Source organism: Felis catus, chromosome D3, assembly GCF_018350175.1.
Source record: "Felis catus isolate Fca126 chromosome D3, F.catus_Fca126_mat1.0, whole genome shotgun sequence".
Classification (NCBI taxonomy): domain Eukaryota; kingdom Metazoa; phylum Chordata; class Mammalia; order Carnivora; family Felidae; genus Felis; species Felis catus.
In genome coordinates this window covers 29750594-30034401 of record NC_058379.1, presented here as the reverse complement: position 1 = coordinate 30034401, position 283808 = coordinate 29750594, and the positions used below count along the sequence as shown (strand labels likewise).

Here is a 283808-nt window from a genome sequence, read left to right as displayed (position 1 = left end):
GCATCCATTGGAAAAGATAAAGTGGCCTACAAGATTCCTTCCAACATGCTGTAATTTGGTGAGACAAATTGCCAGACACGTACCTGGTCCACTCCAATTTAATTTTTTGTTCTAGGAATAAGTATACAGGTGACATTATCACATGTCCAATTATCACATATGTTCACATATTCAATACAAACATATAGTTTTCCAAAAGCTCTAATTCATTCCTCTTACAAGACCTGTGTGCTACATTTTTTTTGGAAGAAGTTTCCTTTGAAGTAAAAGTCTCTATTTTAAATGGCCTGTTGCTGTTTTCCCCCATCCCTGCTGACCCATCGACCCCCCCCCCCACCCCTTTCACTTCTGTCTTCCTCATTGAACATCATCTCATGGCACTGGTCACGTTTTCATGGTCACAAATAAAGATATAGTGCTGGGCACAGAGCAAGGATGGGTGGTGGTTAAAAGAATTCATACAAAATGAACCTGTATTTGAGGTGGGTCAAGAGCGTCAAAATTGCAGGCCCAGGATGGCAGGCACGGAGCAATTCCCCCTGACCTTCCATTGCAAAGCCTCCTGTATCTATCTGTAAATTATTATCCTGATTTGTCTTCAAATTCCTGCCAATTACTCCTAAATATTTCTACATGCAAGGTAGCAGGAAGAGGCCACATGTGTATAATTATATATGGAATTTATAGATATTTTATATAATTATATAATTAATTAATAGATAATATTATATAAAAATATATAATTATATATGGAAATCATATATATATAATCCATATAATTATATATATATATATAATTCCACTATCTATCTATCTACCTATTATTTATCCATTCATTGATTGATGGACACTTGGGCTGCTTCCATATCTTTGCTATTGCAACTCATGCTATAAATATACAGGTGCTTGTATCCTTTTGAATCATTGTTTCTTGAATAAATTATTCCTTGAATAAATGTCCAGTAGTGTTACTGCTGGATCATAAGGTTGTTGTATTTTTAAATTTTAGAGGAGTTTCCATATTGTTTTCCACTGTGGCACCACCACTTTGCATTCCCAAGAAGAGTTTGTTTTCTCCACATCCTTGCCAACACTAATTGCTTCTTTTGTTGAATTTTGCCATTCTGACAGGTGTCAGGTTGTAGCTCACTTTGGTTTTGATGTGCATTTCCCTGATGATAAATAAGCATTTCTCATGTGCTGTTGGCCATCTGCATGCCTTTTTTTTGGAGAAATGTCTGCTCATGTCTTTGGCCCAGGTTGTAATTGGTGGGGCTTGTGTAATATATCACTTCTTTATCTACTTTGGATATTAGCCATTTATTAGATATGTCCTTTGCAAATATCTTCTGCCATTCTTCTGTAAGATGCTTTTTCGTGTTGACTGTTTCCCTCACTGTGCAGAATTTTTTTATTTGATAAAAATCCCAACAGTTTGTTTTTACTTTAGTTTCTCTTGCCTCAGGAGACATATTTGAAAGTAGTTGCTGTGGCTGATGCACTGACTCAGACTTGGATTTACCTTCCATGTGGGGCAAAGAGTGGCCAGAGGGACCACCGGCATCAGTGGTGGGTGCAGGTCACCACCACAAGGAGGATTCTGGGTCAGGTAACAAGACATGAACAGCTCTGTGCATCAGGCAGTGCCATAGCAGCCTCAATGGCCCCACAAAGCCACTCTGTGTCATGCAGTGACAACCATGGCAGTGGCCTGTGCAATGCTGTCCTCCTTCAGCATACTCAGCTGTAGCAACAGTGATAGGTCTGGCTGGCAGGACCAGCTCCAAAACAGCCCAAAGTCCGTGGCAGAAGGCAAGGATGGCAGATAGGGTGGAACCCAATAGGGCAGTACCTGGGGTTTGACACTTTACCGGTTCTCTTCTCCCAGACCATGTTTGGAGGACTAAAGGGCTCTCACATGTGTACCCTCAAAAGAAATGGACAAGCGTGATGTGATGTGTTGCTGAGTGCCAGGGATGAACTATAATCAGGATGTAGAGTCAAGATGCTGGCTAGTGTGCAATATGCCTGGAAGAAACGCAGAGGGGTGTACTAGAGCACGATTGCCCTGTATAATTTCATATTAAGGTTGCACTGGTTTAAAACACAAAGATCTTGTCCTGAACATCATTCAGATACTCTAACAACTTCCCAGTTTAGTTATTCTTGTCTTTTCAAGATGCTTGGAAACCTGAGAGGATCTGAGGATCTGCCCATGGGAAAACAAACACAAAAACACAGGCCTACTTGACCAGAAACCTGAGTTCTGTGACACTCATGCAGAGGTGAACAATCATACAGGGAACGACTATCCTGGTGAAAAGCCAGGGGACCTTTGGCCAAACATGTGCCATAGTCACAATGACTAGACCAGAATCCCCAGGATATGACTGTAAGACAATTACATGGAATGGACCCCAGGGACGTCTCAGAGTTAAAAGCGAGCAAAGGGTGAAAATGGCTGGAGGGAGCGTAAGAGTTCAGCATCAGGGATAAAGATGTAACGTGACTGGCAGAGTCTTCCACAGCTTGTCGATTGGCTCAGGAAGGACAAACGCCTGTGGGATTTGTCAAACGGTGCTGTCCATAAGTTCCACCTAAAAACCCTGTTGCCAAGAAGCCTGCCCAGATCCTTCCTTCAGAAACAGAGGGAAAGAACAGGCTCAGGGTATGTGTCATGCCCTTGCCAACAGTACAGGGGGCAGCAGTGATACAGCTGTAGCAGGGATGGGCTCCCAGCCAATGGGCAATTGTTTGGAAGCAGGTCTTGGTGCAGGAATCGATCCAAAGGTACTTTCTGTGCTGACCAGATCGTGAAACAACCTGCCTACATGAAAACCTGCCTTTTGTCAAAATGAAGGAATCTCCATTAGTGATGGGAGGGAGTCCAACTGGATACCCATGTGCATGCATACTTTGGCCAGCTAAGCAACACCATGTGCTCAGGAAGAGAAGGGCAAGGTTTTCTCTGAGATACTAGACCCATATTCATGGGTCAGTTTCTCAGGAACTGAGAAACTGGTACGATTCACACAGCCATGGCTCTTCAACATGAACAGAGACCTAGCTAGAAAAGCAGTAATGGAATAGGCATGAGTACAAGCAGTACCAAAGTGTTGCATTTCCAAGGGAATGGCATACATTGGTGAAAAAGACGTATTTATTAATAAACTCTATCCAGACAGGAGGCCAGCTCCATCGCTAAAACTTCTGGCTTAGTCTACACACAAGCATTCTTCACTGGGCACCTGCAGATGATCTAAGCCTGGTGATGTCCCCAAATTCTGATACCTTTGGCCAAACCTATTTCACACGCACCAGGATGCTACCCAAATCAAAGCTTAATGGGAAAGGATATGACTTTGAGACAAGGGTTCTAAAATGATTCCAGGGAGACCTTTGTTTTCAAAGAAGAGAAATTATTTACGATTGTTAAATAGACTACTGAAAAACAAGAGCTCATGGACATGAGGGTCCATTGCCCTCTGGGACATCAGACACTTGGAAACCTCCACTGGCTCAGGATCTGCAAGGATGACTCACTTCCCATCTTTGCAACTCGGCTGTGTATGGGACAGTCACACGGACTCAGTGTGTAACTTGAGACCAGGAAAGAAAACCAAAAATGGGAGAGGAATGACTACGTGGGGAGTCAAAGCTATGCTTTTAAGTAGGCCTGGGGGAAAACAAAGGAAGTTGAGCACGACCTTCCCTTCCCCATGTCCCACACAGGAGGCGGGATCCACCCTAAACTTGGGCTTAGCCTACCCGCAAGCATTCCCCTGGGAAACTTCACACACCCTGAATTTTGGGAGAACCACATATTTCTGAAACCAGATCGAGTAAGGCCCAGGAGAATACTTCTATCACCATCCCAGGCACACCATCAAAGCCCCAAGCCGAAACAAGAGGACTACTCACTGTCCCGAAATAGTGTCCATGCAAACCCTCTTTCATCAAAAAAGCTCAGGAGTGGCAATGGAGACATACACTGCCAGAGTTCTTCACCACACATGAGATTCGGAGAAAGTTGAGGATGAAGTAACCCCACGTAGTCTCCTATCAAGCAGGTCGTATCCTCCGTAGGCGGACAACTGGGAGCCCTGCATCAAGAAGCGTGCCTTTTTCCATAGGAGACAGTGATCTCTGGCTAGGCCTATCCCTGTCATGTTTCCCATCAGTTGAGGGAGGCAGTAGTGTTTGAGTTGTAGCTATGGGGTTCTGAGGGCTCTTGCTCAGGAATCTGCAACAAGGACTCGATTCCCTAATTGCCATCAAAGATTCTGCCATTGGTGACCCCCTCCTGGTTCCTACAACCCATGTGCAACCTGTCGGCTTCTTAGAATGAAACACCATCATCCAGGGCAGTGAGGCAAGCTGGCTCTCCATCCTCCATAGCACGGCAAGCAAAGCACCAAGCACCAGGGACTCGAGGCTTTCTTTCCTTTGGTAGAGGAGAGCCTGATAGTTCTCACTGAGCACAGGAGCAGAGTGAGAATTGGTGGCATACCCAGGGGTGCCACGTGAATGAAGAATGTCTCTAAGGCAACTAACAGGAAAAAAACACATTCTCAACAACACAGCAAGCAGATGGAAATGGGCACCAGGTGGGCCAAAACTCAACATTTTTGCTTTATTTGCCCTCGGCCCCCAAGGGACCATCTCCCTGCCCAAATCTCTGGTCAGCGTACATACCAAACACATTCTGCTGGGTCCCTTCAGATGCTCTGGGCTTCAGAATGGATGCGTTTCTGAAACACAGTGATATAGTGAAGGGGCCATGTGGCAAAAGCTCTCCCCCAGTCACAAGAACACAAAAAGAATCTCACAGGTGGGAGACAGAAGGTAGGACTCGAGGCACTGAATGTGAACACATTGTGAGAAGAACCTTTGTTTCTACAAGACAGCAACGAGGCGATAAGGTGGACGAGGAGGTCCAGAGCTCTTCAGAGCTTGGAAGTGGAATTCTACGGAGACGGCTGTGTCCTGCACCAGCTCCTGGCAACATGGCTTTAAGAGGAAGTAACGCCAGAGAGCTTATGCAAAAGCGCCATCTAGTGTCTGCATCTGGGAGCCGTGTCAGCACCAGGCTTGCCTTCTTTCTTCAGAAGGACCCTGGGCCTTGGTCAGCTTTTGTTGCTTTTTGCAACATTGAATGGCGTGAGAAGTGATAGTGCTATAGCTGGGAGTTTCCCCAGCTGTGACTCCAAAGTTGGAAAGGGGCTTTGGTGCCTTCCTGTAAAGGGCTTTTTCTGTGCTGACCAGTTTCTGGAGCCTTCGGCTCCTGTGTGAACCGTCTGCTTTTCAGAAGGAAGGCATCTCAGTTAGGCAGATCAAGGAAGGGAGCTGGCTCCCATCCCTGCTGCCCCTGGCTACAAAGAGGCAAGCACCACACTCAGGGATAGGAGGGCTATTCTCCTTTGGGATATCGGAGACTCATGGCTGGTTCTGAGCATGGGACTGAGTGGGAAGCCACCTGTCCCTGGGTGCGTGCCTGCTTTGTGAGTGCCACCTCTAAGGCTCCTAACAGTGAATGAAGAGGCAGTCAGAAACACAGGAAGGGACAGGGTATAGCTGCAGCCAGAGTCAAAGGATATTCAATATTGCCATCAAATGTAAATGCAATCATGTGGAACGGAGATTATCTTCATTTCTCCCAGGACCACCCAAGGGGCCAGCTTCCCGCTATGTCTGGCCCAGCCTCCACACAAACAGCTCTCGGTTGGATCTTTTCCAAAACCCTAGGGTTCTCTGGATGTCCGTGTAGTCTTGAAACCAAAAGGCCAGGGACCCTTTGGCTACACCTGTCCCAATGTCACAAGAGCTGGCCCCATTGGACATCTGCAGCTGCATATTGTATTCTGAAAAACTGAGTTTTTATGGAATGGAAGATGAACCTTGATGGATGATAAAGCATGTCATGAAAGTGGATGCACAGAAGGCCAGAATTCTTCAAGTTCACAAGAACCTGACCAGCGCAGTGACTTCTTTATGTACCTTGGTCAAGAACCACAAGAACCTTTGGGACCATTTGCTGCAGGAGTTCTCCACAGGATGCCCTTTGGAGCCCTGTGAGCAAGAAGTCCAGATTCTCCCTTAAGAAATAGGGGGGGGGATGCCTGGGTAGTTCAGTCGGTTGGGTGACCGACTTTAGTTCAGGTCATGATCTCGTGGTTTGTGGGTTCGAGCCTAGCGTCGGGCTCTGTGCTGAATGTACGCTCTGGGCCTGGAGTCTGCTTCGGATTCTGTGTGTCTCCTTCTCTCTCTGCCCCTCCCCAACTTTTGCTCTGTCTCACTCTCTCAAAACTAAATGTACACAATTTTTTTAAAAAAAGAATTGGGGAATTTGGCTTCTGATGTGCTTCTGCCCATCATATTAGTAAAAAGGGGCAACAATTGGCTGTGACATATGAAGAGTTTGCTTCCATGCCATGATCCGATTGTGGGAACAAGGCCTCGGTGCTCTATTCACAAGCACTTTTGTGCCCTGATCAGGTCCAGGATACTGGTGCATATGGACAAAGTGTTCTTTCGATTGAGGGTCGCTCCATCCATCAGGAGCAAGGGTTCTTGTGGCAACCCATTTGCACGATACTCTATCCTGCCCACCACCAGAGGCCCAGGGACAAGGGCGTCAGCTGTCCAATGGGACACCAGGCTCTGAGAGTTATGCATTGGATCAGGAAAGGCTTGGAAACTCACCCTTAAACTGGGGACCTCGACTGGTGCAGGTGACTGACACAGGGTAGAGCAACCATGTGTGAACTGAGACCAGTTAGGAAAGCAGCAATGGGAGAGGGATGATTACAAGGTGAGCCAAAGCTGTGCATTCAAATGGGCACGGGGAAAACCGAAAAAAGGGACCATAACCTTCCCTTCCCCTTGCCGCACACAGGAGGTGGGATCCACCCACAAGCTTGGGCTTTGCCTGCCCATGAGCATTCTCCCAGGGCACCTTCACACACCTTGGGTATGGGGAGGGTCACATGGTTCTGAAACCAAACTGAGTACTGCCCAAAAGCATACCTCTTGGCACCATCCCAGGCACACCACCAAAACCCCAAGCCGAAACAAGAGGATATTACTCTGAAACACCGTCCCAAAATAGTGCCCATGCAAACTCTCTTTCATCAAAAAAGCTCAGTAGTGGCAATGGAAACAAACACTGCCAGATTTCTTCATTACACATGAGATTTGGAGAAAGTTGAGAATGAAGTAACCCCACGCAGTCTCCTATTGAGCAGGTCGTATCCAGAATAAGAAAGGCCGAAGGGATTAGGCTAAGGGGGCCCTCTGTAAGACAACTGGGAACCCTGTCAGCAAGAAGCCTTTCTTCTTTCAACATCCTCTGCTGGGTCCCTTCAAATGCCCTCAGCCTCAGAATGGCTGTATACTTCTGAAACAAACCAATTAGTGAAGAAGGAGCCCTGTGGCAAAATCTCAGCTCCATTCACAAGGACTGGACCACACTCCCAGGTGGAAGTCAGAGGATAGGACTCTTGAGACACTGATTCTGAATGGATTGCGGGAAGAACCATGGTTCTACAAGAGATCAATATGTGTCAAGGCAAATAAGGAGGGCCAGAGCTCTTCAGAGCTTGGAAGAGGAATTCAATGGCGACAGAAAAGTCCGGGCCCTGTTCCTGGCAACCTCGTTGTAAAAAGAAGAACACCAGAAGGCTTTAGGCCCAAACGCCCTGTGGAATCTCCATCTGGGAGACATGTCAGCACCAGGACCGCATTCTTCCTTCAGAGGGGCCTAGAGAGCCCTAGGACTCTGTCGGCTTCTGTTGCTTTTTGCATCATTGAATGGAGTGACCAATAGTGCTGCAGCTGGGAGGTGCCCCCATCTGTGTCTCAAAAGTGTGGAGAGGGGCATTGATGCCCTCTTCCTGTAAAGGTCTCTTTGCTGACAAGTATCTGTAGCCTACTAGCTCTTGTGTGACTTGACTGCTTTTCAGAAGGGAGGCAACTCAATCAACAAAGCAAGGAGGCGATCTGGCTCCACACACCCCACCCTTTGCTACAAACAACCAACCCCCAAGGTCACAGCTACGAGGAGTATTCTCCTTTGGGATATCTTATGCTGATGGCTGAGCACGGGACAGAGTGGGAACCCGATGCCCATCCCTGGGTGCCTGTTGAGTGTGTGTCAGCTCCATGGCTCCTAACGGTGAATCAAGAGGCAGTCAGAAACACAGGAAAGCAGAGGAGATGGTTGCAGTCAGGACCAAAAGGCATTCGATATTTCCATCCAATGGGATAGAATGCGATCAGTGTGGAATGGAGAGGTTTATCTTCATTTTCCCAAGGCACAGCAAGGGAGCCAGCTCTTGGCCTGTAAATCTGCCCGAAACTCCCCCCCCCCACAGCTCTCGACGAGACTCTTTCTGATGCCTTAGGGCTCTGGATGTCCATGTAGTCCTGAAGCCACAAGGCCAGGGACTCCGGCTCCACCTGTCACATGACCATCTGGGGCTGGTCCCTATTGGATATCTGGAGCCAGATGTACAGTACTCTAAAAGACTGAGTTTCTATGGATCCCAAGACGAACATTGATGGATGATAAAGCAATTTTGTGAAGCTGGATACACCGAGGGCCAGTGTTCTTTGTGTTTAGAACATGACTAGCGCAATGTATTCACAATCTGGCTAGAACAGGAATCAAAAGAATTTGGCGGGTCTTTGGCCACAGGAGTGTCCCAAAGGATTCCCGTTGGAGCCCTGTGAGCCAGAGGCCCACATTTTCCCATGAGAAATAGAGCAGAACTTTGCATTTTGGTGGGTTTCAGCCCATCTTATTGGTAGAGAGGGTCAGCAGTGGCTCTGCAATATGAAGGTGCTTCCCTGTGATGATCAAGATGTTGGAACGAACCTTGATGCACTATTTACTCAAAAGGCTTTTTGTGCGCTGATCATGTCGTAGAGCATGGTGTGTTTTCAGACTGTGTACTTCTGGATGAGGGTAGCTCCATCCATTCGGGGTGGGGGTCAACATGGCTCCCATTCCTATGATACTGTTGCCTGCCCATCACCAGGGGAGCAAAGACATGGAAGAGTAGCTCTCCTCTGGGACATCGAGCTCTGAGAACTCTGCATCGGGTCAGGGATGGCTTGGAAACTCACCTACCAACCAGGGATCTCATGGTGTATGAGGACAGACAGTGCGTCACACTGTACTTGTAGGCACCTAAAGCTAGGCCATTTCCTGGTGCTTCTACACAAGAGTTTAAGAATAGTTCTGTTCAAGGACAACTTCAGCCCCTTTCTCTTCTTCTACTGGAATTCCTATGATACGGATAGTGTTCGGTTTGATTGAATCTTTTCTTCTGTAATTCTCCCCTCATAATTCTGGATTTCTTTATCTCTTTTTCTCAGCTTCCTCTCTTTCTATAATTTTACCTTCTAATGGACGTATTCTCTCCTCTGCCTCTTCAATCCGTGCTATGGCTGCCTCCATTTTATATTTCACCTATTTATAGCATTTTTTAGTTCCTCACGACTATTTTTTAGTCCCTTGATCTCTGTAGCAATAGATTCTCTGCTATTCTCTATGTTTTTTTTCAAGCCTCGCAATTAATTTTATGACCATTATTCTAAATTCTTGTTCCATTATATTGCTTAAATTGTTTTTAATCAATTCGTTAGCTGTCATTAGCTACTTCCTGGAGTGTTTTGAGGAGAATTCTTCCGTTTTGTTCTTTTGGGTAGTCCCTGCGGTGGCTCCAAACTGCATGGCACTTCCTCTGTGCTGCTGGGAGTTACATGTTGGTGGGCGGGGACGCAGTCAGACCTGACATCTGCCCCCAGCCCACCGCTGGGGCCACAGTCAGACTGTGTGTACTTTACCTTCCCCTCTCCCAGGGGCAGGACTCACTGTGGAGTGTTGTGGCCCCTGTCTGGGCTAATTGCACACTGCCAGGCTTGTGGTGTTCCTTCCATGGGACCTGACGTATTAGCCGGGATGGATCGGCAAAGTGCACAGGGGCAGGATGGGCAAGCTTAGCTTGCTTTGACAGACACATATAGACCAATGGAATAGAGACTCCAGAATTAGACCCACAAAAATATGGCCAGCTAATCTTTGACAAGGCAGGAAAGAATATCCAATGGAAAAAAACCGTCTCTTTAACAAATGGTGCTGGAAGAACTGGACAGCCTTAAGCAGAAGAAAGAAAATGGACCACTTTCTTACAATATTCACAAAAACAAACTCTAAAAGGATAAAAGACCTGCTTGTGAGACAGGAGACCATCAAAACCCTAGAGGAGAAAGCAGGAAAAAAACCTCTCTGACCTCAGCCACAGCAATTTCTTACTTGACACCTCTCCAAAGGCAAAGAAATTAAAAAGCAAAAGAAAGAGAAAAAAAAGCAAAATTGAACTTTTGGGACCTCATGAAGATCAAAAGCATCTGAAATGCCAAGGAAACAATCAACAAAACTAAAAGGCAAACGACGGAATGGGAAAAAATATTTGCAAATGACATATCAAAGGTCTAGTATCCAAAATCTATAAAGAACTCACCAAACCACTCCCGAAAAACAATCCAGTGAAAAATTGGACAGAAAACATGAATAGACACTTCTCTAAAGAAGACATCCAGATGGCCAACAGGCACATGAAAATTTGCACAACGTGACTCTTCTTCAAGCAAATTCAAATCAAAGCCACTCTCAGATACTACTTCACGCCAGTCAGCATGGCTAAAGTAAAAAAATCAGGAGACTCTAGATGCTGGTGGGGATGTGGAGAAACGGCAACCCTCTTGCCCTGTTGGTAGGAATACAAACTGGTGCAACCACTCTGGAAAACAGTATGGCGGTCCTCAAAAAATTAAAAATAAATCTACCCAAAGACCCAGCTATAGAACTGCTAAGCATTAACCCGAGGGATACAAGAGTGTTGATGCATAGGGGCACTTTTTCCCCAATGTTTATAGCAGCACTTTCAACATTAGCCAAATTATAGAAGCAGCCTAAAAGTCCGTCACCTGATGAAGAGATAAAGAATTCGTGGTTTTTATACGAAATGGAGTACTACTTGACAAAGAGAAAGAATGAATTATGGCGTTTTGTAGCAATGCGGATGGAATTAGAGTGTAATGTTAAGTGAAATAAGTCAAAGACAGATACCATATGTTTTTCACTCTTTTGTGGATCCTGAGAAAACAGAAGACCACGGGGGAGCAGTAAAAAAGGATAAAGGGGGAGTGAGCTAAAGCATAAGAGACCCTTAAAAACTGAGAAAAAACAAGGTTGATGGCAGTGGAGGGGGAGGGTGGGTGATGGACACTGAGGATGGCACCTGTTGGGACGAGCATTGGGTGTTGTATGGAAAAAAAATTGACAAATTTCATATATTAAAAAAAAAGTACTTCTGACTACATATCCCCAAGAAGCTAGTTCTAAAACCGTCTTGTAGCAAAGGGTAATATCAGTAGGAAAGCACGTGTCTACACAGAGGGCTAGTGAGGAAAGCGTTACTCTCTATGTTTATGAAGGACAAGAATGTCACTGGAAGCACAGTAATGCTTTGGGCACTTAAGCACAGGGCTTTTCTTTATGGCTAATATAGAAAGTTCAAGTTTGTAAATTCCAGTTAACATACCACGTATTAATAGTTTCAGCTGTAGAATTCAGTTGTTCCACCCTTCCACATAACACCCGGTGCACATCACATAGTGTGCTCTTTAATTCCCATGTCCTCTATAGTCCCACTCCCCCCACACATTTCTCCTCTGGTATCTATCAGTTTGTTCTCTATAGTTAAGAATAAATTTCTTGTGTTGCTGCTCTCTTTGTTCCACCATGATTACTTATTTGTTTTGTTTCTTACATTCCACATAAGAGTGGAATTATACAAGCATTTCACTGACTCATTTCACATACTATTCTCGAGCTCCATCCAAATCATTGCAAAGGAAAATGTCATCTTCTTTCGTGGCTGCATAATATTCCATTGTGTGTGTGTATGTGTTATATATATATATCACATCTCCATCCATTTCTCAGTCAATGGACATTTGAGCCCTTTCTGTAACTATTTTCATTGTGCTGCTAAAAACACTGGGGTGCCTATATTCCTTTGAATTCTCATGTTTTTTATCCTTTGGGTAAAAACATAATGCAATTTCTGGATCATAGGATAAATCTAAATGTTAAAGGGTAATTTTTAAAATTTATTTATTTGAAAGGGAGAGAGAGAGGTGGGAGAGGAACAGAGAGAGACAGAGAGGCTCCCAAGCGAACACCATTTTGCCAATGCAGAACCCAACGAGGGCTCAGTCCCATGACTGTGAGATCCTCACTGGAGTGGATATCAAGAGTCAGTCGCCTGACTGTGTTACCCAGGTGCCCCAGGACAGCCCTATTCTTAACATTTGATTGATGAAAATTTGTGCTGTTTTCCAGAGTGGCTGCAAATGTTGGCATTCCCACCCACAGTGTCAGAGGGTTTCCTTTTCTGACCAAATTTGACAACACCAATTTTTTCCTGTTTTGTGAGATTTAGCCTTTCCGTCAGATGTGTGATGATAAGCTCAATGTAGTATTGATGTGTATTTCCCTGATGAGTGATGTTGAGCCTCTTTTCAGGTGTCTTTGGGACAAGGGTCACCTTCTGTGTTCTGTGTGCCCCTTCTCCTCCCTCTTTCCTCAAAGAGGGCTTCCTCTCCTCTGCAGCAGTGTTTATATATTTCTCCCCATGCCACCTCTCTGCACTTCCTAACGTCTTTGATGTGGTTTCTTCTCTCCCTGTATCTGTGAACTTTGCTTTCTGGGGCATTTAGAATGATGGGCAAGTGATCTAGCTATGATTGGCTAGTTCAAAGGATGAGACTACAAGGCTGCCAGGCTAGCTGTCTCAGCCACACACTAATAAAGAATGTTTCAACCAACTGCATTGAGATGTATATGAAAGGCTACACGGAAGACCCTTGGGAAGTGTCGTTTCAGGCAGTAAACCACAAGGCGTGCGTGGCAGCTGGTGGGTGTGTTCAGGGGGTACATATGTGGTGTGTATGGAGTGGTTGTGATCCTGTTCTGTATAGATGGCACATATGTTGTATATGTGGTTTGTGTCTGCCTATGGCATTTGTGTGGTGAGCGTGGTGTGTGTATGGTGTGTTGGTGGTTTATACCTGGTGTTTGTGTCTTTCTTTGTGCTCTAAGTGTGGTCAATGTGTTGTGATTGTACTATATATGTCATGCGTGTAAACTCCATGTACAATGTGTGTTCGTTTGCGGGGTTTTTATGGCGTGTTTTCTAAGTGGTGCCTGTGCAGTTTTGTGGTGTGGCATAAGGGTGGAGTTGGTGTGGTGGTGTGTGGTGTGTATGGTTTTTGTGTGTCATACATGTATCGGTTCTCATGGTGTGTGTGTTGTAGATGTGGTGTCTGTGTATTACGTGTTGTGTGGGGTATATGTTCGGCGTCTATGTGGTGTATAGGGAGTGTGTGGTGTGGTATAGGTGTATAGGGTATGTATACATGTGTGTGTGTGGTATGTGTATTGTGTGTAGGAAACAGTAGGTGGAAGACAACTGGGTGATGCGTATGTGGTGTGTATGTGGTGAATGGGTGAGGTGTTAGGTTAGGTTTTCAAGTGTCCAAGTTAGTTGAACCCGACTAGTTAGATGAAAACGTTGGTTTCCCCCAATCGCTGTTTGACAGAGCTGGGTATGTGGCACTTGTGTTCCAACACTACTCCCTTAAGTTATACAAGAGTTTAGTTGGAAGCTGGTTTCTCTACAGGATTCTTTAACTGTGGCTGGTATTTGTCACTTTCCCCATCTTTGCCCACGTTGGTTTTCAAACACTTCTAACGCAGTGCAGTTTGACAGAGTTGAGTATACGGCACTTTCCACATAGGCACCTCAAGCTTTCAAACACTTCTAAGTTATAAAAGATTTAGTTGGAAGATGTTTTCCCCCTCAGTGTTGGGTCACGGAGTTCAGTACCTGGCACTTTCTGCATAGAGCCTGTGTACTTTTCAAACACTTTTAGTGAAACCAGATGTTAGTGGAAAGATCATTTCACCACAACGTTGTTTCACACAGCTGAGTACATGGCACTTAGCCGTTAGGCTTCTCTTATGTTTTCAAACACTTCTGAGAGCGTCCAGATAGTAGCTGAAAGACTACTGTGACCGTTTCCCCACAGTGTTGTTTCACAGAGTTGAGTGTACGGCAATATCCGCATAAGCCCCGCCTGTGTTTTCAAACACTTGAATCATGTCAGGAGATTGCCTCCCGACAATGCTGTTTCACAGAGGTGAGTATGCGGCACGTTCGGTGTAAGCCACCATGGTTTTCAAACACCTCTTAGTAAAGCAAGAGATTGGAAGATGGAGTCCCCACAGTGTTCTAGCACAGTGTTGACTATACGGTACTTTCCACATAGGTCCCTCATAGTTTTCAAACATTTTACCTTAATGAAACCAGATATTAGTTGAGAGATGGTTTCACCACACCTTTGTTTCACACAGTTGAGTGTGTGGCACTTAGCGCTCAGGTTTCTCTTAGGTTTCAAACACTTCTAATGTAGGTAGTTGAAAGACGGCTTCCCCACAGGGTGGTTTCACAGAGGTGAGAATATGGCACTATTCTCATAGACCCAGCATGGCTTTTCAAACACTTGTAACTTGGTAAGTCCAGATGTTAGTTGAAGGACAGTTTCCCCGCCGTGTCGTTTCACAGAGTTATGTGACACTTATTCTCATCGCCCTAACCACACAGGTTTGCAACCACTTCTAGTGAAACCAGATGGTAGGAGAAAGAAGGTTTTTTCCCCCACTGTCTTGTTTCACAGAGCTGAGTATATGGCACTTTTGGTGTAGACCCCGCGTTTTCAAGCACACCTAACTTAGTGAACTAAGATGTTAGTTGAAGGACCCTGTCCCCAAAGTGTTGGTTGACACATTTGAGTGTAAGGTACTTTCCGTGTAGGTTCCGCATAGGTTTTCAAATACGTCTAAAAGTGATGCCGGATGTTATTTGAAAGATGGGTTCACCACACTGGTGTTTTACAGAGTGGAGCAGAGGGCACTTTCTGGGTAGAACCGAATAAGTTTTCAAACACATCTAACTGAAACGAGAGGTTAGCTGACACATGGATTCCCCACAATGTTGTTTCACAGACTTGACTAAGTGGCACTTTCGATGCAGGCCTTACATGGGTTTTCAAACACACTCTGACTTTGTGAAACAAGATGTTAGTTGGACGGTAGTTTCATCACACTGATATTCACACTTTTGCGTTTATGGCTCTACAGGGTTAGGCCTCTCATAGGATTTCAAACACTTCTATCCTACAAAAACCAGATGGTAGTTGAAAGATGATTTCCCCAACTGGGTAGTTTCACAGAGTTGAGTGTATGCCACTATTCCCATAGGCCCCGCATGTGTTTTCAAACACTTGAAACTTCGTGAAACCAGATATTAGTTGAAAGATCGTTGTGCCACACTGATAGTCACAGTCTTGAGGCTGTGGCACTTCAGGGTTAAGCCTCTCATAGGATTTCAACACTGTTAACTCAAGGAAACCAGATGGTAGTTGAAGGACAGTTTCCTCAGAGTGTTTTTTCACAGAGTTGAGTACATGGCCCTTTGGGGGGTCAGCCCTGCATAGTGTTCAAACACCTTTAGTGTTTGAACAGGATGTTAGTTGGAAGGTGGTTTCTCCACAGTATTCCCTCCCAATGTCGAGTATATGTCAGTTTCCCCGTGGTTCCCCGCATACGTTTTCAAGCGATTCTATGTTAGTGATGCAAAACGTTAGCTTCAAAGATGGTTTCCGCAATGTGCAGGTTGACAGAGTTGAGTATATTATATATGGCACTTGCCTCCTGGGCCCCGCATGGTTTTTCAAACGCTTCCACCTTAGGGAAATGAGATGTTGGTTGAAAGACCGTTTCTCCACACTTGTTTCACAGAGTCGAGTATACGGCACTTTCTGCAGAAGGCCCAATAAGTTTTCCAACACTTCTAACAGTGAAACAAGATGTTAGTTCAAAGATGGATTCTCCACGGTGTTGTTGGACAGAGTTGAGCATATGGCACCTTCTGCACAGGCCCTGTGTTGGTTTTCCAACAGCTCTAACTGAAAGGTGATTTTGGTTGAAAGATGGTTTCCCCACAATGTTATTTCCCAGAGCTGAGTGTACAGCACTTTCGGCGTAGGCCCCTCATTGGTTTTCAAATAATTGTAACCTAGTGAAACTTGATGTTAAGTGAAGGATCGTTGCCCTAAAGAGCTGCTTGATAAAGTTGAGTATACGGAACTCTCCACTTGGGCTCCGCAAAGGTTTTCAAACACTTCTAACAGGGAAATGAGATGTTAGTTCAAAGATGTTTTTCCCACAGTGCTTCACAGAACTGAGTACATGGCACTTTCTGCATATGTGGAAAATGGTTTTCAAACACTTCTAACTTCGTGAAACCTTATGTTAGTTGAAAGATGTTTCTCCACCCTGTTGTTTCACAAAGTTGAGTAGATGGCAACCCCTTCATAGTTCCCCGCATGGCTTTTCAAGCACTTCTAAGTGAAACAAGATGTTAGTTGAAAGATGGATTCCCCGAAGTGTTGTCTGACAGAGTTGATTATATGGCACGATCTGCGTAGGCCCTGCATTGGTTATCACATACTTCTAACCCAGTAAACAGAGTTGAGTACATGGTATTTTCTGTGTGGACCCCGCATGGGTTTTCTAACAATTCTCATTTATTGAAACCAGATATTTGCTGAAAGTCTGGTTTCACCACAGTCTTTTCTCACAGAGTTGAGTGTATGCATTTCCGCATAAGCCCCGCATAGGTTTTCAAACACTTCACGTTTACTGAAATAAGATGTTAGTTGACGGGTGGGTTCCCCACAGTGTGTCATACACTTCAGAATATGGCACTTTCGGTTTAGTCCCCACGTGGGTTTTCAACTCTATCTAACCTAGTGTAACAGGATGTTGGTTGATAGAAGGCATCACCACACTGGTGTTTCACAGGCAGTTTCGGTGTGGGCCCCACGAGCGTTTTCAAACACTTCCAACTTTGTTGAACCAGGTGTCTCATTTTGAAAATTGGTTTGTCTGCAATGATGTTTCACAAAGTGAGTAAAGGCCGCTTTCGTTATATTTCTATGTCTAGGATCTCAATGCTTCTAACCTGGTGAACATGTTAGTTGAAAGATGTTTCAGCACAGTGATTTGGCACAACGTTGGGCCTGTGGCACTTTCCATAAATACGCCATTTTTCAAGACGCATCTTGTTCCACTGAGATTTGTTTGAAAACCTATGAGGGAAACTATGAGGAAATGGCATAGACTCGACACTGACTTTCAACTCACATACACATCTTCACTAAGATGAAAGTGTTTGAAAACCTATGCAGAGCTTACGCTGAACATGCCGTACATCAACTCTGGGAAACAGTTTACTGAACCATCATTCAGCTAACCTCTCGTTTCACAATGTGGAGAGAGTTTGAAAACCCACGCGGGACCTACAGAGAAAGTGGCGTATACTCAACTCTATGAAACAACACTGTGGGGGGAATTGATCTTTCACCCACCATCTGGTTTCACTAAGAGTTGTTTGAAAAGCAAGTCAGGGACTATGCAGAAAGTGCCTTATACTCAAATCAGTGAAACAACAGTGTGGGGAACCATCTTTCAACAAACCTTCGGTTTCACCAACTTAGAAGTGGTGGGAAACTTACGCGGAGTACTCCGAGAGACGTGCCACACACTCAACTCGGTGAAACCACGCTGTGGTGACAACGTCTTTCAACTACCATCTGATCCCACCAATTTAGGAATGTTTGAAAACCCATGCCGACAACTCTGCGGAAAGTGCCATTACTCAGCTCTGTGAAACAACATTGCAGGATAACTATCTCTCAATTAGCAACTTGTTTCCTTAAGTTAGAAGAGTTTCAAACATATGCTGGGAACTATGTGGAAAGCGACATGGACTGGACTCAGTGAAAAAATACTGTAGAGAAACCATCTTGCAAATTACATAAGGTTTCACTCTGTTAGAAGTGTTTGAAAACCTATGCGAGGCCTATGCATAAAGTGTCATATATCCAACTCGGGCAAATAACACTGTGGGGCAACCATCATCTTGTTTCACCACGTTAAAAGTGTCTAAAAACTGACGCAGGGGCACTTTTGTGTTCACTTTTGTGTCCGGTGAAAGAGTTGTCTGATGGAAACATCTATCAACTACCATCTGGTTTCCGTAAATTAGTGTGTTTGAAAACCGCAGCGGGGCCCACATCAAATGTGCCATATACAGGACTGTATGAAACATTGTGGGGAAACCATCTTTCAGCTAACAGGCCGTTTCACTACGGGACAAGTGTTTGAAAACCCATGCAGGGCCTAGGTGGAAGAAGCCATATACTCAACTCTGAAACAACACTGTGAGGTAACCATCTTACAATTAACACCTTGTTTCCCCAAGGGAGAAGAGTTTGGAAACATGCACGCGTCCTACACGGAAAGAGCCATATACTCATACTCATAAACACTGTGGGGGAAACCATCTTTCAAGTATCGCCTTGTTCCATTAAGTTACAAGAGTTTGAAGACCCCTGTGGGGCCTAAGGGAAAAGTGCCTTATACCTAACTTTGCAAAACAAGACTGAAGGGAAACAACTTTCAACTAGTATCTCTTTGTCACAAAGTTAGAGGTCTTTGAATACCCATGCCCGGCCGATGCGGATGGCTCTATACAGTCTGTGAAACAACCCTCTGTGAAACCTCTTTCAACTCACATCTTGTTTCACTAAGTTACAGTGTTGTAAAACCCATGCAGTGTTTATGCGGAAATTGCCATAAACGTAACTGTGAAAAAACAATGTGGTGAAAGCTTCTTTAACTACCATCTCATTTCACAAAGTTACAAGTGTTTGAAAACTTATGCAGGGCCTAGCAGGGAAAGTGCCATAAACTCAACTCAGTGAAACACTAGGGAAAACAATCTTTCATTTAACATCTGGTTTCACAAAATTACAAGTGTTCGAAAATACACGCGGAGCCTATAGGGATTGTGCCGTACACTCACCTCTGTGAAACGACCCTCTGGGGAAACCGTCGTTCCACTACCCCTGGCTGTCACTAAGGTAAAAGTGTTTGAAAACGTACGCGGGGCCTATGCACGAAGTGCCATATACTCAACTCTGTGAAACGTTACAGTGGTGAAACCATCTCTCAACTAACCTCAGGCTTCACTTAGAAGTGTTTGAAATCCCAGGCGGAGCTTATAAGGGAAAGTGCCATTATACTCAACCCAGTGAAATAACACTTGGGGAAAACAATCACTCAACATCGGGTATCACTAAATTGCAAGTGTTGGAAAAGACGCCTGTGGGGTCTTGGGGGATAGCGCCATATGCTCAACTCTGAAAAAAAACACGGTGGCAAAACCAATTTTTGTTACACGAAGTCAGAATTGTTTGAGAACCCATGCGGGACTACACCAACACTGCCACGTACTCAACCGTGTGAAACAACAGTGTGGTGATTCCATCTTTAAACATACTTCTGGTTTCACTAAGGTACCACTGTTTGAAAACGCTTGTAGGGGCTACAAAGAAATTGGCGTATATTCAACTCCGTGTAACAAACACTGGGGAAACAGTCTTTCAACTAAAATCTTGTTTCACTAAGGTAGAATTTTGAAAAAAACCTGCGGGGTTTATGCATTAAGTGACATTTTGTTCAACTCTCTCAAAAAACACTTTGCAGAAACCATCTTTCAACTAACATCTCATTTCACTGTTAGAAGGGTTGGAAAGCCTACGCGGGGCCTATAAGGAAAGGGCCATTGACTCCGTCCAACGACACTGTGGTGACACCGACTTTCAAAAAACATCTAGTTTCATTAAGTTAGGAGTGTTGGAAACCCATACAGGGCTTCCACGGAGCGTGACATATACTCAGCTCTATGAAACACTGTGGGGAAACCATTTTCCAAGTAACATCTTCTTTCACTAAGTTAGAAGTGTTTGAAACACTTTGTGGGTCTTATGCCTAAAGTGCCATAACCTCAACTCTGCCAAGCAGCCTTTTGGCGATACCGTCTTTCAACTAACATCTTGTTTTACCAAATTAGAATTGTTCAAAATTCTTTGTGGGGAATGATGAAGAAAGTGACCTTATACTTGACTGGAAAAAATTCTCTTGAGAAACCATCTTTCAACTCATATCTGTTTTCATTAATTTAGAAGTGTTTTAAAACCCTATATGGGGTCTATGGAGAAAGTGCCATATCCTCACCTCTGTCAAGCAACCCTGTGGTGAAAGCATCTTTCAACTAACATAGGGTTCCACTAAGGTAAAATTTTTGAAAATATTTGCGAGAAATTATGAAGTGCCATATACTCAGTTGTGTTTGACAATACTGTGGAGAAACCATCTTTCAAATAACTTCTTGTTTCACGAAGTAAACCTATGCGGAAAACATAGGGGAATGGAACAGACACAGCGCTGTGAAATTACATTGTGGGGGAACGCTCTTTCAACTAATCTCTTGTTTCACTAAGCGACTAGTGTCTGAAAACCCACGCGGGCAACTCTGACGCAAGTGCCATACACTCAACTCTGTGAAAACAGACTGTGGACAAACTGTCTTTCAACATCTTTCTTGAAGTAGGAAGTGACTGAAATTCTAGGCCTGAACGTATACTGACATTGCCACACACTCACCTCCTTGAAGGAACACCCGGAGAAACTATCTTTCAGCTAACGTCTCTTTTCTTATTGAGTGGTGTGTGAAATCTTTTATAGGGAACCGAAATGACTTATACTTAATTCTGGAAAAACTATCGCGAAAGCTTCTTTCAGCCAAATTTTTGCTTTCACTGTTTCCACATGTGGAAAACTAACTGCTTCCACGAAGTTAGAAGTGTTCGAAAATCTAGGCCTAAATATATAACGACAGCGACATCCTCTGAACTCTGAAATTAAACAATGGAGAGTCTTGTTTCAACTAACGTCTGGTTTCTAATGAAGAAGTGTTGGAAACCCTTTATAGAGAACTATAAGGATCTCATATTTAATTCTGAAAAAAAAATCTATCGAGAAATGGTCTTTCAACCTTCTCGTCTCACGTCTGAACGTGTTGAAAAACCTATCCTGAAAAATTAGAGTGCCTTATAATCAACCCTGTGAGGTCACCTTCTGGAAGAACCATCTTTCAACTAATCCTTTGTTTCCTTCAGAAGTGCTTGATATCCTATGAAGACAGTGACATGTACTCGACTCTGTGAAAAAAAAAAAGAGTGGAGAAACGACCTTTAAATAACATCTCGGTTCACTCAGAAGTGTTTGAAAATCTAGGCCTCAATGTCAAATGAGAGTGCTATAGGCTCAACTCCTTGAATTAAAATCTTGTCGAGAAACTTTTGTCCAACTAACGTCTTGCTTCAAAGTTAGAAGTGTTTGAAAACTTTTACAGGGAACTCTAGGGAAAGGGTCACAATCTTAACTCTGTGAAAAAACAAAACTAACTTCTTGTTTCACTGGGTCGGACTAGTTGGAGACTGGATGCAGGGAACTATAAGGAAACTGCCATATACTCAATAGTGGGAGAAAACAGCGTGGGGAAACCACCTGTTTCACTAGGTTAGGTGTTTGATAACGTACACTGGGAACTCTTAAGAAAGGGCCATATACCCAACTCTGAGAAAACACAAAAGTTTCAAACCAACTTCTTGTTTCAGTAGGTGAGAAGTCTTTGACTCTCTGTGGGGGAAGTATGAGGAAAGTGCCATGAACTTCACTCTGTGAAACACTGTGCACAAAGCACCTTGCAGATAAGTTCTTGTGTCCGAAACTGCATTTTTTAAATCAATGCGACGTAATATAAGGAAATTGCCGTATCCGCACTCTGAGAAACAACACTGGGGAGAAGCCATCTTTCACCTAACATCACGTTTCAGTAAGTTAAACGCTAAGAAACTAACACCGGGGAACAGGGCTTTCAACTCTTGTTGAACCCACTTAGCTAGCCATGTTTGACGACCTGTGTGTGGAATTACAGGAAAGTCCGTATACTCAGTTCTGTTTAATACTGTGGAGACGCCATCTGTCAAATCATTTCTTATTTCACGAACTTAGAAGTCTTTCAAAACCTATGCAGAAAATATAGGGGAATTAATGTCACTGACCCCACTTCCGTGAAATAACATTGTGGGAGAAACACTTTTCAACTAATTCCTTGTTGCACGAGGCAAAAGTGGTCTGAAAACTTATGCTGGCAACTAAGAGGAACGTGTAGATACTCCACTCTGTGAAAACGTCATGAAGAAACGACCGAAGACAAGTGCCATAGATTCAACAGTGTGAAGAAATCATTTTTACACTAACACCGTGTTTCATTGAGTTAAGAATGTTTGAAAACCTATGCAGGGAACATTGAGGAAAGTTCATTTACTCAACTCTATGGAAAAAAAAACACTGTGGACAAACCAACTCTCAACTAACGTCGTTTTCCACGTAGTTGGAAGCGACTAAAAATCTAGGGTTAAATGTATAATGACAGTGCCATACACTGAAATCCTTGAAGGAAAACCATGGAGAAAACATCTTTCAAATAAAGTCTGGGTTCAAATTGAGTGGTGTTTGAAACCCTTTACAGGGAACAAGGAACGGACCTCGTGCTTAATTCGGAAAACACACTACGGCGAAAGCTTCTTGCAACCAACTTCTTTCATGAAGTTAGACGTGTTGGCAAAACTATCGCGGCAACTATAAAGTGCCATCTACTGAATTCAATGAAAGACCATGGTGGAAAGGACCATCCTTCAACCAATTCTTTGTTTAACTAAGAAGTGTCTGAAAACCTAGACGGGGAACTATGAAGACAATGACCTAACCTCAACTCTGAAAAAACGCGGTGGTGAAGCCACCTTTCAACTAACTTCTTGTTTCACTGAGTTAGAAGTCTTTGTGATGTAAGTGGCAAAATCTGAGGCAAGGCCATATAATCAACCCTGTTTTACACACATTGTGCAGTAACCATTTTTAAACTAACTTCGTGTTTCATTGAGAAGTGTTTGAAAAGGTTTGAAAAGCGGGGAACATTAGGGAAAGTTTCCTGTACTCAACTATGGAGGCGGGGGGGGGGGGGGGACAGGGGAACCCTTTTGGAAAACACCATTTGTCAACTTCTTGTTCTAGTGAACAAGTGTGAAGTGTTAGAAAAACTATGCGGGAAGTGATATAGAAAGGGTCATAGCCTCAACTCTGTGAAAGAACCCGGTTGGGAAGGCTTCTTTCACCGAATATCTTCTTTCACGAAGTTAGGAAAGTTTGAAAATTAGGACTAGATGTATAATGTGAGTGCTATGTGCTCAACTCTGAAACTAAACTGTCTTTCAGCTAAAGCTTTGTTTCAGAGTTAGAAGTTTCTCAAAACCATTACAGGGATCTATAAGGAAAGGACAATAAATTGAACTCTGAAAAAACACTGTGGAGAAAGCATCTTTCAACTAACCTCTTCTTTCCCCAACTGAGAAATGTTTGAAATCTAGGCCCAAAGGTATAATGACATTTACCATACTCTCAGCTCCATGCAAAAAACGTCTTTCGATTAAAAGCTTGTTTCACTGCTTTAGAAGTGTTTGAAAACCTATGTGAGGAACTCTAAGAAGAAAGTGCCATATCCTCAACCCTGTGAAACAATGTTGAGAAACTGCCTCTCAACTAACATACCAAACTATTATCTTGTTTCACATACAACACACTATAACCAATATTTAGCCAACACTCACCAAGCACACTCCATACACATACCTCTTAACACACCACAAACACCCCACTTCAACCTCCCACAGTGCCTAGGAAACACATAAACACCAAATATATCACACATAGACATAGACACACATAGACACACAGTTTCCATGTGTTTCACAGAGCTGAGTCTATGACACTTTCCACCTAGTCCATGGTTTTCAAACACTTCTAAATTAGTGAAATTAGATGGTAGTTGAAAGATGGTTTCCCCAGAGTGTTTCACAGAGTGTAGTGTGTTGCACTTAGCTTGTATGCCTCGCATAAGCTTTGAAACAGTTCTCTCTTGGTGATATCAGACGTCATTTGAAAGGTTGTTTCACTGAGTGGAGTATGTGGCTCTATCCGCCTAGGACCTGCATGTGAAGTCAAATATTTTTAACAGTGAAAGCAGATTTGAGCGGAAATGTGGCTTCTCCACCGTGTTGGTTCGTGGTTGCGAAACAGTGGCACTGGTGTTTGGCCAGGGGTTGGCACTTTCCGGGCACGTCCAGGGTAGGTTTTCAAAGTCTTCTAACTTTTTGAAACCAGAGGTTAGTCATAAGAAGCTTTCTCCACAGTACTCTTTCACACTGTCGAGTAAACGTCGCTTTCCTCATCTTCCTCTCCCCCCCAAGATTTTCCAACATTTCTACCTTAGTGATACAAGATATTAGTTGAAAGATTTTCACAAAGTGCGATTGGACAAAGTTGAGTATATGGCACTTCTGGCATTGGCCCCACATGGGTTTTGAAACACCTCTAAGTGAAACCAAATATTAGTTGAAAGATGGTTTCCCCACTATGTTGTTTCACAGAGTAGAATATACGGCACTTACCCTGTAGGAACGACCTAGGTTTTCAAAGCATTGTCACTTATTGAAACCTCATGTTAATTGACAGAATGTTTCCCCCCACTTGTTTTACAGAGATGAGTATATGGCACTTTCAACGTCGGCCTCGCAAAGTTTTTCTACACTTCTAACTTAGGGAAGCAAACTGTTAGCTGAAGGATGGTTCCCTACAGTGTTGTTTCACAGAGTTGAGTACAAGGCACTTTAGGCATAAGCCCCGCATAGTAAACACTTCTAACAGAAACTAGATGTTACTTGAAAAGAGTGTTTCTCTGCAGTATTTTTCACAGAGTCGGGTTTTATTACTTTCCTCCCAGTTCCCAGCACGGGTTTTCAAACACGTCTAACTTATTGAAACAAGAAGTTAATTGAAAGATGATCCCGCAGTGTTGTTTCATAGAGTTGAGTATATGGCACTTTCTGACTAGGACTTTCATCGGTTTTCAAACTCTTCTGAATCAGGGAAATCTGATGGTGGTTTCACCGCACTGTTGTTTCACAGTTGAGTAGATGTCACTTGCCTCATAGTTCCCCACATGGGTTTTCAAACAGTATCCAACTTAGAGAAACAAGATGTTAGTTGATGGTTTCCCCAAAGTTTTGTTGGAGAGGGTTGAGTATATGGCACCTTTTCCCTAGAACGCGCGTAAGTTACTTAGTGAAAAAAGATGGTAGTTGAAAATGTTTCCCCACAGGGTTGTTTCACAGAGTCCGCCTAGTCTCCGTAGGGGCTTTCAAACACTTCTAACTTCGTGGCACCAGACCTTAGTTGAAAGATGATTTTCTACAGGCTTCTTTCACAGACGTGAGTATATTTCACTATGTTCCTAGGCCTCGCATGAGTCTTCAAACACCTCAAACTCAGTGAAACGAAGTTAAGGTGAAAGAGCGCCTCCCCAACATTCTTGTTTCAGGGGGTTATTTGACACTTGCCATGTAGGTCACGCTTGTGTTTTAAAACTATGTCAACGTTGTAAAACCAGATGTCAGGTGAAAGGTGTGTTTTCACAAGAGTGTATGGTACTTTCTTCATAGGGCGGGTGTAGGTTTTCATACACGTCTCACCTAGCGATGAAACTAGGTGAAAGATGAGACTAGCGATGAAAGAGGTTTCCCCACAGTGTTGTTCCACTGATTTCAGTACATGGCACTTTCTGAACGCATATGACCCGAACAGGGTTGGCAAGACATCTCACTTCTTGAAACCAGAAGTTAGTTGAAAAATACTTTCTCCACCGTGTTGTTTCACAGAGTTGAGTACATGGCAGGTACTTCACGCATAAGCCCCACATAGGTTTTCAGAGAGTTCTCACTCAGTGAAATGAGATGATACTTGAAAGATTGTCTCAGTGTCTCTCAAGGTGTCGAGTAAATGTCCCTTTCCACATCCATCTCCAGAAAGGTTTCTAACACTTCTACCTTAGTGATAAAAGATGTTCCTTGAAAGACGGTTTCCGCCAAGGGCTATAGAAGGCATTTTCGGCATAAGTCCCACAGACATTTTCAGACACTTAGTGAACCGAGATGTTAGTTGATAGACGGTTTTCCAAGAGTGTTGTTTCACAGAGTAGAGCATATGGCACTCTCCTAGGCCCCTCGTGTATTCCAACCCTTCTGACTCAGTGAAGGATTGTTTCTCCACAGGGTTGGTTCACAGAGTTAAGTATATGGCTCCTTCCACATAAGCCATGCAAAGTGTTTAAAACCATGTTCATTCTGTGGTTAACTGAAAGATGATCCCACAGTGCTGTTTCATAGAATTGAGGACACGCGCTTTCTGCCTAAGGTGCACACAGTTTTTCAAACACTCCTAACAGTGAAACAAGATGTTAGTTGAAAAATGGCTTTTCCACAGTAACTTCTCACAGTGTCAATTATAATTCCCTTTCCTAATTGTTCTCCGCATAGATTTCCCAAACACTTCTAAAGCATTTAGAAGATGCTTTCCACAAAGTGCAGTTTGACAGAGTTGAGTGTATTGCACTTTGGGCATAAGCCCTACATAGTTTTGAAAAACTTTTAATTTTAGGGAAGCGAGATGTTAGCTGAAAAAATGGTTACCCCACAGTGTTGTTTGAAAGATGGTTTGCCCACAATATTCTCTCACGGAGTTGAGTATATGTCACTGTTGTGATCCTTCCCCTAAAAGATTTCTCAAACGTTTCCAATTTAGTAAACCGAGATGTTAGTGGAAGGATGGTTTGGCGACAAGTTTGTTTCACAGAGTTGAGAATATGGCACTTGGCTTGTAGGTGCCGCACTTGTCTTCAAAATGTTCTCGCTTCGTGAAACCTGATGTTAGTGGAAAGTTTTTCACCACAGGGTTGCGCCACAAAGTTGACAGTAAGGCACTGTCACCAAAAGCCCCGCAAGTTTACCAAGGAGTTCCAACTAAGTGAAGTGAGATGTTAGCTGCAAGGTGGTGTCCCCACAGCGTTGCTTCACAGAGTTGAGTCAAAGACACTTACCCTGTAGTCCCCGCATATGCTTCCAAACAGTTCTCGGTGAATTCAGATGTTAGTTGAAAGATTGTTTCAACACAGTGTAGATTGCCAGAGTGGGGCCCCATAAGCGGTTTGAACCACATCTACCATAGTGATACCTGAGGATATTTGAAAGATAGTTTCAGCACAGTGTTTTTTCCATTCAGAGTTGAGTATATGGCAAGATCGTCATTGGCCCTGCATAGTTTTCCAAAAGGCACTATTCCTTAGGCCATCCATGTATTTTCCAAAGAATTTGTGACTTAGTGAAACCAGATTTTGGGTGATGGCTCCCCTTCAATGTGTTTCACAGAGTAAATGACGCTTACGTTGTAGGCCCCGCGTAGATTTTCAAGCATTTCTCACTAAGGTCAAATCAGGAGTTATTTGAAAGAGTGTTTCACCACAGTGTTGTTTCACAGAGTGGAGTATATGGCACCATTCTCCTGGGTCCCGAATGTGTATTCAAGCTTTTCTAAGCTCGTGAAAGAAGATTCTAGGGGAAACATGTTTTCCCCACCGTGTTGTTCGTCCATGGCACTTTCCATAGTAGTTCATGCATAGGTTTTCTAAGTCTTCTCTGTGAAACTAGATATTAGATGAAAACTGTTTCTCCATGATGTCTTCTCGGAAAGTTGATTACCTGGACCTTTCCCCATAGTTCCCGCCTAGGTTTTAATATGCTTCTATCTAGCGAAACAAGATGTTCGTTGAAAGACGGTTTGTCCGCAGTATTTTCTCAGAGTCTAATGCCATCCTTCCCCGTATAGGTTTTCACACACTTCGAACGTAGTGATACAAAATGTTGGTTGAACGACGGTTTCCACAGTGTTTTTTGCCAGAGTTGAGTATATGGCAGTTCCGTCACAACCCCGCATAGTTTTTGGAACCCTTCTAAATTGGAGAAACTAGATGGCAAGTGAAAGATGGCTTCCCCATAGTGCTTTTTCACAAACGAGTATATGGCACTTACTGTGAAGGTCCTGCTTAGGTTTTTTTTTCTCAACGTTTATTTTTGGGACAGAGACAGAGCATGAACGGGGGAGGGACAGAGAGAGAGGGAGACACAGAATCGGAAACAGGCTCCAGGCTCTGAGCCATCAGCCCAGAGCCTGACGCGGGGCTGGAAAACGCGCACCGCGAGATCGTAACCTGGCTGAAGTCGGACGCTTAAATGACTGCGCCACCCAGGAACCCCCCCCCCCGCTTAAGTTTTTAAAGAAGTCTTTCTCACTCAGTGAAACCTCATGTTAGTTGAAAGATTGTTTCACCACAGTGTTTTTTCACAGAGTGGAGAATAGGTCACTTTTGGCATAGGCCCCGAAAGGGTTTTCAAAAAGCCCTCACTTAGTGAAATCAGATGAGAGTTGAAGGAGTGTTTCCAACCAGTGCTGTTTCCCAGAGTGGAGTATATCGCAGTATCTGCCCAGGCCCCGCACTGGTAGTCAAGCTTTTCTAATTTGGTGAAATCAGATCTTAGATGAAACGTAGTTACTACTCAGTGATTTTTCGAGAATTGAGCATATGGCTCTTTCCTTGTAGGTGATCCATAGGTTGTCAAACTTTTAACTCCAAGCCAGATGTTAGGTGAAAGATTCTTTGTTCACAGTGTTCACAGTGTCCATATATGGACCTTTCCGCATAGTTCCTGCATAGGTTTTCAAATCTTTCTTAGTGAAACAAGATGGTATTTGAAAGGTGGTTTGTCCACAGTATTCTTTCACAGAGTCGTGTATATGTCACTTTCTGCAGCATTCCCCGCCTATGTTTTCAGATAATTCTGACTTAGGGAAACAAGATGTTAGTTGATAGATTGTTTTTTGCAAAGTGCTGGTCGACGCGGCTGACTATATGGCCCTTTTGGCCTAGGCTCCGAATAGGTTTTCAACCAGTTCTCACCTGGTGAAATCAGATGAGAGTTGAAAGTTTCAAAACAGTGCTTGCAAAGTGTTGGTTGACAGAGGCTATGGCACGTCCGACATTGACTTCTCACAGTTTCTGAAACAATTCTTAGTGAAACGAGATGGTGGAAAAAGCGTTTCCCCACAGTGTTTAACAGAATTCAGTATATGACGCTCTCTGCTTAGTCCCTGCATTGGTCTTCCACAACTCTTAGTGAAATCACATGTCAGTTGAAAGATGGTTTCTCTACAATGTTGTTTCACAAAGTTCAGTATATGACACTCTACCAAGGCCCCTTATATGGTTACTACCACGTCTAACTTTGTGACAAGAGATCTTCCTTGCAAGACGGGATCCCCACAGTGTTTCACAGAGAAGAAGATGTGGCACTATCCGCATAGTCCCGGCCTGGGATTTCAAACACTTCTACCTTAGGGAAACGAAATAGTAGTTGAAAGGTATTTTCCCCAAAGTGCTACTTGACAGAGTTGGGTACATGAAACTTTCTTCATAGACTGTGCCAGATTGTCCAACATCTTCCAAGGTAATGAAACAAGATAGTAGTTGAAGGATGGCTTCCCCACAGTGTTTTCGCACAGTTGAGTGGATGGCACTTTCCGCTTAGAGTCCCGATAGGTTTCCAACACTTCTCATTTAGTGAAACATGGTGTAAGTAGAAACATGGTTTGGCAACACTGTTGTTTTACGGCACTGTCCTCATACTTCCCTGCAAGGGTTTTCAGATGCTTCTATCTTAATGAAACAAGAGGCTCGTTGAAAGACGGTTTGTCCACAGTATTGTCTCCCAGTCTCGGCTGTATGTCACTTTCCACATCGTTCCCTGCATAGGTTTTTAACAATTTTTCATGCAAGATGTTAGCTGAAAGATGGTTTCTGCAAAGGGCAGTTCGAGAGTTGAGTGTGCAGCCCTTTGGGCATAAGCAGCCCTTACTTTTTCAAAGACTTGCAACAGTCAAAGGAGATTTTAGTTGAAAAATTGTTTCCCCTCACTGTTGTTCCTCTGCATTGATGTACGGCACTTTTACCCTGCAGTTCCCGCATAAGTTTCAAGCTGCACTCACCTAATTAGCGAAACCAGATTTTACTCGAAAGACTGTTTCGCCGCGTTTTTTCCACGAGTGGTTTCAAAGAGTATGACACTTTCGGATTAGGCCATTCATAGTCTTTCAAACACTTCTAACTTGGTGAAACGAGATGTTAGCGGAAAGATGGTTTGTCCACAGGAGTCTCTCACAGTGTCGTGTATATGTCACTTTCCACATCGTTCCGTACATGGATTGTCAAATGTTTCTAACTCCGTGATGCAACATTTAGTTGAAAGATGGTTTCCGCCCAGTGCAGCGTGATAGAACTGAGTATATGGCACTTTCGGCATCGGCCCCGTCTAGTCTTTCAGACTCTTCTAACCTAGTGAAATCAAGAGGTTTAGTTGAAAGATGGTCCCCCCCATTTTTGCTTCTTAGAGTTGCGTATATGGCACTAGCCGTGTAGGTCCCCCGCATCGGTTTTCAAACAGTTCTCACTGAAATCAGATGTTAGTTGTTTTACCACAGAGGGGAGTGTATGGCAGTTTACGTAATGGCCCCGTCAGGGGTTTCAAACACAAATAATCTTTTTTGAAAGATTCTTTCACCCCAGTGTTTTGTTACAGAGTTGAGTCTATGGCACTGTCTGCCTAGGCCCCGCATGTGTAGTCAAACACTTTTCACTTAGAGAGACCAGATATTAGGAGAAAGATGTTTCTCCCACAATGTTTCACAGAGTTGAATATATGGCCTTTTACCTGTGAGTGATTCATAAGTTTTCAAACTATCTTAACTTTGTGAAACCAGATGTGAGTTGAAAGACGCTGCGTCTCCTCAGTGTTGTTTTTTTTCTTTCACAAAGTTGAGTACATGTCCCTCTCGGCATATGCCGTGCATAGGTTTTCCAACCTTTCTCCCTTAGCGAAATATGATGTTAGCTGAAAGACGGGTTACCCCACAGTGTAAGTTCCCACATTTCGCTATATGGCCTTTTCCACATAGATTTCCACACCCTTCTACCCTAGTGAAACTACGTGTTAGTTGAAAGATAGTTTCCGCGCAGTGTTGTTTCAAAGGGACATTTACTCGACACTGTGAGAGAATACTGTGGACAAACGATCTTCCATCTAACATCTTGTTTCACTCAGTTTAGAAAAAAAGTGCTTGAAACCCATGCGGGGGTCTATGCGTGAAGGGCCATTTACCCAACTCCGTAAAACAAGAGGGTCGAGAAAGAATTTTTCAACGAAGTTCTGGTTTCATTGAGAAAATTTTCCCAACCCTTGGAGGGTCCTATGCTTTCAGAAAGTGCCATGTAATGAAAACAGTGGAACAAGGACCTAGAATGTCCTGGATTTTGCTTTTCTTCCTTTTTCCATCATTGAAAGGAGTGAGCAGTGACACTGCTGTGGCCGTCACGTAGCCCCCACTGTTGCCCCAGACAGTAGAAAGGGGCATAGGAGCCCTCTTGCTGTAAAGGGTTCTTTCGGAGCTGACAAGATTTTGGCGCCACTTGCTCTTGTGTGAACTTTGTGCTTTTCAGAAGGGAGGCCCCTCCATCAGGCAGAACAATGAGGCAAGTTTGCTCCTTTCCCCACCTCTTGCTACAGACAGCCCATCACCAAGCTCAGGGATACGAGGGCTATTCTCCTTTGGGGTAGCTGATGCTCATGGCTGTCACTGAGCAGGAGACCAGGTGGGTAGCCAACGGCCACCCCTTGGTGCCTGCTGAATGTCAGCTCCGTGGTTCATAAGGGTGAAAAAAGAACCAGTCAGAAAGACATTAAAGGAAAATGAATGGCTACAGCCAGGACCAAAGTGTGCAACATTTCCAGAGAATGGGAATGTGGTCAACGTGGACCAGACCTGCTAAACTTCTTTCCCCCTAGGCCGAGCATGAAGGCCAGCGTGCGTCTAATACCTCTGACCCGTCCTCCACACAAAAAGATCTCGGATGGACCCCTTACCTTTCCCTGACGCTCTGGATGTCCATGTAGTCCTGCATCAAATATGCTGGCCCCTTTTTACCTCACCCTCTAACATACGACACACGGGCTGGTCCACACTGGACTTTTGCAAGACCGATCGATTACTGTGCAAGACTGAAACGTATGGGGCAAAGGCATACCTTGATATATATAAACACCAATATCATGAGATTTGATAAGCCTAAGGCAAGAGTTCTGCATTAAGAATCGGAATGGGGTAATGTTTAGAACAAACTGACTAGCACAGTGTATTAGCAAGATGGTTTGCTCACCATTCAGATCTTTTGTGGGATTTGGCTACAGGTGTTGGGCAAAGGGAGCCACTCGGAGCCCTGTGAACAAGAGACCCACATTCTTCCCCAAGAAGTAGAGGGAAGCTGTGGCTTTTTATGTGCTTCTTTGCCCATCGTATCAGAAGATAGGGCCCCGGTGACACCGAGATAGGAAAAATGTGCTTGAATGAGCGATGAGAACAAGGCCTGGTACAGAAGACGTTCCAGAGACTTGGAGTTCTCTGCTCAAGTCATGGAGCAGGCCGCAAGAACATCCTTTCTCTTCCTCTGCCTGAGGGTATGTCTATCTTTTAGGATCAGGTGTCCATGTGGCTACCCATTCCCGTGATACAGTAGCCTGCTATGAACCGAGGGCTCACGGACAGAATGTATAGGTCTCTTCAGCGATATCCGACTCTGAGAGCCTTGTCTAGACTCGGGGATGTTCTGGAAAGTGCATCCTTGCAACCCACTGGTTTACACGGCCACCCCATGGTCTTGGTGTGTGAAGTGAGGTCAAGTGAGAAAAGAAAGGGGTTAAGAAAAACTACCAGGGGGTGTCAAAGTTCTGCATTCAAAAGGCCCCTGGTCAAATCGAGGAAGAGATATCCATTTTCCATCACCCTCTAAGCACACATGAGGCAGCATACCGCTAACTTCTGGCTGAGACTAACCCTGAGCACAGGTTTTCCGCCTGGGAACCTTCATACAGCCTAGGTTTGGAGATGGTCACATAATTCTGAAACCAAAACGAGAGGGGCCCATGGCAATACCTAGATCATAACCACAGAGACTACACTGGACACCGAAGATGAAAGAAAGCATTATTCAAAGTTACTGGCTCTGATAAACACCATGCAGCACCACTGTTGAAGACAACGGTAAGTGGCGGAGCTTGAGATAGGAAGACTGCCAGAGTGCTTCCTCACATATGGGATGTGGAGAATTTTGAGAAAAAGTACCCAGCACAGTCTCTTACCAACCTGGTTGTAGCCAAAATAAGAAGTGCTTGTGAAGTAGGCAATGGGAGCCCTTTGAAAGAATACACCTGGGTGCCCTCTATTCTGATTGTAGGAGACACAACATGTGTTTGCTACGCGTGTGGTGTATGGAAAGGGCGTGCGCCTGTGGTTTATAAGCAGCATGTCTCTGATGTATGTCTGGGGTATGATTTTTTGTGCATGGTGTATGTGAAGTGTGTTTGTGGAAAACGTGTGCTGAATAGGTAGTGTGATGTTTGTGAGGTATTTGCACTGTGTGATGGATATTCTGAGCGTGTGTTGTAGTGGACTGAGTATGCTACATGGAAACTGTGTGTTTGTCTATGTGTGTCTATGTCTATGTGTGATATGTTTGGTGTTTATGTGTTTCCTAGGCACTGTGGGAGGTTGAAGTGGGGTGTTTGTGGTGTGTTAAGAGGTATGTGTATGGAGTGTGCTTGGTGAGTGTTGGCTAAATATTGGTTATAGTGTGTTGTATGTGAAACAAGATAATAGTTTGGTATGTTAGTTGAGAGGCAGTTTCTCAACATTGTTTCACAGGGTTGAGGATATGGCACTTTCTTCTTAGAGTTCCTCACATAGGTTTTCAAACACTTCTAAAGCAGTGAAACAAGCTGTTAATCGAAAGACGTTTTTTGCATGGAGCTGAGAGTATGGTAAATGTCATTATACCTTTGGGCCTAGATTTCAAACATTTCTCAGTTGGGGAAAGAAGAGGTTAGTTGAAAGATGCTTTCTCCACAGTGTTTTTTCAGAGTTCAATTTATTGTCCTTTCCTTATAGATCCCTGTAATGGTTTTGAGAAACTTCTAACTCTGAAACAAAGCTTTAGCTGAAAGACAGTTTAGTTTCAGAGTTGAGCACATAGCACTCACATTATACATCTAGTCCTAATTTTCAAACTTTCCTAACTTCGTGAAAGAAGATATTCGGTGAAAGAAGCCTTCCCAACCGGGTTCTTTCACAGAGTTGAGGCTATGACCCTTTCTATATCACTTCCCGCATAGTTTTTCTAACACTTCACACTTGTTCACTAGAACAAGAAGTTGACAAATGGTGTTTTCCAAAAGGGTTCCCCTGTCCCCCCCCCCCCGCCTCCATAGTTGAGTACAGGAAACTTTCCCTAATGTTCCCCGCTTTTCAAACCTTTTCAAACACTTCTCAATGAAACACGAAGTTAGTTTAAAAATGGTTACTGCACAATGTGTGTAAAACAGGGTTGATTATATGGCCTTGCCTCAGATTTTGCCACTTACATCACAAAGACTTCTAACTCAGTGAAACAAGAAGTTAGTTGAAAGGTGGCTTCACCACCGCGTTTTTTCAGAGTTGAGGTTAGGTCATTGTCTTCATAGTTCCCCGTCTAGGTTTTCAGACACTTCTTAGTTAAACAAAGAATTGGTTGAAGGATGGTCCTTTCCACCATGGTCTTTCATTGAATTCAGTAGATGGCACTTTATAGTTGCCGCGATAGTTTTGCCAACACGTCTAACTTCATGAAAGAAGTTGGTTGCAAGAAGCTTTCGCCGTAGTGTGTTTTCCGAATTAAGCACGAGGTCCGTTCCTTGTTCCCTGTAAAGGGTTTCAAACACCACTCAATTTGAACCCAGACTTTATTTGAAAGATGTTTTCTCCATGGTTTTCCTTCAAGGATTTCAGTGTATGGCACTGTCATTATACATTTAACCCTAGATTTTTAGTCGCTTCCAACTACGTGGAAAACGACGTTAGTTGAGAGTTGGTTTGTCCACAGTGTTTTTTTTTCCATAGAGTTGAGTAAATGAACTTTCCTCAATGTTCCCTGCATAGGTTTTCAAACATTCTTAACTCAATGAAACACGGTGTTAGTGTAAAAATGATTTCTTCACACTGTTGAATCTATGGCACTTGTCTTCGGTCGTTTCTTCATGACGTTTTCACAGAGTGGAGTATCTACACGTTCCTCTTAGTTGCCAGCATAAGTTTTCAGACCACTTTTGCCTCGTGCAACAAGGAATTAGTTGAAAAGTGTTTCTCCCACAATGTTATTTCACGGAAGTGGGGTCAGTGACATTAATTCCCCTATATTTTCTGCATAGGTTTTGAAAGACTTCTAAGTTCGTGAAATAAGAAATGATTTGACAGATGGCGTCTCCACAGTATTAAACAGAACTGAGTATACGGACTTTCCTGTAATTCCACACACAGGTCGTCAAACATGGCTAGCTAAGTGGGTTCAACAAGAGTTGAAAGCCCTGTTCCCCGGTGTTAGTTTCTTAGCGTTTAACTTACTGAAACGTGATGTTAGGTGAAAGATGGCTTCTCCCCAGTGTTGTTTCTCAGAGTGCGGATACGGCAATTTCCTTATATTACGTCGCATTGATTTAAAAAATGCAGTTTCGGACACAAGAACTTATCTGCAAGGTGCTTTGTGCACAGTGTTTCACAGAGTGAAGTTCATGGCACTTTCCTCATACTTCCCCCACAGAGAGTCAAAGACTTCTCACCTACTGAAACAAGAAGTTGGTTTGAAACTTTTGTGTTTTCTCAGAGTTGGGTATATGGCCCTTTCTTAAGAGTTCCCAGTGTACGTTATCAAACACCTAACCTAGTGAAACAGGTGGTTTCCCCACGCTGTTTTCTCCCACTATTGAGTATATGGCAGTTTCCTTATAGTTCCCTGCATCCAGTCTCCAACTAGTCCGACCCAGTGAAACAAGAAGTTAGTTTTGTTTTTTCACAGAGTTAAGATTGTGACCCTTTCCCTAGAGTTCCCTGTAAAAGTTTTCAAACACTTCTAACTTTGAAGCAAGACGTTAGTTGGACAAAAGTTTCTCGACAAGATTTTAATTCAAGGAGTTGAGCCTATAGCACTCTCATTTGACATTGAGGCCTAGATTTTCAAACACTTCTGAGTGAACCGAGATGTTATTTAAAGGTCGTTTCTCCACTCTTTTTTTTTTTCACAGAGTCGAGTACATGTCACTGTCTTCATAGGATATCAAGCACTTCTGAAGGAAACAAAGGATTAGTTGAAAGATGGTTCTTCCAGAAGGTGACCTCACAGGGTTGATTATAAGGCACTCTAATTTTTCAGGATAGGTTTTTCAACACGTTCAGACGTGAGACGAGAAGGTTGAAAGACCATTTCTCGATAGATTTTTTTTTCAGAATTAAATATGAGATCCTTATAGTTCTCTATAAAGGGTTTCCAACACTTCTTCATTAGAAACCAGACGTTAGTTGAAACAAGACTCTCCATTGTTTAATTTCAGAGTTCAGAGGATGTCGCTGTCGTTATATATTTAGGCCTAGATTTTCGAACACTTCTAACTTCGTGGAAGCAGTTAGTTTTCCACATGTGGAAACAGTGAAAGCAAAAATTTGGCTGAAAGAAGCTTTCGCGATAGTTTTTCCAGAATTAAGTATAAGTCATTTCGGTTCCCTATAAAAGATTTCACACACCACTCAATAAGAAAAGAGACGTTAGCTGAAAGATAGTTTCTCCGGGTGTTCCTTCAAGGAGGTGAGTGTGTGGCAATGTCAGTATACGTTCAGGCCTAGAATTTCAGTCACTTCCTACTTCAAGAAAGATGTTGAAAGACAGTTTGTCCACAGTCTGTTTTCACAGAGTTGAGTGTATGGCACTTGCGTCAGAGTTGCCCGCGTGGGTTTTCAGACACTAGTCGCTTAGTGAAACAAGAGATTAGTTGAAAGAGCGTTCCCCCACAATGTAATTTCACAGCGCTGTGTCTGTTCCATTCCCCTATGTTTTCCGCATAGGTTTACTTCGTGAAACAAGAAGTTATTTGAAAGATGGTTTCTCCACAGTATTGTCAAACACAACTGAGTATATGGCACTTCATAATTTCTCGCAAATATTTTCAAAAATTTTACCTTAGTGGAACCCTATGTTAGTTGAAAGATGCTTTCACCACAGGGTTGCTTGACAGAGGTGAGGATATGGCACTTTCTCCATAGACCCCATATAGGGTTTTAAAACACTTCTAAATTAATGAAAACAGATATGAGTTGAAAGATGGTTTCTCAAGAGAATTTTTTCCAGTCAAGTATAAGGTCACTTTCTTCATCATTCCCCACAAAGAATTTTGAACAATTCTAATTTGGTAAAACAAGATGTTAGTTGAAAGACGGTATCGCCAAAAGGCTGCTTGGCAGAGTTGAGGTTATGGCACTTTAGGCATAAGACCCACAAAGTGTTTCAAACACTTCTAACTTAGTGAAAGAAGATGTTACTTGGAAAATGGTTTCCCCACAGTGTTTCATAGAGCTGAGTATATGTCACGCTCCGTGGAAGCCCTGTATGGGTTTCCAACACTCCTAACTTAATGAAACTAGATGTTTTTTGAAAGTCGGTGTCACCACAGTGTCGTTGGACGGAGTCAATGGCCCTTTCCTTATAGGCCCCGCGTAGGCTTTCCAACCCTTCTAACAGTGAAATGAGATGTTAGTTGAAAGATGGTTTCTGCAAAGTGTTTTTTGAGAGAGTTGAACAAAATGTCACTTAATGCATAAACCCCGCAGGTTTTTTTCAAAATTCTACCTTAGTGAAACAAGATTTTAGTTGAAAGACTGTTTCCCCAGTGTTTGTTACACGGAGTTGAATATACGCCAATTTCTTTGTAGCCCCTACAAGCGTTTTCAAACAGTGGTACCTTAGTGAAACCAGAAGTATGTTTAAAGATGGAATCACCACACTGTTGTTTCACACGGTTGAGTACGTGGCAGTGTTGGTGTAGTCCCGCATGGGTTCTCAAACAATTCTGACTTCGTGTAACAAAAATTGGTTTTGCCACCGTGTTTTTTTTCAGAGTTGAGCATATGGCGCTATCCCCCAAGACCCCACAGGCGTCTTTTCCAACACTTGCAATTTAGTGATACCCGATGTTGAGTGATTGTTTTCCCCAAGTGTTATTTCACTGGGTTGAGTATAATGGCACTTTCCCTTATAAGCTCCGCCTGGGATTTCAAACACTTCTAAGTGAAGCCTGAGGTTAGTTGAGAGATGGTTTCACCACTGTAACGTTTCACAGAGTTGAGTATATGGCACTTCGTGCATAGGCCCCGCGTACGTTTTCAAACACTTTTACCTTAGTGACAGCCAGGGGTAGTGGAACGACGGTTTCCCCAGAGGGTCGTTTCACAGAGGTGAGTGTACGGCACAATCCCTATAGGCCCCGCGTGTATTTTCGAACACTTGTAATTTTGTGAAACCAGATGTTAAATGAAAGATTGTTTTCCCTAGTGTTTCACTGAGTTGAGTTTATGGCACTTTCCCTGCTAGGCCCTGCATAAGTTTTCAAACACTTGTAACTTTGTGAAATGAGATGGTAGTTAAAGAAGCTTTCACCACATTGTTTTTTCACAGTTACGTTTATGGCAATTTCCGCATAAACACTGCATGGGTTTTACAACACTGTAACTTAGTGAAACAAGATGTGAGTTGAAAGAGGTTTCACAGAGGGTTGTTTCACAGACTGTATAGAGCCATCCGCATCGGCCGGGCATGGGTATTCAAAGACCTCTAACTTTGTGACAAAGAGATACTAGTTGAAAGTTGTTTCCCTTCAGTCTTGTTTTGCAAAGTTAGGTATAAGGCACTTTTCCCTTAGGCCCCACAGGGGTCTTCAAACTCTTGTAACTTAATGGAACAAGGCGATACTTGAAAGATGGTTTCCCCCACAGTGTTTATGAGTATGAGTATATGGCTCTTTCCGTGTAGGACGCGTGCATGTTTCCAAACTCTTCTCCCTTGGGGAAACAAGGTGTTAATTGTAAGATGGTTACCTCACAGTGTTGTTTCAGAGTTGAGTATATGGCTTCTTCCACCTAGGCCCTGCATGGGTTTTCAAACACTTGTCCCGTAGTGAAACGGCCTGTTAGCTGAAAGATGGTTTCCCCACAATGTTTCATACAGTCCTGTATATGGCACATTTGATGTGGGCCCCGCTGCGGTTTTCAAACACACTAATTTACGGAAACCAGATGGTAGTTGATAGATGTTTCCATCAGACAACTCTTTCACCGGACACAAAAGTGAACACAAAAGTGCCCCTGCGTCAGTTTTTAGACACTTTTAACGTGGTGAAACAAGATGATGGTTGCCCCACAGTGTTATTTGCCCGAGTTGGATATATGACACTTTATGCATAGGCCTCGCATAGGTTTTCAAACACTTCTAACAGAGTGAAACCTTATGTAATTTGCAAGATGGTTTCTCTACAGTATTTTTTCACTGAGTCCAGTCCATGTCGCTTTCCACATAGTTCCCAGCATATGTTTGAAACTCTTCTAACTTAAGGAAACAAGTTGCTAATTGAGAGATAGTTATCCTGCAATGTTGTTTCACAGAGCTGAGTAATGGCACTTTCCGCAGAGTTGTCGGCATGGGTTTTCAAACATTCCTAAATTGGTGGGATCAGATGGTAGTTGAAAGACGTTGTCACCACAGCGTGGTTTCACCGAGTTGAGTGTGTGGCACGTCTCTCGGAGTACTCCGCGTAAGTTTCCCACCACTTCTAAGTTGGTGAAACCGAAGGTTTGTTGAAAGATGGTTCCCCACACTGTTGTTTCACTGATTTGAGTATAAGGCACTTTCTGCATAGTCCCTGACTTGCTTTTCAAACAACTCTTAGTGAAACCAGATGGTGGGTGAAAGATCAATTCCCCCCACAGTGTTGTTTCATAGAGTTGAGTATACGCCAACTCTAGATAGAGTTGAAAACCCACGTGGGGACTAAACCGAAAGTGCCATATTCTGAAGTGTATGACACACTGTGGGGAACCCACCCGTCAACTAACATCTTATTTCAGTAAACGTGAAGTGTTTGAAAACCTATGCGGGGCTTATGCGGAAATGCATACACTCAACTCTGTGAGAAAAGACTGTGGTGAAACCAGACTTTCAGCAAATATCTGGTTTCAATAAATGAGAATTGTTAGAAAACCCATGCGGGGTCCACACAGAAAATACCATGTACTCAACTCTGTTTACTGGGTTAGAAGTATGTGATAACCAATGCAGGGCCTACGCAGATCGTGCCATATAATCAACTCTGTCAGACAACACTTCGGGGAATCCATCTTTCAACTAACATCTTGTTTCACTTAGAAGTGCTTGAAAAGCCATGCGGGGAACTATGAAGGGGTTGCCATCTACTCAACTTTGTGAAACAACAGGGTGGAGAAACATCTTTCAACTAACATAAGGTTTCACGAAGTTAGAAGTGTTTGAAAACCATTTTCCACATATGCAGAAAGTGCCATGTACTCAGTTCTGTGAAGCACTGTGGGAAAAACATCTTTGAACTAACATCTCATTTCCCTGTTAGAAGTGTTTGAAAACCTTTGCGGAGCCCAAGTGGAGAGTTCCGTATACTCAACTTTATCAAGCAGCTCTTTAGGGCAACGATCCTTCACTTAACATCAAGTTTCACTAGGTTACAATTATTTGAAAACCAATGAGGGGCCTACGCCGAAAGTGCTGTACACTCAGCTCTGGGAAATAACATTGTGGGGAAACCATCTTTCAACCAAAATCACCTTTCAGTTAGAGCTGTTGGAAAACCAACACAGGGCCTGTGCAGAAGGTGCCATATGCTCAACTCTGTCCAACAACACCGTGGAGAATCCATCTTTGAACTAACATCTTGTTTCACTGTTAGAAGTGTTGGAAAACTTATTGGGCCTTCTGCAGAAAGTGCCGTATACTCGACTCTGTGAAACAAGTGTGGAGAAACGGTCTTTCAACCAACATCTCATTTCCCTAAGGTGGAAGCGTTTGAAAAACCATGCGGGGCCCAGGAGGCAAGTGCCATATATAATATACTCAACTCTGTCAACCTGCACATTGCGGAAACCATCTTTGAAGCTAACGTTTTGCATCACTAACATAGAATCGCTTGAAAACGTATGCGGGGAACCACGGGGAAACTGACATATACTCGACATTGGGAGGGAATACTGTGGAGAAACCACCTTCCAACTAACATCCTGTTCAAACACTAAAGGTGTTTGAACACTATGCAGGGCTGACCCCCCAAAGGGCCATGTACTCAACTCTGTGAAAAAACACTCTGAGGAAACTGTCCTTCAACTACCATCTGGTTTCCTTGAGTTAACAGTGTTGAAATCCTATGAGAGGCTTAACCCTGAAGTGCCACAGCCTCAAGACTGTGACTATCAGTGTGGCACAACGATCTTTCAACTAATATCTGGTTTCACGAAGTTTCAAGTGTTTGAAAACACATGCGGGGCCTATGGGAATAGTGGCATACACTCAACTCTGTGAAACTACCCAGTTGGGGAAATCATCTTTCAACTACCATCTGGTTTTTGTAGGATAGAAGTGTTTGAAATCCTATGAGAGGCCTAACCCTGTAGAGCCATAAACGCAAAAGTGTGAATATCAGTGTGATGAAACTACCGTCCAACTAACATCTTGTTTCACAAAGTCAGAGTGTGTTTGAAAACCCATGTAAGGCCTGCATCGAAAGTGCCACTTAGTCAAGTCTGTGAAACAACATTGTGGGGAATCCATGTGTCAGCTAACCTCTCGTTTCAGTTAGATGTGTTTGAAAACTTATTCGGTTCTACCCAGAAAGTGCCCTCTGCTCCACTCTGTAAAACACCAGTGTGGTGAACCCATCTTTCAAATAACATCCGGCATCACTTTTAGACGTATTTGAAAACCTATGCGGAACCTACACGGAAAGTACCTTACACTCAAATGTGTCAACCAACACTTTGGGGACAGGGTCCTTCAACTAACATCTTAGTTCACTAAGTTAGGTGTGCTTGAAAACGCGGGGTCTACACCAAAAGTGCCATATACTCAGCTCTGTGAAACAAGACAGTGGGGGAAAAAACCTTCTTTCTCCTACCATCTGGTTTCACTAGAAGTGGTTGCAAACCTGTGTGGTTAGGGCGATGAGAATAAGTGTCACATAACTCTGTGAAACGACACGGCGGGGAAACTGTCCTTCAACTAACATCTGGACTTACCAAGTTACAAGTGTTTGAAAAGCCATGCTGGGTCTATGAGAATAGTGCCATATTCTCACCTCTGTGAAACCACCCTGTGGGGAAGCCGTCTTTCAACTACCTACATTAGAAGTGTTTGAAACCTAAGAGAAACCTGAGCGCTAAGTGCCACACACTCAACTGTGTGAAACAAAGGTGTGGTGAAACCATCTCTCAACTAATATCTGGTTTCATTAAGGTAAAATGTTTGAAAACTATGAGGGACCTATGTGGAAAGTACCGTATAGTCAACACTGTGCTAGAACACTGTGGGGACTCCATCTTCCAATCTCTTGCTTTACTAAGAGGTGTTTGAAAACCATGGTGGCTTACACCGAACGTGCCGCATACTCACCTCTGTGAAACAGCATTGTCGGGAGGCAATCTCCTGACATGATTCAAGTGTTTGAAAACACAGGCGGGGCTTATGCGGATATTGCCGTACACTCAACTCTGTGAAACAACACTGTGGGGAAACGGTCACAGTAGTCTTTCAGCTACTATCTGGACGCTCTCAGAAGTGTTTGAAAACATAAGAGAAGCCTAACGGCTAAGTGCCATGTACTCAGCTGTGTGAAACAACGTTGTGGTGAAATGATCTTTCCACTAACATCTGGTTTCACTAAAAGTGTTTGAAAAGTACACAGGCTCTATGCAGAAAGTGCCAGGTACTGAACTCCGTGACCCAACACTGAGGGGGAAAACATCTTCCAACTAAATCTTTTATAACTTAGAAGTGTTTGAAAGCTTGAGGTGCCTATGTGGAAAGTGCCGTATACTCAACTCTGTCAAACTGCACTGCGTTAGAAGTGTTTGAAAACCAACGTGGGCAAAGATGGGGAAAGTGACAAATACCAGCCACAGTTAAAGAATCCTGTAGAGAAACCAGCTTCCAACTAAACTCTTGTATAACTTAAGGGAGTAGTGTTGGAACACAAGTGCCACATACCCAGCTCTGTCAAACAGCGATTGGGGGAAACCAACGTTTTCATCTAACTAGTCGGGTTCAACTAACTTGGACACTTGAAAACCTAACCTAACACCTCACCCATTCACCACATACACACCACATACGCATCACCCAGTTGTCTTCCACCTACTGTTTCCTACACACAATACACATACCACACACACACATGTATACATACCCTATACACCTATACCACACCACACACTCCCTATACACCACATAGACGCCGAACATATACCCCACACAACACGTAATACACAGACACCACATCTACAACACACACACCATGAGAACCGATACATGTATGACACACAAAAACCATACACACCACACACCACCACACCAACTCCACCCTTATGCCACACCACAAAACTGCACAGGCACCACTTAGAAAACACGCCATAAAAACCCCGCAAACGAACACACATTGTACATGGAGTTTACACGCATGACATATATAGTACAATCACAACACATTGACCACACTTAGAGCACAAAGAAAGACACAAACACCAGGTATAAACCACCAACACACCATACACACACCACGCTCACCACACAAATGCCATAGGCAGACACAAACCACATATACAACATATGTGCCATCTATACAGAACAGGATCACAACCACTCCATACACACCACATATGTACCCCCTGAACACACCCACCAGCTGCCACGCACGCCTTGTGGTTTACTGCCTGAAACGACACTTCCCAAGGGTCTTCCGTGTAGCCTTTCATATACATCTCAATGCAGTTGGTTGAAACATTCTTTATTAGTGTGTGGCTGAGACAGCTAGCCTGGCAGCCTTGTAGTCTCATCCTTTGAACTAGCCAATCATAGCTAGATCACTTGCCCATCATTCTAAATGCCCCAGAAAGCAAAGTTCACAGATACAGGGAGAGAAGAAACCACATCAAAGACGTTAGGAAGTGCAGAGAGGTGGCATGGGGAGAAATATATAAACACTGCTGCAGAGGAGAGGAAGCCCTCTTTGAGGAAAGAGGGAGGAGAAGGGGCACACAGAACACAGAAGGTGACCCTTGTCCCAAAGACACCTGAAAAGAGGCTCAACATCACTCATCAGGGAAATACACATCAATACTACATTGAGCTTATCATCACACATCTGACGGAAAGGCTAAATCTCACAAAACAGGAAAAAATTGGTGTTGTCAAATTTGGTCAGAAAAGGAAACCCTCTGACACTGTGGGTGGGAATGCCAACATTTGCAGCCACTCTGGAAAACAGCACAAATTTTCATCAATCAAATGTTAAGAATAGGGCTGTCCTGGGGCACCTGGGTAACACAGTCAGGCGACTGACTCTTGATATCCACTCCAGTGAGGATCTCACAGTCATGGGACTGAGCCCTCGTTGGGTTCTGCATTGGCAAAATGGTGTTCGCTTGGGAGCCTCTCTGTCTCTCTCTGTTCCTCTCCCACCTCTCTCTCTCCCTTTCAAATAAATAAATTTTAAAAATTACCCTTTAACATTTAGATTTATCCTATGATCCAGAAATTGCATTATGTTTTTACCCAAAGGATAAAAAACATGAGAATTCAAAGGAATATAGGCACCCCAGTGTTTTTAGCAGCACAATGAAAATAGTTACAGAAAGGGCTCAAATGTCCATTGACTGAGAAATGGATGGAGATGTGATATATATATATAACACATACACACACACAATGGAATATTATGCAGCCACGAAAGAAGATGACATTTTCCTTTGCAATGATTTGGATGGAGCTCGAGAATAGTATGTGAAATGAGTCAGTGAAATGCTTGTATAATTCCACTCTTATGTGGAATGTAAGAAACAAAACAAATAAGTAATCATGGTGGAACAAAGAGAGCAGCAACACAAGAAATTTATTCTTAACTATAGAGAACAAACTGATAGATACCAGAGGAGAAATGTGTGGGGGGAGTGGGACTATAGAGGACATGGGAATTAAAGAGCACACTATGTGATGTGCACCGGGTGTTATGTGGAAGGGTGGAACAACTGAATTCTACAGCTGAAACTATTAATACGTGGTATGTTAACTGGAATTTACAAACTTGAACTTTCTATATTAGCCATAAAGAAAAGCCCTGTGCTTAAGTGCCCAAAGCATTACTGTGCTTCCAGTGACATTCTTGTCCTTCATAAACATAGAGAGTAACGCTTTCCTCACTAGCCCTCTGTGTAGACACGTGCTTTCCTACTGATATTACCCTTTGCTACAAGACGGTTTTAGAACTAGCTTCTTGGGGATATGTAGTCAGAAGTACTTTTTTTTTAATATATGAAATTTGTCAATTTTTTTTCCATACAACACCCAATGCTCGTCCCAACAGGTGCCATCCTCAGTGTCCATCACCCACCCTCCCCCTCCACTGCCATCAACCTTGTTTTTTCTCAGTTTTTAAGGGTCTCTTATGCTTTAGCTCACTCCCCCTTTATCCTTTTTTACTGCTCCCCCGTGGTCTTCTGTTTTCTCAGGATCCACAAAAGAGTGAAAAACATATGGTATCTGTCTTTGACTTATTTCACTTAACATTACACTCTAATTCCATCCGCATTGCTACAAAACGCCATAATTCATTCTTTCTCTTTGTCAAGTAGTACTCCATTTCGTATAAAAACCACGAATTCTTTATCTCTTCATCAGGTGACGGACTTTTAGGCTGCTTCTATAATTTGGCTAATGTTGAAAGTGCTGCTATAAACATTGGGGAAAAAGTGCCCCTATGCATCAACACTCTTGTATCCCTCGGGTTAATGCTTAGCAGTTCTATAGCTGGGTCTTTGGGTAGATTTATTTTTAATTTTTTGAGGACCGCCATACTGTTTTCCAGAGTGGTTGCACCAGTTTGTATTCCTACCAACAGGGCAAGAGGGTTGCCGTTTCTCCACATCCCCACCAGCATCTAGAGTCTCCTGATTTTTTTACTTTAGCCATGCTGACTGGCGTGAAGTAGTATCTGAGAGTGGCTTTGATTTGAATTTGCTTGAAGAAGAGTCACGTTGTGCAAATTTTCATGTGCCTGTTGGCCATCTGGATGTCTTCTTTAGAGAAGTGTCTATTCATGTTTTCTGTCCAATTTTTCACTGGATTGTTTTTCGGGAGTGGTTTGGTGAGTTCTTTATAGATTTTGGATACTAGACCTTTGATATGTCATTTGCAAATATTTTTTCCCATTCCGTCGTTTGCCTTTTAGTTTTGTTGATTGTTTCCTTGGCATTTCAGATGCTTTTGATCTTCATGAGGTCCCAAAAGTTCAATTTTGCTTTTTTTTCTCTTTCTTTTGCTTTTTAATTTCTTTGCCTTTGGAGAGGTGTCAAGTAAGAAATTGCTGTGGCTGAGGTCAGAGAGGTTTTTTTCCTGCTTTCTCCTCTAGGGTTTTGATGGTCTCCTGTCTCACAAGCAGGTCTTTTATCCTTTTAGAGTTTGTTTTTGTGAATATTGTAAGAAAGTGGTCCATTTTCTTTCTTCTGCTTAAGGCTGTCCAGTTCTTCCAGCACCATTTGTTAAAGAGACGGTTTTTTTCCATTGGATATTCTTTCCTGCCTTGTCAAAGATTAGCTGGCCATATTTTTGTGGGTCTAATTCTGGAGTCTCTATTCCATTGGTCTATATGTGTCTGTCAAAGCAAGCTAAGCTTGCCCATCCTGCCCCTGTGCACTTTGCCGATCCATCCCGGCTAATACGTCAGGTCCCATGGAAGGAACACCACAAGCCTGGCAGTGTGCAATTAGCCCAGACAGGGGCCACAACACTCCACAGTGAGTCCTGCCCCTGGGAGAGGGGAAGGTAAAGTACACACAGTCTGACTGTGGCCCCAGCGGTGGGCTGGGGGCAGATGTCAGGTCTGACTGCGTCCCCGCCCACCAACATGTAACTCCCAGCAGCACAGAGGAAGTGCCATGCAGTTTGGAGCCACCGCAGGGACTACCCAAAAGAACAAAACGGAAGAATTCTCCTCAAAACACTCCAGGAAGTAGCTAATGACAGCTAACGAATTGATTAAAAACAATTTAAGCAATATAATGGAACAAGAATTTAGAATAATGGTCATAAAATTAATTGCGAGGCTTGAAAAAAAACATAGAGAATAGCAGAGAATCTATTGCTACAGAGATCAAGGGACTAAAAAATAGTCGTGAGGAACTAAAAAATGCTATAAATAGGTGAAATATAAAATGGAGGCAGCCATAGCACGGATTGAAGAGGCAGAGGAGAGAATACGTCCATTAGAAGGTAAAATTATAGAAAGAGAGGAAGCTGAGAAAAAGAGATAAAGAAATCCAGAATTATGAGGGGAGAATTACAGAAGAAAAGATTCAATCAAACCGAACACTATCCGTATCATAGGAATTCCAGTAGAAGAAGAGAAAGGGGCTGAAGTTGTCCTTGAACAGAACTATTCTTAAACTCTTGTGTAGAAGCACCAGGAAATGGCCTAGCTTTAGGTGCCTACAAGTACAGTGTGACGCACTGTCTGTCCTCATACACCATGAGATCCCTGGTTGGTAGGTGAGTTTCCAAGCCATCCCTGACCCGATGCAGAGTTCTCAGAGCTCGATGTCCCAGAGGAGAGCTACTCTTCCATGTCTTTGCTCCCCTGGTGATGGGCAGGCAACAGTATCATAGGAATGGGAGCCATGTTGACCCCCACCCCGAATGGATGGAGCTACCCTCATCCAGAAGTACACAGTCTGAAAACACACCATGCTCTACGACATGATCAGCGCACAAAAAGCCTTTTGAGTAAATAGTGCATCAAGGTTCGTTCCAACATCTTGATCATCACAGGGAAGCACCTTCATATTGCAGAGCCACTGCTGACCCTCTCTACCAATAAGATGGGCTGAAACCCACCAAAATGCAAAGTTCTGCTCTATTTCTCATGGGAAAATGTGGGCCTCTGGCTCACAGGGCTCCAACGGGAATCCTTTGGGACACTCCTGTGGCCAAAGACCCGCCAAATTCTTTTGATTCCTGTTCTAGCCAGATTGTGAATACATTGCGCTAGTCATGTTCTAAACACAAAGAACACTGGCCCTCGGTGTATCCAGCTTCACAAAATTGCTTTATCATCCATCAATGTTCGTCTTGGGATCCATAGAAACTCAGTCTTTTAGAGTACTGTACATCTGGCTCCAGATATCCAATAGGGACCAGCCCCAGATGGTCATGTGACAGGTGGAGCCGGAGTCCCTGGCCTTGTGGCTTCAGGACTACATGGACATCCAGAGCCCTAAGGCATCAGAAAGAGTCTCGTCGAGAGCTGTGGGGGGGGGAGTTTCGGGCAGATTTACAGGCCAAGAGCTGGCTCCCTTGCTGTGCCTTGGGAAAATGAAGATAAACCTCTCCATTCCACACTGATCGCATTCTATCCCATTGGATGGAAATATCGAATGCCTTTTGGTCCTGACTGCAACCATCTCTGCTTTCCTGTGTTTCTGACTGCCTCTTGATTCACCGTTAGGAGCCATGGAGCTGACACACACTCAACAGGCACCCAGGGATGGGCATCGGGTTCCCACTCTGTCCCGTGCTCAGCCATCAGCATAAGATATCCCAAAGGAGAATACTCCTCGTAGCTGTGACCTTGGGGGTTGGTTGTTTGTAGCAAAGGGTGGGGTGTGTGGAGCCAGATCGCCTCCTTGCTTTGTTGATTGAGTTGCCTCCCTTCTGAAAAGCAGTCAAGTCACACAAGAGCTAGTAGGCTACAGATACTTGTCAGCAAAGAGACCTTTACAGGAAGAGGGCATCAATGCCCCTCTCCACACTTTTGAGACACAGATGGGGGCACCTCCCAGCTGCAGCACTATTGGTCACTCCATTCAATGATGCAAAAAGCAACAGAAGCCGACAGAGTCCTAGGGCTCTCTAGGCCCCTCTGAAGGAAGAATGCGGTCCTGGTGCTGACATGTCTCCCAGATGGAGATTCCACAGGGCGTTTGGGCCTAAAGCCTTCTGGTGTTCTTCTTTTTACAACGAGGTTGCCAGGAACAGGGCCCGGACTTTTCTGTCGCCATTGAATTCCTCTTCCAAGCTCTGAAGAGCTCTGGCCCTCCTTATTTGCCTTGACACATATTGATCTCTTGTAGAACCATGGTTCTTCCCGCAATCCATTCAGAATCAGTGTCTCAAGAGTCCTATCCTCTGACTTCCACCTGGGAGTGTGGTCCAGTCCTTGTGAATGGAGCTGAGATTTTGCCACAGGGCTCCTTCTTCACTAATTGGTTTGTTTCAGAAGTATACAGCCATTCTGAGGCTGAGGGCATTTGAAGGGACCCAGCAGAGGATGTTGAAAGAAGAAAGGCTTCTTGCTGACAGGGTTCCCAGTTGTCTTACAGAGGGCCCCCTTAGCCTAATCCCTTCGGCCTTTCTTATTCTGGATACGACCTGCTCAATAGGAGACTGCGTGGGGTTACTTCATTCTCAACTTTCTCCAAATCTCATGTGTAATGAAGAAATCTGGCAGTGTTTGTTTCCATTGCCACTACTGAGCTTTTTTGATGAAAGAGAGTTTGCATGGGCACTATTTTGGGACGGTGTTTCAGAGTAATATCCTCTTGTTTCGGCTTGGGGTTTTGGTGGTGTGCCTGGGATGGTGCCAAGAGGTATGCTTTTGGGCAGTACTCAGTTTGGTTTCAGAACCATGTGACCCTCCCCATACCCAAGGTGTGTGAAGGTGCCCTGGGAGAATGCTCATGGGCAGGCAAAGCCCAAGCTTGTGGGTGGATCCCACCTCCTGTGTGCGGCAAGGGGAAGGGAAGGTTATGGTCCCTTTTTTCGGTTTTCCCCGTGCCCATTTGAATGCACAGCTTTGGCTCACCTTGTAATCATCCCTCTCCCATTGCTGCTTTCCTAACTGGTCTCAGTTCACACATGGTTGCTCTACCCTGTGTCAGTCACCTGCACCAGTCGAGGTCCCCAGTTTAAGGGTGAGTTTCCAAGCCTTTCCTGATCCAATGCATAACTCTCAGAGCCTGGTGTCCCATTGGACAGCTGACGCCCTTGTCCCTGGGCCTCTGGTGGTGGGCAGGATAGAGTATCGTGCAAATGGGTTGCCACAAGAACCCTTGCTCCTGATGGATGGAGCGACCCTCAATCGAAAGAACACTTTGTCCATATGCACCAGTATCCTGGACCTGATCAGGGCACAAAAGTGCTTGTGAATAGAGCACCGAGGCCTTGTTCCCACAATCGGATCATGGCATGGAAGCAAACTCTTCATATGTCACAGCCAATTGTTGCCCCTTTTTACTAATATGATGGGCAGAAGCACATCAGAAGCCAAATTCCCCAATTCTTTTTTTAAAAAAATTGTGTACATTTAGTTTTGAGAGAGTGAGACAGAGCAAAAGTTGGGGAGGGGCAGAGAGAGAAGGAGACACACAGAATCCGAAGCAGACTCCAGGCCCAGAGCGTACATTCAGCACAGAGCCCGACGCTAGGCTCGAACCCACAAACCACGAGATCATGACCTGAACTAAAGTCGGTCACCCAACCGACTGAACTACCCAGGCATCCCCCCCCCCTATTTCTTAAGGGAGAATCTGGACTTCTTGCTCACAGGGCTCCAAAGGGCATCCTGTGGAGAACTCCTGCAGCAAATGGTCCCAAAGGTTCTTGTGGTTCTTGACCAAGGTACATAAAGAAGTCACTGCGCTGGTCAGGTTCTTGTGAACTTGAAGAATTCTGGCCTTCTGTGCATCCACTTTCATGACATGCTTTATCATCCATCAAGGTTCATCTTCCATTCCATAAAAACTCAGTTTTTCAGAATACAATATGCAGCTGCAGATGTCCAATGGGGCCAGCTCTTGTGACATTGGGACAGGTGTAGCCAAAGGGTCCCTGGCCTTTTGGTTTCAAGACTACACGGACATCCAGAGAACCCTAGGGTTTTGGAAAAGATCCAACCGAGAGCTGTTTGTGTGGAGGCTGGGCCAGACATAGCGGGAAGCTGGCCCCTTGGGTGGTCCTGGGAGAAATGAAGATAATCTCCGTTCCACATGATTGCATTTACATTTGATGGCAATATTGAATATCCTTTGACTCTGGCTGCAGCTATACCCTGTCCCTTCCTGTGTTTCTGACTGCCTCTTCATTCACTGTTAGGAGCCTTAGAGGTGGCACTCACAAAGCAGGCACGCACCCAGGGACAGGTGGCTTCCCACTCAGTCCCATGCTCAGAACCAGCCATGAGTCTCCGATATCCCAAAGGAGAATAGCCCTCCTATCCCTGAGTGTGGTGCTTGCCTCTTTGTAGCCAGGGGCAGCAGGGATGGGAGCCAGCTCCCTTCCTTGATCTGCCTAACTGAGATGCCTTCCTTCTGAAAAGCAGACGGTTCACACAGGAGCCGAAGGCTCCAGAAACTGGTCAGCACAGAAAAAGCCCTTTACAGGAAGGCACCAAAGCCCCTTTCCAACTTTGGAGTCACAGCTGGGGAAACTCCCAGCTATAGCACTATCACTTCTCACGCCATTCAATGTTGCAAAAAGCAACAAAAGCTGACCAAGGCCCAGGGTCCTTCTGAAGAAAGAAGGCAAGCCTGGTGCTGACACGGCTCCCAGATGCAGACACTAGATGGCGCTTTTGCATAAGCTCTCTGGCGTTACTTCCTCTTAAAGCCATGTTGCCAGGAGCTGGTGCAGGACACAGCCGTCTCCGTAGAATTCCACTTCCAAGCTCTGAAGAGCTCTGGACCTCCTCGTCCACCTTATCGCCTCGTTGCTGTCTTGTAGAAACAAAGGTTCTTCTCACAATGTGTTCACATTCAGTGCCTCGAGTCCTACCTTCTGTCTCCCACCTGTGAGATTCTTTTTGTGTTCTTGTGACTGGGGGAGAGCTTTTGCCACATGGCCCCTTCACTATATCACTGTGTTTCAGAAACGCATCCATTCTGAAGCCCAGAGCATCTGAAGGGACCCAGCAGAATGTGTTTGGTATGTACGCTGACCAGAGATTTGGGCAGGGAGATGGTCCCTTGGGGGCCGAGGGCAAATAAAGCAAAAATGTTGAGTTTTGGCCCACCTGGTGCCCATTTCCATCTGCTTGCTGTGTTGTTGAGAATGTGTTTTTTTCCTGTTAGTTGCCTTAGAGACATTCTTCATTCACGTGGCACCCCTGGGTATGCCACCAATTCTCACTCTGCTCCTGTGCTCAGTGAGAACTATCAGGCTCTCCTCTACCAAAGGAAAGAAAGCCTCGAGTCCCTGGTGCTTGGTGCTTTGCTTGCCGTGCTATGGAGGATGGAGAGCCAGCTTGCCTCACTGCCCTGGATGATGGTGTTTCATTCTAAGAAGCCGACAGGTTGCACATGGGTTGTAGGAACCAGGAGGGGGTCACCAATGGCAGAATCTTTGATGGCAATTAGGGAATCGAGTCCTTGTTGCAGATTCCTGAGCAAGAGCCCTCAGAACCCCATAGCTACAACTCAAACACTACTGCCTCCCTCAACTGATGGGAAACATGACAGGGATAGGCCTAGCCAGAGATCACTGTCTCCTATGGAAAAAGGCACGCTTCTTGATGCAGGGCTCCCAGTTGTCCGCCTACGGAGGATACGACCTGCTTGATAGGAGACTACGTGGGGTTACTTCATCCTCAACTTTCTCCGAATCTCATGTGTGGTGAAGAACTCTGGCAGTGTATGTCTCCATTGCCACTCCTGAGCTTTTTTGATGAAAGAGGGTTTGCATGGACACTATTTCGGGACAGTGAGTAGTCCTCTTGTTTCGGCTTGGGGCTTTGATGGTGTGCCTGGGATGGTGATAGAAGTATTCTCCTGGGCCTTACTCGATCTGGTTTCAGAAATATGTGGTTCTCCCAAAATTCAGGGTGTGTGAAGTTTCCCAGGGGAATGCTTGCGGGTAGGCTAAGCCCAAGTTTAGGGTGGATCCCGCCTCCTGTGTGGGACATGGGGAAGGGAAGGTCGTGCTCAACTTCCTTTGTTTTCCCCCAGGCCTACTTAAAAGCATAGCTTTGACTCCCCACGTAGTCATTCCTCTCCCATTTTTGGTTTTCTTTCCTGGTCTCAAGTTACACACTGAGTCCGTGTGACTGTCCCATACACAGCCGAGTTGCAAAGATGGGAAGTGAGTCATCCTTGCAGATCCTGAGCCAGTGGAGGTTTCCAAGTGTCTGATGTCCCAGAGGGCAATGGACCCTCATGTCCATGAGCTCTTGTTTTTCAGTAGTCTATTTAACAATCGTAAATAATTTCTCTTCTTTGAAAACAAAGGTCTCCCTGGAATCATTTTAGAACCCTTGTCTCAAAGTCATATCCTTTCCCATTAAGCTTTGATTTGGGTAGCATCCTGGTGCGTGTGAAATAGGTTTGGCCAAAGGTATCAGAATTTGGGGACATCACCAGGCTTAGATCATCTGCAGGTGCCCAGTGAAGAATGCTTGTGTGTAGACTAAGCCAGAAGTTTTAGCGATGGAGCTGGCCTCCTGTCTGGATAGAGTTTATTAATAAATACGTCTTTTTCACCAATGTATGCCATTCCCTTGGAAATGCAACACTTTGGTACTGCTTGTACTCATGCCTATTCCATTACTGCTTTTCTAGCTAGGTCTCTGTTCATGTTGAAGAGCCATGGCTGTGTGAATCGTACCAGTTTCTCAGTTCCTGAGAAACTGACCCATGAATATGGGTCTAGTATCTCAGAGAAAACCTTGCCCTTCTCTTCCTGAGCACATGGTGTTGCTTAGCTGGCCAAAGTATGCATGCACATGGGTATCCAGTTGGACTCCCTCCCATCACTAATGGAGATTCCTTCATTTTGACAAAAGGCAGGTTTTCATGTAGGCAGGTTGTTTCACGATCTGGTCAGCACAGAAAGTACCTTTGGATCGATTCCTGCACCAAGACCTGCTTCCAAACAATTGCCCATTGGCTGGGAGCCCATCCCTGCTACAGCTGTATCACTGCTGCCCCCTGTACTGTTGGCAAGGGCATGACACATACCCTGAGCCTGTTCTTTCCCTCTGTTTCTGAAGGAAGGATCTGGGCAGGCTTCTTGGCAACAGGGTTTTTAGGTGGAACTTATGGACAGCACCGTTTGACAAATCCCACAGGCGTTTGTCCTTCCTGAGCCAATCGACAAGCTGTGGAAGACTCTGCCAGTCACGTTACATCTTTATCCCTGATGCTGAACTCTTACGCTCCCTCCAGCCATTTTCACCCTTTGCTCGCTTTTAACTCTGAGACGTCCCTGGGGTCCATTCCATGTAATTGTCTTACAGTCATATCCTGGGGATTCTGGTCTAGTCATTGTGACTATGGCACATGTTTGGCCAAAGGTCCCCTGGCTTTTCACCAGGATAGTCGTTCCCTGTATGATTGTTCACCTCTGCATGAGTGTCACAGAACTCAGGTTTCTGGTCAAGTAGGCCTGTGTTTTTGTGTTTGTTTTCCCATGGGCAGATCCTCAGATCCTCTCAGGTTTCCAAGCATCTTGAAAAGACAAGAATAACTAAACTGGGAAGTTGTTAGAGTATCTGAATGATGTTCAGGACAAGATCTTTGTGTTTTAAACCAGTGCAACCTTAATATGAAATTATACAGGGCAATCGTGCTCTAGTACACCCCTCTGCGTTTCTTCCAGGCATATTGCACACTAGCCAGCATCTTGACTCTACATCCTGATTATAGTTCATCCCTGGCACTCAGCAACACATCACATCACGCTTGTCCATTTCTTTTGAGGGTACACATGTGAGAGCCCTTTAGTCCTCCAAACATGGTCTGGGAGAAGAGAACCGGTAAAGTGTCAAACCCCAGGTACTGCCCTATTGGGTTCCACCCTATCTGCCATCCTTGCCTTCTGCCACGGACTTTGGGCTGTTTTGGAGCTGGTCCTGCCAGCCAGACCTATCACTGTTGCTACAGCTGAGTATGCTGAAGGAGGACAGCATTGCACAGGCCACTGCCATGGTTGTCACTGCATGACACAGAGTGGCTTTGTGGGGCCATTGAGGCTGCTATGGCACTGCCTGATGCACAGAGCTGTTCATGTCTTGTTACCTGACCCAGAATCCTCCTTGTGGTGGTGACCTGCACCCACCACTGATGCCGGTGGTCCCTCTGGCCACTCTTTGCCCCACATGGAAGGTAAATCCAAGTCTGAGTCAGTGCATCAGCCACAGCAACTACTTTCAAATATGTCTCCTGAGGCAAGAGAAACTAAAGTAAAAACAAACTGTTGGGATTTTTATCAAATAAAAAAATTCTGCACAGTGAGGGAAACAGTCAACACGAAAAAGCATCTTACAGAAGAATGGCAGAAGATATTTGCAAAGGACATATCTAATAAATGGCTAATATCCAAAGTAGATAAAGAAGTGATATATTACACAAGCCCCACCAATTACAACCTGGGCCAAAGACATGAGCAGACATTTCTCCAAAAAAAAGGCATGCAGATGGCCAACAGCACATGAGAAATGCTTATTTATCATCAGGGAAATGCACATCAAAACCAAAGTGAGCTACAACCTGACACCTGTCAGAATGGCAAAATTCAACAAAAGAAGCAATTAGTGTTGGCAAGGATGTGGAGAAAACAAACTCTTCTTGGGAATGCAAAGTGGTGGTGCCACAGTGGAAAACAATATGGAAACTCCTCTAAAATTTAAAAATACAACAACCTTATGATCCAGCAGTAACACTACTGGACATTTATTCAAGGAATAATTTATTCAAGAAACAATGATTCAAAAGGATACAAGCACCTGTATATTTATAGCATGAGTTGCAATAGCAAAGATATGGAAGCAGCCCAAGTGTCCATCAATCAATGAATGGATAAATAATAGGTAGATAGATAGATAGTGGAATTATATATATATATATAATTATATGGATTATATATATATGATTTCCATATATAATTATATATTTTTATATAATATTATCTATTAATTAATTATATAATTATATAAAATATCTATAAATTCCATATATAATTATACACCTGTGGCCTCTTCCTGCTACCTTGCATGTAGAAATATTTAGGAGTAATTGGCAGGAATTTGAAGACAAATCAGGATAATAATTTACAGATAGATACAGGAGGCTTTGCAATGGAAGGTCAGGGGGAATTGCTCCGTGCCTGCCATCCTGGGCCTGCAATTTTGACGCTCTTGACCCACCTCAAATACAGGTTCATTTTGTATGAATTCTTTTAACCACCACCCATCCTTGCTCTGTGCCCAGCACTATATCTTTATTTGTGACCATGAAAACGTGACCAGTGCCATGAGATGATGTTCAATGAGGAAGACAGAAGTGAAAGGGGTGGGGGGGGGGGGTCGATGGGTCAGCAGGGATGGGGGAAAACAGCAACAGGCCATTTAAAATAGAGACTTTTACTTCAAAGGAAACTTCTTCCAAAAAAAATGTAGCACACAGGTCTTGTAAGAGGAATGAATTAGAGCTTTTGGAAAACTATATGTTTGTATTGAATATGTGAACATATGTGATAATTGGACATGTGATAATGTCACCTGTATACTTATTCCTAGAACAAAAAATTAAATTGGAGTGGACCAGGTACGTGTCTGGCAATTTGTCTCACCAAATTACAGCATGTTGGAAGGAATCTTGTAGGCCACTTTATCTTTTCCAATGGATGCTCTAATCCTATGAAAATCAAATCATTCTCTTTGGAAACCTCCGTTGTGTCATCTTCCTCACAGACTCAGGGAAGTTAGCTCATCATAATTCCAGGTACACAGAGAGTACTCTAGTCCTTTCCTCTGAAGTCTGGGCCAAGGATGACCCTGGGTCCAGCAGAAACCTACCAATTTCAGGAATTCCCTGCACATGTTTGGGCAATTGAGCACGCAGGTGGGAAAATGGATGCTGCTGCCCCATGGCAGGGCTCGCTCGAGCCCTCTTGTCACTTCTCCAGGGTCTCCTTTTTCATGAACACGCCACGAATGTATGTCAGTGCACATGCGGGGACTGGAGAGTAACATGACTGCACATGGAGAACAAGTGGCCATGATTCCCCCCAGCATATTAGACTCTCTCATTTCTACAGAAAACCTGATAGGAGGGATTTGAACCATGGCTTAAAAAGGCAGAGGCCAGCCTTATCCTCTGGACTCTTTCCGCCTCCTGTGATCTGCGCCTGTCCTAGTCTCTCGATCAGAACAGTCACCCCACGGTAGAATGAGAGCTTGGAAAAGGAACCACCCAAGTCAGTTCTCCAGAGGATGTGATACCAGGCTCCATCAACACTGCTTAGGGTGTCAGGTGGGGAGTGTTCGGCCACACCTGTACACTAAGTGTACCTGTTTGCTTTAGACAGGCCTTAAAACGTGCATAGAACAGGCAAATGTTTGGAGCCAATGAGGAAAGATCAGGTCTGTGTCCACCACCCGGCACGCAGGACATCACTCAGGCCCAACGACCGCAAGAGTGTGCTCCCTGCTTTCAGAAGCATGGCAATGCAGCAAAGGTTCGGCTCAAAAGTGGGTCTTGAGCAACCATCCCACCCCACTGCCACCTACTGTGCCCAGAACAGAAGGAAGGCATCCATGTCAACCAGGCAAAAGCACTCTACCTCAGAATCATACAGTTTCCTTCCACACCTGCCTCTGCTGCTGGGCCTTCAGACATCTGTCCTTCAGAAGGACATAGATCCTTTCCAAAGTCACACAGTGCTCTAATGGTAAATTTCTTGCTTTGGTAGAGGGTGAGATTTGGGCACCTGTAGTGGATATCAAAGTCACAGTGGCACAAAGAGAATACAGATGTGTTTCTTCTGCATATAAATGAACTCTGGATGTCGCTACCCTACAACTGACTATGGCTTGCCCACCATGGGAGATCACACATCATTGATGTCCCTTATCTAACATGGGAGTATAGCATTTCCCTTTTTAAAATTTAACAAAGCAGAATCTAGGCTGAATGCATGATGGTGTGGCGAGAAGATCCCGTCATTTACAGAAGAAATTGCTCTTGAAAAGAATTCATTAGCTATAAAATAAATTCAGATAAACTAGAACTTGTATGTTGAGCTATACTTTTTTAAGTTGATCAAGGAATTGAAGTGTTTTATGATTTTTCCCCGGAAACGATCCCAAGATATCCTATGTTCGTCTATGTCTGATTTCCATGTTCTTTAAGCACAGCACCAAAACAAAATGGTTTGTGTGCGGGAGCTCAGTTCTCCAAGGTAAAATGTGTGCGTCAGGATAGCAGTGTCCAAATGGAGGTGTAAAAACAGCAAAGATCAAATCATCTGCTCATGGTTTTCCCCGTTTTATGCCAAATGTGTATTTAATTCTCTAGCCTACTGTGCAATACTGGTTTCAGGATTAGAATTCAGTGATTCGTCACTTACAGACCACATCCTTTACTCATCATAACAAGTGCCTACCTCCATACCCATCCCCCCTCTATCCCATCCCCCCACCCACTCAGAAAAAGCAACAAATCGATCCCATTGACAATTGCACCAAAGATACTTTGTAAGAAACTTAGAAATCAGCCTGACCAAAGAGGTTTAAGATTTGCACTCTGAAAACTTAAGAAGGAAATGGAAGATGATACAAAGAAATGAGAAAACATTCCATGTTCATGGTTTGCAACTACAATTATTGTTACAATGTCTATTTTATCCAAAGCAATCTACACAATGCAATCCTTATCCAAATACCACCTGCATCTTTCTCACAGGTACAACAAAGAAACCCAAAATTTCTTCTGAGGAAGAAAAACAAAGCTGGAGGCCTCAGTGTGGGACATATTCCAAAGAACACTAAAAAGAAAAAGGGAAAAGAAGGAAAAGCCTAATTATATGCTGTGACTGACTCATGATTTCAAATACACTTGTTTTTATTTTGTCTTTGTGCATAGAGTTCATCAGCAATATCATAAAATCAACAGTTTGCCACTCAAATATTTAGACTAAGGTATGAAAAAAATGAGAGCAGAATGTGACATCATGAGGCTTCAATATTAATGCATTTTCTAATCAATTATTCAAATTTCAAATTTCAAATTATTCAAATTTCAAACTCACCAAATTATTTTCAAATTATTCAAACTCACCACTCCCAGGTGACAGTAGAATGTGAAAAAAATTCAGCTGCCACAAGTGACTGCGTTTCATGTGAATGTAAACACTTCTATACTTGGGTCAGATATCAGTTACACGTTTGGAGATCACACAAAATTACTCAAAGCTCAACCTCTGGAAGGCTTCCCACTTTAGTCCCGTATGTTATATTAATGTCTACACAGCTGAAGAAAAAACAGTGGTGTGTCCCTGTGTGTTTAATGCAATCCAAAGAAACGTGTCACGTTGCAAAGCAATCAGGTTAGATGTCAAATAGAGTGGGGAATATAAAACCCAAATGCACTTCAATACAGGTAGTGTTGGAAAGAGCCCACCTCACTTCAGGGGCAGGAAGAGACTGACATCAGGCGTCAGAGTCAGGAACGACTGGTCTGCCCTCAATGAGTAGGCAAGCTCCCACTCTGGTGGTGGGCTGCCACACAGCAATTCCTTTGTTGATGTTGGGGAAGAAAAGTTCTGTTACTTACAACTCGGTGCTTGGCAAGATTGTTTGGGCCCAGATAGTCACTCACGGCCTTTTCCCCACCGCCTGGAATGACTGAACTTCCTTCTGAGATACTAACGTTTTGTCCATGGAAAGTCAATATATTATAGAGTGGAAAGTATTGAAAAAGGTAAAATCAATAAAGAGCCCATTTCGACAAAAGCAAATGAATATGATGCCTGTCAGAAGTTGTTTGTCAGAAGGGATGTGTCTCTCAAGACCACTTAGGATGCGTACAAGCAGGAAAAATTTCCCAAGCAGAAAAAATTGTTGCTGAAGAAATATTTGCCATGCACTGTTTATTATCAGGGTTGGCGCTGCCAGTGGTAAATGTACCCCTGTCAAAGGTTACAGTTGGCAGGAGACACCCACTCTCAAATCTCCCCAACGGGGAAAGTAACATTATCATCTAAAATGTACATTGTCGTATTTACAACAGAACTTCTTTGGAAAGTCACTATGAAGGCACTTGTGTTCCTCAGAGAAAAACAGGAAAGCTCACCTCAGCAACAGCCTGCTGCCTCTTTACAGAAACGGCCCTCCGCTTTTCCTTTTTGGGGACATCTAGAAGGACACAGATTACACGTCTGTACCTTGTTTGTGCTGCTCAAGAATAACGCAGGGACTTTTCTTTGATATGAACACGGGCCAGAGCATAAGGATGCTTGTGGTCACCTGCATGGACTTAATGTTACTGCTGAGCCATGCTCAGCAATAATACTTAACGTGTGCAATATGAGTTGTTTTGAGAAGGTAGACATTTGCAATTTTGCAGTGCCAGTGGCACCTATCCCCAGGGGGAACAAATCTCTGTGTGTGTGTGTAAGCGTAGGGGTGGGTGGGGTGGTGCTGTCTCTTTCTCACACACATCAACTCACAATTACACTGCATAGAGTCACAAAAGACACCGCCAAGCCTCATGAACACTCTCCCCAAAACACATTAATGGAACACATGACTCCCTTGTATTGTGGAAATATGGATAGTTTTTTCCCAGGGAAGTTTATCTTTCCCCTTCTCACCCATGACAGTCCTGGAAATAGAAGGTCCTCCAGACTGAACACAGCAAGAATGCTCCACCTGCCTTAACATCTAGAGTTTTCTTAGCAAGAGACTGATTCCAGAATACATACCATTAACATTGGCTGCTTACACCTGCAATTACAGAAAAACTAGCACCATGAGCGTAATATGTATAACTTGTCATTGGTTCTCTTAGTGACTATTAGAAAGCAAAAGATTTGGAAGAACCAGTAAAGTCAACGCCCCTGAATCAAGCACAGAATACACCAGTGGAAAAGAGGAGCTTTTCCTATGGATTGAATCTCAAAAGTCCATTGAAGCAGTAATTGCAAAGTTCTTAATTCAATGAGCTACCTCAGTGGCTTAGATGGTCGAAATTCTGACTCCTGATTTCAGTTCACGTCATGACTCCAGGGTCAAGGGATGGAGTCTGCATCACGCTCTGTGCTGAACATGGAGCCTACGTAAATCTCTCTCTCCCTCTGCTCCTCTCCTTCAATCACAATGTTCTCTCTCTCCTTCTCCCCAATAATAAATAACAAATAAAAAAATAAGCAAACTATTTTGTTCAAGGAGCAAAAATTTCTTCTGAGTCTTCGTACAATTTACAACTCCTCTTCCCACCCTGAGAAAATGGTACCTAACCTCTAAAAAATACACTGTCACATTGTTATGTCTGAATTCACTCGAAAATAAAACTTAGAAGTCAAAATTTCTATCTCAGGCAAAGACACGGAAGCTCACCATAGAAGCAGATTTTGTTTGTCTTGTCTTCTTCCTTTGCTCCTCCTAAGAGAACACAGTTATAAGGATAATCCATTATGGGATTCCAGTAAATACTGGAATTATACCTTTGAAAGCTAGCTGTAATTAAGAGGAGTGGGAGGAACATTCCAATTATCGAATGCATAAATCACAGTATTGAAAGGTCTAGCATAGGGATTTTAGTCAATGGTACCATCATGGCACTGTATGGTGGCACACAGTAGTTACACTTGTGAGCACATAATGAACACAGAGGCCTGTCAAATCACTATCCTTTATGCCTGAAATTGATGTAACATTGTGTCAACTATACTTCAGCAATAATAAAAATAATAATGATAATAATGAAAAACCCTAAAAAGAAGATAGTTAAAAAATTCAAAATCTAAGATGAATTAAAATGACCATAACTTACCCCATATTTTTCCATCCAGTTTTTGTTTCGTCTGTGTATTCCTTGAGTTAGGCAGCTCTCCAAGCTAAAAGCAGACATCCAAAAATGGGAAGGTTCATTACAGCGTGACATGGGTACCTTGTTACATTCTCTAACCCAGCTCTGTAAAAGAGTTGCAAAAAAAGCACACATTGGGTTAATAACCAAAAAGTACTTTGGGTTATTTGCCATTTTTGCTGAGGTGTGTAGTTTCCAGCATTTGAGCACTTCTGGGGTTGAGGTAAGCTATCAAAGAACACAACATCCCTGCATATCTCTGAATCCCTGTTTTTGGCCTGCTTCTGAGAAGTTACGCAGCACTGAAAGAGATTTACCAGGGATTTCGATACTGTCCCTCCCAGTCTCTTTATGAGCTGACCAGACAGATTTGGACACTCTATGTGGTTTTCACAATGATGGCTATGCCAAACACTGTCCTCAATGTGACCACAGATGCATGCAGTCCCGGAAATATACACAGAACTTGGAAAGTTTGTTTGGTTCCTACTGATTCCATGGTTCAGAATCAACTTTGTCAGTGTGGGGAGTATAATTCAAAAGCTCAGAATACAAGCATGGGGCTGTTCTCACATTTTGGCTTTTCAGTTAAGAGTTTGTGAGCTTGTCCACATTCATCTTCGTGCTTCAATCTCTCCATCTGAACAGTGCCTTCAGAAACTACAGCACAACAGTTGTCATGAGGGTGGGATGATTAATTCAAGTAAAGCTTGTGGTGTTAAAGCTCAGGAAGTTTAATCAGAAAGGAACTATCTTGTCTGATATCTCACAACCTAACAAAACTGAGAGCTGCATTCAAACCCTGGGGTCCAAGCTCCCAGGGCAGTGTTTTTTCCATGACACACAGCTGCTTTGTTTAAAAATAATCACTTTATCTTAAACAAGACACAGTTTTTAAGTTGTCAGATAAATTTCTCAAAAATGACATTGGTGACTGCGTGAGTACACAGTAAGTGGACATTTCCCAAATTATTGTGCACGATGCTTCCAGAATATATCAGTTGCCTGACCCAGGATCAACAGACATCTGATCAAACAGGATGAAAACAAGTGCCTTGGGAAAAGAGGCATTATCTACATAACATATTGGTGTTGTCAAATGTGTGAAACCGTATCATCTTGTATGATTGATTCCTTCTAAATGTGAGTCCTCAAGCTAAGTCTGTTGCCAAGTCATGCAAATGACCATAGTGTAGCCTTTGAAGAGAGCTCTGGATGAAGAGTCGAGATCTGAGTCATGCATTACATCAAAACAACATTAATAGAGATTTATTTTTTAAAGTCGGACCTCTACATAAAAATTATGCAATTAGCTACATATATAATTATTTCACTTTTCATCGCAACACACTACTGTTGTGTATGAAAGGCTGGGTACTCAATGGATATTTTTAAAAAACAGGAAAACCACACATACACACAAAAAATGCTATTTTCTCAAGTCCTTACACCTGCAGAGGGTAAAAAGTTGAGTGGAAGCATATGGCTGATATTTCTGTAAAACTATAAGTGGGGGTAACAGCAAACATGTAAAAGAAAATGTGCATTGTGGTCCATAAACACGTCCATGCACGTTTCTCTCAGCTGTTTTGGAAAGCTAATTATATGAATAGAAGCAGCATGTGCCCAAATTTATTGAGCTCAATACACCCTTAAAGAGAAAAGGAGAATGAAGGCGTGTTCAAACAAAGGTAGAGGGCCCCACAGGCAAGAAGTATGGAAATCACCTCTCTCCATCCTAACAAGAAAAAGTCTGAACAAACTGAACAATCCACAACACTTCTGGAACTTATGAGAGAGAAAAACACGACAAACCATGGCCCCCAAGAGACAGAAAAGTTACTAAGGAGAGTCAAGATTTACTGGAGCAGAGTCTCTCAAGAAGAACACAATTTTTTCTCAAGCTCTCATGGAACCTTCACCAATAGAGACCACACACTGGGCCATAAAAACCCAACTCAACGAATTGAAAAGAGTAGAAATCTTACCATGTATGCTCTCACACCTCTGTGTAATTAAACTAGAAATACACAATAAGAGAATTATTGGAAAATCCAAATATAACTGGAGATTTCATCATACACTTCTGAATAATACAGTGGTCAAAGAAGTTTCAAGAGAAATTGAAAAGTATTTTCAATGAAGATATAATTTGATGAGAAATTGTGGACATCAGTGGTTGGGGAAAATTTAGTCCTAAATGCAATGTGTTAGAAAACAAGAAAGACATAAAGTGAATAATTTAAGGTTCCACCTTAGGAAACAAAACAAGGAACAGTAATGTAATATAAAAAGCAGGAGGAAAAAATACTGCAGATAAGACTGAAATAGAAAGCAGGATATTATGAGAGAAAACAAAAGCAAGACAAAAGCTGGTTCTTTGTATTTGTCAGTAAAATGGGTAAAGCTCTAGCCTGAATAACCATGAAGAAAGAGAAAACATGTTAGCATCAGTTGAAAAAGTCATCACTACAGATCTTATGGACATTGAAAGAATTCTGAAGTAATGATTGGAAAAACTCTGTTATAGCTTAAAAAGGCTAATTCCTTCTAAGACACAAACTACCAAAACCCACGCAAGAGGAATAGATCCTCTGAATAGACGTATATCAAAGAAATTGAGTCGGTGAAAGAAAAGCATGTGATTTCACTCACATGGGGAATTTAAGAAAAAAACATGAAAACTTGGGAATCAGGGGTTTAGAAAGAGAGGGAGAGAAACCACAGGAAAAAAGGATAGAGAACGGTGTTGCTGGAGGGAGGTGGGTGGACAGGTATTAAGGAAAGAAATTGTGATGATTCCTGGATGTTGTACGTAAGTGATGAATCACTGAATTCTGCTTCGAAACTAATTTTGCACTGCATAATAACGAAACAAATTAATTAAAACTACAAAAAAAACTAATTTAAAAATAACATATAAAGGAAGTGCCAGCCTCAGTTTCACTGGTGACGTCTAACTTATAAAACAAAACACAGTCTTCCTGTATCATCCAGCAATGTTATCGCTCGGCAATTACCCAGTTGAGTTGAAAGATTGTGTTCACACAAAATCTTACCCAGGAGTGCTTTTATCAGGTTTATGTATGATCATCAATACTAGAGGCAACCCACACTGTCCTTCAATAGGGAAAAGGACAATGAACTTTCAATACATTCAATAAAATATTCTTTAACAAAATAATTGAGCTATCAAGCCCCCAAAAAGACATGGATAAATGCTAACTGGATACATGTCAGTGAAAGAAGTCAGTCTGAAAAAGCCACACAGTCTATGCTTCCAACTATACACCTAGAAGAAAAGAGAATGCACGTCAACACCTAGTGGGTGCTGCTGAAGAATAATTCAGGGACTCTTCCTTTATATGAACATGAGCTAGAATATATGGACGCTTTTGTTACCTGCATGGGTTTCCTTGAAGTGTGCAGTATGAGAACGTTCTGAAATTGTAGACATTGGTCATTGTGCAGTGTCAGTGGTACATATCGTCTGAAAAAAACCAACATCTCTCTCTATGTTTCAATATGTCTGCCTCGTTCAGAGTGAGGCTCTCTCTGTCTCTGGGTCTCTCAAGAAAAAACATACACATACACACTAACAATCACGCGACATACACACACATACAGAACCGTCCCAAGTCTCATGCACACAAAATCACACAACACACAAGGAATACATTTTTCTCATAATGTAGAAACATCACCTGGGACGTCAGTCTTTCCCCACCCACCCTGAAGCACCAGTCCCCCCAGGACTCTGGAATCAGGGTAGCTCTCCGGACTGAAGACAAGAATACCCCACAAACATTACCACCCAAACATATTCCTCAGCAACAGTTTCCATGATTCATAACTTTTTCCCGTATTCCTACGGCCACATGAATGTTAGGAAAGAAAACACCATCAGGGTGCGATCATGATATACAGTATTTGCCCACTTTTCAGTTCTCTTGTTGACTTCAGGATATAAGATAGAACACAGTGGGTGAGTCAAAGACCACAAAAGCAATTGAATAGGGTCCCTGTCAGATGTTTTTCCTGGGGATTTGTCTCTCAAGATCACTTAGGATGGCGAATACAAAACTATTTACACAAGCAGAAAAAAATTGCTGCTGATGAAAAAGATTCTATGACACTGTTTTTGACCAGGTTTGGCACTGCCAGGGGTAAATGTCCCCTGACCAAAGATACAGTTGGCAAGAGACAACCACTCACCACTCTCCACACCAAGGAAACTAACAATATCGTCTAAAATGAACACTATCGGGGCGCCTGGGTGGCGCAGTCGGTTAAGCGTCCGACTTCAGCCAGGTCACGATCTCGCCGTCTGTGAGTTCGAGCCCCGCGTCAGGCTCTGGGCTGATGGCTCAGAGCCTGGAGCCTGTTTCCGATTCTGTGTCTCTTTCTCTCTGCCCTTCCCCCGTTCATGCTCTGTCTCTGTCCCAAAAAATAAACGTTGGGAAAAAAAACCATTTAAAAATAAAATGTACACTGTCATATTTACAACAGAAGTTGATTGGAAAGACTTAAAGAACTTGTCTTCCTCAAGGAAAGACAGGCAAGCTCACCTCAGCATCAGCCTGGTACCTTCTTACACGAACGACATACATGTTTTCCTCCTTAGGGACACTTAGAAGGACAGAAATGTATGGCAGTACATTGTTGGTGCTGCTCAAGAATAACTCAGGGATTCTTCCTTGATACGATCATGGGGCAGAGCATACAGAAGCTTTGTTTACCAGCAAGGACTGAATGTTCCTGCTGAGTCTGTCTCGGCAGTATTCTTGGAAACGTGCAGTATGAGTTTTTTTTTTTTCAACTTTTTTTTTTTTTTTTGGGGGGGGGGGGACTGAGAAATCAGATTATTCCAGTCATTGAGAGCATGGGGTTAGTGCCTCTTGGGTTGTGCCTAAGTTCCCTGGACTGCACAATGAAAACTTTCCTAAGGTCTATTAGTCTTATGGTATGAAGTTGAAAGTGATTAAATGTAGGAAAAATCCGGAAAAAATGACTGATGGTTCAGAAGCAGTGTGTAAGTGTTCAGTCAGTAAATGTCTGAAACTTATCTAAATTTTGGTAGCGGTTGAATCTAGAGTGGGACTTAGATGGCTACAGGACAAAGGAGGATGGAAGCTTCCTTTTCATCCTTTCCATGGCTAGGATGCTTTACAGCTCATGGGGAAGACCTGTTACCATCTCCTGGGATCCCCATATCAACCCCGTGGGGCAGAGAGGGCAGGGCCTGTGACCCATATTTTCTGTGAGAGATTAAGTGACTCACCAAGATTGACTATTCTGAGGAGTGGGAAGTCCAGGATAGGAATGTAGATGTTCCCCGGGGACAGAGACCCCTGAAAAACTAGGGCCTTCCCAGGGCCCCTGAGATCATGCTTTGAACCCCTGAGCCAGGGACTCTCCCATTCTGGTTATCAAATCTTCTTCTCCAAGGTCTCTGTGGAAGATAGTTGATGCCCTGGAGGAGGTGCCTAAGCTAAGAGAAAAGTGCAAATCCTAACAGCCTCCCACCTCTAGTTTCAACCCCTGACCCAAGACACAATGCAGTTACCACCAAGTGAAGCCCTTCTGAAGGAAGAGGGGAAGCCCAACAATGGCCATCTTCACCCGGCATTCATACTACCAGGGGTCTCACAAGGAGCCTTCCCCAATGGCCACTTGGCCATGTTCAGTGGCCAGCGGTCTGCTCAGCTCCCAAGCTGACTCCAAAGCCACCACATTCCAAACCAACTGTCACGTGACAGCTCTGCCAAGAATTAGCTCCCCTTCAGTTGAAAAACCCTGGCTTGAGCAGCTACTGTGAACTAATTGCGAAATAGGCCCATTGGGCTGGTGCTTTGATGGTTTATTGAATGTAGGCTTGGACACTTAACGTGGCACTGATTAGTGGTCTGTGGAACCATCTGAAAAGCCAGGATTAAGGCTTGACTGGTGGCGAGCAGAGGCTGAACTGGCTCTGAGTAGCGAAGAAATTGAATCAGTCATCAAAAATCTCCCAACAAATAAGAGTCCAGAACCAGAAGGCTCCAAGGGGAGTTCTGCCAGATGTTTAAAGCAGAGATAATACCTATCCTTCTCAAGCTATTCCAAACAATAGGGAAGGAAAACTTCCAGACTCATTCTATGAAGCCAGTATTACTTTGATTCCTAAACCAGAGAGAGACCCAGTAAAAAAAAGAGATCTACAGGTCAATATCCCTGATGAATATGGATGCAAAATTTCTCAGTAAGATAACAGCAAATCGAATTCAACAGCAAATACAAAGAATTATTCACCATGATCAAGTGGGATTCATTTCATGGATGCAGGGCTGGTTCAACATTTGCAAATCAAACAAAGGGATGTATCACATTAATAAAAGAAAAATAAGAAAAATATGATCCTGTCAATCGATGCAGAAAAGGCCTTTAACAAAATTCAGCAAATTTTCTTAATAAAAACGCTCGAGAAAATCAAGATAGAAGTCACATACTTAAAGATCATAAAAGCCATTTATGACAAGCCCACAACTAACATCATCCTCAGTGGGGATAAACAGAGCTTTTTCCCTGAGATCAGGAACATGACAGGGATGTCCACTCTCGCCACTGTTGTTTAACATAGTGTTGGAAGTTCTAGCATCAGCAATCAGACAACAAAAGGAAATCAAAGGCATCAAAATTGGCAAAGATGAAGTCAAGCTTTCACTTTTTGCAGATGACATAATACTATACATGTAAAATCCGATAGACTCCACCAAAATTCTGCTAGAACTGATACATGAATTTAGCAAAGTTGCAGGATACAAAATCAATGTACAGAAATCAGTTGCATTCTTACACACTAACAGTGAAGCAACAGAAAGACAAATAAAGAAACTGATCCCATTCACAATTGCACCAAGAAGCATAAAATACCTAGGGATAAATCTAACCAAAGATGTAAAAGATCTGTATGCTGAAAAGTATAGAAAGCCTATGAGGTAATTGAAGAAGATATAAAGAAATGGAAAGACATTCCCTGCTCATGGATTGGAAGAATAAATATTGTCAGAATGTCAATACTACCCAAAGCTATCTACACATTCAATGCAATCCCAATCAAAATTGCACCAGCATTCTTCTCGAAACTAGAACAAGCAATCCTAAAATTCATATGGAACCACAAAAGGCCCCGAATAGCCAAAGGAATTTTGAAGAAGAAAAGAGCAGTAGGCACCAAAATCCCAGACTTTAGCCTCTACTACAAAGCTGTCATCAAGACAGCATGGTATTGGCACAAAAACAGACAGGCCAATGGAATAGAATAGAAACCCCAGAACTAGACCCACAAATGTATGGCCAACTCATCTTTGACAAAGCAGGAAAGAACATCCAATGGAAAAAAGACAGTCTCTTTAACAAATGGTGCTGGGAGAACTGGACAGCAACATGCAGAAGGTTGAAACTAGACCACTTTCTCACACCATTCACAAAAATAAACTCAAAATGGATAAAGGACCTGAATGTGAGACAGGAAACCATCCAAACCCTAGAGGAGAAAGCAGGAAAAGACCTCTCTGGCCTCAGCCGTAGCAATCCCTTACTCGACACATCCCCAAAGGCAAGGGAATTAAAAGCAAAAATGAATTACTGCAACTTTATGAAGATAAAATGCTTCTGCACAGCAAAGGAAACAATCAACAAAACTAAAAGGCAACCAAAGGAATGGGAAAAGATATTCGCAAATGACATATCGGACAAAGGGCTAGTATCCAAAATCTATCAAGAGCTCACCAAACTCCACACCCGAAACACAAATAACCCAGTGAAGACATGGGCAGAAAACATGAATAGACACTTCTCTAAAGAAGACATCCGGATGGCCAACAGGCACATGAAAAGATGCTCAACGTCACTGCTTATCAGGGAAATACAAATCAAAACCACACTCAGATATCACCTCACGCCAGTCAGAGTGGCCAAAATGAACAAATCAGGAGACTATAGATGCTGGAGAGGATGTGGAGAAACGGGAAGCCTCTTGCACTGTTGGTGGGAATGCAAATTGGTGCAGCCGCTCTGGAAAGCAGTGTGGAGGTTCCTCAGAAAATTAAAAATAGACCTACCCTATGACCCAGCAATGGCACTGCTAGGAATTTACCCAAGGGATACAGGAGTACTGATGCATAAGGGCACTTGAACCCCAATGTTCATAGCAACACTCTCAACAATAGCCAAAGTATGGAAAGAGCCTAAATGTCCATCAACTGATGAATGGATAGAGAAATTGTGGTTTATATACATAATGGAGTACTACGTGGCAATGAGGAGGAATGAAATATGGCCCTTTGTGGCAACATGGATGTAACTGGAGAGTGTGATGCTAAGTGAAATAAGCCATACAGAGAAAGACAGGTACCATATGGTTTCACTCTTATGTGGATCCTGAGAAACTTAACAGAAACCCATGGGGGAAGGGAAGGAAAAAAAAGAGGTTAGAGTGGAAGAGAGCCAAAGCATATAGACTCTTAAAAACTGAGAGCAAACTGAGGGTTGATGGGGGGTGGGAGGGAGGGGAGGGTGGGTGATGGGTAATGAGGAGGGCACCTTTTGGGATGAGCACAGGGTGTTATGTGGAAAACAATTTGACAAAATTCTTCACATATTGAAAAAAAAAAGCTACAAAAAAAAATAAAGTCATTCCGAAGGAGAAAAAGAAAAGGAACCCAAAATAAAATTAAAAAAAAAAAAGCTCTTGGTGACCCCTGGATCACACTCTCTGTGGCCCTTGACCAGAAATATTCATGATTGTTCTCCAGAGTGAGCCAATGTATACAGTGTAATTCTGGATAACACCCAAAAGATAAATGTTTGTTTGGGGGCCACAAATTGTTGAAACTCTCATATTGTTAGGGTCTCTTTTGGACAACTCTATGAGAATAGAGCACATCTCCCCAAATACTGAACCCAATACCCCTTTTTGGTATAAAGAGTATAGGGAAAGCATGTTAAAAACAATGATGGATACCTTCCATATCAACCATTCTGTATTCACTTTACCTTTCTGTAATGAATAATTTGAACACGTTTGGAGTTTTAAAAGATTTTACAACAGACATTGCCGTATGTTTTCCCCTAGGAATACCTAGTGACAAGAAAGAGGTGCAGGATAGAGTCCATTTTTCTCAATGGAAAAAAATTATCAAGGGATTTATCTTGATAGAATAACCTAAAATCAAGAGAAAACAAAACAATAAAACATATTCATAACTATGTACGACCAGATAGAGGAGATTTTAAACAATAAAAAAATATTTTGAGCAACCCCTAACTGTCCAGTTAGTAGCAGTGTTAAGATCTTTTATATTGCCCATCTTCGAAGACGCTAGGTACATATCTGAGAACTCACCTGCTATCAGATTTGAACTGCTCAGCTCAGAGACTGGCAATTGGAAAAAAGGCATCTTACATCATTTCATCGCCATGGCAATAGCGCTTTCATGGGGAATGCAGGTGCACACCGTCCAACTTCTGCTGTGTGGGCAGGGTACCATTGGAGATTAAGTGCTTTTGTTTCAAAAGTTGAACCCTGGTCTCTCACATTGTCATTCTTTGTTTTGAAAATAAATTACATGAAGGGAAATGACCTGACCCCTCCAACACCAATTATAATCTCAAGTCAAAATTTCAGGGTGAAGAGGGAAAAAGAAAATATTTTGAGAATAGAGGTCCCATTTTTTTAATTTAAAACACAATACATACCAGTTTCTACCAAGCTGAGTCAAAGGACATTTCTAGAACGAAGTTTAAAATTTGTCCCAGATGAAATACTAGAAGTAATCATTACATCTTAAAGTAATTTAGTCAGGCTATAGACCCATTAAGTATAAAAACAATTTGATGTAGAGTAATTACATAGAAGGCATATTTATTTTCATGGCAAAGGTGTGGGACAAGGAATTAATTTACTTTTAGCTCTTCACTGAAACACACATGCCTGTGTTTTTGATAAAAAACTACAAACAGCTACATTATTTACATGTTTTTTCTCTACCAAATTAGTCTAGAAGTTTAGAATCAGAGAGGCTACATATAGAAAAAGTCATAAAATGAAAATTAGTAATTATAATATTTACATTAAGAAAATAGAAAAATTTCAACTAAAACTAAGGTGAACTGTTCTTGTGTCAATATGGGAAACGTGAAAAGAAATGTGTTTTTTTTTTAATAGTAGAGTCAGACTTCTATTAATTTTATATATTCTAAATCTTAAGATTTTCTACTCTGCCATTGTATGTATGTTTTAATCAGGAAACAATAAGAAAGGTGTTAAATTAATACAAATTATATAAAGGTATAATATTAGGTAATAATTTTATGTATTTACATTGCAAAAAAGAAAAATCAATTGTCCAGGGCTTTGAGCTGAGATGCAAGGAGGTCCCAGAACAAGCATGATCTCCCATTCTGTCTGCATGTACTATCTGGCCTAGACATGAACCCAGAGCAAGGGTGACTTTCAGGATTCCAACAGGGCACAACTCTCCACCTTCTAGGTCACTGTTCTCTGATAAAACTATGCAAAGTACATACATATTTTCAGCTTTTCCAGGAAACACACTGGAAAAAAGGAAAAACAAAAGCAGTAAAACAGTGAAGCTAATATGCGTAATATATTTTAATCCGATACATCCAAAATGTTAAGATTTCCACTGTGACACATGAAATGTGACTATATTTCAAGGGCTCGAGAACCGCTCAGTGCTGGTCGGTACCGTAGAGGAGAGATTAGAGATCATTCACAGCACAGCAATATAGTGGACGGTATTGTTCAGGATCTCCTAGGCTATACTTGAAGAACATAATGAAAAATCCACTTTGTCAGATTGAGTCCTGAGAATCACATCTCTTCCTGGAATCTCCAGACCTAGAGTAAGTGTGTGACAAAACCACATCCATGTTGCCAGGCATGGTTTGGATGGTAGGCACTCAGTAATGGTTTAATCATCTAAATTCTCCATCTTGCTATCTCCATAGCCATCTTCTTTAAAATGTGAGAAACCGGGGCGCCTGGGTGGCGCAGTCGGTTAAGCGTCCGACTTCAGCCAGGTCACGATCTCGCGGTCCGGGAGTTCGAGCCCCGCGTCAGGCTCTGGGCTGATGGCTCAGAGCCTGGAGCCTGTTTCCGATTCTGTGTCTCCCTCTCTCTGCCCCTCCCCCGTTCATGCTCTGTCTCTCTCTGTCCCAAAAATAAATAAACGTTGAAAAAAAAAATTTAAATGTGAGAAACCAATTAATGAATGTATGGGAATCATTTAAATTAAAATAATTCAGCGCTCCCCTCACCTTCCCTTGAATCCTTGCTTCCAGACTTACATTGGAGTTTCTCTCACTCACTGTATTCACACCCTCTCAATGCCTCATTACTCCAATATTACTGTTACTTAATTCAGGTACATAATAGATTATTTTACCTGGAGAGAGTACCTTCCCGTTTCTCTGGAACACATGATATTGGCTTCTGGTGGTCCCCAATCAGGGAGAAACTGGGCTCCCAGGGGACATCTGGCAAATTCTGGATACATTTAAGGTTGTCAACAGTGGGGAAGGCACCACTGGCATTTGGCAGGTTGAGGCCAGGGATGCAGCAAAACATTTTGTAAGGCATCCTGCAGCTCCTCACAAGACTTTTCAAGTGCAAAATGTCAACAGAGCCCAGTTTAAAAAAAAACTGTCTTAAGCCATGTCTAAGTCCCTTTAAGAAAAAGGAGGATTCCTCCCAATCTCTTTGAACGCAATGTTAAAGGGTCGATATCTATCTATAAGGAATTAGGCACTGACCCCACTGGTGTGAATGCAATAAATGTATTCTCATATTTAGATTTTGTAAAAAGTAATGAGGGCTTGTCTGGCTGGCTCTATCCGTGGAGTGTGTGACTCTTGATCCCCGAGTCGTGAAATTGAGCTTCAAATTCGGTGCAGAGATTACTTAAAAGGAAAATTAAAAAAACATTTTTTTAAATGTTTATTTTTGGGAGACAGAGAGACAGAGTAGTGGAGGGGCAGAGAGAGAGAGGGAGACGCAAAATCCAAAGCAGGCTCCAGGCTCTGAATCATTCCGCACAGACAGAGCTTGACACATGGCTCAAACTCACCAAAGCGCGGGATCAGGAGCTGGGCTGAAGTCGGGTGCTCAACTGATTGGGCCACCCAGGTGCCCCAAACGTAAAATTTTGTTAATGTTTACTTGTTTTTGAGAGAGAGACAGAGTGTGAGTGGGGGAGCGGCAGAGAGGGAGAACACAGATTTCTAAGCAGGCTCCAGGCTGAGCTGTCAGCACAGAGCTGATGTGGGGCTTGAACGTGTAAAACAACAAATCATGACTTGAGCCAAACTCGGATGCTTAACTGAGCTACCCAGGGGCCTTGTTAAAAACGAAAATATTTTAATGAAACGTAACAATCATTGTTTTGAGAAGTGTACTCTAAAAGGTCACTCGGTGGACACCATCATTTCTCCCAAGATATTTCTCTCTGTGATTGCAAATATGTATTTTCAAGGAATTGTGAAGCAAACTGGACGGTGTGCAAAATCACAGGAAATTGTACAGTAAAATTTCTGTTTTGAAACTTCTACCGAGTGTAACAGAAATGAGACTACTAATGTTACAATAAAACCTATCCTGCATCTTCTATCTAAACTAATACATGAAAACTATTATTGTTTAGCCATTTCACAGAATTTCCACCCATTGTTAATCCTAGTAAAGTCTATGAAGTACAAATCTGTTGGTGGCTGGCAAAGGTGTGAACTCAGAACATTTATAGTCCATTTAGAACAGTGTCTCTCAAAGTCAAAAACAACCACCACTTCTCAATATTGGCATTGTATGACTTTCATATTTGCTTTCATTTGTTCATCTCAAGTTTGGAAATGTGTGAAAATGTACAAGAAGCAGGAGAATTGTAGACTTTACTTCTGAGGTAGGAAATTAGAAATAATTCTTTTTTTTTTTAATTTTTTTTCAACGTTTATTTATTTTTTTGGGACAGAGACAGAGCATGAACGGGGGAGGGGCAGAGAGAGAGGAAGACACAGAATCAGAAACAGGCTCCAGGCTCCGAGCCATCAGCCCAGAGCCTGACGCATGGACCACGAGATCGTGACCTGGCTGAAGTCGGACGCTTAACAGACTGCGCCACCAGGCGCCCCTAAATAATTCTTAATCTTACTTCCCCTTCTTGATGTTCTGCCACAATTCAGGTAAGTTTCCTTTGCTTTATTGTTTACATAGTGTACAATCAAGTTTCCTCCCTTCCATTATGTTTTGTTGTTTTATTACTCCTAGATAACCAGGGAAGCAAGGGCAGGAGACAGTGTACAGGAAATCTGAGGGATTTCAAAATATTAAATCATAGGTCAATCCAAGAGTCACTAATTGTTGTCTAATTTTCTCCTTGTATTTGATATCCAAAATCAAGACCAACAGGCCCAGCTCTCTTCTAAATTTGTGTCAATAAAGAAAATTTAAGACCACCCCCATCCAAATACAGGGACGGATTCTATCAGACGCCCCCGCTAGTTGTCCTGGGAGAGCAAAGTACAAAAATCATTTGTCTTGGGACAAAAGGAAAGGTTTCTACAGGTAGGAACAATTGAGGGGACATTGGGTGTAGCGGAGTTTGGCCACACAGTAAGGATGGATCAAAGTTCCCAGAAAATGGGAAGGCTGAACAGGTACTTACGAATTGAAACGGCTACATTTTTTAATCGTCCTGTGAGGAAGCAGGGGGTGAGGCTCCCCCTGGTTATCAGGAGACAGAAATGTTTCCTGAACGGAGCAACTGCAGGATCAGGTGGGTATTTGCCTTCCGGTGGGCATTTCAGAAGGTAAGAGTGGATGCCTTAAGCCTGCATGAAGCCAGGGAACAAGGAAGTGTTTCCATCGTCTTTGACATAGCTCCACCTAGCGGGCAGCCGTGTTTACTACCACACTATTCACCCAACCTTCTTGTGTCTGCCAAAGTCACTCAAGAATTACCATCCCTCCGCTTTTCTACAGTTGAAGAATAAAGACCCAAATAAGTGAGACACAACAAAAACTCAAATTTCATCGCAGATCACTAATAAAGATATTTAAAATGTGTATAATTTACGAATTGTTATGACCTTCCCATATTTTGAATCTCAAATCTGTTTAAAATATGCTTCGTGGGCTTTGATATGCTAATTTTATATTGTACTGTGCAGGAAAACGTGCTGGAAGTAAGAGATTTCTACTTTCTAGTCACTGAGTGGTAATAAAATCAAAGTGAAGAATTTAATTCCTAGCATTGGAACCAAGCACAGCCAATTTCCATCCCCTCCTCAGCTTGGTACCCCACAGTTCCTCAAAAATAGGTTCTGTGCCCATCATTCTCGGCCCACATGTTTCAAATTGTTGAGCTAAAGTGAGTGACAAGTCATATCCTATAGAAGCTAAGTGTATTAAGTAGTAAACCAGAAGGTTTTAATTTTAAACAGTGAGTCAAATTGAAATGGGAATTTTATGACACTATGTGCTTGACAAATGAAGCATATTTGTGTGAGCAAAATAACTACGGAGTATTGTATAGAGAAATATTAATGAAATTAAATATTGTTGTCTTTTTTTGTCCATAAGACAAGGAAAACATGGTATTTACTGACCAAAGATAATTATTCACATTTATAAATCCTCACTTTCAAAATTTCTGAAATTGCTTTTTCTTTTGAAAGTTCGGTTCCATGTGGAACAAAAACACATGTGGCACCATTTCTGTCATCAGGAAATCTCAGTCCTCCCAGAATTAAATTAAAACAAAATCGGATGATGAAATAGGTGAGCCCTGCTACGGTAGGGTGGCAAGAGGACCCTTTAACATAAGGAGCCCCTTCTGAATCCATCTCATTTCAGAACTGCGTCCCCTTTGGAAGGAGTTGGGAACCAGAGAAGAATCTCCTAGAGGAGGAGTCCACGCTTCTGCAACTTCTTTTTTGCTCGTCAGTGTTCTACAGAAGGCACATGTGAGACGGCAAAGTGCAGGGAACGAATCCTATGAATACAGCAAATGTTATTGAGGCCACCTCCATCACAAAGACAGTGTGTGCCCCTAGGCATATGTATATGCCTGGACCCTCTGCTCTAGGAGCTGTGGGCGGGAGTAGATTTTCAGTACCCAGGCTTGAGAGATGTCATGTTCTTTCTTTTCCCTAAACAGATCATGACTTGGATCATTATACAAGATGTTGAATTGAGTTTCTCCCATTGATTGGTTCAACCTCTCAGCTGCTGCTGTGGGTCTGAGCCACCTCCAGGTTGGTTCTGCGAGTTGGGAGGATCTCTCAGCCTAGACTGGCAATCGCAGGCGGAAATAGAATGAGACCCACCCATGTCAACTACACCATGTCTAGTAGCTCTATGGTAAAAAGAAAGTCAAAAATCAAATCATTGTAATGGGCAAAATGGTGCCACTTCAACATGTATTTGATTTCAAAAATACATTGTTTTTAAAACCTCAAAAGGAAAGTTTCTTCTTTTTTTCTTATTCTGTCCTCAGAATCAGTGTGCATGTCACACTCAGAGCACGGCTCAATTCAGAGGACCTGAATTCCAGGGGCTCGATTTCCACAGGTGGTTGGTGGATACAATATTGGACACCCCAGGTCTGGTCTATTTTACCAGCTCAGGTCAAAGCTGAATGACCGAGTCTTTAATTCCACTTAGCATCTCAAATATCAGAAGATATCAGAAGAGCAGCACTAAGAGTCACTTATGTTTATATTTGTAGTGTGTGGCATTTCCTAGTAGAGGGAGGACATGTAGTAGGTATGTGACATGTCTATGCAATCAAAAAGGATAAAACCCCACGCAGTCCTGTTCCTTTAGGTCCTTAGGAAACTCTAATATCACGCTCATTTTTCCACAAAGTGGGTATGACTGAACATTTTAAAGAAGGCAGATGTCTCATCTGCCTCAGTTATCTTGAAAAACCCATAATCCTAAAATGTGGTGATGTCCGCTGCCTCCAGTGTGTCAATTCATGCCAAAAGGAGCCCTGTGAGGATGGTTTGTTGTGCCCATTTTGTCTGTAGTCACTCAAAAAGATAAGATCAAGACAGGTGGTCAGCTGGTGAAGCTGGTGTCTGAGATCGAGGACCTGGAGTGGCCTTGGAGAACTATTCTCATCCTTTTCACAGAAGGATGCTGAAACACCAAGGTGAGGCATCTGTCCTGTCCCAGGTCCTCTGACTCACATCCGGGGACAGGAGGTAGGAATTGGCCTTGGCTAAGTTAGATGTTGAAACACAAGGTCCAAGCAAACATAGGTGGCCCTTATAGACCGGATCCTTTCCTATGGGCAAGGAAAGCTTTACCACTCTCCCAGGGTGAAGCAGACAAGCTCCTCTCTACACAAAGCTGCAATTGGGGAAGCTAACGGAAACAATCACAAGAGGAAAAGCCCAAGTCCCACCCTCTGGGCCCTGTGGGAACAAGAGGTCTAATGATACAGGTGGTGAGAGTGGTGACCCTGCTCCCCACCCCACACGCAATACAGCTTATCATGACACCTGCCCAGTCACAATGGACTGTGAAACTCTCCCCTCTTTTCCTCACTCATAATCCTTCTTCCTAACACCGGTCAAACTTTGCCTACAGCTTTCAATTAAAACACAATCTGTATGCGTCCTATTGAAATCATGAATTATATGTCTTTAGCATATTCCAGCAAGGTAAGGTCACAGAAGACACTGATTTTTAAAATATAATACAAGTTCTATTTCTTATATTTACAAAATTGGAAAGAGACATGTAAGCTGGAGAACCTTACTCCTTAACATATTCCAAGTTAGCACTGCATTGAATTTGCTTCAAAATTGTCTGTTCTCTTTGGTTTTTCTGTATATATGACAAATCTGTGGAATCCCAGCCTGAAAAATGGTGCCACAAGGTGACCCAGGGCAACTCCCAGCCTGCACTGGAGGCTGCTGTGGCCCCTACTTAAAGACAGGCTGCTCTATGCCCATGAGGATGCGGAGCTGAGCCAGGGGAACCACCTTACTTGATTCACAGGGAGACCCCCGGCCTCTGTCCTCCTCCCTCTTTCCCCAGGAGCCTGAACTGGGAAAAACCCAGCCCACCCTGCACTATCGCACCTCGTTGAGTGGCTGATGTGCTCCCTGCTTACCTTGAGAGGGCTGGGCAGCATAGGGTCCTGCAGGACTGAGATGTTGAACCCTCCAGGGACACCTTTCCCAAAGAACACAATGTGACCTGCTCCATGTGGCCCTGCAGGGGCCTCCAGCCCCATCGCCCAAATGCAGGAGTCAGTGGAGTCAGGAGTCAGTGGCACAACAAAGTTAGGGCTGGGCAGGGCATGGCTATCTGCTCCCTGGGATATGTTGTCAATACACCCTTCACTTGTGGCACGTGGCCATAACCTTCATGTCTCCTGCAAGGTCACGTGCATTGTGGGCTGCCCCAGCGAGCTCCTGGGCGTTAAGGTTCCCTGAAGGGCACTTGTTTGCCTTCTGCACTTCCTCCTGCCTCTCTGCACTCCATTTCCTCCTCCTGTCCCACTCCATGCCCTTTCTTTCTTGACGCATTCTCTTTCATCCACGACAGGAGGATTTCTGGAATCAGATTCCTGATGGAATAATTCTTGTTTTAAAATTGTGTGATCTTGGTAGCTGAAAGGCAGAAGACAGTCATGTGATTGCAGAGGCCCCCATCCCCGTCTCTGGGGCAGGAGAGCACCAAGACGGGCTCGGCCAGGGCAGTCACAGACTCCCAGGGGGGCCCTCCAGCAGAGCGATCCCAGCCCTCCTCATTCCAGCCCGGTGCCCAGCCCACCACACAGGGCTGCTCAGCCCTGGAAACAGGGTGCTTCTGGGAAAGCTGATGATGGGATGCTGGGGAGATTGTATAGACATTGGAGATGCTAGGCCTTCCTGGGCCTGGATGGGACTGGGTCCTTCAGGATGGGAATCATCCAAAGAAGGAGCAGGGAAGTGTCACACAGGAGACTTAAGCACCGGAAATAAATACAAAAGAGCCAGAATTAGGAAGTAAATTATATGCAGATGGCTAGTGTCTGAATCCTAATCCTTAGGATCTGTAAAACAGACTTCTGCATGCACAAGGGCAGCGACAGTGATGGGGTGGCCGTGGGAAAGAGAGGATGAGGTCAGGGGAGGTGAGAACTCAGGCTGCTGCTTCTGGGATTACATCCCTGACCCCAGATGGCAACTGTGGCCTCACACTACAATCCCCCTGGGGCCCTCTTCCCACCTTTCACCATTGTGATGAGGAGCAGGTCCAGGGACTCCAGGCCCTTCCTAGTCCTCAGATTCCATACCTGAGACCAGGAAGCAGCACCTGAGCCACCCTGTCCCTCCAAGAGGCAGTCACTGTCCCTAGGACTTTGTGTGCAATACACTGCCCGCCTCTCAAGTTCCCTCCCCAATGACCACCTGGACTCCTTCCTGCCTCCAGATTCCTGTCCATTTCCCGTCTCCTGGCCAGACTCCACCTTTGTATTTTTCTCCAATATGGGGACAGTGGAACCCAAATGTGCATGCCATGGGTATACTGCCACCTTCCCTAACCAATCAATCCATCATTTTATCAATCCAGCCAAATCCAGGGGCAACTTCATGGTTGTGCTGGGCCGTTGGAGAAGACAATCAATTCCCCATACCGTGTGGCTGGCCGTGTCTGCTCTGACCTTAGGTACCTGGGGAACACTGGATGTTCACACAACCCTTTCCTCCGCATAGGTCCCAGCCCCTTAGGAACAGTGACCATGACATTAGAGGTAACATAACTTGCCCAAAGTCCCCCAGTCTATAGGTGAAGCGAGGGGAAAACATCAACAGGTGCAGCCAAAGAAACACCTGTGCCTGCCAGCCTCTGCCCTGCGCACTGGAAGGAGTGGAGAAAGACCCAGGAAGGCACAAGAAAGATCACATGGGGGCTATAACCGTGGTGAGAAGCAGGCCCATTGTTGTGTGGCTGGAGGAGTGGGATCTGACAGGGGCAGGAACCCCAGCCCCACTGCCAAGAGCCTCTTTCCTGGGGCTATTCACTCCCAGGAGACATCTCAGCGGGGCCTGGAGACCCAGTGTGTGCAAGGGCCTCCGCACAGTTTAATGCATGAAGTAGTTGACTTAGGGCACTTTACTCCTAGCTAGAAGCTGTGCTTTCCTAATTTCAGATGTCCCTTTCTCTTCAGTGAAAACCTCTTCTGGGACTATTCTGAGTCTTCTATTTGGCCATTGACTATGTTCTCTTTTTTTAATTTTTTAAAATTTATTTGTTTTGAGAGAGAGAGAGACAGGGAGAATGAGCAGGGAAGGGACAGAGAGAGAGGGAAAGAGAGCATCCCGAGTAGAATTCATTGAACTCAGCTGACAGTGTGGAGCCTGATGCAGCGCTCGGATTCACAAACTGTGAGATCATGACCTGAACCAAAATCAAGATTCAGACACTCAACTGAGTCACCTAGGTGTCCCTAGACTATATTATTTCTTGACCGTGATTCGAATGGAACGTGCTGCCACTGTTTTCCCACTTCAGTCAGAAACCAATGTCACCCCAGCAGCTTTCCTGGTCCCATCTCATCAGTCATAAGCTTGCTGGAATGAATTTGCAAAGGATCCTGAGAGATGCTGCTCTAGAAAAGTGTCCATATTTTTTTAAAGTCCAGGTGATTCTAGTGTGCAACTGTATGTGATCCGTAATGAATGCAGAGGTGGACTTCAACCTGTTATGGTCACAAACCATCCACCAAATGAGCTTCTCCAGGGCAGATGCCCTGTCTCATTCATGTTATTTCTCCAATGTTCACTAAATGTTAAATGAAAGGATGAATGAGTGATTTAAATAACAAAGTGGCAGCCAATATCTATTTGTTCAAGTAGAGCAGGTGCTGCATTAAAGATGTCTAAAAACTCTCCATCATGCCTCCCTGGACAAGTGGGCTGTAATCCTCCTTCCCTTGAGTCTGGACCAGTCCCTTTACTTTGACTCATAGAATATGGGGGAAGGTGTGCTATGTGGCATAGGCCAGGATATAAAAAAGCCTGTAGTTTCTGTCTGGGTCTCTTGGAATTCTTACTCTTTATTTTTGAGGGAGAGAGACAGAAAGAGAGAGAGAGAGAAAGAGAGCCAGGAAGGGGCAGAGAGAGAGGGAGACACAGAATCTGAAGCAGGCTCCAGGCTCTGAACTGTCACCACAGAGCCTGGCATGCAGCTTGAACCCATAAACTGTGAGATCATGACCTAAGCCAAAGTTGGATGCTCAACCGACTGAGCCATCCAGGCACCCCTTGGAATGCTTACTCTTAGACCAATGCAGCTGTGCTCCCAGCTGGCTTCCAGCACTATCTTCAGCTACCTTGGACAGTCCAGCATACATGAGCCTGCACATGACTGCAGCCCCCCAATGACCGGCTGACACCAGGTGAAGCAGAGCAACTGCCCAAGTAACCTATAGGATAGTGAGATATAATACAATGTTTTAAGCCACTGCCTTCAGGGGTGATTATTACATGTCTCTGGATCACAAGCAGACCACCAGGATGTCAGTCCTCTGAAATCTTTAGATGATGAGGGAGTTTCTTGCAGTCATTGGTTGACAGCTGCCCTTGGAGGGGGCTGAGGAGGTGTTTATTCCCTGGTGCTTCCTGTCCTACAAGGAGACAGAGTAGTCTCCACGGGCAGAGGGAGACTTTACACAAAGAACCTGATCAGCCGGTGGTTGGAAATCAGTTGTCCAGCTGGGTGCCCGGAAGTGCTAGGTGGTGACGGTGTCTGGTGGATATCTCCTATCTTGAGAAGCGGCTGCTCGGTACTGGATAATTGTAGGCTTGAAAGAATATGGCTGTGGAGATACCAACTCTTGCGGCCTCCCAAGAAAAATCAGAAGGTGGATCCTCATGTAGAGTTTCATGATTTTTTAAAGTTGGCAACAGACTCAGATTAAAAAAAAATTCTATGAAGCCAAATCATGCAAGCCAAACAAAAACATGTGTAAGGGTGGATGCTTTCTTGATCAGTACAAGACGGAGCAGAGAGCATGGAGCTCCACGTCATGGGAAGGTGGCAAGATAGGAGGTGGGCCACGGACTTAACCTTAAATGACAGATTTACAAGGAGGTGGCTTTCAGGAAAGGCAAGCCACATAGATGAAGGCCCAGGATTGGACAGTTTGTAGGATGGAGGGGGAAGTGACTAGTTTCGTAGTAAAGGCTACTTAATACGAGGGAAACCAACATTAATCTTACACTAGAAACAGAGAATGTGCTCATTTGCCACATTAAACGCATATATAATTTCACTTCTCCACTCTTAGTAAGGAGTCCGGTGGCAGGAAATAGAATGTTTATGTCTTGGTAAGAAATATGCACTGAAGATTATAATCTCAGAAAGAAAAAAAATATGTTTATTGACTGGGATCCTGTTTACTCTTGTATCGACTAGGCTAATCATTTAAATGTGATGCTTTATCTCAATCTGTGTCAGTAAGGAACCAAAATATGTTACAAAGGTTCCATTGTTTTGAATTTCCCATATCCTACATTTCATAACAGGGGATCAGGAAAAGACTATACAGCCCACGCTCAAGTAAATGGTTTTACTTAACTTAATCCGCTGGCTAAGTGACCTTTGGCAAGTTCATTAACCTCTCTGTGCTTCTTCATTTTCATTTGAAAAGGGAGATGGTGATAGAACATGCTTTAGCCCATGGCTGAGGGGAGCTGAGATAAGACTTGTAAATCCCTTAGCACAGTGCCTGGTAAAAGCCCTTGATAAACACCAACACCTAGCAAATCTCACACTTGATGGAAATCTAATGAGAACCACCAGTTCATGAGTTTGCTCCATGTTTGTGCCTGACACAGACATTCATTACTGCCTGTCTTGTAATGTGTTTCCCAGAAGATCGTGTCATTTGCAAGTGGAAACTGCTTCTGGCAATTCTCTCTAATAAGCTTCCACTCAAGTTTGATTCATTTTCAGTGGGGTTGCTCAAAGTCTCTTAGTTTAGCTTCTTCATTCATTCATTCTGTCGTTCAATCAACTGCTTACTGTGTCAGGCCTGAAGCAGGCACAGAGCTGAAAGAAATAGTCCCTGGGGTTCCTGGGTGGCTCAGTCAGTTAAGAGTTAAGTGGCTCAGTCAGTTACGAGTTAAGAGTTAAGAGTTGGTTTCTGCTCAGGTCATGATCTCATGATTGTGGGATCGACTGCACATTGGGCTCTGCACTGACATTGTGGAGCCTGCTTGGGATTCTCTCTCTCTCTCCCCTCTCTACCCTTTCCCCACTCACACCCTCTTTCTCTCAAAATAAATAAATAAACTTTAAAAAAAAGGTTTAAAAAGAAAGAAAGAAATAGCCCTGGGCTCACAAAGCTCATGGTCTAGTGGCAGGGTGAAGGGAGAGGAAAACAGGCATTGGCACCTCAGCGAGATCACAGAAGTGGACAGAAAGCTGAGGGGCCACAGAGGAAATGCTTCCATCCTGTCCATCCTGGGGATCTGGAAAGGAAACTGACATCTAAGGTAAGTCCTAAAAAGAAGGAAATAGCTAGGAAATGGAATAGGGAATGGGGAAGCATTGAAGGTTAGGAGGGGAAGGTGATCAGAATGGTGTTTCAGAAATATCACACTTGCTGCTCTGCAGAGCATGAGTTGGGGGTCATGAGATTAGTTAAGAAATTAGTTTAAGAGGCTGATGTGGTCTTTCAAGTCTAAACTAAGGTGGTGACAAGAAGGGAATAGATCAAGATATATTCAAGAGACATTAGCAACAAGATATTGAGAATGAGTGGAGAGGAGGAGGTAAGATGTCAAGTTAAGCGCCCAAATTCGGCTCAAGTCATGATCGTGCTGACAGCTCAGAGCCTGAAGCCTGCTTTGGATTCTGTCTCCCTCTCTTTCTGCCCCTCCCCCACTCATACCCTGTCTCTCTCTCTCTCTCCAAAATAAACATTTTTTTTTTCTGAAGCAAAGAAAAGTTTTACTATCAGAAAGGCAGCCCAGTGAGAAGGTGGGGCATCATTCCCAAAGCTGCCTTGCCTTGTTGAGCCCAGGGACAGCCTATATATGAGAGAAGTTGTGAGGGGTTTCTGGAAACCTTAAAGGAGGAGAGGCTTGAAACAATATGGAGGTATGCTTTCTTTAGGACAATGAGGGACCATTAGGGATCTGGTACAATTAGGTCCTTCAGATAACTTCAAGGCAAATGTCACCTTCTGGTCCCCTTAGTTTTCAACAATAAATGGGTAAACAGGAAATAGGGGTAAAAAGGCAAAGTTAATGATCCATTGTGCATTATGCAGTTTTGGAATGGTGGTGGGGTTCCCGAGCTGATGTCCAGGAAAGAATTCTTGAGACATCTTTGGTGCAAAAAGGTGATTTTATTAAAGCACAGGGACAGGACCCATGGGCAGGAAGAGTTGCACTGGGGCTGAGTGACTGATTATATATTATGGCATTGGAGTTACTGTGAAGCTAAGGTTTTTTGCCTCTAGCAAAGCATTAACATCAAGACAGTAAGGAGTTCTGGGGCACCTGGGTGGCTCAGTCAGGTTGGGCAACCCACTTTCGTTCAGGTCATGATCTCACAGTGTGAGTTTGAGCCCCTCATTGGGCTCCCGGCTGCTGGTGTGGAGCTTGCTTGGGATTCTCTCTCTCTCTCTCTCTCTCTCTCTCCCTCTCTCAAAATAAATAAAAAATAAACTTAAGGAAAAAAATAAAAATAGGAGTTCTTGGAGAAATATTATACTCCACCTGCCTCAAGTATTTGTCAATGGGCAGCAGGTTATAAAGAAATTTAATTTGGAGGCGCCTGGGTGGTTCAGCTGGTTAAGCGTCAGACTCTCAGTTTTGGCTCAGGTTCGAGCCCTGGGTCTGTGATGACAGTGTGGAGCCTGCTTGGGATTCTTTCTCTCTCTTCTCTCTCTCTGCCCCTACTCTGCTCACATTGTCTCTGTCTTTCTCAACATAAATAAACTTAAAAAAATTTATTTAATTTAACTACAATTTCTTCTTGCCTTTGTTCCCCACATCACTACGGAGAAGAGGGTGATGTAAGGCTCCAGGAAACTGAGTCAATAGGTTTCTAGAGATTACTTTTTTCCTTGTAAGTGATTAAAACAGTTGCAAACTGATGGGGACTTATGTTCTGCATGGCTGTGATCTCTATCAGTTAACCATTTGTTTTTCCCTTTCCTTTGTCCATGGGCAGCCAGGAGTGCCTGAGGAATGTCACACATACCCCACCTGGGGAGGGGGGTAGTTTTGGGGGTGTTAATTTGTGCTTTGCCTTCAGCTTGCCTTTGGCTCCCTCATCGGTGTATGATGTTAAGAGATGCATAAAACATAATTAAGTAGAGAACAAAACAGAACACGGATGGAGGTTACTAATGTAACGAATACAATTATAGTTCTGCCTATACTTTTTTTTAATGTTTTTAATGTTTATTTCTGAAGCAGAGAGAGACAGAGCATGAGTGGGGGAGTGTCAGAGAGAGAGGGAGACACAGAATCAGAAGCAGGCTCCGGGCTCTGAGCTGGCAGCACAGAGCCCGACGCGGGGCTCGAACTCACAAGCCATGAGATCATGACCTGAGCCGAAGTCGGTCGCTCAACCGACTGAGCCACCCAGGCACCCCAGTTCTGCCTATACTTTCAAAATAAGGTCAGCAACCAAGCATCTGGTCTCATCACGAAGGAAAAAGTTTTCATGCAAAGTTCCACAGAAGAGGGAAGCAGGACTATTTAGTGCCTGGGTGGCTATGCTGTCATCTGTGATGTGAAGCAGCCGCTGAGCTGCTCTCAGTGGTGAGAGGTCAATGTTAGCTATGGAATCTGAAGATGATAGATCTAATCCCAGGATAGCGGGCTCACTGGGTAACCCCTTCCCCCACTCCCAGGCTGCTATTAGCCAAATGGAATAAAGGGGAAACAAAGTCCAGCCTGGGTGATGTCTTTGGTTTTTTTTCTCTCCTCCAGGTGGGAGAGAGACAGGGAAAATTAAGGACTCCATAAAAATCTGCTTTTCCTCCTTTTTTCCTGCTTCTATCTGTTGGTAGAACCTGCACCCCCCCACACCCCACTTTACACATGCCTTGTAAATAACCTACATCCTCCCTCTATGGGACAAGGCATTAATGACTCTCTAGGATAAATAGCATCTTAGGAGGGACCAGGTGACAATGACTGGAAGAAAGTCTCATATGCCCATTCCAGACCACCTGAGCTAGACATCAATGCCAAGACCCTCCTGGCTCCAAGGAATGGCACTTGGGCTCTCGTCTTTTCTCTGGTTCCTAGAGGCCTGAGGCACCAGACCGCCATCTCTAGTAAAAACCCCAGACTCTGAACATAGGAGAGACTCCTTCCTTTCTGAATTTCCTGGACACTCACTCTGTTATCTGCTATCTTCAGTAAACTCTGCTTTCACATCCTGCTGGCCCCTGTTTGATTTCCATCCTGCATGAAGCCAAAGATCCTCTTGGCTGCTCTTGCAGGACACCCTCTGGGTCCCCAGACCCAGTCTGCCAGCATCAGGAGGAGAGGGACCCCCATATTATGATAGGGAAAGATAGAGTTAAATAGGTAGAGAGGGAAAAGTTGGGACTTGAGGTCTCTGTAAAAAAAAAAAAACATATTTTAAAACAGTGCTGGGTGTGGAGTTTGGTGAGTTCTTTATAGATTTTGGATACTAGCCTTTTATCCGATATGTCATTTGCAAATATCTTTTCCCATTCTGTCGGTTGCCTTTTAGTTTTGCTGGTTGTTTCCTTTGCGGTGCAGAAGCTTTTTATCTTCATGAGGTCCCAATAGTTCATTTTTGCTTTTAAATTCCCTTGCCTTTGGAGATGTGTCGAGTAAGAAATTGCTGCGGCTGAGGTCAGAGAGGTTTTTTTCCTACTTTCTCCTCTAGGGTTTTTATAGTTTCCTGTCTCACATTCAGGTCCTTCATCCATTTTGAGTTTATTTTTGTGAATGAAATAGGCATTGAGGAGGACACCCGCTGCGATGAGCACTGGGTGTTGTATGGAAACCAATTGGACAATAAATTATATTAAATAAATACATACATACATACATACATAAATAAATAAATAAAAACAGTGCTGGGAATGTCTGACCATGAGAGAAACTCCCTCAGATGTAAAGTTTGTCTTAAGAATGTAACAAGCACTACCTACTCCCCCCTCATGTTTCCCACAGGACTGAATAACTCAGCACCAAGAGTTATCAGGCTAATAAAAGGAAAATAAAAGGGGAAATGGACCAAAACCCCATAAAATAAAGTTGCTTTCTCATAGGGGTATTCACTTTCAGATGCCCCCTCTCTGCAAAGAGAGCTTTTGTGCTATTCTTACCTTTGCTATTCTAGCTTTTTAAAAAAAATGTTTAAATATTTATTTTTGAGAGAGAGAGAGTGGGCAGAGAGACAGAGAGAGAGGGGACACAGAATCCAAAGCAGGCTCCAGGTTCTGAGCTGTTTTCACAGAGCCTGACGTGGGGCTCAAACTCATGAACCGTGATATCATGACATGAGCTGAAGTCGGACACTTAACCTGATGAGTCACCCAGACACCACGTATTCTAGCTTTTTTATAAACTTTTGCCTGTTGTTCATTTTATTTTGTGTCTACCTCTTCATTCTTCGAAGTGGTGAGACAATAAACCCTAGGTATTGAGGTAAATAATCCTACAAAGTTTCTTTGGGAGCTTGTCGGAATCTCAACATCCTCCAACTGTAGGTAAGTAGCAGCTAATGCCCTCATTTCTATCCTATATTGATGGGGTTTTGGGGTGATGGTGGGGTTCAGAGCTGACAGCCAACAAAGAATTCTTGACATGTCTTTGGTGCAAAAAGGTGATTTTATTAAAGCATGGGGACAGGGCCTGTGGGCAGAAAAAGCTGCATTGAGGTTGTTAAGAGTGACTGAATTATATACCTTCATGTTGGGAGCAAGTTAGGGACAGCATAAGTCTCTAAGGAATTTTTGAAGCAAGGTTCCCAGGACCTTGAGGGGCTAGCTGTTGTCAGGAAAATGTCATTTATTACTATTTAGTAAAACCTCAATCATGAGATCCTTCAGATGTGTATCAGGGGCCATATGCTTGGAGTATAATTACCAACATATACTTGGGGGTTAAAGATAAAGGAGGTTTGCAAATGAATTTTTAAGTGTATAAGGAGACTCACAGTATCCTGGGGGGTGGGGGTCAGGATGTTAAGCCAAGATTCCCTTTTGCCCCTAGCAAAGTGTCATCATCGAAGCAGCTGAGCGCTTAGAGGAAGGTCACTCTTCCTGTTTCAAGGATTTTGTCAATGGGCTGTAGGCAGTAAGGGAATTTAATTTTTCATTTGCCTTTTTCCCACATCACCATGGCAAGCACTGAGCCACCCAGGCGCCCCAGCTTGCCTCCATTTCTGACACTCTGGCACAGTTCACCTCCCAGCTCCCCATTTTTTTTACCTTTTATTTTCAAATGTCTCTTGTGGGGCAGGGAGCAGGACTTACTTCAACACCTTCTGGGCTTACTACCCTCTTCCTGCTGCTGAGGGGCATAGGGAGAGAAGACATTTGGCAGGCTCCCACAAGATGAAAATGATAATCAGAGCCAAATGTCTCTGGTTAGTTTACCTCGGGACAGGATGTGGACTTTAAGGAATATTTCCAAGCAGCTGTCAAAACTTTTGTTTCAAAGAAGTTCCCTCTCTTTTCTGGAGACTCCCCATTTCCACTTGTTGGTGGAAAAAAATCTGCATCCACTCATCTGTCCAAGCTGACAAGTTTTAGGACTGGGAGCCCTCTTTCTCTGACCTCTGGGCTTTTATCTGCCACCAGGCTTCTTGGCAACACCTCACCTCTTCTGCCTTTCCCTCCCCCTCCTCCTGCTTCTCCACTACCGTGGGCACAGCCTGCACAGCTGTCTCCTACACCATCTTCCATGCCTCTGACACCATGGGCCCCTCCTGTTCCCCTCGTGGTCAAGGAGTGAAGAACACCCCCTTAGACTTATACTGCCCACTTCAGATTTCCTCACTGGTGCCCAGGTAAAAATTGACAATGGTGAACAAATTTATTGACTTTTAAATGGACACAGGTGGAACATATTCAGTGTTTAAGCTAATTTAAGTTTATTGCTTTAATAAGATAAACATGGCTTTAGAGTTATCAGCATTAAGTATAAAACTTTCTATCTAGGTTTACTGAAGGTCAAACAAGCTCATGTTATTTCTCTTGCAATCTGTCAGCAAAAAGGTGACTTAAATGTTGGTTAATTTTGCTGTCTCAACGTTTTTTTATAAGTTTATTTATTTTGAGAGAGAGAACAAGTGCATGGGAAGGGCAGAAAGAGAGGGAAATAGAGAACCCCATGTAGGCACTGCACTGACTGCACTGTTAGTGCAGAGCCCCACATGGGGCTCAAACCCACAAACTATGAGATCATGACCTGAGCTGAAATCAAAAGTCTGACGCTTAACCGAGTCACCCAGGCGCCTCTGTCTCAAAATTTTCATGGGTAATTGGTAAAATAGCTTTGAGGATCTTTGGTAACCTGAAACTTTAGAGTTTTGCTTGGATGATAAACTGAATTAAATTCATTGGACATTTATTCCTTTTCCAAATCCAATGGAATGCTAGGGCATTGCTTACTAAACATAAGTTTATGCTTTTGGCTTCTTATTTCAGAAAAACTAAACATATTTAAATCTTTTAAAAAACATGCTTTGTGCTTAACTGATTGATAAATTTGCCATCTAAAAAAATTCTGATGTAACAGTTCACAATCAGTTACTATTTAGTTTTCACTGGACACTAAAGTTTCTAAGAGTTAAAATTCTACTAAATGTGCTTAAGACGATGGAAATAAGGAAAGCAACTCTGTATATAGAAAAGCAGAAGATAGATAAGAAAGATCTAAAAAAAAATGGGAATATATTTTTGTTGAAGGTAAAAGAAAGTAATTTTGTCCTAAATGAGACTGATTGGAGAAAAAGGGCTTAGGTCAAAATCTAAAAGCAAAAGAAAGTTGTCAAAGGTTTTTAAAGGAAAAGCTCTATGAAAAATTTAATGTGGGGGCAACTGGGTGGCTCACTCAGTTAAGCTTCTGACTTCAGTTCAGGTCATGATCTCACAGTATGTGAGTTCGAGCCCCGCGCGGGCTCTGTGCTAACAGCTCAGATCCTGGAGCCTGCTTCGGATTCTGTGTCTCCCTCTCTCTCTCTCTGCCCCTCCCCCACTCAAGCTCTGTCTCTCCAAAAGTAAATAACCATTAAAAATTTTTTAATTAAAAAAATAAATAAAAAATTTAATGTGTAGTCAAAACTAAGTTTAAAATAAAATTAATTTTATTTATTTTAAAAAGTTTATTTATTTAATTTGAGACAGACAGAGACAGTATGAGTGGGGAAGGTGCAGAGAGAAGGGGAGAGAGAGAATTACAAGCAAGCTCTGTGCTACCAGCACAGCAGAGTCAGATGAGGAGCTCAAACTGATGAACCAAGAGATCAAGATCCGAGCCAAAACCAAGAGTCAGACACTTAACCACCCAAGTGCCTCCAAAATAAATTAATTTTAAAAGTACACTGGTATAAGATTAAAATTCTGCTTTACTCTCTGTAAAAATGAAAAGTTTTCTTGGATTGTTGGTTTACTCTTGATAAACAAAATGTAAACAAAGTTGTTTTTTTCTCTTTTGTCTGCCCAGAAAATGGAAAGGACTGTGATTTTAACCAAAAGGGCATGATAGCACACACCCTTTTGAGTTGTTTTGCTCAAGCTCTGATTGAAATTGCCCCTCCTTTGATCCAAAGGCTGGGAAAACAGTGTCGATGCCCTTGCTGCCTGCCTCCAAACAACCCACACGAATGTTGTTCCTGTTTAGCAAAGGAATGGGTGCCTATGCCTTATGAGGGATGGTGACCTTGGTATATGATGGGCTTTTTTTTAATGTTTTTTTTGAGGAGGAGTGGCAACATATGGCTGCAACATATCTATATGCACATTACTGAAAAAGGCAGGGAAATAGACCTCGATTTTGACCCTTTTAACCCCTGCACCAGTGGCCAATTTTATCCTTAAAAGAATGGTTTTCACCAGCCTTTTAAAATATATTTGTAAAGAGGAGCGATTTTATTATCTTTATGCTGATGACAGGCCAAAATAAAATTAGTGATCCTTCTACAACCAGGGGAGGCTTGTTTGGCCACAGTCGATCCCCCCAAAGTCCTGCAGGCAGGAAATTGAGGGGTAGAAGAAATCAGGGAAAACAAGGTCAGCTCTCAGCGGTAGAGCCAAGCCTGGGTAAGAGTGACTACTCCCAGCATCTTAAGAGATCAACAGGGCTTTTGGCTGCCAGTCACATAGTCAGCCAAAACACCTGGCCAGGAGATGAAGCTTCTGGCCAACTCTTGGGGCCAGGAAATAAGGCTTCTCCTGGCCAGCTATAGGAAGTCAAGATAAGGGACACCTTTTCCTCTTTTTCCTATAGATGGATAATTCCCCAGTCAAAGTCAGTGCTCCTTTGGGATGCATTCTGAAAAATTGGGAGGATTTTTAATTTTATTTTTTTTTAGTCCATTTATTTTGAGAAAGAGTATGTAAGCATGAGCGGGAGGAGGGCAGAGAGAGAGGGAGAGGGTGAGAGAGAATCCCAAGCAGGATCTGCACTGTCAGCACAGAGCCCGATGTGGGGCTCAGTCCCATGAACCCCGAGATCATGACCTGAGCCAAAACCGAGAGTCTGACGCTTAACCTACTGAGCCAACCAGATGCCTCAGAAGTTGGGAGGAGTTTGATCTGCAAACCCTGAAGAAAAAACCAATTCATTTTCTTTTCCACCAAGGCTGGGCCCCAATACAAATTGGAGAAGTAAACCTGGAAGCCAGAGGAAAGTGCCAATTGCAATACTACCTTACAATTGGACTTACTCTGTAAATGTGAAGGAAAGTGAAGTGAGGTCCCCTATGTGCAATGTTTCTGGGCTTTAAGAGGAAATCGGCATATGTGTATGCAATGCAAGGTTGACCCTGGCTTATTGGCAGCCCTTTCCAAGGTCCAGCTGCTTGGAATCAGTCAGGAGGGGAAATAATTCAAGGCCCCTTGCCTGTACCCAAAGCAGACCTAGAGAACGAGGAAAGAAAGCCTTCCACCTCAACCCCCTCCTCCTCAGGTTCTCAATCTATATATCCAGACTTAAACACGTGCACTTCTGCTCCCTACTGCCTACCTTATCCAGGCCCTCCTGGAGACATGACAAGCATGTGTCCCCTACAGGAAGCTTGAGCACCAGGAAGGGGAGCACAAAGAGGCATCGCTATGGCGAGAATGCAAATGCCCTTTTCATTGCAAGAGTTAAGACAAATAAAAGGATGTCTAGGTAAATTTTCTCATGATCCAGATAAATACATAGAGACTTTTCAAAATATTACCTGCGTTTTTGAATTGACCTGGAAAGAATGCTTTTGTTGAATCAGACTCTTAATGAAACAGAAAAATGTAGACTTCTGGCAGCAGCCGAGAAACATGGGGACAAGCAACTTATTATCATGAGACTGGCGGTCCCCTACTGGGACCCAGGGAGTTCCACCCCAAGATCCTAATTGGGGTATGACCACCCCATTGGGGAGTAGTATGGCTCCATTTGCAAGCCTGTATTTTAGAAGGATTAAAAAGGAAGTCCAAAGTTAAGCCTTTAAATTATACTAAATTAGCCACCATTTTACAAACTCAGAATGAGAGCCTAGTGGCCTTTCCCAGAGAGGTTGAGGGAGGATCTCATTAAATATATGGCTATCTCCCCTGAAACCCCTGAGGCTGAGACGATTTTAAAGGACAAATTGGCCCCAGATATTCACAGGAAGCTGCAGAAATTGGCTGTTGACCAGGAAGGGACACTGGAGGAGCTCTTACAAGCTGCCAATTGGGTGTATTACAACCGAGATCAAGGGGAGAATAAGAAACAGGAAAGGAAGCTATTTTTTATTTTAAATTAAAAAAAATTTTTAATGTTTATTCATTTTTGAGAAGGAGGGGAGGAGCAGAGAGAGAGGGAAACACAGAATCCGAAGCAGGCTCCAGGCCCTGAGCTATCAGCACAGAGCCCAATAAGGGGTTTGAACTCACAAACTGTGAGATCATGACCTGAGCCGAAGTCGGACACTTGACCAACTGAGCCACCCAGGTGCCCCAGGAAGGTAACAATTTTAATAAGGTTTATTTGTACAGAATTCTCTTGGTCTCAATTTATCCATGATAAGAATGTTACTTCCTTCTAACTTAGGGAAGGTATCTTCTGCATGGAATTTCATCTCCTGCTTTTGATAGAGTTAGACAAGAACTGGAGGAAATAAGGCTTCTGATAAATAGGTGACACATTAGACACCTGGAGACTGACAGACCAAGAGCCACTGGTGCAGAATATGAGCCCTCTTCTTCAACTTCTGCCCCAGGGTAACCTATGGCTTCACTATAATATATTTACATTGTGGTTTTGACATCCACCCCCCAATATGGGAGTAATAGTTCCATGACAGTTCCAGCAAGAAACTTGTAGGGCCCAAAACTCCCCCTTCTGACTGGTAGGAAGAGTCCCTTCAATGATTAGAAACAACTTCAGCGGGAGATCACCCTAACTATGACTCATAACTTACACAAACATAAAAAGAAAAGGCAGCCCTAACCCCGGTGCACTGCCATCTCTGGGACTGACCACTCTTCCCTCTTGAGAATGCACTGTCCTTAATAAACTGCTTTCTGCTTGCTACTTTCCTTCTGGCTGTCTTTATCTGAATGCAGATCCTCGTGTAAATCTTTCTGTAAATCTTTTGTGGGGAATCCAAGAACCCAGACTCCATTCACGCAATGCAGACACTCCCCACTGGTAACTTTTTTTTTTTTTTAGAGAGAGAGGGAGAGAGTGCACAAGAGCAGGGGGTTGGGGAGAGGAGAAAGGGAGAGAGAGAGAGAGAGAGAGAATCCCTAGCAGGCCCCACACTGTCAGTACAGAGCCAGATGCAGATCTCTCACGTGAGATCATGACCTGACATCAAGAGTAGGAAGCTCGCCAATTTAACGACACAGATGCCCCCCTCCAGTAACTTCTAAGAAAAAGGAAAGAGTGGTTTCTGATGAGAACAAAGGCAAAAGATATGTAGATAAAATTAAATTTCCTTGCAGTTTGCAGCCCATCAATAAATATGTGAGACCATGAGACCTGCAAAGTGTGATATTCCTCTAGGAACTCAAAACTGACTTAATGTTAATGCTTTGCTAGAGGCAAAAAACAACCCCTAGCTTGACAATAGCCAGACCTCTAGGATCCTGCCAAGTTTTAATATATGAATATCTTTTTGGAAACTTCCACTATCTCTACTCACCCCGTCCAACTTAAAAATATCTAATCAATCGCTCCTTACTTTCCCAGTGCATCTCTTTCCGCCCATGGGCCCTGTCAGCTGCGCTTTAATTAAAACACTTTTTTGCACTGAAACCTCTCAAGAATTCTTTCTTGACCATTCCCTCCCCGCCCACATCATATCAACTTTTTTGCATTTAAGTTTTTTGAGTGTCTAATTCAAACTAGTCAACCTGTCAGAGTGGCATATTCTGGGGTGGCATGATCTGAACTCCTTCTAGTAAACACATACACAACTATAAATCACCAGATTCCCCAGCATGGTTTCCTCCTTAGAGGCTGAAGTGTAAGGGCTGGTGGCGGAGGGGGGCGGGGGGGAGTTCATTTCAGCCTGACCCAAGCGGGGGCACCCAGCCACCAGCACTTGCACATTATTCTTTATAACAAATTTAAATCATGATGCTAACAAAAAGGTCATTGCAAAGGTAAAAATAAAGCCAGATGAACTTCCTCTTGGATGCATGCCTCATGCCTGGCCCTCGGCGGAGCATTCTATTCCCCCCAACACGTTTGCCCACTGGACGGGGTTTCAGCGGGTACACCCCGCCCGCGGGTCTGATGGGCAAGCGGATGACGCCGGTCCCGCTCGAGCCCCGCCCCCGCGCGGCGCACTCTGGGAGCTACCTGGGCTTGCTCAGTAAGCCCGCTGTCGCGGTTCTGGTACGCTGCTTGGTGAGCGGAGCATGCTGGGAGCTTGGGGCGGTAGTGGGCGGGTTGCCTTGGCAACCGGCACCAGAGGCTACAGGCTGCGGGGCGCGCGCACGGTCAGTTATGCCCCGGTGATCGGAGCCACCATTGTGTTCAGGGCCTTCTGAGGGCACCGAGTGGCTCCGTTATTGCCAGGCGGCCACTGAGACTGAAGGGAAAGGGCGGGCAAACCAGCTGGGAGTGAGGAGCTTGCAAAGTGCCGGGGGGTTTCTGAGGCAGGAAGGGAAGGCGGCCCCAGATTGTTTCAGATCGTGGGCAGAAGACAGGGGTAGATGACCCCCGATGTGCCCACTGGGCGAGGGAAGAGAGCCCCTCCAGCCCTTCAGCTGGGAGTCCAGAGTTTCAGATCGAGGGTCTAGTGGAAGGAACTGTGCAGGGTCCAGGAGGGAAGGAAGGAGAAGGGAGGACAGGAAGGCTTGAGGAGAGGGGTACTCAATGAAAAGGTGGAGGGGGAAAGGGAGCGACGGAAGAGACAGAGCTGGGGCAGTCCCCTGGCAAAGATGAGTGTATGGCATCATTCCCTAGCCTTATAAACCCGATCATTGAACAAACTATAATAGACTCCGACTAATTTTTCGAGGGTCCATATTTTTATGTACAAGTTGGGTAGGGAAAGAAGGGTCAGGGAAAGGAGGGAGAGGCATATGGGAGAAAATTTTTAAAACCTCTTTTGACCTGAATCAAGAGCCGAGTTCTGGAACAGGAAGAGACCTCATAGGTTACACGTAGTTGAAAGTTGGACCACAGCTCTTTCTGGTGCCTAAAGCTCCCTCTTAACCACCCCAAGACTTAACCTTTACCTTTGGGAGACTTCCCTTCCCTTAGGAGAGGAAAGAGGAAGGGTCAGATGAACAGTGGCAATGTAAGGAAGGTATGTCAGTGGGAGGTGAGGGAGAAAACACCATGTGGACCCAGCCTGGTGAGAACTAGACACTGATTTTAAGAGAAATCTGTGTCATGAACACGCCTTCCCATTTCATGGATTCTGAGTGTGGTGGATCAAGTGGACCAAGACTAGGGGGTCAGGAGAAGACCTCTCTTGGTAACTCTTGTCAATAAGACTTCACAGGGGACCCACTTCTTGGGCTTGACCTCCCCCTGTGCCCGTCATTTGTTCATGCTTTGTTCATCCTTTGCCAGGGTGCCTTGGGGCCTCAGCCCACCTCCCTCAGGGAGCATGATGGCAGGTGTTTCCCTATGGAATCAGCTATGATATTAGGTGAATGGCCTCTGTGCCTGTAGGTCACATTATTTCTGAGTACACCAGGGAATATCCTGATGGGGAGGTTATTGAGCTCCCAAAGTTTTCTGAGGCTGCTTTGTCATCTGTAAAATAATCTCAGCTCTGCCCCCTCCTGAGGTTGTTATAGAGACCTAGTGAGATACTGAAAGTGCTTTTAATGGGTCAGGGGGGTCATCAAATGCAAGGGTGTGGTACCAGAAACCTCCATCTACTTGGCTTGGGGAGCCACTGGGAAAAGAAGGGGCTGGAGCCAACCTGCTCAGGCTGTGACCTGCTCCTGCTGTTCTCCTCACTGCCCCCACTTGCTGGGAGCGCCAGGCCAGCTTGATTGACTGCCAGTCTGTTTGCCCTCACTCTTCCTGGCCCTGCTGAGTCCAGAGACCTGGATTTGAAACCTGGATCTGTCACTTACTGGCTGAGTGATCTTGGGCAAGTCATTTCAGCTTTCCTGCTTAAATAGAGCTAAGATGGCCTGTGAATGAAACCACATAAACCAAAGCGTTTCTGGCTCCTGAAGGAGGCCCCTGCTGTGGGGGAGGAGCCCTGGCTAGGAATCTGTTACAGACAGTTATTTTGTCACCAACTGGAATGGCCTTGGGACAAAGCGCTGCAACTCTCTTGACTTCACCACCTGCCAGGACCTCATCCTTCATGTGATTGCTGTCACTTTTTAACACTGTCACCTCCTTCAGCCTTAGCATTGGCCTGGGCCTCAGTTTCCTCATGTGTGACTTGGGGATGATGATCTGTAGGAATCTGTAAGCTTAGGAGAAGGAAGCTATCCTGTCACATTATGGTTTAAATGTATTAAGTGGGATGTTCAGTTCTAGAGAGCAGCAGATGGCATGACATGAGAACAGAGCCATGGAGAAAGTTTGGGGCCCCATTACTTGCTGATAAAAGAGTAACGAATAAGTACTGGGGGACAGTGAGTCGTAAGTGAAGAGGTGGTTGGAAAAGGAGGCTGAACAGAAAACCGATTGGCAACACACTCAAAATGATAAGCAATTCTTTTTTATATAAAACAATTATTTAGATCGAGAAAAGAAATTACAAATTTTAAAAACAAATGCCACAAACACCACAAAGTCAAGAAAAATACCCTGACATTTTTATTAACTGCTAGACACTCCTTCACCTTTAAAATATTCCTTACTCCCATACTTTTTGACGGCAGATTACCTTTTTATGCGACAATGATTTTCTAATATTTCCTACAGAGTGAATAGAAAGATAATTCCATCTTTCTTTTGGCAGTTAAGTGCCTCTGGAAGCCATTTATGCATTAAAATAGCTGTAATTAAGTAGACCCACAAGTGACTTCAAAGCACATAAATAATCCCACTCACCCCATACATTAGGGACTCCCCCCAATTTTACCTTCCCCCTTAGCCACATCCAAAATATCCACAGGATATGTGTGACAGAATTTGCAGTGGAAACACTGAGTGCTCCTCAACCAACTTGTAAAAATAACTTCTGCAAATTTCCCAACACACAACTGTGGAAGTACTGCTAGGGCCCCTCCCAGCACAAACAGAGGTCCGGACTGTTGACTACCTCTGCCCTAAATAACTGCAGCATGGCTCAAGGTTAGCCCACGGGAAGCTAGCAAAAGACTCTGAACAATCCTGGTTTACTCTCAACTTTGACTAATTTTGTTGACATACAAGCTACCCCTCTCCCACAAGGGCCTCACATACACACCAGGGAGGCTCCTGGGATTTGACCACCTCCCCCCCCCAACCCCCCCCCCCCCCTCCAAAGTATCCTCCTCTGGACAGGAAGAGGGTTCTTTGCTCTGAGCAGGGTTCTCCCTGCTGAGCCCATTCTGCCCTGTCTTGGGCATGAGGAAATGGTCAAGCTGACCTTTGAACTACAGGTGCTCTTCCTGAAAGGGAAAAGGGTGGGGGCCAGAAAAGCCAATCAGGGTCCTAGACAGTCCTTTCAGAACCCCATGCCAGCTCCTGTCTTCCCTGCCTGTCCTAAAACAGGACTGTTGAATAGAACCATATAAAACCCATGCATAAGACATCCACAAGTATGAAAAATACCAGCAGGGGAGGAGAAACAAGAGAAAAAAAGCATAGAAGAGGAATTGGAAAAAAAAGGGGGGGGGATGGGGAAAGGCTTTCGGTGGCTTGCAAGGGAGGGCCGTGGGAGGAGGGTGCAGAGCTGCCGAGGGGAGGGAGGGCTCTCCCTGCTGTTGCTGTGCTGGAGGCCCATATTGCCCACTAACTTGCTGTGTGACACTGAGGGAAGCCTCCCTCTTGACCTCTCTGGGCCCCCGTTTCCCCTTTAAAGTAACGCTGCTAATACCTACCTCACAGGGTTGTTGTGAGGATAACACGAGGTAATGTCTGGGGAAATTGCTTGGGAGATTGGGAAAGGGTACTCACATAGGATCCTCTCGTAATCCTTTGGGCCAAAGGTGGAAAGTAGACTCAGAGGCTCTGGACCCAGGCCTGGGCCTTGCCTCTTTGGGAAAATTGCCCTAGCCTTTACTCAAAGCTGACCCTGCCTTAGGCAGAGTGGCCCTGCTTGACAATTTTCCACACTCTGGTGCAGGTGGGTGCCACCAGAGAGAGCACTGGCTGAGGAGTCAGAAACTCTGAGCTTAGTATGTGGGTGCTCCAGGGCCTGAGCCCCGACTGGCCAAGACCCATTGTTGAAGCCTGGAAAACTGAGGAGTTGCTGTTTTTCTCTAGCCAGACCCCAGCTGCTGGGGGTAGCCCAAATTGCTTCTCCAAGGGGCTGCAGGGAAAGGGACCAGGGGAGGGAGGGGACCAGGATAACAAACCCTCTGCCCAAAAAGTGCATGCAGGAGAACCGTCGTCAGCAGAGGCAGTGACAGGGAGGGCCTAGGCAGGGCTGGGCCAGGCATCAAGGAGCCAAGGGGACCAATTCAGCAGAGGACTGCAAAGCTGGAGCTTCACTTCAGGCTCCAAGCCCAGGCCCACAGATTCAGGTGTTGCCACCGCCCAAGGACCCAGCTGCAGGGTGGTTCCAAAGCAGCCTAGGCCCGTGCAGCATTTCCATGGTTGATTTTCCTCCGGATGATACCTGGGGCTAGCTCTTCTTGTCCCCCTTCCACGTCCCCACTGCCTCCATTATCTGAACATATTCTGCCTCTTCCAGTGTGTTCAGAGTGAGCCCTTTAAAAAAACAAAAAAGCTTACCTGAAATGATAGTTTGGGATTCATTTCCAGCCAAGAAAATGGGTATTGGGTTCTGGGGATTGGGCTGATAGAGGTTGGGGGAGCAAAGCAGATGCTGACTGCAGCATTGAGGATGAGGAGGAAGCCAGACAGGGAGTGTGGGGATGCATCCAGTCAAGTGGGGGAGCCGCTGCTTAGCAGCCTATTGGGGTTCTGGGGTGATGGAGAGGAACCTTCAAAAGCTGGCAGTTTGCTCTGCTTCATCCCCAATCATAGAGTGGGCATTGCCAGGCACCCACATGGCAAGGCAGGCCAGAACCCAAGAGAGGACCCAAAGAACTTGTCCACTTTCTTTTCCTAAACTCATGGGTCTGTGATATTGCTGCTACTTGCTGAGCAGAGTGGAGGGTGAGGCTGGGCAGGGAGTGGAAAGGTCCCCCAGGGAGGGGGAGGCCATGACCCATTCAGCCAACTCTCAGTTTGGGGGTTTAGATTCACCATCCTAGGCCTTGGGATGAGTGAGAAACCAGTGTTATTGAACTCCCAAGGGCACATTGGACCCCAAACTAAGAATTCTCTCCCTACTCTTTCCCATCCTAAATTAGGTCCAATGTCAAAGTCCAAATTTGGCTCAGAGATTCTGCAAGAAGATAAAATGACAAAGACAGGTCAACATAGAAATGCCCTCTCTCGGGGGCGCCTGGGTGGCTCAGTCAGTTAAGCGTCCAACTTCAGCTCAGGTCATGATCTCACGGTTCACAAGTTCGAACCCCATGACAGGATCTGTGCTGACAGCCTGGAGCCTGCTTCAGATTCTGTGTCTCCCTCTCTCTGCCCCTCCCCTGCTCATCCTCTCTCTCTCAGAAATAAACATTAAAAAAAAAGAAAGCTGCCCTCTCTCATTATGAATTTCCTAGGGTGAAATTCATTCAAATAAAAACACTAAATTCCCTTGACCTTTTCAGTTCAAGTTCAAAGAAATAAAAACTGGGGGCACCTGGGTGGCTCAGTCAGTTAAGCGTCCGACTTTGACTCAGGTCATGATCTCGCTGTTCATGAGTTTGAGCCCCCAGTCGGTCTCCGTGCTGACAGCTCAGAGCCTGGAGCCTGCTTTGGATTGTGTCTCTGGCTCTCTCTTCCCCTCCCCCACTCATGCTCTGTCTCTCTCTTTCTCAAAAATAAACATTTAAAAAAATTAAAGGGCACCTGGGTGGCTCAGTCAGTTAAGCAGCAGACTTTGACTCAGGTCGTGATCTAATGGTTCGTGGGTTCAAGCTCCACCTCGGGCTTTGTGCTGACAACTCAGAGCCTGGAGCCTGCTTCAGATTCTGTGTCTTCCTCTCCCTTTCTGTCTCTCTCTCTGCCCCTCTCCTGCTTACACTCTCTCAAAACTTACACTGCTTACACTGCTCTCTCTCTCAAAAATAAATATTAAAAAATTTTTAAATAATTTAAAGAAAGAAAGAAGAAAGAAAGAAAGAAAGAAAGAAAAACTGAAAGTCTTAATAAGGTAAAAGGATTAAAGCCTGAAGCATTCACCGTGAGCCTAGCTGTCTGTCAAAGCCCAGTGGTGTTAATTGGTCAAGGCTCCTTGTCCATCCACTCACCCACCCAGCAGGCAAAGGAGGGCTGGGTGGCTCCAGAAGTAGGGTCCTTCTCCACATCTCAGCATTTTAATTAGCCTCTCATGTGCTTTGCTTTTTAAAACTCCTGAGTTAACCAGGATGAAGCAGGAGGTGACATCCTCATAGCCCTGCCTGCCACAGGGAAATCCCTAGGGCAGTCTGCAGGCCACTGGCTGCCCCCAGAATCCAGTGCTCAGCCCTGTGTAGGCACCTCTTCCCACTACCTCAAGATCCTGGTAAAAATGCCCTGGCAGATAATGGAAAGTGGATAGGAAATAGAGTGATAGCCCAGATGCCATGCCCTGGGAGTTTGACCCATGGAGAGTTAGCTTTAGCCCAGTCAACCATGTTGGGTGGGGCAGGGAACAACTTCCACTCTCCTTCTCTCTGAGCCATCTGTGCCACTCCACTGGGTCTTATTTATATCTTCTTTCTTCCAGAATGCTTGAAACCTTGTCATTTCCATTTTCCTCTGTGGGCCCAGTGCTGGGCTCTGCCTAGTGATATGGTGTCCAAGTCCGGGCTCTGCCCAGTGTTCAGCTCCCAGCCCATGTCAGCAGGTCCTGCCTGGAGCAGGTTCCAGAACTGAGGGCCAGGGAGCAGCCACTCTGTCCCATTGGTTCTCAGGACACAAGCTGTCCTCCATTTGGGATGCTCCTGGCCTTGAGCAGCATTTTTTTCTGCCACACAGTGTCCAGTGGGCCAACATCTGTTTCCACTGTGTTGCTTCCTCACACTGTTTCTGGCCGGTGACTCCAGGATGGCTCAGCTGAACCCCTAGCAATTGTGCTGTGTTGGCTCCTGACACTGGTTTAAAATCCCTTTTCTTCACACAGAGGGCTACCTGTTTTTGTTGGCTTCCAGTACCTTCCCTCCTTTTGCTTTTTGCTCTCTGACCCAAAATTTTACTTTTCTGACACATTCCTCTAGATTTTGTCTCTTGGGGTCTCCCATGGCAATAGAAAGAAAAACAAGTCAATCTCAAGTTTGTCACAAGAATCTACTATTGAAACAATCCTATGGCTCTACCTGGGGAATGCTGGCCGGTGGCCACTCTGCCAGCAGGTCGCCTCAGATGCCTGGGTCAGCCTTCCTCTGGTAGGGAGGGTTCGGCAGAGCCTTCCTTGAGCCTACTCTATACATTCTAGAACATTCTCCCTAAGGGAATGGGGGTTGCCCACCCAAAATGGATGCCAAATCTCAGTATTCGATGCTGGTCTTTGGTTCTTGAATTTGCTCAGATCCTCTATGGCCTCTTCAGAGCTGCCAGGCTCATGGGATGGCTTCTGGATCTTCCAGAGTCCTGTCCGTGGTGTGGCCAACCCCTCAAGAGTGTTCTGGGTCACCTGGTTCCCAGGCAGGGTGTGTGTGTGGGGGGGTGTCTTGTGTCTTCCCCAAACCTCCGCCCTCCCTTTCCAGCAGGGAGCTTGCCTATCTCCTGACACCTCATACTCTAAAGACATTCATTCCTCTTCACAGCTGGTCTCTCTCTCTCATTTTCCACTGCTTCTGTTCTGAAAGTAAGATTGTGGCATGGTCTCTGAAAGGCCCTGATTCCTTTGCATGCTATTGTCCGTTAACAAACTACCACCCTTCTGTGGGTGCATCGGGCTTCATTCTCCTCTAATTCCAAGGGACTAAACCTCGAGAGCCTCAGATGTATTTGGAGGGTGCAGGAGCGACTCTCCACAGCCCCTGTCTAGCAGGAACTCATCGGTTATCGCCTCCCTTTGGGTGGCCCAAGATTCCCACCCAGTTGTACTGCAGCCCATTGTGCCTTTGCAGCTGAAAATGCCTACACATGACCTACCCCCACCTCCCCCTCCTTCAGCAAGCCCACTGGAGCCGCCTCTGCCCCACTGTTCGTAATAGGCCAAGGTTCTCTTGAGGCCTATCTCTGCTCACCAATCCCCAACAGCTGAGGCTTGCTAAGGCCTCACTCATTAAAAAGCATAGCTGTGAACCTGTGACTCCCTCACCCCACCCCCCCACAAAGCACTGCCCTGGGCTGCTGAGGCCAAACCCTGACAGATACTGCTTGTGCAGCAGAGACTCTCACCAGGAGTTAAAAGCCACTCCCTGGACTGCTTACAGCACCAAAACACTGTGGAGAACAACCAAGGCCAGAAGCCAGTGTGGTCCTCATGAAGCCCCCACAAACATACCAGGCAACCTCAAAGCCTTCACTGGTGTGGACTCAAAGCTCAAAGCCAGTGAATAAGATGTCAGGTTTGAGGGGACTTAAACGGAACAACACTTTCTTCCAAGTCCGATTTCAAGGCATCTGCCATGGTTGTGGGGGTTGTGGTATGTGCCGGAGGGCAGGCAGCAACACACTGCAGAGCAGACCCAGGAGGGTCAAGCCAAGCAGTTCAGGGATGCAGAGGGGGGTCCTGGAGGGTTTCTACAAGAGTATAAACCTCACAGGTAAATGTGAGGAGATGAGAGGGGAAGGGCCTCCCAACCCTAGCAGGAACACCAGTAGTAAGACATTCAGGGAGGCTGGGGGTGGGGCGGGGAGAGGGCAGCGAAGTGGGGACAGCCCTCAGCAAGGCCCTTGGTGGGGGCAAGGTCCCAGAGTGTTACGGTTGTTGGGCAGCACCACTGTATGGTCTTCCCTTTGTTCTGCTGTGTACATGCAATCATTGAAGTACAACATACATACAGAAAAATGCATAACAGTTTAACAAATATAACACAGACACTTGTGAGAACAGGGAGCAAAAAAATACCACTGCAGGACCCCATCACTTCCCATGAACCTACCCCAGTCTCTGCCCTCCCCCATCACCAGGGAGCCCACTGTCCAGAGTGTGAGGGGAACAGTCTCCCGACCTCCATCAGTTTTACCAGCTAGGCACAGACCTCTAACAATTCAGTTCGGCATTCTCTGTTTTTGAACTTTAAATAAATGAATATTTATCATCTGTGTATTGCACCTTGTGCTCAACATTCTATGCTGGTGAGATTCATCAATGGAGTATCTACAGCTTTTTCATTTCACTGCTGCATAGTAATCTGCACCATAAATATACCACAATTTATTTATCCATTCTATTCTTGGTGGACATCCAGGTTGTTTTCCAGATAGAAGTTTCTTTAGAGTATAGATACCTAGGAGCGGGATTGTGGTTGTGTTAATTATAGCCAACGTGATGGGTGGTTCGTGGTATCTTGGGGTGGCTTTAATCGCATGTCCCTGTTTTCTACTAAGGTTGAGCACCTTTTGCATTTGAGTCTGCTTTGTGAAGTGACTTCTAAAGTCCTATGGTAATTTTTATTGGGTTGTCTATTGTAGGGGTTTAAAAAATATGTTCTGGATACGAGCCCTTTGTCAAGCATATGAGTTGCAAAAGCTGGTGTGGGTTTCCATTCTGTCTATGGTGTTTTACTAATATAAGGTCAAATGTGTCCATATTTTCCTTAGTCATATGTGCTTTGTGCATCTCATTTAAGAAATAATTAAGATGAAGGGCACCTGAGTGGCTCAGCCAGTTAAGTATCTAACTTTTGCTCAGGTCATGATCTCACAGTTTGTGGGTTCGAGCCCTGTGTTGGGCTCTGTGCTGACAGCTCAGAGCCTGGAGCCTGCTTTGGATTCTGTGTTTCTCTCTCTGCCCCTTCCCTGTTCATGATCTCTCTCTCTCTCTCTCTCTCTCTCAAATACATAAACATTAAAAAAAAACATTAAGATGATATTCTCTTTTAAGAGCTTTATGGAGAACTGATTTTTGTGTGGATGTGAAATGGGGGCCCAGTTTGATATTTCTGCCCATGTGGTATGGTAGTCATTATGGCCCAGCACCTGTAACTGAACAGTGCTCCCTTTCACATAGATTTCAATGCTGCCTGGATCACATACCATGTCCATATGTGTGTGGAGAGCTGTTTCTGGGATTTCTCTTCTTTCCATCCTTCTGTCGTCTACCCCATGCTGCTTTCATTTTGCCTTGATTATGGAACTTAATAACAAATCCCGACATGGGGAAAGCAAGCCCTCCCACCCTGTTTTCTTTAAGAAAATGTTTTGGCTTCTGTTGGTCCTTTGGATTCTCATGTGAATGGTAGAATTGGGTTCTCAAATTCCATTAAAATGTTGGAATTTCTATTGGGATGGTGTTGAATCATAACCCGGACTGGGGAGAAGTTGCATCATTACAATAAATGGTCTGTCCATTTATTTAGTTCTTTAGTGCCTCCCCTGGCCCCATGTGTTACTTTTCTAGAATTCTGCACATCTTGGATCTATTCCTACATACAGGGCAACTTATCTGCTAATTGGTTGCATGTTTCCTTTACCCTGCCCCCAAACCATCTTCTCTTCTTTGTATGTATGAAGTCATATCCTATATGGATGTAAAGTCATATCTTATTCTGAAAAATGTCTGTTTCTGCATCCATACTCAGTGCGTGCATTCTAAATATTCCTTGTCTTGAGATTTGGTAAATACACTATTACAGCGACTCCCCATGGGCTCAAATGTTAAACTTGTATAAATTCACACCCTTCATGTCCTTCTTTGGCTTTTCATCTAATCATGAGTACCAGCATCCTTAATGTCCACACACAGGTGGTCCTTCTCTACACTTTGAAATGGCAATAGGGAGACTGTAATAAGGACTGAACTCTCTTCTCTGCCTTGTAGCTGTGTTTTGTTTTGACTGGCAGCAACTAAGGAATCACCCCATCACTGAAGGATTCATTCCTTTCCAAGGATCAGGGCTCCTTTCCAGAACCTTTCCTAGCACACAGCCCTCATCCATACTTTGCTGTGAGAGGAGGAGCCCTGTGGATGGATGGGGTTCAAAGGCTCAGAGCCACTCACCTTTTGCTATAAAGCATTATCACCCTGTTTGTGTGTTGTCGGAGAAGGCTAGAGGTTGTCTGTTACAGTCTGAATGGAGAAGGTCGAGGGGAAGATTCTTCCACCTCTTATCTCACTGCTTCGTCTTGTTTTTTTCTCTTCAGTCTGGCTCCCCAAACAGCTCGCTCAGGAGCAATGTCACCTGAGCATCATCAGCCCCACCTTCTGGCTGTGGGATTCATTCACATCCTTCTCCAAAGCTGTGCGGTCACTGGGAGGGGTCTGGCTCCTGGTTCCTTTTCCCTCCAGACCCACTGTTAAAGTCTGGGTATTCACCAGAATTTTAAAAAGAGTCTAAAGGAATTAAACCCAAAGGGTCTTTTCATTTCTCTCTGAACAAAAAGGAAATGGCCTTATTTTATAAACAAGAATATTATCCTCTGAATTATCAGAGAGCAAAAGAGGACACTCACCACCTGAAAAGTCAAGTGTTGTCCTAAAGAAAAACTGGAAGGTTCTGACAGAGTTCCACCCAATTTTATTCTGTGTGGAGGCCCTGATGTCACATTGGGTTTTTTTCGCCCTTTCTTCAAGTTGGTCCAGCATTCCTTGAAATTCATACCATCTTTGAGGATCACATGTTACAGTTGCAGATGGACATTGCCTCCCCTGCTGGCAGAAGGGAGGAGAAACCTAGCACCAGCAAGAGTTCCTCATTCATAAGCCAAGTTGAAAACTTTGGAATTTGTTGCAGCTTCTTTGTGTATTGCTGACAGCATCAATGTGGTGTGAGAACACTTCGTCCACATGGTCTCTTGATATCTGAGGTCCTGGCACTCTTGCAGGCTGTCTAGTGGACACGATGGACAAAGTCCCGCCAGGACAGCAAGACCAGAAAGGTGGACATTTGGCAGGTGGGAAGGCAGGCTGTGGGGGAAACTGAGGGCAGTAGGGAGCAGCTGGAGGAGGGAGGGCCCTGGTAGGGCCAGGACAAGTTTTCCCTTTGTTTGCAGACTGCCCCCAAGTGCCCCCAAGCTCTTGTCTGTTATAAATGAAATCCAGCAGACCCATCAGGGGGACAGAATCGAGAGTTTTTGTATCCAAGTACAAAGGGGATTTCACTGGGAATAAATTGGCATTTATCAGTGGGGTCAGTTGGATAATTTAACAGATGATGATGGGACAGACAGCTGGGTGGTGTCCACAATAAAAATGGATTAGGGGTGCCTGGCTGGCTCAGGGCATGTAACTCTCAATGTCAGGGTCATGAGTTCAAGCCCCACACTGGGCATGGAGCCTACTTTAAAAAAAATGGATTAAAAAATAGATGGAAACATACCTCAGACCTGACACAGGGGAGATTCCAGAAGAAGCAAAAATGTAAATGTCAAAACAAAATTACATGACATCTTGAAAGAAACTGGGGGAAACAGTTTGATAATCATGGAGTGGGGAAAACCTAAGAATGACGCAAATCCCACGACGAGGTTGATAAGAAGTGTGTGTCCTGAGTCTATCTACAAAGTCAAAATCCAGATGACAAACTGGGAAAAATATTTGCAACTCATAACAATGGGTTAATTTCTCTAATATATATAAAGAGCTTTAAAACAAGAAAAACATCCAGTGGGAAAATGGGCTTGAGGACTTGACTTAGTTCCCAGGAAAGGAAAAGGGAATGGCCATTGACCCTGTGAAAAGATGCTCAACTTCATAGTAAGAGGCAAATTAAAACCGTTTGGCTGGAGAGAAAAGCATTTTCCCCATCAGACAGCCAAAAATCAAAACTTGGATTGGGAGGGCCTCCCTTGTCCAGCTGGGTAGTGCCATAAACCCCACCTCTAAGCTGGACATCAGACCATATTAAAACATATTAAACCTTTGACCAAATGATTCTACTTCCAGATACCTATCCTACAGATAGATATACTTACACATGTGTGGAATTTAATATAGCAGAGCTAAGAATGGAAGTCTGGAAACAGCCTAAACGTTCAGGACAGGAACTGGTTGAATGGAATTGTGGCTGGTCCTAACAAGGGAATACTAGAGATTGTTCAAGTAGTAAGATCAACTTTTAAATGGGGGGGAAAAAAAGGCATAGTGCCAAACTTGTATAGTATATGCTATCATTCGGAGGGATATTATGCATATTTGCTTGTATACGCATAAATTATCTCTGGGGGGATTTGAGAGGATAATCCTGTGGAGGGAGGTGGTGGGAAGGAGCCTTCTCTCTGGGGATCCTTGTAATGCTCTGAATTGGAGCCGTGTGAATATATCACCGATTAAAATGAGAATCAAATCAGGTACACAAGAAACCATGTTGCAGGGGGATGCAGTCATGGGGGGACAAGGGGTATGAGACTTCTCACCTGTAGCTTGGGGATTTGGAGCCCTGTCTGGATGTTTCCAGGGCAGACTTATGGGAATGTGGAGTCCAGATCCCACTGTTCTCAGATGGGAACTGAGGCTCCAGGAGAGAGGGAACAAAGCCAATTTCAAAAAACTGACAACTTTTGTCTCTCTTATGTGGGCTTCAAACACAGCAGAGATGTGCTCACTTAATAAGGAGGAAAAATCTGCGCCAGTGGCTGGTGGGTTTGCATTGTGCCTCCCTCAACTCCCCCTACACCCTAGTTCTGGAATTCTCACTGGAAGGCAGGAGGGCTGGAACCCAGTTTGGCAAATGCTCAGCTGAGAAGGGGAGCTGGGCTGGCAAGATAAAGCTTCACAGAAACAGTTTTGGGGGGCCAACATAGTTGCCTAGTGGGGCAAGGAGTCAAGGAAGATAGTGGCCCAGAAACTTTGGAAACCTCCTCATCTCTGGGGGTCAGATGACCTCCCCCGGAAAATTGCACTATTTCTATCTACTGCTTTAAAGCAGTGGGGTAGCCCTGTGGCACGAGCTCCAGTGGTCGGTGGGCCCTCAGGTGTGGGCCGGGGTCCACAGTGAATGTTTCAGCTGTATTCCTGTAGGGGATGTGTGCCCAGCTTCAGGCCCTCCTCCCTCATTCACCGCCAGCACCGCCAGGCTCTGGGTGGAGAACTTGCCCACACCCCCTAGTCTTTTCTTTGCCCACCCAGGGAAGGGGCTTCATAATTTTTATCAAGACCAAAGTACAGGCATAGGCTACCTGCTCAGTCCTTCCCCTCCCTTGGCAACGTGATCCACATTAATCATGCCCAAGTCTATGCACTGAGATGCTCCAAGGTTGAAGGAATATGTAGGGACATCAGGTGACTCCTTTCATTTCACAGATGGGGATGAGGCCTGGAGGGGAGCAGGGAATGCGCTTGACTGTAACAACCTCTGTGTGATTGTGTGATCGGGTTCCCAGAAGCAGCAGAGGATTGAGGGGAGGCAGGGAGAGGAAGGCCCTGAGGCAGGGGTCTCAGCTGAGGCTGAAGGAGCAGTGGGTCCCTGCATGTGAGGGGTGACAAGGTGGGAGGCCTGGGGAAAAGCCTGCGCCACTGGCCTCTCCAGAATAGACCAGCTGTGAGGCTCCTGCATGCAGCCCTGGGCCCAAAGGCCACGGAGCTGGGTGCAGCCACCTCTCAATGCTCACAGGTTGCTGGGGGATACAGGAAGAGAAACCCCAGCTCACAAGGCCTGGACCAAAGCAGGGAGGCCTTGGCATAGTCCTGCACTGGGTAGCCTCATGGAAGGTTTCCCAGAAGGGCATAGTGTGGGGCTCAAAGTGGGCAGATGGGAGATAAGCATTCCCTGCAGAAGGAACAGCACCCGTGAGGTGAGCTGTGAGGACAGTCAGGTCTTTATTGGCAGATGACATGGTAGCACTGGAGCGATGATGGAGAGTAGGTGGAAGTCTATGTCCCCTCCCCCATCTGTTTCACACCTCACTTGGAGGCATTATTTGGAAATGAGTTTCTGCAGCTCTTGTCAAGGCTCCCTGGGGCAGCCACTAGGGTTTGTAGGGTTTGAGGAAGGGACAGGCTGCTCAATGGGCAGTGGAGCCCTTGTTTTGGGCTAAATGGGGCTGACCACAGCAGCATTTGGGCGGGGGTGGGGGGGGTGGGGGGGGAGACAGGATGCGGCTTGAATGAGATACAGCAGCAGGCCTCCTTGGTGTACAGGGCATTACACGTTCCAGGGGACTTGGAAGTGGGTCCCTGACTCACAGACACTCCCCTTTCCCGAGGAGCCACCACCTTGATCCCCCAGCTGGCCTCAGAGCCTGAGACTTCCAGGTTTCTTGTTGGGGGGGCGGGGGGAAGGGGGCCGGGCGGTGCAGGCCGTACTCTGTTCTCCTGTGGGGCCTCCAGCCTCCCTAGACACAGCAGGAGCCCAGCCTATCTTGTCTCCCTCTCTGGTCTTGGGAGACCCCCATTGTCATGTGAAGCCACAAGGTAAGCCCTAACTGGGAGTGAATGTGTGGCTGACTCCTGGGACATGGCTGGCCCAGCACTGGCACACCCAAGGAAGCTAGGGTCTGTCCTCTTCTGTGAAATGAGGGAGGTGGACTAGATGCTCGTGGAGACCTGTGCCCTTACCCTCTCCTGACCATGTATGGTGTGGGATCTGAGAGCTAGACTCTAAGAGCAGATCTGAGCACACCCAGAAGCAGAAGAGATATTCTGTGCTGGGAACTCAGGGACGGGGGTCACACAGGAGCTGAGGGGTCGTGACAAAGGCCAGGGCCAGGGTGGGAGCAGTAGTTGCTCAGATCCATGAGGGAGGCCCCAGCTCATAAGGGAGGCAGATGAGACCTTCTGGCTTTAGCTGGAGCCATACCACCATCCCCACCCCCAGGACAGACACAGATGTGGGGTTCCACGCCCTTTCATTGAGGGAGCTGGAGGAAGACACTCAAGAGATTTTTGTGGAAGAGGAGCATCTCACTCCCAACCAAGATGGGCAACACCCTTCCAGCTTCCCTTTGAGCTGAATACTTCCTCTTTCAAAATGTGACCCCAACCATCACTCCTGTACTTCTGGAAGTAAATCCTTGCTGCCTAGGGCTGAAGGGAACAGTACCCGCCCCTACCCCAGGACCTAGACTAAGATGCAAAGCAGTCCTCAGGTATCTTGATTAGCAAGATGGCAAGCAAGGGTGGGCTGCCCCAGAGGACAAGAGGCCAACCATTCTGTGATGGGAGAGGAAGGGAGGATGCAGATCTATGTGGAAAGTGCCAGCTGACTGCACTCCATAGCCTTGGGGCCTGGGTTGTTCTGCATTTGCCACAATCAGAGGGCACATGGGACTTGTCCTCGGCTTTAAGCCTGGGCTGGGAACCAGGAGTTTCCTGCCCCTGCCTGCCAGGTGTTCACGGTGACACCACAGAGGTACCACATTGGCTGGACCACTGACAGCCATCTCAGGGAAGGAGCTCATGGACACAACAGACCCCCCTCTGTACACACACAGCCCTTGTCACTGCCTGTGGCTCAAAGGCAGGATTGTTCCTCACTCCCTCCAAAGGCTTGGTCCAGGTGACAATGCTGTTCCCTATAGCCCCTCAGCTTTCAAAAGCAAATTCACTTAAATTACATGTTTAAAGAAACAAAAAATCTTCCATCTAAGATGATCTTGCCTCGAGAGACTGAACAAGAGCAAGGGGGTCTTGGGGCGCCTGGGTGGCGCAGTCGGTTAAGCGTCCGACTTCAGCCAGGTCACGATCTCGCGGTCCGTGAGTTCGAGCCCCGCGTCAGGCTCTGGGCTGATGGCTCAGAGCCTGGAGCCTGTTTCCGATTCTGTGTCTCCCTCTCTCTCTGCCCCTCCCCCGTTCATGCTCTGTCTCTCTCTGTCCCAAAAATAAATAAACGTTGAAAAAAAAAAAATTAAGAGCAAGAGGGTCTCAAAGGCACAGAGCCATTAGGCATCCAGTGGAGTCCCCTCCCTGTGCAAGCAGGTAAAATGCACTTGACTTCTCCCACAGGTCAGGCAGTACGGGCTGGCCCTTTGCTTTAGTCAACACACAAGTGCTGGCCCTGGCTGACTAGGGCCAGTTCCAGGCATAGGAATTCCTAGTGCTAGTGGCTGGGTCTCGCTTAGGTGGAGATGCTGTAGGGGCTATGGAGCCTCTCACACCGTGGGCTAGAAAGGCATTCTAGCCCAAAGGCACCTGCTCTGAGCAAGCAACATGGCAGCTGAGGCCCCTATGGCCCAATATGGGTGCAGAAATTGCCCACTATCTTATCATCTCCACAAGGGAGCCCCTGCACTTGACGGGAGGGGCCTTGGATCAGTTAGACTCCAGCACACTGGGCCTTGATACTGATTTTATTGTTGACAGTGCCCCGAGGGCCAGGACCTTCAGTGTCCCTGCAGGGTGCACTAAACACCTGAAGGCTTTCCAGAGGCACTATTCCATAAAACATGAATGGCTTCAAAACTACAGGCCCTGTGTTGTGTCCAGAAACTGTTGTGGTGGAGACCTGGGTGCCTAAGGAGAGCAGAGGCTAGACACAGATTTGAGGGACGTCAGGGCAATATAACCAAAAACTCTGCCTCTTGTGTACCTCCCCACTCCCACCTGAAAGCTGTCCAAAAGTTCCAGAACAGGACTTTCCAGGTCAAGAAACTAGGGAACTAGGGCAGGGTTTGATCCTGGGGAACAGGGAAGTGAAGGCTTCCTTTTCCCAGGGTACCCTTTGCCCATCTGGTAGATGGAGGAAGGTGGGGCTGGGAGAAAAGCCCAGACCCAGCTGACTCTCCAACCTCTAAAGCAAATCAGATTTTGATCCCGATCTCTCCCTCCCTTTCTCCCCCTGACCCGACCCCAGCCAGCCTGAGCCCAGCCAGCCTGAACCCAGCCAGCCTTAGCCTACGTGGTGGCCCCGCCCCCGCAGGTGGGAATGGATTCAACTCTGGGTTCCCGCCAAGGGCACAATCGTGAACCTGCCCTGGGAGGGCCAAGCTGCAAACGGCAAACGTTGAATGGGAGGCTCCGATTTGAGTCTGATTCCTGGGTCTGTGGCCCCGGGCAGGATGCCAATCAAGGCTGAGGCTTCTGCTGGGGGCACAGGACAAGGCTAGGCAAAAGGACTCTAAGAGTAGGTTCCGGGAGGGCACCCCTCCCGCCCTCGGTTCCCCAGTCACTGTCCCGGCCCTGCACCCACTCCTCCGCAAGCCAAGGAAGCCCGAAGCAGCAGCAGCCTCCAAACCGTTTATTTCTCCGGACCTGGAGGTGGGGGTTGCTGGGGGCGAAGCGGGCACAATACTGCGGGCAGCAGGGCCTTGGTGCAGGCGGGTAGGGCCAGCGCGGCCCTCAAGCGAAGGTGGAGTTGTTCCAGCCCACGTTGGCCGCGTTCATGTCGTAGTAGTTGATGTAGATCCTGCGGGGCGTGGAAGCCAGATTCAGCGGGCTGCGTTGTCACGGGCCTTGGGCTGCGCCCCTCGGCGCCCCCACCGCCCCTCGGCGCCCCCACCGCCCCATGGCGCCTCCACAGCCCCACGCACCTATCAGGGCTGACGCGCAGGCGCTCGGCCAGCAGGCCACACAGCAGCTTGCTGTAGGAACGGTTCTGCGCGCCGCCGATCTTGCCAATGCTGTGCAGGCTGCAGAGCGCGCACGGCTCGCTGGAGCCGCCGAAGACCATGAGCTGGTCAGGGACCACGTGCACCGCGATGTACTATGGGGAGACGGGATGCGGTCAGCCGGCCCGCGAGCCCTCGCCTGGGCCCGGGCGGCCACCCATTCCATCCCTTCCCTGCCCAGAGCCTCGGCCTGGAGTCGCCCCCTCCTCGCCCCCAAGCCCGGGACCACCTCGTCCGGCCCGCACCCCTTCTCCCTGTTCTCTCCTGGCAAACCTGGGCCGGCTTGCCGGTGGCCTGCGCCAGCTGCTGAGTGAGCTCGGAAAGGAGCCCGTCCGGCACGGAAGCGCGGGGGACATTGGTGTTCACCACGAACATCGGCATGCTGGCGAAAGAACGGCGGGGACGGGTGCACAGAAACCCACCAACGCGCGAAAGGCTGCAGCACGGTAACCTGAGCTACGTGACCGCCGCCTGGTGCCGCCCAACAGGAAGCTGAGGCCCCGCCTCCTGTGACGCCACAGCCGGCGGACGCCCCGCCTCCGGACGCCCCGCCTACGTGCGGCTGTGGGGCCCTCCCGGCTGGTGGGGTGCTTCAGTCTTCGGAAGCGGAGGCCCCGCCCCTGTGCGGCCACAGCTCTGTCCTGACTGGTGAAGTCCAGGCTGGCGGAGACCCTGTCTTGGCGGAACTTGGGTTGCTGGCTTCCTGGTCCCACTCACCCTCTCAAAGCCGTTCTTCACGCGGCGGCCAGAAATATTCCTATCCTTCGTTTCTTCGCTAGTCCTTTACTTTAGTCACTGACGTTTATTCAGCGACGTGTGTGTGCCAGGAGTTCGAGATGCAGCAGTTAACTGAGCACGTGGCCCCTTGCCGCCCGCCAGGAGCTCACAGCCAGCAAAGTAGATGAAGTCCCAGCCCATTCCACCACACGCACCGAACCTTTGTGTGCCCTGAGTTTCCAGGGCTACATGTTCCCCAAGGCTGTAGTCCTGGGCCTGTGTGTGTGTGTGTGTGTGTGTGTGTGTGTGTGTGTGTCTGTGTGAGAGTGATGGGGAAAGGTAGGCATTGCTGCAGGTAGAAGGGGGCAGCCAGAGTAGAGTCAGGGGCAGCATCCAGGTGCCTTCCCTGCACCCTTGCTCTTTAACGTAAGTGAGCATGCTGGGAGGTGCCAGGGGGAGGGGCAGGGAATAAGAGATGAGGCTCAGGCAGGGCTCCATAGGCCAAGCAGTTAACAGCTCTGTCTCGGAGCCCCTGCTCCCCTGGGCAACTTCTCTGCAGGTCTGGGAACTTTAGCTCCTCGGGGGAAGCCCCACCATAGTTAGGTCCTCTAGGAATGCCCTCCCTGAGAGTCTTGGTGAATTCTTTCCATCCCTTCCACCAATGGTAAGCTCAGGGGGCATCTAGTGGGTAGCAAGCATACAAGAGACACAGACTGAATACTGGTTGAATGAACGAATGGGTGAATGAAGACAGTCATGACACGGCAGGAAGAGGATAGGGCAGTGGCTGGATTGGGACCCTGGCCAGGCCTGCAGGCCTTGCCATCCCTGGGAAGAAGGGCTTGTGGCTACGTGGCCACCCCACTTACACTCTGAAGAGCCCCCTCTGGTCAGGGTGCTGTGCTGGGGAACAGATCTCTCTCAGGTGCTCTAAGGGGCACACTGTTTTTGGCCAAGTCCTCAGAGCTCTCCAGGAAGGTCCTGTCTTTGGCATCTGGCAGGTGCTATCCAGTTAAGGTGGCACAGCACACACTGGCCTTGATATGCTACAGCAAGGACACTTGTGCCTGTGGGACCAGCCAGTATCCATTCAAGTAGGTCCCATGGCCCAGTTGTGCAATACCCTGCAAGTGTTTGTTCCTTCACCTAGGCCCCAGGCTGCTTCCTCACTGTCACACCCTATGCCCAGGCCTCCTTACCACTGATGGACTGATGCACTCCACACCATGTCGACAGCTACCCCACCTTCCGAGCTCAGTAGCCAATTCAGCACCTTCTGCTTCCTGTGTCCAAATCCAAGTGCATGACTATTCCTCCCACACCTGTTGGCCTGCCAGTGAAATGTACTTCCCTCCACTGTCACCCTTATCCTTCCCTGTCTCCACCCAGCCCATCACCACCACCACCACCTTAGTTTAAACTAGCTGGCTTCACCTTTGGCCTAGCATGGACCCTGTGATAACGCCATGGTGGACTGTTCTTCCTGGGAGAGGAGTCTATTTCCCTGCCCCCTGCCAGCGGACCTGGCCATATGACTTACCTTGCCCAATGAAATGCAAACAGAAGTTACGTAAGTGACTCCAGGAAGAATATTCAAGAGCCTGCACCTGCACCCGGTTCTCTGAGATGGTGGAAGTGTGACAAGATGGATCCACACCAGCAAACACCAGCAATGCCCCTGTAGGTGAGCCACTGCGATTTTGAGGTTTACTGTAGCATAGGGCAGTCTTCCCTAATCAGGACAGCCTACTTACTAATTACCCTTCCCTTTCCCAGTAGCAGTCAGTGCCATCTTTCTAGAAGGGCATCTGGGGAGGTGATATCATTCACAGGCCCACCCCTTACTAGCTTGGACACTTGACTCACCCCCTCTCTGAGATTCAGTTTGTTCCCCCACCTGTAATTTGAAGATAGTAGTGTCCACCTTACAGAGGAGTGTTCTGAGGACCAAGCGGCCTAAATACTGGTGATAGTCCCCGCTGATATTAGAGGTAGTACTGTCACAATGCCCTGGCATGTCACAATGCCCTGCCCCACAGTTTGCACCCCTCCCCCTTGGTCCCTGAGTCTGTGCACTGTCCTTAGGGACCATGCTCCTGGCTCTTGGCTCTGGCATTGGTCCTGAAATGTGGTTTGCATGCACTTTACCTTATCTACCTCAGTTCCTTGGGAAAGCCCCAGAACCCCTGGCTTTAATGTGGTCCTGTAACATGTCCAGCACCTCTCCTTCCTTTGAGGCCATAACCTTATTCCTATTTGTGCGTTAATGTTTCCTTGCCAGGTGGTAAGCTCCATGAGAGAGGGGACTGGACTGTCTCTTTTTGGCCATCGCTGTTTGCCCACCTCCTTGACCCATTATTACCTCAGTGGTAGGCAGAGGGCCTCCAAAGATGTCCATGATCTAACCCCTGGAATCTGTGAATGTTATGTTACACGGCAGAAGGCACCACACAGATGTGACTAGAATTGCGGACCTTCAAATTGGGGGGTCATTATGGATTATCTGGGTTGGCCCAATGTAATCACACGAGCCCTTAAAAGCGGATAATTTTTTCCAGCTAGACTCAGTGAGATGCGGCAGAAGGGGAAGTCAGACTCAAAAGCAGGAGAAGGACTTGATGCGCCATTACTGGCTCTGAAGATGAAGGAGGCTAGGAGCCTCAGTCATACAACCACAAGGAACTGGATTCTGCTAACAGCCTGAATGGACTTGGGAGAAGTGGGTTCTTCTCTAGTTGACCTAGGGACACCTTGACTTTGGCCGTACAAGACCCTAAGCAAAAGACCCAGTCACTTGATGCTGGACTTCTGACCCACAGAAAGTGTCAGATAATAAATCTATGTTGTTTTAAGCTGACAAATGTGTGTTGATTTGTTCTAGGAGCAATAGAAAGGTAATACACTTGGCATTGATAGGGGCTTGATAATTATTTGCTGAACAGCAGGGACACATGCAGTGGGAGGTGTCGGCAGGCTGCTGAGCTGCCTGGGATCATCTCCCCTTTCCTCCTCACTGACCGAATCTCAGTTCTGTTTGATTAGAACACTCGCTGCCCCAGAGCCCCTGACAACCAGGCATGGCCACGTGAAGCTCATGCCATGTGTGAGGTTTATGGGGAAGCAGGTGATTTGCTAACAGAGGTGCCACCCTTCCCTTTTCCTCCTGCCCACTCCCCAAACTTGGACATGACCCCCAGATATGCAGCAACTGTTAGGCAACCATGAGCTGGAAAAACACAGGCCAAAGAGCCAGGAGTGGCAGCCCAGAGGAGCCTGGGGCTCTGAAAAATAAACCCCTCTCTGCTCAAAGCACTGCTTATCAGGGTTTGTGTCATTTGCAGCCCCAGTGCAAGTCCTGGCTCCTGCAGAGGACTTCCTGAGTGCCATGTCCAGGCATTCTTACTGCAAGTGTTTTTGCTGCAGGCATTTTCATGGCAAACGTTTTTGCCACATCACTGACCGGTCACAAGGCAGTGTTGCCATAAAAGATAAAATCAAGAAAAATAAAAGAGGGACATTCATTAAAAAGGACATAATTAATGAAACATGAAAACTGAATAATAAAACTACTTGGCTGAGAAATACAAAATTTTTGGATACATTTATTTTTTTTTAATGTTTACTCATTTTTGAGAGACAGAGATAGAGACAGTATGCACGTGCAGGAGGGGCAAAGATGGGGACAGAGGATCTGAAGTGGGCTCTGAGCAGACAGCAAAGAGCCCTATAAGGGGCTTGAACTCACAAACTGTGAGATCATGACCTGCGCTGGAGTTGGACGTGCAACCAACTGAGCCACCCAGGTGCCCCTAATATATTTGAATACATTTAAAACGTGTGTAGAGTCTATGCAAATAACTGATTTTATTTTGTGGATTGTATCTATGTATGCTTTCAAGATCTTTCATTCATAGTATTGCACATTTTTTTTATTCACTCATTAGGCATCAGTTTTTCTTTTTTCACTAAACTTTCGTCCTTCATTAAGAGAGATATCTGTTTCTAAACACTAGGGTGCATTTTGTTTGTTCGTTTTTATTTTGTTTTTACTTTTTTTTAATTTTTTAATGTTTATTTATTTCTGAGAGAGAGACAGAGAATGAGCTGGGAAGAGGCAGAAGAAAGAGAGATGCAGAATCTGAAACAGGCTCCAGGCTCCAAGCTATCAGCACAGACCTGGATGAGGGGCTCGAACCCACGAACTGGGAGATCATGATCTGAGCCAAAGTCAGATATGCAACTGACTGAGCCACCCAGGCGCCCCTGTTTGTTTGCTTTTACAGGTGTATTTTTGAGAGACAAGGAGAGAGCATGAGTGGGGAGGGGTGGAGAGAGAGGGAGACAGGATCAGTGGCAGGTTCTGTGCTGACAGCAGAGAGCCCTATGCAGGGCTTGAAGAACCATGAGATCGTATATACATATACATAGGGTGTATATCACATCTTTATCCATTATCCATTAATCAATCGATGGACACTGGGGCTGCTTCCATAATTTGGTATTGTAGATAATGCTGCTATAAACATAGGGGTGTATGTGTCCCTTTGAATGAATGTTTTTGTATTTGGGGGGTAAGTATCCAATAGTGTGACTACTGGATAGTTCTATTTTTATTTTTGTTCAGTTTTAGTGGGTTTTTTTCTTTGTGAAAACTTGTACATTGTTATTTGTTCTTGGTATTTTGTCACATATCCATTCATAGACCTTCCATAGTTCTATGGGAAATGCAGTCAATACTCTGCACCCCTGTGTAGACCATTATGAAGGCTAAGATTCATATAATATACAAATGGGAACACTGTGTCAATGGAGAAACTAAACCAAACCGTCAACCAGTTGATGAAACCAAAGAGCCCAACCAGTTTTTGTTTTGTTTTGTTTTGTTTTTTTGTATCTTTTACAGCAAAATTGTTTCACAGCCAATTAGTTATGTGGTGAATTGCTTACGGCGAAGATGCTAACAGGAAAACGACCTAGAACCGTCTGGTGGGTAAGGACTGCCAGGCACGAAGCAGCAGGGAAGAAAACCTCCCAATGTAGGGACACGCCAGCTGGGTAAGGGGGAATATGGCCCACGCAAGCACTCAGCAGACTCTAAAAGCAGGGAGCATTTCTGTGGGCAGGATCTGAGTTACCTGAGCTGGAAAGAGGGCATAGGGAGGACAGAGGCCTGCTGGCACCCCACTGTGGGGCTACCTGCTCTTCCCCTTGCTGCCTCTCCCCTGCCAGCAGCCCATGTCCCGGGGCAGTCCCCCCTTCCACAGCCTCCCACGAGCCTCATTTCCCTCAGCATCTCTCTCCTGGTCACGCAAGGTTCATCACCCCTACAGCAAAAACCCAGCCAGCCCTGAGCCCTCGACAGTCCCTGAACTCATCAGTCCCATGCCCTTGTTCACTGAACACATTGTGGTTCACATGTGGTGAACACATTCAGTGAACAAAGACAAGCGAAGATGATTCCTCCCCCCCCTCATTCCTGCTTCTGGTCACAGTGGAAAGAGACATGGGGGTCAGCTGTACCTGAAGGTATGGGATTGCAGAGGGGGGTGTCTGCCAGGAGACCACCACATGGCAAAGAAAGGGTCTAGGTGTGGTGGGGAGCCAGCAGTCACAGCCAGTTCTCCCCACAGTACCCTGAGACACGGTCCAGAGAAGGTGATCTGGGTGAAGTCACTTCAACTCTCTGAGCCTCAGTGTCAGAATGGGGGGTGAGGTGGTGACTCCTTTCCCATAGGCTTGTGTGAAGAGTAAAGTGGCTAAAAGGACAAAGTGCAAAGTCCCTGGCTTATAGTAGGTGCTCAGTGAATGCCTGAACTTACCATATTGTACCCAAGTGTCTTGGAGCAGGAAATGAGCTAATAGACCTCAACCCCAATGGTGGACATGCAAGCCAAGAGGGTGACTGTGCTCTCTTTCCCTGGTGTCCAAGTCCTGTCCCAACCCACCCCTGTCCTCACAGGATCCTTCAAAGCCAAGGCCAGGCTGCTCAGAAGGCCCCCAGGCACTGTTCTGCTCCTGCTGCTGCATAGTCCCGCTCAGACTCACATCCACGAGAGCTCACAGCAGCCTGTCCCAAAGGTAGTGTCCTGGACTTCTTGGAAATCCTTATTTCCCAGAGGACACATAAGCATGCACCCTGGTGGCAGGGCACCTTAGAGAGTATGAGGTCACTGGTCATTGGAGTGTCATGGGAAGAGACCATGGGAGGGTCTGGCTCCCTATAATTACAGGATAAATTCCCTACCTGGCCTTCAGCCCCCCCCCCCCCCACTTCACCTTAGAGCTCTTCTGCCCCATGGATGCTGGACTTCCCCGCCCACACATCCGCTCTGTCCCAGGGCTTTCCCATCTCCATTCAGTAGCATCTATGGCCCTCATCAAGTCTTCCTGACACCTCTAGCTGGAAACCTACCCATCCCTAGGCCTCATCACCCTGGGACACCATGGACACATTTTCATGGTCTGCCTCCAAAGAAAGCCGAGTATGTATGTGTGTGCGCACACATGCACAAAAAGTTGGCATCCACCCCTGGAATGTGGCTCCACTGCTGGAGCCACAGGGATGAGACCTGGGCTCCCCCTCAGCATCCTTGTCCTTCTTTGAGTGTCTGGTTCTCCCTAACCTTTGATTTCCTGCTGCCTGTAGAATGGAGCCAGGGAACCAGCAGCACAGGGACTCTGACCTCCTGCAGGGTCTGTAGGAAGGGCCAAACTGTGGACTCTCTTCCCTCCTGCCTCTGCAGAGCCTTAGCTGTGGCCCTTTGGCCTTGGCCTCCATGCCCTGCCACCAGCCCTGGATCTACCCTCAGCACTGGCTCAAGCCCCAGGTCCACCACTAACCCATAGTGTCACCGTGGACCCTTCAGATGGCCTTTGGACCTCCCCCACAGAATGGGATCAGATAGCAGAAGAGCCAGGGCCTGGAGGCAGTGTACTGCAGTGGTCATGACCACCCAGGTTCAGTCCTGGCCTACCACCTCGTGGTGTGACCTTGCTCCTTGGATAAGCCACTGCCTTCATGTGCCTCTCCTGCTCCTGTGTAAAACAGGGATAATAAAAGCACTTATTTCTGGGGGCATTTGCTCAGGTTAGAGGTGCCAATGCTTGTGAAGCACTCAAAATAGTCTCAATAAGTGGAAAAGCCTCCATAGATGTTGGCTCAGAATGGTGTTGTTGATGCTGTGGTTGTGAGACTGTTTGATTTTCTTCAAGGTGAAGGTCACCACTTCCTCCCAACCCTGGTGCAGCCTGAGGACAGGGACAGTGGTGGACACCTCGGGATACAACAGGCCCTAAGAGAATAAACTGGATAAACTGAAGGAATCAATGTAATCAATGGATGATTCAGCTGAGGCATGGAGAGGACAACCTGTGTCCCAATAAGAGGGAACCAGAGTGTCAGAGTCCGGAGAGGAGTGGATGAGGACGAAGGCAGGAGAATCAACTGCAGCCCTTTGGAAGCCATGCGGCCCTGACCCTTGAGAGCAGGGCATGAGAACTGGTAGCCAGGTTTGCTGGCCCAGCAGGGAGAGGCTGGGCCCCGGAAGCTGAGACTCAAAGCCTGGGTAACTAGCAAGCCAGGGAGAAGGTGTGTGAGTCAGGAGAGGGAGCTAAGCTGGTGCTCTGGAAGATGGGAGAAGCCACACTGTCTGGGGTCTGGGCAGGTGAGTCAGAGCTGGGGGGCCTTTGTCTATGAAGGAGAGCATTTCAGGGGGGTTGGGGGACTGATAGATATCAGTACACAGGGATGGGAAGGGGCTGGCTGGTGGGACCCCTCCATCAAGGGTGGTCTGAGGGCCCAAGGTCAGGGACTCACCCACCAGGCAGGCCTCCCCGTCTCTGCAGTCAGGGAGGAGGTAGCACAGGCTCTCAGGGAACAGGGGCAGGGAGACAAGCTGGAGCAGCCCAGGCACCAGGCAGCTGGCAGGCAGCAAGGCCCAGGCCTGCGTGGGTTTCCCAGGAGCTCCCTGGGGAGGCAGAGGAGAGTCCAGGTCAGATGCATCCTTGCTAGAACCCTTCCCTTACCCCTTGTTCTCTTGCCTGCAGGCCTACAGAGGGTCCGCATTGTCCTGTGCTTCTTCCTAACCAGCTCTGGATCAGGATGTCAGCCCAGAAGAGGAGCAGGAAGTTTCTCCTGTCTCATAATGCCCTCACTGTTTCCCCAGGGGCCTAGGCCCTGCCCCTCCCTGTCTTGAGAAAAACAAGGCTCTGAGGCTGACACCCTCCCACAATCCCTCCGTCACCATCACCCCCTACTCTGTGCAGCCTTCGCTCTGCCCCCTGCACTATGGAGTCTCACCAGGCAGTTCACACTCAAATGGGAAGGCTAATAATAGCCTTGGCCCAAATTGGCAGATTTCAGGCCACGGGATTTGAAAAATCATTTGAGGACAGAAAGACTTACTGGTGTCCCCAAACCCTCCATGCAGGTTGGCATCCAAGTTGTCCAAGTCTGACCCGTCCCATCAGGATCCCCAGGGTTGGGAAGATGGCTGAGGCCACAGATTCAACCCTTATCTCATACCATAAACAAAAATTAACTCAAAATTGATCATCAATGGGGCGCCTAGGTGGCTCAGTTGCTTGAGTGTCCAACTTTGGCTCAGGTCATGATCTCATGGTTCAGTTAGTGGGTTCCAGCCCAGCATGGGGCTTTGCACTGACAGCATGGATCCTGCTTTGGGATTCCCTGTTTCCCCCCTCTCTCTGCCCCTCCTTACTCCCTCAAAAATAGATAAACATTAAAAAAATGTTTTTAACTGTTAAAAAAAAGATCAACATAAATATAAAAGTAAAAGTTAAAACTACCAAACATTTAGAGGAAAATCTTTGCAATGATAGACAAAGACGTCTTAGGACACAAACTGCATTAATCATATGAGATAAAACTGATAAATTGGACTTTATCAAAATAAAAATTTCTGCTCCTAGGCACTATTAAGAAATTAAAAATGTGGGGTGCCTGGGTGGCTCAGCCGGTTGGGCATCTAACTCGTGGTTTCAGCGTGGGTCCTGATCTGGCGGTTCATGAGTTCTCGCTATCAGTGCGGCCTATCTGTGCTATCAGTGCAGAGCCTGCTTGGGATTTCTCTCTCCCTCTCTCTCTCTGCTCCTCCCGGCGCTCTCTCTCTCTCTCTCTCTCTCTCTGAAAAAAAAATAAACATAAAAATTTTATTAAAAATATCATTAAAAAGGTAAGTTACAGACTGCAAGAAAATACTGGCAATACATATATCTGATAAAGTAATTGCATCTAGAATGTATGAAGAATGTCCTCAACTCAAAACTAATGCAAACAACCCAATAAAAAATGGTGAACACTAGGGGAAAATCTAGATGATCAACCATGGGTTTGGTGATGCCTCTTCAGATATGACACCAAAGGCACGATCCATGGAAGCAAGAACTGATAAGCTGGACTTCCTTAAAAGTAAAAATTTCTGCTCTGTGAAAGACACTGTCAAGAGAATGAAAAAACAAGCCACAGACTGGGAGGAAATATTTGCAAAAGACATATTTGATAAAGGGCTGTTAACCAAAATATACACAGAACTCTTAAAACTCAGTAATAAGAAAATGAACAACTTGATTTTTAAAATGGGCCAAAGACCTTAACAGACACCTCACCAGAAGATCTACACATGTCAAATAAGCATATGAAGAGATGCTCCACATCATATGTCATCCGAGAAATGCAAATTAAAACAATGACATATTGGGAGCCTGGGTGGCTCAGTCAGTTGAACATCCGACTTCGGCTCAGGTCATGATCTCACAGTTTGTGGGTTTGAGCCCTGAGTCGGGCTCTGTGCTGGCAGCTCAGGGCCTGGAACCTGCTTCAGATTCCATGTCTCCCTCTCCCTCTGCCCCTCTCCTGCTCGCGCTCTGTCTCTCTCTGTCTCTCAAAAATAAATGAACATTAAAAAATAAAATAAAACAACAATGAGATATCACTAGCAGTTGTTAAATTGCCAACATCCAAAACACTGACAACACCAAATGCTGGAGAGGATGTAGAGCAATAGAAACACTCATTCACTGCTACTGAGAACGCAAAATGCTACAGGCAATTTGGAAGATAGTTTGGCAGTTTCTTACAAAACAAAGCATACTCTTTTTTTTTAATTTTTTTTAATGTTTATTTTATTTTTGAGACAGGGAGAGACAGCATGAACAGGGGAGGGTCAGAGAGAAAGGGAGACACAGAATCTGAAACAGGCTCCAGGCTCTGAGCTGTCAGCACAGAGCCCGACGCAGGGCTTGAACTCACAGACCGCGAGATCATGACCTGAGCCAAAGTCGGATGCTTAACCGACTGAGCCACCCAGGCACCCCTAAAACAAAGCATACTCTTATCCTGTCGAGCAATCATGCTTCTTGGTATTTGCCCAAAGGGGTTGAAAATGTATTTTGACACAAAAACCTGCACGTGGATGTGTATACTAGCTTTACTCATAATTACCAAAACTTAGAAGCCACCAAGATGTCCTTCGGGAGGTGAATGGATAAATAGACTGTGGTTCATCCAGACAATGAAATATTATTCTGTGCTAAAAAGAAATGGGCTATAAAGCCACACAAAGACTTGGGGGAAACTTAAATGCATATTACTAAGTGAAAGAAGCCAATCTGAAAAGGCTACATACTGTGAAATTCCAACTATAGGACGTTCTGGAAAAGGTAAAATTATGAAGACAGTAAAACCTCCCTCATTGGTTGCTAAGGATCAGCGGAAAGGGAGGGATGACTAGGTAGAGAAGAGCACTTTTAGGATGGTGAAAATACTCTGTATAGACTACAGTGATGGGTGCGTGTCACTATACATTTGTCCAAACCTATAAAATGTAGCACACGACATGGCTGCTGGGTGCTAATGATGTGTCCACGTAGGTTCATGGATTATAACACATGTACCACTCTGGTGGGGGATGTTGATAATAAATGAGGCTATGCATATGTGGGGGTAGGGGGTATTTGGGAAGTGTCTATATTTTTCTCTAAATTTCGCTGTGAAATGAAAACTTCTCTAAGAAAAATAAACTATTTTTTAAAATCTTTTTAAAGATGTTTTAAGTTTATTTATTGTTGAGAGAGAGGTGCCTCTAGTATTTTTTAATATTTAAAAAAAAAAAGTAAGGGGTGCCTGGGTGGCTCAGTCAGTTGAGTGTCTGACTTCAGCTCAGGTCATGATCTCGCAGTTTGTGAGTTCGAGCCCCGCGTTGGGCTCTGTGCCGCCACCTCAAAGCCTGGAACCTGCTTCAGATTCTGTGTCTCCTTCTCTCTGCCCCTCCCCTGCTCATGTTCTCTCTCTCAATCTCTCTCTCTCTCTCTCTCTCTCGGTCTCTCAATAATAAATAAACGCTAAAAAAATTTAAAAAAAAGTAATTTCCATACCCAGTGTGGGGCTCAAACCCACAGCCCCAAGATTAAGAGTTACATGCTCTACTGACTGTGCCACCCAGGCACCCCCTAAAAACAATAAAGTCTTTGGGGCACCTGGGTGGCTCAGTCCAGTAAGCGTCTGACTTGGGCTCAGGTCATGATTTCATGGTTGGTGAGTTCAAGCCCCCCATCAACCCCCGCATGGGGCCCCGCATGGAGCTCCATACTGTCAGTGTGGGATTCTGTGTCTCCCTCTCTCTCTGCTCCCCCCCACTTGCATTCTCTCCCTCCCTCTCTCAAAATAAATAAATAAACTTTAAAAAATAATAAAATAAAACCTTTATTAAAAAATCAGTGGACAGGCTTTCCCTCTGCTCTGGGAACATGGTGGCAGCCTCAGGGAGAGCTCTGCTGTGAAGGGGCAGTGGGCAGCAACCGCCAGCAGGAGTGTGACTTCAGCCTCTGTCACAGAACACCGTCATCATGGAGTGCTGGTGGAAGGTGCCACGGGAGGGAGAGGGCCGGAAGCTGTGCCTGCACTGGTGACACTGCATCTACGAGCTGGTAGAGAGAACACCCCGGAGCTAATCCTCACACAGTCAGTGGGACTTGGAGTACTAGTGACCTGGACTTGGTGAAGAAATCTTTGGGCGGGAATTGACTACTGTCTCCAGGTCTGGCGGTAAATGCATCCCCTGAGACCAAGAAATTGGCCAAGGAGGAGAAATTGCTGAGACAAGAAGGAAAGTTAGAGAAGATCCAGAGCAGGGCAGGTGAGATGATAATGACATTTCTAAGAAGCTGTCACCTAGAGGCAGGAATGAAGAACATCCTCAAATGGGAACTAAACCCTGAAATAGTTGCCCACCATTTCTTTCTTTTTTTTAATTAATATTTTTAATGTTTATTTATTTTTGAGAGAGAGCGTGAGCAGGGGAGTGGTGGAGAGAAGGGAACAGAGGATCCGAAGCAGACTCTGCTGACAGCAGAGAGCCCGATGTGGGGTTGGAACTCATGAACCATGAGACCATGACCTGAGCCGAAGTTGAACACTTAACCCACTGAGCCACCCAACTGCCCCTGCCCTCCATATCTTAAAGAATCCTGGTTGCTGTGGGCTCACATGTATTAAAGTTACCAGAGGACTCATCACTAGGTGGGGTGGACACTGGTGTGAGGGGTTGGTAAATGGGCTTGATGCTGTGAGGTTACCTATGTCTGTGGTGAACTCTGAAAGGCCCAAGACCGAAAGGTACAAGTACTGGATGATCCGAACCTACTCTCCTTCAACAGCAACAGAGCAAAATCAGAGGAGCGGTGGAGCAAAGATGGGTCATCACCCTGAAACCACTTCCCCCTCTGACCAAGTAATGGAATTTTATTCTGCTTTATTATTTTATTTTATTTTATTTTATTTATTTTTTATTTATTTATTTTGGGAGAGAGAGCACGAGCAGGGGGAGGGGCAGAAAGGGATAGAAAATCCCAAGCAGCCTCTGCACTGATAGCACAGTCAGACATGGGGTTCGAACTCACAAACTGTGAGATCATGACCTGAGCCGAAACCCAGACTCGGTGGCTTAATCAACTGAGCCACCCAGATGCCCCTATTTTTTATATATATATTTTTAAAAGTTTATTTATTTTGAGAGAGAGAGAGAGGGTGAGCAAGAGGAGGGGCAGAGAGAGAGAGAGAATCCCAAGCAGTCTCCATGCTCTCGGTGCAGAGCCTGACATGGGCGTGAACTCACAAACCGTGAGATCATGACCTGAGCAGAAACCAAGAGTTGGATGTTTAACCCACTGAGCCACCCAGGTGCCTTCAAATAGTGGAATTTTAAAGAGCATATGGGGACATTGGCCTAAACTGCATGTACACGTTGAATCCTCCATATTTCCCACCTCTGTCTTTGACTGTTACACATCCAGCCTTATTGGGGCAGTCCTGCTCAAGGAGTACTAGGCTGTAGATTTGATAAGCTGAATACTAACAGATGGAAACAGTCTAGATCCTATTTAGCCTCCTCCTCCCTTGGAATTTAGTGGAACAAATAGGAGAGCTAAACACCATCTCCAGTACTGGGCTCATCTTCATACACACTGGACATTTGTATCTCAAGAGGAGATAAAGAGGTTGTGCTCTTTTTATTTTTTAGGTTTTTTTCATTACAGTGATACAGTTAATGTTATGCAGTTATGATTTAATACTGCACCTTTATGTTTATTTACATATCTCTCTACTGCAAATGGCACCATGTATGGTCTTTAAGTGTTTGCATGCATAAGTTTTGATAAATTTTAACTTTTTTTTTTTAGAGAGAGAGAAAGAGCACGAGTGGATGAGGGGTAGAGACGGGGGTGGGAGAGAGAGAGAATTCTAAGCACACTCCACGCTCAGCAAAGAGCCTGACTCAGGGCTGTATCCCACCACCCTGGGATCACGAGTCAGATGCTCAACCGACTGAGCCATCCAGATGCCCCTAACTTTGTTTTGTTGTTGTTATTGTTGTTAATAGTGGACAAAAGATTTGAACAGATTCTTCACAAGGGAAGATACATGAATGGCTATATTGAGTACATGAAAAGGTACTCAACATTATTATGATGAGCATTATAATCATTAGTCATCAGGGAAATGCCACCATTAAACCACAAGGAGACACCATTGTACCACCTGCAGCATGCCTAAATTAAGAAGACAGACAATACCAAGTGTTGGTGAGGGTCTGGAGCATCCACAACTCTTCTACATCACTAGTGGGGATGTAAAACAATACAATCACTTTGGACAATTTCTTCTATAGTTTTTGTTTTGTTTTGTTTGTTTTCCTCCCACAGTTAAACATACATTTACTATGGGTTTTTTTTTTAAGTAACCTCTACACCCAATATGGGGCTCAAACTCACAACCCTGAGATCATGCTGTAACGACTGAGCCAGCCAGGGGCCCCTAAACATACATTTGCTACTAAACTCAGTAATTCACTTACCCAAAAGAAATGAAACATTTGTCTACACAACTTGTGCAGGAATGTTAATAGAAGTTTTATTCATGAATGGCCAAGAATCAAAAACAACCCAAAATGTCCATCGACAGGTAAATGGTAAACAAATTATGATACATCCAGACAGTAGAATATTGCTCAGCAACACAAAAGAATATGTACTAATGATGTGACAACATGTGTGAATCCCCAAAACTTTATTTGGAGCAAAACCGGACACAAATGCATACATATGGTGTGGAATTATATCAAACTCCAAAAAAGGCAATGTGACCTATCATGGCCTGGGCCTGCAGGTGGGATGGCTTACTGGTTGCAAAGGGGCATGAGGGAGACTTTGGGATGATGTAAATGTTCTACTTTGATTGTGGTGGTGGTTTCTTGGGCACATACATCTGCCACAACTCATTAAGTGTATACTCAATATAGATTCATTTTACTGCATGTAAATTACACCTTAAGGTTGATTTTTTTTTAACATGTATTCATTTTTGAGAGACAGAGACAAAGCATGAGTGGGGGAAGGGCAGAGAGACTGGGAGACACAGAATCCGAAGCAGGCTCCAGGCTCTGAGCTGTCAGCACAGAGCCCAACACGGGGCTCAAACCCACAAAATGTGAGATCATGACCTGAGCCGAAGTCGGACGCTTAACTGACGGAGCCACCCAGGTGCCCCGTCAACGTTGATTTTTTTTAAAAAATCAGTTCCTCAGAAAAAAAAATATTTTTTTTTTAGATTTTATTTTTAAGTAATCTCTACACCTGACATGGGGCTCAAACTTCCAACCCCAAGATTAAGAATTGCATGCTCTACTGACCAAGTCAGCCAAGTACCCCCAGAAAATTCTTTTCTGACCACCCTCCTCAGATAGGCCAGGTTCCCTAGTATGCACTCACTTCATAATCTGTATTTTCTCCTACTGCATTTCTCCAAGTTTGCAATAATGTTTTGATTGGTTGCCTGTTAGTTAACTGCCTCTAGATGGGGAGCACCAGTAGGTCCTGATCCCATCTCTCTGGCTCACCACAGATTGCTAAGCACCTAGCACCAAGCCTGCATGCAGTAGGTGCTACATGGGCACTCATTAAACAAATGAATGCAGGAAGGAGGGAACGCAGAGGGCTGGGACCCTGGGCAGGAAGCAAAGAAGAGAGCTGCCGCTGGATCTGGAGCCCACCACACCTACAGAACTACAGCTCTGTGGCCTGGATGACTTCCGGGCCCAGCCACTCAGGGCCCTGGCTCTGCCTAGGGAAGTTGAGTCTGTGAAGTTCCTCAGAGATCTCCAGGAAGGTCTTGCCTTTGGTCTTGGGAAGGAAGAAGCCAGTACAGATGGTCCCACAGACACAAACACCCAGGAAAGGCACATAAAGAAAGTGGGACAAGCCCTCCTGTGAGTGAAAAGAGTCTCTGAGACCTGGTGTGTGCCCTGTTCAGGACCAGACATAAGGCCACATGACAGGTCATGATGAGGGATTTGTCCCTCTTTTTGAGTCCCATCCCCTCCAGCCTCAGGCTCCCAGGATGGAGACTTCCCACTGGGGCTCTCCTGCAGACACAGGGGAAAACCTAAGGCAAGGGAAGGGTGGGGAGGGTGCCTACCATGATGAAGGGAAACCCCAGCCTGACCAGGAAGAGCATGGTCCACATGAGCACCCGGCAGACCATAGAGGCAGCAGGCCGGGCCTTCTGGTCAAAGAGCTCCATGGCCAGAATCCCTGTCACTCCGGCTAGAAGGAAGAGCAGGGACAGGGGCTGCCAGCCAGGGCTGCCACCTTGTCCCCAACATAGGAGTGGGGGCCCCTTGTCCTCTTCTCCAGCCATTCCCTCCCAGAAGCCCCAGTACAGGGGGGCTGGGTGGCAGGGCATGCGGGTGACATTGCATTTATAGCCACTTGTCATTCATGAAGACATTCGTGTTCCTTTGGCAAAGCCCAAAGTGCAGAGCTCCTTGGGCCCACTCACCAGGGCCAAGGCCAAAGCTGAGGATGAAGGCAAAGACGCAGAACATGGCCAGGTAGGGCATCCAGGGGAGGGGGCTCTACAGCAAAGGGGCAGAGGGGGTGAAGTGAGGTGGAGACCAGGCTGCCCCAAGCCACAACCCTCATGCCCAGCCCCACTACCTGCAGGCACAAGGCCACTGTAAAGATACTTCCACAGCAGGCCATCAGACCATACCCCGCTATCGACAGCTTCCGGCGGCCCACCATCTCTATCACTGCACACTGCAAAGGAAAGGAGCTCTCAGTAACTGACCTGTGCGCTGGAAGCATGCTTCCTTTGGTTTAAAGGCCAGCAGTGGGCAGCTCCAGGTGTGTGTGAGGGAGCAATTAGGAGCAGTTGATTGCTTCAGGAGATTAAGACATTATTAGGGGGGGCCTGAGTGGGTTAAGCACCCACTCTTGGTTTCGGCTCAGGTCATGATCTCAAGGTTTGCAGGTTCCAGCCCCACACTGAGCTCTGTGCTGACAGCTCTGTGATGCTTGGGATTCTCTCTCACCCTCTCTCTCTCCTCTCTCTCTCTCTGCCCCTCCCTTATTCATGCTCTCTCTCTCTCAAAATAAATAAATAAATAAATAAATAAATAAATAAATAAACAAACTTCAAATGCTGCTGACTCGCCCCATTTGAGCATAGTGAACTGGAGTGGAAAAGGGCCCAAGGTAGAGGACTTGATAGAAGACACTCCTCCAGGTGTCAGCACCCCATGCACCCCCACCCCCACAGGGCTGGTGGAGGGTCAACCCCTGAGCCCACGACAAACTCAGATAAACTCACACTGACACAGGCCACGAGCAGCTCGCAGCTCCCAGTCCCCACGATAGCATACTGGACTTTCCCCTCGGGGATCCCGGCCTGCCGGAACACGGAGGAGGCGTAGGCTACACCTGGACAGGGGGGCAGAGGGGTGGGCTGCCAGCTGCCTGTGGTCTGCAGCCCTCCCACCCCCAACCAGTTGAAGGACGCAGCGGGGAGCCTCACCGAGTTGGTTCCGCAAAGTTCCAAGGCACTGCCCAGGACCATGAGGCTTGTCACCTGTCTCCTCAGCCCGCGATCCTGGAACAACTCCCATGGGCGCAGGGCACGCCGGCCCTGGCAGAAGATACGCTCCTCTTCCAGCTCAGCCAACTCCTCCGCCACCTCCGTGGTGCCCCGCAGCCGCTGCAGCGCTAGAGCAGGATGCAAGGGCAGAGGGCGCTGGGCCTCATTTCCCCCAACCTCTGCTTGGTGCCCTGCAGTGAGCTCCCACCCCAGCTCCGTTCACTCTCTCTCTGGGTCCCCCTGATCAGATGGGGATGATCTTCCTGTCCCTGTCATTTCAGGGCATCAAGAACCAGAAAAGGCTTTAGGAGCTGGGGGTTCTGTGGATACATCAGAGGGGACACAATTGTGGCAGATGACAATTATGCAATGTCCCCAGTTCTCCACCCTTCCCTGTATCTATGCTCTCTGCTAGATGATTTTTGTAGCTGCCCCCACAAAAGGGGCAAGTATGCATCCTGCTCCTTGGCACTGCGCTGTGCCATGTGACTCACTCTGGCCAATAGAATGAGGTTGTAAGGAGGATGTGCAAATTTCTGCCCAAGCCTTAAGAGACCTTGCTCATTTCTACTTGCTTTTCTCCCATCACCATAAAGACATGAGATGGGGCTAGCCCACTGGTCCCAGGAGGAGCAGAAATGGCCCAGCTGAGACTGTCCTAACTTTGTCAGTGCCCAGCTGACCTGAATGAGTGACGAAGACCAGCAGAGCCACCAGCTAGGCACAGCCTATATCAGCCAACCCCAGAGAACTCACAGACACTTGAGCTAAGTAATTGCTTCTTTGGTTTGCCATGAGATGTGATTATTAGGCAGCAATACAAAACTAATGAATTAACTGGTACCAGGAGTAGGTGCTACCATACTAGACCTGTGATCTATGGCATTGATTCCAAGACCAGGCAGAAGATGGTGAGGAGGCTGGAAAAATGGAAGCCTGGGTATTCAGGGCAGTAGTATGGAAGAAAATAAAGAAACACAAACAAACAGACCTAATGAACTTCTGGACTGGAGTGAAGAAACCTCTATATGTTGAAAACATGAACTGGTTGCTGTTAGCTGAGTATTCTAAGCTTACAATATTGAAACATGAGCTCAAAAAACCTTCAGAGGGAAAAAGATTTAGTTCCAGAACTCACTAGGTTGGTTTAATAAAAAAACAAACAAACAAAATAAACCTGTTGCTTATCTCCAGCCTCTCCAGTTAGCAAAAAGAGGCTCACATTAAGTGACAGCCTGAAAGCAAAGATCAAATCCAGAGCACTGCCAGTGAGTCATGGACGCAGGGCAACAATCAAATTAAGGGTGTGGCTTAATGCAGTGACTCACTGCAATGGAAAAAGAGGCATTTAGAAGGCTTAAGGATGTTGGTCCCCAGCCTCCCGACATGCCCCAAATTCCAGTAAGTGAGTCTCAAGAGAGAAGCATGCCTCAGAAAGACTTGTGGGCATGGCTTTTTGGCACATCGATCAAATACATAGAAAAATCACATCGGTTTCAAGAAAATTATATTTACAAATGCTCTGCCAGCCTGGAGAGAAAGGGACCAAGACAAATTGAATGTGCCCAACTTTCTGTGGGTACATTTGCAATGCCCTCTTCAGAAGGTGACTAGGAAGTATATCTCAGAGGGAAGAAGCAAGAACCTGGGGAAACCATGACCTGGGGAGCCCCTCCTAGGGGCCAGAGCCAGGACTTGATCATGAAACATTCCCTACCCCCAAGGCAGGGAGATCTGGCAGCGTTTTCTTAAGAGCGCATCGGCATTAAGGATTGGTGACTGCATCCTGCTTCCTTGACTTCTTGTCTTTGGAATGAGGGTTAGTTCTGGTTACACTGTCCTACACTGTGTGCTGAGTTCAGAGGGGCAGACTTGTGTTTTTAGTGCCTAGGTGTCTGGATCAAGAGAAGGCACGTATAGATTTGATGTGATCTTAAGATCCTGGACTTCAAGACTGACACCATGATTGGATGAGACTGTGGGGTCCTGGATGACATTGAGCATGTTTTGCACAGGGGAGGGATATCAATAATAGCTGTGGCCACAACGGCAAGCTGAGAGGGTGCCTGAGTGAGCCCTGGTCTTCACCCTTCTCCAAATCTATACCCCTTGCCATGGGAGAGGATATGCCATTGATTTTCCCATCCCTTGACTTTGGGTTCAGGGACAGGACTCTCTTTGGCCAATGGGATGTTAATGCGCATGGCGAGGGGGGTGGACATGGGTTTGAAAAGTGTTTGTGCAGTTGGATCTGCTTTCTTGTGCCTCTGCTGTCGCTGTAATAAGAACATTCCTGGGCTAGCTTGTTGGTACTAAGAGTGAGAGGAAAGTCATGCGCAGCAGAGCTAAACTACTCCAGCCCAGACCAGCCTGGACTGGCTGACCTCCAGCTGATTCCCAGACACCATGAGCTGGCCCAGCTGAGATCAGCAGTCATGCAGCCAGCCCAGCAAGTAAGTGGGTGGAGGATGCAGTAAATGATTATTGTTTTAAGCCAGAGATTTGGTATTGTTCCTTGGGCATCACTATCATGGCCATAGCTAATGAATAAGCCCATCAGCACCCAGTTGGCCTTGGGTCTGTGAGGTCTTAACATGTTTCATCTTACATATATGGCGGGGGGGGGGGGGCTCTTTATTGGCACCATCCTACAGTTCCTGGATGGCAGGGTTCAGGTCTGCTCTATCCCACTGCCTTGGCACTCAGGACAACCCCTTGGTAAATAGTTTTGAAGAGATGAATGGTTGTCAAAAAAGGAGGGACAGCTTTTTCCTGATAAATGAAACCCAAGAAATGGAGACTCACATGCTCTGGACAGATGTGCCCATTTGTCAAGGGTGGTCTGGGAACACAAGGACTCACCTGCCAGGCAGGCCTCCATGTCTCCACGGTCAATGAGGAGGTAGCGCGAGCTCTCAGGGAGCAGAGGGAGGAAAGCAAGCTGGAGCACCCCAGGCACCAGGCAGCTGGCCAGCAGCAGGTGCCAGGCCTGTGGGTCCCCCAGGAGTTTCCTGGGGAGGCAAAAGAGAGGCTGGGCCAGGTACTTTCTTGCCAGAGCCCTGCCCACTTGCCTCCTACTCCCCTGACCCACCTACCTGGCCCCTGCCTGCCCTCCTGAAGGCAGAGGATCTGCATTGCTCTCTGTTTCCTCAAACCAGTTCTGGGTCTGGACACCAAGATCCCTCCCTCCAGGTGTTGGCTCCACCTTATCTGTAGCAACTCCTCTTCCCAGGGCTCTGGGATCTGCCCTCTCCCCTCTTTTCTGGGATGACCAGGACACATTCCCCTTTAAAAGCCCAAATCTTCACCCTCTCCCTTTTTAAGATCTGTTCTTTGCTCCCTGATCTGGAGAGGATGCAAAATGGTGATTTACACTGAAGTGTGGTTGACTAACACCTGTTTTATGTATTGGCCAGATAGGTGTAGACAGGATTTCAATACAAAGATTTCTTAATACAAAGAAGCAATGCCTTAATACTCAATGGACAGAGGAGAAATTTAGGCGAAGGGCTTTTACTGGCACCCCTCAAACCACTCAGTGCACATGGAGGCAGGTTGCTTACCTGAGTCCAACCACCTGGCCTATCACAATCCCTAGGGCAGTAAAGATGACTGAGGTCATGGCCACAGCTCCTTGGAGCTCCTTGGGGGCGCTTTCCCCTAGGTACATGGGCTGGACATTCATGCTCACACCTAGATGTGTGCACAACCAGTAAGTTTCAGAGTATTTTCTTTCATAGGAATAGATAACTAATATAGACATAGACACCTGGCCATATAAACAGTATTGAGTCAAGAGGGGATTTGTTGATGGGTATCCCTAAATACCCAGGTGGATGTGCTCAAAACTCTGCTTCCTCACATGACAAACCCCAGAAACTGAGGAGTCCCTAACAGCCTACTCTGCATCTGTAATGAAAACCCAAAAATGCATCCTTTGTACCTTGGCTGCCAGGAAGCTCATGGCTTAGAGTATGGCTCAAATATGGGAACTCTGTCAGCATAGGTTTGGGTATGTTTGTACTCACACCCTGTGAGAAACTTTTTCATGTTTCTATATCCACTTTAAGTGTCTACTTATATGAGCCTTTTTAAGAGAAACCATATTTAATCATTTTGCAAAAGAAGAGGTGGGCATGAATGAAAAATGTGAATGGGGAGCCTGGGTGGCTCAGTCAGTTAAGCATCTAACTTCGACTCAGGTCATGATCTCATAGCTTGTGAGTTTGAGCCCCACATTGGGCTCTGTACTGACAGCTCAGAGCCTGGAGCCTGCTTCGGATTTGGTGTCTCCCTCTCTCTCTGCTCCTCCCCTGCTTGCGCTCTGTCTCTCTGTTTCTCTCTCTCTCAAAAATAAATAAACATTTTAAAAAATGTGAAGAAAGAGAATACATGAATGGATGAAAGAAATAAAGAGAACAGATGAATGAATAAATGGAATACACGAATGAGCAGGAAGAGAGAGGCAGGATGGGCTGCCCTCCCCCCATACCTGCACTGACTCCCAAGAGCAGCCTTCCCAGCATGACCATCTCAAAGGAGCCTGGTCTGTGGCTGAAGCCAAACAGGGTCACTGTGGCCACCACAAAGATATTATTCAACAGGAGGGACTTCTTCCTGGGGGGAAAGTAGAATACAGGTAAGAGAGGCTCATGTTCAGTCTAGCAGAACTCTCCCTGGGGATCCCTCTTTGCAGCCCCAGCCAGCCCTGATCAGACCTGTGTGTGAACATGTGTGAGCCATGTCAAGCAGTCTAAGCTACATGAAGGGAAATGTCCATTAGCCATTGTGCCTACAGACTACCTGGGGCATATTGTCACACCCATCTCCCAAGATACCTGAAGTCCCTCTCCTTTCTGCCTGCACCACAGTGTGCAAAATTTGCATCTTACGGCTTTATCTCTTCAGATTAAGCATTGCTTTCTTCCTACTCCTTTGTAAAATGAGGGGCCTAACATCTGATTTCTTAGACACAATTAAACCATAGAGAAGAAGAGCAGGGACTTTCAGAGTAAGGGAAGGGATGCATGGAAAGCCAAGTACAGTCCCCTCACATTTTCTTCCATGTATTATAGAGTCACTTCTCAGAACTTTTAGGATGGCTTGATGGCCCAGGCCTCACTCAGTGGGACAGACTGCAAACCAGGGAGCAGGCAATAGAAATGTCAGTGAGGAGGCATCGGCTCTGAGATTCCTGATATTGAGCATGGAAGTGCTGTCACACAGTGACTTGAGCTCACTGTAGATCATACAGCTTACTATACCGACAGGGAAACTGGAACCTAGTGGAGGCCAGTATTCTGCCCAAAGTCAACAGCACACTGGTGACAGAATGTGAATGTTAAAGCATAGATCTGCTGAGTCAAGAGAATGGAGAATGACATCCATTATAACAAACCTGATCCAGCAGTAACTCCAGTTGAAAACCATATATGAAAAAAAAGAAAAGAAAACCATATATGGTGGCTTCTTCGGTGGTGTGAATTAATAAAGTACTTCAACTGTGGGGTATTTACTTGGTAAATGCATTTTGCTCCATTTCAATACACAGACAGCACCAGAAACATGCAGCTTTCACCTAGTAGGGGCAGTAATATACCTTTGCTGACCTGCCTGAGGCTAGAGCAGCTCTCCAGCTCTGGGCCAGAATCCCTTCCACCGGGAGCTACACATCCCACAGGGCACCCTGCTGGCCCACTTCTTTGGTGACTTTATACTGAAAGGACATGGAGAAAGGCACTATAATAGTACACTAGAGGTCTTGTAAGGTACAAGCATGACAAAGAGTAGAAACTGAAAAACGAAGGGGCCACTGCATCAATGAACTGCTGAGGTTCAACAGGCTAAGATATGTCATTATATTTCCTCCAAAGTGCATGAGAACTCTCTGCCCTCCCTCTACGGATGGGCAAATCTCAGAGGATTTCTTCCCATTTTGGAGGGAGCCTGCACCACACAGGCTGTTGTGATTTAGCACATATATCAGTTGATTTGAAAACCTAGCAGCTTCCAGCAGAGCTAAGCAAGAAGAATATTCTCTAGGGAGTCCAAACTAAGTGCATAGAGCTCTGCCACTCGCCCCTTTAGACCTAGGAGACCCTGTAATGCTCCAAGTGACTGTGGCAGTTGTCTAAAAGAACAATCACAATGCAAGACCTAGAGTTTTGTAGTACAGCCACTCTACTTCAGTGAATTACCATCCTCTTAATTAGAAATAACTCTGGCCTTGTCAGTAGGCCTTAGCGGGGAATAAACACAAGGCTGTAGGACCCCTAGTGGCCATGTACCCATCATGCACTGGGTGCTGTATGACACACCTATGCTAAGGTTGAGTGTGCCCAGTAGCATTCAATTGCTATTTAAGTGATGCCCCATGTGGCCCCAAAGGTTCTGATGAGCAGGTTACTCATGTCAGCACGCCTACACGACCACACTGCCACCCTTCTCCCAAGGCACACCAGGGCCTCTTTCTTTTCTTCAGTTTTTTTGTTTTAAAGTTTATTTTTCTCGGGGCGCCTGGGTGGCGCAGTCGGTTAAGCGTCCGACTTCAGCCAGGTCACGATCTCGCGGTCCGTGAGTTCGAGCCCCGCGTCAGGCTCTGGGCTGATGGCTCAGAGCCTGGAGCCTGTTTCCGATTCTGTGTCTCCCTCTCTCTCTGCCCCTCCCCCGTTCATGCTCTGTCTCTCTCTGTCCCAAAAATAAATAAACGTTGAAAAAAAAATTTTAAAAAAAAAGTTTATTTTTCTCTTATGTGGATCCTGAGAAACTTAACAGAAGACCATGGGGGAGGGGAAGGAAGAAAAAAAAAGTTAGAGAGGGAGGGAGCCAAACCATAAGAGACTCTTAAAAACTGAGAACAAACTGAGGGTTGATGGGAGGTGGGAGGGAGGGGAGGGTGGGTGATGGGTATTGAGGAGGGCACCTTTTGGGATGAGCACTGGGTGTTGTATGGAAACCAATTTGACAATAAACTTCATATATTGAAAAAAAAATAAATTAAATAAATAAATAAATAAATAAATAAATAAATAAATAAATATTTCTATCCCCAAAAATAGAGGGTGGCAAGCTATAGCCAATGGATCAAATCCAGCTTGCCCCGTTTTTCCAAATAAAGTTTTATTGGGACACACACACACACACACAAAAATAAAGTTTATTTATTTTTGAGAGAGAGCAGGGTAGGGGCAGAGAGAGGGGGATAGAGAATCTCAAGCTGGCTCCACGTTCAGTGTAGAGCTCAACATGGGGTTTGATTCCCCTACCATGAGATCATGACCTGAGCCAATATCAAGAGTCAAACATTCCACTGACTGAGTCACCCAGGTGCCCCTCTTGTCTTCAGTTTGAAACAAACAAAACAAAGCTTAACCCTGGTTTGTAGATGGCTCTGCGCATTAGTTCTAGCCAGAAATGTAGGGCTATGGCATTAAAGCACTCTCAGATGTGGCCCTAAAAGATACTGGAAAAGTGAAGCCCTTCCTGTAGACAGAATCTTGAGCATGGAATTTTGTCCCCTTTTCCAAAGCATTTGGTCAGATAGTCAAAGTCTTAGATGAAGCAGGATTTGAGGACTGGTTTCAAGAAGGTGTTGGAAGGTTAAACAGATGGATCTCTCAGAATTAGCCCAAAACTTGAACCTATACATGTCCCTGTTTCCACTCACCAGAATCTCCCTTCCACTGAAGAAAAGGCTCTTAAAAACCAAGCAGACAGAATGAACCCCTCTGGGATAGCATGCAGCAGCCTTCCTCAGCCCACCCAGTGGTCACTCCATTGCCTCATAAATCAGGTAGAGTCACAAGGATAGAAAATGCACATGGTGGACACCTAGGTGGCTGAGTTGGTTAAGCATCCAACTCTCGATTTCGGCTCAGGTTATGATCTCATGTTTCATGGATTCAAGCCCCGTGTCAGGCTCTGCACAGAGAGCATGAAGCCTGCTTGGGATTCTCTCTCCCCCCTTCTCTCTCTCTGCCCCTCTATGCTCATTCTCTCTCTCTCTTTCTCTCTCTCTCTCTCTCTCTCTCTCTCTCTCTCTCTCTCTCTCAAAATAAATGAATAAACTTAAAAAAAAAAGGAAAATGCATATGGACTCAATGATAGGGGTCTCCTATCTCCAGACTAACCACCTTGCCACCCTACACACCCAACCCTGACTCCCAGAAATGGCAACACATGTCAGGACGTCATTCTGCCACTGGGTGGAAGATGAACTGCACTGGATCCTTGCCCTGGGGATAGGACAGCAAGTTGTTATAAATGAAACAGGTACGTGTGCTGAATTTGAATTTTTAATTCCTTCCCTTCAAGCTTCTGCCAGTGCCATCACATAAGGACACTGTACCAAGTATCATTAGATATTTGGGCAACAATGATCAGATAATAGCTAATTTCTTCTATTTTGCAGGAAGAGCCTAAATTTGTTTGGGAATGTGCCCCTACCCTTTAAGGTTCAGGTGTGAACCCAACAATCTAACCTAGCCTTGGTGATCTTGTTCTCTGTGCTAGTGGCCTGGTACTGGGCAATGAGACATGGCACCTTTTTTGAAAAGTTTTTTCTGGGGCACCTGGGTGACTCAGTCAGTTAAGCATCCAATTTTGGCTCAGGTCATGATCTCACGGCTCGTGGGCTCAAGCCCTATGTCAGGCTCTGTGCTGCCAGCTTGGAGCCTGGAACCTGCTTTGGATTCTGTGTCTCCCTCTCTCTCTGTCCTTCCCCTGCTCGTGCTCTCTCTCTCTCTCTCTCTCTCTCTCAAAAATAAAAACACTTAAATTTTTTTTTTTTAAAAAGAAAAGCTTTTTCTCTTCTGGATTTAAAACATCAGCTAGACAGGGGTGCTTGGGTGGCTCAGTCGGTTAAGCGGCCGACTTCAGCTCAGGTCATGATCTCGCGGTCCGTGAGTTCAAGCCCTGCGTCGGGCTCTGTGCTGACAGCTCAGAGCCTGGAGCCTGTTTCAGATTCTGTGTCCCCCTCTCTCTGACCCTCCCCCGATCATGCTCTGTCTCTCTCTGTCTCAAAAATAAAATAAATGTTAAAAAAAAATTTAAAAAAAACAAAACTTCAGCTAGGCAGAAATCCCCTTTCTGCTAGATAATGTTGCCTCTGAGTGAGGCACTTGTAGTTTTCTAGCTGTAAGCCCGAGGACAAAGCCAACACACAGTGGAGCCGGCAGACAAAGTGCTCTCAGAGGAGCACATCCAGGGCACTGAGGTAGCCCTGAAGTCACCCACCTATACACTTCTTGTGTGAGACAAAGGACCTCCTATTGTTTCAGCCAACTAAGTCCTGATTTTCTGTTACTTGCAGTTGAAGGCATCCTAACAGATACACCTGTTAAATACACAAACATGGATGTAATCTGCATCCAAGAAAGGTAGTTACATCAATGAAAGAAGAAGGGCTGGTGCCATGGAACTCATTACTGCATTGTGAGTCCCACCATCCAGAAGCAGATGACCTCTTAGGGTAATAACCTGCTGGACATTCCACGCTGTTAGGACCACCAAGCCCACTCAAGAATAAAGATTTGGGTCACCCTGACAGGCAAAGAGCCTCAACCAGTGGACGTGCTGGCTCAAGACAAGAGTAGAAAACTGGAGGATGAAGTCACCAATGCAAGCAAAGCCTGGAACCAGTTCCAAAACCACAGAGTAGAACTCTACCTGCACTACCAGGCTTTCTGCATCATGTGCTTCAAAATAAATTCACCCACTACTTTTTTGTTCCTTAGTAAGTGTTTCCCCTACTCTTTATCCTTTCCTCCTTCTGTGGGATATCTTGATGACAGGTTAATTTGCCATGAATTGTGTAGATTGCAGAACACTGAGAAGTAATGGCAGGGCTGGCAGAATGGTCATTACGTGGAAATCCTGGACTCAGAAAGAATGCTTTCCTGATACTGGCCCTTGTGGTGTGACAAGACAAGGCTCTAAGTGGTCTCACTCAGGGAGAGGTGAATACATTTGCTGGTGTACATGACGAGATGGGTGAGGAACATTAGGAGGGCACGCATGGAGCTGAATACAGGGGACAAAGGGGTCTACACATGCGGGGCGGCCAGCAAACTGGTGGACTCTGGTAGCCATTTGTTTTTTTCTGCCCCACAATGCTTCTCTCCCACTGCTTCACTGGTGTAGATATGTGACCCACGGTAGGTCAATAATAATCTGTCTTTCTGGATTTGAATCTTGAATGAAGACAGTGGAGACAGAATGTGTGTGTCGTTGGAGCTAATGCACTGAAGGCATCTTTCCCAGAAGGATGGTCCAATGCTCTGGCTGTTGAGATCCTCAGCACCATCTCAGGTCCTGTTCTTCTTAAGACCTGGCTTCTGAGTGTTTCCTTTCATTCTATGAGCTACTCCAGTATCTTTCCAGTCATTACAATTTTTCATCAAGTCAGTCCAAGCCTGTCTCTCTAAGTAGACTTCTAAAATTTTTCATTTATTTTTATTTTATTTAAATCCAAGTTAGTTAATATATAGTTATATAGTTAATATATATAGTTATATATATAGTTATATATATATAGTTAGTATATATATTATATATACAGTCACTATATATATAATAGTTAATAACTATATATATAGTTAATATATACAGTTATATATGTAGTTAATATATAGTTATATAGTGTAAATAATGGTTTCAGGAGAGGCTCCTGGTGGCTCAGTCGGTTAAGCATCTGACTTTAGCTCAGGTCATGATCTCGCTGTTTGTGAGTTCAAGCCCCACATCCGGCTCTGTGCCGACAGCTCAGAGCCTGGAGCCTGCTTCGGATTCTATGTCTCCCTCTCCCTCTGCCCCTTCCCTGCTCATGTTCTCTCTCTCTATCCCTCTAAAATGAATAAACATTTAAAAAAGATTAATAAAATAAAATAAAAATAATGGTTTCAGGAGTAGAATTTAGTGATTCATCACTTATGTATAACATCCAGTGCTCATCCCAACAAGTGTCCTCCTTAATGCCCATCACCCATTTAGCCCATCCCCCTACCCTACCCTCCAGCAATGCTCAGTTTGTTCTTTGTATTTGAGAGTCTCTTATGGTTTGTCTCCCTCTAAAAATTTTTTTATTCAAGGGGCACCTGGCTGGCTCAGTCAGAAAAGCGTGTAACTCTTGATCTCAGGGTCGTGAGTTCAAGCCCCACACTGGGTATAAAGATTGCTTAAATAAATAAAAACTTAAAAAAATTTTTTTTAATGTTTATTTATTTTTGAGTGAGAGGGAGAGAATGAGAGAGAAAGTGCAAGCAGGGGAGGGGCAGAGAGAGGGAGACAGAGGATCCAAAGTGGGCTCTGCATTGATGGCAGAGAAGCCTGATGTAGGGCTCAAACTCACAAACCGTGAGATCATGACCTGAGCTGAAGTCAGACTCTTAACTGACTGAGCCACCCAGGGAGCCCTAAACAAATTTTTTTAAGTAGGCTCCACACCCAATGTGGGGCTCAAACTCACAACCCTGAGATCAAGAGTCGCATGCTTTACCAACTGAGTCAGCCAGGCACCTCTTTTTCCTTTCTTTCTTTCTTTCTTTCTTTCTTTCTTTCTTTCTTTCTTTCTTTCTTTCTTTCTTTCTTTCTTCCATTAATTTATTCATTCATTATGAGCCCGTCTTGTTTGCACCCCAAGACTGCATCAGTTGGATACAGAGAGGGGAATGAGGCCTGAAGAGGAAATACTTGTTTACGGTCCAATATCACTTGCTGGAGAAATGGAACTGGAAACAAGGAGTCCTCCCTCCCTCAGGACACAGGGCTCTTCCCTCTACCAAATCCACTTGGAAATGTGACTCTTGTGGTGAAACTACAGGTAGGGTAGGAGGCTGGGGAGCTGACCTAGGCCTGGGCCTACAGGGCATCTTCCTTCTCTCACATTCCTCAGCTTACAGACTGGGGTACCAATCATCAAAGGGCATTTGGGGTGTACCCAGAAAGCCCTTACCTTCCCAATATGATGGCCAGGGGCCCAGCAAGCAGTGCTCCAAAGAGGCCCCCCAGGGGGTACGGAGACACGATGAGGGACCACACAAGCAGAATTAGGTGGTCGGGCAGTGGCTGGCCAGTACGCACCTGCCATGTCTCATTGATGAATTCCTGGATGGGCTGTGGACAGAGATACCGGTCAACTTCCCAGGGACAGGCTGGATACAATAGGCCTTCCCCTCCACAGGGCTCTGCCTCTGCAGAGCAGGCACCAAGTCCTGAGCAATACTGCTCCCCAGCCAGGGGGCAGGAACAGTCTCTGTTTGCCCTTCAGAGTCCACTTCACCCCTTGTCCTCCTGCTTTTGGTCCAAGAATCCACCTGCATCAGGGGGCTCCTTGCTGACTGGCTTTCTGTTGGACTTGGACTTGGCCAATGGTGAGCACCAGCAGGGCATCAGAGAGAGGCAGAAGGGGTGTTTGTTCCCAGGTCACCCCAGGCTGGCTGTGACACTCAACCAAAGGTCACTGCTCCTCTCAAGGGGTCCTACTCCATATGGCTCTTTCTTTCCAGTTTCCAGACTCCTTCCAAGAGTCCCTTTGGGGGTAGGAGTAGTAATGACTCTGGCGTTACTGGACTCTCCCTGGTCTTGTGTGTTGTCTCTGCCCCACTCAACCTTTGTAAATCATCCCTTGTGGTATCTAAACCTGCTTGGTTTATCTGGAGTGTGCCACTCATTTCCTTGGGACCCCAATTTTCACAGCCCTTAGAAGTACTCTGTTAGGGGCGCCTGGGTGGCGCAGTCGGTTAAGCGTCCGACTTCAGCCAGGTCACGATCTCGCGGTCAGGGAGTTCGAGCCCTGCGTCAGGCTCTGGGCTGATGGCTCAGAGCCTGGAGCCTGTTTCCGATTCTGTGTCTCCCTCTCTCTCTGCCCCTCCCCCGTTCATGCTCTGTCTCTCTCTGTCCCAAAAATAAATAAACGTTGAAAAAAAAAAAAAAGAAGTACTCTGTTAGATACACATTACTGTGTTCACTGTTTAGACTGGCACTAGGCCTGGGGAAGTGGAAGGACTTGCCCACGGCTTCAGCCACAGGTCAGGGCTGAAGCCAGGTAGTTAGGACACCCCAGGGCCCCACCCCCAGAGCTTCAGTTTCAGGGAAGTGAATGGAGGCCAAATGGTTAGGAAGGATTGCACTTGGGCAAGACCCGGGCATACTTCACTTGCTTAGAGATGAAATGTCAGTGTCTGGCTGATCTCAGGCCTCCCAACAGGATGTGAGGGAGGACCTGAGGAGGACAGTGAGTTTAAGGGTCGGGACAGCTCTCCTCTGCTCAGGCCAGCTCAGGGTAATGGCTGTCAAGCCTAGCACCCGCCAGCTCCCTCTGGGGGAAAGACTGTCCAGGGGAGCTAGGACCAGGGCAAGCCTCCCTGTCCCTTGGCGGAAACTCCTCAAGAATGACCATCCAGGGGATTAGGAGGAGCCTCTGAGGCCAAGAAAGTCCTATTTTGGGAGGCTGGGGATGGCCCATGGGAGATAAAGCCCAAGAGTGCCTGTTGCAGGTGGATCCTTCTCCAGCCTGTAAGTGTACTGTGAAGTGGGCACTCACATGTGTGTTGAATGAACAAATAAACAAGCAAATACAGCTAGCTCAGACCTCCCTTTCTAAGCCCTGAATTTCATCCTTTCTTTAAGGCATTGGGCTGCTATCACTGTTTCTGCCCAGAATGTGGTCCCACCCTGGCTTCTGCTAGGCTATCCTCTCTTCCTTTGGGGACTTCTCTCCCATCCCCAGTTACAGCCTGTCCTGTCCAAAGGTGGTCATCTGACTCAGACTGGCCAATGGGAGGGCTCCACCTCTTGATCACATGATTGGCTGGCCTGAATATGATCCAAATCAGCCAATCGGACTCTTCCCAGACCTTTCAGCTGGAACTACTAGGGAGGACTTTCCTTTGGGGGTTTCCAACTGGCAGGAAGTCAGTCTGGTACAGTTGCCCTCTTGTCACTGAATGAGGAGGGTAGAGGGAACAGGACAGGCAGGGAGAAGACAGCTGCACTTCTGTCCTGGGACCTGCTTCCTGCAGCTCTTTCCCCTGCACCTACAGTGTGCAGCCCCACAACCTTCCCAGCTATGGGACAGGACACTCACCCTTCTGATTTAAGTTACAGGCCAGTTTTTATCAATGGGCTGGAAGATTCACCTTTTCCATGGGCACCACTGAACATCAACATGGGTCAGGTCAGCATCAGGTGCTGGGGGCACAAAGATGATTCAGACACTCAGAGCAAACCAGCAGGAGGTTGCAAACAGCCGACATGCAACCTGAGTGGTGACAGTCAGCACAAAGGGCTGGGGATGGAGGGGTGACTTCCAGCCAGAGACTATTGAAGGAAGGCAGGATGTTTGGGTGGTTCTTGTGGGGCTTCTGCAGATGCAGTGGAGAGGGCTTCCCAAACAAAGGAGGCTTAAAGAGAGGGCTGTGTGCATTTGAGGAACTGCATTTAACCTGCTTTGCTAGTGGGGTTCAGGGAATAAAGGTGGAAGACAGGCGGGCAGGTTCTGATCAAGAAGGCCTTGAACTTCAGGTGGATGAGTCTGTCCTGATTCCTACAGGCACAGAATGTTTCTGGGCAGGGAAGTGGCTTGATCAAACTTGAGAGGCTGAAGGCAGAGATGCCAATGAGGAGGCTAAGCCAGCAATCCAGGCAGGAAAGATGGGATCTGAACTGGAGTCATGGCAGAGACACGGGGAGAAATGGCTAGCTAGAGGTAATGAGCAAGGACTCAATGTTTGAGGGGAAGGGGGCCAGAGTCAAGGCTGACCCCCAGTCACTGGGCAGACAGTAGAGTTATCTGCTGACATCAGGGACCCAGGAGGACGTGCAGGTTCAAGAGAGGATGTAGAGGTGGGTTTGAATTTGAATCCACAGGACCAATGGGACATCCCAGTGAAAGTGGACACATGGGAGAAAGTGCCACCAAGTGGATGCTGGCCCGAAGCCCCACAGTGGGCAGCTGTTAGCCCTCACCCAGAACCCACTGGGACGGTGACGGTGAGTACAGAGGATACATACCAACATCGGGGCACTGATGATGGAGAGGTTGTAGCCAAATTGAAAAGTCCCACCAATGCCAGCCGCACAGATGGTCAGGAGCAGGACACTGCCCTAAATCTGAGGAGAGAGGGGAGGACACAGAGTGACCTTTGGCAGCCTCCATCTCCTCCCAGGACTGGAACCTACCAATCACAGCATTGCAATCTATTTGAACCAGGCAGCAATGCTTCCACTCTACAGATGAGGCAACTGAGGCACAGAGGAGGAGAGGAGTTACCTAGGTCACATTGCTGGCAGGCAGCACAGGAAGCCCAGCCTTCTGTTCTGAGTCCAGGTCCTTGCTGGCACCTCACCCTCCACCCTCTCCCCCATGAGCATTTTCCCCAAATGGACAACATTTCTCTGGTCCTCCCTGCCAGGCTGTCCCTGGGCAGGGCTGCTGTGGTTCAGGAGCACAGTGCCCTGAGCTGGGGCCCCAGGACAGTGAAGCTCTGCACCAAACAGGACTGGAGCCCCTGAGCCCCAGCAAAACTCCAACAGAGTGGCTGGGCCTTCTTCTCTTACCTGCCAGCCAGTTCCACGATAAAGCTAACAGAAGGGGTCACATGGACCTACACGTGTGGGGACTTGGGAGGCACAGGAAGAAGCAGAGAGTGGCTGCAGCCAGTGACAGTGCTTGGGTCCCAATTCCAGTTCTGCCCTTACTCCCTTGTCCTGAGTCACTTCTTTGCTGGACCTGGAGATGATAATGCCTACCTCCAGGTTGGGGGACAGCCAGGGTATATGTGCGCCACACATACTTGGTACAATAAAGAACAGTTTTCATCCCTGTGCAATACCCTTAGAGATGGAGAGAGAACTCTCCAAAGTACCCAGCCACAAGAACTCAGTGCCCTGAGGTCCCATCACATTAGGTCAGTATATTTTTTAGGGACTCATAATCTTAATATTTTCCCTGTTATAATTTTTAATTACAAAATAACATGCTTGTTAAATTTTTTGAAAATTCAGTATATGCTGAATGTTCTCCACTGACCCAAAGGCAGAGCATTGAATTGCTCCTCTCAGATACTTTCCTGGGTGTTCACGAAGTAGTTGACTACACAAAAATCAAAGTGTTGGTCTTTTCCCAGTAACTATCATACTGCCTTTCTTGTTCTAGCAAATCATCCTGCAAACCTGAAGTCCTATGAGTCAAATTTATGGTTTTTAAAATACTTACACACAAGTTCATAGTGGAAGGATGTTTGGCTGAAGATTTTATGAAGAATTTCCTGAACCTGAAGACTATTTATTCATTTTGTCAAATACCAAGTGCCTGTCCCAGCTAGAAATTATGCTGGGGGGGCAGATACAGCTGGGCAAAAGACTGATGTGCATTCTCCATTTGGTGAGATATTGTGCTGGCACTGGGCAGGCTGAGAAAGAGGCTCCAGGGGGCAGGATCCTGCCAAGGATCTCGCCACAGTTCTGGAGACAGGTCCATCACAGGGCCTGCCAAAAGTTCCTATAATAAGTCCTAAGTAACTTCCTTCCAAGATGAAAGCCACAGGAGGAAACCAGGTAAGGACCCAGGACTCTGGTCTCATTGGAGTCACATTAAAGCTCCATGTGGGCTGCATGGAGGTGAGCGTTCCACTGAGACAGAAGATCTGCAGAAAGCAGCAAGAGACCCAGAGCCTGGAGCCCCTGGCTGGCTCAGTCAGAAGAGTATGTGATTCTTGATCTTGGGGTCATGGGTTTGATCCCCATGTTGAGTGCAGAGATTACTTAAAAAAAAAAAAAGAGGTTGGGAGGGGGCACCTGGGTGGCTCAATTGGTTGAGCATGCAACTCTTGATTTCAGCTCAGGTTGTGATCCCAGGGCTGTGGGATCAAGCCCTGCACCAGGTTCTGTGCTGGGTGTGGAGCCTACTTGGGATTCTTTCTCTCTCTCTCTCTCTCTCTCTCTCTCTCTCTCTCTCCCTCTGCCCCTCTCCCTGGCTCACGCTCTCGCTCTAAAATTAAATAAACAAACAAACAAATAAATGAGACACAGAGCCTGATAATAATTGAGTCCATGTGGCAGGCAGGATATGCTGGCAGGTCTCCAAGATAGCAGGAAATTATTTAATTCACTAAGATCATGCATGGAGATTGCCTAGTCCTGTGCCTGATCATGAAAAACATTCAGACATTAGCTATGGTGGTGATTATCAATTCAGTGAACAAACATCTCTTGCCTCCCTACTGTGGGCAATAAATCAACTCTTCTAGTTGCTATGGATATAACCAGCAGAACAGGAGACAAAAATCTGTGATCTCACAGAGCTGTCCTTGCAGCTGGGGAAGATGGGCAATAACCAAATGAACAAGGAAAATACATAGTCTGTCAGCTGGTGTGATGGAGACATGAAGCAAGGAAGGGTGAGAGGGAGTGTTTGGAGAGGGTGGTCAGGAAATAGGCCCTGAGAAGGTGGCATCTGCACAAAGACTTGAAAGAGACAGGGGAATGTGCCATGCAGATATCTGAAGGAAATCAGCGCAGGCTGGCAGAGGGATTGGGGGAAGGGGAAGAGGCACTCAGAGATGGGAGGTTGAATGGTATAGTCATTCTCTTCTGGCTGCTCCCATTTCTCTGTGAAGGACATCAGGACAGGGTTTAGAGGGAGCATGGAGGATGTGAAGGCTGGGGAATGAGGCGAGAATGGTAAACAGTCGCAGAAGCCGGCAAAGCGGCCAGGGCTGCAATACTCAAGAGCTGACCAGCCCAAAGAACAGCACGGGCATGGGGAGGGCTGCTAGGGTGGGATCCTGCGGGGCCACAGGTCCTGTAGACACATGACCCCATGCAACCTTGCACTGACCCCCAGGCCATCCCTGCGAGCGACCTCCTGTTCGTCTGAGCCCAGAACCTAACTCCACTGACAAATAAGCACCAGCTATTTTTGTACACCGACACCTCCGTTAAGCCTTCCAGAGTGGCTGCGTCTGTGCATTCACGCAGGTCTGCAATCCCTGGTCTGAAATACCTGGGCCGGGCGTGTTTCGGAATTCAGATCTTTCCCAATCTCAGGCGGGCATCAAGCACGTACACATCTCTCCAGCATTCGCAGCAACAGGGGCCTGAGCTAGCCAGCTTCTCGGCTCAGGACGGCCGCTGCCACAGGCGAGCGGAGTGGAAGCGCACGCCCGCCGAGAGGAGGGCGGTGCAGTCATTTCAGCAGGCTCTCAGAAGGAGAGCACAAAGCCATGGCGCATGCGCCGTAGGCGTTGAAGCAGCGTGTGCTATCTTCGAGGCAGAAGCGGATGCGCAAGCGCAGTGGGCGTTGAGGGCGCTCTGGTAAGCGGAAGGCTGGTGCAAAGTGTACCTCTGTCCGAGGCGCGCGCCCGAGACACCTGCGTAGGCGCACAGGGAGTGTGAGGTGTGAGGTGTTTCCTGCAGGTCACCTGGCTCTGAGGCCGTAAGCGCCGCTCCGGTTCATACTCCTTCCCTCCCTTTCCGTAGTTTTGAGGCGGAAAAGCCACACACTCCTTGGTCGGCCAGGCCTGGGGCTCATCTCCACAAACCAGAAGGGAGCTCTGGTCCGAGGTCACCGGAGCGCTCCAGATTCTCTCGCGATCCTGGCCCTGGCCTCTCGTCCTCTCGCCCGCGGCCTCCCGCGGAGTGAATCTCTGCCGGTTCCTGCCTCGTTCCCCCTCCGACCTTCGCCGCTGGCCCGCTTGGCCCCTCTGTCACGCTTCCTTTTACCCTTTTCAGGCCCCCCTGCCCACCCACCGGGGCCCTCCTTCCTTTTGCCCCTTTCGGGCCCCCCTGCCTACCACCGTGGCCGGGGAGCCCCCAGTCCCGGGGAGGCCCGTGTCACCACGCACAACCTTTGATTCCACACCGACGTCCCCACTCTTTCCCTAGAGGAGGGGCAAAATTAGGAGAGACCGAAGGGCAGACCCAACCAGTCTCTGGAGCGATCTCATCTGTCAATCTTGGCAGAGTCAGTGATTCGGAGTGAGAAGAGAACCCGTCTCGGGTTGATTGCGTGAGAGGCTGGCCCTTTTGGAGGTGGAGAACCACAGGGTCCACCGGGCCTGATTAATTTTTTATTTCTCAGGGCTTCTCAGGCCCTGCATGGAATCCAGGAGTTGGATAAAGTCCAAGCCGAAACCCGACTTGCCAAAGATGCTATTTGTGGTCATAGAAACACATACCTGAAAGTGGCCTTAGGAAGCCATCAGAGCAAAGGCTGTGATAGGACTTACACCGGAATGGAGACTGCAGTATCTCTCCTGCTCCTGCCTGGTTTTTGTTTGGTTTTGGCGGCCCTGAACTTTTAAAAAATTTCTAAAAACACCATGCGTTTTTTAAGGAAAAACACAATAAATAAAAGACTAGCTGTTGCATGCTTTTTCTGTGTCTGTGAGATCATACGGGTTTTCTGCTTCGCTCTGTTTATGAGTTCAGTTACATCAATAAAGTTTCTAAAGGTAATTCATCCTTGATTTCTTGGGATAAACACAACTTGCTCGTAGTGTTGTAATTGTTATTAACATGTTGTTGGTTTCAGTTGCTAATATTTTCTTTAGATTTATTTTTTTCAAAAAAAAAAACTATTCTTCCCCTCAATCAGTGGGGAAACAATGGGCTAATAGTCCTGGAACAGTTGATTATATGGGGAAAAATGAAATTGGACCTCTAACCCTATACATAACAAATCATTCTGGGTGCTTACAAACCTAATTTGAAAGCAAACTTTAACCATTTTAGAAGAAAGTGAATATTTTTGTAATTGTGCAGTGACCCAATCGGGTGGAGGCCAGGGGCCCAGGTGGTGAAAGAATTCACCCAAGGCAGAACAAAGGAATAGAAGTTTACCTAATATGCTGCAAGGGACCACAGGCCTTTAGCAAAGGAGAGGCTGTCTGCCAAGAGGTGGGGTACACAGGGTAGGGCTGTAGTTAAGGGCGCAGGGGTTGGGGGGGGAGGTATGGCAACTATGGAATTCTCAATTTTTGGTACCTATGCCTGGGTTTAAGTAACCCATTGTTCAGCTAGGACTTACGGATATTTTGATGTGGGTCACTTAATGGGCCTGTTTGTATTCAGCAGCGGGTAGGAGGTCACTGTGGAACCTTCTACCTTACTCAGGTTTCCTTCCGCTGCTCAAGTTGGTTGCCTAAAAGTGGCCTCTACAATAACCTTAGGATAAATAAGGATAAAACATACAGGTTTCTTAGGAGGATTTAACATCATTAAAAATAAAAAATCTAGTGGCACCTGGAGGGCTCAGTGTCAGAGCATGAGACTCTTGATTTCATGAGTTCAAGCCTCCCATTGTGCATGGAGCCTACTTTAAAAAAATAAATAAATAAATAATGAAATTCTAAGATTAAAAATCTATGTTAAAAGATACCATAAAAAGGTGAGACTAAAAGCTACCAAGTTGGAGAAGGGGTCCACAAGAATATGACCAAAAAAGTAATAGTATTCAGAATATCTAAAGAAGTCCTATATATCAATAAAAGCAAGAAAATGGCAACGTCTACGAACAGGGAATTTATAGAATAGGAAACTGAAGTGGCAAAAAAAAAAAAAAAAAACCATGAAAAGATGCTGGCCTGTGTCAGCAATCAGGAAACGCAAGCTGGATCCACAAAAGAGTATTGTTTCACACAACAGACTGGCAACTAAATTCTGACAATACCAAAGTGGCAAGAGTCTGCTGGACCGCTCACTGCTGATGGAAATGTAAATGAGGAGAACAATTTGGGCATATCCAAATGGGAGTTGCAAATACCCAGCAACACAGCAATTCCTGCAGTTCTACTCCTGGGCTTGCCTCAGAGGAACCCTTAATCCCATGCTCAAGAACTTCTGGGGGCACCTGGGTGGCTCAGTCAGTTAAGGTCCAACTTCAGCTCAGGTCATGATCACACAGTTGGTGAGTTTGAGCGCTGCATCAGGCTCTGCACTGACAGCTCAGAACCTGGATCCTGCTTTGGTTTCTCTGTCTCCCTCTCTCTGCCCCTCCCCTTCTCTCTCTCTCTCTCTCTCTGTCTCTCAAAAATGAATAAACACTAAAAAAAAAAAAAAAAAAAAAACATCTGTTCACAAATACAGCATTGTTTTTAATAATGGAAAACTTGGGGTGCCTGGGTGGCGCAGTCGGTTAAGCGTCCGACTTCAGCCAGGTAACGATCTCGCGGTCCGTGAGTTCAAGCCCCGCGTCAGGCTCTGGGCTGATGGCTCGGACCCTGGAGCCTGTTTCCGATTCTGTGTCTCCCTCTCTCTCTGTCCCTCCCCCGTTCATGCTCTGTCTCTCTCTGTCCCAAAAATAAATAAACGTTGAAAAAAAATTAAAAAAATAAAAAAAGGAAAACTTAACAACCCAATGTCAATCATCAGGAAAACAGAGAAATAAATTGTGGTTTACACCAGAATGCCTTCATCAGTGGGAAGTGACAAACTAGAGGAACAGCATTAACATAAAGTTCGGTGAGTGGCTAACACCGCCTGAATAAAGTTGCAGAAAATTGCATAGACTATAAAGCCTTTCTTTCTTTCTTCCTTTCTTCCTTTTTCTTTCTTTTTTCCTTTCTCTTTCTTTCTTTTTCTTTCTTCCTCTGTTTTTTCTTTCTTTTCCTTCCTTCCTTCCTTCCTTCCTTCCTTCCTTCCTTCCTTCCTCCCTTTCTTTCTTATAGTTTTATTTCAGAGAGAGAGTCCATCAGCAAGGGACAGGGGGAGAGAAAGAGAGAAAGAATCCCAAGCAGGCTCCACACTCAGCACTGAGCCCGTCACGGGGCTCGATTCCACGACCCTGTAATCATGACCTGAGCCAAACTCAATAGTCCCGATGCTCAACCAAGCCAGGCACCCCTAGATTATAAAGCCTTTATTTTAAGTTTGGGAATAAACAAAAACATACCTTATGTCTTACATAGGGATGCATGCTTATGTAGTAAAAGCTCAAGGGTGTGCAGGGGCTAAATACCAAATTCAGAACTAGGTTTATCATTCTGTGTCCAGGGCCACTGCTGTGATCACACTTGGGTGCCCCTCCCTCCTCCCTGAAATGACACCTGGACACTTCACTTCACTCAGCCCCCAGGTGCCTGGGTTCCCCAGCCATTAATTATTGTCCTCAAGCCAGGAAGCTTGAAGTTTCTCCTCAGCAAACATTACCTGGGAGTTTAACCTTGAGTATCAAGGTGAAGTTTTGAATAGTTGGTGGCCCCGTGCTAATTACTAATCCTCTCAGCAACCCGTTGTGAGTGGCTTCAGCCTTCCTTACAGAGGAGTCCCTGAGAGTCCACAAGGTCAAGCATGGGACTGCAACAACCCCGTGGGAAGTAAAAGTTGGAGCTGGTCTTCCTCAGATGTCCTGACAGATGCGCCCCCCCCCCCATACCGCCCCGCCCCAGCCCAACCCCCGTAGCGCCCCCGAACTCAGATGAGTTGAGGGGAGTGTGGAAAGAACACCCCTGGACTCTTCCAGCCCTTGGCTTTCTGCATTTGATTCTCACCTAGTCTGTTTCCCGAGAAGGTAGAAGTGAGGGACAGGGAAGGAGGGGTGACCTGCCCACAGCGACCAGCTGCAGGAGAACACAGCAGCCAGTGACTAGTAGTGACTAGTAGCCGGTGACTCTTCCTCCCCCGTGGTGCGAGTCCACACCCCCACGGCCCCTCCTACAAGCTAGGGCCTTTCACGCTGCAGATAGGGAAACTGAGGCCCAGAGCGGGAGGGGATCTGCCCCTGGTACTCAGCAGGAAGCATGGAGGAGTGCTGCTCACACTAAAAGTAATACAGAAAAGCCAGCTGGCGACGACTCCCATGGGGGTCCGCGCCCCAACCCAAGCCAGCTGGCTCTGCTGCTCTTTACCCCTGCATGAGCGGCACAGCCGCCCCTCCGACCCGGGCCGCCCCAGAAAATGCCTCTGCCTGTTATCCGGACCTGGGGTCCCAGCAATGGAGCGAGGGGCATCCCAGGGATTCAGCCTCCACACCCTCCGGGGACCCATTCAGTCTACCCGGTCCCGCTGGGTTTCCGAGATTTCCCCGACGCCGCCGCCGAGACCCGCTCCGGCCACGAGAGGGCGACAAAGCCCAGGCTGTGCAGGAGCCTGCACTGCGGAGCTCGGCCATCGCGGAGCACTCCCATGTGGCTGGGAAACAAAGAGGCCTGTGTCAGTGCTCTCCCTGGTGCGGTGGCACTTCAGGGGAGGCAGCTGCCCCGACAAACCCTGGCCCTCCCAGGCCAGACGCCTCCCTCTTCCACCCACCCCAGGGTGATTTCACTGCCTCTGTCCTGCTCACCCAGACTCAGACTGTGGCACACCAGGTGGGCCAGGGGGAAACTCTTGCCTGGTGGTGAGCCTCCCCTCCCTGCTCCATGAGGGGCAGGACAGTGGTCTCAGCTAGTGCCTTTCCCCGGGGACCAGGGCTCAAGCTGGACCCCAGGTCTCCTGGGCCTCTCCTCCAGGGCTCAGGCCAGAAGGCCAGTCCATCACTGGGGGTGTGTGGTGGGTGGACAACTCCATCAGGCTGAGGTACCTAGCACCTGACTTAGGGCTGACCCTCTCTGGGCCTGCCTCTTAGCCTCTCTGAGCCTCCACTTCCTCCTTTGTCAGGTTTCTAGGAAGTGCTGCCGAGTGGGAGCAGCCTGTAGGCCCCCTTGGTTCAGGCCACTCAAAGGTCCCTCCTCCTTACAGTCTTTCCTCCTGTTCTTCCCACTTGGACTGACATCTCTGCCCCACACCAGAAGCCTCCCAAGGCAGCAGAGGTCAGGAGGCCTCTTGACCTTGGACACCAGGCTGCTAGGGTGACAGTGAGCCACCACCAAGCACAGCATGCTGCTATGAGCCTCTGTTTGCTTACCTGAAAAATGGGGACATCACAACAACTGACCTGCCCACCTCATAGGCATTGTATCCTCAGGCCTTCATGTGTGTATGTTGACCCTCCCTGCACTGGGCATCCTAAGGGCCCTCTCTTGATCTCTACACTTGTCCCAGACAGACCTACACTTGGGTGTTTGAACACAGGGGGCTGCAGCCTCCTCGGGCATCCCCAGCAGGGGCAAGGTTCTGGGGTAGCTCCTGCAGGCCCTACCCCAAATCCTGCTTCACCCTCCTCCTCAGAGCTGGCATTCCCTCCAGTTCTGGGTCTTATTTCTCATTTAATGGTTCAAAAAAAGTAAGGAAGGAAGGAAAGAGGGAAGGGAGGGAGGGAGGAGAGAGAGAGAAAAAGAAAGAATGAAAGGAAGAAAGAAAAGGAAGAAGAAAGAGAAAAAGAGAAAGAAGGAAAGAAGGAAAGAAAGAAAGAAAGAAAGAAAGAAAGAAAGAAAGAAATGAAAGGAAGAAAGAAAAGAAAGAAAGAAAGAAAGAAAGAAAGAAAGAAAGAAAGAAAGAAAGAAAGAAAGAAAGAAAGAAAGAAAGGAAAGAAAGAAAAGAAAGAGAAAGAAGGAAGGAAGGAAGGGAAGAAAGGAAGGAAGGAAGGAAGGAAGGAAGGAAGGAAGGAAGGAAGGAACAAACGAGTGAACTTAGGAAGGAAATAAGGAAGGAAAGGCTACAGCCAGCTGTCTCTCATGGCCACCCTTTGATATTTGAGGACTGAACAATGAGACTGATTGCGGCTAGGAAATCTGAACCCATCTTAGTTAGAAGGAAAGAATGTCCTTGTGGCTGGCTGTTCTAAAAATATAGCTGTGCCCACATCTGGAGGGGAGGGATGGGAGGTGGGGGGTGGGGGTGGGGGTGGGGGTGGTGGTCAGGCTAGAGTCTGAAGAACCCATGCCTGAATTTCTTGGTGAAGAGATGACCCCTCCCATTAGGGTCCATGGAAGAGGGAGAGGGGAGGGCACCAAAGTGCTCCAATCCCCTGTGGCCTGGCCACCTGCCACAGTGTGGGGATGTGGGAACTGAACAGGCAGCTCATCCCTTCCTGGGTCCACGCTTACCCCTTCACCTGAGCCCTCCCCCAACCTCAGCTGCGCAGAGGGGACATGCAGGGGCCTGGCTAATGCTTCTTTACCCACCCCTGCCTGACCTGGGCCCAACACATCACCTAGCCACAGGCTTCCGACCCGGGGCGGGGAGGGGAGGATTTTCTGTCTGGAGTTCATGACGTTGGGTGGTATTTGTCAGTTTTATGAATTTATTGTTTGAGTTCTCTTTCTAAGTAAATGTGCCCTTTTGTACTGAATCTTGCAATTTTAGCTTTGCATTTGTTTTGTTAAAGCCCCCCCCCACCACCACCACCCCCATAGCTCTTGTAAGCAAAGGGCAAGGAGGCAGGGAGTTCTGGTGGCATAGACAGGGGGGGACAGACACGTGGCTCTTGTCCCTGCCTGCTGTTATGAGCATTCCCTCCCTGAGGGTGGGCCAGCACCTGTCATGGGGAGCACCTGCCCTGGATGTGTGTGAGCAGGGATGTTTGGCAGGGATGTCGGTGGGGGCAAGCCAGGTGGGACGTGGCCAAACCTTAGCCCTTCGAGCCTCTACTTCCACCTGCCCAGAGCTCTGAGCCACTGGTCCTGGGCAGGGGCTCCCACAGTGGCTGTAGAGTCGGGGTGTTTTTTGTTTTTGTTTTTGTTTTTTACCATGTCTTGAGGTTCTCCTGTCTCTGTGACCTGGCATCCCTGGCCCTGCCATTTGGCTGACTCTGCCAAGTAGATAATCTGCTTCCCCCAAAACACTGCCCACAGTGCTGAGCCTGAAAATAGCTGAGGCCGGGGGAAAGGGAGGCCTGGCCAGATGCTCTGGGACTCTGAATGGCTGGCCGGAGGTGGCTTTGACATTCCTGTAGTGGCCACAGAAGGAAGTGGGAATTAAGGGCAATTGCTGAGGATCAAGACAGCTGGGCACAAGCTCAGGCTGGCCTGGCAGCTGAGGCTGGGAAGGGCCCAGCTCATTCAGCCATTGAGGGTCAGAAACAGTGAAACTGAGGCCCAGGCAAAGAGCCAGGCACCCAAGCTGCCTGGGGGGGCATCACTGAAGGAGGAGAGTCTTATTATGGAGACACTTCCAGAAGCCCAGAGGCAGCAAAGAGCTTTTGCCTCCAAACTATGGCTGGAGAAGTGTCTGAGGCTGCACGACACTGGCTGGTTGGTGGCCCCCGCCACAGGCACCTGCAGGTGATGCCCCTCACTCCTTGTAGTGACAGCCCCCCGTGCCCCAACAATAGGCTGGGGGCAGCTCACCGCTTCCCCAACAGCCCCTTCCATCACCCTTCCTGGTGGCCAAGCCAGCACCAGTACCTTAGTGTCTTGGTACCTCTCTAGCTGAGTGCCCTCAAGTAGGTTACTCAATCTCTCTGAGCATCTCTAAGTTACTTCACTCTGTAATAGTAATCTAGTTTGCAAGGTGGAGGTGCAATATTGTGATTTTTTTAAATCTAATCTCCTTTGAATTTTTTAAAAAAAAGTTTATCTATTTTGAGAGAGAGAGAGAGAGAGAGAGAGAATAAGCAGGGGAGGAGCAGAGAGGCGGGGGGGGGGGGGGGGGGACAGAGGATCCGAAGCAGGCTTTCTGCTGACAGCAGAGAGCCCCATGCAGGACTCGAACTCACGAACCGTGAGATCATGACCTGAGCCAAAGTCAGACACTTAACTGACTGAGCCACCCTAGTGCCCCAATATTTTTAATGTTTATTTATTTATTGAGAGAGACAGACAGAGAGAGAAACAGAGATAGCATGAGCAGGGGAGGGTTAGAAAGAGAGATAAAGGGAGAGAGAATCCCAAGCAGGCTTTGTGCAGAGCCCGATGCAGGGCTCCATCTCACGATAGTGAGATCAGGACCTGAGCCTAAATCAAGAGTTGAATGCTTAACCAGCTGAGCCACCCAGACACCTGTGATATTGTGGTTTATAAGAAATAGATTTGGTTATTCAGATGACCAAAATATATTTCTCAGGTATGGGAGACCAGCCCATTTCACAGACAGGGATGCAGAGGCCCAGGGCGGGGGCCGGGCAGGGTCAGGTCTCAGTGCCAGCCCCAAGGCTGCAGATCCAGCCCTGGAGAGAAGGTTTCCACCTTCTTGAGGCTCAAAGATCACCAAGGACTTCTGGTGACTGGTGCCAGAGCAGACACCAGGGACAGAGAGTGTGGTGAAGCATGTCTGTGGGCATGAGGAGCACCATAGGTGGCAAAGTGCTGGGAGCACCAAGTTGGGTGGCCAGGGCAGGGCTTCCCTGAGGCGGTCATGGCTCACAGCACCCCAAATTCAACCTGTCCCAAACCAGCGGGCAGTCTCCCTCAGAAACCTGGCTCTCCCCTGCATCTCACCCTTCTCCCAATTGCTAAGGCTTGTGGCTTCTACTTCCTTGACCCACTCACTCCGTCACATCCCTGCCACTGCCATCCTCCTCCACTCAGATGACTGCTTCTATTCCTGTCTCCTTCCTCCAGAGAGCTGTCATCCGATTGTAACCTCACCACCATGCTGAAAACTCTCTGAGGGCTCCTCATTGCCTTGGGACAAAGACCACAGCCTACACAGCCCTGCTAAGCCTCCAACTGCACACAGCTCCTCCTTGCCATGCTTTCTGCTTCTCTCTGCACCCCCACCATGGCACCTCAGGACCTTTGTACAGGCTGTTTCCCCTTGGGGCATGGCTAATGCTACTCATCCTCTGTCTCAGACCTCCTTGTCCTTCCCTATCCCCCCTCCCCACCCGAGAGACCTGCTAATTCCTGGAGAGCCTGGAATCTGCTATCAAGCTCAGAGGACCAGGCCCAAGCCTGACACAGCCCACCTGGACAGTCTGTCATTCTTGCACTCCAGCCATGAGCAGCTGCTGCCAAGTAGGTTCTAGACTCAGTGCTAAAAATACTCCATGACCCAGACAGGAAGGGCCATCGGGGACACAGCTGTTCCTGGGAAGGGCTGGCTGGGGCTGTGGTAGAGGCCTTCCCACTGCAGTTTGGGGTCCATGTTCCAGAAGCGGGTGGGAACTGAGCTCACAGACCCCGAGCAAAAGCCCCCAACAAAGGAGGCTCAGGGTCACTATGGGGTGGCCTTGTATTGTCAAAAGGAAAACACAGCTGCCTCCAACATGTACACAAACACCTTGTTTCTCATTCTTTGGGTTTGTTACCACAGGCAAGTGTTGGCTTTGGAATAAACTACATTTAAAAATTAGGTAGGGGTGCCTGGGTGGCGTAGTCGGTTAAGCGTCCGACTTCAGCCAGGTCACGATCTCGCGGTCCGTGAGTTCGAGCCCCGCGTCAGGCTCGGGGCTGATGGCTCAGAGCCTGGAGCCTGTTTCCGATTCTGTGTCTCCCTCTCTCTCTGCCCCTCCCCTGTTCATGCTCTGTCTCTCTCTGTCCCAAAAATAAATAAACGTTGAAAAAAAAATTAATAAAAAAAAAAAAAGAAAAAAATTAGGTATATGGGGCCTTAGGTGAGCCTAGGTAGGTGAGCTCTGGTCCCCTCAGGGAGGGCTTCCTGGAGTAGGGAGCATTTCTACCACTTTCATCTAAGCTGGTAGGGAGGAAAATGAATGAATGGATGAACCAGAGATCTGAGGCAGTCCTTGGAAGAGAGAAGCCGAAGCCCAAATAAGAGGTGGCAGCAGCAGTGGTGGTGAGGTGTGTTGCAGAGATGAAAAGGGACTGGATGGGATGTCTGGGTGGCTCAGTCCGTTGAGTGTCCAACCAGCTCAGGTCACAATCTCATGGTTTGTCAGTTCGAGCCCCACATCACGCTTGCTGCTATCAGCACAGAGCCTGCTTCAGATCCTCTGTCCCACCCCTCTTTGTTCCCTCTCCAGAAATAAACATTAAAAAAAGGCAGGGGGACTGGAGAATTCCATGGGAGCCTCAAGTTCCAAGTGGGCTGGGGAAGGTGGGGCTTGGATGACCCCAGGTTTCTGGATTGTCACTGGGGCTGATGATGGGGCCTCCTAGCATGTGAGGCCTGTAAGGAGGAAGGCAGGCTTGGTGGGCATGAAGGGGGTACTGTCCTGTTTGTGGGCACTAAGAGCCTAGACAGGAGATTCTGGGGTCCTCTGGGTGCCCCCAGATCTGGGGATGCTGGAGTTCCTTGCTCTGCAGCAGGCAGGGTTGCAAGGCCAGAGAGACAACTTGAGGAGCAGTGTTCACTGTCACCTTGCCCAGGGACCACAGGCCCTCCTTCAGCTACATCCTTTGCCCAGAAGAGAGGGTGGGCCCAGCTGGCCCTACTGCTTGGGACAGGAAGCTAAATAGACGTTGGCATCCAGCACACAGCCTGCCTACATCTTTAGGCCCCTGGGACCATGTGATGCCCAGGACTTCTCTCCAAAACTAACTGTCTTCAGGTACCTGAGTCAGAGGAGAAATGGGCCTGCCCTGGACCTGAGACTGGACAGGAAAAGCCTGGACTGGTGATGGAGGTCTGCCCCAGGCCCTGCTGTGCCTCCTACTAGGCCTCAGTTTCCCCAGGGTTCTGAGGAGGGAGCATCTGCAGTAAAGTCCAGCCACTGTTCCTGTGACTGTCCCTCCAGCTGGCAACCCCCACCTACCCTGGGCTCCCAGCCTCCCGGGAATGTGCTTCTGGTCCCCAAACCAGGCGCCTGCCTTATCAGCCCCAATCAGAGGGGAGACAGACACCCCTCCCCTCCTCCACCCTCCGCTCCACAATTGATAGCCCCTCCTACTAGCCTCGGCCTGACCCTGAGTGGAGGGCCCCTGCTAAGTGCCTGGAGGCAGGAACACCTCCCCTTCCCCATGCTGACAAGAAACCTGACCTCCCTGGATGGCTCTTTTGTGCCTGGCAGGCACCAGCCCTGGCATTTGAGGTCCTGCATTCCCACCAGCTGCCACACCTCCCCCCTAACCCTCCACCAGGATAGAATCTACTCTGCTGGGCCCACCGCAGACATGACCTTGGCCTGTTTTGCTGGAAAATGGAGGCTGCCCAAGGGGGACTGTTCCCACCACCAACCTCTCAGCACCTTGGTCCAATTCCTGCTGTATCAGGCCAGACCTATTCTCACCCCTAAGCCAAATGCACATCCCCCTTCGGTGCTCCCAGCCTCTCCCTCCCCTCCCAGCAGCTCCATGAGCTACTCACTAGGGAATCCCTCTGAGCGTCCTCATTTTCTTGGGATCCACCTGAAATAACTTTATCAACTGGTTATCCCCCTTTCCAGTCTCCTCTGGGGGACCTCAGGGCCCTGTCCAGGGCATTCCTCATCTTCCACACTTACGTCCACACCTGAGCTCCCATATTGGTAAGGGCACATCTGTCTGGGCACCTTCCTCTCCCTCCTACCTTCTATTATCCTGATTACAGAGACACTGGCAGGGCTGCAACCCTCTGTTCCCAGGCCATGTCTCTGTGAGCTTCTGTCTTGCTCCTGATGCCCTTTCCTGGCTCAACTCCTGGAAGACCCCTCCCAGCCTCCCCTGGCCTCCCTGACCAGGTCTGCCTTCTCTGATTGTTGAAGGCTGAGCTGCCCAGGCCTCACCTCTTCTCTTCTCCATTTAGCCTTGCCCCTTGGACGCTTCACGCAGGCCCAAAGCTACAAATGCCACAGGTCTACGGTTGACTGACATCCACAATTGGACTGCCTGCCCAACCTCTCCCTGAACACCATACTTGGATTTCTCCAGGCAGATATCACACAAATACCCTAAACTCAACAAGGCCAGAACAGTACTCCATCTGCCCGCCTTTTCCCCAAGTGTTCTTCATATCTGTAAAGGCCACCACCATCCATCTTCCCGGTGGCACAGACCTCTAAATCACCATTGATTCCTCCCTCACAGCTCTGTCCAATCCGTGGACAAAACCACCTCTCACCCCAGCCTCACACTCCAGGCTCCATGCTGCCCAAGTCACTACTGTGCCTTGCAGCCTCCCCCTGCTCACAGATTCCTCTGACAGTCTGTTGTGCTTGCAGAAGCCACAGGGACCTTTTTTAAGTGACAATCAAGTGTCACTTCCTCACAGAGACTTCCCCGGCTTACTGCCCGACCCTCTACTCTTGGCGTTATTTGCGTCATTTCCTGGTCCTGTGAACACTAGCTCTCATATTCGCACAGGTCTATGCCTGCCTGTCTTCTCGGCTACACCATAAGGGATAGCATCCTTTATTGACTGCTGTATCTCCTGAATTCAGAAAAGCACCTGGCACATAGTCCGTGTTCAGTAAACAGTTGACTTAATGAGTGCATAAATGGAGTTCCTCTTTTCCATCAAAATGATGAGGACCTCTCCAGCTTGTCCACTCGTTCTGGCCCGTGTGGGCACCCTGGCGTCCCTGGGGGAGACCTCCCACAGGAGTCGGCGTGGGGTCCAATGGACTGAGGCGGGGTCGGAGAGTGGACGTGGTGCTGAGCACCTCCTTTGTTGTAGGCTAGGTGGCACTGTCTCTGGCTCTCAATGGGGGAGACAGACAGGACCGAGTCTCCCCCAGCCCTAGGTGTACTCACAGAGCCCGGGAACCAGACACGTATTTATCCCGGCTTGCCCACGCTCCAGCGTGACCCCGCCCCTTCCGGTCTCGCTGTTCCTCGGTCCTGTCTTTTTTCCACTCGCGGAGTAATTTCAGTCCCGCCCCCAACACGTCCTTGCTATTGGTTCTCCTTAGATTGACGCCAAGCGACCAGTTCCTCATTGGCTACACGTTCTCCCGCGCCGCCACTACAGCCACCACAACAACCGCCACGTGCTCAACCGTGGGGCCTGCTCACTGGCCCCGAGTTCCGACCCGCCCACTCTCCTGTCCCGCCCTCGTCTTCCAGCTTCCTCCTCCTATTGGTTACTGGGCCCAGGGACCCGCCCCCTACTCTGGGCGCACTGCGCTCCCCGACATGGATTGGCCGAAGTCGGGGAGTGAGGCGGGATTGGGAGGCGGGTTAAAGAGCGCGCAGCAGGTTGGGCCACGAGTGTCAAAGAAGGTTCAATGGCGTGGCAGGGACTGGCGGCCGAGTTCCTGCAGGTGCCAGCGGTGACGCGGACCTACACCGCGGCCTGTGTCCTTACCACCGCAGCTGTGGTAAGCTGGCCGGGCGGGTGGGATCGGTTCCCTGGCTGCAGCCCGGGAGGGGTGTAGCCATGGTTACCGCTAGATTCCCCGGGGTCGCACCTGACGCGCCCCTGGTTCCGCAGCAACTGGAGCTCCTCAGCCCCTTCCAGCTCTATTTCAACCCGCACCTCGTGTTCCGGAAGTTTCAGGTGAGGCCACCCGCCCCTTGCACCTAACAGCCGGGCCCTGCCTGCCCCGCGCCTGACCGCCCACCTACCCCCTATCCTCGTAGGTCTGGAGGCTCGTCACCAACTTCCTCTTCTTTGGGCCCCTGGGATTCAGCTTCTTCTTCAACATGCTCTTCGTGTATCCTGCGCCGAGCGGACGTAGGCGTAGGGTGGTGGGCGGCCCGCCAGGCTGGGGAGCGGCCCAGCGGGGTTGGGGGAGGCCCGGAATGGCCAGGAGCAGGGAAACCAAGGCTCCTCCCGGTGGCATTTCCTTTACGGACGCTGCAGGTTTCGCTACTGCCGCATGCTGGAGGAGGGCTCCTTCCGTGGCCGCACGGCCGACTTCGTCTTCATGTTTCTCTTCGGGGGCATCCTCATGACCGTATCCTTCCCAGGCTCTGAAACCTTAGGCGATGCGCCTCTGGGTCCAGCCTCTGTAGGCCCTGGGGCCCGACATGAGCGCCTGGGCCCAAGGGGGACAGAGTCGTTCACTCCAGTTTAGGGTGAATCTAGCATACGTCATCTGCTCAGCCCCGGGCTACTAGCTCTTCAGTGCTGTACGCAAAGTATCACAGGGTGATGTGGAGAGCCAGGTAGGGTGCTTGCAGGCTGAGCCCCGAATGCCAGTAGCCAGAAGAAACTGGGGCAATGAAGGGCAGTGTTTGGAGGCTGGGGCCAGGTGGAGAAGCAGAGCAGATCACGTTGGCCTGAAGGCCACAGTGTGGCTTTGATTGAAGGGTCCATCACTAGAAGTGAGGAGGGAAGGAAAACTGGGGAGGAGTCCAGGGGTTTAGGCAGTCAGAGGGGTCCTGGGCAGGGGCTCTGAGGCCTGCACAAGGAGAAGTCCTCCCAGCACCTTGACTCTGGCTCAGCTGCTGGGGCTCCTGGGCAGCCTGTTCTTCTTGGGCCAGGCCCTCACTGTCATGCTGGTGTATGTCTGGAGTCGCCGCAACCCCAGAGTGAGGGTCAACTTCTTTGGCCTCCTCACCTTCCAGGCACCATTCCTGCCCTGGGCACTCATGGGTTTCTCACTGCTGCTGGGCAACTCAATCCTTGTCGACCTGCTGGGTGAGCCTGCCTGCGCATCCAGCCCTGACCCCCCAGAAACAGGCTGTCTGGTACCTGATGACCTTTGGGAGGGCTCCCAGGCTGGTTGCTGTACCAGAGCACAGCACCCACCTGGAATGGACCTCTCACCTGTCTTCCCACCCCCACTTCCTGCCCTGCCAGCTCCTCTGTTCTTCTGGCCCCTTGAATAAGCCAGCCAGATACCTGCTTCACATCTTTAGGCCTGATGTACTGATGCTTGTGGGGGTCCTGACCAGGGTGGGGTTGGGTAAGTCAAGATTCCAACCTTCGCTCCTGTTCCTCCCATGTTCTCAGCCCATCCCCTCTCCAAGTCCTGCCCACTTCTGGGCCAGGTAAGCCAATCCTTCAGGGTCAACCCTGGCCCCACCCTGGGCTGGTAGTCTGTGCAAGATGTTGTGTACTCTGGGGCCTCAGGTTACTTGGCCTGGCTGGCCTCCAGAGCTGTGCGTGGAGTCAGGGAGCAGGTTGTGCTGGCTCCAGACTCGGGACTGTGAAGGGTGGCCTCAGCAGTCCTTTGCTCTCCTACAGGGATTGCTGTGGGCCACATTTACTACTTCCTAGAGGATGTTTTCCCCAACCAGCCTGGAGGCAAGAGGTTGCTGCTGACCCCCAGTTTCCTGTAAGTGCTAGAGATGACAGTTATCCCCCTACACTCCCTCAAGATGGCTCCTGACCCCACTGGGGACCCCTGCTGGCCTCAGCTCAGTGTGGGCCCCTCCCTACAGGAAGCTGCTACTGGATGCCCGAGAGGAGGACCCCAATTACCTGCCCCTCCCGGAGGAGCAGCCAGGACCCCTGCAGCAATGACCCTACCCAGGGCCAGGGCCAGCCCAAGAAGCCCGTTTTCCTGGTCTCTGACAGACCTCCCTCCCACCCCTAACTCCCGCTTTCAGGAGAGCAACCTGTCCTGCAGACTGGGCCTGTGCCCAGGGCCCACCCAAATAAACAGGATGACCTGCACCTCTTCGTCCACAGCACTGGCTCCCTGCCTCAGCTGGCCACACCTTTCCATGCTGCTGGCCCTGACATACAGCCACTAAGCCTGGCCTGCCCTCTCAGACCAGAAGGGAGGCCCAGAGTGGGTCAAGAACCTGCCCATAGTTGCCTAGCAGCAGTGAACTAGCAGATGGCACACTCCGGGTTTTCACTCTAGCTTTGCCAGTGCCTTGCTGGAGCCTTGGGCAAATCCCACCTGCACCAGATCTCTGCTCCCTGCCATGCAGCAAGGGAGCTGGTCAGATCTCACTGGCTGGGGCCAGGACAAGGATGTCCCTGTTGTGCCAAGCCCAGTCTGTAGGGGCTCCTGCCCATGGTGCCCTCAGGCTGATGCCTCACTGTCCCTCATCAGCAACCAAGTGGACCTTTGCCCACTTTCCGGCTGAGCAGTTAATGGACTTGGCCAAGGCTCCATGAGGTCAGGTGCAGAGGAGGGCCAGGACTGGGTCCTCTACCCTTTCTGCAACCCCAAAGCTTTGAGAAATTTTCACCATAGCAGAGCCTTGCAAAGTTCTCTCCCTGATGTTTTTAGCTAAGGACCATGGAAACCTTATCTGATCGCACAGCTCACTTTTCTCTTTGGTAAAGCAGCCATCAGGCAACCTGGCCAACTTTCCTCATCACCCTAGACCAGTCCAAATTACAATTTATTCCTGGATGATTGGCAGCAATAGGGGCTCCTCCAGCCATAGGTCGTCATGTTCGTGGGTGACACAAGTATTCACCATGGGAGTCTAACCTTAATTTGGTAATGAAATCTTGCGGAGTAGCAGTGTAGCAGCATGGGCTGGCAATGCTCAGAGTGAGGGCTCAGCCCCTGGGCTGCCCTCTAGTTGTAGGGCCTCATGGACGAAGCAAACCCTTTAGCAATGGAGCCCACTTATTTCCAAGACCAGTGGAGCCTGGGCCTGGAATCCTGCTCTTTGTTCAAGGCCTTCCAGTGAAGCCCAGGTGTCCCCTTGCTGTGGGGCTCCAGCAAGTTCCACTCCTGGATGAAGGGCAGGGGGCTTGAGTACAAACTCCCCGGGAGCCAGGAGCCGTCACGTCCCAGGACATGACCACAGGACCCCAAGCCCAGAGGGCTAGGTGCGTCTACCCCTAAATCCTGGCAGTCAAGACCTCAATTCCTACTCAGAGCTCTGCCCTTGCCCAGGGTGGGGTTCAAGTTGGGAGCCAGGTGCCATCACACTCCTGCCATGCTGCTGGAGGGCAGAGTAGCCCTGACATGGCAGGGAAGACCTGCCAGCAAGTGAAGGAGGCAGCCCAGTGCTTAGATCTGGGTCCGTTACCTTTGTTAAGAATGTAGCTGTGCGCCCAAGTCATCAAGCAGCACTCACTCAGTGAGGAGACCCACATATACCACCCTCATGGAGCCCACGTCCCTTCTGTAGAGTGAGGACACTTCCACATTACACAAGAATGCAGAGGGGACACACAGCTCACTGGGGGCGGATCTGAGAAGAGGCCCAGAGCTTGCCTCCTTCTCAACACATAGCACCCACGGCCAGCACTGGGCAGGCATGCTGCTCCGTGTGCCTTACTTCTCATAACCGACCTGGGAGAGAGGAGCTGGCCTGGGTGGAGTCACCAGCTGGGGGCAGAGCTGGGCCCCAACCACCTGTTGCACATGCACCGCTGCAAGGTGTGGCAAGAGCGGTGCACGCCCGCTGGAGCCTGAACAGCCAGGCATGGGCCCTTGGGCACCCAAGCTGGTAATGCCCCTGCAGCAACCACAAAGGACGGGGCTGCTGTAAGGGACTCCAGAGAAGCAATGCTCCTGGCCAGGGGTGGCACAATAGCCCAGACGTGCAGAGCCCAAGGATGGCAGGAAAGCCTGTAGCTCCTTCACAAGGCCAAGCAAAGGGGGTGGGGTGGGGCCATCACTGAAAGGTAAGTGGGCCCCCCTACCCTGAGCCTCATGACCTCACTTGTCATGTCCATCAGCTGGAGGGCCTGAGGAAAAGCAAGACTGTGCTATGGTTGGCCTTGGATAGAAACTTAGCCCCAACCTGCCCACCTGGGACTCTGAGGCAGAGAAGGCTAAGAGGCCTGGCATGCCAGCCTTGGTCCCACACCACCCCAGCCAAGTCCTTCTCCTCGTCCCCTTTCTTATTTTTATGCTACCACTTTAAAAAAATGGAACATGACCTGTTGTCTTTTATTTAAAAAGTGTTGCTAGCCCTGCCTGGGGCTCCTATACAAAAACAAAACATAACCCAAAACGAGGCCTCTTTCTGACCAGAGACTTGGATGGGGACTGGGCTCAACAAATGGAATGTGCCCAGGGGAGGGTGACCAGAAGCCCTCCCCACACCCCATGTTCCTCAGGATGGCCCCGGCCTGCCCCTTTGCCTCCCTCCTTGCCAGAAGATGAAGGAGAGGCGGTCCGATCTTCTCAATGCTCCGTGGGAGCCATGCGCAGACGGGCTGGTTACCAAGCTGGGGCAGTGTTGGCAAGACGCCTCATACGCCTGCAGGAGGAGAGGAGGTGATGACCCGGAGCCAGCTTCCAGCCCTGGGTGGCTGCCCTCCCCTAGGGATCTCTAGCACAGCCAAGGGAGTGGGGATGGAAACAGGATACAAAAGGTGGGATCCCCAGCCCCTCCCTCGGCCAGAGCCTGTCCCCTGCTTGACGCCCTGACAATGCCCTCTCTCCTGCCTGCTCATGTCTTGCCTATGTCTCCAGGGTTCTAGACACATAGGTCTGGGCTTGTGGTCAGATCCAACCTGAGGGCTTAACTTTTGTTCCCTGAAGGAAAACCCACCTGGGGTCTAGATTGGGACTCATCACCCAGGGCCTGCCTCTGGCCATGCAGGTACCTTCCCAGAACCAGGGTCCCTCCCCTGCCTGCAAGACAGTGGCTGTGTGCAGAGCAAGCTGCAAGGGGCCTGAAGGGGGAGGGGTACCTTGTGTTCCTGTCCTGGTCTCGGATCTTCTTTTCCATCTCAGCGTCTGTCAGAGTCTCCAGCAGTGGGCACCATTGGTCAGCATCGCCTGTGTTCCGGATGGCAATCTCCACCGTGGGTAGGGGGTTCTCACTGTGGGCCGGGGATGAGGAATGGGGGTTGTAACTGTTAGTTCACAGAGCAGCAACCAGAAAGGCCCCCAGAGACCAGTGTCCACCCCCCTGCCAGAACACCGGAGCCAGGGCATAGCAAGGAAGGCCCAAGCCTTTCCTGCTTCCTCTTCTGTCTCCTCCCTGCTGGGCCATTTCCATGCCCAGCTCCTCAGAACAAGAGTGGTGTGGTCAACACCCACCATCCGAACCTCAAGGCAGAATCACTGGAGACGCCAGGTCCCCCATAACAATAGCTTCTCTTCAAAGCACGCTCAAACAGGCCCTTTGCTGTCGCCTAGGTGTCTCTGGTCTGTAAAGGAGTGGGGGTTCCCTGCAGAGGTGGTTCTGCATGACAGTATTGCTGGGAAGGTAGGGGAGGGCAGTCTGCCCCGCTCAGTGCCTGGGGCTTGGATCCACCGGCCTTGATGCCTCATCAATGAAGGCCACTGGGCCAGCCTGCTCCTGAATATTCCATACATTTGCCCCTCAGTGCACTTTACTGACCCAACTAAATCCAGATAGCTGGGCCTGGAACCCTTGTCCCCTGACCACTACACTCCATGGCCCCTCAGTGACCACCCCAAAGGCCATCTATGCACCTATGCACCCTCTTGCCAAGGACACACAGCAGTAGGGGTGAGGGAGACACACGCAGAAGCACAAGAGAAGGGAGGACACAGCTGAGGTGTTGCCTCTCTGGGCCTTGATTTCCAAGCCTGTGTGACAGGAGGCTGAAGAGGCAAGGATACTTCAGAGCTGACCGCTCAAACTCCTGGCCCAGGAGATAAGTCTCAGACTGTGGCCCTAACAGTGAATCTCTTCCACCCCCTTCCCTTTCCTCACCAGGCCCTTTCTCTCTCTTCCAGCCGGGCAGCCTGCACCTGTCTCTCAAGGCCCAGCACCCCCAGAAGGCTGACCCTGCTCCACTGCAGCCCTATCAAGTGTCTGCCCACCTCAGCCTGGAGCCCTGCACAGCACAGTTCCCTCTGAGAAGAGTGAAGGCAGGCAGGGCCCAGGGGAGGCAGGGGAGGACACGGACAGAATAAAAGAGGATGGACCCCTGATCTGTGGCCTTGCTTCTGGTACCTCATTTGGAAAATAGGAACAATTACAGGGCTGTGAGGGCTCTTCAGAGGATTACTATTATTTAAAACAGCCAACATATGTCCACTGAGGGGGCTCCCTAGGTGCCAGGAGCCTTGTCACACAGTCTCCCTGGAACTTGTGCCCAAGGTTGTGTGAGTGGCCAGCTAGAGAGAGATGTCCACCCAGGCCTGACAGGAGGCTGTGCCCCTCACACTGCCAGCTGGCACACAGCAGCTGAGGGCCTGTTCTGGCTTCCCTTGTGTGCTAGTGTTCTCATCCTGATTCTCAAGGACTGGGAGCAGACAGGGCCCAGCCTAGTGCATGCACTAAGGCTGTCACCACAACCCAGAACTGCCCCTAGCTCCCCTGCAGAAGCAGGGCTCACTTCTTCCTGCTGAGCTAGGTCCCCAAAGCCCAAGCTTGTGCTGGTGACTCAGAGGCTAGTGACAAGAGCAGCACCAGCCCCCACCCGTGGTACCCTGGGGCCAACTCTCCTCAGCAGCTCCTTAGAGCTCTTCTCCAGCCAGTGTGGTGGTTTGGCAATCCTGAACCACCCAGCCACAGACCCAAACATCATTCCTCACCTCAAGGGCTCCCAGCCACCTTCCTTGGGAGGGCAGACATGAAAGGCGCCAAGCCCACGCTGAGGGAAGCAAAACATGTTTTCCTCTTAATTTAAACAAGGGCTTGTGAGTAGGTCCTGGAGGCCCCTTTGTTTACCTTCCCTTGGCTCTGGGAAGATTCCACTCCAGTGGGTTTGTTCTAAAATAAGAACTGCTCAATCCAACCATGTAAGAATGGGCCGAGAGCCAGCAGGGCTCTCGGGTTTGGGACAAACACACAGGCAGGGGTCACCTTGCCTCCCCCTCCTTTGAGGGGATTCTGCATCATGGACTTCAAGGCTACCTGTGATCCCAGATGTTCCTACCACCCTGCAGAGTCCAGGTGGGGACACAGAGCCCAGGAATGGGAGGGCTGTGGCGGAGATGTCAGAGGGCCCAGGGCCGTAGCTTGTAGGGTATCTCAGTATGGGCTCACTTTTATGCCCTCACATGATACAAAATGCCAGCCAAGAACCACTGCTCTACTCACTTTACAAATGAGAAGGACAGAGCCTTCAAGGGAAATGACCTACCTGCCCATGGCCACTCCACTGGGAGGAGGGGGAGAGAGAACTCAACAGCACCCTCCTCTTTATGGCCAACTGGCTTTTGACAAGGGTACCAAAGTCCGTACAATGGGGAAAGACCAGTCTTTCCAACAAATGAGCACTGGGACAAGATGACCTTGGATTAGGCAGAGGTTCTGTAGGTATCATATTAAAAAGCACAGGCAGGGGGTGCCTGGCTGGCTCAGTCGGGACAGCATAGGACTCTTGATGTCAGGGTTGTTGAGTTCGAGCCCCACCCTGGGTGTAGAAATGACTTAAAAATAAAATCTTAAAAAAAAAATTTTTTTTTTTAAAGCACAGGCAACCGAAGAAAAAATAAAGTGGACTACACCAAAATTTAAAGCTTCTGTGCTTCAAGGGACACTGTCATGAAAGTGAAAAGACAAGCTACAATGTGGTAGAAAGTATTTGTAAACCGTACCTCTGATAAGGAACTTATACCTACAATATGTAAAGAACACTTACAACTCAATAATAAAAATACAAATAGCCCAATTAAAAACTGAGGAACCTGAGCAGCTATTTTTCTAAAGATGATATACAAATGCCCAAAGGCACCTGAGAAGACGCTCCATCATCATTTGTCAGTGGGGAAATGCAAATCACGACCCCAATGAGATGCCACTCCCTCCCCCTCCCCCACTAGGATGGCAAGAATCAAAAAGTCAGGTTAACAGGGGTGCCTGGGTGGTTCAGTCGGTTAAGCGTCCAACTTCAGCTCAGGTCATGATCTCATGCTTCATGGGTTTGAGCCCCACGTCAGGCTCTGTGCTGACAGCTCTGCTTTGGATTCTGTGTCTCCCTCTCTCTCTGCCCCTCCCCTGCTTGCGCACGCGCACTCTCTCTCAAAAGTAAATAAACATTTAAAAAAATTAAAAAAAAAAAAGGTAACAAATGTTGGCGAGGATGTGGAGAAATGAGAAAGAAGCCTGACTCTACTGGTGCAAAAGTAAAATGGTGGGCTGCTTTGGAAAGCAGTCTGGCAGGAACTCAAAATGCTACACACAGCTACCACGTGATCCAGCAATTCCTCTCCTATGATCTACCTAAGAAAACTGAAAATGGATGTTTAAACAAACACTTGGACATGAATGCTCACAGCAGTGCCACTCTCCACAGCCCAGAAGTGTCAACCACCCGACTGTCCGTCAACCCATGACTGGGTAAACACAATATGGCACATGTGTGTGACGGCACTGTACTCCGCCATAAACAGGAATGAAGCTCCCATACAGGCTGCCACACAGAAATAATGATACTAAGAAATGAGCCACAAAAGAGCATGTATTACATGATTCGATTTATACAGAGTATCCACAACAGGCAAGTTGACAGCAAGTAGATTAGTAGTTGCCCAGGGCTGGGAGACTTGAGGGGCACAGCAGCAGCTGCTAAAGGGTGTGAAGCTTCCTTTGGGGTGATGGAAATGTTGTAAAATTGTCATGGTGTGATGGCACCACTCTGTGGATGCTGAAAACCAAGGAACGGCACACTCTAGATGGGTGAACTGTACAGTATTTGCATTATAGCTCAATGCAGCTGTTATAAAAACAGACAAGCAAGCAAGCAAACCCTGCTGCCGTCAAGAGGGCAGAGTTCCAGGAGTAACCTCTGTGGCTCATGGTCAACCAGTCCAAAATGACCCTGGTGTCTCCCAACCCTGATATGTGCCAGTGACACTGTCTCCCTGTCCCCCACCTATCCCAGCCACCAGGCTCTCTGACCCTCTGCCCATCTCCAGCTTCCTCCCAGTCAGCACCCTGCTCGGCCACCTCACCCCAGGTTCTATGCCGCCTACCCGTGGCTCCCCTCCTCGCGCCTGCAGCCTCCAGTGCACTCTGCTAGACAAGTACTGTTTCTTCTCTGTGTCCCCAGCCTCAGGCACAGGGCTGGCCTGCAGGAGGTGCCAGTAAGTCTACTGATGCAACTTTCCAACCAGGTAGCAGCTCACAGGTTTGGGTCAATGTCTGACACTCCCACATGTTTTGCTCAGCCCAGGCCCTTCCCCTGGCAGAGCTCTGTCCCCCTCCTGTCACTCACTGTCACTCTGGGTCAGCTCTGTCCTCTAGAAGCTTGGGGCCCCCAATCTGTTTGTCACATGCGTGTCCCCCCAGGCTTGCCCACATCAGGCCTGCCTGTCCCACTGCTGAAAGGAAGCAGCCTGCCTTCACTCCCCTGACTAGTTTGTGGGCATTCTGCCCCCACCCCCACCCCCCACAAATGTCCTATGACCAGCAGCACGCCCTGCTCCACCATGGACACAACACCACCATCACCAAGCACTGCAGCCAGACACTGGGCTAGGTCTGGTGAGGGGGAGACAGACAGGACTGGCCTGCAGGGATTCAGAGCATCTACAACATGGGATGACAGAGGCCCAAAATTTAAAGTCCCTTTTAAGGAGTCATGTGACTCAGCAGGTGTCAAGTCTTGTGTGCAGTAGAGATCAGGTGGGGGCTCCTGGTCTGGCTCTCCATGGACCAAGTGGCCCCTGGCCGTGGGGACATGGCAGCCCACTCTACCTCCCCCAGGCAGTAACCCAGAGAGAAGGGCTGCCACTGGTCTCCCCAGGGAGAGTTAAGAGAGCTCCCAAGGGATGGTGTGGTGCTGTGGTAAGAATGTGGGTCAGGGTCAGGAGACATAAGTTCCAATCCCCTTGCCTGCTTGCCTTAGAAGGCCATAGTTCTGTCCCCTGGATGATGGAGTCCACAATAAGCCAGCCTCTGACCCTAACCTCCCCTTCCGGTCTTGCAAGCTCTATCCACAGCATCCAGCTGCCCAGACCACACACAGCACACACAATGGGCCAGACCTAGCCTGAGGAGCTCGAGGCCTGGTCAGCTGGGAAAACACAAACAGCTGTCCCGATGCAAAAGAGGCACTGGGCTGCCTCCCAGATCCCAGGCAGGCTGTGCCCCTCCAACCTGGCTGGCCTGGGCTGCTGTGGAGGGGATGTGTGCTCACCCTGGTCCCCAGTAAGCCGCCCTGCCTTCAATCCCAAGGACGTGAAACCTGCACACTCAGCACTACAGACTGCAGCAGGATAGAGGTCTGTGACGCTCCCTGTCCACCAAATGGAATTCATTAACTGGCTCCTGAGATGGGGTGGGGGGGATCTGCTGTAAGTCCTAATCTACCACCACCAGAGTTCCCAGGGGGTACTACTCTGGAGCTATCCGGCACACTGCTGACAGCCTGAAGCTTGACAAGAGTTTTAGGAGGACACTCGGGTCACCCAGGGGTCAGAACAGGAGGGATGCTGCCACATGTGCCAACACCCTCAGGGTCCTGCAGCAGGAATACTCCCTACTCCACACACACCATCTGCCAGTCAGAACATGGATTCAGGCTCAACCAGCATCTGAGGGCTCAGGTACCTGGGGTACTCACTCTCATGACCTGTACAACATCACCACTTCCCACCTCCAGGAGCATTCCAGGGAGCGGGGCCACCCCAGGCAGGTCTTCATGCCTGTCGGCCTTGGCTCAAATACAACATGAACGGACGTGCACAGCCACACCTCCAGCAGGGCTCTCAAGGACCCAGACACTACATCACGTCTCACTGACACCTCCTCCCAGGGCCTGGGCTCTGTCTGTGAAGCAGGACTACCTGGTTGGTAGGGCCACTGGGAGGTTCCGGGAAGGTGACATATGTGACATCTCAGACCAGATGCCTGGAGCATGGGCGGTGCTTGGATCCCCACAGAACCCAGTGGTTTCCCAGGGCCGGGACCTCAAGCCCTGAGGGTGTATGGTCATTCCTTCTCTCTTGCTCAGATTTACAGGAAGCAGCAAGAAAGCAGTCTCCTGGGATTTCTGGGAAAACCAGCTGAGACACAAACATACGCACGAGCTCCATTAACTGTCCTATCTTTGCAAAAAGACCTTCGTACTTGCTCCTCATGTGCCATTTTAAGCTGCGGTCCTTGAGTAATGATCGCCAAATGTAGACGATGACAGTTTGATGAGCGGAATAAATTCTAACATCCTGTTTTGATGCAGGGATACTCAGCGCCACCCCCAGACTGTACTTTCCCAAGAGGAAAAGGAGCACAGGGAACAGGGCCAGTTATGGTGGAACAGTCCTGAGGCGGGCAAGCTCTACTGTCAGTTCACGTCCACCGCCCCCCACCTCCTACTAGGCCCACACTTTGCACTGTGGGGCCACCACCAATAGGAAGGCCATGTCTGCCTCTCTGGGAGCCCCTGTCCCCTGGTCCACCCACAGGATACCGGTCTGGAATGTTCTGTTTATACTCCCACCTTCACAGGCAGCCTGGATGTGGCTCTTTATCTTCCGCGGCACCCTATATAGGGGTCCAGTCCAAATGGGTGCTCACCAACAAGTCTCTGACTGGCAAGATGCAACAGTAAAAAAGAAAACTGCTGGAGGTCTCCTGACTCTTACAAGCTGGGGAGGGCTGTTTGGAGCAGCTCTTGTTTGAGACAGAAGGCAAGTCCATCAGATGACAAACCCTGGGGTGGGTGACCCAACCCTGAGAGAGGGAAAAGTCTGGGAGAATACAGAGGTGGCGGCAGGGTGGAGGTGTGGAGGGGTTTTCGGCAACAGAGGATGGTCCCAGGCAGGGGGTGGGGGTGCTGGAGGATGGAGGGGCCAGATAAACCACCTCCTCAGAGTCACCCCCACCATGATAAGGGTGGGGAGCCCTACCACTGAGACACAGGAGGCGGGAGGAACAAGCCAACAAGTTGCCGCTGAGCTGGCTGCGGCTGCCCATGGCCAGACCGTTTTTCTGGGCTCCAGACAGACCCGAAGGCTGTCATGTCCCACACACAGGGAGACGTCTTTTCCCCAAAACAGGTTTACAAAGGAGGGCGGGGCTTGTCTGGGATCCTACCTGAAGGCATAGGTCTTCTGATGCCAGCTCAGCTGTCCCCGAATGCTGTACGCGATGGTGGTGACAAACTCCCCGCCCAGCCCCAGCTCTGAGCACAGCTTCAGGGCAAATTTCTCTGGTGAGTTCTCCTTCTCTGACATGTCCCACTCAAACTGGTCCACCAGCGAAATGTTTCCCACGTGGATATTCAGCTGGGACAAGAACCAAAGAACACAAGTTAAAGGAGTCAGAACCGTACCCTACCTGGAGAGGCCTCAAGGAAATGAGACAGCCCACTAGGGAGCCACCAGGCCGGGCTGGACCCTGCCCACAACTTACTAGCTGAGAACTGGGGCTGGCCCTTGTCCTTCTGGCCGCAGGTCCCCATCCAGAAATTGGAGATGACACCACGCACCTCCTGGGGCTGCCACAAGGGGCTCTGGCTCAAGGCCTGGCACAGCTACCCATCTCACATTAGATGCACACCCCACCTGAATAGCCCACAAGGTACAGGCAAAGCCTGGGTGGGCAGCAGAGGCCCACAGCCAACTCTGCCCACCACGCACCCAGCAGATATCCTGCTGACATGTAAACTACAGCCAGAAGAGGGTCCAGGCCCCGCCTGTGCAGCACCCAGACCAAGACAGAACCTAGCCTGTGACCCAGGGCTCCCCACTTACACCTGCACTCAGAATCACCATCTTTACTCCTCACCCCACAGATGAGCAGGCCTGCTCTGAAACAGGGCATCACTGAGACACACAGGAAGGACTCTTGAGGGTCTGGCTGTGTCCTGGGGCACTGTATCCACGAGACTCCTCCTACTGGGACCACCCCTCACTGCTCTCCAGGTGAGCAGTACTGCTCATTCTACTGCTCAGTAGTACTCCAGGCCACAGTACTGCTCATTCACCCTACTGTCCCTGAGTGCTCAGCTCTTCAAGACAAAGATCAGGGTGGCCACTGCTCAGGGCCCACAGCCACTGGGGCCTTTCCACTGCCTTCAAAGAAGCATGGGACCCCACTCCCTGTCCCCATTCATGAAGCTCTGCACCTCTGGGCCCTGTATACCACCTTCCACTCACTGCCAATGAGCCTGGGTCCTTTCCCATTTCTGTGTTCTGCTCATGCTAGGCAATGAATGATGGTTTACAGAATGGAGCTGGAAGAGCTGTCCCTTCCCCTCACAGGAAACGAATGCCCACTGAGCCCCAAGGGCACGCTAGGACCAGAAAGACATGATGCAGCAGTCAGCCCACAGAAAAACATCAAAAAGAAACAAACAGGACCAACAGGTGTAGCCATCCACACCCAGGCCCGGCAAGCCCTGCCCCAGGTGCCATACCTGGCATGCCTGGTGCCATATCTTAGCCACCATGTGGACTGGGTTGCCTGTCCCCTGCCAACTGGTCATTAATGCTTGTGTCTATTAAAAAAATACAGATTGTGTGCTTATCACGGAGAGGCACAGGGAATGCAATGGTGGGTATGACAGACAAAAAACCATCTTCGTGGAGGATGTTCCAGCTGGGGAGAGACACCTAAGCAAGTTAAATATGTGAATGCATGGTATATGTCACACATCACCAAGTCCTAAGAAGAAAATGAAGGGAGGAACAGAAAGTACAGAGGTGGCCACGTTAGCCAGGAGGCCCAAGAAGGCCTCCTGGGGGAGGCAGCATTTTAAGAAGAACTGCATGGGCAGAGAGAGCAGGGCATGTGGCTCCTCGGAGAGAAGGGTCCTGAGCAAAGTTGGGCCTGAGGCCGTCCTAAGGCCTCCAGCTTCTAGAGAGGGATCTGGAAGCCCTGTTTGGAGCACAGAAGAGACACTGGCTGCCACTGAGACCCTTACTGGAGGTAGCCATCTAGCTGTAGGGATGGTAGGGTGGTGAGGACAGGAGCGGCTGGACCCTGAGGAGGTGCAGAGATGAGACAGGGCCAGGACTCCTGAGTAGGCATGCAGCACAGGGGCCAGGCTCCCCAGCCACAACCCGTATCACCACACACACCTTCACAGAAGTCTGCCAGCCCCGTAGAGCCTGACAGCTAGACTTAGGAGAAGCACTGAGTCCCCCCCAAACCCTTGAAGCTGAAGAGAGCCAACCTGGGCCAGGTGCCCCCATAAAGGCAGCCAGGTCTGAGCTATAGTCCCAGAGACCCCAAGAACATCTATTAAGTGGCCACTCCATGCTAAGGCACAGCTCTGTGAAGAGAGACACTCCTCAGATGCCATCATGGCAAAGATTCCTGTCCTCCACCATGTCCCAGGAGCCATACAAGGAAGAATATCCTCAAAGAAGTACCCAGCTCTCCTTGAGTCCTCTTGACCAAAACCTTGGGTGTGACCTTCAGTTTCCTCACTTACAAGATGGGTGGTGTCCCCTAGGTCACAATGCCCATGAGGGCTCTGACCTGATAAACACGGCACTGTCCCACGGCAGCAAAGCTTCCCTGGGCCAGCCGTGTCAGACTTTGGTGCCAGCGAGACCTCACGCCAGAACCAGGCAGGGAACCCAACCTGGGGGTGGTCTCCCAAAGTCTACCTACCAGCTGACACCGTCCCACGGTGGGGATTACAGGTGGGATGGAAGGCTTAAAGGGGCCAACAGCTGACAAGTGTCTAGTCACCAAGAAAGCCTCTGGTCAGGAGAGATGGTGGCAACCCCAGACAGGTTTTCAACTGCCTGACCACTTTCTGTATGGCTGCTTGGAAGCCCTGTCAGAATTAAAAAAAAGAAAAGAAAAGAAAAGAAAAGAAAAGAAAAGAAAAGAAAAGGAAAGGAAAGGAAAGGAAAGGAAAGGAAAGGAAAGGAAAGGAAAGGAAAGGAAAGGAAAGGAAAGGAAAAGAAAGGAAAGGAAAGAAGGAAAGGAAAGAAGGAAAGGAAAGAAGGAAAGGAAAAGGAAAGGAAAAGGAAAGGAAAAGGAAAAGGAAAGGAAAAGGAAAGGAAAAAAGAAAAGAAAAGAAAAGAAAAGAAAAGAAAAGAAAAGAAAAGAAAAGAAAAGAAAAGAAAAGAAAAGAAAAGAAAAAGAAAAAGAAAAATTCTGAGAAAAATGTCAGGGATGCTAACTGGTCAGTCTCATGAGGACCCTGCCTGTGGCCAACCCCATCCATTTGGAAGCATGTTGGTGGGTGTGGCTAACCCCATAAGACCACATCCCCACCACAGTTAACATGACAAAGACACAGCACAGAGCAGAGTTCTCAGGGCCATCCTTTAGAGGGGACAGGCTATGCATGAGAAAGCAGGTAAGGCTCCCATTGCCCTCCACTTGTCTCCTATGAAGTTCCCCTTCTTTCTCAATTATGCCTTTTATCTTTTTTTGTTTTTTAATGTTTATTTTTGAGAGAGAGAGAGAGAGAGAGAGAGAGAGAGAGAGCGCACGCATAGGCATGCAAGCAGGGAAGGGGCAGAGCGCAGGGGGCGGGTGGACTGAGGATCTGAAATGGGCTCCAAGCTGACAGCATCGAGCCCTATGCAGGGCTCGAACTCACAAACACCAAGATCATGACCGGAGCTGAAGTCAGAAATTCAGCTGACTGAGACACCCAGATGCCCCATGCCCTTTTCCTGTTAGTTGGCCATAATATGAAACTAAAATGGGTTAAGAAAAACAGATTTGTATTTCTCTCAAATTAACTAGTGGGGCACCTGGCTGGCTCAGTCAGTACAGCATGAGACTCTTGATCTTCAGGTCACAAGTTCAAGCTCCACGGAACAAAGGAAGGAAGGAAGGAAGGAAAAGGAAGGGAGGAAGGCAGGAAGGGAGGGAGGAAGGAAGGAAGGAAAAGGAAGGAAGGGAAAGGAAGGAAGGAAGAGAGAAGAAGGAAGGAAGGAAGGAAGGAAGGAAGGAAGGAAGGAAGGAAGGAAGGAAATTAACTAGTAAGGAGACTGAATGAATAAACAAAATCTTCCCCACAAAGAAAAGTCCTGGACCTGATGGCTTCACTGGTGAATTCTACCAAGCACCGAGAGAAGAACCAACACCAATCCTTTTCGAACTCTGCCAAAAAACTGAAGAGGAGGGAACACTTCATAATTCACCGCCCTGGTATCAAAGCCAAATACTACAAAAAAAGGAAAACTATAGACCAATATTCCTTATGAACACTGATCTAAAAATCTGCAAAACACTAGCAAACTGAATTCAGTGGCATATTAAAAGAATTATATACCATGACCAAGTGGGATTTATTTTAGCAATGCAAAAATAGTTCAATACAAAAATTTATCAATGTAATAAACCATATTAACAGATTGAAAAACAAAAATCACATCATCATCTCAATGCAGAAAAAGCATTTGGCAAAATTCAACATCCTTTTGTGATAAAAACAGTCAACAACGACAAAAAGAAAGAAACTACTTCAACCTAATAAATCCATATATAAAAAACCGACAGTGAACATTATACTCAATAGTGAAAGCTGAAACATTTTCCTCTAAAATCAGGAACTAGCCAAGGATGCCTGCTCTTGCCACTTCTATTCAACACAGTACTGGAATTTCTAGCCAGAGAAATTAGGTAAGAAAAAGAAATAAAAGGTATCCAAATTGGAAAAGAAGAAGTAAAGTTATCTCTACTCACAGATGATATAACCTTATACATAGAAAACCCTGAAGATTACACAAAAAAACTGTTAGAATGAATAAGTTCAGCAAAGCAGCAAGATACAAAGTCAACACACAATCAGCTGTGTTTCTATACACTAACAATAAAAAATGTGAAAAAAAATTTAAGAAAACAATTTCATTTGGGGCGCCTGGGTGGTACAGTCGGTTAAGCGTCCGGCCCTTGATCTTGGCTTAGGTCATGATCTCATGGTTCCTGAGTTCAAGCCCCAAATCGGGCTCTGCACTGACAGTGCGGAGCCTGCTTGGGATTGTGTCTCTCCTTCTCCCTGCCCCTCCTGGGCTTGTGCATGTGTGCACATGCTCTCTCTCTCAAAATAAACCAAGATAAATGAACAAAATAATTTTTAAGGGGCGCCTGGGTGGCTCAGTCGGTTCAGTGTCTGACTTCAGCTCAGGTCATGATATCACGGTTCATGAGTTCAAGCCCTGCATCGGGCTCTGTGCTGACAGCTCAGGGCCTGGAGCCTGCTTTAGATGCTGTGTCTCCCTCTCTCGCTGCTCCTCCCCTGCTCACACTCTGTCTCTCTCTCAAAAATAAATAAAGATTAAAAAAATATATTTTTTAATTTTTTAAAAATTTAATTTATAATAGCATTAAAAAGAATAAAATACTTACAAATTAACCAAAGAGGTGAAAAATTTGTACAATGAAAACTATAAAACACTGCTCAAAGAAATTAAAGAAATAATACTACAAAATATTATTATTATATTGTATTATTATTATTATGTAGTATTACCTTTTTAAGTTTATTTACTTTGAGAGAAGAGAGAGAGTGAGAGCACGGGGGAGGGGCAGAGAGAGAGGGAAAGAGAGAGAGGGAAAGAGAGAGAGGGAAAGAGAGAGAGAATCCCAAGCAGGCTCTGTCTACACTGTTAGCATGAAGCCCAAGATGTGGCTCAAACTCACCAACTATGAGATCATGACTGAGCCGAAATCAAGAGTCAGACACTTAACTGACTGAGCCACCCAGGTGCCCCAAGACTAAGTATTATTTAGATGCCAAGACTATCCAAAAAAATTTACAAATTCATTGTAATCCTTATCAAAATCTCAACAATGTTTCTTGCAGAAATAGAATAAAAATCTATCCTAAACTTAAATAGAATCTGAACAGTCAAAACAATCTTGAAAGGGGTGCCTGGGTGGCTCAGTCAGTTAAGTGTCTGACTTGACTCGTGGTTCGTGGGTTCGAACCATTTCAGAACTTTTTGCAAAGCTACAGTAATCAACACAGTGTGGTACTGACATAAAAAGACATATAGACCAATAGAATAGAAAGCTCAGAAATAAACTCTCAAAAATACAGGCATATAATTTCTGACAAGGGTGCTAAGACCATTCAATGTAGAAAGGATAGTCATTTCCACAGATGGTGCTAGAAAACAGGCTATCCACACACACAGAAGAATGAAGTTGGACCCTTGCCTAACTCAAAATGGATGAAAGACCCAAGTATATGAGATAAAACTATAAAACTATTAAAACAGGAAAAAAGCTTCATGCCATTGGATTTGGCAATGAGTTCTTACATAGGAGACCAAGGGCACAAACAAAAAGACAAAGCAGACTTTATCAAAATGAAAACTTTTATGCAGCAAAGGACACTATCAAATGAGTAAAAACGCAAAGAATGGGAGAAAATATTTGCAAATCACCTGTATAATAAGGGACTGATAACTAGAATATACAAAGAACTCATAAAACTCAACAACAAAAGAACAAAAAATCTGATTGAAAAAAGGCAAAGAACTTGAACACACATTTCTCCAAAGATCTACAACTGACCAACAGGCACCTGAAAGATACTAATCAACGTCACTAATCAACAGGGAAATGCAAATCAAACCCACAATGAGATACCACTTCACACCAAGCAGGCTCTGAGGCAGGCAGGCCTGGGCCCAAATCTCAGCACTCACTTCTCAGCTGGGCAGTCTGGGGCACGTGACCTCACCTCTCCATGTGGCAACCTCTTCACCTGTAACACAACAGGCAAGGCAGCATCTCCCCCCAGCCCTGAGGCAGGTTACTACATGGTATGAGGTGTGCTTGGCCCAGCCAGTCCACAGGAAGAGTGTGGCACCACTGTTCCTCTCACTATGGGCTTCCCTGCTCTGCCTGGCAGCTGGCATAATCTCCTCTGGAGCACCACCTGGGCTCTGCTCAATGCCTGGTGGTGCCCTGAAGACATGCAGAATATGAGACCTTCCTCCAAGAAATCAGCCCATACTTTTCCTGGGGTAAAGAGCCACGAGCTACCCAAAAGATGGTTTTCCAGAAGTCTGATCCCACAGCATGGACCCCAAAGACAGGCTTTGACTAAGGCCTCAGTGTATTCTCAGCACCCTAGGGCCCACCCAGGAGCTGCCTACCTTGATGATGACACGCTGGTCAGACTGGTCCTCCAAGATGCTGTCTGTGGGGTAGGACTCTATCTGCTGCCTGATGGCAGAGGCGATGGCTGGCACAAATGTCAGAGGGTTCAAATCCAGGTCATCACAGAGGATTTCTGAAAACATCTCAGGAGTCATCAGCTTCTCTGAAATCAGGAGAAAGGACAGGAATTGCTAACTGATTGCAGGACCTGACCTCACCATGTTTGGCCCCAACCTCCCATCCCCTTCCTCCTCTGCTAGACCTCCCTGACAAAGTTGAGGATGAAGAGGATGACAACTGAGGGTGGCCCTTCCCAACATGGGGTTGCGGGAGGAAGCACAGGATGAGCACCACCCCCTCCTGGCCCTCATCCACAAACACATCCTCTGACACCTTGATCTGGGACTTCTAGACACCAGAACTAAGAGGAAATGGATTTCTGTTGTTTAAGCCAGCTAGTCTGGTACTTTGTTATGGAAGCCCGAGAAAAATAACAGCTTCCTTCCAGATAAATCACTTTAAAGTCAGTGTCCCACGGGCACACAACCATCTGCCACTTCCTCACCAATAAAAAAAATCCCTCAGAGATATTAGGCTGCTCTGTGGCTTTTCACAGACCCTTCCTCTGTTTCTGACTCTCCAGGCAACACACATGTAACAGACATGCAGGTGTGTAATGGACCCTGCCTCCTGGAAATGTAGCCACACCAGGTGTGAACTTGTAGGGACCATCTGCAACTGGCCAGATTACAAGAAGGGCCCATGTGGTCAAATGTTTTCTCTCTGTTCTGCCCTGTTGTTGTAACCCAAACTCTAATGACCATGCACCACTTCTGGGATGAGCCAGACAAGGCAGTGGCCAAGGATGAATCACTTCATTAGCACATAGCATGATTCTGTCATCAAGAACCAGGTCTGCTCAACAACTGACCCCGTATTTCCTCACTGACCCAGAAGGGCTAGAGACCAGCCATCCTAACAATACCATCAGGACAGACCCAGAACACTCAACCAGCCTACGATCAATAACTCATACAGCAAGCCAAGTATAATTTTGGAGAGCGCAGCATAAAGCTGAAGTGTCCTATGAAGCACCCTACGAGTACACTGTGCAAAGCATTTTCTTATATTAAACTTTTTATTTTGAGAGAACTGTGGATTAATATGCAGCCTTGATTACTGTAGCTATATATGAAGACAAGATTGGGGAGGGTGATTCCTCCTTTGTCCTTCTTTTTCAAAATTGCTTTAGTTATTCTAGTTCCTTTGCCTTTCTGTATAAATGTTATTTTTTAAAATATTTTTTAAGTTTATTTTGAGAGCGAGAGCACAAGTAGGGGAGGGGCAGGGAAGGAGAGAGAATCCCAAGCAGGCTCTGCACTGTCCATGCAGAACCTGATGCGGGGTTGAATGCACCAACTGTGAGATCAGGACCTGAGCCAAAATCAAGAGTCTGATGCTTAACTGACTAAGGCACCCAGGTGCCCCTCCATATAAATTTTAGGTAATTTTGTCTATATGTACAAAAAGCCTTGCTGAAATATTCACAGGAATTGCATTAAACTTGTATATCAATTGACATCTTGAGTATTCTAATCCATGAACATGGTATTGAGATCTTTACTTTTATTGGTATTTTGTAGTTTTGGACATATAAGTCCTGAACATGTTTGTCAGATTTACACCAAAGTATTCCTTTTCTTATGGAGTGATTGTAAATGGTAATGTATTTCTGAATGTCCATGTGTTCACCAACAGTACATAGAAATACAATTGATTTTTGCATGTTTATCTTGTATCCTGTGACCCTGCTGAACTCTTAGTGCTAGCAGGGTTTTTTGTAGATCTCTTGAGATTTTCTATGCAGTCATGTCATCTACAAATAGGGACAGTTTAATTTCTTTCTGATCTGTACGTTTTTTATTTAATTTTCTTGCCCTACTGCTCTGGCTAATATTTCCAACACTAAGCTGAACAAGAGTGATAAGAGCAGGTATCTTTGCCTTATCATAGGCAGAAAACATTCAGTCTCTCACCATTAAATAAATGTTAGACACAGGATATTTTGCAGATGCTCTTTATTAAGTTGAAGCAGTTTCCCTCTATTCCCATTTTTCTTAAGAGTTTTTAACCAAGAATAAATGTTTTAAGTGCTTTTTTTTTTTTTTTAATTAGGTAGGCTCTCTACCCAATGCGGCACTTGAACTCACAACCCTGACATCAAGAGTTGTATTCTCTAGGGGCACCTGGGTGGCTAAGTCAGTTAAGCGTCCAACTTCAGCTCAGGTCATGATCTCACGGTTCGTGAGTTCGAGCCCCACATCGGGCTTTGTGTGGACAGCTCAGAGCCTGGAGCCTGCTTCAGATTCTGTGTCTCCCTGTCTCTCTGTTCCTCCCCTGCTCACACTCTCTCAAAAGCAAATAAAGATTAAAAAAAAATTAAAAAACTAACAAACAAAAAAGAGTTGTATGCTCTAATGACTGAGCCAGCCAGGTGCCTCTGTTAAATGCTTTTTTTGCATCAACTGATATCTGGTTTGTCTTCTTTAGTCTGTTAATATAGTGGATTACATTGATCAATCTTCAAATATTGAACTAGATATCCATCCCTGGAACAACAAACCCCACTTGGGTCGTGGTGTATAATTCTTTTTATATCTAGTTCTGTTTGCTAACGTTTTATTAAGCACTTTTGTGTCTATAATCATTTGGGATATTGGTCTATAGTTTACTTTTTCTGTACTGTCTTTAGTTTTGAGATCAAGATAATTCTAGCTTTGTAAAATGTTACTGGGAAGTGTTCCCTCTTTTATTTGCTGGAGAAGACTGCAAGAGAATTTATATTAATTCTTCTTTAAATGTTTGGTAAAATTCTCCAGAGACACCATCTGTCTCTGGAGACAGAAATCTCTGGAGATTTCCTTTTGGGGAGGTTTTAAACTATGAATCATATTTCTTAGTAGTGATAGGACAACTCAAACTATCTATTTGATATTGAGTGAATTGTGGTAGCTTGTTTTTTACAAGAAATTGATCCACTTTGTCTAAATTCTCAAATTTATGTGGGTAGAGCTTTTGTAATACTCCCTTTCAATATCTGCAGGGTCTGTAGTGATAGCCCATTTCGTTGCTGAATTTGATCATTTTTGTTTCTGTCTTTTGTTGTCAATCTTGCTAGGTTTATCAATTTTACTGATCTTTCTTTTGTACTTTTAAGTAACCTCTACACCCAACATGGAGCTCAAATCCACAACCCTGATATCAAGAGTCACATGCTCCACCAACTGAGTCAGCCAGGCACCCCCTTACTGATCTTTTCAAAGTATCAGCTGTGTTTTCATTAATTTTCTCCATCATTTTCTAGTTTCAATTTCACTGACTTCTGCTCTATTATGTCCTGCCTTCTGCTTGGCTTCATTTTGCTTTTTTTCTCAATTCTTGAGGTGGGAGCTTAGATTACAGACTTGAGACTTTTCTACTTTTCTAATATAAACACTGATGCTACAAATTACCCTACTTTACAAATTGATACTACAAACTACACTACTTTAACTATATCTTAAAATTTTTGGTATGTGATACTTTCATTCAGGTCCATGTATATATTTTCACCAATTCAAGTTAAGTACAGAAAGCTTACTTCTCAAAGAAAGATATTTCCTCTGCATACATTTAAAACCACATCAGACAGCATTATCAGGTTTGCTTCAACTGCTGAGCATAATTTAGAAAACTTAAGAGGAGAAAGAAAGCTTATTGTATTTACCCATATAGTTTTGTTTATCATATTCTTTCTTCCTGATGTTCCAAAGTTTCTTCTTTTATCATCTCCCTTCTTTTAGGTTAGGTCTACAGGTGACAGTATTCCATCATCTGAGGATTTCCCCTTCACTTCTGAAGGATATTTTTACTGGGTGTAAGATTCAAGATTGGCAGTTCTTTTTTTTCAGTGCTTGAAAAACCATGTGCCATGTCCTCCAGCCTCCAGCCTCCAGTTTCGGATGAGAAATCAGCAGTTATTCCAGGTCTTTCTCTAGAAGTCAGGTGTTATTTTTCTCAGCTCTCAAGATCTTTTGTGTTAGTTTTTGGAAGTTTAACTAGGATGCATCTTGGCGTGGACTTCTTTGGGTTTATACTGCTGAGATCTTCTCAGCTTGTTGAATCTGTCATTTGGGGTTTTTAAGCATCCAAAGTGAACATGTGGATATATATCTCTAGAACCTGCTTCCTGTAGCCATGCCCTGTAGTGTTAACCAGCAGGGCCCTGATCACCCTTGGCCTGTGTGCAGGAGCAGATTCCACCCCTTTTCCTGATGCAGTTCCTGGCCCTGCTCTAGGATTCCCTTGCCCCCAGTGGGGCCAAGCTGGCATCGATGTGTCCTTGTTCAGCAGCTCATTCTTCCTGGAGAATTTTAACACACCCCAAGGAGGCTAGCTATTGAGACAAATGATGCTATAATTCACCAGCAATTCAGATAAACTCTCTTTCATGTCCTTCTAAGAGAGGATAACCTTGAACTCACTGTTAACTGATACCTACCAAAAGCTGGATGGAGACAAATCTTGGTTATGAAGAATGTCCTGGTTCTGAAGAACATGTAGTTTGTTCATGCTGCTCAACATTTTTAGGACCCTTTGTGATAAAGAGTCTCACACTCACCTTTAAGGTTACTTGAAATTTCAAAGTAAATTAGGTAGGACTATGAAAATCACCAGCAATTTTGAACATGTGCTTTTAACTACCATGCCAGGGGTGTGGCTTCCTAACCACCAGTTAAGAATCACAGACCATAAAGTTTATTTATTTTGAGAGAGAGAGAGAGAAAGAGAGCACGCACAAGCATGGGAGGGACAGAGAGAGAGGGAGAGAGAGAATCTCAAGCTGGCTCCACACTGTCAGCGTGGAGCCCAATGTGGGGTTCAAATGCATGAACCCATGAGATCATGACCTGAGCCAAAATCAAGAGCTGGACGCTTAGCCAACTGAGCCACCCAGGCACCCCAAGAATCACATAAATACCACTAAGGAAGAGTTCACAGAACAAAATTAGTTTGGTTCTCCAAGTGTCTGGACCAAATTACACTTACTGGGATATGGAATGTTATGTAAGGGCTCCTTTGGGGAACAGCTTGGAGAAGCTCATGGCAGAGTTCCTGGACAGATGCAGGTCTTCACTGCATTATACTGTGTCCACTTCTTGAGGGTCAGGGGGAAAGCTTCTAATTCAAATGCTATGTGTGATTCTGCTGCTTCTGAGCCACCAGCGGCTGCTCACCTTGACCATGCTGAGAACTGCAGAACTGATCATCCTGTCTCTGCCTGGTTCTAAAGGTCCGAGCGTCATGCCCTCCCCTAGCAACGTATGCCCGCTGAACTGTGAGTATGAACCAGAGCACTCACTTCATTTTGTATCTTCTTACTCCATTTTCCCCTTCACCCAATTCTTCCTAACCACACCTTTTGCATTTGCTTTATTCTTTTGTACTAAGAGTTCTCATGTAAGATGCCTTACTCCTTCTGGAATAGGGTGGAAGTTTAAATAAATAGTTGGGGCTTTTTATGTGTTATTGAAAGGAAAGTAACAAGGTAATACACATACTGAGTCAATCTGAACAACTAAATTCCTATGTTATGATCTATGGCCAGGTTCTGTGCCAAATGCTGTAAGAAAAGCAGCAATAAAAAACAAGATCCCTGACCTAAGGGGTTGAAATGGAGAGAGACAGAGAGAGATAGAGACAGAGAGAGAGAGAGGGAGAGAGGGAGAAAGAGAGAGAGAGAGAGAGATGAATTAACTATAACACAGGCCTGCTGAGATTAAGCACGGAGTGGTATAATAGGGGATGTACAGCACTGGCCATGGCCTAGCACTCATGAGCTGTCCTGTGCCCGAGTTGGGAGTATCACCACCACACCTGCCCTATCTACACTCAATACAACCTCCTGGAAACCCCTCACCACATCTCCCTTTGGCCACATCCTCTCTCGCCAGCTAACCTGTCAACCCTGGAGGACAGACACTCGGCCCTCAGGCCCTGTTCCCAGGGCTCGGCAGAGGCCCTTGGACTCAGGCCTGGCACACCAAGTGCCAGGAGATGACCAAAGGAAGTAGCCTAATCCTTCCAGAAAGCTTAAGGCAACCACGTATCAACAACCACACACGTTCCTCCCTGAGGAAATCCCCTGTGGGAGAAACAAGCTGTAAGTCGTTATGTTTTCTGCCATGGAAACATCTAATAGCAGAAGGAGTTCTAGTAAACTAAGGCACCACAACTCAACAGAAAATTGTGCACCAATTATGAAGACCAAGGAAAACAGGAAGACACTTACAAGTGAAGAAAAATTGTATTTGCACTACAATTACAACTCTGTTAAATACATCTGCATGTGGAAGTGACTGGCAAAAAAACTATTAGGAGCAGTGAGGTTCTGGGAATTCTAAACTTTTCTTCACTTAAAAATGATACTCTTTGGGGTGTTGTTATTTGGTTTCGGTCTTAATATAAGTAATGTGTTGTAAAAAGCCTGAAAGATTCAAGAAAACAATAAAGAAGCAATAAACACTCATACAGTCCTCTTTCCTAGATGGGATAAGGACTAAGTATTATGGTGAACGTCTCCTGTGCTTTCTCTGGTTCATTTGCAGAGTCACGCTTGGACTCTGGGAACCAGGGAAGAGCAACCATCTGACCTGGGACTTACAGAGCGAGGACAAAAAGAGGAAGAACAGAGAGTAAGGGCAGACCTCATGGGGATGACAGAGGGACAAGCCTGCACACATGGTACCGTGAGAGGCCAGAGGGGTGGGCAGGGCTGAAGGGTGGTGTGCAGGCGGTCAGGCAGCAGAATCGGTCTGAGCAGCATCAAGGTCATTATAGAGCTCTGTGGACTGACAGCCTGCATCATGGCTGACCCCTGACACCCCAATCTCACTGGGGGAGGGAGGAACCTGAGGTTCACGGGCTCAGCCCATAGGAAACGGTGGCAGAAGCAGGATTTGAACCCAGAGTCCAGGATCCAGCACAGCAGGCAACAGGCAAGAAAAAGGTCTGTTCACACAGCAGCCGGGCCTGGGCCATGCAGAGCCCAGCTTCCCACGTACCATTCATGTTCCAAGTAAAGGCATCTCGCAGCTTCTGCCCGTCGATCTCCATGTCCAGCCGGATAGGGACCAGCACTTCAGGCTGGGAGGCATTCTCATGGATCACAGCTGGGTCGTGGTCATCAAAGCTGGAAGTGAAGAGGAAGCACAGTCAGCCAGGAGTGCCATGGGTCTCCATGCTCAGGGCTTCCCTCCCTGCACCGCCTGTCACTGCAAACCTGGCCGGAGGAGAAAAGCCCACTTCTTATGGGGACTTTCCAGCTAAGGGCTGAGCCAGCAGAGATGAGGCAAGCAGGGGTCCTGGGGTCACAGAGGCAGTGCTCCATACTTCAAGGACACACAGGGAAGGGAGAGGGAGTTGCAGCCTTAGGCAGTGGGATATGACCTACACATACCCTAAGAGGGAGATTTAAGCCCCAAAGCAGGCAGAACTTTCACTGGTAACTAGGAAAGAAAAGGTATCTCCAGAAGAGGAAATACTTGAGCAAAAGCCAAGGGGTGCAGGAGAGGTGAGGAACTATTGAGGAAGCACAGCAAGAGCACAGAGATGGGGTGCAGACTGCGGGGGCGGGGAGTAGCATGGGTGTCCCAGTGCCCACGCTTCTCCATCTTGGGCTGCGGGATCCAGCCTCTCCCATGAGGGAGCCCCAGGAGAACCCAGGGCAAGGCAGTCCCGTGGTCATATCTGTATTTTAGGAAGACAAAGAGGGAAGATGCCGGGGAAGAGATGGAGGGAACGCTGGAGAGCAAGGGGACCCTAAAGGTGTCAGTGGAATAAAGCAGGCTGAAAATTACTCTTGGGAGGGACACAGATGACAAACAAGGAAAGCACACTGCATGCCAGACACCAATGCTCTAGGAAACATGGACAGGGAAAGGGACAGGAGTGCCAGAGACAGGAGCAGCCATTCTACCAAAGGGGAGGCAGCTCTGAGAAGTGACAGTCAGCCAGTGATGGGAAGGAAGGGAAGAAAGGGAAGAGCGAAAAGGGGAGGGTCATGCAGATGTTGGTAAGAAGTGAGCTCTCGGCAGAGGGAACTATAAAGGCAGAAGCTTCTGGGTGTTCTGGGTGGCTCTGAAAACAGTGAAGAGGTTCACATGACTGATGCAGAGTGACAGTGGCAGGGGATGAGGCCAGAGAGGAGGGGCCACTACACGGACTCCAGCCCTGGTGGGCATGTGACGGGGTATCTGGAAGACCTGCGTCCAGGAGAGGAGCCATCTGCCCTGGGTGAGGGGGTCCACATCTTAGGAGGAGCTGGCCAAGGGTGGTCCAACTCTGGACACGTGGAAGGCTGAGAAGGCAGGAATTTGCTGAGACTAGTTCTGTGGTTGGAGAAGGAGGAAGAGTCGTAGGGTTTTGGCCTGAGTGCAGGAAGGGTGGGATTACTATGTCCCAGGATGGAGGAATCTGTAAGCGGTGTGTGAGATACCTGAGGACAGCGTGTAGGGGTGAGGCTAGGCTGCAGAGATGATAGTGGGGTGGGAACTTGAAAAATGCCCCCCAAAAGATATCTAGTCCTAATCCCTGGAGCCTGTGACCATTATATGGCAAAAGGGAGGGAGGGAACTTTGCAGATATAATTAGGGATCTTAGGAGGAGATTATGCAAGTAGCCCTAAACCACAACACAAGCGTCCTTTAAGAGAAGGGCAGTTTCACACACACAGGAGGAGCCCGTGTGGCCACTGAGGCACATGCTGGTAATGCAGCCACAAGCCACGGAATGCCGGCAGCCACCAGAAGCCAGAAGAGGTGGGAACAGCTTGTCCCGCCGCCCCACCACGAGAGCCTCCAGAGGGAGTGGGGTCTGGCCAACACCTTGATTTTGCTGCATGGAAACTCCTGGTCCCAGAACGGTGAGAAATAGATTTGTGTGGTTTTAAGCCCCCCATTTGTGGTGATCTGCTCCAGCAGCCACAGGGAACTAATGGTGGGGTCTCAGTGGGATGGCGTTTGAAACCACAAGATAAGATCCAAGGGCTGTGCTTTCCAGGAGCACTGGAGACACTGGGAAACAGGAGACAGCAGGGACACTAAAGCAGGCAGAGCTCGGAACTGAAGCAAGCCAGAAACCAGCTGTCCTAGAAGCCAAGGGGGAACAGTTTCAAGAAGGCAGCGTGTTTTAGGAAACACAAGGTCAAGGCAGAGGAGAGGAAGAGGCTAAAACATGTTTGAGGACTGAGGCAGAATCAGTGGAGGGTGAGGCGTGCTCACCACAGAGGGAAGGTTCTCTTCTTGTCCCGGCCCATGCGGTTCCTGTTGATGGTCGTGGAGCAGGGCACAGCATCCAGATGGTGGGAGCTATTGGGCAGGGTGGGCACCCATTGGCTGTTCCTCTTGGCTTTCTGTTCCCTGGAGAGATGTGAGAAATGCCCCTGCTCAGTCTAGGAGCCCGATACTGGCCATCAGGCTCTAAGTCATGGTCAATGGATGCCCACTGCACCCCCGCCGGTGGTGAGCACTACGCACCCTAGACTCTGTACGTGTCTACTCCTCAGGCGCCCACTGGCACCCATTCACAGGCACCCAGGCTAGGGGAAGGGTACAGAGGGGACCCCAACACAGCAGAGCAGCCCCCAGCCCAGTGCACAAGTCATAGTGTAACATGCTATGTGCCAGGCATGACTCCATGAAAGCACTCTCCCTTCTTGCGGAGAATGTGCACAAGGAAGCAGCTTCCCAGAGGAGCAGACCCTGGAGTAGAGCCTTAAGCACGGAGTTGGGGCTCACTAGGGATGGGGGTAGGGGAACAACCGGAATGGGGAGGGCGTTTCAGGAAGTGCATGGCCGGCAGAAGAGAGGAAGCACGGATAGATTGTTGCCTCAACTAGGGCTGGAGAGGCGGACATGGAGAGGGTCCCGATTAGGGGCAGGTGTGCTCCATGAGAAATGACTGTACTCAGCAGGCAGCTGGGAGTCCCCGAGGACTTTGAAGAAGGGAGAGACAAGATCAGACCGTTCTTTTAGATATATGGGCCAGCCAGAGTATAACACTTCAATAATGCTTCTGCCTTGCAAGGGTCCAGACCAGTAGGGTATGAGAAGCTGGGTTAGTAAAAACTTTCTAGAAAGTGAGGCTCAAAGTAGTTTAAGTAACCCACGTACCATCAAGGGTTCACTCTTCTGTCCAAATTACAGGTTGCTTTTACTACTAGGAAAATACCAAAAGGCTTTTTTATTTTAAAGATTTCTATTTTTGAGTAATCTCTGCACCCAACATGGGGCTCGAACTTACAAACCTGAGATCAAGAGTCACATGCTCTCCTGACCAAGCCACCCAGGCACCCCCCAAAAGGCTTTTTTAATCTGAAGCTCCAGTGCTGGCTTTGAAAGGCAAGCGCTCAGGTTCCCACTATGCTCTGCACATCATTTTATCATCCTCGGACGCTGCCTTCCCTAACAAGTCTGAGCATTGTAAGGGCAGCAGCTGTGTGTCATTCACTTTTACATCCCCAACACCTGTACCACATCTCCTTCCATAACTGTTTGCTACAGTTTAAAGGATGTGATGGCAACCACTCAATTTCCCTTCCCTCACTGTCCTCACAGGAGGGATGAGGAGATGTGGCTTGTAGTCATTCTCTCCATGTGGTGGTGAGGACCAGAAGCAGTGGCCATGACCTGCCCAGGCCCCAGGCTCTTTGACTCTTTTCTCTTCTAAAGCTGGAACCACTGGGGTGCCTGGGTGGCTGTCAGTTGAGTGTCCAACTTCGGCTCAGGTCATGATCTCGCAGTCCATGAGTTCAAGTCCTGTGTCTGTACTGACAGCTTAGAGCCTGGAGCCTGCTTCAGATTCTGTGTCTCCTTCTCTCTTTGCCCTCCCCCACTCACTCGCTCTCTAAGATAAATAAACATTAAAAGAAAAATTAAAGCTGTGACCACTTGCACCTCAGATGCTGTGGTCCCAGAGCACCCCTTGACTGAGGGTGGGGGCAGGGAGAGATTTACAGTACCAAACTCTGCTGGGACTCAATCAAGTCTCCTGTACCCAAGTCTTGCTCAGATCTTATGACCAGCCTTACCAATGCCAGAGGCCTGGGAAAAGGAGGAACTTGGAACTAATCTGGGCAGGGCTTAGAGCTACTGGGCCAGTGGTTTTGAATCTGGCTGCAGACTCCCTCAGAGTGTGAAATTTCAAGTAGGAAAGCTCTGAGCTCCACCTAGACCAAGGGACTCCTGTCTCTGGAGAGGACCCAGGAATATGGGTTCTTTATAACTTCCATGTGTGATACCAATGTAGCTGGGCCCGTATTTGGGAACCTCAGGTCTAGACCACCACCTCTTTTCTGAGCCCAGGAATATGGGTTCTTTACAACTTCCATGTGTGATGCCAATGTAGCTGGGCCCGTATCTGGGAACCTAAGGTCTAGACTGCCACCTCTTTTCTGAGCCTCCTAAAGCTGGCACTGAGGCTCCCCCTCCACCCTAAAAACTCCTGCCCTATCTCTGTAGTGATCTAGTTCATAACCAGGCCTGGGCTATTCTGCCAAACCTCTGTCAGGTAACTATCTAAAGTAGAGTGCAAGTTCTGTCAGACACAGTGAGTACATCATACACCAAATCCGAGAATCTGGGTCACATAATTCAACCTTTCTTCTGCTACAAGTAGGTCTGCCCAAGGGAGGGGGACATCCAGCCTCTGCCTAGCCTGTCCAGTGATGAGGAGGGGAGGTGCTGGTCCTCCTGTGGGGCTGACTGGGCAGTGGGAAGGCTCTTCCTGAGCACAGAGCCCATGAAAGCAGCTTCTCGCGAACCTCAATGCCCAACCGTCTCTGTAGTTTTGACCCCTGGGGTAACAGTACTCTCCTCCGTCAGCTGTTCCTCATATGACACGATCATCAAGAAGTGTTTATTGCCCCATAAAAGGTTCCTGGCTGACATGTGCAGACTTGAAAGCCCCAGCCATATGTACATCACTTTCTTCTGCCACTTCCCTAGGAAAGTCTAGCCATCCTTATGTTCTTACCGCATCCCTTGGGGAAAGAGGAATCTGCAGAGCACACATCTGTAACACTGGCCAAGTTGGATGTGGGCCACCTTTACATGGGGGTTGTGGGGAGGATTATGAAAACAATTCAATAGTAAAGTTGAAAGAAAATCTGGAAAGAAATGATTTTTCCATAACCACATCACTCGAAACAATAACCCTCCTCTCCCTCCTCCTCAGTACCCCCCGGGGTTTTGTGCACGTAAATGCACTCATTCTAGATATTCTGCACATCACTCAGGCAAACCACATTTCTGGCTGCCGCAGGGTCTACTTAGTTATGACATAAACAGTTACCTATCTATCCAGTCTACCTGCTTCCAAGATCTAGTCTATCCTGGTCTATATCCTAGTCTGTAATACCTTAGTCTATTCAGCTGGCTGTATCTTCACTCAGTCAGCCTCTCCCTAAGGCTGAACACTCAAGTGGCTCCATTATTACTGGGCAGTGGTACTCACTGCCATTATTACTCACAATGCTACCTCCTTCCATATAATAGTTTCCGTTGGTGGCGGTGTTCTTTGAAGTTGTTTGTCTGGGACAGATTCTTAGGGGTGAAATTAATGGGTCAGACAATGAAAACAGGTTTGATGTCATGACCATGCCCGTGTACCAAAGCCTGTGCAGGGTGCTTGCATGTGCCAGCTCTATTGTATCTTCCCCAACTCTTTATGTCAATAGTTGCTTATCTGTTTTACTTTGAATTCTTAACGTTACACGAGGACAAACATCATCTCCTTATTTGTTTACTCCTTATGCTTCCAGGGTGGCCCACCCTTTACCTATTTAGCTATTGGGGTACCCAGGTTTTTCTTATAAATCTGAATGAATCAAAACCAAAGAAAAATACCTATGAAAATGAAGAAAAGGGGCACATGGGTGACTCAGTCAGTTGAGCGTCTGACTCTTGGGTTTCAGCTCAGGTCATGATCTCACAGTTCATAGGTTCGAGTCCCACATCAGGCTCCGTGCTGACAGTGCAGCGCCTGCTTGAGATTCTTTCTCTCTTCCTCTTTCTGCCCCTCCCCTGCTCAAACGTGTGCCCTCGCTCTCTCTCAGAATAAATAAACTTTAAAAAAATGAAAAAAATTTTAAAAATAAATATGAATGAACAGACTCTACAACATAATCACCTCTCAATTACTTGTCTAATTATTACTGTAAATACTCTTTTTTAAAGGTTCTAAGCTCACACACTAAGATCTATTGCTCGTTTCTTTTGGGAGTTTATCTGGGCCACTCATTTTTCTGATAGATTAGTCCCACTTTCAAACCACTTCTAATGACTTTCCAGAACCCAAGACTTGGCTTTCATGTCTTAGAAATTCCACAGACACACAAGAAACTTGGCAACCTGGCTAAGACAATTTGTAAGCACAGCAGGTGAAGTGTTTAAAGGTATTTTGGTTCAATTTAACCCCAACAAGTTCTAGGGTATGAGAAAAATATCTGTGGGTGTTATCCTGAGAGCACGTCCTGGCTGGGAGTACATTACCTGAGGTAGGTGGGGGGTTCCGTGCTGATGGAGACGGCCTTGTACTTCTCATCATTGCCGTCCAGAATCTCTTCCACCTCTGAAGCTTTTAACAGCGTCACGCTGGTGGCCAGGGTTGTGTATCCATGATCTGTAACCAGAGACACCATTGCGGTCACCCTGCTGGTGGGGCAGCAAGAAGCAGTAGCCAGCAGATGCAGCACATCGAGGTCCTCACATGCAGGAGGGAAAAGCGAGTGTCAACCTTACTACTGCTGAATGCTGGCCTCTTCCAAAAGGGCAATCTGGACCGAGTGCTTTAGAGGTCCTACTGAGAAAACGCTCCCATGGGATTTACTTGCACTAATTTGTCCCAGGAGCACTGGCTCTGGGCACAGGGCAGCAGCAGCTACAGTGCAGCATGGCCAATGGGGAAAAGGTGGGGGGGGGGGGGGGCTCCAGAGTGATACCACCAGTGGGAAGAGGTCTGACACCAACTGCAATCCATGACACGAAGCAAAGTGGAGAGATGGAATGAAAGATGAAAAATACTTTTCTTTTAAAACAAGAGCCCAGAGAGTTACAAAGAGCTGCCTCACACCCAACATGAATTCCCGGCACCGTGCAGTCAACACGTGCTATCTGGGAAGCAGGACAGATTCTAGGCAACTCGACCCACAGCTCTCCTAGGGAACCTCGGTCAAGAGCTGCTACCTGTCTGCAGGTCCAGACTGGCTTCTCCTGGAGAAACAAACCGGTTATGGGGAAGGTATCTCCAAAGCACAAGGCAGAAGAGTCACTGAGACTTCACCTGAGGCTTGCGGAGGGGAAAGCAAAGCTAGGAACTCACTGCGTTAGTGACTGGTGCTCCACTGGGGGGCAGAGGGAGGATAAAAAGGAGACTTTTTAAAGCGAGTGAGTGGCAATGTCATAGCAGCAGATAAAAAAAGAAGCCCCGGCTCCTGCATTAAAAGAACCACTACTTTGCCCACAGTGGACAAGACCACAGCAATACCTACAGACACAACCAAACAGGACAGACTGTGAAGTGTACACACACACACACACACACACACACACACACACACGGCTTCAGGCAGAGTCTTCACCCAGGCCCAGGGCAGCTCTCTGTAAGGGGCCACAGCCGAGTCAAAGCAGTTTCGCCACCTGCTAAACATCGCATAGCATCCGAACCAAAACGTACAGTGAGACTCCCCTGATGGAGCCCTCAGAGCATCTGAAGAGCATCTTCTGAAGAGCCAAAGCACACTTGGCTCTCTAGCATCAGGCAGCTCACCCGCCAAGCCCCAGGCACACACCTCAGGCACACCACGCAAGGACATGCACATGAGCTCTAGCACACTGGCTGCCAGAACGAAGTGCTACGGGATGGAGGTGCTCTGGGAAGCAAAGCGGTGAAAGCCCCAGAGGGGAGTGGGAGCTGGGGCCACCACCCACCACTCGGGCTGCATGGAGGGTGACTATGGCGACACGCCCACGGCAGATGGCAGAGCATCACAGCATTCCTAAAACGTTTTGAGACCAACATGTCTTCACAGCACCCATTACTGTCCCAGACTTGCCCCCCTCACGCTCCCCCCCGCCCCCCCGCACTGGCCCTGCTGAAAATACCTGACAAAGGACCCCTGGCTACCTGAAGCTGCTTTGTCGCCTGAGTTGCATAGCGTGCTCTGCAGCGACTCTGCCCCTCACGTGCTCCTGCCACGCTAAGGTCAGGGCTGCAGTGAAGACACTCTGGAGTGAAAACGTTTTAACTTCATGACATAAGCGAGTGGTTTTGAAACAGGTTTACAAACCCTCGTGAAGACGCACCCTTAGTGTTAGGTTTTGTTTTTTTACCATGTGACGATGCAACTATTTTCTTCCTCTCTTCCACAGTGGCTAGTCGCCTCCAGAGTGAGGGGTATCTCTTGTACAGAGAACCTCGGAACATACGGAGGTAGTTTCCCACCTATGGGTAAAGCAAGAAGGCTCATTATGAGGGTCACATCTTGATGCAGAAAGGGAGGGTCCTGGTGCAGAGGCTCTGCCGACCGAGTAACAGAGCACAAGCTGGCCTCCAGGCACCAGGCTTTCTGCAGCCATAAAAACACATTCTGCTGACATCAAGGGTTCAATAGCAGTGCACATCTGTCCCACATCTGCCTCTCTAGGCGGGGGCAGTACCATCTGCATCCTAACGACAGGGCTAAGTTCCAAAAGGCCTGACCAGGCGCTTCTGGGGCAGACCCCCAGAGCTCACTGAGACGCTCAAAGTGATTCTGACTTTAAACTAAGGATCCCAAACACTTTCCAGAAATGTAAGGCCCCTTTGACTTTCTTTTATCTTAAGAACAAGACTTTGATATTTTTATGATGCCATAAACACCAAAAAGGTCTTTTAATTTTGGACAGATGTAGGATAATTTCCCCCATGGCCCCTGTTGCTTTGTTTAGTAACAAACTCAAACCAGGAACACCAAAAGAATTTTCCGAGAGTTTAAAAAACACTTACTGGCAATCACCAGATTGCTATATAAATCACTATTGCCTCAAACAATAGCTTCAGTTTATCTATAACAGATACTCAAAGTATAACTTCTTTAATGAAAAGAAACCTAGTCTCAAAGTTTTTATAAAGAAACTCAATTATTTCACTGACATTGCAGAAATGACCACTCGAGTCAAAATGACCACATGGCAAAGGACAGCCAGTGGACTGGGTGCCACGTGCTGGTTCCTCCTACTGGGAATCACCTCCCTTTTCTGGGTCTCCTTACTCACCTGTCAAATGCTGAGCAATTCTGAACTTTGCCCCATGAAGCACCATTTCTATTATTTTTCCCATTTACCTAACCAGCACAGTATGTTTATTAAATGTGTTTCTCCATTTTTCATGAATCAAAGATTTTTATGATTGACAACCAGAGCTGCTGAACAGCCTAACAGAAGAATGGCCACAGGGGCGCCTGGGTGGCTCAGTGGGTTAACTGTCCAACTATTGATTTTGGCTCAGGTCACGATCTCAGGCTTTGCTGAGTTCGAGCCCACATCAGGCTTGGGATTCTCTCTCTCCTTCTCTCTCTCTCTGCCCCTCCCCTGCTCACACACACTCTGTCTCTCAAATAAATAAACTTATTGCAGGTCCTATAGTGCTCCAGGATGCCTAGATCCTTCCCAAGACCCCTGAACTTTGGAGACTGGAGCTTGCCTTCCTGGGTTTCCCCCAAACCAGCCTGTGCCCTCTCTGGACCTGTTTCCCAGATGTAAAATGAAGGTGTGAACCTGGGGATTTCTTAGGGTCCTCTCAGCTCTGTGACTCTGGCTTAGTGAACACAGCTGCCTGCAGATGGGGGGAGAAGAGTGACACACGCACTTGCTGCAATCACACATGCCTTCCCAAAGCTGCTCCACAGATGTGGCATGGGGGCACTGGATGTGTTGCTATGGCCGACCCACCTCTCTGAATATGGTGCCTGTTTTCCAAGGGGAAGGGACCTGCAGGCCATCCACCACCCAACGCTGTCACAGGAGCTTCTGGTTATCAAGAGTCAGCCTCCTGATCTTGAACCCTTCTCAGACCTCCAGATGTTCAGCCTGGCCCAAGAGAGTAGATGTCTCTCCCCTCTCCCATGTGGGACTCTATAGACTGGGTCTCAGGACAATTGTTCTTACTCAACAGGGCTGAAAGAGAAGACTGCAGTTAGCCTTCTAGAAACGAAGGCATGTTATGGGGAAGATCTTGAGGCCATCAAGTCTAAGCATCTCCCACACATGAAAAAAGTTACCAGGAAACAGACAGCCCTTCTTCCCATCTGGCTACATGCTCCCTCTCAAATATACTCCACCTAATAAATGAAAGCTTCCTTCTCAAAAGTAGCACCCACTGAAAGTCAAAGCCAAACTGACTGCTTTTCCTGTCCATTACATCGGTTAAAGGCTTCTTTAAACAACCTGCCCAGTATCATTTGGGAACTCCTCAAGTGCCTTCTATCCTACATTTAGGCAGCTTCCTACTGGTCAATGAGGACGATTCCGAGCTGTGGCACATGGATAGGCACTGACTCCACTTCCCCAGTAATATCTGAAGAGCAGCATTTATGTCATAACATGAAAAACGTATTGCATCCTGCCCTTTTTGTTTTACAAAACTTGGTGAAAAATGGAAACACTAAAGTCCTGATACTACTGACAACAGTGGTATCCTAACCTGATCCAACTAAAACAAGTCAGGAACCACAGGGGGTCATTCATTCATGCGATGTTCAGTTGTGAAGGGGAGAAAAAAAACTATTAAAAAAAAAAAGAATGAAACGTTGGCATAGGATACTGAACACCACTACAAGGAAAGACAACCCTGGGCATTCTGAAACTGCTTTAGCTCTCCAGGATTGGCACTTACCTCATTATACAGGAAAGACTCTACAGCTTGGTATTTACACATCTGAACTGCATATACCACAATTAAAAAAAAAAAAAGAAGGAATATACACTAGCTGGGGATTGCTTTTGGATCAAAAAGGGGTAGTTTGAAGCAACCTGGAAAAACAGTAGACTTAGTACAAACTCCCCATTGAAGGACGAGGTGTAGGGTTTTCCTAAAATCAGCTGTTCAGCTGACTCATAAAAATGCTGTCACTTCTGGTCAAGAATCAAAGATATTTAGAATCCTTTCCTCATAATTCTGAGTTAAATTCAAGATAGCCAAAGCGTCAACTGGTTCTGAACTGATCTAGCTCAGGGACTGGGGCCTTATCCACCCAACACAGGATATCCATCCTCCTCCCTATTTCCTCATTGGTAAGTAACAGCAACCAACACTTTGCGAGATGAGACATCAGTAAACCCCATGTTTTCAATCTGAGATTTCACGATCCCAAACGCAGCAATGGAGGAGGGATACAAGCGAAGCTTCCGAAATCTCTCCTCCAGGCGCCCCAGGGGCTAACCGAAACATCCCGTTTCTTTGCGGCTGGCTGGAGCTGTACCAACTCAGGATGGAACCAGTGGCTCCTCGGAGTGCCCTAAGCCCTGGCAGCAGTGGGCGACCCCCACCAAGACGAAATAAGTAAGTAATCCCAGACAGCCGACGTGCGCGGGGCGGAGCCAGACAGGCCCCACCCCGCCCTGACGCAACGCGCGCACGCGCCCGCCCGCCGCGATGAATGGAGACGCGCGCTCCCGGCAAGCAGACCCGCCCCGAGGCTCCCGCGGGGCCGAGGCTGGGGAGGGTGAGGACGCGCGGCGGGCTACCTCAGAGCCGATCATGTAGAATTCTCCGTCGTCTTCTAGCTGGAACTTGACGGGCTTCTGCCCGAAGGTCTTGCTCAGCGCCATCATCATCATTTCGGCGGCGGAGGCGGGCGGCCGAGGCCGAGCTGCAAGGGATCGGGAGGACTGAGGAGGAGCCGAGCCTTGCCGAGCCGAGAACAGCCGAGACCGGGCGGCGAAGGGCGGACAGATCAGGTGCTAGAGCCGCCTCCGGGCTCTTCAGCCGCCGCCGCAAAGGACCAGGCCGCCCTCAGTGCGCAAGCGCGGGCGTTGACGCTGACGCGCGCGCCACCGCCTCCCTAACAAAAGGCTGGAGAGCGCCCCTTCGGGCCGCTTAAAGGAACCGCGACCCGTTTCTTCCAGACTGCTTCCCAAGTGGAGGTACTCCGAAGAATTTCTCACGGACAGAAATAGCAACAGAGGCCCTGACTCAAGCGGTGATTTTTCCAGCCTCACAGCTGGGACTAGAACTCAGCCCAGTGGAAGAGGAGCAAAACGAGGCCTGAGGCCAAGAGGAGGCCAGAGCTACCTGTGCCTCAGTTTCACCACCCGAAACACGCAGTGTAGTTGAGTAGATAAGAGGGATCCTAGGAACAGATACCCCAGTTCCAGGCCCACAGGTGTTCCTGCGGCTGTGGAGATGGGCAGAATGGCAACACTGGGTGAGGGGTTGGCATGGGCAAAGGCTCCCCAGGCTTGGCAGGATTCCAAGGCCCAGGTGGTATTTGGTTTGGCTGGGGCATCGGTGAGGGGAGGGAAACTTCTCCATTTCTCTGCACTCTTCCTTAACTCTGCATTCTGTGTCTACAGCAAGTACAGCCGTGGGGTGCTGAGCGAAACTAGATAGGCCTGCCCTGCAGAGCTTACAGCCAGGACTGGGGCTAACAATAATGAAAGCATCAAAGCATCCGTGTTTGATTGCACAATGCAGCAGATCAAAAACGGCCCGCTGCTGACGGTTTCATATGGTTCAGTCTAATAAAATTGCAGCTGTGATAGGTGCTACTATCAAGAAGATACACATGGGGCTGGGGGGCAGGGCAGGGAGACCCTTGAGGGTTAGGTGGGGTCAGCTGTGGTGACCATGAGTTTTGTTCCTGTCCTGACAGCAGTGAGAAACAAAGTATTTTAGGATCAAAACTGCGGTGTGGCATGACCAGATAAAGTGGCCACCACTTGGTGGAGGATGTTGAGGGGCCAGCGGGGAAGCAGGGAATCAATTACAAAGCCACTCCAGTCCCACCAGGGTAGATGGAGGAATGGAGCAAGAGGAGCCATGGCACTGCATCCAGCCCCAAGGACCAGAAGCTTGGGTGGGTGGGAGTAGGCTTGACCAGGACACAGCAGGTGCTGAGTTGGCTCCCAGGTCCCCAGCTCTTCCCCCCTTCAGGCCTCATAGTTACAGAAAGAACCCAGGCAGGCAAGTAGAAAATAACCATATTTAATGACAGTACTCAGTAGAAAAAAAAAAAAAAGGCTTTGTACACACTGTACACACATTTACATGATTTTGGAGGATCCCAGTGCTGGGATGAGGGCTGGGAAGGATCTAGCCCAAGACAGGATTGAGGTATGTTGAGGCTTCAAGGGCCCGGGTCTCCAGCAGGAAGCACTCCCATCCCCAGCTGACTCTGGACCTTTTGGCCTGGATCCTGGGGAACATATCCCTAGGATCACCAACTAGAAAGTAGCCAGATCCAAGCACCTGGCCAGAGCTGACCTCTCAAGAAAAGGTAGAAGGCAGTGGTGCCCCTGGCCCCCCTATGCCAGCACCCTGCAGGAACCTCACAGCAGGGAGGGAATGAGGGCTTCAGCTCCCCCAATCCTGCTGAGGTGCTACCCTGAGGGATAAGTATAGAAACTGAGGGCAGGAGGCTTTGACTGTGACCTGCACAGGTTGGGTAGGGCTGGCCTGAGACCACCCTCACCCTCAAGTAATGCCAGAGTCTCCTCGCCTAGTCCAAAGCAGTCGCTGGCAGGTGACCACGACCTGCGTGGCCCTCTCTGCAGTTGTCAAGGTGACAGCAGCCCCTCCCCACCCTCCTGAGGAAACACAGGCTCCATCCTGTGCCTGGTACCCACAGCCACAAGGATGGCCACTGGTCTCTATCCAATATCAGTGGCCTGGCAGGAGTCAGGAGCGCTGAGGGCATCCAAGTCAGTTAGCGGAAAGTGTTGGCAGGCTCGGTACAGCCGAAGAAGTCAGGGCCCACGAGGCGGGGAAAGCCCTCCAGGGCCTTCACCTTCACAGGGTCGAACTTCCAATAGAGGCGACCTCGCAGAAAGTAGGCATAGCCTGAGGAGAGAGGAGGGTCAGACCTGGGTGAGTGGACACTGGGCCCTGCACCTGCCAGTCAGGATGTGCCCAGGGACAGGCACAGGAGGAAGTCAGATTCTCAGGGCTTGATCACTGTTGTGTTTCTTGAAACCTGCAGGCCCCAGGGTGGCCTTTCTGGAACCTTCAATCCCTTGGAGTACTACCAGTCCCAAGATCTGATCTGGGCTATCATTCCAGCTTGACAGATGCCTGGAGCCTCAGAAACTCAACTCCTACCTCTCAGGAAAGCAAGTCTCCCTCCCCTCACCCCACCCCACCCTACCCCCATGTCAGTTCTATTCCTGTACCTGCCAGCCAGACTATAGACCGGCATCCTGAGGCAAGGTGGGCCATGCAGGTGACCCAGAGCCCCAGAGCTACCACAGGACTGCTCTCCCAGTAGGTCCTGATGGGGGAGAACACAGAAGCAAGCTTCAGGGTATGGGGGAAAAAGTACTGGACTGCAAGTCCCACTCTAGTCCTTCAAGATAGTAGGCCAGTTCAGTGGTTAGGAGCAGGGACTGCCTGGGTGGGAGGTCTGGCTCCCCACTGTCCATCTAAGTGGCCCAGTTAGGGACCTCATTACGTGAACTTCTATTTGCCCCTCTGGAAACTGGGTTCACAGCAAGTGTTATGTCAGAGGGCTGTTCTGAGAACTGCATGAGACATAAGGAGCTTAGCACTGTGCCTAGAACATCATCGGTCCTCAGTGTACAGCACCTATTATTTTACCAGCTATACTGAGAGACCTGGGCAAGTCCTGGCACCTCTCTACCCCTCAGTCTTCCCATCTGCAGTATGGGGGCATGGCATTGCCCTGGCACAAGGAGGAGGGTGGACAAAGGACCCGTGGTGAGGAGCTAATGCCCAGCTACCACCAGGTAGGAGATGTGGCTCTTACACCACTTGTACCAGCCACTCCTCTCCCCCCCTCAACGCACCATCAGCATCCTGGAAAGCGGCGTCAATCTCAGAGGGCACTCCTCGCCAGTCAGTCACCCGGCGGGGCACGGGGTTGTCCACACGGCGGGTGCTAAGGTGGAAGCGCCAGTAGTCTCCATCTCGGAAGAAGTAGATCTTGTTCTTCTCAGGGCCCCAGGCCAAGGCAGCCTGGATGGGGGGCCCCAGCAGCCCCAGCTCAGAGAGGGGTGAAGGGCCCAGGACTGGCTTCTCACCATTGTATACCCAGTACTGAGTGCCTGCCAGAGAGGGAAGGCTGCAATGGAGCTGCCCAACCACTGTACCCGGCCACCATGGACCTACCTGGCCAACACCACCGCCAGACTTTCCCGGTGTCAGTTTCCTTGTCCATAAAACACTCAGGCCAGAAATCCCACTCAGCACCCTTATCCCCAGAGGGAAGTTAGCGCCAGTGAGGACAAGTTTGGGTGATACATGCTCTGGGAGCTACTGCATGTGCAAGGTTATTCTAAACAGGAAGGAAACCTCCTGAGCTCTCGATTCTTCCCCTGGCATTTGGTTCCTTGTGACAAGTGCTTCAGACCATTCCCTGGGCCCCATCCTTGCCATAGCAGGCTTGGGCCTCTGTTGATGAAGTCCCTGCCACCTAGAATGCTTCAGGCTCTTGTCTCTCCCCGTTGAAAGTTAACAGCACGGGCTCTGGGGTTGCCAGAATGAGATCATATCCCTGCTCTACCTTTTCCAAACTGTGACGTTAATGAGTCACTGTACCACCTGTACTTCCCAGAGATCTCATCTCTAGAACAGGCGTACTGATCACACATACCCCCTAGGATGGCTTTGAGGGTTGAATGCATGGATGCACAGTCCACTGTGTAATGCCTCCTATCCTGCTCCCATCTTGAGAGCCACCTCCTCTGGGAGCCTCCCAGCTGTGCCCAGAGAAGTGAGTCATACTCTCCCTTGGCACTGCCCATCATGTCTGCCTGGCTGTCCCTACCCTGGGCCATGATATTCCTGGCTCCTGAAGTCTCCTGAGCATGAACCCCAGTCCCCCTCACCTTGGAAGAACCAGATGTGGCCCTGGGCATCTTCAAAGGCTGCATCCACAGGGCTGGGCAGTCCCTGCCAGTGACGAGAAGCCAGTGCAGGGTAGCCAGGCTGCAGCCGGCCCCCACGCAGCCGCCACACAAAGCCCACTTTGAAGAAGAAGAGCTCGCCACGGATGGTGGAGACTGCATCAAAGGTGATCTCGCAGGCATCTGGTGGCACTTCCGGCTGGTGTGGGAGAGAAAGGCTGAGCAAGAGCCCACATTGGAGCCACAGAGGCCAAAGAGTGAAGGGAGCTGGGAGCAGGGCCTCACCTCCAGCGGGGCAATCTCGTTGTCGTCCACCCCAGCCTGAGGGCCCACAGCCGGGGGCCTAGAGGTGGGGGCTGGCCGGGGTTGGCCGTAGAGGTGCTGGATGCCCCTGCGGTCATCCGGGCTAAGACTCAATGGGTAGCGGAATGTGTAGAAAGGGGACATAAGTGCCTTAGCAGCCGTCGTGTGCTGCAGCCCCAGCACATGGCCAAATTCATGGGCTGCCACCTGCAGAAGGTCTGTGCCTGAAAAAGGGAGATAGCCCAGCAATCCCCAAACCTCCCACCAGAAAACACTCAAACTCCAGAGTCCAGGTCAAGGACTTATCCCCATTCTCTACTATCTGTAGTTGCCCCATCTGGAAAATGGGTCCCCAGCCCATACCCTGGTTGTTCCCGATAGTCCAGGTCTCGTCATAGTCAAAGTGGACATCTCCTTCTCGGTGAGTCTTGGGGAAAAAGGCATGAGCCAGGATGCCCCCAGGTCCATCAAATGGCAGGTTGTCTCCATGCCAGTACCTATGGGTGGGTGGGCAGAGTCAGTGGCTACTGACAGGTGGGGCTAGTTCCCGGAGGGGTCTTAGGTAACTGGTTCACCTGGTAAAATCAATCATGATGTCAGCATGGCCCTCATGGACCTCGGTGAAGGTAAGTGGCGTCACCTCGCTCCACACTTGTAGGGCCTCTGCCACCGTCTGCCGCACCTGCTCCCGTACCAGCTGCCAGGGGAACCGGAGGATCCTGGGGGGAGGAGGAGGGGTCTGGGCCTCACTTGGGACAGCCCCCTGATGGCTGTTGGACCCGGAGTTGCCCCTGGATGCTCAGTGGGGATGCATGCATATGGGACACGTGCCAAGTGTGCTCTGGGCCTCAGCTATGGTCCCTCGTCCACATGGGACCATCTCTGTGTGGGTTTGTATGGCCTTTGGTGCACACAGGTGTCTGCATTTGGTGGAAAGAATGCAGGACCAGGAGCCCCAAGACCCACCTTTTAGACCTGATGGTGCCACTCACTGTGGGGAGACCTTGCCCTTTCACCCCAGTCTTGGTTTTCAGTTCCCCACCCAGGATATTTCTGAGCTCCAATCTGTGTGACACCATACCATCTGTCACATGCCATCCGTCCCAGGCCAGCTCTCCACCTGCAGGACAAGTCTGACCTTCCACATCACTCCCATTATTACTTGCTCACTCACCACTATTCCCATCGGCATGGACCCCAAGCTATGATGGTAGGTCTGAACAATGATGTGGTTAATGCCGAGAGGACCGGCCATGTTTCCCTCGTTTACCACAGAGTCCCAGGGCAGGCCTGGTGCTTACTATGTCCCCAGTAGGGGCTGCCTGGGTGACTGAAGGCCCCCTGCCCCACATGTCAATGGAGCCACCAGGCGTGTGCTGAGACTTTTTGTGTGTTGACAGAGCTACTGCCCCTCTGATGTGGGAAGGCATGGCTATGGTGGGGTGTTGTCTGTGTGTGCATCTAAGTTGGGGTTTAGTGAGTTGGTCCATGGATGGCTCAGGGGTCGGTGGACACACAGGTCTATTAACCACAGAGATCTGGCTCTAGCATGTGTCTCAAGAAGCAAGTGTGAGGGTGGCAGTTCACACACAGACACACAGGTAGGTCTAGAGCCTGCTCCCACAGCCACTGGCCCCTACCTGTAGGTGAGGTCTGTTTTCTCCCAGCGCCCGCCTGACAGCACAAACCGCTTTTGTCGGTTGCGGGCACTCAACCCATCGGGTGGGTCAGGCACACCGCAGCGGGGAGGTCTGGGGCTGCTTGCTGGCTGGAGAGTCTCCTGGGCGGTAGAGGCAGGTGCCAGGCTGCTGGGAGCAGCTTCATGCCAGGACTGTGGCCCCCTCCTCACATGGCGACGGGGTGCATCCTGGGCAGGAGAGAGGATGTGAAGGCCTGATCAGGCCTTGGGACCTCATGGCCCATCAGCATACTCATGCTCAACCTGGCCCACCTTGCAGATGGGCAAACTGAGGGCAAGAGAAGGGGTGTGCCAGCCATCACACAACAGGGCCCTTTGTCATGGACTGGCTCAGATTTCCTGTGTCTTCCTGGAGGGCCTGGGCTGTCTGTCCAGCCACTTGGGCCAGTAAGGTCTGGGTGGGGATGCAGCCCCTGACTCCACACACACCCAGGAATGGATCCCACAAAGCTTTCAAGGAAAGGCCAAGCAAGCTCCTCCTGCTCCCCCTACTGGTCCCCACCCCTCCCACCCCAGCAAAGTTTTTTTGCCTCCTTTTCTTCCTTCCTCCACCCCGCCCCCCAACTCTACCCTCTCCAATTACCTAAGCAGGCTCCTGCCCAGGGCCCCCAACACTGCCACACCCCAGTGTGGGTCTGCAGCCCTGTGGCACAGCCTTGGTTTGCTCACCTGACAAATGGGGATGATACCTCCCCAGTGTTGGGCCATGCTTGGGCAGGGGGAGACAGACAATTCCCAGATGCCCAGCCCCACCCAGCCCTGCCAGACTGGAGCCCCAGCACCGCAGATGGGGATTCTAACACAGAGCTCCCACCCCCTGCAACATCCAGGGCAGAGGTCACAGTTTTCACACTTGAAAAAAGCACAAGCTCAGAGAGGTAGGGAGACCCTTCAAGATGACACAGCAAAGGCATGGCAGAGCCAGGTGAGGAATCTGGTGTCCAGGCAGGAATGAGAAGGTAGTTTCGGGATACTTTGCAAAGCTGGAGAGGCATGGAGCTGTACCATTGGCTAGAGACTAAGTGCCTGCCTGGTCTGGGGCTGACTGGTCTGGGCGGTTGGGGCCTCCCATATTTGGGAGCCATATTTGGGGTGGGAGCCAGGTCACCCAGGCCCCACCCTCGCCCTTAGCCTCTGGCAGCTCTCCCAGGCGGTAGGTGTCCCAGGGCTCTGATCCTTGTCCCAGTGCCCCTAGTCTCTCAATTCCAGGGCCACTAATAACTCAACCTCTCAGAGTCACCCAGACTCAACCCTAAAAACACCCCACTAGAAAGGGGTCTTCTGAACACCCAGGGGCACAGCTACCTGAGATATGAGAAAAAACCCTGGACCAGCTTTCTGATTTCAGAACTTGTTTATTGAATGGTTAGTTACCTGGAAGAGCCCAGCCTCACTGGGTTGTGGGTTCCTGTTGATATTAGACTTACTGCTAGTTAAGTACTTTTCACTCTTGCAGTTCACCTGTATCCAGGACCCTACCAACAGTTCCACAGACATGCTCTTAGCCCCTGATGGGACCTCTCACTAACTTTACTGTCATTATCCCCCATTTATCAGATGAGAAAACAGAACCCAGAGAAGTTAAGCAACTAGCCCAGGTAACAGCTGGCTGGTGGTAGGCTGTCTGTGCTCACAACCCACTCCCTACCTGCTACCTCTGCTGTGCTCTTCAGGCTGGAGCCACCCTTCCCCTGGAGGAGGGATCCAGGCTGCCCTCACTTTGATGACAGAAGAGAAGGAATTGGAAATTATTAAGCACCTGCTACTTTCCTGGGCACTCTGTCAGCTCTTTGAACTGACACACCCCCAATAAGGTGGGGATGATATATATGTGAGGTCTCCCATTGAGGATATGGACCCCAGGTCTGTGTGCCTAGCCATGAGAGCCTGCCCTTTCTCCTCCCTACACTGCCCCCTTGACTTCCTAGATAAACAGATTCCTTCCCCCAATCCTGGAAAGGGTAAGACTGGGTTGTCCCCTGGGAGCCCCAAGTAGCCCAGAGCCCAGCTGACCAGCTCTATTTACGCCTGTAAGAAGAAATCCCTTATCTCCTCTGCCCTGCAGTGAGGCCTGGACCAGCCAGCCATGGAGGGAGGGTAGGTAATGGACACACACACCATACCTTCCTCTCCTGCCCCCATGAGGCATGACAGGTCCTTGCCCAGACCGCTGGATCATGGCACTCTCAGTCCAACAGCAAGAGTCACAGTCTGAGATTCAGAAGGGCCAGTTCTAGGCCATGCTCACCCTGGGTAGAGTGACCCTGGCCAAGTCCCTGCCCTCTTTTAGCTTTGACTTCTCTGTCAAAGGGGGAAGGTACTACAGCAGAGGGCTGAATAACCTCCCTCTCTGGTGCCCACTGCAGCATCTGGCACAGAGAAGAGCCCCTTGCCTGGCCCACCCCCTTGCCCCTGTGGGCCCTCCCCTCCCACACCTGGAAATCTGCTCTCACCACACATGCTACAGCTCCCACCACCCACCTGGTGTCCTGCTCCCCCAAAGTTCCCAGACTACATCATAAACAGGAATTGCAGCTAGCAAAGGTAGCTTGCAGGCCCAGAGAAGACTGACTTGTGCAGGGTCTCTCAGAAAGCCAGAGGCTCATGCTCACTGTCCATGTCACATTCACTGGTGTTGGAGAGTGAGTGAGCAGGAGGCCCTAGAATCAAGGTCTCCAGCCAGTGGTACTTTCCAGTATTTGTTTTCTGGAGCCATCATTTAACGGCTCTTGGCCTCAGTTTCCCCATTACTGGGGTGGGACACATGCTCCCTGCCCTGCTGACATCCTACACTTCATCTTTATGAGCCTTTTCTGGCCTGGGGTCAGACACCCTAACTGAAAGTCCTGGCCCAGAGCCCCTTTCAGATCCCTAAGACCGGTGTGCTTGGTTCTCCCAAGGCTGCTGGGATTCTGTGAGGTGGGGTGGTGGGCACAGACCATGCCTGGTCTCATCTATGGGAGGGTTGGGTAGCAGACACCACCACATTTCTCAGAGGAAGAAAGAGAGCCCAGAGAGGTCAAGGACTTTGCCCAGGGTCACACAGTAAGTCAGAAGAGAGCTGGACCTAGACCTGGGGCCCATGCTTCTTCCACCCACAAGGCCCCCCTCCCCTACCTCCTCAGCTCTTGGCCTGTCTCCAAAACCCACGTTCCTGAGAAGTGTTTCTTTTTTCAATGCCTTCCCTCCTCCTCCTCCTCCTAGGCCAGGAGCCTTCCTTGGCCTGCCCTGTGGTGGGCACTGAGCTCACTCACCCTGCCTTCCTCTTGCGGGGCACCAAATCACAGCCTCAAACGTACAAGGAACTTCTCAGCTGACTCAGTCTCCTGGCTGAGCTAGAGGCTTGGGGTCAGTGCCTGGGTCAACTTCCAATCCAGAAAACGGGAGGCACCCCATAGAGGGGAGATAAAGGACCCCAAGCCAGGAAACTGCTGGGTAAGGCCAGGTTAGTTTTGCCCCTCTCTGAGCCTCAGTTTGCTATTGGTCCAACGGGGATAATTAATAAAGACGGCTCTGCCTTCCTCTGTTGGTAGGAGGCGACCCTGATGGGAGGGCACTTTGTTAGGCTGTGAGAAAGAACGGGGAGCATCACTACACCATTCTATGCAGCACCATGCCCCTCTGAGGCTCAGAGAAGTCAAGCAACCTGCCCAAGTTGTGCAGCCAGGCAATAGGCAGGTCCACCAACTGCCCCACATTGAACCTAATCTTCTCCCCACCCCGGTCCCTGCTGGCTCCAGGAACAAATGCAGCCTCTGTCCTACAGGACTGCAGGGCTTTCATCAACCCTGAAAGCTGTGAACTGGGATGGATAAATATTTACAGAGCTTTCCTGGCCCCTGTGATGGCAGCCTGGGGATAAACACGTTGAAGGCGACCCCAAATGCTCCCTGCATATCTGCAGAGTGACAGACAACAGCCCAGCTCAAACCCAGCCCCAACTGACGCTGCCCAAGCGTCAAAGTGGCAGTCAGAGGTGACATTGTGTCTCCAGAGTGACTGGTTGTGCCCTCTCCTCCCATTACCTCATTTAATCCTCAGTGCCCTGTTATCCCCCACCCACCCGCCAAGACTGAGGGGTGGGATCCTAAGACACAAGAGGGCTCACCTAGGGCACCAGGTTTAAGCCCAGATCTCTCTAATTCCTGAACCAGTGAGGTCAACTGGCTACCCAGGGTAATTTCTGACTCTCCCAAGTTCAAAGGGAGTGAGAAGAGTTGGGGAAGAGGCAGAGCCTTGGGACTGAGGTACCTCCTTTCCCTAACCTACCCATCCTGTCCTCTTTTGCTCCCATAGCCAGGATGGGGCAAGCTGGCCAGGGTAGAGCTGGTGTGACTGGAGAGAGGGGCCCAGGCTGGTCAGATCTCCCTCCTCCAGATGGTCTCACAACTCCTGCCTGGCACACCTCCTAATGCTCCTTTCCCTACCTGGGTGGTCTGTATGCTTCAGCTGAGATCCAGGGGGCTTGTGGGCTTGCAGCTGCCCAGGTTCTGCCTGGCCACCCTTGTGATTGGTCCCTCAAGGCCCCAGCTGGAGGGGAGGGTACTGGGCACACACAGGCTGTCACACAACACCCCACGATTGTCCTTCCTCTACTCACTCTGCTGCCTTCTCACATGGACCGTCTTCTCTCTTCCCTTTCTCTTCCCAGCCCCTTCCTTTCTGAGGGTCTCAGCCGCCCACTTTCGGTTCTTTCTTTCTCTGTCATAAACACACGCGTGTGTGTGCGCACACACACACACACACACACACACACACACACACCACAGCTCTCACACTCGTGCTGTCCTGGCTTCACACCTCCCAAACTTGCCACTTGTAGGTGCCCAGTTGGAGCCACCTCTTCTGAGCTCAGACCCCATTTGCCCCAGGGCAGTGCTGTCCTCCCAGCTCTTCTTTAATCCTCCAGCTCACTGCACCCCTGGAGGTGTGCTCACGAGGCCACACACCAGGAGGCTGACACCAGCCTGAGGCTTTGTCCGCGCGAAGAATAGGAGGCCCTGTAACCACTCCCTCTGCTACCTGGTCCAGGAAACAACCCAGCTTCTGCAGCTGGGGAGCCGAGGAGCAGGTCCCCACGCTGGGAGGGGGCGTGCGTCTAGCGCAGAGTCCCGCCTCACCAGCCTGAGCAATCCCGGCGCAGGCTCCACTTGCACACCTCCAGGGACGGGAAGTTCACTATCTTTCACGTCCATAGGGACCCAGAAAGCGTTTCGGGTAACGTGCCGCTCCAGGCCACCCGGGCGCCCCCGTGGGTCCGGGTCCAGCTCGGTCACTGGGCCCAGCCCGCGTGCCCGGCACCCCCTCGGCGAGGAGCGGCCGACCAGCTCCAGGCACTCACCAGGGGCCGCGGGGCCCGGGCCAGCAGCTGCGGCGGCGGGAGCAACAACAGCAGCAGCGGGAGCAGGAGAGCGCGCGGGGCCGCGCCGCGGAGCCGGGCGGCCGGAGCCATCCGCCCCGGGGCTGCTGAGCCTGCTGGGCCGCGCCGGGCCACCGCCCCTTATAGCCTTCGCCCCGCCCCGGCCCCGCCCCACACGCCTTTTGTTCTAAACTCTCCCCGCGGAGGCCGCGGCCAAGGTGGGGGAGGTGGAGGAGAAGGGCTGGTCCCGCTAGGGCTGGAGGCTCGGAGACCCAGTCCTTCCTAGGATCCGGAGAGCCTGAGGTCTAAGAGGCCTGGTGTTGGGCGCCCAGGCCAGCTGGTGCTACTCCAGGCCTCACTTTCCCTGCTGTGCTGTGGGGAGTCTGACAGGAGCCGAATTTGACTCCTCCTGGTCCCTACCCCACCTTTGGAAGGGGCTTTCCTAGCTGATCTCCCTCGTGGCCTAACCTCTGACCTACTGCTAGCCTATGACAGGTGGTTGTTCCCAGGGCAAGTTCTCCTTAGAGCCTTAGCTGATAGATCTGGAAGATGGCATAGCAGCCCCTGTGAAACAAGGGATGTGTCTCAGGGGAAATTGAAGCATAAGGAGGTGGCTAGCCAGTCCCCAGCTTAGAACATGTAGACAATTTATAAATGGGAAAACTGAGGGCCCAAGATCAGGCTTTCCCATACCAGCAGGCAAGTGGAGGGGTCAGGAAGGAGGATGCTATTGGTAGACTGAGGCAGGCAGGGAGCCAATCTCTGAGTGGGGACACTTGTGGCTCAAGAGACTAACACACTCCACAAGGGCCCTAGGGGCCAGGTTTCTGAGACCTGAGAGAGAGGAGGTGAAAATCAAAGGAGAGGGTGATGTCCATATGCTGGAAGGGATCCTCCACTCGTGACCAGGTGCCTCACCACTTCACGAAGGCAATCTGCTCCATCATGGGCAACCCTGCAGAGCCAAAACCCAAGCAGTGGCTCCCATCCTATCAGGCAGGGTCCTGAGAGGCTGCAAGGTGAGGCTGTGGGCACCCAGCCAGGGGGTAAGAAGGGAAGGAGGCCAACAGGGAGAAGAGGGCGATCAGGCTGGCTCAACCCCTCCCTCCAGGTTCGGGTCCAGGGAGCCCTCTCGGCCTCTCCAGGAAGGCTCCACAGAGACTCCTAGAGGGCCAGGAGAGGAGAAACAAGGCATCAGCTATCTTTACTACCTGGAGTGTGAGCAATCTGTTTCTTTAAAGTGACTCACTTTTACTTGGGGTGATTTCATCTTCCCTACAATCCCGGTGCTACAGGGCCCCCCACTGGCACACGGGACAGTGATAGGGGAGGGTAAAGAAATTAGAGTTCCTTCCTGCCCAAGGGTCATATGTGATTACTGCAAAATCACTCAGAAAAAAAACCTATAAACCTCAAGCTCCTGAAGGGCTGGGAAGCATCCTAAATCCGCGCCTCGGCCCTTCCCTTGGCCTGGAACCAAGGTGGTAGAATCGCGAGGCCACAGTATTCAAACCCGCGGCCAGGGGCGCCTGGGTGGCGCAGTCGGTTAAGCGTCCGACTTCAGCCAGGTCACGATCTCGCGGTCCGTGAGTTCGAGCCCCGCGTCGGGCTCTGGGCTGATGGCTCAGAGCCTGGAGCCTGTTTCCGATTCTGTGTCTCCCTCTCTCTCTGCCCCTCCCCCGTTCATGCTCTGTCTCTCTCTGTCCCAAAAATAAATAAATGTTGAAAAATAAAAATAAAAACCCGCGGCCAACGCCTCTGGGCACCCAGAGGGCCCTTTGGAATGGGCATGCTGCTAGTATGTCGCTAAACACTGTCAGTGTCCGGCGCTGCATCCGTGACGCAGGGTAGGGTGTCAGGCAGGGTGCTTGGCCGCATGGGGGGGTTTCATCCCACCCCAAGATGGTGCTGCCCAAGACTGGCCAGGGTTGTGGCTCGTTTAGGGCAGGATGGAGTCGAAGAAGGGTTCCGGACGCCCCCTGGCGGAGGTTCTGGGGATGGGTCGCGCTGGGCTTTCCTTCGGGAATTTCTTCCCCGCGACCCTGACATCAAGTCGTAGTCAGTAAACCCAGTCCGTAGGAGGGGGACCAGAGCCTGGCCTGGCGCCCCGTGCCCCCCACCTTGCTGGTTTCAACCGGTCGCCCCCCTGTCAAGTTCTCCCCTGGCGCTCGGACACGAACCAACTCCACTCCCAGCGCTCCGCGATAGTTTCTGACGGGACTTTGCCTGTCGCCCCGGCGTAAGCCCTCGTCACTTTGCAGCGTTGGTCCGTGTCCCCAGGGCCCACACAGCTCGGGCCAGGCGCAAGGAGGAAGGAGGGTAACATTTCCAGCTAAGAAGGACGCTGAAACGAGGTGATACTTGAAGGGACAGGTCTCGGAGACCCGCGGGAAGGTGAGAGCGGCCCCAGGCCTGGCTACTCCCTTTGGAGGCGTGTCCCCTAGGCCCCGCCCCCTGGCGCCAGCTGAGTTTAGCGGCGCCACATTCGTCCCGAGACAGAACCGCTGCCACTGTCGTCTCCGACTGCGCTTGGCCGAGTCCCACCGTCATCACCATGCCCCGGGGAAGCCGCAGCGCGGCCGCCCGGCCAGCCAGGTGTGAGCAGGACAGGGGCCGGGTGGAGAGAGGGCTAGGAAAGCGGGGGCACCCCCCCACCAGGGCGTAATAGTGTGACCTTGGCGACTGCTACGCCATCTTGGTGGGGGGAGGGGCGGGGTGCTGCAACCACGTGTCTAAGACTGTGGTCGCCCACCCTCTGGGGGGAGGAGGGGAGGGTTCGTGCCCGGGAGTCGAAGGCCCTTGGGGTCCCAGTTCCGGGGTCCGGCTGGGATTGACTCTACGTCTCCCCCCACACGCAGCCGCACCGCCGCGCCCTCAGTTCACCCGCCAGCGCACCCGCCGCCGTCTGCTGCTGCACCGGCCCCCACCCCGTCAGGCCAGCCCGGCCTGATGGCGCAGATGGCGTCCACTGCCGCTGGCGTGGCTGTGGGCTCGGCTGTGGGACACGTCGTGGGTAGCGCCCTGACCGGAGCCTTCAGCGGAGGGAGCTCAGAGCCTGCCCAGCCTGCCACTCAGCAGGTGAGCTGCGGGCTCAGGAGAAACTGAGGCCCGCTTCTCTCAAGGCCACATAGTAAGGAGCTGCTGGAATGTCCATGAAGGAGTGCTGTGGCGTGTTCAGAGCTGCCTCAGGCCCAGGACTTTTCCCAAGAAGGGTCTTATTCCTCTGCCGTTGGCCTCCTGTCACTCACAGGCAGGCTCTCCTAGTCCCTTCCCTGAGGCCAAGGTCCCTAGACTCCCAGGGATACACCAGCACTTTAAAAATGGAAAAGCCAAAGTCCTTAGTGGTTCAGAGACTGGCCCAAGGTAACCCGACCTAGTGGAGGGGGGGGATGTTGAAGTTCTGAGTCCCTGCTCTCCCTGTTCCCAGGTTCTGCCCTGTAGACCTTGCATCCCAAGGGCAAGGGGTAGCCAGCGACTCTGGGCCTGTTTCCTATTGGCTTATCCCCTACTGGGTGCCCCACCAGTCCTGAGCCACATGCGGCTTAGTGGCAGGGTCAGGGGTCATGAAGATCAGTATGGCTGAGGCTGGAAGCTACTGGTACTTGTGCAGGTGGGGCTTATACTCCAAGAGTACAAGCACAACGCCATGCTTTTCCAGAGCCTTCTCCCACCTCTCAGGCCCTACATGCCCAGTGAGCCCATTATGAGGCAATTGGGAAATGCCGTCTATACCAGCACTAGCATCGGCTGAGTGGGTTTGACAGGGCTGTGGGCTCCTTCTGTTTCACAGAGGGAACAGCTGAGTGTAGACAGGGTAGGCTGCCAGGGATCCCAGGGGCACTTGGGCTGGGGGTGTGGGGAGGGGCAGGCAGCCCCCAGCTTTGGAACCCACTTCTGGGTGGCAACCTGGAGCTGACATTGCTGCCTCCTGTGCCATACCCTAGGCCCCCATCCGCACTGGCCCCCAGCCCCTGCAGATGGGGCCCTGCGCCTACGAGATCAAGCAGTTCCTGGACTGCTCCACCACTCAGAGTGACCTGTCCCTGTGTGAGGGCTTCAGTGAGGCCCTGAAGCAGTGCAAGTACAACCACGGTGAGCAGCTCCTGACTGGGGCAGGAGTGGGAGGGGCAGTCCCTCTTCCTGAACCTGCAGGCTGACCCTGAGCCTGTGCCACCCCTCCCTCCACAGGTCTGAGCTCGCTGCCCTGAAGAGACTGGTGTAGACCGGTGCAGATCCATGAGCCAACCCTGCACCCACCTTCACCCCTTCACCAACAGCCAGACCACTATGTCAGATTGTACCCATGTAGCTGGGGTTGGAAGTGAGGAGGGGGTTTCTCACCCCGCAGATGACCGGAGACGCAAATGTGCAATTAAAAGAGTTTATTTTAGACCATAGCCTGCTGTGTGCCCTCTCATTTAGTTTATCTGCTGGGGTGGGGTCAGGGGGCATGGATGGATGTCCAACAGAGGGGTGGAATGTTTCACTTTATGCCAGCATCCTGGGTGCGGGAGGGGGAGGAGCCCTGTTGTAATTTGATGACCTTGACAATCCAAATAGGGATGAGTCGTTAGCAGGGACCCCAAGGGCACCTGACTCTAGGTGCTGGAATCCCTGGATAAACCTGTTGTCTCCCCCTGTCAGGGTTGCTTGCCCCCACACCTTTGGATCCCCTTCTCTGCACCCACGTCTTAGGGGCCCCCCCTTGGTGGCCTCACGTCCGGTCTGTGACCTTGCCCCTCTTGCTGATGGCAGCTTCTCAGTAATTCCAGATTCTGCAAGAAGAATGCCACTGGGCTGCTATCTGTTTGGGCCTGATCACACATGGCAGAGGTCATGGATCTGAGTCCAACCCCCTTGGATCTGAGTCCAGCTCAGCCACTTGGCTGTGATGTGCCAGGTCACAGGGCCTGCTGAAACAGAGAAGCAGCCCCTTTGATCCCAGGGCAGACCTCACTATCATGTGCTCTGTGCTACTGCCTTCCTTGAGTTCACCAGCTCTGTGTTGAGCACCTATTGTGTGCCAGGCCCTATTCGATATCTCTGGGGGCACTGAGGATGTTCCTGCCCTTGGGCATTTATATCCCAGTGGAGTGGTGGGAATGTCTCTTGGTGCACTGTGTTCTAGCTTGTATGTACTTCTGCGTGTGGGGTTTTCTGGGGGAGGGGGGTTTGGGGTCTACCTCTCAGCACACATAAGTCTGTTCCCTGGGACTTCTGGGTGTGAGCATTCCTCCAGGTGTCTATGTCTCCTCCTTACCTGGCTCCTGGCCCCAGCTAACGGGTCCTGGATGGCAGGGAGCCCTTCCTTCGTGGCTTTGAAAGGGGGCCTTGCTCCTGGTGGTCACGCCGAGTGCTCGTGCGCCTCCTCCGGCCATCACTTGTGGGTTGTAGGCCTGACAGGCAGCGAAGCTCCTCTGGAAGGCCCAAGAAGCCCTACCTATGGGAGCTGGGGAGAAGGCGCACCCTCCCCCTGGGGCTGTAGCGTGAGACTCACCTGCGAGCTCTGGACACTGGTCATCCAGGTTCTCCAAAAGGGACTCGTAGCGGGTGGGGGCCCCATCCTCCCCCTCTGTGGAGGGAGTAAGACCGATTCCTGACTGGCCTGGTGGTTCCCACCTTCACCTCTCACTCGACCTATTTGCTGGCCCTGGCTGGGGTCAACAAGGCATTGGATGGGAAGGGTCAAGTCTAGGTCCTGGCCAAAGTGGGGGGCTGGCCCGGGCCTTGGGTGGTCTCGGACTGCTGTCCCCCTCTCACATCCCAACATAACTCCAAGAGGAAATCTTGGGCCCCACTTACTGATGATCTGCACAAGGACATAGGTCCCACGCTCCTGCAGCAGGGGGCTGCCCATGGAAGGGGCCTGGGAAGCCCCCTCATCCAGGCTCACCAGGTGCCCATCCTCAGCCAGGAGGGCAATGGTCGCTGGGAGGGCAGGGAGGAAGGCAAGGCAGGGGCTGGTACCTCTGCCTGGGGACCCTTAGCCCCTCCTCCCCAGCACCCCTCCATGCCTCCTCACCATCTGGGGGCACCTGCCCCCTCTGCCTCAAGTGGGCAGTGAGTGTCACCAGGCTGCACCAAGTGTTCACCAGCTCCCAGCAGCCAGCTGTAGGGACAGGGCAGAGGTGAGTGAGTGGGACCCTCTGCTTCTCCCAGTCTGGGACCATCTGTCTTGCTTTCATCTCTTCTGTAACCCGAGGGAACAGGTCTCCAAGATTAAGACTGTACCCTCCTCCACCCATCTTCTGAGATGTCAGTGACCAGGGCACATAGCTCATGCCTCCTGCATTGGGTGCCCCCCTCCCACTCCAGCGCCGCCTCTACACAGGACTTGTCTCCAGCACCAGACCCCCCTATTCTCCTACCCCAGCCCCACCTGCCACCAGAAGTCCGGAAATCTTTAACTGTGGCTAGAGCTTTAGGTGCCTAATGTGCCCTGAAGCTTGAAGACAACTGACTGAATTAGAGACTGTGTAATTTAACAATATGCCCTGTGGTGTTGTGGTGGGTGTTCTCCTAGAGGAGCCCACTGGAATTTCCCACAACCCAGCCACCAGCGTTTCCCCTCAAGGGACTCCAAGCATTTGCTCTGTCTTCTCATAGAGCTGTTTCCCTAAACCCCCCATCCCCTTACCCAAGTGCACCCCCCTTCCTCACACTGCCTCCTCACCCTCCCCTAGGGTGGAGGAAAGCAAGCCTCTGAATGTACTCTCCCCCTACCTGTCTCAGGACAGGGGATCCCGCTTACCTCCAAACATCACTGTGATAAACATGCCTCTGCAGGGGAGAGTAGACAGATGTGTGGGCTTCGATCCCCTAACCTCCAACTTCCTAAGGAAGGATCTGGGGCTGAGATCTATTCTGGGTGGGGCCCTGCCAGGAAACGTGCATATGTGTTTGGGAATGAGTGGGTGGATCCAGGCTTAGGTTCTTGCTTGGCCACCGTTGGAGCTGGGCTCCACCAGCCTAGAGGGGTCCCTGCAGCTAGTTCAGGACGCCTGGCCTCCTCTTCCTCCTGCTTGCTGGGTCAGAGCAGCTTTCTGGGTCAGAGCAGCCGGAAAGCAGACTGAGGCCCTCCCAGCTTCCAATCTGGTCTCCATGGCAGTGGGAGCTGCCAAGTCGTCTAGGCAGCAAATGCCTTCCCCACAGTATCCTGGTAACAGGATCTGGGGCTGGAGTATGGGCACTCCCTAAGGCAGGGCTAGAGTTCGGGCTCAAGCCTTGTAGCCCACGGATGGCCCAAGACCACATCTCCCCACCAGTACAGACGGAGCTCGCAGGCTGAAAGTGGGAGAGGACCCTGTCCCTGGGAAAACTCCCAACTATGAGCTGCGGCCATGGCCAAAGCCTGGCATCCTCACCAACCTTGCTCTCCCCTACCTTCTCAAGGCCCTCTTCCCTGTGCTCACTGTCTTTGCTCTCCTTTCCCTCTCTGCTTTCCTCCACACCTTCAGCCTCCTCTCTCTTCCCTTCTCTCCTTGTTCCATCAAGTTTATTGAGATATGATTTATAGTAAAATTCACTTAAAGTGACAAAAATCTGACAAATCGCATAGAGCCACCACCACACTGGGGAGGCAGATCATTTCCCTCACCCCCAAAATTCCTTTATGCCCCGTTGTAGTCAATGCTGGCCCCTGGCAGCCACTGCTCTGTGTTCCGCCCCTGCCTTTTCCAGAATTGTATACAACAAATCATAGAGCATGGAGCCTTTTGAGTCTGGCTTCTTTCACTTAGCATGAGATTCACTCAGGTTGTTGTGTGTATCAATGGCTCATTCCTTCTTATTGCTGAGAAAGGTCCCATTGTCTAGATGTGCCACAGTTTGTTGATCCACTCACCTATTGTTTGGATTGTTTCCAGTTTTTTGCCATTAGGATTAAAGCCAGTACAGACATTTTTGTGCAGATAGGTTTTTGTGTTTCTGCGCCAATCCGTGCCCATCCTTTAACTTTTTCTCTCATTTTCTCTATCATCTTCTTTCCTTCTTCCCCCTAGCGCCTTTCCCTCTGTCTCTACCTCTTCGTTTCTGTCTCCTGCCCCTTCTCCATGAGCCTCTAACCAGACCCCTTCAGCCAGGATGCCAGGTAGGTGTCTGGAGCAGGCTCCCATCCTGTGCCAGCTCCCTTTTCCCCAAGGTTTTAGAAATGCCTTCTCCCCCCTTCCCCCACAGTGATTAGGCTGTTTGTCCTGCCCTCTGGGCCACTGAGGCAAGAGGAGGACTGGATCCTCTGTGCGGCTCCCCCAGCACCACACTCTGCCTCTGTTTCAGCACTCAGCTCAGTGCTTCCACCTGTAGAAAGGGGGTTAAGAACATGACTCAGCAAAGTCCTTGTGAGGATTAAATGTGGTAACACTTTGTTTATTTAGTAGGCTCCACGCCCAATGCAGGGCTTGAAGTCACAACCCTGAGGTCAAGAGTTGCATGTTCTACCAACTGAGCCAGCCAGGCACCCTTTAAAACATATTACCTTGAGGGGCGCCTGGGTGGCTCAGTCGGTTAGGCGGCCGACTTTGGCTCAGGTCATGATCTCGGGGTCTGTGAGTTCAAGACCCGCGTCGGGCTCTGTGCTGACAGCTCAGAGCCTGGAGCCTGTTTCAGATTCTGTGTCTCCCTCTCTCTGACCCTCCCTGTTCATGCTCTGTCTCTGCCTGTCTCAAAAATAAATAAAAACGTTAAAAAAAATTAAAACAAAAAAACAAAAAAACATATTACCTTGGTCTCAGCATGCAGAAAGTACACATTCAGTACTGTAGAAACAGGTAGTGTTTCCCCGAAACTATTTAAACACAGGACACTTTCTTCTCGGGACAGCACTATCTCTGGGACTTGTGTCCTGCAGAACACAGCTCAGGAGTGGCTGCAACCAGATTCCAGAAGAATGGCCACTCCGAACCCGGGAGCCTCAATTCCAACAACCATCATGGTTGTCCCAAGAGTTCATCTTCAGTGCGACCAAGGAGGAATCAGACGTTGAGTGTCTTAGAGATGCCCTGAGGAGTTGTTAGGAATGGGATGGGACCCATTGGAGGTAAAGTTCCCCCAAGGGAACTCTCTAGTCTTTGAGTTAATAAGAGTGCACTGTTCTAATTACTTTTATTATTTAGGTATGGCAAGGCCAGCAGACCAGGAGGTTGCCATTGAGAAGATAGTTTGTTCCCTACAGATCTCTAAAGGAGGGGGCATGCCGCACCAGAGGGGAACACATGGGGAAACACCCAGTAGGTCAGCAGGCAGAGGGAGAGGGGGAGTCTTTACTGGTGGTTTCTGAGGCTAAGAACAGAGGAGGAAGGGTAAGCAGGCTCCAAATTGGCTAGTTTGAATAATTTCAGGGCTCTGGGGCATAGGGACTTTCCCTGGATGTCAGGTACCTGGCCCTGGGTGACTAAGGCAGGATGATATTGCCCCACGGTATGAGAGCCATAGAGGAGGTGGTTGCGGGTGTGGGCTCTGGATTGGTTTGCATCTGATAAGTGCCTGCATTATTTCAGGAACTGGCTAGCTCTGAGAGGGTCAGTGAGTCCCTCCAAGGTCAGCAAGGCCCCAAATGTCAAAGCATCAGAACACAGAAAATGCAAGGCATGATTAATAGACACACCGTCCCCGGCACTGAGCAAATAAATCCCGTCTGCTTCTTCCCAACCTTTGGGCTCGCACTATACTCATCTTCATTTTCCTAATGAGGAAACTGAGCCACAGAGAGGGCAAGGAACTTGCCTGAATTCATGAAGACGAGGAGGTTCTGAGATTCAAGTTTGAATACCAACTTGGGAAGTCAGCTCCCCTCTGTCTGGCAAATTAAAGGGACTGGCCATGTCAAGTGCTGGCAAGGATGTCCCTGGAACTCTCCTACCTGCTGGTGGCAGTGCAGATTGGTACAACCATGTTGGGAACACTTATGTAATCTACTAAAGCGAAATGTACATGTTCCCTATCATCAGGCAACTCCAGCCCCAGGTGTCTACCAGAAGAAATGAGAGCACACACAGGTGCACCAAACACATTGACAGGGATGTTCACAGCGGTTTTAGTTGTAATAGCTAAAGACTGGAAAGCACCCAAATGTCTAATAACAGAAGAATGGTATAGTCATCAAGCCATACACTTAAAATCTGTGAACTTTACCTCATGTGAGTTACACCTCAATAAAAAGGGATCTACCTGCTATAACACACATACGGGCATATGTGTAGATTTCCAGGCTCCTCGGAAGTCCCTGTGGGCCAGGACCCCAAAGACATCTGGGAAGATAGGGCCAGCTGTTGGGCTCCAGCTACTATACCCCCAAGTTCCCACCCCCAGTTAATGGGCTGATTTGCATGCCTTGTCATGGTCCAGGGGCTTCCCCTGCCTGTGCTCTGAAGCACCTGGAACACTCCCAACAGAACAACTCCTGTCTGCCTCCTTGCCTCTGGCCATGGCCTGCTGGCATCTGGCCCTTCTTCTGACTGGGGCCCTCCTGTCAGGTGAGCTCTCCCTAGGCCTGGCTCACCTGGGATGGGGTGGGGTGGAACTGGCTCCAGAAGGCCCCTGCAAGGAAACAAGTCAATGTGGGCAGTGGGAGGGTTCTAGAAAAGGCATTAAGGTGGAGGGGAGAACTGGCTATAGATGGCTCTGCCCTAGACCTGGGGCAAGTCACATATCTGTATGGGCCTCAGTTTCCCCATTTGTGAATGACGAGATTGTTAGGATCCCTTTGGATTCAGATTCTTTGGGGTCTTTTTAGTTTTTCACAGGGGAAGCTACCCTACAGGGCCTCAGGGACAACCTATCCTTGAGAAGATTCCCAGCAGCCAGTTGTCTGAGGTTGAGTCGATGGGTGGGACAGCCCAGGAGGCTTCCTGGTGGTGGTTAATCCATAGCCAGGGTTTGGAAGAGCCAGTGTGACTGAGGGGTAGGGGTCTGCAGGGCAAGGAATGGGGGTGGGCAGAAGAAGGACCCAGAGGCCACCAGTCCCACCCTCTGAACTCTAGGCACTCAACTGAACACAGATCCTTGGGAACATACCACCAATGAGGATTTAACAGTCACCAACTCTGTGCCCCATTCCAACCTCGAATCCATGGCACTGGGCTATGGGCCTTTTGGGAGTCAGTCTCCGTGGAGCCTTCACAAGGTTGGGGCAGGAAAAAAAGGAGCCCATGTCAGGCCTGAGCCCATGGGTGTCTCTCTCTCTCTCTCTCTCTTTCAACCAGGCTTGGCCCAGCCGGATGCACTGCTTGTCTTCCCAGGTCAAGTGGCCCAACTCTCCTGCATTCTCAGCCCCCGCCATGCCATCATTGGGGAGTACGGCGTGTCTTGGTATCAGCAACGGGCAGGCAGTGCCCCCCGACACCTCCTCTACTACCGCTCAGAGGAGGACTACCACCGGCCCCCTGACATCCCTGACCGCTTCTCAGCAGCCACGGACGCCGCCCACAACGCCTGCATTCTGACCATCAGCCCTGTGCAGCCTGAGGATGATGCAGATTATTACTGCTCTGTGGGTTACATATCCTAGGAGTAGACTGTGGGATGAGCGCCTCTTGACTGCCTCTCACATCTGCACCCTGACCTTGGGCCCCTAACTTTCTCTGAATCTTGATTTTCCTCCTCTGTAAGATGGGTTAGTAATATTAAACATGAACAATTAACTATTCTGAGAACCATGAGATCCCTGCTGAAAGAGTGACTGGGAGTGTGGGGGTAGGGATACAGGGGATTGTTACAGAAGAGGAAGCACCTGAGACCCTTGAGGCGGGCCCAGCCTCTCCACTGGCCCCCAGGGGACTCAGACTGGTGGCCTGGGCTTCCTGTTACCTGAGGAACTGGAGAAAGAGAAAAAGGAACCAGCCCTTGCTGCTCCTAGTTCCGCATGGCAGGTTGTGGTCCAACACTCAAGGGGTGACTGGACTGGGTTCTCATGGAGCCCAGGCTGTTAGCTTGGAGGGCGGTGGGGAGCTCCTGCCTACTCCCTGACCGGGCAGGGAGGCAGGGGTGTGTGTGTGGGGGTGGGGGGGGTACTCAGAGGCACCTGTGGACCAGGTCAGAAGGTACTGAACACAGGTGGGCAGCATCTCTCCTGTCAGGAACATGTGTTCCACTGGTCTCCAGTGATAGGGGCTATGCCCCTCTCCCCACTCCAGGCTCTCCCACAGGCAGGGAAGGCCTTACCTGAGCAACTGAGCCCAACAGGGAGCACTGGGTAGAGGGGCAATTCTTATCAGAAGCGGAGCTGAGCGTCTGGGTATGGGTTGGGCGGGTGGGGTTCAGGCACATACTCCTCTTCCATCCTGGTTCCCCCAACAGGCGCCTTATGTCCGGAGGTCATTCATCCCTCAGATGTACTGGAGTTGGGGGTCTCCAGGGAACAGAGAGAGTCCCGCCCACACTCCCAGCCTCCTGGGTCCTCACCGGGCCACTTCTCCATATCTCAGTCTCTATTGGTACCGGCTGGGCAATCAAGACCAAGGCTACTTAGGGAGGGTGAATCAAACAGGCCCCCTGGGCCTGTGCGGGGTAACGGGCTCCACAGCTTTGGGAACACCTTCCCTTCTCCCGAAAACCCCAGCAGCCCCAGTGTCCTCTGGCTTGCCCCCACCCTCAGGGCAAGTGCAGCCGGAACTCGACCCTCGGCCTGTGGCTTTAGGCCGGCCTGCCCCTCCCGGTCTCAGTTTCCTCTTCTTCACTCCCGCCAACGCCTGCCCAGCTGTTTCCCCCACGACCAGGAAGCGCTTTGAGAACGGACCGGGGACCATTCCCAGACCTTGTGCCCCAAGCCAGAGCGGCTAAGCGGAGGACTACAGGCACGGCGGGACCACCGAGACGCGAGGACCTCCGCGCGGCCTAGAGCGGTCCCGGAAGTGCCCGCGGGCGGGGGCGGGGCTCCGGGCGCTCGGGCCGCCGCGGGCTCCGCGTCAGCAGCCGCCACGGAGTGAGGCCGGGTCGGCCGCGGGTTGGAGCAGCTCAGGTGCGGCCCCGCCCCGCCCGCCCGCGGCCCCGCCCCGGCCCAGGTGAGCGGCCCCGCCCCGACCCAGGTGAGTGGCTCCGCGTCAGCCAGTGTGACCACCTGCCCCTCCGGTGGCCCCGGGTGTGGGCGTCCCCCATCGGCGGGAAGCATGTAGGGGCTCCAGCGTCGCCGCTTGCGTGGCGTGTGCGTGTCGGCGGCCGCTCGAGGGCCTCAAACCAGGAAACCCTGACCGGTCCGAGGGTATCCCCAGTGCCCAGGCCCTGGGGGCTCCCTGAAGCATAGGGTGACAGATGCAAGAGGAGCCGAAGAAGACCCTGAGAGAGGTGGGAAGATGGGGTCCCAGACCTTTGGATCTTCGGCCCAAAAATATTTAAAACATTGTTGAGGACAGTTAAAGGATTGCCAACTTTCTAAACAGAGTGGGAACGTCAGCGTATAGGTGGTCCGTAATGGGAATGGAAAACCCCTAAGGAGGGAACTTTAGAAACACCAGGATTTAACAGGTGGGAGGAGGAAGAGTTGCAATCACAGATACCCAAGAAAAAAATAACCAGAAAGCATTAAAACTAGGGGGAAAACTTTCAGAAACGAAGGGAATAAAGCAGGGGGTGGGAGTGGGGGTGGGTGATTCAAAACCTTGAGGTGTTCAGGTAGTAGGCAAGGAGGGTTTAATGAGGGGGTGGACCTGTATTATCACATCTCCCAGGTTTTCAAGAGAAAGCCTGAAACTTACTGAGTTTTCAGTATTGGCAGCTAAGTCAAACAAAAAGGAAAAGTTCAACTCTTTGCGAGCCAAGCAAAACGCGTCTGTGGCAGGATCCCCAGGCTGCCAATTTGCAACTTCTGAAATGAAGGGTTTTGAGAAGGGAGCTATTGGTGAGCATTGCCAAAAGGGGTGGGAAAGTGAAGTCTGAGAAGAGAGGGATTGGCCATAAGGAGGTCATTGGATGCGACAGCTGAAGACCCTGCTGAAACTGGAAACTTGAAATCTGTCTCAGTGCAGTACACAGTCGTATGATTTTCTTTGGCAACATTTAACATCTTAGGAGGAATTGATGGAGGAGGTTGGTAGTTGGCAGCTGGTTACAGCAGGGCAAGGAGGTGAGGAACGTGATGCTGGTCAGAGTCCATAGTTGTTAGATCCATGATAGAGTCTAAGCTAGACAGGGGAGGGTGGACTAAAAGAAGAGAACCTGGGTGAAATTGTTGGGTTGTTTGACCTGATGAGATGGATTTAGAGAGCCTGAAGGACTGGAGATTATGGTTCCTGAAGAGGAGGGGGAGGGGAGTTAAGTGGTCAAAGAATTTTTGAGAATCCTTCAGTTCTATGCTTCTTTTTACACCGGGCTTTTTTACCCCCTGGAAATTCATTTAAAACAAAACAAAACAAAAGTTTCCAAATAGAAATGAGTTCCATTGTGACTATGCTGATTAATTTAGCATGGCATGTCTTTTGAGCAGCTCATTCTCCACGCTTCAGTGTACCGTTAATAATACCTGGGTATAGGGGCGCCTGGGTGGCGCAGTCGGTTGGGCGTCCGACTTCAGCCAGGTCATGATCTCGCGGTCCGTGAGTTCGAGCCCCGCGTCGGGCTCTGGGCTGATGGCTCAGAGCCTGGAGCCTGTTTCCGATTCGATTCTGTGTCTCCCTCTCTCTCTGCCCCTCCCCCGTTCATGCTCTGTCTCGCTCTGTCCCAAAAATAAATAAACGTTGAAAAAAAAATTTAAATAATACCTGGGTGTAGAGTTGGTGAGGGTTAAATGCAAATTGCCTGTAGAAGATCTAGTGGTGCCTAGCACATAGTAGATGCTCAGTAAACATGAGCTGTTATCATTATCCTGGTACCTGGGGAGTTTCCCTTCAGCTTGCACAGCAATTTCGGAAGGGGATCCTGAGGGGCTCCCTCAGAGGCCACCATAGTGGGATGGGGGGTGCCGAATGGGCAGTCCCTATGGAAACAACCCCTGTTGATCGGAATCATTGTTTTTCTTTCTTTATTGGTATCTCCCATACAATTTATTTAATAAAGAATTATTTGCTCCCTTCCCCCCAAAAAGTGTGACCATCAGTTCTAGCACAAAAACAGATGGCTTTCCCTCCATTCAGTCATGTATTTATTCAACAAATGTGTGTGGAGCTTGTCCTGTTGTGCTGGGGGCGCTGGCGATTCCAAAATGAAAGATCACAGTACCTTGCCCTCAGGGAGCTCTCAGGCAGTGGTGGCGAGAGTCCTGATGGCAGATGTTTGCCATCCACGGCCATGGGTGTTGTGAGAGACATGTGCACTGAGCTCCATGGGCCACTCAGGGGATGTGCTGATATTGTGAGAGTTGTAGGGTGAGTAAAGACATTTGGACTGAGTCTGGAAAGATGAGCCAGTGGCAGTGTGAGAAGGGAGCAGGATCAGTTAGGAGGAGGAAGCAGCAGGAGCCTGGATGGCTCAGTCAGTTGAGTGTCTGACTTCGGCTCAGGTCATGTTCTCGCGGCTCATGAGTTCGAGCCCCGCATCAGGCTCTGTGCTGACAGCTCAGAGCCTGGAGCCTGTTTCAGATTCTGTGTCTCCCTCTCTCTCTGTTCCTCCCCGCTCACGCTCTGTTTCTCTCTCTGTGTCTCTCAAAGATAAATAAACATTTAAAAAAAAAAGAAGAGGAGGAGGAGAAAACAGCAACAAGGACTATGTGGAAGGAGAGGCTACAGATGGTGCTGGAAGGGCCAGGTGTGAAGGGCTTTGTGAAGGATTTGAACTGCTATAAGATCCCGAGACAGACGATCAGGCCTGTGTTTGGGGATTTGACACTGGTGTCAGTGTAGAGAACTACCAGAGAGAGGGAGTAGAAGCTGGAGGTAGGTGGTCAGTAATGAAATACTCCTGGGGAGTTGCACTGAGGCCTGAGCTGTGACCTGACAGACAGGCAGAGACCTCTTAATAAAGCTTCAGGAAATGGACAGACTAGACATATGGGGTGAGAGAGGGAGAAGTCTAGGCTGACTCCCAGTGTTGTGGCTTAGGCTCCTAGCTGGAGGGGGTGCAGCCAACCTAGTGTAGGAGGGAAGTCTGTGCCCTTCCTCAGAACCCCCTACCCCCAACATCCTCCAGTAGCTAGAATCTTGCCCCTTTTCCACAATGGCTCTACTTCCTATTCTAGTCCGCCTTTCAGAACAACCTCAGCCTTTCGATTCTAGACACTACAATGTGGCACTTGATTCTGTCTTTTTTGTAGTTTTTTTTTAATTTTGTATTTTTTTTGAGAGAGAGAGAGAGAGAGAGAGAGAGAGAGAGAGAGATTGTGAGTGGGGGAGGGGCAGAGAGAGAGAGAGACAGGGACAGAGGATCCAAAGTGGGCTCTATACTGACAGCAGCAAGCCCGATGCGGGGCTCTAACTCACAAACTGTGAGATCATGATCTGAGCCGAAGTTGGACGCTCAACAACTGAGCCACTCAGGCACCCCTGTAGTTGTTTCTGATAAATCAAACTGTTTGCTAATTCAGTGGGGATCATCTCAAGGGCAAAATTGTATCTTCTGCTTATTTTGTTATGTCCACGATAGAATATGACACAGGAAGGAGGCACTTACTAGGTACTTGATTTGCAGACTTGACAATGTCCCTTGGTTTCTTTTCAGATTTGCAGACTTGACAGTGTCCCTTGGTTTCTTCCCAGGTGACGAGAACAGTAAGCGTGTCCTTAAGAAGACCATCTTTTAAGAAATACAGTCATTGGGGGTGATACTAGATTCACAATGGAGGTTCCCCCAGCAGCCAAGCTTGGTGAGACCTTTGTGTTTGAGGACGGATTAGAGATGCAGCAAGAACTTTTCCCAGAGGAGGACCTGGGGGACCCTTTTCTTCAGGGAAGAGGCTTAGAGCAAATGGCTGTTATTTATAAGGAGATCCCTCTTGGGGAGCAGGATGAGGAACATGACGATTATGAGGGCAATTTTAGTCTGTGCTCAAGCCCTGTTCAGCATCAGAGTACCCCCCTGGTACACAGACCCCAGGACGATGACCTTTTCGGCCAAACCTTCCTCCAGAAATCAGACCTTAGTATGTGTCAGATAATCCACAGTGGAGAAGAACCCAGTAGACGTGACTGTGAACAGATGAGCAGGGTGCACGCAGGACCTAACGAACCTCACAGAACTGCGCCGCCAGCAAAACCCTACGCGTGTCGGGAATGTGGGAAGGCCTTCAGCCAGAGCTCCCACCTTCTCCGGCACCTGGTGATTCACACTGGGGAGAAGCCCTACGAGTGTTGTGAGTGCGGGAAGGCCTTCAGCCAGAGCTCGCACCTTCTCAGACATCAGATAATCCACACGGGGGAGAAGCCCTACGAATGCCGGGAATGCGGAAAAGCCTTTCGCCAGAGTTCAGCCCTCACGCAACACCAGAAAACCCACACTGGGAAGAGACCATACGAGTGTAGAGAATGTGGGAAAGATTTCAGCCGGAGCTCAAGTCTCCGAAAACACGAGCGCATTCACACGGGTGAGAAACCTTATCAGTGTAAGGAATGCGGGAAATCCTTCAACCAGAGTTCCGGCCTGAGCCAGCACCGCAAAATCCACACCCTGAAGAAGCCTCACGAGTGTGAGCTCTGCGGGAAAGCCTTCTGTCACAGGTCCCACCTGATTCGGCACCAGCGGATTCACACGGGGAAGAAACCTTACAAATGTGAAGAGTGCGGGAAGGCCTTCAGCCAGAGCTCCAACCTCATTGAGCATCGGAAGACGCACACTGGCGAGAAACCCTACAAATGCCATAAGTGTGGTAAGGCCTTCAGCCAGAGCTCATCCCTCATCGAGCACCAGCGCATCCACACCGGGGAGAAGCCCTATGAGTGCGGCCAGTGTGGGAAGGCCTTCTGCCACAGCTCGGCACTGATTCAGCACCAGAGAATCCACACAGGGAAGAAACCCTACACGTGCAACGAGTGCGGCAAGGCCTTCCGGCACAGGTCAGCCCTGATCGAGCACTATAAAACCCACACCAGAGAGAAGCCCTATGAGTGTAACAAATGCGGCAAGTCCTTCAGGGGAAGCTCACACCTTATTCGGCACCAGAAAATCCATGCTGGGGAGAAGCTCTAGAAAGAAGAGCTCACACCAAAGCTCGAAACCCTTTCCCAGATGGAGCCCACACCCCATAGCTTTGTCTCTGAGACCCCACCCACCCCCCTGATCCCAGGGCCAAAAAGAAATGTGTCAACCTAGGTGCTCCTGGCCATCCACACTAGCAGCAAGGCCCCCTCTTGGCCAGCTGGGTGCCCCACACTCAGCAGGTTTATGGAGTGGAAGGGAGGGTAAACTAACAGGAAAGCTGCTAAAATGGAGGCCTGCCCAAAAAAGAGAGCTGGCCTTCAATTGTTCATGTTTGACTCCCAAGCCCAGGAGACTGAATTTTGCCGTCTCTTCACCTTTGCCAAAATTCAGAAGAATGAACGCCAGAGGGAGAAAGTTGAGTTAAACACACAAGAATGTCAGGTGAACTCTTTTAACATCAGGGCAGTTTGGCACTTTTAGAAGACAGAACTCTGCTCATAGTCCAAATCAGCTGAAGGAAGATGAATCCAAAAGTAGATACATTAGCAGCAAAATGGAATCTTTCACCTGGCTTGGGCATTGGTGGGGACAACCGAAACAGGCTACAGAAGAAAGGGAGGGTCTGGAAGCATTCGTTCTGGGGTTGAGGGAGAGGGTGGCAAGTCCCTGGTGTGGTGTTTTAATCTCTGTTCTGGATTAGAGTGAGGTTGGTCTTTGGCAGGTGGCTCTTTCACAAGAGGGTTGAGGTTTCATTCCATGGGCCAGAGGATGTTTGACACTGCCTTGGACTCAGCCTGGCACAAGGAATTAGTGCCCTCCAGTGATAACCCCTCTATAAGACCCAGGTCCCCCAAGACCATGGTATGCCTTGGTTGTCAGCAGGGCCCGTGTCTGGTCTGGCTTCCAGTGCTGGGGGACATAGGAAGCAGGGCGATTCAGTCAGAGGTCCCAGTTCTGCCCCTCCTATTCCAGTGGCCTTGAGGAGGCTCCAAGGCTCGGTTTCCCTATCTGTGAGATGCGGATGGTGGGACCTGGCCACGTACCTCTGAGGGTCCAAGGCTCCTGTTCGCCATGAAACCACCCATGAAAGTGCTTTGGCGACTGGCAGTTGAAGGTGGGTGGAGACCCAGTGTGACCCTTGTCCCACTCAGAGATCTGAAAGGCAACCCTGTCTGTTTTCCAGGTGGCCGGGCTCACAGCAGGCCCTCCCATTAAACCAGAGCTTAGGCTTTCCTTCACTCCCTCCAGCCTGCACCCTGGGCCTTGTCCCAGACAGGGACCCTTCCCAGATGCCATCCTGAACCTCCCCCTAGCAGCAGCATGGTCTGTGTGGCCTGTGTCCCATGCTTCGGGCTGTCCTCTCCCTAGGTATTGTTCCAGAAGTACCATCGCCTGTGTCCTGCCAAGACCAACTCAGTCGGCATCCCCAGAGGAGGGGCTCAGACAGGGGTGTGTTTTTAAAGCTTCCCAGGTGATTAGGGCATTCCGGCCAGGGTGTGAGCCCTCTGCTGGGCATCCGTGCAACCCTAGCGTCACCCAAATGTCAGGCCTGCTTGCCATGAGCAGAGCTTGAAGGTGGCAGTTCTGTCTCAGTCCCCATGCCTCCCATCCCCCAGGAATGGCTTAGGCAGTGCTGTGTCTGGCTAGTTGGTAAGTGTCCCAGGTGCTCAGGCCTTCATTTGGCCACTGGGATCTCTTTGGTGCTACTTTCCCCCAGGCTCCTTAGAGGCAGTCTGAGCTATCTTGAAGTTTTCCAAAAGTTGATGGCTGGAATCCCATAACCCCATCATGGTAATGCTGGCTATTTCAGCTAATCAAGGGGTTGGCTTGGCAGTTATGTATAGTTTTGATGAATAAAAATGAGCAAGTCATAGTTGTTAGTAAGTGGGACTTGGCAGGCTAGGAATTTTCAGAGGACTGGTCTCCAGCTGGGGGATCACAGTGGGAGTCCCAGCCTGGAGAACAGCAGTTGCTCCCGTCCAGCTCTTCTCCTTGAAGGAGTGTGTGAAACATAGCACCGCCAGTTGGTCAGGTCCCCTAGAACCCGCTGTACCACTAGCTAGACTGGCCTGACTGGGTGGCCCCTGGCTGTCTCCTGCAGGTGGCCCGTGCTGAGGGTCTTCAGTCATTTACCATGAGTGCAGAGAGAATCAAGACGCCTGTTCAGCGTGGGTGGGACAGCAGACCCCTCCCCTAGATCTACCTCCTCGGTCATCCCTTATTTGGCCTTACCTGGGCCCGGCCTCATCCTCTCCTTATTGGGCAGTCATCTGGGTCCTACCTTTGCTGTCTCTTTCCGTGTGCCTCTGCACACCCCAGCCAAATCGATTTTCTTAAAGCATCTCTTTGCACATGTCACCACTCTCCTTAAAACCAACCTGCAGGGGCTTTTCTGCACATAAGCCCCCATTTCAGCCAACCTGGTTTGCCCCTTCTGAGCAAACCACAGGGAGTTCCTGGCCACCCGCCCAGACGCTCTCTCCACTCCCAGCTTCTCTCCACTGTTTTATGAGGTTCTTGCATTTTGGAATATGCACTTTGTCCTCCTCCTCCCCCCACCCTCTCCTCCCTCCTTTCAACAATTTATGGAACGTGGGGAATGAGACCCCCTTTCTGAATAGTTGACGGGTCCTCACAGAACTATGGTAAGACCAGGTACTTTTCAAAGCGTGAGCAGAACCTAGTCCTTTCTTTTCACATTTCTTCACCATTTTATGTGTTTTCAAATCCTTCATTTTATTTAGGTTCTTGAACAGTGTAATAGAACATCCTGGTAATATTTTAATCGCCCTTGAATTTACTTGTCATTTTTGTTTGGTTGTCTTACTTTTTTTCTTCTTATGACAGACGTTGAGTCTTGTAAAGCTCCAACTCTTGGTTTTGTTTACTAATCGAATTGTTTTGTCCAACTGTATGTATGCCATCTCTCTCTCTCTTTTTTTTTGACTCAATACTTCACATTTCTAAGATTAATTATTTAGATACAGTTAATTGTATTTTTAATGTTTCTAGTAAAAGTAGTTACTTTGGTCTACGACTTTTTTCTCAGAGCTTTTTCTGTCTTCTGTCACTTTGACATGTGCTATTTTTTGTTATTAGGAATCTCCTTTTGGCCCAAGTGTTATTTTTTATATTTCCACATAATGAATGCATAGGTCATTGCTGTCATCTTACTGTACTGTGGTGTCAACATTTCTAAGTGTCCATAGAACTTTTCTGGGCCTGAATATATGATCCATTTTTATAAAGCATTTGTGTACTCTCAAGAAATGTATTTTTACTCTATCACTTCTATTTGTGAACTCAGTTTTTAAATTACTGTATTCAAATTCACACCTTCTCTGTTGCTTACTTTACAAGTTCTTAACCTGGGGTCTGCAGATTGCCTAGGAGTCCATGAGCATGCAGATCTATTTTGGAGGTTGTGTAGAGGGATCAAACAAAGCTGTGTGGTTATGTCCATGAATGAATTGCTTGGGGCTGGGCGTGGGGTGGGGTATCTGTAGCATTCATGACATTTTGGAAAGGCTCTGTGACCCCAAAATAGTTAAGAACACTCATTGGCCTGGTCAAATCATGGTCTGATGTGTTTCTTACCCTACCTATTTCTGTTTCACTTTGTTTCTATTTTATGTATGTCCTTGTAATATTAGATGTACAGTTCTCTCCAATCCTTTTTGAGAAGTAGGCAGGGTATCACTAAGTAAGTACCATGATATTTGGAACATATATATTGAACAGTAATATATTGAAAAATTGTGCCTTTTAGTACCCTCCTTGCCTTTCTTAAGGCTTCTAGCTGAAATTTCTCTTTTTCAGATATCATAATTGAAGACCCTGGCTTTTTTCACTTTGCATTTGCATGAGTTTATTTAGCTCAGCATTTTATTTTTAAAATTTGTGTATGTGCTTTGCTGTATAGCTTATAAACAGCAAAGTGTTGGATTTTGTTTTCTGATTCTATAATTCTTTTTCTTTTTATGTAAGAAGTTCTCATGTCATTATCATTTAGAGTAAGGTATAAATTATCTTCATATTTATATTTTTTTATTAAATTTTTTTTCAACGTTTTTATTTATTTTTGGGACAGAGAGAGACAGAGCATGAACGGGGGAGGGGCAGAGAGAGAGGGAGACACAGAATAGGAAACAGGCTCCAGGCTCCGAGCCATCAGCCCAGAGCCTGACGCGGGGCTCGAACTCACGGACCGCGAGATCGTGACCTGGCTGAAGTCGGACGCTTAACCGACTGCGCCACCCAGGCGCCCCTTCATATTTATATTTTAACATATATTAACATATTTAACCCAGAAAGGCCATGTCTTTTAATCTCTTATCTCTAGGAGTTATTAACCATGTGTGGAGTATCATCTCTGGGTAGGCTAGAGGCTCCACCATTGGGCACACCTGCTCCTCCCTGTCTTCGTCAGTGCCAGGCTCTGTCCTGAACCCACTCTAACTACCTCTGGCTTCAGTGTTTTTGGCTGTAACACGGAGGAATGAGGCCACCTCACAGCCTTGTGGAGCTCAGAGGAGTAAGAAATACAAACCTTCATGGCAAACTGGGGGCGTAGAAGATTCTTATACTATTAGTGTTTTGAAAGATTTCTTTAATTCTCCCAGCGTTCTTTCAACATAACCTAGGTGCTTTGCTTTTTAGAAAATATTGCCAGATATAGCGAGAATTAGACATCACAGATCCGTCCCATGCTCCCTGAGTGAACCTGTATGGTAATTTGATCTCATAACCTCCATCCCCATCACCCGTCTGTCCCAGGTGGGTTCCCTGTCAGCCTTCCCTTTCCCCCTCTCCATGGTGGGAGAAAAGCACTGTCATAATTGCAAAGGATCAAGAATATGGTCGGTCTGGCCACTCCTCTTGGCAGATGGGGAAACTGATGCCAATGACTTACCAAAGGTGTGGCGAATTAGTGTTAGATCTACCTGGCAGCCATAGGGAAGAACAATTCCGGATGTTATGCAGGAGCCTTGGTTACTTGTTTCCAGGACTTCTCCAAGGTGAAGAGTGGTTTAGTCACCACCAGCCGAAGTGAAAACCATATACTCTCAGTGTGCTGAGTTGCTCAGCCTTTGAGGGGCAAGTTGCTGAGTTGCTCAGCCCTTGAGGGGCAAGTTGACATTTGCCAACATTACACAAGGTGAATATATATATTTGCCAGAATGTTGATGCACAGATTTACTGGGGGTAGGAAAAGAGAAGCCCTTTTTGGATGGAGAACCCCATCTTCAGTATCTAATAGCCCAGGAAACTGCATCAGAAGGTTGCCTGGTGAGTGTGGAATTGGGGTGTCAGGACATGGACCATCCCTCCTGTAGTACAGGCCATACAATTGCACAGTCCTCCGAATGCTGGTGGGGGGCACATGCTGAAGACCTCCAGTGTCTGTGGCCTCCCCCTTGGGGGGTGTCCTCCCTCTGAGGTCCAGAGCACCTGGTGACAACCTGCAAACCTGTGAAAGGCTCTTACAAGAGCTCCCCAAGTGAAGTGTCTTCCTTTTGCCACCACCCTTAGCCAGGCTAACTCTTCTCTTCCCCAGAGATAACTGGATGCACTACTCTTTCTGCTCCCTGCACCTCACTTAGGTCTTCCAGGTCCACACCAGAAATGAGAGGAGTCACAAGCAGCCAAGTAACAATGTGCTCCTTATGTAGCCTTCATGTTGCCTCATCTTCAAGAAAAAGGAAGTGGCACCTTGTGTGGTTCTGGATAGGTCTCCCAGGACCACAGGCACCCCCAAAAGTGAAGAGCTATCCTGGGTTCATGGTGGGAGTGAAAAGGGGGTAGAGTTAGTTGCCTTCTTGGAGGCTAGTGAGGTTTTATCTGGTCTTATAAATAAAGCCCAAGGTCTTTCCTTTCTGATAGCCCATCCTGGAGGTCTCCAACAGGGGCCTCTCTGCCCATCTTCCTTTCTATCTGACAGCCCTGTAGGGGAGGAACCTGCCACCGGGTCCCACACTGCGCTGTGGAGCAAGTGCTATGTGCACAAGAGACTTACTCCTGCCTGTTCTGCATGTCAAGAATGCTTTTCAACCCTCTCTCTATCACCTGTTCTTTTCTCCAGACTGATTTCAAGCCAAGAGCTAGAAACCACTTCCTGCTGTGCCTTCTCATTCACTGATTTCCACCACCCCCCCCCACCCCCAAGTCTTGCCCTTAGTATCTCTTGATGCCACCTCTTCCTGTCATTTGCTCCCACCTTGGGCTGCTGCCATCCACTGCTGGCCTGCTGCACCACCCCCTCCCTGGCCTCCTACCACTGGCCAGACTTCCCCTCCTGGCTTTCTCCCCTTGGCAGTCAGAGTAAGCATTCTACTCTCTGATGGGGTCACTACCTTCCTCAAACACCCCTGTTGGTTTCTGTCAGCCTAAGTTTTGAGGCCAGCCTGTAGGCCCTTCCTGATGTGACACCCTCCTCCTCACCCAGGCCCTCCATGCTCCAGCCACACTGAACCCCTATGTTCTGGAACATGCCTTCCTCTGGCGGAAGGGTGTCCCTAAGGGTACACCCATCTCCCACCCATGGAAAGAGCATGGGCTGAAGATGGGGCATCCTTCTCCAGGATTAGCTATTCTGAGAAGGCCAGGCTCCCCTCCCCCACACAACCTTCCCCAGCCCTGTGCTGTATTCTAGGTGTCAAGTGCAGCTGGACCAGGGAGGAAGACCAAGTTTAGGGTCAGGGCCAGCACTCTGGTTAGTGGAGAATGAGAAGATAGAGTGGGTCCAAGATAGGGTGACTATTCTCCTTTATGTCACACTATGACACTTTCACATCATCTCAACACCTGGCATATTTACAGTCCTCCTAAAAATGACTTTGCAAGCACCCTAACTATGGTTTTGACTGAGCCCTCACCCTCCACAGCCTAGCCCCTGACCAGGACGGACAACCAAATCTCAGACTCTCACAGTGACTGAATCTCACCTGGTCCTTGGTTTCTTCCCACTATGATGGAGCCAGGGCCCAGCCTGAATTTCTTTTTCTTTCTTTTTTTTTTTTTTAATTTTTTTTTTAACGTTTATTTATTTTTGGGATAGAGAGAGACAGAGCATGAATGGGGGAGGGGCAGAGAGAGAGGGAGACACAGAATCGGAAACAGGCTCCAGGCTCTGAGCCATCAGCCCAGAGCCCGACGCGGGGCTCGAACTCACGGACCGCGAGATCGTGACCTGGCTGAAGTCGGACGCTTAACCGACTGCGCCATCCAGGCGCCCCAGGGCCCAGCCTGAATTTCAAGGGAAGGCTAGTTCATAGAAGAGTGAAGCAGGGAGAGCCTGGAATCAGTTCCAAGATGACAACAGAAGTCCTTGGCATTTTGTGTTCTCAGGCACTGAAGGGGAGAATGCTGGCAGGAGCCTGTTTCCCCATAGTACCTGCAGCAGGAGAGTGACAGGGAGGGAGACAAAGAGACCAGCCAATCCATAGAGACAGAGGAGAACTGTCCAGGGCAGCAGCAGACAAGGTCTCCTTGTCTGAGACCTCAGTGCATTCCAGGGCTAAGTATCTGACATGAAGCAAGAGGTCACCAGGGGGTGCTGGGAGTCTGCCTGGCAGATATCAGAGAAACAGGACCCCACCTACCTGTGGGGTGCACACCAGCCTATGGGATGCCCAGCAGCTGCCTCCCCTCTGGCCTCTCCACAGGAGCAGATCCAGCATCTCCTTCTCACCTTTGCTTCAGCCATTCTGCGGGTCTGAAGCCAGAGGGGAGGCAGCTGCTGGACATCCAACCTCCATCTCCACAGGAAGCCAAGCTTGGGGACTCCTACCGGATGCATGGGTGCTACCAGATTTTTACACATCCCTGCCAGGAACTAACAGAACAAGTGTGCTGTGAATGGAAAAGGCTAGAGAATACTTGAACAAGACAGTTAACCTCCTAGTCATCCATGGAGCAGCGCATGCTGAGTGCAGAACACACATTCTTTCCAAGGCACACAAAACAAAAAGTGCATACATGCTGGGCTATAAAGAACAGAATTGGCAGATGTCAAAGGGCTGAAGTACAAATGATGTTCTTGGAATACAACACAGTGATGCTAGTAACCAGAAACGTAACCAGAAAACCAGTTTGAGGTGCCGCTTACCCCCCCTCACCAAGGTTCACCAGCCTGGGACACCACCAGCAAGAATGTCAGCCCAACTTTGGGCTCTACTAGTTTAGAAGTTTTCGTTCCCAAGAGAAGCAGGCTTCTTCCAAGCACACAAGAGGCCACCCCCTTGGCCACTGTGGGCATCTCATACCAGTGAACAATTGGGCACGGGTGATTGGTCTGACTGTCAGGTATTGGGGGCTGGAAGGAATGTGTCTGGAACTCTGAGGACCTCAGGGTACCTTCATCCCATGATGACAGTTAATGCCAACTACTCCCGACTCCTTCAAGCAGGAGTGCTCATGTCCTAGACCCTCAAGAATGGAGATTTGGGTTACCCCACTGGACAAGTAACCCTGACCAGCTGAGGTGCTTGCTGAGGGCAAAGGGAATACAGAATGGGCAGTGGGAACAATAAACACCAGCTCTAACCAAGTAAGTAGGTTAGTACTTACTGGCATGTCTTTCTTGTTTCTATGTGAATATCTATTTTAAGATTAAAAACAATTTTTTTAATATTTAATTTGAAATTAAGAGAGCACGAGCAAGGGAGGGGCAGAGAGAGAGGGAGTGAAAGAATCCCAAGCAGGCTTCACACTGTTAGCACAGAACCCAACACGGGTGCAAGTGGGGACGGGGACGAAGGAGAGGGAGAGAGATAATCTTAAACAGACTCATTGTTCAGTGCAGAACCCGACTCAGGGCTCAATCTCCCAACTGTGAGATCATGACCTGAGCCTAAATCAAGACACTTAACCAACTGAGCCACCCAGATACCCCTAGAATTTTATTTTTAAGTTCTCTCTACACCCAATATGGGGCTTAAACCCACAACCCTGAGATCAGGAGTCACATGCTCCACCAACTGAGCCAGACAGGCACCCCTACATCTACATGCATTTATAATAACATCCCCCCCATTTCCATACAATCTAACACTAGATGTATTAATAGTGGGTAATCTTCTATTTCAGTATCTAAGTTACAGGATATCAAATGGGTGTGTGAATCTTGACAAAGACTCTTTGCTGGATGGAACTGCAGTCAGGCTCCTGAACCTTCTCCTAGGCTCATCTGTGCACTTCCTTCTATTATCTGATTTTAGCAAGAACTCTCTGAAGTCCATCTAACCAGAATCCCCCCACCCTCAATTCTTTTTTTTTTTTTTTTAAAGACTACAGGTGAATCATTTTCCTTCTTTGGAACTCACCTGCGTCTCTCTTTTTTTTTTTTTTAATTTTTTTCAACGTTTTATTTTATTTTGGGGACAGAGAGAGAGCATGAACGGGGGAGGGGCAGAGAGAGTGGGAGACACAGAATCGGAAACAGGCTCCAGGCTCTGAGCCATCAGCCCAGAGCCTGACGCGGGGCTCGAACTCACGGACCGCGAGATCGTGACCTGGCTGAAGTCGGACGCTTAACCGACTGCGCCACCCAGGCGCCCCCCCCACCCTCAATTCTGATTGGGTTCCTCTTCCTCTGCCATCCCCCAGGTAAGGTCTGATCACCCTGGCCTGTCTTCAGTAAAGAATCCTGTTAGGTCGGGTTAGCCAGAATCTCCCTTACCATGGTGTCCCCTCTTAGTAATCTTCTATCCACTGCCCCTTGCCTTTTGCCTTGGCAACAAATCCCCACCTGCCCATGCTGTATTTGAAATGAGCCTGGTTCTATACTGAGGTCTCTTTCCTCCTATTCCAATAGTCCCTGAATAAAACCTGTTTTTACTACTTTAATTTGTTGACCTTAAAAATAGGCAGCCACCATTATTTTACCAGCAAAAGATAGGATTACTCATAGCGGAATTGCAATCTGTGACAAGTAAGCTCCGGCAAAAATCATTGGCTGGTCCAGCAAACAAAGCAGAGGAACATTATATTATTGAAAAGAAAGAGAGGAAGTTGGGAGGGACTATTTTAAATGAAAGTCCATTGGAGGGGCACCTGGTGGCTCTGTCAGTTGAGTGTCTGACTCTTGACTTTGGCTCAGGTCATGATCTCACGGTTCATGAGTTCGAGCCCCGTGTTGGGCTCTGTGCTGATGGTGCAGAGCCTGCTTGGGATTCTCTCTCTCCTTATCTCTCTGACCCTCCCCAGTCTCTCCCTCTCAAAATAAATAAACTTTTAAAGAAATAGAACTTCTATTTAAAAGATAAATTAAAGTCCATTGGAGAAAGGCAAGAGTTCTGGGTGATGGCCATTTCTCACTGCCTGAGTTGCTGGAGTAGTCAATTTTTTGTAGGAGATGCAATGTTCCTCTTTTCCTGTGAGCCTGTAATTGATTCTTTCCTATTGAGGATTCTTCTTTTGTAGAAGAATTACTCAAAAGTAATCTATAACTTTTGAGTCTTGGTATGGCATGAGAGCTTCCCTCTTCTGGCTTCCCGACTCCAACTCAGTGAGGTTTGCCCTTTATTAATTTTCACATTTTGTCTTTTTGATGAAGATCTTTCTCTGAAAGCATTGCTGATCAAGAGCCATGTCTGCTTTTAATTTTTAAAAAATGTTTATTTTTGATAGAGAGAGCATGAGCAGGGAAGGGGCAGAGAGAGATGGAGACAGAGAATCTGAAGCAGTCTACATGCCATCAGGGCAAAGCCCAACATAGGGCTCGAACCCAAGAGCCCTGAGATAGTGGCCTGAACTGAAGTCAGATGCTCAACTGGCTGAGCCACCCAGGTGCCCTGAGAGTCAGGTTTTCAGTGGTCTTTTGTTCCTCAGTGCCAGGACCTTTCCTGGGTGTCATGTGTCACAATGTAGAGAAGTTGTACAAATTGGAAATCTACTGAGGTCATGTTCAAGTAACAAGGAGGTGGAGCAGGAAAACTCTCAGGCACTTCCCAACTATAGTCCGTATTTATCAAGATCGTAAACACTGGAGATCATCTCCATCCAAATTGCATGATGATCCTAGGGTTTCAGAACCCTAGGTATGAAGACAGCCAACTGAAAATATTTCTTGGCACTTATTCTAACTTAGGGGAGAAAAGTTCTCCTTGTGGAGGCAAACCCGGAGTCATGTATGCCTCCTGGAATTCCCCACTTTAAAGCAGTCATGAAAACAGAATAATGAACACTGCAAAAGCACACTTACAGAATTAACCAAGTGCATTGGGGACAATGTAGTGCAGGTCTAAACATGAAGCAATAGCTGATGAACTTTTTGCAAAACAGCAAAACCTTAAAGACATTTTAAAACAGCACTGTTATCTCAAAATGGAACTGAATGTATTATCCATGATACAGTCTAATAAATTCAGAAACCATGAACTTGGGTAAGAATCCAGAGTTATTCAATGGTCCAGATGAAAAGCACAATCTTCTGTTAATCTTGAGCCTTCTAACAGGCCTTGTCTGGACATCTTGGGAAAGGGAAAGTGTCAGATGTCGTCTGCTTCAGTTCCAGGTCACCAGATGCTGTACAGGTCCAGTGAGATTTTGGTACTTTCTTTACACGTGTTACGTGAATCCAAGAATCTGTTCCCTGGAGTTTGGCAGCACAAGGGTTGGTTAGCAGCCCCTTTTAAGGACCTTTCCAGCAAGGTTGAAGGGAGTCTTTCTGAAGGTATCTTTTCCAATAGACAATATCTCCAGATTGCAAGGCGTGATGCTTAAGGTCTTAATCTCCTGGGAGTACACGGTAAAAAGACTGCTCTACTGAAGCATGGTTATTTTTAATAGAAGCAACTAAACCTTTACAATATTGAAATATATCTCCTTCAATTGTGGGTCAAAGGAGGGAGGGGCCAAGTGCATTTGAGGTCTTGTGACCCTCTCAAAGGGTGAGAGTCTCCAAATTCCAAAGAGGATAGATCTGAGATGTAGAAGGACTTATTGCAATGCTTTCAGCCATATATTTGTAGGGTCTCTACAACTTTTGCCAGTCGTGTCTTAATAGTGCCATTAGTATGTTCAACTATCCTGAGGATTGAGGTTGATATGTACAATGGAAGTGTTGTATAATTGGCCAAATACACTTGCTGAAGCAAATCAATCAGCAAAATGGGTTCCCTGATTATTATGAAATTCTAAAGGGGTTCCACAGGTAGGGATAATATTTTCTAACAGAATTTTAGCTGTAGAAGCAGCAATGGTCTGTCTACAATGGGAAACTTTGGCCTGGTGAGAAATCCTACAAACCATGACTAAAACACATTTATATCCGTGAGACCAGAAAAGCTGTATGAAATCTATTTGCCAAACTTCAAATGATCCAGTGGGCAGTTTAAAGTGTCTGGGAACAGTTTAAACAAGGTTCCCTGGACTGTACTTTGGACAGTTGGGACAAGTGAGGTAGACATTTTTTGCAGCCTAATTAATATTTCCCCACCAATATTGGTTCACGAATGCCATAATTTTGTCAGTGCACCAATGTTTTAATGCATGTGCAGTGGTAGGTAGTGGGAAATCTAGAATTTCTGAAAAGGCCAAATTGTTATTTATCATCCTGATAAATCAGAGTTCTCTCTTTTTATCAAACCAACAACAACAATTAATTAATTATTTTAGAGCGAGGGAGAGAATACATGAGTGGGGTAGAGGGGCAAAGGGAGAGAATCTTTTTTTTTTAATGTTTATATATTTTTGAGAGAGAGAGACCGTGCATGTGCATGCAGGAGGGGCAGAGAGAGTGGGAGACAGAAGATCTGAGGCAGGCTCTATGCTGCTAGCAGAGACCCTGATGTGGGGCTCAAACTCCTGAACCATGATATCATGACCTGAGCCAAAGTCAGACGCTTAACCGACTGAGCCACCCAGGGGCCCAGAGAGAGAGAATCTTAAGTAAGCTCCATGCTCAGCGTGGAGGCTGATGTAGGGCTCAGTCCCACTACCCTGGTAACATGACCTGAGCCAAAATCAAGAGCTGGACACTTAACCAATTGAGCCACCCAGGCCCCCCAAACCAACAACTATTAGATTTCCAATATTGGTTTTCCTTTTCTGGGGCCAATTGTTGGGTGTCAATTTTTCCAAATGATCATTTGGGAGAACATCTCTTTGGACCATGAGAAAGGTTTAGTCATTGTTTTTTTAACAGCATCATTTTTGCCAGAAATATCAGCAAGGTGATTTACTTTGGCTTCCAGGGAGTCCAGTCTGGAATGCCCAGGTACGTTAACAATAACGAGAACTACCAGCCATGTGTATGGCATCTGATAAATTTTTGACACAGGAGCCACTTTAGATTTTATCCCCATTAGAGGTAAGGAAACCTTACATAACGTTGCTGTTTCCATAACATTCCAAAGTCATGAGTGACCCAAAAGGCATACGAAATATGGGTATAAACATTTGCAGTTCACCATTGGTAAGATACAAGCTTGAGTAAGGGGGTAAATCTCAGCCTGTTGAGGAAGTAGCTAAAGGTAAAGGTGTGGTCTCAAGTTCAGAAGGAGTTGCAATAGCATACCCAGCACAATATTTACTATTTTCATACTTTATTTTATTTATATTAATTAATCAATCAATTAATTAATTAATTAATACTTTCATACTTCTATGAAACCCATCGGTAAACCCTGGAAAATATGCAGTGGTTAAAGGAATTGCTAACAGGAGCGCCTGGGTGGCTCAGTCGGTTGGGCGTCCGACTTTGGCTCAGGTCATGATCTCACAGTCCATGAGTTCGAGCCCCACATCGGGCTCTGTGCTGACAGCTCAGAGCCTGGAGCCTGTTTGGATTCTGTGTCTCCCTCTCTCTGACCCTCCCCTGTTCATGCTATGTCTCTCTCTGTCTCAAAAATAAATAAAAACGTAAACAAAAATTTAAAGGAATTGCTAACAAACTGTCATGGGGAGTCAAAAGGTGATCTGTCAGTGTTAAGCTGTTACAAGGGGTCTTGTCCATGAAGGAGGAACAATAGCCAGGTTAAGGTTACTGCAGCAAGAAGGAGTTCTAGGGGGAGCAGGCTGCAAGAGGATCCCCTAGGAGGTGAGGCAGCTGGCTGAAGAGTATTGACTGATGAGAATTTAGGAGGGCTTCTACTGCATGAGGCACAGGGATGATTAAAGGGGACCTCACAATTACCTCTTCAGTAGTCTTAGCCGAAAGGGCAGTGGCAGGAATAGCTCTGGGGCAATGGGGGATATCCCCATGCCACAGGGTCCAGTTGTTGGCTAGGGTACCTTATGGGCTAATGATTGTCTCCATGTTTTTAGGCAAGTACTCCAAAGGTATTCCCTTCCCTCTCACATAAAAGGGAAAAAAGGGAAGGCAATAATTAGGGTGCCCAAGAATGGGGGTTTTTGTCTCCCAAACTATGTTGTCCCAATTTTTCTAAATAAGAAGGCCAGGTTTGTCATTTCTTAGTAAAGCATTTAGAGGTTGAGCCAGAAAAGAGAAGTTTTGAGTCCAATTTCAACAGTAGACAGGCAGTCCAAGAAAACCTCATAACTGGCACTTAGTGTTAGGTTTGGGGAATTTCAGATTTCAGGCTGCCACAAAGCCTACCTAGATCCAAATGTAGTCCCTGTTCCAAGATCAGGTGCTCTAGGTATCAAATCTGAGTTGGAGTGAACTGCAATTTTTCTTTGAGGACTTTATGGCCCTCTAGGGCCAAAAGTTTTAACAGGTAGATATTGTTTTCCTGTGAAGAGGTTTGGGAAAGGGAGCAGAGAAGCAAATCATCTGTGTGTTACAACAAAGTAGAGCCTGCAGAAAACATTCTGTCATCCAAATCAGCTTTTGAGATTTGTGAAAAGTAAGGATTCTCTGTGAAACCCTGGGGCATCACTGTCTGGGTGTATTACCGTTCTTCCCAAGTGAAAGCAAAAAGATATTGGCTATTTCTATCAACTGGATTACTGAAAACACACTGCACAGATCAATTACAGTGAAAAACTTGGCTTTCGGGGCGAACAGATGCCAGTTAGCAGGTGGGGGGTTAGGAAGACAGGGTGCTAAGGGATAACAATGTTATTCATTGCTCAGATGCCCTGGACAAACCTCTGTCTCCACCAATGGGCTTCCTCACAGGTAAAATAAGTGTATTTCAGGGACTAGAACAAGGGATAATGAGGTCCTGAGCCTTACAATCTTCTGTTATGGGCTTGATGCCTTGAAGGGTTCTTTATTTATAGGGTATTGACTAATTTGGGGGAGAGGTTTCAGGGATCTATTTGAATGTTGAAAGAAGTTCACTGTGGAGATTTTGCCCTTAAAGGGGATGGTAAGTGATTCAATAGGGACACATTTTCAGTGTCCCCAGACTCTGCTGTCATGCCATCCAAGATAGAGAAAATGAAGGATGTCAAAGTGTCATTTAATTGACCTGGTTGGCTTTTTTTATTACCATTGTCAAATTCTAGAACTAGTTCTCCCCTTTGATATTTCCTAATAAATCTTGTCCCCCCCCGTTCCCTAAAAAAGAAATCTCAGCCCCCAAAATGATTACGAGCAGAGGAACTAAGAAGAAAAGAGTGGGTATCTCTCAAAGCACCTTAGCAAAAGGGGATAGGTTTTGAGACAGGAACCTTTAGAGATTTATTAGAGCCCCCTAGTATTTGAGCTGCTTTAGTACTCTGAGGAAGAGGCTGCTTTACAGCAGTGGGGTTGAGTACCAAGAGTGTAGCTCCAGGGTCAACAATGACAGAGAGGGGCACTTGGGTGGCCCAGTCGGTAAAGCGTCCAACTCTTGGTTTTGGCTCAGGTCATGACCTTATGGTTCATGAGATCGAGCCCTGCATCGGGCTCTGTGCTGACAGTGTGGAGCATGCTTGGGATCCTCTCTCTCTGCCCCTCTCTGCCTCTCTCTCTCAAAATAAATAACCTTAAATTAAAATAACAACAGAGAGATTTATTGCCAATCTGGAGCATTGTTTCTCTGAGACAATTAAGAAGGAGGATTGGGCAGAGCCCTATCCTTGGGAATTAGGACATTGGAGAAGCTGACTAGAGGGCTGAAGGCATCTGGAACACTTCACTTTGTAACAATCTTTTCCCCCATGTCCTGGGTCTCTGCAGTAACAGCACAGACCATGAGGCCTTTGGTTTTGTCCAGGGGCCTCCACTGGTGAGAGGTGAAAATTAAGAATTTTAGAAGTGTTTCTTCTAGGTGTCTCATCTGGGGTGTGAAAGCTGGTTTGTCAAACTGATTATATCTGGAGGGGACATAGTCTCCCATTGCATCCTGGTTGTTTTAACTAAAAGAGAAAGATCCCAGTTCAGCCCCTTAATAAACATGGCATTAAGGTGACCCGAGTGTTTTCAACATCTAAAGGAAGACCAGAATATTCTTTGAAAACAAACAAATGTTGATTACAATAGTCACAAACAGATCCATCAAATTTTTGTGAGCAAGCCTGAATTTCATTCCAATCAACAAGCTTACACAAAGCTATTGTACAAGCTCAGTGGAGGTTTTCAGCTAGTGTTCTAACATTTTTGTCAAAAGTTAGGTTTTGTTTTTCTCTTTCAGGATGTTCCCATTGGGCAAGTTTCATCCCCCAATGTTTGGCCTGCCCCTCACCAACAAACACTGGATTAACTGGTCCAAATCTGAGAGATGAGGTTGGTAAGTTTTAACAACTCTATTAAAATCCTCAGCAAACTTATGGGGATCCTCAGTCAATTTAGGAAACACTTTGATTATGGCTCCAAATTCGGCCTTAGTCCCGGGAACGGAAGATATTTGGCATTAATTTGGATCCTCAGAAGGTTTGACTTTAAAGGGACAGGTTCTGGGGTGCCTGGGTAGCTCAGTAGGTTAAGCGTCCGACTTCAGCTCAGATCATGATCTCACGGTTCGTGAGTTCAAGCCCCACATTGGGCTCTGTGCTGACGGCTTGGAGCCTGGAGCCTGCTTCTGATTCTGTGTCTCCCTCTCTCTCTGCCCATCTCCAGCTTGTGCTTGGCCTCTCTCTCTTTCTTTCTCTCAAAAGTAAGTAAAACACTAAAAAAAATAAAATAAAGGGGCAGGTTCTGATAGGTTCAAAGTAGGATGGAGCAAGGAGAGGTTCAGGACATTTGGGCAGGATAATTGGATGGGGAAACTGAGGAAATAGAGGAGATGGAGGTGGTGCAGAGGGGAAGAAGATAGCACCCAAAGTGGGGCCTGATGAAATGGCTGCTGTGTATTTGGAGACAAAGAAAACAGGGAGGGGAAAACAGGCCTCAGATGCCTTTTTGTCTTTGTCTCAGCCTAGAAACTGTATTTTGCAGAGATAATTTTAGATTCCTGATAATATTTGAAAGCTTCAAAACCAATCCAAATAGAACTGAATACCATCCCATTCAGTTTTGACAATTTTAGAAGCATGGCTGCCCAATTCAGTTTTGAGAAAAGGACGTATGGAGAGACTGAAAAATCCCCATGATGGCCAGAGTGGCCTCAAATTCTCCATAATGGCCATGGGTGTTCTTAAATTACTTTTGATCAAGTCAGTCCATTTAGTTAGAAATGTGCATGAGAAATGTGCACAGTTTTTAAAGATAAAACTGGCCAGGGTCCCAGAAGGGGAGGGCCCTCTTAAAGCATTTTGAGGGCTGGGACCCCATTTCTTAGAGGTTTTTATCTAGAGCAGAAAAATTCATAAACAACACAGTTTTAATAGGCACAGTCTGGCTCCAAAAGAAATCAGACCAAGGGCTAGGACAGTTTCAATAGAAATAGCTGGTTCTAAAAAGGAGCTGGACAGGGGCACCTGGGTGGCTAAGGCGGTTGAGCCTACAACTCTTGATTTTGGCTCAAGTTGTGATCCCAGGGCCTTGGGATTCAGCCCCACATCAGGCTCCGCACTGAGGGTGTAGTCTGCTTAAGATTCTCTTTTCCTCCTTCTTTCTCCCCCACCCCCCTCTCAGGGCACCTGGTGACTTAGTTAAGAATCCAACTCTTGATTTCAGTTCAGGTCATTATCTTACCGTTGGTGAGTTCAAGCCCCAGAGCCTGCTCAGGATATTCTTTCTCTTCTCTCTCTGCCCCTCCCCCTGGTTGTGTACACATGCGCACTCTCTTTTTCCCAAAATAAATTTAAAATTTAAAAAAGAAGGATTTTCTCTCTCTCTGCCCTTCTCTCTCACTTGCCCTCTCTCTCTCTAAAATAAATAAATAGGGGCACCTGGGTGGCTTGGTCGGTTAAGTGTCCGACTTCGGCTCAGGTCATGATCTCACAGTCCGTGAGTTCGAGCCCCGCGTCAGGCTCTGTGCTGACAGCTCAGAGCCTGGAGCCTGTTTCAGATTCTGTGTCTCCCTCTCTCTCTGCCCCTCCCCTGTTCATGCTCTGTCTCTCTCTGTCTCAAAAATAAATAAACATTTAAAATAATAATAATAAAATAACATAAATAGGAAATTGGACCAAAGTCCAAATGAGTACTCTCAGAAAGAACAAAGAAAGCTCTAAAATCAATCCCAAATGAATCCTAGAAAGCTCAAAATGCAGAAAGTGGAGCTCCAAATCCAGGAGAGACTTATCCTCAAACTCAACAAGAAAGCAGTGAGCTCTGCGGGTACCATCACCTGTTTGCTCACCAGCCTCGGAATTGTGTGTGTGTGTGGGGGTCTTCTCTGGATCCTACTTCTGATCTCCAAGTAATGTTGACCTTAAAAAAGCATTTCATGTTCCCAGCAAAAATGGGTTTATTAGGGAATACCAGAATACTGCAATTCAAGCTGGGGAAACAACCATAGGCTAGTCCAACAAAGGAGAGAAACATTATCATATGGAGAAGGAGGAAGTTGGGAGGGGTTGTTTTGAAGGAGATCATTGGAGAAAGACAAGCGTTCAGGGTGATGAAGGCTTCTCATTGGCGGAGTAGCTGGGTGGTCAGTTTCTTGTAGGAGATACAATGCCCAGCTTTCTCTGTTGAGGCCTATAATTGATGATTCTTTCCTGTTGATGCTTCTGTTGAGGATCTGTAACTGACAACCCTTGAGTCTAATGGTAGGTCTTGAGAGCTGCTGCCACTCCATTTCAGGAAAGTTTCCCTTTATTAATTTTCACAAACTTCTCTGCGGCTCTGGTTTTTCTTTGAGGGGAAGAGAAAGAGACATATGTGAATCAGCTGGGAGAGGAATGAACATCACCTACATACATTCACACTTGCTTACACCCAGACGCCTACAAACACTCACCCCACACACAATCCCTCAGACAAGCACTTTCTTGACTCCTCACCCTCCTGTCCAAGCCTCACACTGTTTCACTCTCATTCACTGGTCCTCTGGAGCCAAGGGAGGACCCTTACTATACACGGAAGAACCTCGGGCTAAGAAAGAGAACCCCAGGCAGGATGGGAACCTGGTGGGAGAGTGGGCGGGGCCGGCGACGGTCTGCAGCTTGAGAGGAAGAGGTGTTCCTTGGGCTCCAGGACCCTCCTGCCTTCAACCCCAGAAGCCGGGCTGCCCTGCCCACACTGGGGGGCGATCCGGAGAGGGCCCCCTTCTGGGCACACCGCTAGCCCAGCTTCTGTCCACAGCGTGAGTCCCAGGGAGGTGGTCCGGGGTTCTCTGTGCTCTCCGAGGGTCGCCCCACGCCATCCCTCTCTAGCCCCCGGCATCCCCACCCGGGCTCCTGGACCCACCTTACCCTTTTCGGTCGCCAGGGGTCTCTGTCCCCTCGCTAGATGCTCAGGTGGGGGCTCCAGGGCGCGGACACGAAGGAGCGGAGACCAGGACCGCGGGGAGGGCTCAGGGAATTCCGAGTGAGGCCACGGGAAACTGAAGTTCCAGAATCCAGGGTCATAGTAGGCAGGGTAGAATGAGGACAAGGACGGCGGGACTTAGTGACTGCCGATTGACGCCAGTGGGCTTTACCCGGGTTCCCAGTGCTGCGGCGGCGCCCGAGGAGGGGGAGAGGGTGATGCACAACGCGGGGGCAGCAACCTGGGAACGTCAAAAATCCAAGGAAGCGCACGAACGTGGAGAGTGGGGCCATGACCTGTCTCCAGGCAGTAAATTAGTCCGGCTGCTCCTAAGAGCTGGCTGCAGCTCATAGCAAAAGTGAACATAGACATCCCATGTCCCCGCGGTTGCAGGAATAGAGACTCCCTGTGTCCCTGCAGTTCTAGGTCTGCTGTGTGCACTAGAGATGCGCAGGGGTTCCCTGGGCCAGTGTTTGTGAAGGAGGAATGGGACCTGCCCAAATGTTCATCCATCTACCCGGATGGCCAGTACCATACTGTCTATTCACACACGGAGCCATGAGCTCAGTGGTTAGAGCCTGGTTGATTATACGTAGAAAGTTAGAAGGAACAAGATATGTCGACATGATGTTCGGGTACATTTAAAAACTTGGAACAAAATTCAAGATGCTCTGCACAAATTGCAAGGCCCCAAGGACACTCTGGCTCCCTCTGCCGCCTCCCAGCCTTCCTTGTAATCAGGCCACACTGGCCTCCTTGCTGTTCCTGCAATTTGTCAGGCACATCCCTCCCCAGGACCTTTGCACTTGCTGTTCCTTCTGCAAGGGAGCACTCTTCCCCAAGCACCTTCCCTGGCTGATCCTCTCAGTTCCTTCAGGAGTAGCCTCTCCTGACCGTCCATCTAAGCTAACAGTTGCCACACTCTTCCCTTAACCTCTCCCTTTTCCTAAAGAACTCATCACACCACATACTACAACATAACATGTCTTTGTTCTGACCTCTGCCACCCACTGGAACTTTGCTTCAGGACTTGGTCTCAGCACAGTCATGTCCCCAGGGCCTAAAGCAATGCCAGGCTTCAGAGCAGATCAGTAGCTACGTGTGTAATGAATGACACTGGGTTTCTTTCCAAGAATAGGGAGTACATAGAACTAGGAGACAAGGGCGGAACAAGGGAGTCCAGCTTGGCCAGCTGTTTTTCTTCTCTTACGGAAAGCTGGGAGCTGGTTGACCACAGGTTAGGATTTGTTGCTTATGTGTGGTGAGTGTGCCACAACCATGTCAGTGTTCTTGGTATTTTTGTGTTTCCCCCGCATCTAGCATGGAGGAGACCCCTCTCAGGGACCCTCTGGTCTGGAAATTCCTTTTCCCCATGATGCTTTCTTCCCTCATGGTGGGGGGCAGTCTGTGCACCCTGTGTTGGGGGGACCTGGAGGTTCAAGACCCTAAGCTCCTCTGTCCCACCCCTCCCCTGGGAGAAGGCCCAGCATTGGGGCTCTGGGAGGATCCTGAGAACCCGAATGTGTGTGTGTGTGTGTGTGTGAGAGAGAGAGAGAGACAGAGACAGAGAGACAGAGAGAGACAGAGCATTGTTCAGGGATGTCTTGGCCAGGAATGTAGCCAGGACACCATGTGGCCCATGGAGGACAGCTGGGTAAGATGGTGACATCCTTGTGTGGGTGATACCTCTGCACCATGCATGGTGACTTCCTGGCTGGGCTCCTGACCACTTGGCCATCAGCTCCTGACAGACCCAAGCTCCTCTCCTCAGGCGTGGACCTGAGGTGTTTGGGCTAGGGCAGTGCTAGGAGGGTGGGCCTGGCCCATCAGAAGGAACCTGGAATGTGGGTGTGGGGTAGTGGGCTCACTTGGCTCCCCCAGGCCTTGAAGGAGAGGTGGCTGGAGGGGAGGGTGAGGATAGTTTCTCATTGGCTGAGTTGCAGACGGGGTAGGTTTATTACAGAAGTTTCAAGGTACGTCTTGTCCCTTTGGGCCTGTAATTGTGGTCATTCTTTTCTGTTGATGATTCTTCATTTGAGGTCTGTAACTGACTGTTCTCCCTATAATTGACATTGAGTGGTACAGCTCTCTTTTCTGGCCTCGCCTTCTATCCTCCAGGGTCCACTTTAGTGAGGTTTCCCTTTATTGATTTGCACAGTGACAAGTGCCAACTGAGCCAGGATGTGCTTGAATGTGTTTCAGCTCCACAGCCCAGAAGCGATGCTGTGTCCCAGGGTGCAGGTTACAGGGCTGAGGCCCAGCAGAGAGGGGGCCCCTCAGGGCCAAGGACATGTGAGTGCCATGTGATGGAGAGCACTGGGCCTAGAAGCTGGTAGCCAGGCTCACAGTGTAACCTAGGCAAGTCCTTTGCCCCCTGTGGGCCTCAGTTTCTGCTGTGAAAGCTGAGTGGGTGGAGCCCAGTCTCTAAGGTCCCAGTGACCCCACCCCCTTCAAGCTCCCCTCTGTCTCCTGGGGCAACTGGGACCCCTGCTGGGCCTGACAGCCAAGGCTTTCAGACCCATTCCCAGAGTGGGAGCCCCAGGCCCTGCTGCTGGAGGTGCTGGGGCTGGAGCTCCTCCCTCCAACCTCCACATCAAGGGCAGGTGCCCCAGGAAGGCCAGACTTGGGCCTCTGGCCTCAGAAACTGAGCAGCCATGTGTTATCTCGGGCAGAGGAGACCAAATACCTCCTGGGGCCCTGACTGTGGGGATCAGCAGCAGGCCTCTTGCACCTTCCCACAGCCCAACATGTGCAGACCCCACAGACCCCGGTCCACAGCCCCCCACTCGCAGCCCTGACACCCTCCCAGCACCCCCCAGAGCTCACAGTCCCAAGCCTTCTCCTTCCACCTGGGGCTCGGTGCTGCCAAGGAAACACCATTGGGGAGAGGCAACCATTGGGGAGAGGTTGCCTCCTCTGAGACCTCCTGAGGAGGGACCACTCTGTGGTGGATGCCCCCAGGAACTGGGAAGAAACCTCAGAGCCCCTCTCTGCCTCCTGCCTCAGAGCAGAGCAAGAGTCAGGGTGGGACAGATAGAAGGGCAATGTCCTTGGGTGCCTGTCTATCCATGTCCATGCTGTCCCTTTCTTAGGTTCCAGGGGGGCCTTCTGGGCTCTGAGGAGTGGGGTGCTGCCTTTCTGGAAGTCAGTCTGTAACATGCTTCCAGAGCCTTAGACAGGCATGACCTTTGATCAGTGTGGCAATGGTCAACTCAAAGTCAGTGGTGGGACAAGTGCATAGGGATGGAGGCCAGGGGTGTTGGCTGCATCTTGTATGGAATGGTGGCGCTAGTGGAACCCAGAACAGGCTGCCTGAGTGTTGTTAGAACCTCAGGTTCACAAGTGTGATGCACGCCCAGGTTTACCTGCCCCTGGGTGGGTGTGCTGTTCAGTGACAAAAGAAAGCTCTCTATCTATCTATCGTCCATCTATCTACCTATCATCTATCATCTATTTGTTGTCTATGTGAAATGCAAGGTCAAGTCTGGAAGGACAAACACCAGATACAACCAGCACAGTCTCCAGGCTGTGCTAGCAATTTCTTTATACTTTTCTTCTGTTTTATTTTAAAAGAATCTTTGTATTCCTCTTTGTAACAGGAAAAAAACTAAGCTGTCTCCATTTTTATTTTATTTTTTTTTAATTTTTTTTAACGTTTATTTATTTTTGAGACAGAGAGAGACAGAGCATGAACGGGGAAGGGGCAGAGAGAGAGGGAGACACAGAATCGGAAGCAGGCTCCAGGCTCTGAGCCATCAGCCCAGAGCCCGACGCGGGGCTCGAACTCACAGACCGCGAGATCATGACCTGAGCCGAAGTCGGACGCTCAACCGACTGAGCCACCCAGGCGCCCCAAGCTGTCTCCATTTTTAAAGACAAAACAAATCAAAACAATGGGTTGCATGATGATAGAGCCCCGAAGAAACCCTCACTTGGGGCTCCAGAGGTGGTGGCGGGCCGGCTCCTCAGGCAGACCTGCCTAGTGTCACCGAGGACTGGGCACACAGCCAGGTGGTGGCTACTCCACCAGCAGTGAAGAGGAGCCTCATCATGGATGGATATGAAAGACACAGTCTTGAGAGAGAGAAAACACATGCAGTCTCACTGAATCTATATGAAGTTCAAAAACAGATGAAGCTGAAAAACAGTTGTTTCAATGGCACCCAGAGGACATAAAACTATGGGAAAAAGTATAGAGATGGTTAACGCAAGGGCTCCTGAGGTCCTGGTCACGTTCAGATTCTAAGGTGGTACATGACCTATTTTATTATTACTTTTTAAACTTTACAAATACATTTTATGTATACTTTTTATGGTTGTTCTAGTTTACGGTTAAAGTAGAGGAAGTACATCAAAATATCAGCAGTGGTTCTTCTGGGCAAAGTATGAGGGGGGGATTTTCTCTTCTGTTCACGTTTCTGTACTTTCTACATTATTTGGAGTGAGCTGTTGTTATTTTTAAACTAAAGACCAAGATGAACGAATTGTATTTTAATAAGAACTCAGAATACAAATAAGGCGATTTTCCCTTATGTTGAGCTGAGCTCGTCCACACTCTATTGCTTCCACCTGAGCCTGAAGTTTAGGGGCCCCAGAGACTACTTTCCATCAGGATGGTCCCAAGATAGGAGAGAAATATCTCCCAGGCCTGGATCTTTCCTCCCAAGATTAGCTCCTCCAGGTCCTTTGGCTGACTCCAAACCTTTGAAGGCACAATACCAAAAGTGAACCATAATGTAAACTCTAGGCTTTGGACAATAATGACTGGTCAATGTAGGTCCGTCAGTTGTGACACAAGCACCCTCTGGAGGGGGAGACTGATAATAGGGAGGCTGTGCATGTGTGGCGGCAGGCAGTAAACAGAAAATTCCCGCACCTTCCTCTTAATTTTGCTGTGAGCTTAAAACTTCTCTAAAAAATTGTTTAAAAAAATCAGTTGGCTCAGGTGTATGGTTTCGTTTCTGGACTCTCAATTCCACTGCATTGATCCTTATTCTTATGCCAGGACTGCATTTTGGTTACTGTTGCTTTTACTAAGCATTGAAATTGGAAAGTGTGAGTTCTCCAACTTTGTTCTTCATTTTCAAGATACTTTTTAAAATTTTATTTGAGAAGGAGAGAGAGAGAGAGCAGGAGAGAGAGAGAGCATGAGTGGGGAAGAGAGGCAGAGGGAGAGAGAGAATCCCACGCAGGCCCCATGGGTTCAGCATGGAGCCCAACATGGGGCTCTATCCCATGACCCTGGGATCATGACCTGACCCGAAATCAAGAGTTGGACATTCAACTGACTGAGCCATGCAGGCGCCCCTCAAGATATTTTTGGCTCTTCAGGGTGCTTGCATTTCCATCTTTCAGTGCACAAACCTCACACCAGCTTGGTTAAATGTGTTCCTAGGAACTGTATTCTTTCTGATGTTATTGTCAGTGGGATTGTCTTAATTTCCTTTTTGAGATTGCTCATTGCTAGTGCATTCAGGTGATGATGGCCCCAAGGTCACACTCAAGTCAGCATCAGCATCAGCACCCAAGTGTCGGGTTCAGTCACTTTGCACAGAACTGCCAGGCACCAAGTTTCTGTGTTTCTCATGGTTAGGATCTATCCACCCACCCAACTATCTATCCACCCATTTACCCATCCAATTACTAACCTACCCATGAACTCATCAATACATTTACTCATCACCTATCCATCAATCATCCATCCATCTATCTACACGTCCACCCATCTACCCACACATCTATCAATCATCCACCTATCTCTGTTCATGCACCCACCCACCCACCCAACTACCCATCCATCCATCCATCCATCCACCCACACATCCATCAATCATTCACCCATGCACATATCTATCTATTCACCCCTTCCTTCCTTCCTTCCTTCCTTCCTTCCTTCCTTCCTTCCCTTCCTTCCTTCAAACTTTCTTGGTAGCCTTGCAGTTACCAGGTACTGGGTGGAAGATGAGATAAAGAGTCTGCAGTCCTAGGAAGAGACTGCACTTAGTGAAGGTCCTGGAAGAAGGAGGTGAGAGACCCAGAGGTATGCCCTCTAGGATTCCAGGATTCTGAGCAGAGCTCCGGGAGGCAGCCAGGGACCAGCACCAGGCCCAGGCTGGGGTGGGGAGAGGGCTGAGTGTAGGGTGAGGACTCTGCTACCCTCTCTTGTGAGCTACACAAACCTCCAGCTATAACCTTGAATCTGCTTGTCCCTTTCCTGGGCCACACCTGGCTCTGTTTGTCACCTGTCCCACGCCCCACTGACCATAGGGTCAGTTTCTCTTCCCCTTATTTCTCCCCTTTTATCATCCTGAGTTCTGGTTTAGATCAAAGTTAAGATTAACTTTAGCTTGGGGGTTCCCATGGGTGGCCAGCAAGGCCACTAGAATTGGGGGAGGCAACTTACTCTAACCCCCTTTAGCTTTATGCCTCACTGCCCCTGCAGGCCCAGGGCCTCCATGCCAAATTCCTTTATGTAGTTATCCTCCTATTTCCTGGCAGGCTGGCCCTTGAAGCCTCTCACCCAGCAGTCCTTGGGCAGAGGGAAACGTTGGAGCCCAGAAAGGGGAAGCAACTTGCTCACAGTCACATAGCATGTCAGAGGCATCCCCTGGGCAAGAGCCCAGGAGATGACAGCAATAGCTGGGGGGGTTAGTGAGGGTCATTGTGGATCAGGTACATCACAGACATTGTCTTGAATCCCCACACTTACCCTGTGGGGGAGAGACTAGTTATCTCCCCCTTGTACAGCTGAGGAAACTGAGGCCCACAGAGGGTTTGCATGTCACCCAAGGTCAAAGGCTGAGAAGGGATGCATGTGGGTGAGGATCCCAGCCTGCCCAAATCTAGGGTATGGGCTCCTACCACAGAGTTTCCCCCAGGACCTTTGCCTGCTGGCCCTCCCTCTAGTCACCCATGAGTAGAGGGACCGTCACTGGGGTCTGCAGCCCCGGCTCAGCCTGCCATCCACTCTTGGGCTTCCTTTCTGCGCTTCTGAAAGGGAGTTGGGGCCACAGAATGACAGAGGGAGGTCACCCCATGTGAGCATGCCTGGTGCTTGGCAGAGGGCAGCTCTCCATACAGGAGCAGTTCTATGTGAGCTCAGGTAGGCCCCATCCTCTGCTGGACTCAGTTTCCCTGTCTATCAGATGGGAGGCCCCAGACTAGGAGTTGGGACATGTAGGAGTTGAGTCTGTCTTGCTCTTTGGTATGTTAATAATTTTGGGCCTCAGTTTTCCTACCTGTGAAATGGGGCCATAATCCTGGCTGTCAACCTCACAGAATCCTTGAATGGCTCAGCTGAATAACATGTGTCCCCATGTTTTATAAATAGTATGGGCACAATAAGGCCACTCTATAATATCTTAGGGTACAGTTGCCTTTTGGAACCACAGATCTGGTCAGGGCCAAGGCCTTCAGGAGTTCTAACCCTGGGCTTGCTTCCTCTGAGCCCCATCCCTGTCCCTCTCCTGGGCTCTGGACATTCCAGTCAACTAGCAGGGCTCAGCATGTGCGTTCATGCCCTTGTCCTGCCTATCCCCTGCCTGTGGCACTGAGCACTCCTCCACCCTCGAGAACTCTTGCCCCTGGGACCCTGCCCTGGCCTGCCTCCCAGCATCCTCAGCACGTCCGTTCTCTGCATGGTGGCATCAGTGGGGGCATTCAAGGAAGGAAAGTGGACATCTCAGGAGGGGGTCTAATAGCAGACAGTGAGGCCCCAGGTCCAGGGAGGAGCTCAGACATTATCCAGGAGTCCACGGGCTTCAGTACTGCTGGTGACTGATGTGGTCCATGCAAGAAAAGCAAGCATACAGACATGGTGGAGGATAGTCTATCTTGGTTCGATTTATATCTCCTATTCTGGAATATTCTCTGGCAATTCTGGATGAGAGTAAAACTACCCCTCAAAAAACATGAGGATGCCTTCTGCCAACTCCTTTCCCACAGGATGAAAAGAATGGTGTTCATGTTTGAAGATGGTTGAGTTTAGGGCACAAAGTGATGAACCCCAATGAGAACACGATTTCTGATTGAGTGAAGGACTTTTTATTGAGCATTGATTGGGTGCAGGGAGAAGGGCTGGGATGATCCTGGTGGGAGGAGAGACCTTCCTGGAGGTCCATTGGCTGCACATCCTCTTGGGTGGGTGGGGGTCTCAGGCACCTAAGAGCACTCTGAGGGCACCACCCTCTTCTCCACGGTGCTCCCCTCGTGTGTGACCTGGCAGGTAAAATTGCTATGAGATTTCCACTTGTCAGGTGACAGACTCAGGTAGCTGCTGGCCACATACTTGTTGTTGCTCTGTTTGAAAGGCTTGGTGGTCTCCACGCCCTGGGTGACAGGGGTCCCGTCTGCCTTCCAGGTCACCGTCAAGTTGCCAGGGTAGAAGTCACTGATGAGGCACACCAGGATGGCCTTGTTGGCTCTGAGCTCCTCAGAGAAGGGCAGGAAGAGCATGACCAAGGGTGCGGACTTGGGCTGACCTGTGTGGACAGAGGAGAGCGGGGAGAAACACAGGGAGAGTCCAGGCTTTGGGCAGCCCTTTCCCCATCTATAGCCTCTGTGACTTTTCCCATGGTGGCCATGCTGGTTCACCCAGGGGATCCTCCTTTCCACTTCAGCTCTGGACAGCAGGCAGTTCCCCATGCTCCCAAAAGCCCTTCCGTGTCACCTCTCCCAGGTAGATGAAAGGTGCATCTGCAGCCTCGGTTTTCCCCTCAGCCCAGCATCTGGCCCCCATATCACTTCATTCTTCTGGATCCGGGTACTTCCCCTGTGAACTGCAGTCTACCACCTAGCCTGCCAACACAATCCTGATGACTGCTGACTTTAAGGGGCAGCTGTGTAGCTCTGAGCCTCCACTCACTCTCCACTTGGTCACTCTCACCTTAGACAGGTGAGATACCTGGGGCCCTGGGATTATGGGGCTCCAGGGACAGAAAAAAACTCTTCCCAGGGGACCTGCTCCTTTCTTTTCCTTTTTTTAAAAAGTGTTTACTTATTTTTGAGAGAGAGAGAGAATGGGGGAGGGACAGAGGGAGAGGGAGACACAGAATCTGAAGCAGGCTCCAGGCTCTGAGTTGTCCGCACAGAGCCCAACATGGGGCTAGAACCCACTAACTGTGAGACCATGACCTGAGCCAAAGTTGGACACGTAACCGACTGAGCCACCCAGGTGCCCCAGGACCCACTCCTTTCTGATCAATGTCCTGGGAGGGCCGTGCTTCTGGTCACCTTGTCCTGCATCACTCATGTCTCTGTGTCCCTGCATCCTCATAGCCTCATAGAGGCCCCGAGCGCTTCAGCCTGGACCAAACCAGACCTCTCTGTCCTCCTCCCATGGACCTCCTCTCATGTTGCTCCTCTATGTTCCTGAAGGCTGAGGTCACAGCCCCAGCCATGTCCCCAACCTCATGGATGGGCATCAAGCCCTTAGCCAAGACTCCAAACGACTCTCTCCAAGGCTGCCCCAGTGCCCCTAGTCAGAACCAGTCTCTGGACCCCACACAGGTGTCTGCTCTGGAAGAAGGGAAGCAGTCCCCAGTTTTGGACCAACGCCCCTAACCCAGGCCCTAGGACCTGACCACATTCAATTGTCAGACTCTAAAGGTAAATGCTTGTACCATTGAAGTTCTTCCTTCTGGTTTCCCTGAGACCAACCCACCTCCCCCAGATCCCACAGATTTGCTAAGGGCAAATCTTCCCTTAAGGCTGGGAAGCAGATAGGAAACGGCCTCCAGAGAAAGTAACTTTCCTCAGACAACAGAGGGGTGGGACATGTTGGGAAATATGGTGAAAGCCACTTACCTAGGACGGTGAGCTGGGTTCCTTCACTGAAAACAAGCCAGGGTGATTGAGTTTCGGACCAAAACCCACCAGGCCAGCACCTGGGGCCTGCCCCGTGGGGGCCAGGCCAGAACAGGAACCTGTGATGGGCACAGGGCTGTAGCAGGTGGGGCTGGGCAGCCAGCCTCCCAGAAGCTGTGGCACACCTGGATGAGCCCACAGCCCTGAGGTGTCCCTGTGCCTAGCCCTCTGTTTGAGGCCAACTCCACCCATGGTCTTGTGTATTACCCCTTTCCAAGGCTGTCTTGGTCATCTCCTGATCCTCAGTGCTGACAGTGACACTGCATACAGTAGGTGTTCAATAAATCCTTGAGTGCCTAGTTCTTTCACATGGTGTGGCAGAGTGAGTCCTAAACTGGCTCAGACCTGTCTGACCTCTCTGGCCTCATTTAGGGCTTCTGAGGGTTCCTCTCCTACAATTTCTCATGGTCTAGCCAGGTGGCTTCCTCCCTGAGCCTACTGGTCTGGGACTGGGTCATTCCTGACTCATGGTGCTCCCATGTGAAGACCCAAACACACACTTTTTCTCTACACATCAAAGACACAATTCAATTCCACCTCTTTTATGAAGCTTTCTCTGATCTCTCAGACCACTGTCTTTCTGAGACACCTGTCTGTCCATCTATCCATGTGTCCATCCATCCACCCATCATCCACATATCCATCCATTCATCCATCCACCCACCCATCCATCCAACAGTAGCTCCAGGCACTGTTTCACATGCTTGGACATGGCAGGCTCCCCTGGCTTTCATCTCCATCTCTCCCTGAAAGCTCTCAGGTCAGAACCAACAATGTCTTCTTCCTGGTCAATTCCCTAGTTCCTGTTGTACATTATGGCTCTACAGGATTCAACACAGAGTCAGCCTCTCTTTTCAGTGACTCTCTTCTTGTTGGCACCTGAGATCCCACATTCTTCTCCCCTGACTTCTCTTTCACCCCAGTCAATGCATGGCAGCTGACTCCCAGACTGGCACCCTGGGTCCTCCTCCTTCTTTGCCATCTTCCTACATTGTGGATTCCCACTACTGCCCATTTTGTAATGCTTGAGTCTATTCCAGCCCCAAACCCTCTTCTTGGCTCTCCCTAAATTACCTACTGACCATCTCCAGCTGGATGTCCAGTAAGAATCTCAAACTCTCCGTGTCCAAATGAGACTGACCACCCTTTCCCCCTAACCCAGCCCTTTGTCTGTCTTCACCTTGTCACACGTGACCACGAGTGCTCTCACTACCCAACTCTCAGGCCCAAAACCTGTCTTCTTAGATCGTGCATCTAAATATTCCCTTTTAAAGTTAAAACAAGGGGCGCCTGGGTGGCTCAGTTGGTTGAGCGTCCGACTTCAGCTCAGGTCATGATCTCATGGTCTGTGAGTTCGAGCCCCGTGTCAGATTCTTCAGCTTGGAGCCTGAAGCCTGCTTCAGATTCTGTGTCTCCCTCTCTCTCTGACCCTCCCCCATTCATGCTCTGTCTCTGTCTCAAAAATAAATAATAAAACATTTAAAACATTTTTAATTAAAAAATAAATAAATGAATGAATAAATAAATAAATAAATAAAATTAAAACAAGACTCAGAATAATTGAGAAGCAATAGAATCACCCTCTGATACTCAAAAACCACAAGAAGCCCCAGGTTTTGCCTTTGCTGATGTTAACTCCTAACTGATACAAGGATGTGACATTAAGTTGGGGCTTATTGCATGCAAACATCTCCGCCAGAGGATTGGACCAGTGCATTTCCACCTTAGAAGCTGGTCCAGTCAGATGTTGTTGGTTTTGTGCTGCAATATGATTTTTGTTTTAAAATTATAATAATATTACATATATAACACAATTAAGCAATAAAATACATTTAAATACCTTTTTAAAGTGTAATATTTATCTCTCCATCTGTCCTGTTGTGTGTAGTGCCATTTTCCTCTTTTTTTCTTTTTCTTTCTTTCTTTCTTTCTTTCTTTCTTTCTTTCTTTCTGTGTATGTGTGGTAAAACATACATAGCATAAAATTTTACCAATCTCAGTCATTCTATGAGGCTAACATTACCCTAATACCAACACCAGACAATGACATTATAAGAAAAGAAAACTACAGAACAATATCTCTTATTAATATAGATGCAAAAATCTTCAACAAAATATTTGCCAATTGAATACAAGAATGTATTAAAAGAATTATACACCACAACCAAGTGGGATTTATCCCAGGCATACAAGGCTGGTTCAGCATTTAAAAGTCAGTTAATGGGGGCGCCTGGGTGGCGCAGTCGGTTAAGCGTCCGACTTCAGCCAGGTCACGATCTCACGGCCCGTGAGTTCGAGCCCCGCGTCAGGCTCTGGGCTGATGGCTCAGAGCCTGGAGCCTGTTTCCGATTCTGTGTCTCCCTCTCTCTCTGCCCCTTCCCCGTTCATGCTCTGTCTCTCTCTGTCCCAAAAATAAACAAACGTTAAAAAAAAAATTGTTAAAAGTCAGTTAATGTAATCTATCATGTCAACAAGCTAAAGAAGAACAAAATCACATGATCATATCAATAGATGCAGAAACAGCATCTGACAAAACCCAACACCATTTATGACAAAAAAAAAAAAAAAACTCAGTAAACTAGGGCTAGAAGGGAATTTCCTCAAGTTGCTAAAAAATATCCACAAAAACCCCTACAGCTAACATCATATTTAATGGTGAAAAACTTGAAGCTTTCCTAATAAGGTCAGAACATGGTAAGGACGTCCCTTCTCACCACCACTTTTCAATATCATATTGGAAGTCCTAGCTAATGCAATAAGACAAGAAAAGGAAACAAAAGGTATACAGATTGGGAGAGAAGAAATAAAACTGTCTTTGTAAGTATGTGATTATGAAGAAAATCAAGAGAATTGACCAAAAAACTTCTGGAACTAGTAAGCAATTATAACAAGGTTACAGATACAAGATTAATATACAAGTCAATTACTTTTCTATATACTGACAATGACAAGTAGAATTTGAAATTAAAAACAGTACCATTTACATTATCATCCCCTTCAAAAGGAACTACTTAGGTATAAATCTAACAGAATATATACAAAATCTATATGAGGAGAACTACAAATTCTAATGAAAGAAATCAAAGAAAACCTAAGTAAATGGAAGAATATTCCATGTTCATGGATAGAAAGACTCCATATTATCATGATGTCAGTTATTTTCAACTTGATCTATAGATTAAATGCAATCCCCAATCAAATTCACAGCAATATTGCTTTCCCAGAAATATTTTGTGGATATTGGCAAACTGATTCTAAGGTTTATATAGAAGGGCAAAGGACTCAGAATAGCTAATACAATAGTGAAGGGAAAGAACAAACTTGGAAGGATGGCAGACATTATAAGGTTTTGAGAATCACTATAAAACTACAGTAATCAAGACAGTGTAGTATTGACATAAATACAGACCAGTGGAATAGAACAGAGAGCCCAGAAATAAACTCTCACACATACAACCAAATGATTTTTGACAAGGATGTCAAGGCCATTCAATGGGGAAAGGGCAGTCTTTTCAACAAATGGTGCTGGGAAACATGGATATTCACAGGTAGAAGAATGAAGTTGGACTCTTACCTAACACCATATACAAAATTAACTCAAAATGGATGAAAGGAATAAATATAAGAGCTAAAACAATAAAACTCTTAGGAAAAAAGCTAGAGGACAAAAGCTTTATAACATCAGATTGACAATGATTTCTTAGATATGACACTGAAATCACAGACAACAAAAGAAAAACTAGACAACTTTGACTTTTGAAATGAAAATTTCAAATTTTTGTACAACAGAAGACACTATCCACAGGGTAAAAAGGCAACGAACAGAATGGGAGAAAATATTTGCAAATCATATATGTAATAAAAGATTAATATCATAATATATAGGGAACTCCTATAAGTCAAGGGAAAAAACCAAACAACCCATTCAAAAATGGGCAACAGACTTGAACAGACATTTCTCCAAAGAAGATACACAAATGGCCAATAAACACATGAGAGATGCTCAATATTACCAATAATTAGTAAATGCAAATTAAGACTACAATGAGATACAACCTCACACTCATTGGAATGGCTACTGTTAAAATTACAAACTAGAAAACAAGTGTTGGTAAGGATGTAGAGAAATTGGAACATTTCTGCACTGTTAGTGCTCAAATACTGCATGATTCCACTTATGTGAGGTATTCAGAGTAGTCAAGATCATAAAAGCAGGAAGTAGAATGATGGTTTCCAGGGGGTTAAAAGATATAGAGTTTAAAAGGTATAGAGTTTCAGGGCACCTGAGTGGCTCAGTTAAATGTCTGACTCTTGATTTCGGCTTAGGTCATGATCTCATGGTTTATGGGTTTGAGCACCTCATCAGGCTCTGCACTGAGAGTGCAGAGTCTGCTTGGGATTCTCTCTCTTCTTCTATCCCTGCCCTTCCCCCATTCTCTCTCTCAAAATAAATAAGTTTTTTAAAAAGTATAGAGTTTCAGATTCACAAGATGCAAAGAGTTCTGGCAATGCGCAGTGGTGATGGCTGCACACCAAAGTGAATGTATTTAATACCACCAAACTCTACACTTAAAAGTAATTAGGCTGATATACTTTATGTTATGTGTGGTTTTTTTTTTAATTTTTTTTCAACGTTTATTTATTTTTGGGACAGAGAGAGACAGAGCATGAACGGGGAGGGGCAGAGAGAGAGGGAGACACAGAATCGGAAACAGGCTCCAGGCTCTGAGCCATCAACCCAGAGCCTGACGCGGGGCTCGAACTCCCTGACCGCGAGATCGTGACCTGGCTGAAGTCGGACGCTTAACCGACTGCGCCACCCAGGCGCCCCTGTTATGTGTGTTTTAACATGATAAAAAATTATATTTAAAGACAAAATAAGGGATACCTGGGTGGCTCAGTCGGTTGGGTGTCCGACTTCAGCTCAAGTCATGAGCTCATGGCTCGTGAGTTCAAGCCCCGCATCAGGCTCTGTGCTGACAGCTCAGAGCCTGGAGCCTGCCTCAGATTCTGTTTTCATCCTTCTGCCCCTCCCTTGCTCGTACTCTGTCTCTGTCTCTCTCTAATATAAAATAAAACAAAAAAATAATAAAGACAAAATAAGACACACATGATCTTAAGGAAATATTGGGAAATAAAGAAAATCAAAGAAGAAACTTAAAGTTAAAATTATTTGTAAGTCCACTATGGATAAACATTATTAATAGTTTTAGTATATTTTCTTCTAGGCTTTTAAAAAAGTATATTATTGGGGCACCTGGCTGGCTCAGTTGGTAGAACATGGAACTCTTGATCTTGGGGTTGTGAGTTTGAGTCCCACATTGAGGGTAGGGTTTACTTAAAATAAATAAGTGTATTATTCATATTTTAAAACAAAATTTATGTGATGCTTTTCTTCTTTTCTTTAGTCTCCAAATATTGTTATCTTTCCACATTTTTTCTTGTGGTTGATTTCAAGTTTCATAGCGTTGTGATCTGAAAATATGCACAGTCTGATCTCAATCTTTTTGTGCTTATTGGGGGTTGATTTGTGTCCCAGTGTGTGATCTATTCTGGAGAATGTTCCATGTACACTGGAGGAGAATGTGTATTCTGCTGCTTCAGGATGAAATGTTCTGAATATATCTGATAAGTCCATCCAGTCCAGTGTGTCATTCAAAGCCATTGTTTCCTTGTTGATTTTTTGTTTAGATGATCTGTCCATTGTTGTAAGTGGGGCGTTGAAGTCCCCTACTATTATGGTATTATTATCAATGAGTTTCTTTATGCTTGTGATTAGTTAATTTACATATTTGAGTGCTCCCCCTTATTTTCTTATATAAGCTTTCCCCTCTAAGCACTGCTTCATCTATGTCCCATAAATATTGATATTTTGTATTTTCTTTTTCATCCACTTCAGTTCTCTAAACTTACACCCTTAAGAATTTAGAAAAATAAGATAAAAACAGAGAGGGAGACAAAACATAAGAGACTCTTAAATACAGAGAACAAATTGAGGGTTGCTGGAGGGGAGGTGGGTAGGAGGATGGGCTAAATGGGTGATGGGCATTAAGGGGGCACTTGTTGAGATGAGCACCAGGTGTTATATGTAAGTGATGAACCACTAAATTCTACTCCTGAAACCTATAATACACTGTTTGTTAACTTTGTTTAAAAGTTTGGGGGGCTAAAAAAAAGAACATTTTAAAATAGAAATTAAGGGGAATTCACCATATGTATGATCAGATTGCTTCCTAACATACCAGGCAGATGCTGCCTAAAACAATCATCTACACACTCTGATTCTCTCCCAAGCAAGATAAAGCAGGTCATCTGGATCCACTGAGTTTTTATCTTGTTAATTCAACTCTTTCTATCAGTCTGGCAGTTTCTGGGGAGTATGATCTTAATACGGCTGTAAGTAGAGCCTGTGGTTGTGAATCTACTTCCATACTTTGTCACTGTAAAGTTGCTTTCCTGGTTAAAGATTCTATTGTGATATATAGTTTCAATAAATCTTAAGTCCTTACATAAAAAAATAATTTAGAAAATCAAGAAAATCAACCCCAAGTAGAAGAAACAGTGAAGAGCAGAAATCAATGAAACTGAAACAGAGAAACATAGAGAAAATTAATAAGATAAAAATCTGATTTTTGAAAAATCAATACAATTGATAAATCTCTAACCATACTGAGCAAGTAAATGAGATAAGACAAATTGTCCATATCAGAAATAAAAGAGGGGTATTACTACAGATCCTGTAGTCACTAAAGTGCTAGGAAGGGAATACTAGAAAAAACCTTATGCTAATAAATCTCACAACTTAAATGAAATGGACCAATTCCTTAAAAGACACAAATATTTAAAACTCACCTATATCTATTTTATTTTTTAAGCTTATGTACTTATTTTGAGAGACAGAGACCATGAGCAGGAAAGAGAGAGAGACAGAGAGAGAGAGAGAGAGAGAGAATCTCAAGCAAGCTCCCCACAGCATGGAGCCCAACATGGGGCTCTGCCCTGACAGCACAGATTCTGCTTGGGATTCTCTCTCTCTTTCTCTCTCTCTGTCTCTCTATTTCTCTCTCTCTCAAAATAAGTAAACATTTTTTAAAAAAGAAGTAATATTTCAAACCAATAACTTAACTTTACCTTAAGGAAATAGAAAAAGAAGAGCAAGTTAATTCCAAAGCTGACAGAAAGGAGGAAATAATAATGAGTAGAGTAGAATAAATGAATTAGAGAATATAAAACAATAGGGAGAATCAGTAAAACCAAAAGCTGCTTCTTCAAAGTTTAACAGCTTTGAGAAACATTTACTAGACTGACAAATACAAAAGAGAGAAGGTTCCAATTATCAAAGTCAGGACTGAAAGTTGGGACATCACTACACACCATGAAAAAGTGAAAAGGATTATAAGGAAATAATATGAACAACTGAATACCAACAAATCAGATAACCTAGACTAAATGAACAAATTCTAGAAAGACACAAACTTCCAAAACTGACTCAAGAAGAAATAGAAAACCTGAACAGGCCTATAACAACTGAAGAGATTAAAATGGTAATCAAAAAAACATTCCCACAAAGAAAAGCCCAGGACCAGATGGTTTTACCAGAAAGTCCTACTTTATTTAAAATTTATTTTAATTTTTAATTTTTGTTTGTGTACAAATATTTAAAGAAGGTGACACCAATCCTTCACAAACTCTTCTGAAAAATAAAAAAGAAACAAAAACTTCCTAACTCATTCTATGAGGCCAGAATTACCCTGATACCAAAGCTGAGTGAAGACATCACAAAAAACCTGCAAACTAATATCTCTGATGAATACAATGCAAAAATGCTCAACAAAGTACTAGAAAAGTGAATCCAATAGCATATTAAAAAGAATCATACAGCAACTGGGGTTTATCCCAGGAATGCAAGAGTGGTTCAGCTTAAGAAAATCAATCAATAGAACATATCATAATGATGGAATTAAGGATGATAGCCACATGATCATCTCAATTGATGCAGAAAAATATTTGACAAATTCAACAAAATTTCATGCCAAAACACTTTAAAAACTTGGAATGGAAGGGAACTTCCTCAACTTTATAAAGACCATCTATGAAAAATCCACTTTGAACATCATATTCACTGGTGCTAGACTGAATGCTTTCCCCTCAAGTTTAGGAACCAGACAAAGATGCTTATTTTTTCTCCTTTCATTCATCACTGTACTGGTGAATGGCCAAACAAAATGTAATACACTTAAAGTGGAATCCTTCTCAGCAATAGAAAGGAACAAGCTATTGATAAATGGGATAACCTGAGTCAACTGCAAAGGCACTATACTGAATTAAAGGAGCCAGACTCAAAAGGTTCTGTATTTGGAATATTATTATTCAGTTATGAAAAGCATCAAACTATGATCCACCCCAAAATCTGAATGGACATCCAGAAAATTATGCTGGGTGAAAAAGCTAATCGCCAAATGTTACACAGTATATGATTCCATTTATACAACAATCTTGAAATGACAAAATTGGAAATGAAGGCCGAATTAGTAGTTTCCAGGAGGAAAGGAAGGAGCTTGGAAGGGAGGGAAGTGGGAGTGGCAATAGAAGAGCAAGGTGAGGAGTCCGTGGAGAGGGAAATGTTCTGTACCTTAACTGTATCGATGTCAATATCCTGGATGTGATATTTTACTATGGTTTTACAAGACATTACCACTAGGGGAAACTGGGTGAAAGGAACATGGGACCCCTCTGTATTGTTTCTTATAACTGTATGTGAATCTAAAATGATCTTGAAATTAAAAGTTTAATTTACAAAAAGGTTACATACTCCAAAATTCCATTTGTAAGATATTCTGGAAAAGGCAAAACTATAGGATCACAGAGAGATCAGTGGTTGCCATGGTTGGGCGAAGAAAGAGACTGACGACAGAAGGGACACAGGGAAGTTTGGGTGAGGGTGGAAATGTTCTCTGTCTTGATTGTGTTGATAGTTACATGATTATATGATTTTATTAAAATTTATATAATTACTATATGAAAGAGAGGGAATTTTACTCTGTGTAAGTTAAAATAAAATAGAAATAGAAAGATTGATATGGAACAGATTGTAACCTGTTTTAAAAAATCCTGGTTATGTGGGGTGCCTGGGTGACTCAGTTGGTGAAGCATCTGACTTCAGCTCAGGTCATGGTCTCACGGTTCATGGGTTTGAACCCTGTGTCAGGCTTTGCGCTGACAGCTTGGAGCCTGGAGCCTGCTTGGGATTCTGTGTCTCCCTCTCTCTCTCTCTCCCTCCCCTACTTGTGCTATCTCTCTCTGTCTCTCAAAAGTAAATAAGTAAATATTTTTTAAAATTTTTAGATCCTGATTATGTTATTGCAGTCACCTAATATATATGCATACATATATACATACATACATGTATGTATATACACATGTATGTATATGTATGTACATATACATGTATACATGTATGTATATACATGTATGTATATATGTATGTGTATGTGTGTAATGAGTTTCTTATTCCCTTCCATGGATATACCATAGTCTATCATCGGACATTGAGATTGTTTCCACCTTTTCCCCACTTATAATATTTAGCAGAAGCTCTGATTATTTCAAGATAAATTTCTAGAGATGGAATTACTTGATTAAAAGAAATGCAGATTTTTTTTGAATCTTGGCAACTGATGTTATTTGTTCCAAGAATTTTATCTCCCACTGACCATCCATGAGAGCACTCATTCCTCCCCTGTCGACCCTCTGGTACCATCATTTTAAAAGTGTTTTTTTTTTTTTTAAGTTGATTTACTTTGAGAGAGAGAGAGAGAGACAGACAGACAGACAGAATACACCCCCAAGTGAAAGCAGGGTAGGAGCAGAGAGAGGAAGAGAGACAGAATCCCAAACAAGCTCCATACTGTCAGCACAGAGCCCCATGCCAGGCTCCAACTACTAACTGTGAGACCATGACCTGAGCAAAATCCAGAATCTGGCACTTAACTAACTGAGCCACCCAGCCGCCCCTGGTACCATCACTTTAAATTCACTTGTCAATTTCACAGGTGATCTTGGTCGTTGTGTAGACAGCCCCCTCGCTGCTCCTCTAATTTGGCATGGAAAAATCCAGAGCCATTTTCCAAGACACAAGTCTGACTGTGAGTATCCCTTACTTACGTCCCTCAAGGTCTTCAAGAAAAAGTGCAAATACATAAAACCCCCTGCGGTCTGCTGCCACTCTCCTTTTCCCCTCCCGCAGCTCCCTGATGAACCTCACCCTCCCTTTGCCTGGAGAGACCCCATCACTGGCCAACAGCCTTCCATCTGTAAAACCAGCTTGGACATCCTCCCCCCTCCCACTTTACTGCTCCAAAAATGGTCTAAGAGGTCCATCCTCAAGTGTGCACATGACCCCCTTGGTTCAGGCCCATCCTGTCTGCATCCACTGACCCTGAGTGGCCCAAAAATGAATGGACCTTCTTGGGAGAGACCAATACCTTGCAAGACTTCTCCTTCTCTTGGACCATTTTGTTAAAATATAGGACACACTGGTGCAGTCACAGCATTCTCTTAGATATCTAGCAAAAAATCTGGGGTTGGGCACCCTGGATCTTCCCTTTCCTGTTCCCCCTCTTCCTGAATCTCCAATTGTCTGTCCACTCCTCCTGGGACACTGCCCCCACCCCCCAGAAAAGTCACTCTACATCTGGATTCCCACCCTCACCCACCCAAGTCTGGTCATGTCCTTTCCTTGCAAAAGTTCCCTGGAATCCCCCAGATGAAGTCTGTCCTCTAGGGATCGGTCCTCTAGGTTGGAGACTGGTCACCTGTTCAGCCTTCTCTCAGACCATCTTGGCCCCAGTACCCACTCACTGCAGCCCTGCAGATGGCTGAGAGCTTCCTGAGTGTTTTGTGCCTCTACTACCTTGTCATTGTCTTTGTGTGTGGCTGCTGCTTCATCTGGCCCCCTCTCCTACTGAACCTTGAGTTGGGGCCAAACCTTGCTCCCCTGGAATCCCAGCCTCAGCACAGGGCTTGACCCCAGTGGGGGCTCCATCTCTCCTTATGTTTTCCTGGGCCCTGATGGACACCAAGATGCCAGTCCTCACCCAACACCCATAGGTGTTGACCCCCTCCCTGGCTGGACTGCTGGTACCAAACAAAATCAGCTCATCTTATTCTAACCTTTCACTGAGGCAGCCCCAGCATCTCTGGAGTGGGTGTCAGGTTACAAGGCCCTCCCTCAGTTAAGACCCCTTGCCTTGCAGAGTAGGCAACTGAGATGGGGAGAGGCAGACTTGTCAGTCCCACCAGTTAGGAGATGGAAGTGGGGACAGCTGGAAACTATTGGGTTTGAGTGTTGGAGTCTGCACCAGCTGGGTGACAATGAGCAGGTCATTTCATCTCTCTGGACCTCTATCCTTATCTGTAACATGGGGGTAACAGCAGCCTCTGCTTTATGGGGTTGCTGAAGGCGGTTCTGCCCCTAAAATGATTAGTGCCCACAATGAACGTGCTGTTGTGTCACTCATTATCATAGATGGACCCAAATTCTTGGCACTTTGTCCAGGGACTTCCTACCACACACAGAGAGGAGGGCCTGGGGTCACTCAGCAAAGGGGCATTATACCTTGGGTGGGCTCAGGGTCTTAGGGGTCAGTCACAGGAGGTGGCCCTGGCTGAAGGTCCTTGGCTAAGGGTCTGGTGACCTGGGGACAGCAAGGAAGACCCACTCCCAAGTCAGAAGTATCAGCTGGAGCCTGCGCCCTACTGCTCCAGGGAGTGGCCTCTGGCCAGCAGGGAAAGGGCAAGGAGGTAGTCCTCATCAGTTGAGAGGAGGAGGCCTGGGAACCCTGGGATGACAGCACCCACCACCCATGTGGACGTCCTGCCACTGCCTCCTTGTTTCTTCCCTACCCAGAATACCAGGGTGAGGTGAATGAGGCACTAGTCTTGGGCACAAAATTTAAGGGATGCTAAAAACTCAGTAATTCAGATAAATCATATTTTAATACAATACAAAAAAATAAAAATTAATGCAAACACACTCTGGAAAACTGTCAACACTTTAAATAAAGCTAGCGTCTGTCCAGGCTGCCCCTCTTCTCACTGATTCTTCCTTGTCCCCTTTACTGCCGTTCTGTGTCCCATTCCCAATTCTGGCTGCAAAGACCCTCTCCTCCCTCACCCACATGACTCACTTAGCCCCTTACCTGTCCCATAGGCTCCGAGGGCTGCTTCCTGCTGGGGCTCCAGGGCCTGGGACCCTGCTTGGTGGTGCTGCTGTCGTTGGGGGCAGCTGGCAATGGGCGCCCATGGCCAAGCCCAGCAACAGCAGGGGCCAGAGCTGCTTGGGGCCAGGGCTCTGCCCCCTGGGGGTCTCACAGCCCACCTGGCCTGTCTTAGGCCTCATCCACCCTCAGAATCAAAGGACCTGCAGGCTTGAGCTCCCTGGAGGAGAGTCAGCAGACACCCCTGGTCCTTCTTGCTCGCAGTGGCTGTCCCAGTGCTTTCTGGCCCAAGTGACCCTGTCCTCTGCCTGGACCTTCTCTCCAAGGACCATGGCTGTTACTCCTGGGGGTCTCTCCCAGTGGGCCATCGGCCAACTGCCCTGCTGTGGTCACATCCATAGCTCAACACCCACCACCACAACTGCCAGCCTGGTCTCGCCCCTGAGACCCTGGGTGGAGCACACCTGCTCCTGCCTTCCTTCCCAGAGGGCGCCTGGGTCTGTGGAGCATCTCCCCTGGGACTGGAGGGGCATGGAGGGCAGCCAAGTGCCAGTAGATCAAGAGTCACCTGAGTTCAGTGGGCTGGGACTGAGGCTGCTGTTCTGACCAGCCTGGGGGCAGGGGTGGTGACAGGGGAGGAAACAGGTGTAGTTTAGCAAGAAGCCAATGTTCAAGTTCAGGAATCATGATATAATTATAAATATGGTGTTTAATGCACCATGTTCAACACCTCATGGATGTCATCTCTCTCTCTCTCTCTCTCTCTCTCTCTCTCTCTGACACCCACACGCACATGCACGCACGCACACACTCACACCCTCATAGATTTTATCCAGAGGTCACCATCATGAGCATAGCATCTGCACACTGCACGCAGTAGTGGCTTCTGCAAGGCCCCTTTGCCATCTCCCCCAAATCCCTGTGAACTGTCAGTCCAGAAACTCCATGCTTTGGTGTGAGGTGGGCAGCGGCAACAAGGAGGGACCGAGCACCTGCGTGGGGTGGCGAGGGTCTGGCTCTGCTCTGGCACTGCCAGGAGGGATGCTCCACTCACTTCCCAGGTCTCCAGTCTTCTTTGTGAAGTAAGGCTGGCCACACTGCTAGCTCTGCTCACTTTTGGGCCCGTGGTGAGGTCCAAGTTGGCAGACAATGGCTATGAAAGTCCTTTTTTCCCATTATTTTAAAAACGTTGTCGTAAAAGATGCATGAAATGAAACTTGCCATCTAGGCCATTTTTAAGTGCACAATCCAGTGGCATCAAGCACAATTATGTTTTGTGCAACCCTCACCACCATCCATCCATCTCCAGAACTTGTTCATCTTCCCAAACAGAAACTCTGTTCCCCTTTAAACACTAACTCCCCATTCTTCCTCCCCCCACCCCAGCCCCCGGCAACCATCATTCTGCTTTCTGTCTCAGTGAGTTGGACTACTCCAGGGACCTCAGATACGTGGAATCATAGAGTATTTGTCCTTTGAAAGTGCTTTCTAAATTGAGAAGTACCACAAGCATAACACATATGGCTGGCTGTTATGATTATTTTTATTATTGTCACCACCAACTGGCTGTTACGATTATTTTTATTATTGTCACCACCAGCTGGTCCATCTGCTGTGGCTGAGGAAAAATCATAGGCCATCAAAAAATAGTGAATTCCTAATTATATATCAACTGTCACTTTTCAAAGTTTGTGTTGTAACTCAGAGGGCTGTGACATCGTCCAGTCAGTTGCAATCAGCATTTTGCAAAAGCGAAGCAGCCTAGAGCAGACAGGAGAATGGAGAACATCCCATGCAAGGGGAGGGATGGTGATAGTTCATGGGATTTTGCTTCAATTATAGAAATACATAGATGTGTTCTGGATAATGATGGGAAATGCATTTCTTTTCTTTTTAATTGTTTTAAAAGTTTATTTATTTATTTATTTATTTATTTATTTTGACAGAGACAGAGACAACATGAGTAGGGGAGGGGCAGAGAGAGAGGGTGAGAGAGAGAATCCCAAACAGGCTCCACACCATCAGTGCACAGCGCAGTGTGTGGCTCAAACGCACAAAATTGCGAGATCATGACCTGAGCCGAAACCACTTAACCGACTGAGCCACCCAGGTGCCCCGATTTTATTTTTTAATTTATTTTATTTTTATTTTTGGGAGAGAGAATGCACATGAGTTGGGGAGAGGGACAGAGGGAGAGAGAGAAAGAATCCGAAGCAGGCTCCACATCAATGCAGAGCCTGTCACAGGGTTCTGTCCCACGACCCTGGGATCATGATCGGAGCTGAAATCAACTGTTGGACCATCTGAGCCACCCAAGCGACACAGGGAAATGCACTTCTTACTGGGAGTTTTGATGCAAAAACTTATGGAAAACACTGTCCTGTGAAACACTGGTTCAGCTCTGCATATGAGACACAGCTAGTTGTTAAATTTACCCTTGTACCTCACCGTTGGCTGACCTGGTGTTCATGTTTGAAAATACCCTCTGTTTTAGGTCTTCTGTGTCCCAGTGTGTCCTGGAGCAGTGTGGTCCTGGTGGTTCATCCATGTTTATGAGGCTCCCCCCTAGGGTCCCCCAGAGTGAATTTCATGGATGCCGTACGCCCTAGGGGAGCCAGGCCATCCCTGGCATCCCCTTGGCATCTGTCCAGCAGTGGTCCTGGGATGCTGTAACATGTCTGGGTCTGTCTGTTCCATGTCTGTAACAGACAGACATAAGGACATCTGGGTATCACATGCAGCTCATGAGGGCCACAATGAGGTCAGACTCCATGGAGGATTGTGACTCTTCTTGGATTCCTGTGTCCCCCACATAGTGACTGAGCATCCCTGAGGGCCAGGTATTGCATCCTGGGGACCTCAGGGTCTGCAGGAAGATGGACACGGCACTGAACAGTAATGGGAGTAGGCACCCTAACAGACGTCATGCAGGGGACAGGGACAGCCTCTGGAAGGCCTCTGATTCAGTCTAGCTTCTTCTGATGCTTGGCCCATTCCTGCCTCTGACTTCAGGCTTCTTGCACCTTTGGAGCTGGGGCAAGGCCTGCCCAGGGGTTCAAGTTGAAACCGCTCCCCCATCAGCTCCCCTGTGTGGGTGTGACACTCACCCACTGCCCAGGGTTCAAAAGCGGTGGTTCCACCTGGGACAGCCCCAAGTCTCAGGGAGAAGGGGCTGTCCCTAAGCTTAGTGACCCTAGCTGCCCTCCCACAGCCACTGGGCACAGACCACATCCTCCTATGGTGGCTGAGATTGAAAATCCAGGTCTGGCCAGATCCTGGGGACCCCTGAGGGATGGGATGGGCCTTCCCAGCCAGTGCAGCTGCAGCAGCAACTCTGATGCAAAAACCCAGTCCTTTCCCACCCCCTCCCTGGACTGGATTCAGGCCTGGCCTGAAGGCCCTTTGCATTTCAGGTATATCTTTAATATTTATTTTTGAGGGGGGGCGCGGACAGAGCGTGAGCGGGGGAGGAACAGAGAGAGAGAGGGAGACACAGAATCTGAAGCAGGCTCCAGGTTCTGAGCTGTCAGCACAGAGCCTGACACAGGGCTTGAATTCACCAACTGTGAGATCATGACCTGAGCCAAAGTTGGACGCTTAACTGACTGAGCCACCCAGGCACCCCCAGGTATTTCTTAAGCCTTGGTTGAAACAAACAGGAAATAAAGCCAATCCTATTCACCCACCTATTCTAAAACTGCTTGTCTTGGAAGTTTTAATGGAGGAAGAGTGGCCACCAGCAATGTCAAATGCTTGTCTGTTTCCCTTGCAGCAAAACTCAGAGGGGTATTCATGGGATTGAGGAAATCAAGGGAGGGCAGCAACAGCCTCAGCCAGGGGTACAGGCCTCCAGGTCCTGCTGGGTGAGGGCTGAGAAAGTAGAGGGTGCAGGGGTGGTAGGGTGGGGGTAACCACCCCCACCCAGGTGTAAAACACTACTACCAGGGGAAACTGGATGCGGGAGGAGGGAGCTGGCTCCCAGATGCAGGAGGGGCAGTGGCAATCAAAGAAGCAGGGCTGAGAAGCTACAGTTGGAGGGTTCCTCAAGATGCCAAAATAGCCCAGACTAAGTAGGAGGGAGGGGTCTGCAGTTTTAGAACCCAGTGGAGTCAGAGACCAATGGGAAGTCATGTTCTCTGCTTGCCCAAATTTGTGGTTTCAGTGAAAGTGTCTCAATAGGTGAGGATGAACCAGATAATGAGGGCCAAGGAAGTGCTTCTCAGACTTTGATGTGCATGGAACGCCAGGGATCTTGTGAACATGTGGATTCAGATTCAGCAGGTCTGGGATGAACCGGACAACGTGTCTTTTAATTTTTTTTTTATTTTTTAGTATTTATTTCCTTTTTTTTTTTTTTTTTAAACAAGTTCCCAGGTGGTGGGGTTGCAGTCAGACTATGGACCACACTTTGAGCCTCAAGGTGCAAAGGTAACTCTGTACTGCCCCCTGGCTGCCCTGATGAATGGTGTTTGCACTTGTCCAACAGGTAATGGAAGTCAGTGGTGGTCACCTGGATCCAGAGGGGTGATCCCCGAAGACAGATCTGATGTCTGCTGAACTGAAGCCAAGATTGAACTGGATTGTCAGAGGGTTGAACTTTCAGAAGGCCATGCTTCTTCGTGTGCATGTGCATACTATTGAGACTCAGGAAACGAGAAAAGAGTGCAGATTTGAGGGACTTTTCCATACTTCCCAGTTAGAAGGTACTCCCTGGAGGTGGAGGGAAGGGTGTGGATGGCCTGTAATGACGATAACGCTTTCAGCTCCTTCTCCCTCAGCTGCATTCCAGATAATCCTGCGTAAAATTCCTGCTCACACCATCTTTTGGCCCCTGCACCGTTATGCCTTAGCTCTGGGCTGACAATTAAAGCCTCAGGGGGAGACAGCAAGAGGCTTGCAGAGGATGGAAGTGTTTTCCTTAGACTTTAAGTCTTTTTTCATATTTTTCACTTTGAGGGAGTGATGTAAGGTCAAGTCATGTTATCCTGCACTTATGCTCAATTTTTTTTTCTTCTATGAGGGTGAACTAAAACATCTTGTACCCTCCTCCCACCCCTTGATCTGATCCCAAGTATCAGAAACCATATTCAGGATTTGTTCAAACAAGCTCCTTCATTCAGTAATAGTGGTTGGAGACTCTGATCTTTCTTTCTTCCTTCCTTCCTTCCTTCCTTCCTTCCTTTCTCCTTTCTCTTTCTTTCTTTTTTCCTTATCTGACTGTTCATTGAAACTTTTTGTTCTGGATTCCTTATGGATCTTTTTGTGTTGTTGTTTTAATTTTATGAAGTTTTTAAATTTTAGTTCCAGTATACAACATACAGTGTTATATTAGTTTTGCGTTCCTAGACTCCACTTTAGATAATACATAGAACAACTAAACAGAAGATCAAGAAGGCAATACAGGGTTTGAACAATGTTGAAAGCCAACAAAAGCTAACAGACATCTCTAGAACAGTCCATTCACTCAACAATAGCAGTGTACACATTCTTCTCAAGCGCACATGGAACATTCCCCAGGATAGACCCTGTGGTAGGTGATAAAATGATTCTTACTAAATTTAAAAGGATGGAAATAATACACAGTATATTCTCCAACCACAAAGTACTGAAATAAGAAAGCAATCACAGAAGCAAATTTGGGGAATTCACAAATATGTGGAAATTGGACAACATGTTCCTAAACAGTTAATGGGTCAAAAGAATAAATCACAAAAGAAATTAGAAAATATTTATGATGAATGGAAATGAAAACACAACATACCAAAACTTATGGGCAATGATGCCTGGGATATTGCACCAAAGGCACAGGCAACTAAAGAAAAATAGACAAGTCAAACCACATCAATTAAAAAACTTATATGAGTCAAAGGACACAGTCAAGAATGAAAATACCATACACAGAATGGGAGAAAATATTTGCAAATCATTTATGTGATAAAGGATTGATATCCAGAGTGTATAAAGAACTCCTACAACTCAAAACAAAAAACCCGAACCCAGTCAAAAAATGAGCAAAGGATGGGGCGCCTGGGTGGCTCAGTCGGTGAAGCATCTGACTTCAACTCTGGTCATGATCTCACGGTTTGTGAGTTCAAGACCCACATCGGGCTCTGTGCTGACAGCTCAGAGCCTGGAGCCTGCTTCAGATTCTGTGTCTCCTCTCTCTGCCCATCCCCCGCTTGTGCTCTGTCTCTCTCTATCTCTCAAAAATAAATAAATAAATAAATAAATAAATAAATAAATAAATAAGTGTAAAAAAAAATTTAATGAGTGAAGGACTTGAACAGACATTTCTCCAAAGAAGATATACAAATGTCCAACTAGTACATGAAAAAATGTCCATCACTCATCATTAAGGAAATGAAAATCAAAACCACAATGAGACTCCACTTTACATCCTCTGTGATGCCTACTATCAAAAGAACAGAAAATTACCAAATGTTGGTGAGGATATGGAGAAATTAGAACCTTTGTCCACTTGTGGGCATTTAAAATGGTGCAGCTGCCTTGGAATACAACATAGAGGATCCTCAAAAAATTAAAAATAGAATTACCATACAATCAAGTCATTCCACTTCTGAGTATATACCCAAAAGAATTGAAAACAGGATCTCAAAGACGTATTTGTACACCCAGGTCATAGAGGTATCATTCACAATAGTTAAAAGGTAGAAACAACCTAAATGTCCATCAACATATGAATAAATAGAATATAGTCTATCCATACAGTGGAACATTATTCAAACATAAAAAGGAATAAAACTCTGACACCTGCTACAACATAGATGCACCGTGAGACCATTATGCTAATGAAATAAGCCAGACACAAAAAGGATAAATGTGACTCCACTTCTATGAGGTCCCTAGAATAGGCAAATTCATAGAGACAGGAAGTAGAATTGAAGTTACCAGAGGCTGGTTGAGGGGGAAATTAAAATTGTTGTTTAATGGGGGCAGGGCTTCAGTCTGGGAAGATAAAAAAAGTTCTGGATATGGAGGGTGGTGATGGCTGCTCACTATTGTGAAAACAATACTACTGAATTATTCACTTAAAACAATGGTTAAAATGGTACATTTTATTCCACATGTATTCTACCACAGTAAAAAAAGTTAAGAATTCTTAAATTATATCTGACTGGATTAGAGCATTTACCTTCCACTGTGTCCTACATTCATCGCCTGCATGAGTGTGGGGACCCAAAGATTGCTGCTGGATGCTTCCATTCATATAAGAGAAACAGCAAAGGTTTGATGGTTCATTTTATGCATCAACTGCCATGATATGTCCAGATATCAGATTAAACATTATTTCTGGGTGTGTCTATGAAAGTGCTTCTGGAAGAGATTCAAGAGATTAGCATTTGAATTGGTCGGCTGAGTAAAGCAGATGGCCAGCGTCCACACCCATGTCCCAACGTAGATAGGCATCACCCAATCTGTCGATAGGACTGAATAGAACAAAAAGAGAGGAAGGGTGGAACTGCTCTCTCCGTCTGCCTGTCAGCTTGAGCTGGTATATTGATCTAACTTAGACTAGAATCTACACCACTGGCCCCTCAGTTCTCAGGCCTTTGAACTAGACCACTAGCCTGCTGGGCTTCCAGCTTGCAAGTAGCAGATGATAGGACTTCTCAGCCTCCATAATCACATGAGCCAATACCATATAATAAATCTCTAGATATTGCTGTATCTATTTATCTATCCATCCATCTATATCTCCTATTGGTTTTTTCCCCCTCTGGAGAATCTTGACTAATATAGAAGCTGAAAATGGACACCTGGGTGGATCAGTTGGGTAAATGGCCAACTCTTGATTTTGGCTCAAGTCATAATCTCATGGTCATGAAATTGAGCCCCACACGGAGCCTACTTGGGATTCTCTCTCTCTCTCTCTCTCTCTCTCTCTCTGCTGCTTTCCCCTGCTCATACTCTCTCTCTCTCTCTCTCTCTCAAAAAAAAAAAAAAAGAAGGTAAAAGTCAAGAAGAGTATAGGGTTCAAGAATGGGGTAAAATTTTGTCTGAGTACAATTTTCCATTAAGAATTTTAAGTATAATTTCGCTGTTTAAATTTTCCACCTGTACATATGATAATCCACCATAAACAAAGTTTTTGGCTGAGTTAAGGTACATGGGGAATATAATTTAACCAAGAGGGGAGGGAGAGGGATCTGGGGGTATTTCCAAAAGATAGGAAGAAAGTAGGACTCTGGGCATCAGGCTGAGCAGGTGTTAGGATGAAAGTGAAGTGGAAGACATGAAGAGGAGAGAGGCAGGGGAGTGGCCCAGATGGCCCCTGGAGGTTGAGCCATGATTGCTCCGTGGGCTCCTGTGTGGTCCAGTCAGAAGGTCAACCAGTGGAGAAGTGGAGCTGGTGGTTTCAGATGAGTGACACAGTTTGAAGTGGTGGTCACTTATTCATTCAAAATACCCTAGTGCTTAAAATGCCAGGCATTGTTTCCAGACAATGCCCTGCCCCTCTTCCCTGCCATATCTGGCACCAGTGGGAAGATGAGACCCCAGCTCATTGTCCATCTGTAGGCCCTTGGCAGAGGTTGACTGCCTCTAAACCTTGGTCTGACTTGCAAATAGCCAAAAACACAATACCCAAGGGAGAGCCTTTGAAAAAGACATCTGTGTTACACGCAGTAAAAGAGATTCTCCAAGGTATAGAGGGTGAGAAAAGCTCTTAAAAATATTTATATCAGAAACCACTAGGACACACACAAGCCTGACACAGGCATGCAGGTGGGGGGAGGTGTCTCAGATTGTGCAGACCCCTCTGTCTGATGCCTGCCCTTTCTTGATTCTCCCCTGGGTTTGACCACCTGGTTCATGTAGGTAGTGCCCTCAACTGAAGCAGTCTCAATTTTGAAAAGAAATAGAATTTGAGTATTAAAAGCAAAATGAACCAAATAAAATATAAGAAATAACTTGAAAGTGTTTTATTTATCTTAGCCAATAGGAGATGCACATTAGATTCAGCATTAATAATATGATTGCTTGTTCTCTGAACAAATAATAGCAGAAAAGACTCATTAATGCCTTAAAGGGTGAAGCACAATATAAACACATATTTAAGTCTTTTGTTATTAAGCCTCACAAAAACTTGCCACATTAAAAAAAATGCAACTGGGGCGCCTGGGTGGCTCGGTCGGTTAAGCGTCCGACTTCAGCCAGGTCATGATCTCGCGGTCCGCGAGTTCGAGCCCCGCGTCAGGCTCTGGGCTGATGGCTCAGAGCCTGGAGCCTGCTTCCGATTCTGTGTCTCCCTCTCTCTGCCCCTCCCCCGTTCATGCTCTGTCTCTCTCTGTCCCAAAAATAAATAAACGTTGAAAAAATTAA

At 47.7% G+C, this 283808-nt stretch overlaps 9 protein-coding genes, 3 long non-coding RNA genes and 1 gene segment (V, D, J or C); 6 read left to right on the top strand and 7 right to left on the bottom strand.

Moving 5' to 3' along the window:
* Positions 1–114249: 114249 nt before the first annotated feature.
* Positions 114250–115138, bottom strand: MIF (macrophage migration inhibitory factor). Of its 2 annotated transcripts, none has more exons than XM_003994984.6 (3): positions 114908–115138; positions 114557–114729; positions 114250–114432 (listed from the first exon to the last, which is right to left on the bottom strand). In XM_003994984.6, the coding sequence occupies exons 1-3, from the start codon at positions 115013–115015 to the stop codon at positions 114366–114368; spliced, it is 348 nt and encodes a 115-aa protein (XP_003995033.1). In that variant the 5' UTR covers positions 115016–115138; the 3' UTR covers positions 114250–114365. The 2 variants fall into 2 exon arrangements, with proteins under 2 accessions (XP_003995033.1, XP_044897600.1); XM_045041665.1 differs by having other exon boundaries at positions 114880–115022.
* Positions 115139–115255: 117 nt separating this feature from the next.
* Positions 115256–118208, top strand: LOC109493307. The gene is made up of 2 exons (XR_002147475.2): positions 115256–117035; positions 117910–118208. It is a non-coding gene; the product is annotated as an uncharacterized LOC109493307 (long non-coding RNA).
* Positions 118209–130442: 12234 nt separating this feature from the next.
* Positions 130443–152267, bottom strand: SLC2A11 (solute carrier family 2 member 11). 7 transcript variants are annotated; one of them, XM_045041683.1, is made up of 12 exons: positions 150784–152266; positions 147792–147890; positions 144733–144893; positions 137275–137399; positions 136346–136475; positions 135645–135793; positions 132723–132910; positions 132519–132596; positions 131864–131965; positions 131706–131781; positions 131343–131470; positions 130443–131131 (listed from the first exon to the last, which is right to left on the bottom strand). In XM_045041683.1, the coding sequence occupies exons 2-12, from the start codon at positions 147795–147797 to the stop codon at positions 130931–130933; spliced, it is 1344 nt and encodes a 447-aa protein (XP_044897618.1). In that variant the 5' UTR covers positions 147798–147890; positions 150784–152266; the 3' UTR covers positions 130443–130930. The 7 variants fall into 7 exon arrangements, with proteins under 7 accessions (XP_044897618.1, XP_044897620.1, XP_044897617.1 ...); XM_045041685.1 differs by adding an exon at positions 146866–146969 and having other exon boundaries at positions 132519–132910; positions 150784–152264; XM_045041682.1 differs by having other exon boundaries at positions 132519–132910.
* A 12284-nt stretch (positions 152268–164551) lies between these two features.
* DERL3 (derlin 3) lies at positions 164552–172837 on the top strand. 5 transcript variants are annotated; one of them, XM_045041114.1, is made up of 9 exons: positions 164563–164733; positions 164847–164912; positions 164996–165069; positions 165219–165312; positions 165803–165998; positions 166548–166638; positions 166745–169503; positions 169771–170040; positions 170941–171138. In XM_045041114.1, exons 1-7 carry the CDS (start codon positions 164641–164643, stop codon positions 166824–166826), a joined length of 696 nt encoding a protein of 231 aa, XP_044897049.1. In that variant the 5' UTR covers positions 164563–164640; the 3' UTR covers positions 166827–169503; positions 169771–170040; positions 170941–171138. The 5 variants fall into 5 exon arrangements, with proteins under 5 accessions (XP_044897048.1, XP_019670508.1, XP_006938805.1 ...); XM_045041113.1 differs by lacking the exons at positions 166745–169503; positions 169771–170040 and adding an exon at positions 172627–172837 and having other exon boundaries at positions 164552–164733; positions 170941–171075; XM_045041115.1 differs by lacking the exon at positions 169771–170040.
* On the bottom strand, positions 169153–203255 carry SMARCB1 (SWI/SNF related, matrix associated, actin dependent regulator of chromatin, subfamily b, member 1). 4 transcript variants are annotated; one of them, XM_003994981.6, is made up of 9 exons: positions 203008–203255; positions 199588–199726; positions 197776–197905; positions 193507–193644; positions 191290–191417; positions 184183–184349; positions 177194–177384; positions 169923–170054; positions 169153–169486 (listed from the first exon to the last, which is right to left on the bottom strand). In XM_003994981.6, the coding sequence occupies exons 1-9, from the start codon at positions 203098–203100 to the stop codon at positions 169447–169449; spliced, it is 1158 nt and encodes a 385-aa protein (XP_003995030.1). In that variant the 5' UTR covers positions 203101–203255; the 3' UTR covers positions 169153–169446. The 4 variants fall into 4 exon arrangements, with proteins under 4 accessions (XP_003995030.1, XP_003995029.1, XP_023097485.1 ...); XM_003994980.6 differs by having other exon boundaries at positions 199615–199726; positions 203008–203254; XM_023241717.2 differs by lacking the exon at positions 203008–203255 and adding an exon at positions 201214–201437.
* A 194-nt stretch (positions 203256–203449) lies between these two features.
* Positions 203450–204021, top strand: LOC123381097. Its single transcript, XR_006587615.1, has 2 exons — positions 203450–203591; positions 203836–204021. It is a non-coding gene; the product is annotated as an uncharacterized LOC123381097 (long non-coding RNA).
* Positions 204022–204450: 429 nt separating this feature from the next.
* On the bottom strand, positions 204451–214841 carry MMP11 (matrix metallopeptidase 11). Of its 2 annotated transcripts, XM_003994979.6 has the most exons (8): positions 214686–214840; positions 209286–209512; positions 208221–208364; positions 208009–208142; positions 207628–207869; positions 207325–207541; positions 206284–206541; positions 204451–205321 (listed from the first exon to the last, which is right to left on the bottom strand). In XM_003994979.6, the coding sequence occupies exons 1-8, from the start codon at positions 214794–214796 to the stop codon at positions 205188–205190; spliced, it is 1467 nt and encodes a 488-aa protein (XP_003995028.3). In that variant the 5' UTR covers positions 214797–214840; the 3' UTR covers positions 204451–205187. The 2 variants fall into 2 exon arrangements, with proteins under 2 accessions (XP_003995028.3, XP_044897046.1); XM_045041111.1 differs by lacking the exon at positions 208221–208364 and having other exon boundaries at positions 214686–214841.
* Positions 214842–217136: 2295 nt separating this feature from the next.
* Positions 217137–219100, top strand: CHCHD10 (coiled-coil-helix-coiled-coil-helix domain containing 10). The gene is made up of 4 exons (XM_003994978.5): positions 217137–217298; positions 217562–217781; positions 218648–218795; positions 218892–219100. Exons 1-4 carry the CDS (start codon positions 217258–217260, stop codon positions 218909–218911), a joined length of 429 nt encoding a protein of 142 aa, XP_003995027.1. The 5' UTR covers positions 217137–217257; the 3' UTR covers positions 218912–219100.
* On the bottom strand, positions 219071–223141 carry CD3H22orf15 (chromosome D3 C22orf15 homolog). 4 transcript variants are annotated; one of them, XM_045041590.1, is made up of 5 exons: positions 220726–223141; positions 220506–220631; positions 220201–220275; positions 219964–220120; positions 219071–219616 (listed from the first exon to the last, which is right to left on the bottom strand). In XM_045041590.1, the coding sequence occupies exons 1-4, from the start codon at positions 220982–220984 to the stop codon at positions 219981–219983; spliced, it is 600 nt and encodes a 199-aa protein (XP_044897525.1). In that variant the 5' UTR covers positions 220985–223141; the 3' UTR covers positions 219071–219616; positions 219964–219980. The 4 variants fall into 4 exon arrangements, with proteins under 4 accessions (XP_044897525.1, XP_044897526.1, XP_044897527.1 ...); XM_045041591.1 differs by having other exon boundaries at positions 219071–219613; XM_045041592.1 differs by having other exon boundaries at positions 219071–219478.
* A 1791-nt stretch (positions 223142–224932) lies between these two features.
* Positions 224933–226342, top strand: VPREB3 (V-set pre-B cell surrogate light chain 3). 2 transcript variants are annotated; one of them, XM_019814370.3, is made up of 2 exons: positions 224933–225172; positions 225938–226342. In XM_019814370.3, exons 1-2 carry the CDS (start codon positions 225124–225126, stop codon positions 226204–226206), a joined length of 318 nt encoding a protein of 105 aa, XP_019669929.1. In that variant the 5' UTR covers positions 224933–225123; the 3' UTR covers positions 226207–226342. The 2 variants fall into 2 exon arrangements, with proteins under 2 accessions (XP_019669929.1, XP_011286230.1); XM_011287928.4 differs by having other exon boundaries at positions 225019–225172; positions 225902–226342.
* Positions 226343–227576: 1234 nt separating this feature from the next.
* Positions 227577–236030, top strand: ZNF70 (zinc finger protein 70). Of its 2 annotated transcripts, none has more exons than XM_023241715.2 (2): positions 227577–227722; positions 231320–236030. In XM_023241715.2, the coding sequence occupies exon 2, from the start codon at positions 231399–231401 to the stop codon at positions 232743–232745; it is 1347 nt and encodes a 448-aa protein (XP_023097483.1). In that variant the 5' UTR covers positions 227577–227722; positions 231320–231398; the 3' UTR covers positions 232746–236030. The 2 variants fall into 2 exon arrangements, with proteins under 2 accessions (XP_023097483.1, XP_011286229.1); XM_011287927.4 differs by lacking the exon at positions 227577–227722 and adding an exon at positions 227748–227978.
* A 15325-nt stretch (positions 236031–251355) lies between these two features.
* Positions 251356–252649, bottom strand: LOC109493305. The gene is made up of 2 exons (XR_002147473.3): positions 252330–252649; positions 251356–251769 (listed from the first exon to the last, which is right to left on the bottom strand). It is a non-coding gene; the product is annotated as an uncharacterized LOC109493305 (long non-coding RNA).
* A 7762-nt stretch (positions 252650–260411) lies between these two features.
* LOC101088367 lies at positions 260412–274913 on the bottom strand. The segment is given in 3 exon segments: positions 260412–260864; positions 262189–262307; positions 274449–274913. Coding segments are annotated over 3 exon segments (639 nt in total).
* Positions 274914–283808: the final 8895 nt, after the last annotated feature.

Coding starts and splice junctions, on each gene's coding strand:
- CHCHD10 (XM_003994978.5), top strand. CDS start 217,258: ATGCCCCGGGGAAGCCGCAGCGCGGCCGCCCGGCCAGCCAG. Junction 217,299..217,561: donor GCGGCCGCCCGGCCAGCCAG/GTGTGAGCAGGA, acceptor CCCCACACGCAG/CCGCACCGCCGCGCCCTCAG. Junction 218,796..218,891: donor GCAGTGCAAGTACAACCACG/GTGAGCAGCTCC, acceptor CTCCCTCCACAG/GTCTGAGCTCGCTGCCCTGA.
- SLC2A11 (XM_045041682.1), bottom strand. Junction 136,476..137,274: donor GCTCTTGGGAGTCAGTGCAG/GTATGGGGGGAG, acceptor GCACACATCTAG/GTGTGAGCATGAATGTCCAG. Junction 135,794..136,345: donor GGCCAGGTGGTTGGACTCAG/GTAAGCAACCTG, acceptor TTGCCTCCCCAG/GAAACTCCTGGGGGACCCAC.
- MIF (XM_045041665.1), bottom strand. CDS start 114,990: ATGTCCCCCGCGCTTCCGTGCCGGACGGGCTCCTTTCCGAGCTCACTC. Junction 114,730..114,879: donor GGAGAGAACAGGGAGAAGGG/GTGCGGGCCGGA, acceptor GTCTCCCCATAG/TACATCGCGGTGCACGTGGT. Junction 114,433..114,556: donor CTGCGCGTCAGCCCTGATAG/GTGCGTGGGGCT, acceptor CACGCCCCGCAG/GATCTACATCAACTACTACG.
- VPREB3 (XM_011287928.4), top strand. CDS start 225,124: ATGGCCTGCTGGCATCTGGCCCTTCTTCTGACTGGGGCCCTCCTGTCA. Junction 225,173..225,901: donor GACTGGGGCCCTCCTGTCAG/GTGAGCTCTCCC, acceptor TCTTTCAACCAG/GCTTGGCCCAGCCGGATGCA.
- ZNF70 (XM_023241715.2), top strand. CDS start 231,399: ATGGAGGTTCCCCCAGCAGCCAAGCTTGGTGAGACCTTTGTGTTTGAG.
- DERL3 (XM_045041113.1), top strand. CDS start 164,641: ATGGCGTGGCAGGGACTGGCGGCCGAGTTCCTGCAGGTGCCAGCGGTG. Junction 164,913..164,995: donor TCGTGTTCCGGAAGTTTCAG/GTGAGGCCACCC, acceptor CTATCCTCGTAG/GTCTGGAGGCTCGTCACCAA. Junction 165,999..166,547: donor AATCCTTGTCGACCTGCTGG/GTGAGCCTGCCT, acceptor GCTCTCCTACAG/GGATTGCTGTGGGCCACATT.
- CD3H22orf15 (XM_045041589.1), bottom strand. CDS start 220,984: ATGAGCTATGTGCCCTGGTCACTGACATCTCAGAAGATGGGTGGAGGA. Junction 220,632..220,725: donor GGGGCAGGTGCCCCCAGATG/GTGAGGAGGCAT, acceptor CTGCCCTCCCAG/CGACCATTGCCCTCCTGGCT.
- MMP11 (XM_003994979.6), bottom strand. CDS start 214,796: ATGGCTCCGGCCGCCCGGCTCCGCGGCGCGGCCCCGCGCGCTCTCCTG. Junction 206,542..207,324: donor CCACATCTGGTTCTTCCAAG/GTGAGGGGGACT, acceptor CCTCTCTGGCAG/GCACTCAGTACTGGGTATAC. Junction 205,322..206,283: donor CGCTTTCCAGGATGCTGATG/GTGCGTTGAGGG, acceptor CTCTCTCCTCAG/GCTATGCCTACTTTCTGCGA.
- SMARCB1 (XM_003994981.6), bottom strand. CDS start 203,100: ATGATGATGATGGCGCTGAGCAAGACCTTCGGGCAGAAGCCCGTCAAG. Junction 197,906..199,587: donor AACAAAACCTAACACTAAGG/GTGCGTCTTCAC, acceptor CTCTGGTTACAG/ATCATGGATACACAACCCTG. Junction 170,055..177,193: donor CAGAAGACCTATGCCTTCAG/GTAGGATCCCAG, acceptor CCCGGCCCACAG/TGAGAACCCCCTACCCACGG.